Source organism: Camarhynchus parvulus, chromosome 10, assembly GCF_901933205.1.
Source record: "Camarhynchus parvulus chromosome 10, STF_HiC, whole genome shotgun sequence".
NCBI classification, from domain to species: domain Eukaryota; kingdom Metazoa; phylum Chordata; class Aves; order Passeriformes; family Thraupidae; genus Camarhynchus; species Camarhynchus parvulus.
In genome coordinates, this window is record NC_044580.1 from 767057 (window position 1) to 1055414 (window position 288358).

Sequence of the window (288358 nt, forward strand, 5' to 3'; positions counted from 1 at the left end):
TGCATTGAACTGCTGCCCCAGCAAGCTGTAGCTATTATTCACTTCACAATACAAAGTCCACAGCACTTGAAGGTTTGATCTACATGATATATTAAATACCTCTCCAACACTGCTTTCTGTAAGAGAGCACAGCCATCCAAACTGTGCACAACACCATTTATCAACTACACCTCACAAAGACATTTTTCAAGTGCTCCACCTCTTTTTCACCTAGATACAATTCTTAGTCAGAACATGGTAAAAATTTTTAAAATGTGTGAGATACAAAGCTACAGTGTTTTCTGTCATTGAAGACTTTCCCTTTAATTCCCATTACAACCTCTCTCCAATGTTACTATGGTCTCTGTTAATAATAATTTATGGACTGACTCAATGGGTTTGAAATGAATTGTTCACAAAGTGAGGAACAATCTCTAAACAAATGCAACATTACAGTTTGTTTCCAGTGCTTTTGCCTTGATCCCATGTAACCTTACATTTAAAAAATGAATTCTCTTAGAGATTAAGGATAGATTTTGTTATTTCAAACCAAAGCTATGCACGGCATAAAGTAATCAGACAAATCACGTTTCTCCTTTGTTTTAATTCACAAGACAAATACACATTTTACATCTGATCATAGGACATTTGGGGCCCTCTCAAAACATAGAGACGTATTTATTCTGAAATGAATGAAAAAAGATGCTTTTTCAACAGAACCATCCTACAGTGGTTCTGTCCTCATATTCATGAGGTAACTGAGTAAAAATCTCTTTGAATCAATTATGGTACTAGAAATGTCATCAGAATGCTCAAGACTTGCATTATTTTTCACCATGCTGTGAGCACCTGTGACTTGGTGACAACCCATTTATTTGCAGTGCAGGAGACCTGTAAGTTCAAACCTACCTCTGCATCCCAGCTCTGCCAGGACACACCTTCATGAATAACAAGTGTAAGAAGGAGCAAGCCCCTCATCAACTACACTTGGTAACAGACAGATGAACACCTCAAACATGAAAAGCAAATGCACTGAGAAAGGACACAGAAAAAAAACTCTGTGATTGAAGGAAAATTAGCATTGTTAAAGTTCAAAAAACATGGATCAAAAGCTCTTTTTTTTTTTAAATGCAGTCCAGGATCAGCAGTCTGACCATAACCAGGCATTAGAGAAACCCAGCCTTGGGAGAGGATGGGAGCCTTGGGAGGGAGCAGAGAGCTGGAAACCCTGAGAACTGACTCTCATGGCCAGGAGAAGGTAAGGAAAGGCTGCACATGGCTCCCTGAGCTCCTGAGGACCACCTGACTCTCAGAAGGACAAACAGGGAATGCAGACCAACTTGTGGATTATTGTAAAATAAAAAAGCTCCCAGGACAAACTCCAACTAGCACAGGTCTGTGCTGCACATCTTCACAGCCTGTGTGAGTGCAGCAAAGGCATTTGAAGGATGAAATCCCCCAGTCAGACACTGAGACCACTGAGAGTCCCAGAATCTGGAGCACCATGGAGCACAAACATGTCCCATTGCTCCTCCTGAAGGACTCTGTAAGTAGCAGAGCCAATGCTCCTGGTCACCAGGCACTTAAGAGCATTTCCTGGTCTGTCTGGTTCCACAAGGAACTGATGTGCTCCAACCCTGATGCTGTAACCAGCTCACTGGCTTTTCTACACAGCTTTGCTTGCAGAGCCCATAATACACATCAGAGTTCTCCCTCATAACTTCCACCATTTTCTCCTCATTTAAAAATATGATGTCACATTTTACCCATGCAGCTACAAATGTAGGCCTCATCCTCTTATCCCTTCCTTCTTTAGGATATTAGAGAACTGTGTGACTTCTGGGTCAAATTAAAACAAATGGGTCAAGATTAATTAGCATCACTGGAAGTGACCATGGCTAAGTTGGAGTCTACTACTTTATTCCCATATCAATGTGGGCTGTACCTGGTGGCACGAGGGCCCTGCTTTAGTCTCAAAATGCCAAATTTCACCTAGTAGGGACAGGGCACACATCTCCTCCCATGCTCTCCATTTAGCAGCTGCCTTTTTTAAAATGCCAGCAGTGGAAAGCAGTGCTAGCAGAGTCAGTCTCTGTATGAGGTGCAATGTGCACACTCCATGTTCTCTCTCCTCCACCGAAACCTGCTGGGGGCCCTTGAACAGACCTGTCCAAGGGCGGCTTTCTTCATTTCAGAAGCGAATACCTCTGGGAAGAAAAGGAGAGGCTACTTCTCCCCCTTCCCTTGACATTACCAACCTCCTCAGAAAAAGCAGAGAACCCTCCCTGAAGCTTTTAAAATGCCAGTTTTTCTTCACAGTTTCTTTTCTACTCAGATGTAGGTATTTGCATATCTATGTTCCAGCTCCACCATGGTAATTTCCATAATAGTTCAGGAACAGCTTTATTCAGAACATTTCCAGAACTGCCAGAAGTGAGAAATACCTGGTATTTTACCAGAAGCTCATTCCCTCAAGAGATTTCTAGACAACTTTATCAGAATTAGCTCTGCAAGCTGTCTATTGTAAGGTTTTTTACTCTTAACAAAAACTATTTCTTGAAAAGCAGGAAGTCAGGGCAGAATAGAAATAATGGTAAGAAAAGCAGAGCAGTTCCTTACTTGCCTCTTTGGTGTCAGATAGGTCTGACAGGAAATTTTTATCACAGAAATTATCCTTTATCATAAATAAATAACAACTCTTTTTTTCTAAATTAAACCATGTTCTTTGCCAAAAGAAACAGCTATTTACTGTCCCGACCTGAAACTGAAACAGGATAGTATCTGCCACAGTGTTCATCTGTTGGGTCACTGACAAAAACAAGTTGTGAATGAGATTTGGGATATTTAATGACATTCACTTGAATTATCCCTGAACTGAGAATTTTTTTCTTAAATTTTTGCAGACTTTACAGAGAGATGTGCACTTCTTCAGCATGTCTCTAGCAAAATTTACACAGCTCCCAAGATACAAACATTACATTATTATGTTTGATAGAAGTTAATGTGACTGTTCCCTGAAATGGTTTGCACAGTCTCTGCAGCAAGCACAAACTGTTGATTTACACCAAGTATATTCACTACAATTAGGATAACATTTAAAAGCCAATAGTTGAAATAAATTGCAGAGGTTTAGAGGCCAGACTTGGCTTTGAAACATAATTTTCACATCACTCCAGTATGCCATGTAATATTTGGGTTTGTTCAGCTTAGAAGAGGACAAAAACCCAACTGCATTAATATTACCCCTGGTTAACAGTCATTTGTTTTCTGAAGCACAGCCAGCAGATGAATCAAATACAGTGTCAACCATATAGAGCCTCTAGAGCAGGGATGAGACAGCTTGGCAGGACAACAAGGGGAAATCATGGGAATGTGATCCAAGAGCTTTTTAGCTAAACAGCATGACACCTCTTTATTAGCCTCAGACAGTATTGTAATGCAGGCCTGTTATCCTGCACAGTGTGCAAGATGGGCACATGCGCAGAGCCACAGATAAAAACTGGGAAAACTGACACAGCTGACCGGCTCTCTGTGCTTTCTCAGGACTGACTTGGGTTGTGAAAAGGAACATGTGGTTGGATAGTTGAGTTCTTCACAAAAAAGGAGCAAACAACACAGAGGCATTACAAAGAAATCTGGTTTATTCCCCTTAACTAACACAACCACCACAAAACCAGGAATTCCTGGTCACCTGTGCAAAATATGAGAATATGGATTGAAATCTAATACTGAGCATTACTCTGAACACAAGGAAAAGCCTTCATGCTTAGAAAGGGTAACAAAAATTCATAGTCCACTCTCAAGAAAGCAAGATGCACTTCTACAAACTGCTGAGCAGGCCACATAACACACACAATGAAATTCAGATTCTAAGTACCCTGTGCACTAGACAGTGAAATGGAGATCCAGGAAAGCTCAAATATTCCTGCTTTTTCACAGTAAACAATTCAAACTGGCTTTTCCTCCCCATTCCTGTATGTACATGAACTTCATTAACAAACATGCACCAAAAAGGTGCTTGGGGACAAATCAGTAATTGCTCTTTTATAACAAATCAGAAGTTACTGAGAAAATCTTCCATAAAGAGTCTGTCAAAACAAGTCCCTTAAGGATTAACAGAAGAGCTAAATCCTCTGTCAGAGATGTTTTTCTCAACAGCAGTAAAAGGGCCTTAGTATCAGAAAATCTTAGAAAATATCCTTTTTTGCTCTCAGAAGGGGTATCTGAATAGCACTGCCTTCTTCAGAAGCACAAATTCTATTTCCTCCCTTTTGTTTTTATACAAGCTCTACTTTCCACAGCAAATACAGCATTTAGCAATTACTAGAGCAACAACATTGATTCATTCCTCATTTCACTGGTATTGTTGTACTAGGACAGTACCTTTAGGAACATTTGCCTAGAATCAATGAAAGGCAATTAACAACACTTCAGCTAGCTACATATTTTCAAATAATAGCCCACATCATGTCTAGGGAATACACAGAGTTAGAATGTTTATTTTTTTAATGCAGAAAGAGTAGAGAGTCATCTTTGCTAGTCATACAAGTCAACATTTGCTCTTTCAATCTGTAAGAAATTTTAGTGGAAGATTGGTTTTAAATAGTCAGAATCTTGACACATGTCAAAACCTTTCAAACTCACAGTTTGAGAAATTAGTATTTAACATGTTGTCAATAAAGAGGCATCATGTTTATTGTATTAAACTAATTTGGACAAGTCTTTTATTTTGACTTGTCACTTGAGCTTACATCACTAAGAGAGTGCAGCATCTGTCTCACTGTGAGCTGCTGGGAAATAAAGAACTGCCATGGACAGGCACTAGGAACAACACAGGAGCGCTCCCTGCACAGCACATGGACCAGGGTGTGCCAGCACCAGCACAGCCACACTCACCTCCTGGACTGGAGCAATATGTGTGCTTTCCACAAATGCTTTTCTGACTGGAGTTTACCAAGCTCCCCTGCATTGTATGCCCTGAGCACAAACCAACAGCGAGACAGAAAAGCACTCCCATGTTTAGCTTATGAACAGACCCCCTTCTTTGCCAATGTTTATGTTTGTCTAATACTGTCCAAACAGTTTCCAGCACTCAATTTTCTTTTCACCACAGCAATTCCTTTCCAGAAAAAAAATCAAAAACCTTAGGTTGGCAAATGGTGTACCACCAGAACTATTAATCAACAGTTGGTGTAACCTAAAAGCAAACAAGGGTTTTGTTTCTATGCCACAAGTGGGCCATTAAGGAAAAAAAAAGAGGTGGCTGTTCACTGAATTGGAGCCATTTTCTTTATCACAGAATTGGCAGTATTTCCTATGCAGAAAGGGAAATCTCATCTTGAAACCAGCTAGTGCACATGGAGAGGCTCCACACAGTGCAGCCCCCAGCCTCCAGAGCATGGCTGCACTGCCACTGGGAGAGCACAGGGTCTCGTCAAGTACCACACAAACACTTGCATTGTCCATTGGTATCAACCTCTAGCTGCTGGCAAAAACCATACACTTGTAGATGTTATCACAGCCTGGTTCAACAAATCAAGCAAACACATGAGTCCCACAGATTAACTGCCTGAATTCATGATCCCCATGTTCAGTTTTGTCCCTAAACATCTCATGCAATGTACTTTTATCATTAATATCTCACAATGCTCAAGAGACTCCAAACTGCAATACAGAACTTTTCCCATGCAAAGCTCAATACAGAAATAAAAATAACTTATACATATAACTGGTTTAACAACAGTAACCTATTGCTATTTCTTTTTGTTATTAAAAAGAATGTCTATGGGCTGATCATGAACAGGTCACCAAGTTCAGCACTCATCATTAGGTGGCTCACTTAGCAATTCTGAAACAGATGAATCATATAAAAGACACTCTTAAATCATACACAAATCCTTCTGGTGCAAATACTGATAGCATACAGCACCAAAACCTTGTTTATAGGAAAAACCAGACTCAAAACTTTAAACCTTGTGGTTTTTGGTTTTCAACATCTTAAATAAACATGAAACAAATGCTTTTCCTTGAAAAAAACTTGCTTCTGAAGATCTTGGGAAGACAAACTCAGCTGGCAACTGACTGACAAGAGACTGTCAGCAGAAGAGTGCCAGTGGTCAGTGCCACTCTCACGAGAGGTGTGACAGACACGTGCTGGACACACAAACCTGTCCCTCCTGTCTGACAGAGAACACAAGCATCCAGCTTAACACAGCTACCAGGAGCACTAACACTTGCAACACTTTTATAGAATCTCTAAAATGGGAGCAGACATCTCTTCAGGATCTTGGCTGCTCCACCAATCCATACGCTTGAACACCTACTGGATAAATCAGAAATCTGAACAATTTGCACAAGGTACTGCCTTAATCCACATACATTAAAGAACTCTTGGCAGCACTGCCTAAGCGCTTACTCTAATACAAATTTCAAAGAGTTAACATGAGCTGTTCCATTCATATATCATCTTTTATAATTTTTATCCTGTATTTTCCAATAATAAATCAAATAAAAGCTATAAAAAGTAAACAATATATACTGTTACAGACTAAATTTTTTTTGCAGCCTACATTCTACAGCTGTAATCCTTAAACTTCCTGAGAATTTTCCAGTAGATGCAACTAAATGAGCTAGTGAATTCTAAGCTGATGAGTTACAGGCATCCTTCTCGAGTCAACACAATCAACAGGAATGCAAAACTGTCAACTACAACGTTACAGATTTGGTCTAATTGTAAAGCTGAATGCCAAGCCTCAAAGGGACCCTACTAAAAGCAAACCACACTCCCTATCTACTTCTCTACTTCCACTCATACCATACATGTTACTCCATACTAAGATGTGCTTTTCTTCAGGCATCCCCCTAAGGGGAACCAAATTAACACACAATATTTACTGCTTAAAGATGCTGACAATGTAAATTTTGGCCAGCTAGAACTTCCAGGTTCACAGTGTTCAGACATTTTATCTCTACAATAAAAAAGCTGCATTAGGAAACCTTATCAGTGGCCTAACTTTAGATTCAGAGGTGTAGAGCTTTCCTGAAGGATGTGATTCCTTGAGATGATACTTCACAACTTCATATACTTTAAAACCTCACCCTGCACCAAGCCACACACAGCCCTAAAAGCCACTGGTTGGTTGACTTATCTGAACGGCAAAAGAGTCATTAGCATTGCTCAAAACAGTGAAAATTCCTTGTTTATTCTACCTTAAAAACAAGAAACCAACAGAAAATTCTCCTAGTGTAAGACCATAAGCTGATTCTTTGTCTGCAGAATAAATCACAAACTTCAGATATTTTTCTGATTCATCACTAAGTTAACATACATCTCAGAACATCTGATAAATAATTTTCTAAAGCATTAATAATTATGGCTTTCCTAACACAGACTTCAAGAGAAAAACCCCACTGTCCTAGATTTTAAAGGAAACATCTTGTGCTAGGCAGTGAGTTAGCAAAGCACAGCCAGGCTTCGAATGTGAACTGCCCTGTTTGCATCAGCTCCTCACTCCCAGCCTCTCTGAACCTCACTTTCATTACACATTCTGCCCAGGTGATGAGCACCTCTCCCTAAACTGCACCAGGTACAGCAGCTACCTCAGGAAACTCACTCAGGCCCCTGTACCTCTCATCCTACAGGAAGTGTGGAGCCTTTGGCTGTGCTCTGACTTGCAGGAGCACCTCTCAGTGCTGCAGTGAGCTGAGACCATCCTGCCGCCTTCTCAGAGCTCAGGCTGCGTGCTGCTGCAGCGTGGGCTGCGCCCTCCTGGAGCAGCATTCTAGCTGCTGTCAGAGTGCAAGGGGAGCTTCTTCCCCAGCTGAGCTCCATCTGCCTGCAAGCAGGGATCAGCACTGACAATCAGGTGCACAGCAAGAAAGGGGCACAGAAAAAAATGCAAATAAGAATGCAGACAAATTCAAAGCGAAGCCATAATATAAGAGCATGTGTCCCACAAACACGTTCAGTGAATGGAGGTAGATATGCTGCACAGAAACCCTCCACTTGTAAAGAGAATGTGACTAAGAAATTCAAATAGTTTCCAGAAATTGAACAGAAGAGTCTTATATGAACTCTCATCTCTTTTATTGAGAAAAATCTCAATAAAATCCTTGAATAAATCCTGATTATTACTGAGTTCTGAAGCAACAAGGTTATATACTGAGCAAGAACTCTGGAGAGCACTTATAAACCTTCTCAGGTGGGAAAAGCATGATTTGTATCTAACAAAGCCATGAACCAAGGCATGCCAGCCTTCACACCACAGATACTCTCAGCTAGAACAATGGCACATAAGTGGCATTTACAGACACTCTGCACTCCTGCACCTGCCTTAGAAAACACAGTGGAATAGCAAAATTACGAAGTCACAACCTGAAAAATTCAACTCTTGGAAGAAGAAATTAAAAATATCTTTGGTGGTCTAAAAGAGCAGCAAATGATGAAAATGAGAAGTATCAGTACTGCAGAAGCACTGTGTGGATTGGCAGGTACTGGTTCTCTTCCTGTGGCACTCACCTGTGCTTGGATCTTGCTCAAGCTGCTTACGAGAGTTTTGTCAGACAGTAACCTTCAGACACCAGGCCAATTTGCAAACAACATCAGTTGCCTGCTGCCTTAGAGTTCTCTACCTCAGTACAATAATTCATGGGTTTGGCACAATATAGAGAGCAAAACTGTCAAAGGACACAAATATTGTATCAAACAAACCATCCCATTCCACAGAGTCTGTCCTCTGATACCCACCAACTGCAGTGTTCTCCTTACCATCACTTCTATTTCTCTTCTCATTTACTCAGCTACCTGTTCACATTTCATCTACCATTTTTCTCAGTTTACTAAATTTCAAATGGGCTGGGTAACTGTCTAATTTTGGTGATATTTAAGCTCAAAAGAAGGAGGGAGTTAAATAAGAATAAAATTATTTGCATTAAAAGGATTACTGAAGTTATGGAAAGTACTACCACACCACACTAAATATATCTGGAATGGGAAAGTGCTGCACTAGTGGAAAATATGTTTTATGGCCTTGGCTTACTTTGGGATTACTAAACCATGGATGCTTTCTACAGTTATTTACATAGTACCATGATGTAAGAAGCTTTCTATTAAACCTGAGTGGGGAAAGTTTTGGAATAGCAAAGTTAAGCAACACACCCCCAGACCCCAAAACATTCCCTGTGTGGAGGGGAAGCTCAGTTTGGAAGCTCACTGAAGCTGCACAGGAGTTCAGACACCTCCTTCAGGAAACAGTCGTACCAAATCTTGTCCTCTTGAACAAATAACTCAGTTCTTTCAGGGGACCTTTCTTGATTTCAGGAGCACTAATAGCCAAGTCTTTGAGCAAAAGTGACCAAGAGCATGTGTCCTACAAACACGTTCAGTGAACAGAGGGAGATACGCTGCACAGAAATCTTCCACTTGTAAAGAGAATGTCACTGGTTTTGTGGAAGAAAACTTCTGGTGCTTTTTACATCAATGTCTCATCAGCAGATATCTGAATTAACAGTCACTTTTGTACTGAAAAAACCAAATAAGTGATGAAAACATCCCCCCTCTTCCCCATTAGTCAATTACCTTTTTGCCACATCTCTTAACAGGTAATCAAACAAATCAAACAGCTCAGGTTATTTAAACAAGTCCTATGCAAAGAAACCCATTGCCTGAAAATGTTTTTCCAATACTTACTTGAAATAATCTAAATAATTATGCTTTTCCCTCCAGTACTTTAAATAATCTAAATAATTATGATTTTTTTAAAAGTTGAAACTACCCAAATTCAATCCTTGACCTTATTAAGAGTCTGAGCACCGAGCCAGCTAAAAAAAGTGGCTGATTGCTGAATTATCTCATTCAGTGCGACCAAAATTACCACAAACACTCACAGAAGCTTTCTGAGATGTTCCAATTACCAAACAAGTCATGAGAAACTGCTCTGCTGCTAAGTTCCCAGTCAGCACCTTCTGAAAGATGGATTGTTTAGAGATGACACAAAGAAAAAGAAGAATCTGAGAACAGAAAAGATTTAATTATAATTATTCACATTCATAAACACTGCATGCTAGACAGAGTCCCTGTGCAATTTGAAATATACCTTATGTTTATTCACACCTTACAGGATATTTGCTTGAAATAGGTCCCCAGCAAGAATCTCTGAACACTTCCTACAGGTTTGCCCAGTATTTAATTGAATGACAGACCAAAGACATATGGTGGACTCAGTTATGAGAAAAACAGAAGACAGACAACAAATAAACTAAAAAACCACAACCCTGAATAATTTCTAGGCCAAGAATTCCTGCGTTACTTTTTCAAACACAGATAGATATCTGCATATGGAACCATTCACATCTGCTTGAAACAAAAAGAACAGTACATAAGTAATTAATACACCAACTGAAAGGAATGTCTACAAATCCTGGATTTGGACAGCAAGGATGACCCTTCCCTCAATAGTGAGCTCTAGAGATTACCCCAGAGCTCACTATTAATCTCTGGGCTGCTACCACTGCTTAAACCTGTTACTATCGGTTTTCATCTCCCACAGCTACTAACCAATGAGGCTATCAGAAATAAACTATTGTGAACTGAAGCCATACATTTGGAGTTGCAATTGCATGTAAACAAGGCAAGCTTCAGCCAGAACTACTCGTTCCCCTAAACGTGTATCCCTGAGAAGAGGTGATACCAGATAAGAAAAAGATTGAGTGAGAAATATAGAAAAAAGCAAACTTTTATAAGAACAAAGAACGGAGGTTGTAAACCTCTTTAACAATTTCCCCCCTCATGTAGGTGGCTATGTAATTTATTTAAGAATAGACCAAAGAAACCAGAAATCAAGGCATGAAAATTAATTTAAAGTCAGCTGGAGAAAGCTCAGCTCTTGCAATAGTATGGCTTCGGGCAAAAAGAGACAAACATTTTGTTCTCAGTTACACATTTCTCTCTAGCAGCTCCGGCAGATTAAAGGCGCAGCTGCCCAAACCTTTCCATGAAGCTTCAGTTGCCGCTGGAAGTTCTAAGTTTCAACAAAAACTTCAGGCACTGAGAGACAGAACATAAAGCAATCAGGCCAAGGGAAAGACTAAGATTAAAAACAATTAAATAAAGCCGAGACAAGGGTATCAGAGAGGCGGACGGAGCTCCCGCAGGTGCTCCCGAGAGCGGCGCGGTCCCGCGAGGCCCCCGCACCCGGCCCGGCCTGGTCCCCCCGCCGGCAGCGCCGGGCTCCCGAACGCGGGCCCCGCAGCCCACTCCAAGCCCGGCCTGGGGCCCCGCAGCCCACCCCAACAGGCCTGAGTCCCGCTCCTCCAGACCCAGCCAACCCACCCCTGCCAAGGGCCTGATCCTCTCCAGAGCTACCCCGGGGCTGCAGTCCCGCTGCCCGTTTCCAAGCGCCTGGCCCAGGCTGCCTCCGCTCAGAGCCCTCAGGGCCCCGGCCCATCGCGACCTCAATCAGGCTGCGAGGTCCCTTTAGCCCTCATGGCCGGGGCCCGAGCTCCTGCTCCAGAGCCCTCAGGGCCCCGGGGCTGCGAGTCCCGGCTCCCGCTCCAGAGCCCTCATGGTTCCAGAGCCCGGCCCCTCATGGCCCGGGGCTGCGAGTCCCGGCTCCTGCTCCAGAGCCCTCATGGCCGGGGCTGCGAGTCCCGGCTCCTGTTCTAGAGCCCTCATAGCCCCGGGGCTGCGAGTCCCGGCTCCCTGCTCCAGCGCCCGGCCAGCGAAACGCGGACAGTATCTCATGGTGCCTTTGTTTCTGTGCCATTGGGCAGCCCCTTGCAGGGGCTGCTGCCACGCTCCGAGCCCAGCGAGGCTCTCGAAGGAGCCAGTGCTGCCATCTCCGGCATCCGCACGGGCCTTTCTTCCCCACCATCCATGTCAGAGGTTAAGAGCAACTCAGAAATACCCCCGTTATTTCTATTTTGTATGTAAGAAAGAACTACAGCATGGATGTTTTGAAAGGACATTCTGTTTTGTCATGTATATGAGTTTCAGACACGATTTCCCCCTTCCTCCAACGAAAGGGAAAGGTTGCACCTGTATATAATCGCTACAGCTCTTTTATCAATCAACGGGGTTTTTTGCCAGCAATGAAAAAAAATGCTCTTTGATTAAAAAAAAAGGCAAAGCAATCTTCTTCTAACACATTAAGTTAGAAATCCCTAAAAAACCCCAAATCAAATCAGCAATGTCCCACAAGCAGCAACCAGCACCCAGGAGAATGACCATAGCAGGTGGCAGTAACCAAACAGACAATTTAATACAATATAAGTGTCCAGTAAAAACAAACCCCAAACCATAGTTGTTTTGGTTTTTCCACATAAAGAAATATCAGGAAGTAAATAATCTGCTATTCTGAAATCTAACCAAGCACCGGAAAGAAAATCCAACACTTTCTCTTCATGTAAGTAGCCAGCTTGGCCACTTCAAAAATCTCATATTACTGCTAGTTAACCAACCATGTAATTCTAATTTGTTATCACAGAGCAGGTACTGTACATGCTTATTTAGTCCATCCACATGACAGGGTAATTTGTAGTTATATAATTTCATGGTAATTATAGTTGGAATTACTATGTACAAACTGGGCATTTCCAATGTAATTATCAAAAACTAGAGGCTCAGTATTGACATGATTAGTGGAACCCTCTCAAAACAAAGTATTATGTAAGAGTGACTTGGAGGTTGTTTTTCACTCCTCCTCCAGCTTTGTAATCAACAAGGAACAACAGAGCAGAAACACAGAGACTAAAGCCAGTATTTTGTGGTGTGGGTGGCACTTACCTCCCATGAGCTGATTAAAGTTGCTGATTCTACTCACATTTCTGATCAAGGATGGCACAATTGTCCAAATGTTACCCCTCCACTGTAAAATTTTAGTGGATAAAAAGATAAATTATTTTCATGTTAGACTTTAATTGCTGGATTTGAAAACAGACACCAGTGCTAACACCCTTCTTTCTGCTATATTCACTATCACACAGTGCTTGGTTTCTACCTATATCACAGACACAAGAGCATAGAGATAGCTGTGGAAAAAAGCAGCTTCAATATGTGAGACACAGACATGTCACTGCTGTATCTGCCTCATTTTTGTACAAGTGCTCCAGGCATTAAAGGGCCTATCAGGCTTCATAAATTCCGTAAACTGTTTCTCCCCAGTTATCTTCAGTTTGCAGTTCATGGTCTAATTTGAGAGAGTTAATTCAGGGGAGCATCTCCCAGGGTGGGAGTATTTGAAGCCCTAGAGATGGTGCTCCCTTCGTGTGCAGAGATGGTTAAACTTTTGTAGAAACATCTGGAAATGAAGCACTGGGCATACACAAATTTGTAGAATATCAATTCAAGTGTGGCAATAATATAACCAATACAAATAAAAGCTAAAAATTGGAAAATTTACAACCATTTCAGGGTTGAAAATTCATACCAAACCACAAAATGTCTGCCTATTATGGGCAAAGACGAGATACTGTGTGTGAACATTGAGTCTCATCAGCATGGATGAAAAAACAACTGGCATAAATTAACTTGAATGCAGTATTAAACTAGAATTATTTCACTACAACTCCTCATCTCATACAGGTATTCTACCACATTCACCATGACATGCTGCAAATGTATACCAATGGTTGCAGCAGTGAGCCAAAATGAGTGTACTCAGTCAAAATCCTGGGAAACTGACAGCCAGGGAAGACTGAAGGAGTGGTGAGGAAACAACAGCTCCACAAGGCCATTAAAGTGAAAGTCCCTCTTTCATGAACCTGTTTACTGTGCTAGTAATGTGGCCTATGTTATTACAAGTAGTTTTTAATCAATAATTAAGAAGTGGGAAAGATGATCTGTTAGTGAAAACTTTGAAGAAATAGTTTAACACTCAGTTTGTTTGATACTGTTATAAAGAGGGAAAAATAATCACACAATGTTGTAACTGAAAACAAAAGCCAGCTGGCTGGGGAGAAAATGCTCTATAGGAAGGGCAGAACTACAAAATGAAAAACAAGATCTTTCTAAGCACCAAACTCCCAACCAAAAGTTGGAGAAGAGAGAGCAGAATGCAGTGCTGGAGGTTGTTCTGCCCTGCTTCAGTAGAACTGGATGTTAATTACAGCTGTTTCCAGAAGTGATGGTTGAAACTAGCTTGCAGCAAACTTTTTTCCTACTTGCTTTATTTCTCTCAGACCTTTCCTATCTGTGTGGTTTCCTTCTCCTTGCTCCCACTCAACCTGCAATGTTCCATTTCCTGGCTCCAGAAGTAGCTGCTAGTATTTAGGCAATGCAGCCCCTGGTGAGAAGCCCTGTAGGCAACACTCACATTGAAGTTACCCCAGCAAAGAACACCAGAGGCAGGGTGAGTGAGGAGGCAGCACGATGCTTTCCAGCACTGGACAGATCCCTAAGAAACCAGTTTATCAGGCCACCAGGTTACGTTGCAGCTCAGAACAGAATGTAAAAACATTTTTCAACATTTGAACTTGAAACCTACTCAATGTGGAACTCCTGCTCTAGAAGGTAGCAAACTGGTGTGTGCAAGTTTTACCTCAGGGTTTTCCCTTGCTGTGGGGTGCTCTGGGGACCAGGGCAGGGGAAGGACCCTGGTAGCCAAAGAGTGAGAAACTGAAGCCCTTTCAGAGCAGAAGCTATGCTGATATCATAGCAGCAGTGGCAGCAGTGACTTTCCTCAGGAATAAGGCACAGGCAAGTAACCAACAGAGGCTGCTGCCATTTCCCATGGGGCTGGGCTGCTATTTGAAACAGCAAACAACCTTGTATTTTGTATATATCTGATGCTCCCTTGCTCTTAATGACCCCATTCTCTAGATCCAAACAACAGCAACAAACCCCTTACAATTCTATGTTTGTTATGATTGCAAGCCAAATCATAGCTTTTACATCACCTCGACGAGAAGGCATTAAAGACCCCCAGGGAAATGAAGGAGCAGCATCTGTTCCTGGGCAGACCCGCAGCCAGGAGCGAGCCCCTGACGGCGGCTGCCCGGCAGGCACGGCCACCCTGCTGCCCGGGAGGCTCCCCAGGACACCGGGACACCGCCGGGACACCGGGACACCGCCGGGACACCGGGACACAGCCGGGAGGCTCCACAGGACACAGCCAGGGTGGGTGACAGCCCGGCTGCTGCACCCACCCGCACCTGGGGCGCGCTCCGAGGCCGCTTCTGCGGCAGCAGGCGACAACTCCCCGGAGCTGAGGGAGAGCAGCGCTATAAATAGAGCATTCCCCGAGCCGCCATACGCACAGTGCCACTCGGCCGCTTTAACCCTTTCATCAACGCCGCACACGCAGCAGAGAGGACGCAGACCCGGCAGGGGCAGCGCTTTGCTGCTCTCACCCAGAGCCCCGCAGACAAGAGCCGGGAGCAAAGGGCCAGCGGGCACCGCAGCACCACGAGCTGCCATCCTGTTCCCAGACTCACTGCGGAGCTCTGGCACCCTCCAGTGAGCCACAGCCCAGCTCCTGTGCAGCTCCAGCCTGTCCCTGTCACAGCACAGCCCGGGGGCTGCACACACAGCAGGGAGGCTCACATGGAAACCACGGACACTGCGCACCCCAGGCCCAGCCACAGAGGCCACTCAGGGCCATGGCCAGCCTTCCAAGGGACAGCAGCGGGCAGCTGCATTCATAGGAACTGGGCATCACTGGCAAAATACAGTGACATCCCCACTGACAGAATGACACACAGGAGAGGCTGCCCCGGGAAATCCTTAAAAAGGAACAAAGACACTGCACTGTATTTCACTTGAGAGACTGGAAAGCTATCCAAAGAGGAATTTCATTACCTGGTTAAATCCCTGCCAAACCACTTGCTCAATCTCTAGCTAAGGCAGAAGTAAAGCTTTATTTCACACCTGAAAAAAAGACACACACCAAACCATGAGGTTCAAGAAGTTTGACTGTATCTACAAAGCTGATTAAGGAATTCTGCCAGAGTGAATCTCAATCTCTTGACACCCAGCCCAACTACTCCCTCTTCTAGACCCTACTAACCTGTCATTCGCTATTTTAACTCTCAACCTTGGCACTACAGGAGGACCTGGCTCCTTTGAGAGGAACCCAGAAGAGCAAATCCATAAATGATGCTGCCCATACTGCCATGGAAATGTGAGAATTTCAGATGGTACGCTCCAGCAAGGAGCTGAATGATTAACTCAGAACCCTTTCAGAGGAAAACATGCTCTATTCCTGGAGCACTCTATTTTTTCTTAAAATACTCATGCATGATAAATACTCTCAGGCGTCAGTTTACTTAATTTTCTTTCAGGACAGAGCTTGTTAGAACCACTTCAGACCCAGCATCAAATCTATAATTCTTCACAGGAACAAGCCTGTCTGCCTCAGTATTTATCCGCTGAAGATTCTGTTCTCTCTTTTATCATCCCCCACAATGACTTACAGCTATATTTCCTGCAGACAACTCTTGCACAACAAGTGTAGAGAGCCACCCGCTCAGATCCTGTACCTCTCCCTTTCCTGTTTACACTACTCCTTCTCAGAGAAAATGCCTGCCTATGCTGCCACAATAGGATGTTTGGTAACAAGACCTTGCCCTTAGCACTGGCAGAGAGCTGGAAGGTTCCCCAAATAAGTGTGGTCCTGAACCTGGCATAAATTGCCCCAAAAGAACAGAATTTTGTGTTGCTGTACAAATGTGGTACTTTTGTGGTGTTACACCGGTATCCTTCTTTTTCACCCATTGTGTTATCAGAATGTCACTCCAGGAAAGAGAGTACAGGGAAAAACCAGTGAAAGCTGCTGTTAGGGAAGTGAGGGATGGTCAAGCTCAGGAACACAGGTGAGATACTTGCCTTCACATGGGATTGATAACCCACACTCCAATAATGCACAGAGCAGCACAGATACAAGGATTAAAAGTGGAAACAAGACAAACATCCAGACTTAACTAGGAGATCCAGGAGCACTGAATGGGGATGTTTCTGAGAGGACTGAGAGCACTTGCCACAGTTCTGGACTGGTCTCTTACAGCAGCCAGTTCCTTTCAGTGGAGAGTACACACATGCATATATTACTTTACCTTTTTCCTCTCCTTTTTTGTTCTTTGGTTCAGGTTCCAGCCTAGTGGAAATGCACTGTACAATCCCCTGCTGTGCTACAAGTCTCCTTTTCAGTTCAATTAACGAGCCATAAATAACACGATGAAGGTGTCAACAAAGAGCCTAATTTATCATAACTTGTCAGAGCAGCGATTCTGAGGAGGAGAACGCTCATTCACAGTCTGCTGTAACACACCAAGATTTATTCCTTGCCTGGTACCTCCCTCTACTCCCTTGACGTGCCAAAATTTATCTTGTGCTGCAACCCTCACAGGTGTACCACTTTGACAAATATGCTGTGAAGTCTGGTATTCATCACAGGCAAGGCTTTGTTGGGAAGGAGGCCGGCAAGAAATAAATTTGTTTTAGAAAGAAGGTGCTTGTGATTCAATGTGCTCAGGGGTATGGGGAGAGGCAGACAGGCTCATTATTTTTAACCTCCCTGTGTCTGCAAGAGAAGAAAACGAGGTAATGTAGTTGATGTGACATTACAGTTCCTGACTTCATTACTTGCTGCCTGGTTAAACAAGCACCTAGGCAATTACTACTACTGCAGTCTTGCTTAGCTTCGCTTTTGCCTCACACTTGCCTCCAATATGAAGGGCAATTGATGGCTGCCAGTGCATTTTATGGAGGGGAATTTTGCTCACGGCCAAATCCCTTACATAAATTAAAATTCATCAGCTCAAAGGTGGTTCTTAAAGGGCCCAACTGGATATGAAGCTACTAAAGCCATTTTGGACACCCAAGGCAGCACTGTAAGACAGACTGAGACAGAGGAGAGTCTCTCAAACAAGACTGAGAGCTGGCTTTACTTCAATGCAAGGGTAAAAAGCTAAATCAGTCTCACTTCTCCAGATTTACACCACTTCAAAACCCAACTGCAGTTTTGTGTCTTCCTTGTGAACAGAAAGTGCAACATTTACTGAATGTGGCCTGAAACGGAGACTCAAAGATCCAAACTGGAATTTTCGGCATGCAAGAATTGAAGGCAAATTCAGCTGCACCTGAATTGGATGTCTGCAGGAAGGCACACTGCCTGTAACAGTCTGAACCAGGCATGAAGATTTATCATTGCCAGCAAGTAGAGTTTGACATTCTGAATGCAAACTGGCACAATTCTACCAGCACTGAGACTAAAGGTAACTTGAAAGTAATTCCTTTTTAGAGTGCTAATACAAAAAACCCTCCAAACTGTCATACTGGAGTGATATGTGCCTAGCAGTCTTTTAAGTGTGATACAGAAAGAGAAGCAGAAAGCTCAACAGTAGAACTTAAAAAAATCCCCCAAAACTACCGTGATATGATTAAAATATTTGCTGGGGGAAAAAAATGATGACCAAAGCATTTTATTTCTTGATCTTTGGACTGACTAAGTACTAATGTTCTGATGTAAAATGTCAACCCCTAACCTGTTATCCTACAGGCTGGCAAAGTGGCATCCTCACCTCTCTGAAGAACATGCAGCTTGCAAGCAGAGGCCCTTCCTCAGCAAAACTGTCCATTTCTTTTAGAGCATTGGGACACTTATCATTTAATACAATTCTGTTAATTTTGTGCTTTTGAGATTGACCCAGTGCTACCAGAGTGTTTTTATTAAAAAAAGAAAATGAACTTTGTAGTGGCTGCAAAAGCCAAGCACAGAGAAAGGCACAGGCAACCTAGAATTGTACACTTGCAAGAAACTTTCATCTGCATTTTCCTTTATTTTTTTCCTTGAGAGAAAGAAAGAAGTTTTGAAATTTGGAGCTGACAATCTCTTGGTTCAAGAAATACCTAATTAGCATAACAGCAGCAACATGCTAAACAAATTAACTGCTGTGGGGTCACAGAGGCCTCCCTCTGACACAGATCCTGGCAAGCATTTATTTTGCTTTGTTCTAAAGGTTGCCCTGGTTTGTTTGAGTCTCCACTCCCTCACATAATTTACCACCAGTTTCCTACAAGACAGAGTCGTTCCATATTAAAAATACTTCTAAAAGCAATTAAATTGAAGAAGTTGGATGTAGCTCCCTAGTTCTTACCTAACACAATTTAAAAATCACTAGGCAGACAATTTCTGGAGAAAAATTGCTTTCCAGTGACAGAGCAAGGGCATATACACCTCTGATAATTCTGTGTTAGGCCATTTTCATCACAGTACAAGCACCTCAGTCTCCTTTTGCACAGGGCAAATATGCTCCATGTTAACATATGAGAACATGTAGGATACCAAGCAAAGATTTCTAAAGAGAGCCAAAAAACCCCTCTAAAAAGTGCCTCACTGCAAATTGCTCGAAGACACAATCTGCAAAAACATTTGGATTTGCAGGATACATATCAAGTTTATGTAAATATGCACAGGGATAAACATGTGAAAGATATGTACCAAGGCCTTTAACTGGAAAAAAAGAGCCCCACCGTTCTAAGAAAATCTTTTGATCAGAGCATGTTATCTCTCAGCCCCCTGTCAGACCTAATTAAGGGAAGCACATGCACAACACATGCAGGGCTTAGGTCCCAGCATGCCTGACACAGCTCCAGAGGTGGGGGGCAGATCAAGCTTTAGGCCACTTCTCTCTCCTCCCTGATCCTGCTGCTGACTGCAGTCCAAACTTGACTCTTGCCAGAAGTTACAGTTGTGGCTGGCACAAAAACAAGAACTGTATTTCATTTCAGGGTTGGAAAACACTTTCCATTCTGCATTGGAAGAAAGAGGAAAGCCTTGAGAATGTTGCAGAAGTGCTTTCGTAGAACAGCTGACAGTCTGGTAGCCTGAGCAGATACCTGAGACAAAGGTGCCACAAGCAGCAGAACTGGGCCTTGACTTCACCAGCCACAGTTTACTGCCCATAGCTAGAGAGTCAATTACACCTATATTTAACCCACTAAAGGATTAATCATCATTTCAAGAGGTTTATTCCCCAAATCAGACTGAGAGGTTGCAGAGCTCATGCTGATTTAAGCACCACTCCCCCCACACCCCAGAAATCTCACTGGCCATGCTCTCAGCTGACAGCATCCTTCCTGCCTTTCTGCTTGCACAGCACTGACCAGTCCTTGTGGAAATATCCAAACTCCCATTTTGGGCAAGGGATGCTGCATTTCAGTTAAAACAAGATCTGCATACCTTGGGCTCTAAGCTGAACATTTTTTAGAGTAGGCTTTCTTGCCTCTGTTTTTCCAAGTATACCAAGAAAGCCAAAATGTATTAAGAATAAAATTTATCAATAGAATACCAGTAGATTTATCAATATTAATGTATCTTTTTATCAGACCACAGGTTATGATGTGAAGCCAGTGCCTAGCAATTAAGTATTGTCTGTTATCTTATATCAACATTCTAGGTACATTGACCCATGAAAAATAAAATCACAGTTGCAAGAAAAAAATAATGTACATTTACACAGTTATTTGCTTATATACATGTACTTGACAGGCCATTTTGTAAAAGCTGAAACAGGCTCCTGTACACATCATGATTGCTTTGAGCTCTGTGTATCTGAACTCATCTTCTGACTTCAGCACAGCAGGAGCAAATACATTTACTTGTAAAACAAAGGCAGACCTGTTTGGAGGTGGACACAATAATCAATCCACTTGCCACAGAGGCAGTAAGTGCTCGTTTACCATTCTATGACCTGTAGCAATACACATTATGGCTTGTGCCAGCAGGAGCCTGGGCAGCTGCAGCAACCACAACTCTGTCAGCAATCAGTCACAACCATCCTTGGCAACCTTTTGTTTGCTGCTCAGTACGGTGACTTTTTAACAGCAGGATGCAACATTTTCCGGAGACCATCCTTGAGATCTAAGTGCTGATGTTGATGCTGCTTCAAGTCAGCATTTACCATTAAACTTCCCCACAGATTTCCTCTCTTGCATTCCCACTCCCAGTTCAACTTGGTGCAGTGTGAGGAAGGCAGCCCTGCCTCTGAGAGGAAGGAAACCCTCTCACTGTCAGGGCTGCATTCTGGATGGCTCCAGAGAACACTAAACTCCTTTGGAGTGCTGTAAGGGAGCTTACTAAATTGAGTGAGGAAGTTACTAAATTGAGACTGAGATGATTTATATGCAGGAGATCACAAAAATTTCCTTACAGTACTGGAGGCCTGATTCCCCATCCATGATGCCAGAAGACCTGGTAGATATTCCTACAAATTTTTACTAACTGTTTAACAACTTAATTCCTATCTAATTCCTAACAGAACTACTATATTGGAATGTGCAATTTTTCTTTTTTTTTAATAGTATTAACCCCATCCAGGGTTTGATGACAGACAGAATCCATCAATCATGCCATCAGGAGCCAGGCACCTGTAGTCAGTAACCTATACACAAGCTGGGGAAAAACCAAAGTATACTTCTGCACAATTATAGCTGCCAGTAGTTGAGTAAAATACTCTGTGCCCCACCATCAATGTAGGCTTTACCTGGGCCTCTTCCAATCACCAGCAAGACAAAAGAAAGCAAGACAGGCAAAACACTGATTTGGGCTGTGCTGCATCGCAACGTGCACTTCTGCAGAATAATTACAGCAGAACAGTTGAGACTGGGTCCATTCCCATATTCACCAGCCTCATTTACAAATTACAGCTTCTCTAGAAAGCTGTGCAGTAATTCCAACAAGCCACTTGCTAATCATAACTCCTCGTTTACTATAATTTGAAAAAAAAAATCCAGCACAAGAAGGTCTGCAATCTACAGACTTTTGCTATAACTGAAGTGCTCAGGCACATGAATACTGTTCTAGAGGCTCCAAAAGCACTAAATATTGTAAAACTAATTCATCTAAAGACTAAAATAAAGCCTTGGCATTTTTACTTTCTTGACTGCATTTACATTTTTAATGGCTAACATTTCAATAGATTTTCTTATGCTCTTTATAGAAACAATTTATTTAATTTTCAATTAAGAAATGAATTTATGAGGAATGGTTTCAATTATTTTACTGTCTCATATAACATCTATTAAAAATGCTTTTCCCAAATATCAACTTAGTCTTATCTCACAATCATGCCAAGGAGTGATTTTAATTTTGTTTTCCTTTTAAGAGTGTTTAAATTAATGCTTCAGCTCAAGGTTGGTTTTTGGGTTTGGGTTTTTTTTTCCCCTTCTCTCTCTTCACTGATAATAATCAAAGACCAGCCTCAGCTATTTTATTTACAAACCCACCTCCTTTACGAAGCACAGAATCAGGTCACGGTCTCTTGCTTTCTTCCAGCCACCTCATCAGCCCATGGTTAACCGGAGCACCCAAGCCTTCTCTTCTCCCACGCCCAGTGGTGCCTTGTCAAGAGCTGGGGCAGCCCCTGGTCCCTGGCACTGCCTGTCTGAGCTCATTGCAGTCAAAGGCAGGGAGAGCTCTGCTGGCAGGGAACAACGTTATGGCCACAGAGGAGTGCTCTCCACACTTCTTCCCTGTCATTATCTAGAAAAGACAATTACTTAGAAATTGAAACTATGGAGACTTGTATTCATTTACTAATGTGGCATTTACAAATGCTACACAATAAAAGCTTACAAGTGATATGCAAGCACATGTAAAAGTGTGGTATTAAAGTCCTTATGATCTCTCTTTGTCTCTCCTCTGTGTTTACAGTTACAAAGCCCATCTCAATTCTCCTTGAGGTCAAGATACTTCAAGCTAATCTACATCATGCATTTTTCAGGTTTTTTGAGTTATGAAGGTTGATGCCAATATTAAGTCTGAATGCTAAATTCCCTTAACAAGTAATCATCTGTGAAAAGTTTCTCTGTTCAAACAATGTATTGAAAATTATTTCCTAAGGGTAGTTTTTCTCCCTACACTATCAATGCAGGAAAAAAGAGGTATTTTTTCTAAGGAACAAAGCAGGAGCAAAAAAAAGAGAGGAGAGAAATGTACCTAAAAGTCTTGAGAAACAAAGCACAGGTATGTTATCCTGGGGCCTCCTGGCTTAGCACTGGACAGATCCATCCAACTGATCAATCCCAGCATTATCAGCAGAAACAGTGAATAGACACCAAACCCAGACACAGGCCCTTGCACATGAATTATGTACCAGTCCTACACTGGTTCCAATTAGACAACTGAAACTATGGAAAGGTTGGAAGGGTCAGATTCAAACTATCTAAGAATGAACTTTTTAGGAGGATAACAACTGTCTGGGGAAGAAAGAAATGTTGGCATGCTAGGAAGATGAGTTTTTAGTAGCTGGACTAAGTGTTCTGTTGGTATTGTTTAGGAAACAGTCAGTAGTAATATTTCACAATAATTTTACTGTGTCAACAGTCTAAAGGTGGGATAGGTCACAAGCAGCATGAATAAAGAGGAGAATTTAAATGATCACAAATTGGAGAGTGATATGAAATGAATGGTAATTCAGCAAGGATGAAGGCAAAATGCTCAGCTTAGGTGGTGTAAGCAGCTGCAGAGGGGCTCTGGGGAGGATCTGCTTCTAAAAGCATCTGAAAGAAAGGTGCTGCTTGGCCAGAAAGATCTCAGAGGAGTAGAAAATATGGACATCAGGAAACATCCAAAAAACTCTTTGATTCATGGTCTAGATACCACAAGACTAGATAAATATTACATGAGCCTCTGAATACCTGAAAGCTTGCCAAAGGGTCATCACCTTTTCCTCCTTGACACCTGAAGACAGCACTGCAAGTACTGAGCTTGAACTTAGCAGAGCAAATTTTCATCAGCTGTCAGAAATACCTGGCATGGATCACCTGAACAACTCCAGACTGTCCATCTCTGCAGTTCAGGTGGGCACACATCTGCTAGTCAGACCTGGAATGATTTCCAGATGAAGCTGATATGTTCAGGCCTAAGGATGGCTATGGGGACCTCCCATGGTACCTCCTGAGTGTACTCACTATTGCCTTTTGTGTTTGCCATGGAAAACAACACTGGAGAGAGCAGTAACCTACAAATGATCCTAAAATCACTGCATCTAGATGCATGGCTTATTAGAATGGAAATGGCTTTGATAAGTATCTCAGGGATCTAAACAAACAGCCCAGAAGGTGTTCTGTCAACCACTGACTATTAAAACTAAACAAAGCAAGCAGATGCTCTGTATCTTGCAAAGAAATTAGTAATTAACAGCATGGCCTTGCAGCCATGTGCAGGACCAATTATTCAATTACCCATGGCCAACTGTGAGCTAACTAACAGTATATGGATTTCCTGCTTTATTACACACCGTACCACACACTCCATTTGCTGTAACACTCCTTCCTTCACTCCTCCTCATGTCATTGGGCAGCTCTGTGCATCTCTATTCCAGTGCAATCCATCACAGAAGCTATTATAAACACTAAAATCATTGTTAATAGTAACAGGACAATGAATAAAGTTTCCATGCACCTACAAATAAGAAAGCAGACAGGACACAGACATATCTAGATGATGTGCAACTCATTTTTTCAGAAGTATCTCCATCAGTGGTGTAAATAAACAAATCAGAACGCAGCTGATTTTTATGAGACCAAGGGATGAAAATGTTGTACCAAGGCTCTCCTACACTCTTGCTTCCAGCAGCGTAATGATGTTATGCACATGAGGATAACTTCTTTTGATATGTGGGGGCTGCCACTTCTGGAGCTGAATTCCAAGCCGGTGGCATCAGCAGCTTTTGAGTGGCTGTGATGGATCCCATAATGACGAGAAAGGAAAAATCTTAAAATAGAAGTGGATAACTGTTGAAGGTACTATAAAAGCTAAACACAATATTTTTCAAGTGCTTCCTAAGCCAAGGACAAGAGCTGTCAACATTTTCAAATGCACCCTTATCCTTTTTGCAAGTACTTTAAGAGCCTGAGTCCCACTGAAAATCAATGGGACTTGGTGTTGTTTGCACAGCTTCATTCAATTCAAGTTAAATCAAATTAACTAAAGTGAAAATTACTATGTATTAAAGATCATTGAACTCTTTGAAAGACTCCTCATTCAGAAGCAAAGTGGCTTTCATTAGTTCTCATTTTAATTCGTTTTGCAAGTGTTCATTTTGGCAAAACATCAACCTTCAGACTGTTTGTCCCAAAAGCACAAAGACTCAGATTAGAACCAAAAGAATAAGAATAGAGGTTCACAAATCTCTTAGCAAAAGCAAACAAATATTGCAAACAGTGGTTTTATCAAAGACAACACTGCAATTAGTGGCTAGATAGTTTTCCTGGGCTGATATCACACCTCCAAAACCCCAAAACGAACAAACAAATAAAACCCCACCCCACTGAGAAACAAACAAACAAACAAAAAACCAACCCAAAAAGCAACAGAACAAACAAATCCTTCACACCTGCTGTAGGTTTGGAATAAAAACAAAACTCACACACACATTTCCCCCTCTGTTTATGTCCTGAATACAATTTTTTTTTCAAATGCAATTACACTTTTTACTGCCAAATTGGACCTTGAAGTCCTGAATGTCTGGCAATATTTTTCTTCTGAGTATCATCCAAAGGAAAGGAAGGAAGGGATGGTAGGCTGGGGGATGGCCTAAGTGATGTCTGAAGTAACAAGTGAAGTGACAGTAAGATGTCTCTAAATGATCGAATGAAATTGTCCCGTAGGTATTTGCATTGCAGGGCTGTCTCAGTCTGGTCAGGATGGCAGTCTCAGTTCTCTGGGCAACAAAAATGAGCAGGAAACAATCAACACCTCAGTCCCAAGGAGCCAAAAGCCTCCCAGGGTGAGGGAAGAAGAACACAAGAAAGCAGAAGTCTTCACCTTCATGCAGAATCAGACTCCCTTCCTGCACTGCAGTGATGAGTGATCCTACTCTTAGTAGTGAACTACAGGAAGCTCACAACTTGATTTTGAGACAATTTTCTTGGCATTCCTCTTCAGAGAGGAACAGCAATAAAAAATACACCTTCAAACATCCAAAGAAAACATTTTGTTTCTATCTTGCTTAGAAAACAACAGTCAGGAGGGACCACATGAATGACTATGCAGTGATTTGAAGGGCAGTGCTGGGTAATTCTATATCCTGTGTTAGATATGATCTTTACTTCACCAAGCAAAATGAAAACACACAGCAGAAAATGTGGCCCACCAACTGTGGGTCACAATGGTAACAGCACTTTAAATATTGACACTTCTAAAGCCAAGGTAAATTAAACAGCAGGAATTGTTGCATGAAAACGAGAAGAGAAATGTTTCTCTATGTGTCTCCAATTGCACAGAAAGAACCAAAGAACTTCCCTTTGTGCCCTGAAATGCCTCAGTGGTGGTGCAATGCAAACTCTCCAAGCAGTAGTCAGTGTAGTAAAATCAGCTAGGTCTCAGGACTCTATTTTGCCAACGGGCACTGCAGCAGAGAGGTATCCCTCTTTTAATGGGATTGCCATCACACAGCAAAGCCTCACACACCTGGGAATTCACACTGAGCAAGGATCAGCCCACTTTGTTAGTGCATAACCTATTTGAAATTATTTTTGTTGTACCAGATCTACCCAAGTTAGAACATACATTAATGATGATGAAAATTGTAACTTAACTGAAAAACATGAAATAAGAGATTTTTTCAAAAATAACCTCCCAGTCTACATGTACAACCTGCAGTAGCTTAAGATGCCAAAATCCTCAAGATCAAATATTTACTGCACATGGAAAAATCCAGGAGTCTTGTTTCACAACTACTTGACAATGACTTCAAAAAACAAACCATCACAAAACTCATCAGGACTAATTGCACATGCATGATTTCAAGCTCCAAGCCTATCTGAAATACAGCCATTGCATTGCCTTGCTGCTTTATTACCTCTGTCTAAACACTGATGTACCTATTACATTTTTTTTCATTAAACCTGAGCCATATTACAATTTCTCATTAGTAGGGACGACTTAATTAAAAAAACAAACAAACAAACAAACAAACCCAACCCAAAAAGCCCAGACAAGCCTCAAAGAAACAACAAAAGTGCCCCAGGGCCTTAAAGCTGAATTTCCAGGTAAGTCTTCTTGTGTTCCTTGCCAGAAGGAAAGAGGAAGCAGAAATATCCAGTGAAATATGCAGAGCCAAACAGAATGAAGAGAAATCCCTCCCAGCTAACATTAGGAAAAGAGCAGAGATGTGGAGAGATGAAAACATCCAAACTAAAAGAACATTTAAAATATATTATATGGAGTGGTGACTTCTTTTGCCAAGATTAATTCAAATGGATGTATCTATCTGTTCCTGTTGTCTTACCTCTGGTTCTTTGCCTGGGTCTTCCTTTAAGTTGAAAATTTGGAAATATTTTTAGCTGACCCACCCTGAAGGAGAAGAGATTGACTTCTGAGTAGTTGGCCAATGTCAATTTTTTTCTTTCCCAGAAATTTTGTTATTAATTAATTGTATATCACAGCAACAAAACCTTTCTTAGCTATCAGCTTATTTTCTAAGAATTCTGCAAAGATTGGCCCATGCCATTATAAAACGGACATTTTAAAATGACAGCCTTGCCCTTGGGTAGGAAAGACTGTTACTGAGTAAGCAAGATGAGACTCAGATCAGATCTAATGCCTAAAAAGGAGTAAAACACTGTAGGTTTTCCTAGCTGAAAAACTCCTTGAGAATGTGATATGTAACAAGGTAAAAGGAAAGACAGCACAAGTTGCAAGATTTAAATCCTTCTGTCTTTATCTGATCAGCAGAGCACAGATCTGTGCAGTTCACAATAACATGGGTGATCACAGGTTTGATGGCACAGGAGGACCTAAATGACATAGCTACAGAAATAACCAGGAGACTTCCACAGTTTTACAACAAGGCTTTTTCCAGTTATACACTGTGTCTTCCAGTCTGTTTATAAAAAACCAATCAGTTCTGCTCAGCTGTAGCTTTTTCCTTCTTCCCTTCCCATTTAGAGATCATTATTTAGTTATTTATTTTTGGTAATAAAGTCTGCAGGCATCACTGTCCAAATAAAATCACAATACCCCCACCACAAATGCAGAAGAGTCTGGCACTTTCTTCATTGACTAGAGAACGAGCTGGCAAAGCTAAAAGCTTAAGCCAAGCTTTTAAGATTTTTCTGATTCCTCTCTCTCTCATTCTCCCCCACCCCCTGCCCCATTAAATCTTGGAGTAAAAGAAGATTAGCGCAGATGGATGAAAATATTTTTTCCACTTCAGCATTTGCTGTCACTGTTCAGTGCTAAGCGGGTTCTCATATAGTGTCACTGGTAAGATGGAAATTCCTACACTTCTTTTAAATATAATCACCTTGCCACAAAGCAGGAAAAGAAGAAAAATTGGCTATTTATTTTGTCTGGATTGTGTGTGATTTATCCAGCAGAACCTGTAAACATTGTAACGTCTCAAATTGATGCATTGCCTTTCATCAAAGTTCAGCTGGCTGCTTCTGCACCACACCAATCTGCTCCTGGCTCACTCTGCCCAGCCAGTAAATTGACCTGGACCCAGCAAAGATGAAAATATGCAGACTTAAAGTAATCCCCCTTGCTGAGCATGCAGGCACATGGTGGGATTAACTGGGGAGGGATCATGGGGGGGTGGCTGGGGGCTGGCGGTCACTCCTGCTGCTGCAGCTGCAGGAGGGATGGATGGAGGGATGGAGGGAAGGAGGGATGGCTGCAGGCACAGCACCTTTCCTGCTGCAGCTGCAGGAGGGATGGAGGGAAGGATGGAGGGATGGAGGGATGGCTGCAGGCACAGCACCAGGCTGGGCTGGCAGGAGGAGGGAGGAAGCCAAGCTCCATCAGCTCCCAGCCGTTCAGAGCTGCACTCACTCACACCCTCCTCAACAAGTGCACAAGAGCCAACACAAGAGCCACAGGAATCCGAGTGCTGCCTTCCCAAAGATAAACAGGCCTTTTACCAGGATAACCAAAAGGGGGACAATGGAAAAAGAAAATCGGCATGATAATTTTACACATTCCAAATATTGCAACATCAAATAAATGTAAACCAGAAGGTAAACGAAGTCTTTCATCCCTGACTGGTAATTAGCAAAGAATCAGCTTGCTAATGACTTCATATTCCTAATAAACATTCAGATTATAACTGAATTCAGTCTCAGATGATCACCCTGCTATCACAAATAAGAGAAATGTCACAGTACAGATTCAATGTAGCAGCATTAAATGTCTTCAAACCACCCTCATCTCCAACAGGGGGAAAACAAGTAGCGGCTTCAACAGCCACATATGGATAAATTACTATTGCCATAAACAGCCAATGTTAAGCTGTACTTTGGTTATTTGACACTATTAAATAAGTAATGAATGAAATAAAACAAATATTTTACCTAATAAATATGGTATAATAATTAAGCCTCAGTAGCAACCACATTTCCTCTCAGCTGTAAAATACACATTTTAATTACCAACAGTTCTGCATAAAGAGAGAAAAATCCACTTCAGAAATCTCTACATTTGATCCAAGCTAGCTTTGTCATTCACAACGAGAGTATCTTCAGTTCTGAAGCTCATGGATTACCTGAACAAACAAAACAAAAGAAGCCCATGATATTCAGGAGCTGTACAGGCCATCAGCACACATGGACACTCTGATGTTCTGCATCTTCCCTTTTCCTGCTCCTCCTGTTGTGATCCTGATTCCCCTCATTCCTTACAGCCCATCTCTTCTAGCTATGAAGCCTCTTTAGCCTGCTCTGATTTTGCATAGGATGAAAACCATGGAACTTATTTTTAATGAATGCAGATTATCATCAAGGCAGGGGTTATATGCACCTTTTTTTATTCGATATAAAATCTATACCACTTTAGTTCTTTTTCTACTATAGAAAATTCATGGGGATCTCCCCAGTGCCCACCACCACCACAAACCAGGCTTGGATTTGCTAAAACATTCTGACTTTTAGAAAGAGAGTAAAAGATTCCTCCCATTTCCTTCAGCCTTCCTCACCAAGGCCAAAGCTGATTTTTAAAGGTGTCCTGAGCAAACACCTAGTTCAATTCAGATACATTTTGAAACAGGTACATCAAAAAAACAATCTTGAACTGCAGAGAGGGTCAGGAGTTTGCCTGCTCCCCAACAGTATCATCTGCAATGGCAGATCAGGGCTGAAGTGCACAACTAACAGAAACTGTTCTTAAAATATCTTGATGCCAGCTTAGGAAGAGCTGAGTATTTACACAGCACTGGGTTGTGGATCTGAACAAGCTAAAGGTCTTTTAACTGCCCAGCTGATTCCAAATAGCCAATTATTTTGGGATTGGCTAAAATTCAGTGGTTTTCACATGGAAGAACTCCCCAATCCTGGCAATCAGAATTCAACTATGGTAAACTAGTTTCTCCATAGCTTAAATACACCAAGATAATCAGAGATAAAACCCATTAGATAGGAAGCATCTGAAACAAATTTTGGAAATATTTTGCTAGATATTATATGATCCTGTCAAAGCATCTTTCACTTATTTACAGATAACAGACCGTATAGAAAAATCTTCTAAATTATGAGAGATTTGGGAAATCACATACTTTTGCATCTGGAATTCAGTGATTACTTTGCTTCCTCGCTATATTAAGTGCATTGAATTATAAAACACCAACTAGTTTTAAGAGAAGTCACACAAAATACTCTTTTTGGTCATACTGCTAACACTGGTCATTTGGAAACATCTCATTTGAATTTACTGGACTGTTAAGTATCACTGCTTTCCAAGATCAGAAAAGATACTGGGAAAGTTTCTGAAGCCCAGTTACAATCTTTATCGGCATGTCAAGATACAAAACTGTATTATACTTATCTAAAGATTTTGTGTATTTAAATGATTATTTCACTGGTATTTTTTAAAAGCAAAATAACTGGGTTACCCTCTGTACGTTTAAGAAATGCAAATTCAAAACGCGCAAAGAACAACATTCAGATTCAGTGGCTAGTACACTTCACACTGGTCCAAGTGTGCAACAGTGGAAGCCTCAAGGGCTGAGATAAGGACAGGGAGAAATCCCTCACCATTTCCCAGATGGGCCAAACAGACTCAGCCTCAGATCTCTGTGTCTGCAGAGCTGTTGCTGTCAGATATTTCCCTCCCCTCCCCGTTTGCAATTGCTGCTGTGCAGGGTTTCCTCTGGGTGGATCTGTTATCCCAGAGGCCCAGCCCTGGGCAGCAGCAGCTCCATCCTGGAGCCAGCTGGCCTTGGTCTCTCAGACACCTCCTCCCATTGCCAAAACCTTGCCACTCAAACCAAAGCATGAGCAAAATAACATCCAAATCATCTTCCAAAAACACTTCCCAGCAAATACAGTAAAGAAGATGCAAAGTTCCCCTTCTGCCACTGGTTCCAGGTGAGAACCTGAGCCCAGAACAGCAGGATTATACAGAACTGTATTTATGCTCTTTAGCAGAATCTATGTACTGAAAGAAAAAGGGGAGGAAAAAATATTTGCTACACTCCCCTTCTTCTGCAGATGCTCACTTCCCATGTGTTTGGTGAAAGCCCGTGCTTAAAGAATCTACACATGGAGTATCAACACAAACAATTCTGCAGCACAGCTCCAGTACACAAATTATTCTTAATATCAGAAGAAAAAGCTTTTCTCAAAGAACACTGCATCCTCAAGGACAATTCAAGGTCACCTTCATTATATTGTATTTACTGTCACATAGTTTCATATTATCTAATATAACAACTCAGTATCTATTTAAGATATGATATGCTCAAAGGCTTTGAAAAGAACTCTATCCTCTGAGGTAGGAAAGGGTAAATAATCCTATTTACAGCCAGACTTCCAGATGTATTTACCCTATTTCTGTGTCAGATGACTCAACTAAAGTGCTTCAAGTTTTTCCTCCAGATTTTACATGTTTAAAAAAATAGGAAAGACTGTTCCAGCTAGCACACTCTTCTAGCCTGTGATCAAACACCCTCATTACATCCAGGTAATTTAAATGACACTATAAATAGAAGCAAGCTTTAAGCTTTCTCAATACATAAAACACTAGCTGCCACTTAAAACATATACATTACAAATAATTCCTTTTATATGTTTGGTCTGAGTCTGCACAAGAGTTATTTTTAAAGGTATTTGCAGGATAATATGTGTTACTCTATTGTAACTTCCAACTACACCCATTTCCTACCAAAAAAAGTAACTTCTCAGTGATGGGAACTCTGTGTGTTAAGATGCAGAAGAAGCAAGTGGAAAGAGAATTCCATCATTAGCATCCTAAGATGCTAGTGGATGTTACCACATCTGAAGTGATCACAATAATATGAAAAAGTCCATTTTATTTGCCCCCTTAGAGTCTGTTCTCATGGTGAGCAGGAAGTTCTCCACCCCAGTGCTCACCCCTGGGTTTTGGTTATGTCCTGCAACACTCAGCTGGCCCCATCAGCTCCCAGGGGTACGAGCACAGGCACAAGTGATCTCTGAGAAAGTGCCATGTCCTGCTGAGCAGCAGCGAGGACAAGGGTCACCCTTCTGTCACCCACATTCAGAAGCCTACAGCATGCAGAACCATTACAGATTTGTGGTAATTATGTTTTTTCACTATCAATCCCTCAAGAAGTCAGCTTGGACAGAACCTATTAAAACCTTATTAAGAGTCTGGAAATGAGTCAATGGGTAAGGAGTTCCAAAATTCCCTTACCACAGAGTTCTGCTCCTTACCATGTATGTATCCCCTCATATGCAGGCTTTGCCTGCACTGCTCACTGCACACACTTATTCCACATTTCCACATCACTGTTTTAAATATTTTTCATCTCTGTCCTTCCCTTGCATTGAATCTTAAATCACACTGATTTCCGTTGCCACAAATCATAACAAGGACAACAACAAAATTAGATTTCATTGTGAACAGATTTAAATTGATTTTTCAAGGGATTTAGACAAGCAATTCTGGTAGCATCCACTACAAATCCTTGCCAATAATTAGAGCTGTTAAATAAGAGCAACCAGTTCTCTTCAAGGTGCTACCAAAAGGAAGAAAACACTTGTCTTCAGGAGGCCTGAGCCAAGCCTGGCTGTGCACATCCCTTTGCTCTGTCCCAGGACCTCACAATGGTATTTTTTGCTTGTCCCACCCCCTGGCCAGCAGGATCCCCTAAGGAACTGAAGGGTGCCACCAGATCCCACCCCAGATCACTGCAACTCCACTGCCGAGATCTTGCCTTGGGCTCAGGAGCACTTGCTCTCCCACACACATCCCAAACCATTCTTCAGGTACATTTTGAGGCAACTTCCATTCACTCATGTGAGACAACAAGTTCCTTTATGACCTTGGTATTATAGAATCATTGTCAGGTTTGAGGTGGAAGGCACCTTAAAGAACATCTAGTTTAACCCCCCTGCCATGAGCAGGGAAAGAGAAATCTGTCCCTGGGTGTGTTCAAACCACTAGGCCTTCAGTTAACAGCCCATGCTCCAACATTTCTGTTAACAATTGCTCTCAGGCCACATTATGTTCATTGTGTGCTCTGCCTGGCTAATAATTTAATCAGTAGTAGCCAGTAAATGAGTAATTTTCCACCACTGCAACACTCTAGCAATAAGTTATAAAAATACCTAAGAAGCTGAAATGCAAAGCAGACTGCCAAGCATATATTTAGGAGTGGGAGTACTCCATAATGAGATCCTTACTGACTAATACATGCCCATTCAGAAATTGAACAGCTTTCAGAATCACCTTAATTAGAAAGGAAGATGGATTAAAATACAATCTCTCAAATAAGAATTTCACCTTCCTGAGGAAATAATTTTTTTTCTCTTTAAATGTAAGCATGTATTACTGACTTTGAGTAGAATAGCTCATTTCTAGCTGTAAATATGAAAAGTCCTAGAAGGATCATCTCATTAACTCCTTCCCACACAAAACCAAAATCATAAAAAATCCTGCTACTTAACAAAGATCTTTACAAGAAAGCTGTTGGCTATTGAGTGCATGCAACAATACTGAGCTGAATTTCACAACTCTTAAGTAATTGGGATTGAAATATTATGATTGCAGGACTTTTGTCACTAGCAACATTACCTGAGAGCCATCCCTTTACCTACCTACTGAACTACAATAAAATGTGACTATAAATGCTTTTTGCCTAACAGACACAGTGTGTGCTTGTACGTCCTAAAGTTACCTAATTGGTATTTTTTATTTTTAACAACGACACATTCTCTTTGTGCTTGGTCTAAGTTTATCTGTACAAATTATAAAAGGCTTACTTACAGGTGTGTGAGAGCAAGAAACCAAAATAGGCACTAGGAAACGTAAAGAAAAAGTGGTAGGTGCTTTCAGGGACAGCAGAGTGGCACATCAATGCTGGTGAGGGACAGTGGTAATGGAAATAATTTGAGAAGAAACACAATGCCATCTTTTATTACAGTTCCTCTATAGTTAAGACTCACTTCAATAAATCTCAAGCTTCAAGCATCTACATTTACAGTGCTTTCCACATGGAGGAACTTCTGTTCTCCACTGCCATTAGAACACAGCTTCCTAAAGACCATTGAAAGTGATGTCAAAACTGGGGCCTGACGCATGTCTGAGTGACACCTGAGTCACAGCACCGTGACTGAGTCCTACAGCTCAAGCCCTCCATGGTAATTGTTCCCAAGCATGTGGCTTCATGTGCTTCTCCCAATTATTTAGTTTAGTTGTTGTTTCAGTGACTCTGCCAGCTGTACAGCTGCTGTCTCCAGACAGCACCAGCACCATCACCCTGTCAGTTCCACCCCTACCTCACTCACCAGCTATTAGAGCACAGAAAATGTTACTGCCTTAACGCAGGATAAGATTTCTTTCCAAGAGCTCTGTCAGAAGTTTCTGACTGCAGTCACAGAAGGGAGTAGGAACTCTCCCCTTTACCATCATCAACCCCAAACAGTTAGTTTCCTATTGCTGAGCAATTGATGCAAACTTGGGGAGAGGGGAGGGAAGGGGCATCTCTGCTGACCCCTGGAAAATGAGCTGTAAAGGAGACTTGGTGTATTCTAATATCTTTAGATGATGCCCAGAAGCATTTGGTCTGGGGCCCAAGAGGGTTTCTATAGCATTCCTGGCTTTATCTCTAACCTGCTGGCTGACCTGGGACAAGTCACCTAACTTGATGAGATCTTTGGAAACACCTGTGCCCATCACAACATGATGTGCAAACACCTGCAACTGCCCCCCGGTAGTGCCACGCGGTGGGTATGTGATACACAGTGACAGACTTACTCTGGTACAAACCACAGGGCAGTTGCTGTCAGTCCCAGACCTAGGACACAACAGGGTGCTTGGCAGGTGAAGGCGTCAGAGCACAGCTGAGGTGTTGCTCCTTATTGATAACATCCCACACAGCTCAAGCAGAAGTTGGTTGATAATCTTGATAGAATATTTTCTGGTGTAGACCCTGACAGAAATGCTTTTGTGGGAAGAAGGAGACTCAGCAGCTTGTGAGACTTAAACTCAGTCATCACCACCCCAACAGGGAGTGCTTCATCAGCCACATTACCTCATCCTTCCCTCCAACTCCAGCAGAAAACCCTCTTTGGGGCCATAAAGATATTAGACTTTAGCAAGGGCTCCACTGGGATTTGGAGAAGGTAAGAGAGGTAATTTCAGGTCTTTATTAGTGGATATTACAACATGATACTGTCAGGACAGCACATCTCCCTGTAGGAGAAGAGACTGGAAGAAGTTTTCAAAGTAGCAAAGGAAAGGAGGGTTATAAACACTACTGAAGGAAAGAAAAGAGGAAAAAAGGAAAAATGACAAGATGAGAGGCGAAGAAACATGCAAGAATAATGACTCCAAAACTTTTCTGGGTTTGTACTTCCCTGTTGAGAGGCACACAGCTGAGACAATGTGGCTGGCTCTGTGACAATTGTGAAAAAATAAGCCAATTCGAGCTGGTTGTTAGCAGTGAGAGCACTGCATCTCAGATAAATGACTGTCTGCTCCAGGTATAGCAGCAGAACTTCCTGAACCGTTCCTGAGAGATTTGCCAGGATTGCAGCAGCTTTTAGCCATCAAAAGCAGCAAGAAAGTCCTCTTCAATCTCCCATCCCTGTGGTAAAAGGTGACCTTGGAGAGGATTTTCTCCTTCCTCCTGCTCTCTGCTCTCCACGCCAATTCCATCCTTCTCCTGTCTCAGAGCTAGACATGTTGTCTTATTTAACAGGAGATAAACCCAACGCTTTTCCCCAGCACAGTTGCTCAAACTGATCTGTGTGGGTTGTCACACCTCCAACTGTATCACTGTGTCTAACTCCAAGTGGTATTTTCAGCCTGCTCTGATGTTTGCCAGGAGTCCCAGTTTGGCTCCAGAGCTCTCGTCTGTCTCTCCTCAGTTGAGCTGAGGGCCTGGGAGGGAACAGCGTGTGGGGAACAGCCCATGCCTGTCCCTGTGCCTACCTCCCTTTCCAGGCAGCACTTTCACTGAGGCACTTTTCTCCCTCAAATATTTTACCTGCTTCACCTACTACTTTTTATCTCCTGAGGAAGAAAAACAAACACGTGACATCCACTAAGGAGGTGTAAAAAACAACCACCATCATATTAGTACTGTTCACCCACCCTTCCCTACAAAGTCTTACAAAAGAGAACATCATCTTTTGCTAATTTCCTAATTCCACAGTAAAAGGAGCCACACAGGGCAATCCTTGTCAAGCACTGAGGAAGAAAGCTTGAAAGAAAAAAAAATATACAAAGAATTGAGGAGGGCAAAGGACAAAAAAAAAATAGCATAAAACTCCTTAAATCCTGAGAGAAAGAACCAGACATTTCATCTCAAAGAAGAAACAGAGCCTGGGGCCTGCTGACGACTTCTGAACAACCACACAGGGCCAAGGAAGTGTCTTTCAAGGGCCAAACTTCACTGAGAGAAAAGTAGCTGCACGAATGACAGAATGTACAGAATGACAGGTCTAGGTAGGTCAGCAGGCCAGCATCCACACTCCAAGGCTTCTTGTAAAACATTCCCTACTCAAAACTTCCTTCTGTTTTCAGACTGCGCTGTGGTTTCCTTTGTAAACACTCATATCATCACACATAATGAAGTATGCTATTTTCAAGCAATAAAACAGTATGATTTCCATGGCAATAGCAAGGAATTTGGCAAGGCTGTTTGATAGACTTTGTCTGGTGAGAAAGTTTTTGAGAAAAATAAGACATAATTGAATCTTCTAGCCACTAAGATATTGTAAAATTCTCCATATTACCTTTTCTGTTGACCTGAATGCTCAGGACCCTTTTATTTGGAGATCTGCCCCTAAAGACCTTATTTACTAATGGTAACATGCCAAGGCTGCACTGGAGCTAAGCACTTTCACTGTGTAAGTGAAAGTGTGCCTCAAAGCATTTACAATACTACTTTGAAGACAAAACATTTAATATTCCAAATGGAGTCAGAGCTCCTTTGGGGATGCCACATAAATTTCTATGAGTTACTGCAATTTGTCATGCACTTGTGATTTTAACCTTACACTCCAAATCACCATGGTGCAAGCCAACTTCTACTCCTAACAAGTGATCTTGACTTTTTATTTTACAGAATTTTGCAGACTTATATTACAGAACACCACACCAGCTACACATAGGACTGAGATAAATCCAGGTGATTCACCTGTGGCCACCCAGCAGATCAGTGACCAAGACAGCAAGAGAAGCCCCAGGTTCCCAACTCTGCACCCTCTACTCTCAGCAACCCTGAGCCTCTCAAGGGGGGAAGATTTAAATCATTTGGAGATGACCTGCAAATAAGCCATTCTTAAACCAAAGTCATCTATTCAGAGATCTACTTTTATGAATATACAGGCTTGTTCTCCTCTTTCATTTTCTTTGAGCTTCTGTGAAGACTTCAGCAGGCTCAGCCTCATGGGACAGGGATTGGCTTGTGGCCATTGATTTCACATTTGGTTTCACAAGCAAAACCTAAACAGGCCTTAATTGCAAAGACCCTTCCAAGCAGCTGAGTTACAGATGATTTCTGGGGAGGGCAAGAGAGGTAAGAATTTTTAAAAAATAAAAATCTATCAAAGATTTAGAAATACTTAAAAGACTAGAAAAGCAACTTCCTGCATCACAGATAATGTTTCAAACCATTTTTCAGCTGGAATAGCAACCCTCTAGTGTTAAGAGCCAGTATGTTTGTGCCACTCAACTGGTGGAAAACTGTAAAACACATGAAACCTGCAGAGGTCTTTTACAGGAAAGGAAAATAAGTTTCCATAAGTAGTTCTTGAGTGGGGCGGTTTTTTAGTATTTTATAAAAATAAAGCCTGAAAGAAGGTAATGACATTAGCTACACATTAGTCTCCAAACATTAAATAAACTCCCATGTCAGAGCAAGCATGAGCAGTAACTCAGCAGTTTCATTGCAGAGGGGTTTATGCTATCACCTCAGGTTCTGGTGCCAAAGCCCCATGTCTCAGAGTTAAGTTACCAACCAAACAACAGTTTAAATTCATCAAAAGCAGGCATTACATTTAATGGGATTTCAATTAGTGATGGACCAAAACCCAAGCCCTGCAATCCTCTCAAAATGTAAACAAGCCTACAAACCCACAGCTTGGCCTGTCTCGTTTTGAGATCAGAACCAAGTACAACAAACAGCAAAAGTCAATCTTGCATTTTTTCCAGGTCTGAACAAGCCTTAAGGCAAAAAATCTTTGCATTTCTTGCAGGCAAATCACAGAAAACAGCAGAGGAGGGAAAAAAAAAGAAAACAAGTGTGTAAAATTAAATTAAGAAACAACCAATTATAATGTTGAGCAGTGACAGTCTCTTGGTACAAATCCAGCAGTCACTGATGGATATCAGTGTCCTAGGACCCCAGAGCTCTGGATACTTGAATCAACATGAGAACACTCAAATATTTTGTTTGTAGTTGGCTTTTGCATTTGGCCACAAAAGGAGACATGCACATGCAAAATAAAAACCATAAGAGAACTTCTGGATAATGAATATTGTGGGCAGAGGAGTAACAGATGGTGGAACAAAACAATCTCATTTTAAAAAGACAAAACTTCCTTATGCTAGGATAGAACTGCAGAGGTGTAGAAAAGAACTCAAAAGCAGAGATGCCAAACAAGCAGGGAGGGCAGTGGATGGTGTTGCCAGAAGGGGTGGCCCAAGCCCTTCCAAAGCCTTTTGTGTTACCATAAACATCACAGGGAATGTTCCACTGAGCCAGCAGTCTGAGGCAGAGCTCTTCAAAAGGATTTGCATTCAGCAAGCAGTGAGACAATGCACATCGTCTGAGTCATGAAAACACCTTGTGAATTTTTAAGCATACACAGGCAAAGTAAGAAAGTCCCACGGAAATTAATTTACTGCACTAGAGATAAAATTATTGACTTTTATGTCACAGGCACCTTGTTTTTCTGACTGATTGTGTGTCCAAAGCTCTTATGAAAAATACTTAACATTGTCTGACAGACACATGCTCTTCACTGTTTAAGTTATAACCCCATAGTACAGACACTGGCTGTTAGGTGGAAATTATGGGATCTCAGTGGTGTTTCTGTGACATGGCACGCTGTATTTTGTTTAATTTAACAACAAACTCATTATATTAACTGAATTCAGTAGGAACAGCAGGGGGAATCCTGTTAATTTCATCTTGAACATCAGAGAGCTTCTGAGGGTGCTAAAAGAATACACAGAAAAGGAAATAGAGGAACAGTTTCATAAAAAGAAGGAATCTTCCATTTCCTCTGAAGGCTCATACTGAATTTAAAACTGCCATGTCTGATTTGATATTAAGAGGCTTAGACATATGGTTACTGTTTGAGACAGGATGCTGGGCTTGATTTGACCTAGTACAGCCCTTGCTACACTTTTTTTAGTGTAGAGAAATTCTATATAGTGGTTGCCATGAAAAGACACTCCTTCTACCCCTGGTTAGCACCTGGAGAATATCAGCAATGCCACTCTGCCTCCTCCTCTGGATGTGCAAAGCAAGAACTGTCTCCAGCTCAGACAGGAGCTATTAGATCATCACTCCAGCCTCCTCCTCCATTACCAGCGACAACGTCTTTGGCTTGAAACTCAAAACATTATTCTCAAATTACTTCAACAAGGATTACAGGAATGTTCACTGGTTTCACTGTATTAATTTGTGCCTTGCTTGACTTTCTGTATTGGTAGAGCACCCTGGAGCATCTGACAATCCCTCCTCCACCTCCTTCTATTTTATTCACCTAGGCAGGAACCCTGCCCCTCCCTGAAGGCAGCAGGAGCAGCAGCAAGGGGAACAGCCAGACCCTGCATTAGCAAAGCTCTCAATAACAGATCCAAGAGGAGACACTGGCAAACAGAGAGCAAACAGAGAGTAAACATAATTATTACTCACCCAGGTACTTCCTCTGCTTCACATAGTGGTAACTGCTGAGCCCTAAGTACCTGTGGGGATCCAAACACTTGCACTCCCCAGGTAGAAACAGAGTGGTGTGAAGGGACAGTGTGCTGAGGTGGAATGATGCTTTGTGATGAAAAGTACCATTCAACAACAGCAAAGGGAAGGCTTAGAAAAAGACACATTTCTTGCCCTAACACTGGAGCTCAAATCCGTGCCACCAATGAAACCTGAGTCAGCCACAGCCACCTGCCTTCTGTCCCCCTGCCAGGATACAATCTCCACCTCTGGAGCTTTGGCTAGGGGTGCAGTGTCGGTGACCAAAGACTCATTTACAGACCAATGAGGATCACAATTCTGGCAGAATTCTGACAACTGACAGATCCACCGCAAATGATACATCCAAAATGGAAATTTAATGCTTAACTGCATAAGAAATTGCAGTTCTATTATCTGCAACAAACAGCAGTATAAGGGGTTCCATGTAAGCTGGTGATCTGATCAGCTGTCCTTTTGGAATGAAGTTCAAGCTAACTTTGATAATGGATAATACCAGATGGAAGAAAAGAGACTACCTTTGCTAGATCCTGGATTAACCATTCATCTCCTGAGAAACACAGACATGATAAGTAGTTTGTTTAAATCTTCTGCAGTATCCAACATAAGGAATTCAGCTGTGAGTTTTCATAAATTTGCGACCTGAAGAAAACACTTGGCAGCAGTCAGTACAGACAGTTCTCAGAAGGGTGAGCTTATGGGCTTCTGGCACATCACTGCAATTAACTCTGAAAAACACAGCAGTTTTTTTTCTCATGCATTGTGGGCATCTACTAATTAAGCTGGTGAGAAAAGTATTATTTACACATTTTCTAGTAGCAGAAAGGGAGATAGAGACAGGTTATAAGCCTTTCACAAAGTCATGTAACAATCTGGTCACAGAGCTATTAACAGATGCCTGGATTTCTGAGTCCTTTTATCCCCTGCTCCCTTGGCACAGAACACCATTCCTCTTAGCTTCTAATTTTGTGTGGAAGACGTTTTTGAGAAAGTGCTGTTGAGTATAAAAAAAAAAAAAAAGAAAACGATATATTGGGAAGCAGGAATTTTCTCTGAACTAAAGAGATGGGCCTCACCTACTGTGGCCTCCAAGTACAGCCAAACTTGTTCTTTAGGTCCAGATGCAGAGAAAGCTTAAGAAAGGCTGACCAGAATGAAGTGACTCTGACACACTGTGTACAGGGGAGTTGAGGGAGGGCCGAGAAAAAAGGTAGGAAGAGGAGAGCAGGGAGGAAGAACAGTGACTGTAGGATAAATGTGAAACCAGAGGCACACCCCCAAGTCTCTAGTGGAACAAGCTTTGTACTGATTGTTCTACATTTTGGTTTTAACTCTAAAAACCTTAAAGTATCATAACACCACTTATAAGGAACGTATTCCCTCATTCTTTTTCTCATGCTTTTCACACAGAACACATTACCAAGGGTTGTTTCTACCTGCAGCAGGAACAAACCCCAAAATTCATGACAGTTGCAGTATGAAATTTCACTGTAAGAAACCACATACGCCTGAGAAATTTGGGCATCCAAAATGTGAAAAGAAATAGTCCAATAGCATACAAATATTTCTGAAATATTGGCAGTTGTGGAAGGTACAGAATATATAACAGTTTATGCTTTCATCAGGAAAGGCCAGAATGGGAGCCAGCCAAACTCACAGAACAACTGGCAGAGCTCAGTGGCACGGGCCATCACAAAGGCCAAGGAAGCAGGAGAAGCCCTGGGACACTGCACAGACAATGGCTGCAGCTCCTGCTGGTGAGATGAAGTGCTGTGCACAGTCTGATCTTTGCCTGAAGTGGTGCTGTCCCACACACACAGAGCACAGAGCCGACCTGATGCATTTCCATCGCTCCCCAGTGACCAAAAGCAGGGGACATTACATGATCAGCAAGGGAAGACAAACATGTTTTCCTCCGTTTGAGCAGAACCTCCCTCTGCTGTTTCCCCCAGCATAGGATGGTTTCCTGCTGCTGCTGTTTTCCCCTGCCATGCCTTGGGGCACTCCCCGTGTCCCACCTCCAGTGACAGGGACCTCTGAGTGCTGCCTCCTGTCAGTGCAGCCGCTCTCAGACCCTTCCTGCATGGCCACGTCCCAAGGCCTGCACAACCCTGCACCTGCTCGATGTCACAGGACAAAACATGGGCATTTTCCAACACTTCTGAATCCCACAGGCACTCACCTCATAACACACAACAAAACCACCTTTTTTCTTCCTCATTTTCACTATTTTCTTCCATTAGGTAAACGACCTATTATATTCATACCTGTCTTGACAGAGGAAAGATTAATTTACTGTTAAACACAGAAGATATAGCATCCATTAACAAAGAAAATATGAAGGCAAAGAAGAATTCCCACTATTTTAACACCCAAAATTACATCTTTTTCTTCGTGTTTTGTGGAATGAGCTTGTGACCTTTTCTCCTCCTCAAGGCTACTTATGCTTCTGAACAATCCTGTATACCTGCAAATGCCTCAACAAGCATCAAGTCAGGACATTTGCTTGGAAAAGGCCCCAAGCCAATGCAAGGTGCAAGGATCAAATAAAATTCTTTCAAGCCAGCTCCAGAGTGATCTTTATAAAACTGATGCACACAACAGAAACGTAGGTAAAAAGCACAAGTAAATTAATTCTGGTTAATCTTGTGCTGTTGAATTCTGAACAACACTACATGCATTCCCCTCACCACAGTTCCTGTGTCTTTTTTTTATAGATATATATAAAATAGGATAAAATTTATGTCCAAATTAATACAAGGCCTTTTTCAAAGCTCAAAGTCTGTAAAGAACAATAAAACTACATGCAGACTACCAGGACATGGTGAACAGAAGTACATTTTAAAGCTCCAAAGCGTCCATCTGTCCTGAGCACAGCAGCGTTCTGCAAGGGCAGAATCTGGTCACAAGGCTCTCCTGCCAGTGCTGGTTTGCATTTTGATATATTTGCTGAAGCGCATTGAAAGGTACAGCTATAGCAGGTCAGACCATGATGAAAGTTTACCAGCTTATTAATTTGCACAACTGGATTGAAAATAAATAAAAGCAGGCAGATTAATCAACACATGAACTGCAAACCCTGCTAGCTTCTCTCCCTGAGAACTTTTTAGGAACAATGTGTCCCTTTGCAATGCAAAAAATGTTCAGAAGCTTTACCTGAGTGACCAACAGATGGAATAAACTGACAGTGCTCTCATTTCCTGGGCACAATTTCCTATGTAATTTCCTCTTCATATTAAATTTTCAAATTATTTGGTTTTGAACCCAAATCTACCTAATTAAACATGGAACAATTCTGAGCATTAAACAGCTATTAGTAGAAAACAGCTATGCAAAGCCTCCCTATTTCAACTGAATTCTAAAATACTTCCTGATTGGTAATGCACAGGCTGTCAAGTATTTTACAGATTCCCAGCTTAGCCTGTGCTTCTGTCATTTCAGAGCATAAATTTAAGCACAACTCACTGCAGAGATTTCTCTTACTTTCCATTCCAGCTCTGGTAGATGCAGCCTTGCAGTCCCCCTCCTCAGACACATTTATCCACAGCTCCTGGAGATCTGCATGCTGCACACACTGACTGAACACACTACAAACTTCATTTTTCCCCCAGTATGAAGAGCACATCAGACTGCATCAGAGGCAGTGTAAGGAATGCTGAACACCTCTTTGACAAGCCATACATTAATTGCCCAAAGGTCAGAGTAACTATTTTGGAAAAATGTGGCTCTCTGTTGGAATGAGTAACAGCCAAGCAATTATGAAATAATGGCAACATTCCCAAAGGATCTCTATACAGTGCATGAAATGAGCACAAAAGATTCATGAGGTTTTGTGCTTAATTTCTCACAATTTCAAAATATTGCCTTTTAAAAGTTAATAGCAATTCTTAAAACATTCACTAAAAGAACATATGCCACCATATTTCCAACATTTGGGAGCGCATGTGCTACAACAACAACAACATTCCTTTGCTATTAAATGCCAAAGGCTGTTTAGTGATAAATTCAAATAAAACCCAGTAATTTGCAGTGGATTTCATTCAGAAGGAGCCATGTGGCATTGAAAACTATTACATGTCATTTATAAACACCATAAGAAGAAAATTTTATTTCGTTATAGGCCAGTAATGACTGGGCTAAATTCAAAGCTAGTTCAGCTTGCTCAGGGCCACAGCCAGTTGGATTTGAGTCTTGAGGGTTGAAGACACAACATCCTCCCTGGAAAACCCACTGAGGTCCTGAGCAGGGACTGCCCTCGCTGCAGGTGTGCACATACCTGGGAAAGGTCACCTCCTTCCTCTACAGCTCTCCACTAGAAAGCTGAAGAATTCACTGAGGTCGCACCCTGTACTACAATCCCCCTTTTCCCTGAGCAGGCTGAGCACACCCAGCTCTCTGGGCCTCTCCTCATGCACCAGTGCTGCAGCCCCCAGCCACCTTCACGGCCACAGAATCCCTTGGTAACTGAGGTTTGGAAAGAATCTCTTCTCCTTTCCCACATATCCTTTCCATAGGCTTTCAAATGTCTTCACTTTGGCATTCACACAATGGTGAAAATTTAGAAGTCTTGAGGCAGCATCTGGGAATCACCCCTTCCTCTCTTTGAGGGAATTCACTATTAATTCTTAAATCCTACCCCAAAGTCTGAATTTATCATTCCAATCCTCCCAGGCACATGGCAGCACTAAGAAATGGGCAGGACAGGAAGTATCAACACATGCATGGCACCTGCCTATGTCTGCTGGCAGTCAAACAGTACTGGCATACCATGAGGGTCTGGCTGATTTCAGTGATCTAACATTGGTCTGTAAGGATGGCATTTTAAATAGCAGTGTAACTAATTATTTATAGCTGCTTTCAACAGCAAACTCATGTTAACTAATCCTCCAAAAAACTCTCCAGGTGACAAAACCCACAAAGATTTGGTATTTATATGTACTGAGAAACAGAAACCTAAAAGCCACTCATTTCCTTCCTGACAAATTTTGCAGTGCAGTTAAGCTTTAGTACTACAAAGTAAAAAGAGCAGCACAGTCAAAATAAATTCTAATCATCAATTATACATACAGCATTCTGCATTGGATTCAAACCTCTCACTTGTTTACTGTGGGGGTTTCTTCTCCTTTTCTCTTTCCTTTTTGTGCTTAATCTGGAAGATTTTCATTAGTAAAACATGAATTTTTTATATTCCATTTTCAGCATTCTTCTCTCATGTGTTAGTTTCTCATCATTTAAGATAAGAGCAGTATCTACAATCACTCTGCAGCTTTTTCAACCCTCACAGAATAGGTTATAAGCCACACATTCACAATCATCATCCAGATAATTAGAATGTCTGTCTGTAAATATAAAAGCAGAAATGTTACCTCAGAAGAGCACTCTCTACGGAGGGGAAACTTCAGAGTTCATGGGATTTGAAACTAAGCTCATATTTTACTAAGCAGATATGGAAATAATTTTCAGAACTTATTTTATAGAATTCATATGCACTAACAGAAAAGCTGATATCAAGGCCTTTTGTCTGAAAAGGGCCCCTTCAAAAAATGCTCTTTGATTCCTTTGGATGAGGTGATGTTATTAAAAAAAAAAACCAAACCAAAACCAAAAAAAGGGGGAGGAATGTCAGGAAGCACAAAGTTATTATACAATTAAATTACTTAAACACAATGTAGGATTTTTGGGGGCAGTAAACCAAGCTATTTTCAGGTAAGTTTTCCCACAGCCACAACAGATTAGAGCCATTAGATATCCAGGAGCTGAATCAAGACTGACAACTTAGTGCTGTCCTAAATGTGCAAAGGCAAAGCAGGAATCACACTGCAAATATATCATAATAATATAACAATGTATACAAGCAGATGCTGTATCCTCTGCAGGGAAACTGAAGCCCAGCACAGAGAAGGGAGCAGGAAACCACTAAGGTCTAAAGAGGCCAAAATCCTCGATTTGAGTATTTCTGAAGTATTAACCTTGCTGCAAATCTTCTCTTCGCCATATTTTTTAAGATGTAGACATTCACATCACTGACAATCCAAAGTACTAATTGTCAGCATAATGACTATTAACATGAAATGTTATTGAATTTTCTAAAGGCACTGTACAGCCAGAATGACAGTTGATTAAACTGCACATGGCAATTGTCATCCCCAGTTAGTTACAGCAGTATCACAGTGGTTAACCCAGTGTTAACAACCCAGCTTGACAAGGGCAATCCAGCACTGAACTGGCTCAGCCAATTTCACACTGCTATAGGAACAGTAGGTCAGCTCAGAGCTTCTCACAGGAGTTCAATTGTGCTCAATTTGCAGAGGAAACAGACTGGGGAAACTCGTGACACCAAGTTTTAGAGAGTGCATGGTTTAGAAACCCTTTCCATTAATCTGGGAATACTGCAAAAGTGAGGATTCATTCTGTTCCCCACCTAACAGAGGAACACAGGTTTATACAGCATCTCACCAAGACAATGGATAAAGGCCAGTTAACTTCAATACTGCAAAATCAAATCCTTAATTCATCAGCTTGCCAACTTACCAAACCTCAGCTGCCTGTGATGTCTACACAGATGAACGCAGACAGATAAGTAAATGCAAAGAAGTCAAACTATTTGCCTGTAGATGAGAAGATTTTATTAATCCTTCTTGATTTTTCTATTACTTAACCACCAAGACATAAATTAACATTTGACTCTGCTGCTTTGTGCGATTCATCCGTAGCATGAAAGTCCAACTCCCAGTTTCCACCCCAGAGATCAGCTCTGAAGTCTGTCTGAAAAGAATATGCCTCTGTCTGATCTTTACTTGCCTAAGCACCAGCTGACTTCAAGCTCTTTTCAGGCTTTTTTAAAATAAGTCTGAAAAGGTTCTGACATCATCACAATCATGAAGTGAGAAATGTTGATCCCCCCAAACAAAAAACAAGCTGAGTTTTGCCAAGTACAACAGAGACACTTCTGTTGGCATGTTTTTAAAATTGACTGTTCAAGATGTAAATCTGCATCTCATGGACTAAATGTTTGGCCTAAGTGTCAACACACACAGATTCCTTGCCCTGCAAGGTAACTCACTTCTTTTTTTTTTTTGGCTGATTTCCTGCCACGAGTAGATTCCTTTTCTCATTTGAGATAAGTGAAAAATTTAACAAGCCAGTGTGCTTCCACAGGAAAACAGCAAAAAGGCCTCAGGATTTTCCACAACTGACCATTGGCAGTACTTCTGAAAACAAATTAGTAAACAAACTATCTTTTACATGCCAGAATGAAAATGCAGTAACCTCAAACTTCCCCAGGCATCTGATTTGTAACTACCATTTAAATCCAGATTGGGCACAGCTGAAGTAGCAGAAACAAATGTCACATCTGAGCATCCTGACTGGCAATACCACATTGTATGGGCTCAGACTATGGGGTATGTTTTGGGGTACTAGAACAGTTCAGTCTTTCACCTAGTTAAAGTGTGTGGTTCAAGTGTGTAGTTAAAGTAGGAGCTCTAATCTTTAGGCTCCTCTTGGTTTCTTGTGGGAAATACTTCAGCAAACTGATGATGTTAAGAAAGAACACCCGATTTCTCCAAACTGCTTGACACAGACAGCAGTGTGCACCCCTATGTTTTTGTGTGCCTATTCCCATAACCCCCACATACTTTGCATGGATATGTATATTGGCTGTCAATGGTACTTTGTTAAAATGATCATTGCACACAGCATGGCCAACTTTTAAATGTAAATTGTATGCAAATATATGCAATGCCATCTTTAATGCAGATGTAGCAAAAAGTATTAAGATGTGTAGGGCCTAATTAGGTCCTACATCAAAAACTACATAGAAAAACATGACTCCAAACTCTCAGCAAAATAAATGTGAGCTAGAAATCCCAGTGTACACTCCTAGGGAAGCAAGGGGAGTAACTCTTTCCCTGCGACTTCTAAAGAAGGCAATGAACTCAAACTAACAATTTATCCGTTTTTTTCTTCAGACAAAGCATTTTCTGTTTAAGCAAGATGCAGATATAATGGCATGGATTCTTCATTCTCTTCTATTTCCTAGTATTTAAAATTACTAAAGAAAACCTTCATTTCTTATCTAGACCAATATGAAAATCAGGAGTAGGGACACAAAAATTCCTGGGCAATGTAAGTCTCAGCCTAAATAAAGGAAAAAAAATCCCAGAAAACCACAGCTTATTTTTTCTAAGCCAGGGGCTGCTCTGGCCCTGCCAATGGGACTTTGATTACTGAATTCATCAGAATAGAAAAGCATTTGTACACAGCAAATTCCAGAGACAATAATCAACCTCAGGGACTTGCATTATTAATGAACTGAAATAAATGAGGCACTTGACAGCCACTGATCAGGTGTATTGCACTGACTGGGATTCCCCCCACATATGCACACTTCTTGGATTTGCAACACTCCTGTTCTGAAAAGGGAGGGTACTTTTTGGGGTGTGACTGGTGAATTCCACAGAGGGCACGGACTGCACAGGGCTTGTGGATTTCCAACAGAAAGCAAACCCATCCTGCATCACATCAAAATGAAAGCCAGTGAAGACAGACATATTTCAAGAAGGTACAGTCGAGTGCTGTCTCAAATTGAAGACAAGTCTACCATCAGAGACCAGGAAAAAATCTGACTGCAGTCCCCTTCCTGAAAGGAAGCAAGTTTCAACTCCACTTGTTCATAAGCAGCAATGGAAAAGTCCAAAGACCCACTCCACCCTCCAGAGGTACTTGAAGAAAAGGACATATGACTCCAGTAAATGCATATCCCCTTTTAAGGAAGGAGCTAACACCCTCGTTCTGCACCAGCATGTACAAACCTTGGCCACTACAAGCCAGAAGTTCTCATCAGTTTTCTCCACCCTACTGTCTCCTCTTTTCTAACACACATTTGGAATCCTCCTTGAGCTGAGCTGCTTGGAGGCATCTCCCAACCCCACCCCACAGCTGCCCACAACTGTGCCTTTTCCCAAGTCTCAGAACGGGGCTGCCATAATTTGGATATTCAAGTGGATTATAAATCTGCAGAAAATTTTATGCTGCTTGCTTCGTATCTCTAGTGGCAGTCCAATTTCTTTGAGGAAAGATGCTACAAATTATTCACTGTGAAATATAAAGCTTGCTTTTCATTTTAATTTTGTTCCATTTCTATCTCTGAATTTCCTTTATAGCTATGTTTCCAGCATTATAAGAAAAAAATCCAATGCACCACGTCAGCCCAGTCCAAGCCAGACATAACATCCTGCGTGTGCTGCCCAGGGTATTATAAAAAATGCCTTTCATTTCTCTCCCCCAGCCATGGTTGCAAGGCCCGTTCCCCTCTGCTGCCCATGAGCCAGCAGCGCTTTCCAGCAGGCTGCACACTGGAATTCCTGAGCTCTCACATTCCTGCAGAACAAACACAGCTCACAGAAGGATGGACTCAGCAAGTGTATTCCTTCTATCTACCAAAAAAATATAGGGTGGAGCCCGAACTGGCCATGGTTCCATTTTTTCCCAGCATTAAAAGATCGCAGCAATCCCTCTCCAAATCCTGCCCAGGCAGCAGAGGAGGGAGGCAGGCAGCGCCGCGGGATGGGAGCGGATCTGGGCAGGCTGCAATTATGAAACGCTGAGGGGATAAAGGAAAGCAAAGCTGGCCCAACCCTCATTTCCCAGCACTGACAGAGCAAAGGAGGAAGCAGAGCAGCTTCAGAGAGGACAGTGGCACCTCCCAGCACGGGCACCCGGGCTCTCTGCTCCTTTGTACAGATGATTTGCCATGCCCGCATTCTTGCCGGCACTGCAGCGCTGTTCTGAGCCTCCTATTTGAATTAACCAGGCCCAGAGGATAAAACTTTCAAATTAAACACATTCCTGCAGGATTTCAGGCTCATTGTGTATGCACCAAGGAAACATAACATCCTAAAAATAATACGTATACAGAAAGAAAGCACATTTTGCAGGCATATTAAAGTGGAATATGAATTATAAGCAAGCTCATGGGAGAAGACATCAGATTCCATGCAAAAAGGAGCTTTTGTAAACAACATAGCATCATTCTCTGTAAGCTATCCCAATTATCATCAGCCATTTAATTTAGCTCACCAATGCCCCTTCTCATTGCTGAAATTGTCCATTTTCCCCCTCCTGAACTGTAAAGCTCCAGATTTTAGAGTTCAGGCTAACAGCTGTATAGATTACTAATCAAGAGCTAGAACTCCATTTATATTCATTTCAGCAGATCCATGTCTAAACAGCAAACACGAAACAGCATCTCACCAAGCTGCCATCATTAGAGTACAATATCCAGAAAACATTAAAGCTTTTGTTTGAGAGTTAATTGGTGCCAATGCTCTAAGTTTGTGTGTACTGAATCACATTGAAATCTTAATTTGTCACATTAAAAATATTCAAATAATATACTATTGCTCTGTAAAGATTTTGAAAATGTCACTAAATGCAACATCTGCTTAGTTTAGAGTATTAAGGCAAAAACTTGAGCATTATTTTTGTGGGGTTTAGCTTTTAGACACAGATTCACAGGGTCTTGGTATTTCAGATTGCTAAATATGACAGAATATTTAAGGGCTTTGCACATTAAGCCCAATGAAAACTTCAAAATCCCTCACTGGAATTAGTAATTTAGCCCCAAGCTAATCAGAGATGTTATTCCAGTAGAACCAAAGTCTTCCAGTTGGCCCTCAGCTTAATTTCACTGATTAAAAAATATTAATTCAAGTCAGTTTGTTTTGCTACAATCCCCTTACAAGCCAACTGAAGCTGGTACAGAGAAACTGCAACCTGAAAAAAAACCCTAACATTTTGAACATTTCAGAAGCACTTATTCCTCTTATCTCTTTTATTAACTTATGACTAGCCTTAAACTTGAGTTTGGAACTAATCAGAAGGCAGTGAATGGGAAGCTTTTAGTGGCTGAAGTGCTCATAGGAAGAGTTAAGGCTTCTCCTCCCAGCTGTGGCAAGACAAACTCTCACTAGTCTCTCTAGAAGGGTGCTTCAGCAAGAGTTAGTCAGGAGTTCAAGCTTAGGCACTTATACCAGTGGTTTAACTTTCAGAAGCATCAGTCAGCTCGGGCTACACAACCAAATCCTCAGAAAATGGAAAATTCAGATCACTTTTGGTGCTTCAGCTGCTCTTCCTGATTCTAAAGGTACCCAAGTGCATCACACTACATCCAAGAAACATTCTTATGCTAAGACAAATAACAGTCATTAAGTGAAACAAATAAATAAATGCAAAACTATAACATCGATAGATGAGAAATGGGTTCATTCCATTCGCACCAATGTTTTCCAAAGGTCATTGTTTCATCCCACCTGTGTTTGAAGGGCTTCATGAGGAGTGCCCTGCCCTGGGCCACAGCTCTTTCAACCCTGTCATTGTCCCTTGAGCCTCAGAGCTGCCTGTGCCAGGGACTTCAGGGCTGTGGCCTAAAATAAACCCAAGTCATGCAGTTCAGGCAGCAGAATGATGAGACACATTATATTACATTAAAAGTATTCTGGGGGGGAGAGGAAAAAACCAACCTACAAGAGAGATCTGGGCAGATGTGGGTTCTTCCAGCCCCAATGTTGCGGGTTAGGATTTTCCCTTTTGCTTCTCTCATGGAATCTTGTACCATCAGTTGCTTAGAGACAATAATGACCAGTACTTAGGAGAAACAGAAGAAATGGTCAAGGTGAGGGAAGGGTGCAGCTGGCTGTTCCCTTACTTGGGGTTTTCTCCTTGGATACCTGGAGATTTTGGCCGGGGCCCAGGTGAGGGGCTGGGCTCAGCTCCTCTCCCGCCCTCGTTCTCCCCGCTGAGGGGACACAGGCCGTGGTCACTGTGGGAGAACTCGCCAGCGCTGCTTGGTCTGTCCCTGCTGCCTTCTCCTGCTGTGAGCGGAGCTCTGCTTGTGGGGCAGCCATTGCACTGCAACCTTTCTTACACCCTGCCTCACTAGAAAAGAACCCTCAACAGCCACTCTGGTGCCTCAGGAGAAAACTCAGGACCCCAAAGCCCCCTACCCCCTCCAAGGGAGCCTCTCAGCTGCGTTTGGGAGCCCGGTTGCCACTGCCCAGCCCCACTTCTTCACTAAGTATAACCCCATGCCACCTGCCTGCTGGGATACCCTGCTACAGCTGCAGAGTTTCTGATACACAACATTTGCTCCTCTGGGATTTGTTCATCCCTGCCAAAGCTCCTGCTCAGCCCACGTTCGCCATCAATCCATCCATCCCGCCGCCATCACGGGGTGAGGGAGCGGCGGCCGTGCCACAGCGCCCCCTGCAGGCGCGGGGGAATCACCGCACCCCCGCCCGGCCCGCAGCCAGCAGCGCCCCTGGTGGCCGTGCCCGGAACTGCAGCGAGGGGAAAGCGCCGCGGGGGGGAGCGGCCGGGGCTGGGATTGAGCTGGGATTGGGAATGGGATTGTGCTGGGATTGAGCTGGGATTGGGAATGGGATTGTGCTGGGATTGGGAATGGGATTGGGAATGGGATCGTGCTGGGTTTGGGACTGGGATCGTGCTGGGATTGGGGATGGGATCGTGCTGGGGTTGGGACCGGGATTGAGCTGGGATTGGGGCTGGGATTGTGCTGGGATTGGGAATGGGATTGTGCTGGGATTGGGAATGGGATTGTGCTGGGATTGGGAATGGGATTGTGCATGGGATTGGGAATGGGATTGTGCTGGGATTGGGAATGGGATTGTGCATGGGATTGTGCTGGGATTGGGAATGGGATTGAGCTGGGATTGGGAATGGGATTGTGCCGGGATTGGGAATGGGATTGAGCTGGGATTGGGAATGGGATTGAGCTGGGATTGGGAATGGGATTGTGCCGGGTTTTGGACTGGAATTGTGCCGGGATTGGGAATGGGATTGTGCTGGGATTGGGGCTGGGATTGAGCTGGGATTGGGGCTGGGATTGAGCTGGGATTGGGGCTGGGATTGAGCTGGGATTGGGGATGGGATTGTGCCGGGTTTTGGACTGGGATTGTGCCGGGATTGGGAATGGGATTGTGCCGGGATTGGGGCCGGGATTGCGCAGGGTTTGGGGCTGGGTTTGGGACCAGGATCATGCCGGGTTTGGGGTCAGTGCCAGAGCTGGGCTTTGTGTGCCTTGTTATGCACACACACTGCTAAAGAACTGCTCATCCTTTCCCCATCTCTGCCTGCAAGCCCCTTAATTTCAAAGTTACAATAATTGGGAGGGAAAGGGATCATATTTTTTCCATTCCAAAGGAGGTTCCCACCTTGGCAGACATTTGTCCTTCAAACCAAGACACCCAGCAAACCCTTCACAGAGATCCAAAATTTACACTCAGCTGTATCCACTGAAGTATCATCTATGCACACTGGGCCTGAACATGTGTGAATAAAGTCTCTCTAACCACAGTTAATGATCGACATTTTTGTCTCTCTCTCAAAAATTATAATATTTTTTCCAGATGTTTAAACTTGGATATTGGGTTGATTTGACTGGTTTAAAGCCTTGGCCAGAAGAACCACTTCTGCACTGACACAGGACTACAGGAAGACAATTATTATCTGACTAGCTGCTTCTAAATCTTTCTTTTTACCAGTATATTTTTTTCCCCCAGAAAAATAGATAAAATAGATTGTTTCAGGTATCTCACAGGTTCTGAGACTCCAAATATCTCATACCCAAGACAAAACATTAATTAAAGAAGTGATTAGGGAAATATGCACCTCTAATTCTAGAATCCACACTGTGATATCTACAATGCTTCCTATCTCAACAATCATGCATAACCCTTTATAAACTAGCAAAAATATGAAACTAAGAATCTAAAGCAAACACTATAGCAACACCCAAGAGTCCAATACAACAGCAGACACTTTTAGCTATTCTTTAACTAGAGCATGGCAACACTGAATCTGTGAATAGGCACCAGAAGCATGTAAAACACTCTGCATCTCATAAACCTTGGACTGACAAGATCCCGTTCTCTCAGAGCTCAATGCCCCTGACAACAAAGAAAAAATCACTGCCTCCTATGGCACTACCTGCAAGGAGGACCAGCCATGCAGTGCCTCACTCTGCCCTCAAACTCTGGGAAAACACAATTCCAGCAGCGCCTGGCAGCGATAAGCACATGACAGCTTTTCTACCAGCAGCTGTAATTAACTGTGGGACAAGACACAGTAGAATACACAGGACACATGGAAGGACATTTCCAGAGCCTTACAGGTGAGTTCTAGTGACCAGACTTTGTACACAAATAAATCCAAAGCCATAGTCAGTGTGATGTGAGCCTGCAAGCAATGCCTTGATTTCGTCCTTTTAGATCAAAGCCCTGAGCACATTTTTCATGCACTAAAAAAATTTAAAAACCCTGATGCCAAAGATGCTCAGTGTTTGCAGACAGACCTTGTAGCCAGAGTACAAAGGGACACAATTGATACAAGACAGGTTCATGCAAACCAAGCCAACCTGGGCTGCTGTGAAGGCAGCCCAGCCCAGCCCAGCCCTTCCTCTGGAAACAAGGAGCTGTGTCACACAACACACTGCACTGCTCTAGGTCTGGCTTAGAGGCAGCCCACTGCATTGATTTGTCAGCAATACATGGTTTAAACATTGATATCCCCATCCTCATTGTGCAGCATCTGCACAAAAAGCAGCATTTTCTTCATGTTCTCCCTGAAAGGGACTTGCCCAAGCATACGTGTACGTGTGTGTGCACGCTTGTGTTCATGCACAGTCCCAGAGGAGATGCAAGGATTTGGAGGGTGGGGCAGAGGCAGAGTTTCAATTGCACAGTGTTACACAACCATATTGCCAACGTTTGGTTCTATTTTTAACTCAAGGATGAAGAATTATCAAATGCCAGTTAAAACCTGTATCTTATGGATAGCTTTAAGGACACTCTGGAATACATGAACACTAACAGCAATCACATAGGTGAGCTTGACTATAAACAGATCATGGAATGGAGATCCTAGAAAATAATTCAATTCCTTTTCCTAAAGGCAAATCTTTAATTCTTGTGGTTTGAGTAAATAGCTGGAGCAATAGTAAAGCTGAAAAGCTTTAATTCTGCCTATAATTTAAGACAGATTTTGGACCAATGTCCTCAGTCTACATCACAGCTCTGCAACCACAAAACAGACCTTAAAAGCTACCTGCTCAAGAAACTTGCTCTACATCCTGACAGAGAATTCATCATTATTTTCTGTCTTCCCAACCACACAGGCAGTTTCTGTTTTCCCAATCACGCAAAACTGTGAATATAACATAACCAGTCTCTTCCTCGACAATGTCCTTTAGTCCTAAAATAACAGTGCTGCAGTGAAAAGGAAAAATCAGAAAAGGGAAATAATGAAAACTACAAAAAACCCTAACAACAACTACCAACCAATAAAAATAAAAAGCATACCCAAAAAAAACCAACAAAGAAACCTCAAAACAAACAAACAAACATGCACAAAAAACCAAGCTAAAGCATTTCTTTGGCATTTTTGCTTCCTGGCAAGAAAGACATTCAAGTAAGCCAAAAGGAGCATCTGGATTTGAAGTCAATATTGCACCAGAACATATGAAAACACCAATGCAGAAAAGCACAATGCCTAGATTACTAGAGGAAAATTATTATTTATGGGGTACAATAGCAAGAAAAGTTTTTGTTTTTCTTTATTCTCCAGAGCTCAGTGAGTTCTGCTGGCAGCTTCTCCTCAGTCTCTCCCCGTAAGCTTGCCTGCATACTTATTGCATCTGCTTCTCATTTAATGACCATTGTTTTGGTCTGTCAGAAGAACTATGACAAGTATCCAAATCTGCAAGATTAGGCAAATATTTTGACAATGCTGTGCGTCTCATTTTCTTGGAGAGAAAGAATAAAGAGGATTTTCACTTTTCACATAACTTCACTGGAGCTCTTAATCAAAATGCTACAGAGAATCAAATAGCAGATTGAACATACTTCTAGTGACAAAATAAAGCATGCCATTTTGTTTCCGAGAGCTTGCCAATTCCCTGCACATTGCCATCACAAGAACTCAAACACAGGACTTTAAAATATCATTCACATCACATGGCAGCTGTTTCTAAGCTGAGAAACCAACGGAGCCAGGGAGCAGCAAATGACAGCTAAATGGTAATGTAGGCTATCAGGAGGCTCTGGAGGGGAAGGGGGGAAAAATAAAAGAAAGAAAAAAAATCCAGTACCAATCCTAGGCTTTTACCCTGGGAGTGCTGGTTGTTCTCTCTGTTGAGGTTTTTGTTTGACTCGCTGCAACAGCAAATATTCATAAAATGTAAATTCACATCCAGATGCTAGACCTCAAGTCTCATGTCAACGCTGATATTCCAAGTAGGGCCCTGCATGTATTCTAAAGGTAAACACAACCAGCCCCAACTCAAATCATTATGGACTGTAAATCAGGCTGGATCAAGCAGAGCTCCAATTTCAATATATTACTGGAGGAGCTGAACTCTAGGAAGTCTATTGAGAAGCCAGCAGTAGCAGTTGCTTGGCAGTGCAGGAGGAGAGCTCACTTAACACACTCACTGAGAAGCAGGAAAGCAAATGCTCTGAGGAGGGATGAAAATCAGGGCTACAAGTTTTACAAGGAATTGGTGTCTCACAAATCTTACATTTTGTTCAGCTTTTCAAGGGCTGCTTTACTCAGGTGTCCTTCCAAGGTTCTCCTAGAGCTCTGAGTGTAGGCCAGCTGCAAGGCAGTCAACAAGTTAAACATCCTAAATGGCAAATAAGGATCTACTGACTCCTCAGTGCTGCTGCCTCTGACAGATCACTTGCTATGCTGTCAGGGAAAAGAACCCACCTGGGACAAGGTGACCTAGTGGCCTCTGTAAGGAACAGCCCATTAAGGACCCAAACACACGAGGAAATTGGTTAAGCTATGAACTTGCTTTTACTTGCAGTTCCAAGAGCTCATCTGGGGAATCAAAAGCAGAGGCCTTTTTCTCACAAAATATCAGAATCACCTCTGTTCAGCCTGTAAATCCTTCCACTCCGCTTCTGGCAGGGAAAGAATTATTTACTGTAAGGATATGGCTTAGTTTGGTACTTCCCACATTTTCTGAATCAACTGACAGCTATTTTAGACATATATGAAAAAACTTCTGTTCTGAATGCTTCACAGCCAGCCAAGATTATATACAAGAATACACACAACTTCCTTTTGCACTTCTTTTACACCTTTCCATCTTCATGACAACAGAGCTTTTAATTAAAAGAGCCAAGTTTGGCTAAACTCACCTACCCATGGAAAGCAAAAGAAAAATTACTATAGAAAAAAAATTCCTGTATTTTTCCCATTGGATGGTTGGTGTTACCTCAACAGCAACCTGGGAAACACATGCTGACCACCACAGCTGGCAGCCACAACTTTCTGTGGCTCCAGAAAGTGTCTGCTGCAAGGGCTTGAGTGAGGACAGAAATGATCCTCAGTCAATCACTGTCACTCATGGCAAGCCAGCTGGTCACTGGTTCCATCAGCCACACTTCCATCACATCTCGGTGGAACACTCAGGCCAAGAGAGACTGTAATTGTAGAAACAATTTCTACACCAAGTGTGTGGTATGCCAGGCTCTGAGATACTGGAATTAACAGAACTTGGGATAAATCTGCAGCAACCTTTAACACCTATGGACAGAAAACATACTCCTTTGACCAACTACTTAAAACTTCAGCAATGGTTGATGTGTTTGGGCAGTCTGGGGCAGCCAGGACTGCTGGAGCAGCAGGGAAAGGTGCAGCCCTCACTTCCCCTTCCTTTGTGGCCAGCACAGCTCCAGCAACCTCCCAACCACAGGGAGCCCAGAGTTTCAGCTTGTGGGCCAGGGAGTTTTGCTGCTGGTTTTTATTTGTTTGTTTGGGTTTTTTGTTGTTGTTGTTGTTCAGGGGGAGGTGTTTGTTGTTTGGGGGTTTGTCAGTTTGTTTTTAAAGAGACCACAGACATTCTTTGGGTTTCTTTGCAGCTTCCTCTCTTACTCAATGATACTTTTGTCAAGGTGACAGGTCAAATGCATAGATGAGGTAGTGGAGCTCCCTTTCCTACTTTTCCTTAACTTTTACTGATATCACTGAGTCACTGCAATGTGAGACCAGAAAAGTCAGAGATGATTCAGTCTCAGATCTGACTCCTGCTCTCTTTCACACTGTGCCCCTTCGCTACCATAACACAAACTGAATGATCAAAAAAAAAAAAAAAGAGGCTGACCTCTTCCAGTATAAACATTCCTTCTGTTTGGCCAGCTTCCCTGCAAAACAACTTTTTTCTCTGATTTCACTGAATCTTGCATCACCATCATGTCTGTCTTTTAACTGCATTTGTCTCTTATCTGTCCATCTCCACTGTTTTTCTGCACAGGATTTTAATGATTTCTTCAAAGAACACTGGCAAGCGTAACAATCTTTCCCTTCCTTTCAATTTGACACATGCCTAATGTCACCCTCTTTTTCTACCAAGATAAAGGACACATCCAACATTTTTTCTTCCTCCAATCATCTGTTTTCCCCATGGCAAACTTGATCACTTTATCTTTCTGGTGCCCACTATCTTTCCTTCCTGTCTACTCTTCATCTTCTCTTTTGACTCTGATCCAAGCCTTCATCTTTTCCATATTAGAAATACTGACTTAATGTTATCACCTTAATGCTCACAGATTGTTACTGCCAAGATCTCTGCCCTCGTGCACTACAGGAACCACAAAATGAATTCTCTGTCACATGGGCCAAGCCTGGAATCAGTGCAGACTCTGACGCACAATTTGGAATCAATACTTTACAGCTCCTCTCCTCAACCTGTCAGCCATCTTCAGTGTAGCCAACTGTGCTACTTATCTTTCAATAACATCCTTCCTTCAGCTCCCAAGTTTGGTTTTTACTCATGCATCTTATTTCTTCAACACTCATTTGCATTCTCTTGGAAATCTATCCTTCCATGGGCTCACACAGCACTGCTCATTTCATTCACAACGTATATTTAGCCACCAGTTCTACCAATTCCTTAACACCATCTCCATCCATCCTACTCTCTCTGCTTATGGCTGCATTGCCACAAATTCATCTCTCACCATCTCCCTTTCCAAGCTGTTCCATTGCCTCTTACATAGTTCACTACAGACAAACACCAGGCTCTATCTCACACTGCCAATGGCAACACAGCATCTTATTTCACTTGCCCTGGGTTTAGAATATTAGCAAGGCCCTGGGTGTAAATCCTGTGAACTCATGGTTCCATCAAGAGGCTGTCTCTTAATAGTGAACAAGGGTTTTTCACAAGTCAGAAAGCAGAGCTTGGCAGCTCAGCTGCCTGCAGGTGTACAGAACATGCTCAGAATTAGTTACAGAAGGAGTAAAACTCAACAAAATTCAAAACAAATAGGGCTAAAGAAATTCCTAAAAATGCAGTTAAGTCACCAGCATTGAGGAGACCCTCAAAGCACAGTACCCTGTAAGTGAAATTTCAGCCACATCCAATCAACAATCACTTTGTCAATAGGCCACAAATTCCATTTTTTCTTCTACATCTTATCTACACTTTAACCAGTATCAGACAGCCTGTCTCATCTAGGATAAACAAGTTCACCTTCCTAGAAAGAAGCTGCTGGTTTTTGCTCCCTCCATAATTGCAGTAACATCCTCTTCCTGGTGGCTTTCAGCCACAGAGGTCTTCCCCCCAGATTAAATACCAGCAAAAAGAGGGAGAGGGGCTAAAAGAGGAAGGACTGCCCAGTGGCTTTTCAGCAAACTGACTTCAACATTGGGGTATCTCACAGGCCATTTCCACTTTTTCCTCAGGTAACTGTTACTTTATATTTTCCCTTATACTATCTTAAAAATTCATTTCCTTAAACATTCGACATTCCCCCTCTAGGTTTCATCTCAAATTTCACCTTCATTTTTCATTTCACTCATGCTCAGGATTTTTGTTTATTAGGTTGGGATTCTTGAAAAATCATATATTTATGAATGCACTTTTTCAGAGCACATCTTTAAACACATTAGAGAGAGATGGGTGTTATTATCTTCATGCTAAAAACAATAAAACTCTAAGACAGATTTATAACCATCACATGAGATGGAGCAAAACCAGCAGCTGACTAACAGTTGTCCCTGAACTCCCTGATTTCTAACTGATTAAAGACTTGTATGCAGAAATCCCTCTTGACTTACTGTGCATATACAAGGAAATAAATATTTTTTCATGTTGAATACAGCAAACACGTTGTAAAATCATGATCCAACTTTTACACTGTAATATTGCTATGAAGAGCACTCCTGGCATTTGGAATTTTACAGTATGACACCAAACTAGAGTACAACAAAAACTGTGTTTCTGAGTGTTCCTTTATTTTCAGGCATCTGGGTAGTGCTGACCATTTTCAGATTGTTTCTAATAAAAATGAAGCACGCTATGGACAACAGAATCTTCAAAGCTTCCATTTGTAAAAGGAGGAAAAAAGGTGTTGGAAGCAGTTTCAAAGCATCCATTGCCCTGTACTTGTTTTTGTGACAGGAGAGTGTACAGACTTGGTCAGACACAGGAAATTATTTGGGATCTTGGGGGCTGGGAAGGCATCAAGACAGCTCTGTAAAAAATGCTAGAAATACATAATACAACTCTTGCTGCAGCTTTTCTTCCCATGCATGCTCTGAAGCACATTATTCTTCTATGGCCAACTTAGGAAATTTTCCCTGAACCAGCTTCTCTTTTCAGTGCCCCACATCTTGTTCCCTATTAAAGGGAATTTTTTCTGATTGGTTTTAAAGAAACCCTACAAACTAGTTTCACTTTGGAAAGACCACAAAGATGCCCCCATGTTCACCTGAGCAGCTTTGGAAGCACCAGCATTAAGGAAGTCTGTCCTTATTTATGTTGACATTTCCACCATCAGTATTGATCAGCTTCGTTATCTACAGCACTAAATGTGCCTGGGAAGAGAGGCAGAAAATTAAGGAAAGTACCTTGAATGTCCCCTAAGTAAAAGAGGCAATGTGTAGAGTGTTTAGCTCACATGCGCTTTCACAGAGCTAGTTTAGAATAGTTTAGCTTCAGATTCTATTTGTCACATGCTGTGACATTAACCTGTAGTGTCCCCTGGTCAAACTGAAACAGGTTCAGATTCTACTGGTTTTGCTCAAAAATTATTTTCATAGGGACTGCACTACACCATTGAAGGATTCTGGCAGACTAAGACACAAGAGTGCTCTCCACAGGAAAACAAACAAAAAAGGCAAAACCTAAAACCTCCTTTACAGCTCTGAGCTATACAACTTGAGTAGTCCCCGGCCACTCAGCCATTGAAAACTTTTGACAAAAGTGGAATCTGGAAGGGTATAGGGAGAGGTGACTGCTATGACAGTTAGTTGGTGTCCTTCCCATCTGAATCTCATTTAGCTGAACTTGAACCTCAGCAAGAACAAAGTGAGTACAGCCCAACTCCACACAGGTACCAACACTGAATTTATCAAGTTGCTTGTGCGAGCAACTCCGCATCCCAAGTGAGAACAATTCCTGGCACCACTTGTGCAAATGTTTCACTCTAAGAGCTCCTCATAGATCATCTCTGCTATGTGCTACACAGACATTTTTAATGCAAAAAGCAGGAGCAGATGGTGTACCTAAACATGACCTCTGCAGTGCAGGAAGGAAAAGAGGAAAGCTTGCCCTCAGCGTTGTCCTCACCTCCTCCATGCTGCCCTGGAGAAGGAGAGGACGCCTGGGCTTGGTGGTGCCTGTCGTCTTTACATCACATCCACTGCCAAGATGAAACCAGCACTCCTAAAGCAAACACTTCTCTTCCCAGCAGGATTAATGCTAAGAGGGTTTGACTTCAGGCTGTCTAGTAAGATCCAGAAAATATCTTCTCCATTTTTAACTTCCCTGTTTCTAAGTCTGTTTCTTCTCAATTCAAGAACACTTTGGAGCAAGAGTCAGAGGATGGGACTCTTTCCATTTCTTAACAGGCATGGAAGCAAAAAAAAGACCTGGAGATTTCATCTATGCTTTCCCCCTGACCTGTGGCATTTTTTTGGCCATGTTGCTTTGTGGAGCAAAGCAAAAGGGGAAAAAAGGAAGGAAATATACGGCATAGAGCAGTACCGATCACCACAGTTTGGGGTACATACTCACCAGCACACACAGAAATACATTATTTGGGAGTAACATCAGGCCAGAAGTGATAAGGAAGAGGAAAATGGACAGATCACACTTTCAAGACACATTTTAAAAAAATAAAATCAAACCAAAACAAAGACCAACAAGGACAAAGGGCATGCATAAGGAAGAGCTATGTTTTCCACTAGGAATGCTTTTATTTTCACACAACGATGTGAGAAGAGCTACTTTTCTTCCTGCAAAAAATCTCCAGTGCATCAAACCCAGGGAGCCAAAGCTGCTGGTGGTTATTCTGCTCAAGAGGAAGGAACTGCTCATCTGCACAGCTTCAGAATTTCTCCAGTCCCAGGCTGTGGGCGAGTCTGACGTCAGTCCCAGTGTGAGCCATAAAAATCCCCTTCAACAACCAACACTCTCCTGTGTGGGAAGCCTACAGCATTATTTTAAGCAGGGACCCAAGATTACCCTGGTGCTTTCTTGCAATATTTATCAGAGAGCCAGGGCTGGGACTGAGCCCAGAGGAAATGCATGCGTGTCCATCTCAAACACTTCCACGTGGAGAATGGCACATTCCAAGGGGATGTACACATCAAGCTCCCCCAATCTACTCTAGGATCACCACTGTTGTCCACTGTCTCAATATAAATGTTTCTGCTATATAAAGAAATCTTGTCTTCACAGTTGTCATGGTTTGACACTGGCACAATGCCAGTGCCCCATGAAAATATACCTCCCTGGTATTTGCTGTGAGATGTGACCAGAAAATAAGCAAAGCAGGCCTCTACCTTAGAAAAAAAGTTTATTAACTAAACTACAAAAGGAAAACAAACCACAAACACACACACAACACACACACCTGGAAAATGAAAACTCCACAAAAAGCATTTCCTCCTCCCCCCCACCACATTTCCAATACATCTTCCAAATTTCAACTCTCCATCCGTCACCCTGTAAATACTCAATTCCAGTCCATCAAGAGGAGAGGAGTCCTTCTTGGGGCCATGGTGACCTCTTCCTTGCATGCCCAGTGCTCTCACCATGTGCATGGACCAGAGCTGCTTCGAGGGTTGTCCTTTTAAGGGTGCTTTGACCAGTTCCAAAAAAGCACAGTCTCTCACTTTCGGGACCTCTTGTCCCCCCCATACTTGTCTACCCCCTGGGGCCGGGGGGTCTCCAAAACTGAACCCTCTCAGTTCTGAGCCATCGCCTCCCCCCTGGATGCAGCCTCTGTGTCGCGAGGAAGCACGGTTCTGTCCATGGCTGTACCAAAAAGAGTCCAGCAACCAGCTACTCCATCATCTCTCTCCGGCCTCTTCTTTACTCTCCCAGCCTCACTCACTGCTCCGACTGTCATTCTCTTGCCCATTTCCTCTTTATCATCCACTCCATCTCCCCTACGGGAAAGGTCCAAATGCTCTGTGAGGTCTTCATCATCCAGAAAGGGGTTAACAAACTCCTGCACGCGGCCAGGCTCCTTCCTTGCTGCACTCCCCCCTTCCCCCTCCTTCTTCACAGGCCGATATCACTTCAAGGCCACAGGCCCGTACCAGCTTTCTCTCTCTCGTCTTCTGGCTGGGGGGCTGCCCAAATCCTCTCGGGGCCTCTCTGTCTCTCCTGGGGGGGGCTGCCCAACGCCTCCTGGTGCCCCCACCACCCTTCCATCCTGAGGGGTCAGGCCTACCTCTGCCGGGCCGCGGGTTTCCTCCCCCGCCCAGCTCGAAGCCGGGCAGGGGAGGCCTTGCCTCTTTGCTGGCCGGAAATCAAAGAGGGAGCCCAAGGGAGTGCTCTGCTTCTAACCCCTGTGTTCTCAGAGGCGCATCCACCCTCAGTGGCCAAGCCTGGTGTCAATTTTAGAATCTGAACACCTATTGGCCTCTGGCCACTCCATTCCCAGAAAACCTGCTTCCTGTAAACCCACGACAACAGTGAAAATAAATGTGGCATTTGTGTAATATTCTGACAATGGGGGGCCCTTGGAAAAAAAAAATCTTCGTTTCTTGTTATAGGCAAGTTATCTCCAGGCCTCTGCATTTAACGCACAGCCCTATTGGAATCTATTTTATTGGTAAATGGCATATATTTTAGCCAGACTACTCTGATTTTCTAGAAGTATTTTGATAAGAGATCTTGGAAGAGACTTTTACTTTGTTTTTGCTAGGTGGCCAGGATGGGTTTCAGCCTACATCAACAGCAGTAACAATAATGCCACCACAATCTCCCACAGCATCTTCCCTTACAAATGAAGCTGAAGCTTTCTTTTTAAATAGCAGAAATTTTTAAAATAACTGTCACTGCACTTGAAAACACCTAATTGAGGCAGTTAAATATGAATATAGCCCATACACAATAATAGAACTCATACCTATGATTTAAAAGAAAACTATTGCCTGATTAACTTCTAAATCATAACTCCTTCTTGTAAATTGAAACCCACATTTTCTTCTTAGAAACATCCCTACCATGCCACTAAAAATCAGTGCTGAGAAATCAGTGTGTCTGTAAACTGAGGTTGGTTTAGAGAAGTGAATTGACACATCACAGTGCAGTGAGTTTACTTTAAAAATAGACACTCATCAGTTGCTGAGGATTTTGAGTCTTCCAGACTAATTTTAAAAAAAAAAAAAAAAAAAAACCAAAACTCCAAACAAACAAACAAAACAAGAAAACCATCTCAGAGTAAACTTAACTGAGAGGCATCTACCTCTCCCTTAGAGTCAAAACTACACTTCAATTTCTACCAAAAGAGAAACGAATACAGAAACCATAATATACTTTTTAAAGGTTCCCTAACTAGCTTCATAAATAAAAACCAAGCAAAGCCCCAGCACAACAATAAGCCCAACTGGTACAGAATTTTAAACACAAACTTTATAGCGCTATCCTTCATTTCACTATTGAAAACACTTAAACTCATGCTTAAAACATAAGCACCTACTATAAAGTGCTTTGTTTAAACTTGGATTATATACAGGTGTAAATTCCAAAAGGCTGAAATGGACTGGTAACTCAACAGGATATTGGTAAGTGACTGGTAAAACAAGTGCCTGGTAAAACAGACTAAGGGAAGTGCCTGGTAAAACAGGATTTCAGGAAGGTTTGGGAGCACATCATTTCCCGTTTTTCCGCCCAGTAAGCGGAAGGTTGGTCCGTGTGCCGGCAGCGCCCTGGCACGGCAGCGGGCTGAGCCCGGCCCGGGGATGGATGCGGGGAGCGCGGCTCGGCCGGGGCCGCGGGGCCGCTCCGAGCAGCCCGGGCGCTGCGGTGCTCCAGGGTGGCTGTGCCACCTAGTGCTGCTTGTCATGTACTGTCGGAGCCGAGAGCAGCGCCCGCAGCCCGGGCCCGTGCGGACGGAGCGAGCAGCTCCACAGACCAGCCGGCACTGCCGGAAGGAGCACTCCGAGGCACCCAGCGGGGAGGGAACGGGAGCCGAGAGCAGCTCCTGAGGCACAGACACAGCACTGGGACACTGACCGGGAACAGGAGCCGAGAGCAGCTCCTGAGGCACAGACACAGCACTGGGACACTGCCGGGAAAACAAGGAGCAACTAACACGGGAACAGGAGCCGAGAGCAGCCCCTGAGGCACAGACACAGCACTGGGACACTGACCGGGAACAGGGAGCCGGAGCAGCTCCGAGCCAGACACAGCACTGGGACACTCCGAACAGGAGCAGAGCAGCTCCTGAGGCACAGACACAGCACTGGGAGGAACAGGACCGAAGCCCCTGAGGCACAGACACAGCACTGGGACACTGACCGGGAACAGGAGCCGAGAGCAGCTCCTGAGGCACAGACACAGCACTGGGACACTGACCGGGAACAGGGGCCGAGAGCAGCTCCTGGGGCACAGACACAGCACTGGGACACTGACCGGGAACAGGAGCCGAGAGCAGCTCCTGAGGCACAGACACAGCACTGGGACACTGACCGGGAACGGGAGCCGAGAGCAGCTCCTGAGGCACAGACACAGCACTGGGACACTGACCGGGAACGGGAGCCGAGAGCAGCCCCGCTCCTGCAGCTCCCGAGGCACAGGAACAGACACAGCCCTCGGGCCTCCCGGCCACCGATGTCCCAGCAGATGCACGGGACAACCTCGATCAACCACGAGTGAGGAGTGACGGCACCAACATCACCAGGGCAGGATCTCAGCTGCTTCAGAACACCGGTGCTATCCCAGCAGCTATTTATGACTTGGTTTCTTCTCCTTACACGCTGAACAGTTTGTCTTTTACACAAGAAAAATTTGTTTAAACTAAACCTTTGTTTAGATTAAAAAAATTATGGAAGCCTCCACGTTGCAGGATAGCGCCCATCAAACCCAGCATCTCTGGTAAAAAACCTCAGCGTGTTCAGCAGTGCTTTTTGTCCACAGAGATCCTCAATGAGCTCACAAGTAAATGTAGAGCAATGACCCTATCAGGAATGCACAGGAAAAAAACTAACACACAAAATCTGACAAAATCCCTAAGCGGTCATCTAAATTCCAAACCGCTCGGGCTGTGGTAAGAACACAGTAGCTCTGTAACACATGGACTCCATGCCAGCACTACACAAACCCAGGTACTGCCCAAGCCCTGCTGCTCCTTAGCTCAAGCAAGAGGTGAAAGGAGACTAAGGTCACAGAAATTCAAAGAAATGAAGCTAGTGATCACTAAAAATCTAATTAACCAAAAGGAAAGTATTCCAGTGGTATCACACGTGGTAGCTGGGCCATCCTCACAGGCTGCCTACCTGCTCCCCAAATAACAACTTTAAATCACTCGTTCCCAGCTTCTCCCAGCAGCATGGGAGCTCCCCTGTGCAAACACTGCCACACCACCTTCATAAACACCTGGCAAAATCACAGGTATGATGATCTTCCCCTGACACAAAGGAAATGGTAAAAGAAAAACCAACAAAGCAAGACAAAATCTCCCTGTACACATCAGGCACTTGCTTTCCAGGTGCCCAGGAGTGCTGTGTCCCCTCCCGTGCCTGCAGCAGCCCCAGCAGGTCGCTGTGTCTCAGGTCAGGGCTGCCCTGAGCCCGGAGCGCTGCTCTGGCACACAGCACCCTGCTGTTTGCACAGCCATAAGCTGAGCTGATGTTGGTACAATTAGTGTTAGGACACTGATAAGAATCAGCCATTACATGTACATATGCTACAATAACAGTGACAGGCTGGACCATAACCTTTCAGCATTAGAACCTGCCAGAGTTTACAACCAGCCAGCCAAACAGCAAAATGGCAACGAGCTGATGTGGTACACATTTGAATACATTCTTAGAAAACCTACCTCCTGTTATTAGAAGTGACAAGAAGAGGATTTTTCAATGGCCTCATTATCACTTAGTGTACACAGAAACTTTACAGTTTGAACAGTAAAATGAACTTCTTTGTTGAATTAGTTCAACCTCTGGACTAGGCGGATTTAAAATAGCACTCCGTGTCTGCCTAGCACCTCTACCTCTTTATTTGGTGCTAAACGAAGACAAAACCAGGCAGTGAATAGAGCAGCTAGCCCTTATTCCAGGGCTATCAATAGACTGCAATTGATTAAAAGGGGGGAGAGAGACATCCTGTAACACACTAAATTTAGCCACAGTAACCCACAGCCTTTCTTTGCAGTGCCAGGGGCTGGGGAAGCTGAGCTCCACATCAGCTATCCCTGAGGCACCTGGGACTCTGAAGCCACTGCAGCAAGTGGAACTTTGCAGCCTAAGCTGCTCTGCTGTTTACAGCTTTGTTCCTTTACGTCCCTTCCACTCCAGCTCAGTAGCAATCCAATTTTTAATTTCAGTTCTGCCTCAATTATGGCCCTTCTTGAAGTTGACCGTGACTTCCTAATTGTTTTTTCTGCCCTCAGCTTTCACACACCAATTAGATATGAAATGCTCTCCAGCTGCACCTTCAGTTCACACACAATTAGGGGATGCACAGAAAAGCAGGGCTGCCTGGTGACAGAGACATTTCCTGTGTTAAAACGGTAGGAAATGTGACACATCCTTAAGAGCACAGCTTGACAAAGCACGTACTCCCAGCCTCTCCTACACGACAAATGTGAGGACACTGGAGAGAGCTACCTGACTTCTCACTGCTCACTTGCAAGAATTATTTGTGGGGGGAAGAGGAGGTGGAGAGCATCGAGCTCAGGAACCAATTAAATTACTTATCTGAGTTCTGTAAAGAGAAGGAGAGGTGGAGAGAGGTCAGCTCCTTTTCTAAGTGCCCTCACAAAGTCTAAAGGTTTCACTGTACTAGAAGGAAACAAAGTATAACTACTTACTTGGAAATTGTTTTTAAAAAATCCCAAGCAATTTAAAACATAACTTCTATCTCCTGTTCTTTCAGCATGTGTCCATTCAGAAGTCTGTCAAATGCACTATTTGTGCTATGACTGATAAACAAGCATTTTTCTCCAAACTGAGAAACCTTTTAGAAAAACAGATTTCTTACTCAAAATAATATTTGAAAACCACCGCAACATTTAGCTTTCTGCACTCACATTTACTGCATCCACAAAGAAATTATAGTCCCCATACAAGATACAGCATTACCACAAGACATAGGTCTTGAAGGGAAGAAGAACCAAGAGTAAAACTGTTTCAAAACCATTTCACTCAGGCATTTGTAATTACAGTTCATTCCAGAAATCAGAATGGATATTCAGGATTATTCGACCTCCAAAATATTTGCATGTAAGTGTTTCTCTCCCTTCACATTTGCCTTTCCCAAGACTGAACACAAATCAAACTAGGGTCTCCCGCACAAGCAGGTGAAGGCACTGCTGTATTTAAAGCATCCACAGCAATCCGTGTTCTCCCTTCTCCCCAGGGAGTGGAGGGCAAACCTTCCTGCAGGAGGGGCTCTGCTGCCACAGCACCCAGAAGGGCTTGGAGCTGCAGCAGAGCTCTGAACCAGCCCTCCTCTCATCCTTCTGAAACCATTCTAGGTGCATCCTTGAAAAGGCATTGACTGTAATGGTATAAAATTCAACAAGACTTGAAATTAACCTTTTAGTGAATCTTTCACATTCAATGTGAAATAACAGAGCAAGTTGTGATGTGACATTTTTGTAGGTGAAAACATCAAAGGCAGCCCTGCCACAGACTGATCTACCTTTGAACACCCAAGGGTATCTGAGACTGCCAAGTCTCTGTAGACTAGACAGAGAGAAAGAAAAAAGGAAGAGAAAGAGATCTAAGATATTCCACTATTTAAGGTGAAGTCATTTTAACTAGGATTTAATTCAATCTTTTACACTTTGTTACTGCTGGTGGTTTTTTAATACACAGTCAAAAGAGAAGATCAGGATAAAAGGAAAAGAATATTATTTCTGACTGTCAGGCCATAATAAGGCATAAATACATGAAAATTTAACTGGCATCGCTTATTCTTTCCTTCCTCTTTAGCATTCTTGCCTTAGGAATTTCTTTCTATTGGAGTTATGCAATAAACAAACCAAAAAAAAAAGGAAAAAGAAAAGAGCAGTATCAGCCTTTCAAAGGGCTGCAGAAAAGGTAAGTACCTGTCTAGTAACTCAAACATCTGAATTAATGGACACTGACTACTCCTGCCCTTCTTCCCAAGTACACACATTAAATGCCCTCGTGCTGTTGAGACTGGGGGCTTGCTGGAGTCAAGCCCCTCCTCAAAGTACTCCTGGCAAGATCCCTCCTGACCCTGCTGTGCTCTGGCATTACAAGAAATGCCAGCCCAACTTCTGCCTTGCAGCTCCCCCTGTGCCAAGGGGGCACCTTTGGCACACCCAGCTGCGCCAAGCCCCTGACCCAGAGAGCTGTGACCAGCAAAATAATGAAAAATTCAAATTGTTCTTATCAAAATGGTGCCCTGCTGGATCCAACAGAGCACAGTGAGTGATAGAAAAACAGCCTTTATTTAGAAAGATAGCCTTTATTCATAGGGTTCTCCTTCAGAGTAAAAACAGCAAATGTGAGGAGTTACTGAATCAAACCACACAGCCCAGTCCAGCCTGTATGAGCCATCATGTTTTGGGGGCTGGGGTTTGGCTCCTTGCTTTGGGGTAAGGCTTTTCTGCCCCACCTGCAGCAGAAAGCAGCTCAGGCAGCTCACAGGGGCCCTGGCTCTGCCTGAGAGGTACAAGAGAGCACCACCCTGCAGCAACAAAGCCATGAAGGAAACTACTTTGACACAGAAAGAGGTTAAATTTGCCAGGTATGGCACCTGGCTGGGAAGTCAGCACCTTTTTCTGCTAAAAAGTGCTTTATTTAAGGAAATGTGCTATGGCAAAAAAGGCTAGACTAGGTGAAAGAAAAGAAAATAAAGAGAAGGAAAAAACCAAAATCAGAGCCAAACCAGAAGCTCTGAATATCCACAGGAGACTGTAGAGGCAAGGAGGAAAGAAGGAAATGTGACTCCCCACTTCTGAAGTTGAAATTGTTGTATCAAGTTTATTAAACCATACACTTTGAGAAGCAGCACACTCCCCGAGGAACTTCTGGCAGATAGTAAACAGCAAAACCAGGAGCAGCCCCAAATTTTGCCTGGGTTTGAGTGACAGACTCTGACTTTCTGAACAGCAGAGGTCTGCACAAGACAACAAGAGTCCACATTTCTCACACTCTAAACAGGACAGATTGCCTGACAGCAGAGAGGTCTTCAGAGAGAACAAGATGAGGATGTAACACACAAATTACCTCCACCAACATCCAAACCCAGCCTCCCAGAGACAGTGGAATTGTGTCTGACATATACTAATGACATCTTGATAGCTAAGGCTATTAGAGAACAGGCCAGAAAGTAGAGAGAGAAGAGAGTAAAGAAAGGGAAACTTGCTGCTGCCTTCAAATTAATAACAACTTCTTTAGAAAGAATAATCCCAGCTCAGCTGTGCCTGAACTTGCTCCCAAACCAATGTCCTACATAGCCTGTGAAGAGCCTCAACCAGGAGGAAATCTCTCACCTCTTCCAGAGCAATGTGAAATGAACCACTTGAAAAAGTCAAGAATTCTTAAATGGCCTCTTTTCTGAATCAGCTTGAATCTATTTGAACTTATCTTCAGAAAGATCCTGAGATTTCACGTAATGGGGAAAATTATATATAAAATACAATTTCTCATGGCTCTTTCACTGTCACTAAGAGACAGTGGAAGAAAGAAAACTTGGAAGCAAGCTGAGATACAAAGCCCAAGATGAAGTTGCTAATTCTCACCCAGCTTCCTCCTACACATTGTGGTATCTTGACCTTGATTTCATCTCTATCAATGATAACTTCAATGCAGCAAAGATTTTACTGATAATCATTTTCTTTCTCAGAGGCTGTGATGCCACAGTAGAGGTAGGATATGGTTTTGTGCATGAAAAAGCTGAACAGTTGAGTTTAAGATCAAAACTGTCAGTTTTTATCCTACTTGAACACAGAATTGTGACATTTTGAAAAAAAGCTTCATTTGAAATGTTCATTGATACACCAGTGAAGCTCTCAAAATCATCTTAATAGCATGAGCTAGGTGTTGACTAGGTGGATTGAAGCAAAATCAGCAAACTCCCAGCAGCAGAGCACAGACTCCTACTTTCACCAGACCTCCTGAATCACCAGCCAAGGTTCCTACCATCTGCATTAGCTCTTCTTTTTGCACAACAACAACAATCTAAACTTACTCTTATCTGCTCCTCTAAACTGCCTTTTCAGCTTTCCTCTTTGGAGGAAGAGTTACCACAAAATAAAAACAAAAACCCCCAAAACAAACTCCCCAAAACACAGCAAATACAGGACTTTATGGCTCAAGCCACATTTCCAATGAGTCAAAAATTCACTATCCTAGCACACCACAATAGCAACAACTTACCAGCACAGGATGATATGATCAAGGATGGAATTTTTCTTTGTGTCCCATTATCTCTTCTCATCACTCTCTAAGGAAGAATTGTTAAGTTTTTATGTAGCTGCATTGCTAAATTCTCAGAGAAAGGAGAAAGAGAAGCCTGGCTGTGGCCAAGAGTTGAGTTTCTGAATGTTGCACCCACCCCTGGGCAGGTGAGGCCCCAGGTGAGGCTGGTCAGGGCCATCAGAGCCTAACAAGCATCAGCTGCATCCAGCCGAGGGAGGAGACAAACACCAGGATCTGCTCCAGAGCTGGGCTCAAACAGAAACCTCTGCAGCATGGCCCTGCATGTGTGCACCTTGCTGCTGTACTTGCTCCAGAAAGCAGAAAAAGAGGCTGAAATAAGGCTTGTGAAAGCATAAACCAGCTTCCTTGATACATATCAAGTCCCTTTCTTACTTACTTTGAAATAAAGAAAAAAAAATTGAAGACAAAAGAAAACAACAAAAATATGAGGATTTTATTGGCCCATTTTGGAAAAAAAACAACAAAGTGTTGTGGTTTGTGGGGGGAATATAGAAATGAATGTTTCTCTGGTGCACTTGGGGATCAGGAATGTGCATGTGTGATCAGATAGTGCTGCACTGGCAAGCATCACTCCTGCACTCCTAGAAGCTGATGTCTGAAGACACACAAACAAGAGCACACTAACAAAATATTTTATTGATGCTTTCCATGCCATTACTTCAGGGACAGTCCCCAGGGCCACTGCTCACAGCCAGACCAACACAAACACACAGGAAAGCACAGGCCCAGCAAAGCATTTCACCAGCCCTGGAACAGGAATTGTGAGCAGGCACTGATGGAGGGGACAGAGCCTCACCTCTTCCAACAACCTAAGAAAGGCACAGAGGGGAATGATTCTTCATTCCTGCCTCCAGATTAAACCCTGCCTCTGGTGCTGTGCTGAGGTTATGGCTCTGCTTGAATTTCTGAACTGACTGGTGATCTGGAATTACCAAAGGCTAACTTGGAAGTGGGCTGGTGAATAGAAACTTTTTCAGGAATCTTTCCCATTTTGAAAAATTGTGCGATTGCAGGAGCTTCTTGAGGGGGGCTTCAATAACCAAATGATTTAGTGGGAAGAGAGGGACAAAGCAATAAAAATGGATAGGTCAGGGATATTCCACTGTAGAAAAAGAAGGAATTTTCACATGTTTATAGCAGGTACACTCAGAGTAAGTTCTACTGATGAACCTGCTTCTTCTATTGCAGGCCAGAGATTACAACGCACAATACTGGAATAGTTAATTTAACTTTCTGGTTTTTACAGCCTGGGAGACTAACCTGACAAAGCACAGCAGCTCATAACAATATACTGGGGCCTAAGATACATTTCCTTCTGGAAGTGTGTCTGAAGATACAATGAAATGTCTAATAACTAGTAGATTGTTTAGATTCTGACATGGTAACAATAAACCATTCCAAAAAAGGGCATTTCCAATTTCTGAGCAGGACACTCCTGCACCCTGATCCCTCCTGCTCATGCACTGCACCCCCACACTACATCCATGGGCATGGACTTGAGCAGAGGCAGCATCAGGCAGTGCTGCTGCTCATGCACATGCAGATCTGCAAATCCACAGCCCAATTCCTCCCTTTCCACTGGCAAAATTTCCACTGGGAGACAAGAGGCACACTGAGAAAAGCTGGGCTTGTGGCAGCTCTAAGTTTGTATAATGCAGCCCCACAACATCACAGACAGGCTTTCCACACCATCCTGCTTGTGCACATTGCCTGTGTCTTTCCATGAACCTGGTCCCTTTGGTGGCTCAACAGAACAAAAGAGAACTAGGGGTACAAAGAAAGATTTGTCAAAAATTGTACAACAGAAAACCTCCAAGGGTTGTTTGAAGAATGATGAAAAGAACATTAGAGTGAATAGCATACATGTCCTCAACGTGTTTAATGTCTGCTCAGTTTAAAGAAAAAGTGTCATTTTGTTTCTGAATTGATACAAGCATTAGCCTTCCCTTTTCTCTCCTCAGTTCTGTGTAGACAAGCCTTAACTAAGAACTAGCTGTGGGCTGGTACAGCAGAGAAAGACAAAATCCCAACTTACCTGAAATATCATTTTGATTAAATGCAAGATCCAGTTTACCACTGGGATATACCTTGAGTCACACACACAAGTAGCAAGTGCATTTAAATGTTTGCTTTAAGTCCAACTGCTGTCTGCCTTCATCTTTGGAGCAAACTGGTCTTCAGTAATAAAGCAGAAGAGAGAATGCTACAGTCCTTTGAGAGAGTCCAGGGTTTCTCACAGATTCTAAACATTATGGAATCAAATATCATGACAGTTCTGAACTAGCTCTCAGTCAACAAGAGGGTTTTAATGCTGGTTTGAGCTGCTAGTCAGAATCCTAAATGTCTGGGACAAAGATGGAAAAAGCTAGAAAAACCTAAAAAGCTTTATCCTGCCATATAAATGGGGCCTCTGAGACTTGCTTGGATCTAGGTACTGAATTTAGGCTTTCTAAGTCTCCCTCCCCAGAAAAAACACAAAAACCTCCCAGTGTCCACTGTCAGTATGAAGTCTGTAGAATGGGATATTCTTATTGGTATTAAATAAGATAGTATTGGTAGTAAAAAATACAAGCCAGGAATTAATGACATCAGGGATTTCTCTGGAAACTGCACTGCACAAATTTGAAATTTTCTCAGTGTAACGTAATTCCAAGACAGACACCCACAGAGGTGCCATTTTCCTACCATGTTTTCAAGATACATTTTCCATTTTCCAAAGAGGCCATATGTAGTAAGCAAAGAGAGTCCTCTGTAGGAAAAGCATTAGCAGTAGTACAGGATCAGCCATTCCATTCCAGGCTACTTCAACACAAGAGAGATGATTTACAAGGCTCAACACACGTGGGTGCTTTCTGCTGTTTCAAAAAGTTAGCAAAGCTGACTGCTGTCTGAAAACAGCAGATTTGTTACAGAATTTTTCACACATCAGTTTTAATTTAGAATAGTCTGCCATCAGAGGAGCCACACAGACAAGAGGGAGCATCCATCCTTCAAAAGCCTCCAACTGCTTAATGGGAAAATAATACTGAAGAGCAAATTGTCCCCACTGGAGTTACTCTAAACACGCACCCAGCAGCCTCTCTCCAGAGGGGCAGTGGCCAAAGGCTTCCAGAACAAAGCCAGAGCAGTGGCTGGGGCTGCCTCTGTGCAGTGTGTGGAGGTGTCTGAGCACACAGATGGCCAATGCCTGGGACACTTCCCTGCTGCAGTGTCCTGAAAGTCAGTCAGCACAAAAAAGACCATGGAAAATGAATGTGCCTGGTCTTGCATTTCATCCCCTCTCTTCTGTATTGCCACAAATCAAGAACAGGCACTGATACCACACTGAAAACTCCCGATGCAGGTGGCATGACATATTCAGGGTTTCCCTATACTAATCACACAATAGGGCAAAAAAAAGCAGGGAGGAGAAACATCATTAATTCCAGAAGTATAAATGGCATAGGCAATTGATGAGCCACTCCCTTCTGGGCAGTTATTTCTCCTGTCACTAAGGTTGGATGCCCAGCACAGAAATAGAGAAATGCCATCAGCCTGACCAGAGCCAGGCTGTCAGGCAGGGCAGAGCAGCAGGGTCTGCAGCACATCTCCATGCAGGCTCCTCCCTCTCTGCCTTTGGTTACCTGCATTCTTTGTTGCCATTTTTAAAAGAACAGGTGGGGTTGGCACAGCAAGTGTAAATGTATTTTCAAACTCCTGATATTATCTGTACCAATTATCTGACAAAAGGGTACCTTCAAGCAAGATCTCAGTTTGCTTCCTAAGAGTTAATGTCTGCATTACAAATTAGGCTTAAAGTGATAAAAATGGACCTCAACAAACATACCTAAAATAATGCATTTTGAAAGTATTCCAGGAAGAACAAAACCAAAGCAGAGACAAATGACAGAAACTGCAATCCCAAATTTGTTTTACAAAGTCACAATAAAGAAAGGGAGACATGAGAGAGGGAAAAGGCTGGTGCATCCAGGGAGAGAAGAAGGGGTGAGTGGAAACAGCTGGAATTATTCAGCTGTGTCAACATTGGGCTGTTTCACAGATTGACTAGCAAAGTGTCATCTGAAACCAATTACATTCCCAAAACCCCATGGACCCAGTTCATAACATTGATTAATCCACATTGCGAAAACATCCCCAAGCAAAACTAGAACAGCTGTCAGCCCTTGGAGCTCAGAAATAGCATTTGATTGAAAACCCCCCAAAAAAAAACCCAAAAAAAAACCCAACCAAAAAACAAACAAACAAAAAAACCCAACAAAACAAAAAAGAACCAAAAAAACCCACCAAACCACCAAAAAACTACCATGCACACTCTTTAACACCATCTTTGTGATTCACAGATCACATACCTGCTCCTAGCACTCAGCAGCAAGCACAGCTGCCCCCCTGCCCTCCCTGCACTGCCATGGCTGGGCCTGATCCCCCAAAGCACCTGCCTCACAAATAACTAAATAACTCACTCCTGAAGATGCCTCCTCCTCTCCTCTGCAGCCCCTGGGGAATCACAGTTTAGCTCCAGAGGGATGGAAAGGTTCTGTCCCCACTCCAATGCCCTGCAGTGACCCAAAGGTTCTGTCCCCATTCCCAATGCCCTGCAATGCCCCAAAGGTTCTGTCCCACTCCCAGTGCCCTGCAATGCCCCAAAGGTTCTGTCCCCACTCCAATGCCCTGCAGTGACCCAAAGGTTCTGTCCCACTCCCAGTGCCCTGCAGTGACCCAAAGGTTCTGTCCCACTCCAGTGCCCTGCAGTGATCCCTCCAGGCAGCCCAGCTCTGCAGAAAGCATCACCTGAACCTGCCAGGCTGCCTGGGCATGGCTGAGGCTCAGCTGCTCTGCTCTCCCAGCCCTGGGTCAGCTCCCAGCCCTGGCACTCTGCAGAGCTCCCCAGCTCACCCAGCTCTGGGGAGGTGCCTGCTTTGGGAGGAGCTGTATGGGATGAGGAGCTGCCCTGCTGCCGTCTCCATGGGCCAAGCACCACCAGCTCCTGGCCAAATTCCCACCCACCCGGGCTCCCCCCAGCTCCTGAGTGGCCACACAGACACAGGGACGTGTCCCACCCCAGGACAGGATCAGACAGATTGATTCTGAATCTACAGAACACCTCCAAGCTAACCACCATCTATGCAAGATGGGAATAGAAGCCTGCATAAATAAAATCTAAAGAAACAAAGGGGGCATGGAAAGATTTTCAATTCCCACAACTTCCAGTTGAAGGCTGTGGGTAAAAAGGAGCTTTTCCTTGATTGCATGTTAATAGAATACTTTTATTAAATGAGTTATTTTTGCATGGGTTTTTTTCAGACATATATATATTTATTTTATCAGCTATTCTAAAATAAAGTTTAGAGAAGCAGGAATGCTCCACCAGCTGGTATCAAAGATCAAGAGACCTTGCATTTGGACCTGCAATATTCTTCCTGCAATTCTATCAGCAAAAAATGCTGTCACTGTGCAACATCAAGAGAAATTCCATCCTGCACTTCCATTTTTATGTCCCAACCACAGAGCAAGGACTTGTCAGACCAAAGAGGTAAACACCAGTGCAAAGGTGCAGAGAAAGAAAAGCACACAAATCATTTTGCTCTTGTATGATTTCAAGCCACTGGTGAAGTTACAATTCCACTTCCAGTGAGTATTGGGTACATGTAACTCATCCATCATGCAGCTCTTGGAAGAGATCATGTCTTCAAACACAGATACACAACAAATCTCCAGCATTACTGCACAGCCTGTACCAGAATTTAAATTAATAAATCAACATCACTGGACGTAACACACTCCTTATCCTGGACTATAGAGAAATACTTCCCCTCTTTAGAGAAGCTGTTTGAGAGGACAGTAATTTTATCAGAATATCTTTTGGCTTATCCCTTCTTTCACTCAGTCCTCTTTTTTTTAATATTTCTAAGGACTTGTCACAGATCAAAAACCCACAGTGTTCAAACTCCAGTATTTCATTACCATTTCAAATTCAAACACAGAAGATAAACAGACAATCAATTTTACCAACTCATTACTCAGAACATAAGTTATGCTGGAATGGTTATTTGTGTGGAGACAGTGTTGAAAGAATGTATATTCAGGAAGGCAAATAAATTTCTAAATTTGAGAGAACAAATTACCTTTTAACTCTTTATAAAAACACTTTACAAAATAGTATTAAGCATGCCAGTAATAAGTTACACTGCATCAAACAAAAATAACAAAAGAAAAATACTACTTCACACATTAGAAATTCTGTGAAGACACTCACAAGCTGTCTTTGCTTCCCATAAATGTTGGATATATTAAAAAAAACAGCCACTGGATCTAATATTTCATATTCTGTAACATGAATAGACAGTGGCATTAAATACAAGCCAGAAAATTGTGTGACCACAGCAACCCCAAATTCAGACAGATGGTTCCCCTGCAGTAGCCAGGCTTTTTAGAGGGACCAATAGCTGATCTTCAAAGAACAGAAAATTCAAGAGCTGCCAGGTACAGCACTCTGTGCTGCTAAACATGCAAGCATTGAGTTATATTTTCTGAACACTGAGACTTATTATCATTTTCTCATGAAAAAGTTGAATGTCTCGACATTTATCTTCAAGAATGTAGAATTAAAAGTCAAGATTACCTCCATCTTATCAAAATCCAGCATAAGAAAGTGAATTTCCCAAGTAATTCTTACAACACCAATGACTGGATTCACATGGGCTGCTAATAGTAGCTAACAGACTGAGAGAATAATGTGTAAGGTATTCTTAAGGTTATAATGAGAAAAATTTGTACAAAGACTTGTAGAATTAGGGCAAAGTACAAAGAGATTCAAGCTGTATCACTAGCAGACATCCATCAATTCACAGAATCTAAAGTTATAAAAAGACAAGTGGGATGATCTATTCTTGCATATCCTAAGACATTGTGCATATCCCAGGTCATTGCATTTCCCATCATTAACCCCAGCACTGGGCCCACAGGCTTTGATCAAAACTTTTCTTACAGAAAAGCATCCAAGCTGAAGCTGCAGATGTCAGGAAATGGTGCAGCAGCTCTTCCTCCCAGTAATCCCTTCCCATATTTAACTAGATTTAGAATTGAATATTTTTACCTACTCTTGATTTGAACTCATCTATTTCAGCCACTGGCTCCCATTTCCTTTAGCACCCAGCATTTGCTTTCTCTGACACCCACTGACACCCACTTTTCCCACTGACAAATGGAAGAGATGATGCTCTAAGTGACTGAAGACCAACCACTTGTTCCTACCCCAAATATTCTGGGCTCACTTCCTGAACTTTACCCTCAACATCCCTGCTAAGACATGGCTGTGAGAATGACAGCAATTATTTTAGGATTGTCTTGCCAAGGTATACAGGCATACAAGGAGGCAAAGCTCCTCTCCCAGCTCCCAGTCCCATTTCACAAACAAGAATTGCATCACAGCTCTCACTGCTGCCAGCTGTTTGTCCACAGGACCATCTCTGCTCTGCCTCACAGAGTCTTCTCCCACTGGAACATTTCTTTTTCTTAGGCAAGTTCATTTATTTACTTCAGGTCCTCTACTTCAACAGGCAAAACAACTCAGAGCTTTTTGTGTGAAGTGTCTACTGCCTTCTTAGCTCACATTCTGCCACTCTGTGCTACCTGGAAAGGAAGCAGCAGTAATTAAGGAAGATTATTCCAAATAATTGACAAAAATATTGAACATTGTTGAAACTAGTTTTGACCTTGTCAAATTGCTGTAGCACCTCACAGTGACTCTCCATGAATGTGTGTCTGAGAGGAGGCAGTTCAGCCAGAGCTGCATTTAGGGCACAGACTGCTGCCACAAAAAAAGAACTTGAGCAAGAAGCAAGAAGGGCTTCAGATCAAAGCCCAGAGAGCACTGAGCACACCCTGCCACTGCCTGGGCTCCTCTGTCAGAAACAAGTGCTACAAATGAGTGTACACAAGTTCTTAAACCCACATCTGTCACCTGAAGGTGAAAATGCTCTGATGTAAAGCAGTAATTAAAACAATCAGGAATTCCTAGCACAGCCACTAAGAGTCTTCTTGGTTCCCAGTTTGCTGAAGAAAATATGGATCATCACCCCAGATTGGTTATCTTAAAGGGTCAAGTGTTGCAGAGGAGGTATGAAATGGGTGACTAAAATAAGCAAAGGAGAACAACAGAAGGAATGTCTTCCTAAAGAGAGGAATGACCATATATAGCATGGCTTTTTTTAGCTGTAGTTGATGTGTTTGATGTCTGAGGACCTTTCATCAACTCTGTCATCAAGTGGTATTTCCCAAATGGAGGACTGGTGTTCTGCAAGTGCCAGCAGTTATTTATTTGAGCTTTTGAAAGCCTGACTGTTCCATTTATCCTTGCAGGGGCCATTACCAAAGGGCATTTTGCAGCATTTGCCTCCAGTGCTGACATGACTGTGCTGTTCCCTCTCTGTCCCTGCTCAGAACAAAGGGACCTTCCCATGCAGATCAGCTGTCCCCAGCTGGGGAATGGTGACAATTCTCTGACCTCAGAGGCCCCAGGAGGTTTCCCCAGGCACTGGGGCTGACTTGTGTTTGCACATCTTTGTAAAAAGAAATATGGATAACATCTCTATGTCCACAATACATACCTTTAAAAATATGCCTGCAGGCTTGATCTTCGGTATCTTTCAGGACAGTGCCCAGAAACACCTAAAATTATACCTATGTAACCAAAACCAGTGCAATATAGAGGTAATAATACTAAAAACCAAAACAATTGGCTGACATATCAGTTCTTCAGGTGGCCTAATCCCCCAGCAAGAAACACAGTAGGTTATAATACTGAGATATATCAAAAAGATCAGTTTTGATGCAGTGAAAGTACAAGATACAATGAAAGAGTCAATCTGAATAAATTCCCTTCCTTTCTTGTTCTAGAAAATCACCTTCTGATTCCTTTAACTACATGTTGAGGGAAAAAGTCCATAAAACCCCACAGAGGCACACTGGATAAGAAATAAGGGAGAACAGGCACCCTAAACTGACCTGATTTTCTGCTTCTTTGGCCTCTGGGACACCATGGACTGGATCAGAGCAAGGGACACACATGTCAATAGAGCAGACAAATTTCTGTTTGATTGCTGCTAAATTTGGCACTGAAATCACCAAAACCCAAAATGCTGTGCAAATAGCAAGCTAATTTTTTTAGTACTCTACAAAAGGGTCTAGAGACTAGAAATTTGCTAACAGAGAAAGGTGCCAAGAAAAAGTCATCAACACCTTCAGCTGCCCCTTGTTTTTCTCCTTTAGGAAGTATTTAGCAATTTAATACAACACTCAGATGTAGAAGCCATGTAGGATTTAATCAGTTTGGATTTAACATGACAAAAACTTTCTTTTCTTTTCTCTGCACAGAGCTGTGACTGCCCTGCCTGCACCTTATGCAGCCTCCAACATCAGCCATGGATGTGGTACAAGCACCTGCTGGTACAGAGCGGCAGTGAGAGCAGGGAGCAGGATGTGCTCTGAGCTCCAGCTCGGGGGGAGCAGGTTCAAAGGGAGACCAAAGCTCCCCCAGGCTCAGCACAGGGCAGGGGGGCAGAAACAGGGGGGAAGGTTTGGGATTAGGACCTTCAGACCCTCAGTGCCTCCCCACGTGCCACCTTCCAGCCCTGCCGGCTCGTTTTTAAATCCCCTTTTGCTGCTTTCTCACAGACAGGCTCCTGTTTCTTTATCTCTTTGAGTCACTAATTTTCTGAACCAAGGTTGAAGTGCAAAACACCAAACCATCTGTTTGAGTGGAGAAGGATGTGATTGTTTGCTGAGCTTTCCAAGCAGGCCAAGCTCCCCTGTTACATTTCAGTGTGACCTGTGCCTGGTACAGACACAGCTTTTCCAGTGCATGCGCTAAGAAAAGAGGAAGAGCCCAGGATCCACTTGAGGACTTGTCCATATTATACAACAGGTGAAAAAACACCTCTAAGATCTGAACTTCCATTTAATTGCACAAGAAAACCACCACACCACTGATTTATCTGCTTTTCCCCAGATATCATTTAACAAGTTGCTTTCATACCAAGACTTTTAGTTAACCTAAATTAAAAATACATTTTAAGATTTACTTGCTAAAAAACCCAAACAAAACCAAAGTGAAGGAGTCTGTCTGCATTTTTCTATTACTGAAACACACCATCACTCACAGCAAAGATTGTCCCATTACACATGCCTCTGCAAGAGGGAAAATGTTTTCTGGAAATTGGGAATATTATCCTGAAGGTTTCTGGAAGCTACAGAAAAGTTATATAGATAAATAAATAAATTGAACTGTAGTGCTTAACCCTAGAAATGTTAAAAGAAAAATTTTATTTAAAAGAAAATGCTTTGGTGACAGCATGGTCTGAAAGGTCAGCCTATCACTGAAGTTACATTCTGGACTTTTACAAAAAATAATATTCTGTGCTTTCCACAGAGCTCATAGATTTTATTTTAAATCCTTGAAGCCTGCTAAGTTCCTGAAGAAGACATGATTGTCTTGTTTTTGTCAACACACCCACCTACCCAATCAACCTTCAAAACATCAAAATTCACTTCACTCCCACTATCTCCTTGATGTAAATTATTCTCCTATTAATAATTCTCTTTTGTTATAATCAACCTTTCCTACCTCACATGAATTGCTCTCATGCTAATATGACTGAGTTTGATCTAACTTCTTTAAAAAGTCCTCATTGGAACAAAAAGTAAAAATATTAGGGGCAAAATTCTTGTTCCCCTTCAAACACTGGAAAATACCTTGGTGTTTGTGGTGAATTTCATAATTTCATCTGCAGGATTCCAAAGCATCCCTGTGACTAATTCAGCTGGGCTCCTGACACTGCAGACAGTGGCCATTACTAACAGGTATTTGCCCAACCACTTTCTATTCCTGCACTCCTGGGAGTGACTGAAGACCTGCTTTGCTCAGAACACTCCTCCCTCTCCAGGTCCTGACAATTCCCAGCATCCCCAAGGGGGCAGTTCCTCATGATGGCCAGATAAACCACATCCCAAACCAGGAATAATATACATAAATAATATAAATAATTATTATTAATATTTAATTAATAAATATGAACAATGTATATATATTATCATTAATATATAAACATACCCTGAATGCCCTCATGGAGAGCAGCACTGAGCAGTCCCCAGGGTTTGTTCAATTATCCCACATTATGTCACCAATGCAAAGCAAAATTTGTCCCTGCCTTGAATCATTCTTTTCACTCTCACTTCCATGGGGAGCTTTGTGCCATGAGGCTGCTGTGCCACCCATGGAACACCAGAGGCATTGCAAGAGTTAACCTGTCTGATACCTGCTGCAAACGTGATGTTCCACACGGGGAGAACAGGACTTGTCTGCAGGAGAACTGAGGATGCTCCCCAAGCCCACAAGTCCTGCACTGGGACACAGGCTTCCCAGTTTTGCAGTGGATTTCCTTTATTGTGCTCAATCCTTTCAGTGGTTTTCCAGCTGCATGGAAATATTGCTAAAGCAACCCATCTTTCTAAGACTTCACTTTGTGTTCAGCCCCTGCAGCACAGGGGCAGAGGTGCTGCTCACAGCAAGAGTTCCAGCACCACCAAATCCCATGGGAGCCCCACAGCTGGAGAGAACAATCTATGGATCTACAGAACAAAAGTTTCTGGCTGGTGTTAAACCAAAGTCAGATAAGATAAATATAAAAGTTCCCTTCTGAAATCTATTAGAGATGCAGGAGTGTCAAATACAGCCTTTTGTGTTCGCAGGGTTTTTTCCTGCCACCAGTTTTAACAAGCTGTTTATGGGACTGGGGTTTGTTTCAGTTTTTTCCTTTTTTTCCCTCCCCTCTTCCTTCCTGGCTACCTGAAGTCTCCTCAGGCATCTCTGAGTTTGCAGCAGCAATTGCCAGGAGACTGCTCTGACATGCTAATAACACCCAGGCTGCAGCTACCCTGCTGGGAATCCAGCCAGTGATTCTCTGGGGCTCCTCTGTGGGCTGGGGTATTTGGGTTTTCCTTAATCTTTTATTTTTATTATTAAAGATTTTAATTTTTTAAATAATTTCTCTTTGTTATTGTTAAAGATACTTTTTTACTCAGCGAGTTCATTCAGGTTGTCAAGCAGAAAAGGATTTTAAAATGCAAAGGCAGCCAGTGAATTGTCCCTTTTCCTGCTTCTCCATCTTCCTAGACGCTTTTAGCACAGATTTTTTTTCATCAGGCATATATACTGATGTATAATAGGAGCCAGAATCAAATCTCTGATGTGTCCAATAGGCAGTGAATTACAGAGAGTGTCCCTGCAGCAGCTGGTGAGTTGGGCAGAGTGGGTTTTTGTATCATCACTGCAATATACTGCACTGACTTTTCTAAAACAACAACAACAACAGGAATTTTCACCTTTGGTCTGTGATCAGATTTTAGCTCCTCTACTGCACCTCATTTCTAAGGGGCAACAGCAAGAGCTAACAAACACACTTTCTGCTTGTGTTTTATGTGAAAATCCAAAAGGCAGGCAAATTTATGAGTGCTGCTGGGAGATATATGACTGTCTTTTGGCAGTGAACTCCAAGTGATGAATTATTTTAGTAGCACAGGTCAAACAATAGAACTGCATGACAGCTGCAAGCACACACAATAGCAAGGAGCACAGTTTAGCTGAAAATGAAAAATGTTTCCTAAAAACTCTGTCCAGCATGATAGAATGATTTTTAGGGGGAGATGTGAGGGTGAAATTCATGTTGTTTAGAAACCTTCTTCTGTTACAGTTAAAACTTTGAAAAGATGGAAATTTCCTCCTCCACACCTAAGTCTTCAATCTAATAATACCAGTATGGAATAATACTCACAGGATGCAAAGGAATGTTATCACAGCTGAAGCAGCATTGTACCTCAGACACTCCTTCACACCTAAAACCACTCATGGAGCTGTCACCACATGTGCAAACTTCAAGAAACCCCCTATATACAGACATCCTTATGTTGCTAAAATAAGGAATATTAGCAAGACTTCGATCCACATGCTTAGAGCACGTTGACCAATGCTCCTATGATTTATGTTCTAGTACTTTATCATATGCTTTAGAAAAAGTCAGGAAAATACCCCTGCCTAGAAGAGTGCAGTCCAGATTTCCCAGGAGAAAAAGACAAAACTGGGCAGAGTGTTGCCCCAGAGAAGGGCTGGGGGCCCTGCTACCATAAAATCAGCTTAAATAACTTGAAAGCAGCTAGAGGAAGAATCCAAGTTCCATGCTACTCAGGTGTGTAGGGATGTATTCTCTTTCTCATGCAGTTAACTCAGGGGTGTATGAATTGAAGAACAAAGCTGTGCATTAGCTATTTATACACTTATGCAATCAATACTGAAATACATGAACATATAATTACATAATTATCACATTAGGAAGTCCATAATGAACGATTTAATCAAGTTTAAAAAGAATATCATAAATATGGCCAAATGATAATGAAACTGCACCACATGAATAAATCTGACTGGGGAAAGGCAAGTACCCAGCAGAAACTGGTAGGGGACAACTAGTTTACACATCAAGATGTATCACAGCTACAATATTTAAGAATCCTGAGGACATTTCTGTACTTCAAAGAATGAAAACAAATAAAAACCCAGCCCACTGACACAAGGACTCGAAACAAGAAGTGATTACATGTGGATTAACGTTGTTAGAGGTTAGAGCCATAAAAATCACTAGTTGCTTGTAAAGACAGATGCATGATAAGATGACAGATTTTTGAGAGAGCTTTTCTGCTCCAAAGATTCATTTTGTGATTCTATACTCGGAAACAGCCCCATTCATTTTGTTTGCTTGGACTGGTTACCATCATCCTCAAGATTTTCAAACTATGTCTGTGCAGCTCAAAAATGAATAATTTATCCAGTTCCCTGTATTTGCATCTGGAGCCTCACTCAGGGCTATGTGGAGCTGGCCCTGCAAAGGCTGAACAGAGCTGTCTGTCCGTGCTGTCCTGGAGTCCTGCAGTGCCCTGGGCACACAGAGCCCGCCGTGTCCTGCTCCACTGCTGACACCTCAGGGCTGGCAATGCCACCAGGGGCACCAGGTCCCTGAGGCACCTTAAAAACGACAGAAGTGGCAGATTTAGCCAAACGTGCTGAGTTCCACTGAGCTGCATGAGCAGAGCAGGTGACGGGTGCCAAAGAGGCAGCGCAGCTCCCAGAGCCCCGGCACGGTGGCACCAGCAATGGCACAGAGCTGGCACCACTGGGGGGGACTATGGAAACAACCAGGGCAGGGTGAAGGGCAGGAAGAGACACTGACAGAGGAATGAAAGAACAGGGAGAGTTAAAGAGCAATAGACAGAGCCTAGCCAGGCCAACAGCCCTCCCCCAGTCCTTCTGCAGGATGCTGTGCTCTGTCAGCACTTGAGAAGCCCTCTCCCTTCTGCTGCCTTTGCTATGCCACCCATTGGGATTGTGCCCCAGTCCAAGGTGGTAACCACTAGTGTATTTATTACTAAAGCCATAAACTGTACCAAGCTTTTGCTGATTGACAAAAAGGTTGCTACAAACACATTTCCATTTTTCTTTAATTTCAGCAAGGAGAGGCAAAGAATTGGATGGGAGAAAAGGACATGTTAGGGAGTGGCAAGGCACAGTCTTTGGAGAGCTCAAACCAACAAAAATGCATAGTTTCCACTGTGGAAAAAATATGGCTTAATAAATCATCATCTGAAGTTGCCATGGTAATAGTAAATGTCTAGTTCCTTATACTGTTTAACTCCATACATCCACTCCTGCAGGAGAGGAATAACACCCATTTCTCCTCTGTACCAAACACTGGAGATTCTTATTTAAAGATGAGGACAGAGTGTGCAGCTCAGCACAGGCAGGCTCACGACCTGCAGGGTACTTGAGGTGAAGGAACACTTTCTTTATGCAAGTCAGCTCCCCAGCACACAGCCACTGTACTTTTTGCAGAACTCTCTTCCTGGTGCAGTTGCCTCCAACTGCAGCCTGCCAGAGCACCAGCAAAGCAGCCCCTGCCTGCTAAAACTGGCAAACACTCTGTGACTGACTGAGCACTGCAGCCCCACATGGAATGCAAGCCATGGTGTAATAAATTATCATAGCTGTAGGTAAATATAGACACATAGACAGAATCCAAAAGAGCTTTCTATGGACCAACCACTTCTTGGAGGGAGGGGCTTGAGTAAAAAGAAAGAATCTGACAAGGAAAAGGATGGTGCGTGGGTCTCTCGCAGAATAAGGTCAGCTCCCACAGACTTCCTCAAGCAAGTTTCTTAATGTTCCTGTATCTCAGTTCCCCCATCTGCACAACAGTGTTAACATGTACTCTGCTTATCTAAGCTTATTAGCATGGAGAAAGTGATTTGTAATCTGAAAGTTCAGAGTCTATGAAAAAAGAAAACTTTTGTTTCAAAACTTCGCTGCCTCTAAGAGTCTGAAAAAAAAATAGCCTGGCTGGCAATCCCTGTGCCAAAAAGCACTGTCAGTGTTTGTAAGCAGAGATGAAACACTTCCACATCACATAAAGAAGCAAATTGACTAGTCATACTTAAAGCACTATAATAAGATAAATGAGCAAAAAGACAGTCAAGAAAAACCAAAGCGACAGTGGCACTAGGAACAATCACTGACTGGAGAAGTGCAGCTCAAAGGCAAGAGGAGAGAGAAGGTCAGGTTCAGCTTTCCAGCAAAGGAACATGCCAGTGCTGAAATCCAGCAGATTTCAGTGTCTGGAAATCAGCTGGGTTTTTCTAAACATTCATTTAAAAGGTTTGCTGTCCCACCTCGGATCATGGTCACACCTATGGCACGTGACAGCCGTTTACATAAGGTCAGGTTAAATATCTTTCCTGGTTTCTCATAAGTGAGCTTCCTCAGACCACATACACACCATGAAATCTCCTTGCCAAAACCCAAACCACAGTTCTTGAAATATAATCTGTGAATAAAGAATACTTGTTTGCATTAAAGCAGGTCCTAGAAGGCAGTGCCAGCACAGTAACCGTAAGTGCAGGCAATTCAGCTGCACTCTCCTTGTAGGCTCTCAAGCCTTTGCTACTGCAATTTCACATTAAATAAGATACAACGTTAGCCTAGAACAGAGCTCTTGTAAAACTGGGATTTTTCCAGAGGAGGAACCAGATCTGTGCCTCCTGACTGTTCTAGGACAGTGCCAAGCAGCAGCACTTTGCTCTCAGTCTTTTCAGAAAGCTCTGTATCAGGCTACAGAAATGCAATGTGTATAAAAGTAGTTTCTAGCTTAAAGCAATTTACCACAACTCCACGTTCTCTTCTTTAAAGGAATATACTACCTAAAAAATGGGATAAGATTTTTAACCAAACTAAAACTTACAGTAAGTCTGAATCCTTTTTAAAATGAGTCTTTTCTTAACCTGTAAAAGATTAACTAAAGGTAAAAACTTCTCAGAACAATGATACAATTTCACACATTGTAATCAGACAAAATCATCACCTCATTACAGACTCGATCTCACAGGTAGAGGAACAGATGTGCATCTATTTGCAAGAAGTGCAGCAGCTGAACATTTGACTTTCTCAACAGAATATTTCAAACACCCATTTCCTCTTTCTGCATGTATTTTGTGTTCCTGAGACACAGAAGTAATGCCAAACCCTGAAAAAGCCAGCAATGCACAGCTGTGAGAGGCTCCTCGGTTCAAGGTGCACCTCACACACCCCAAGCTAAGAGCTCAGGGTTTTGGGGTGCCCCCACTCCTCCCTGACTGGACTGATCCAGCCTGCACTGTCTCCTAATGCAAACCCAAACTCCAGATGGAAATATAAATTCATAATAGGTTCAGGGCAAATATCCAGCATACCAAGGTTACATCACAGTGGATGCAATTTGCAACTCCAATGGAAAGACAGTGAAAGGAATCAAAGTGATCCTTTGAGGGAAGTGTGATATACAAGCTAATGCAAAACCAGCATTTTGTGCCCTCTGCACAAAGACATCCATGGCTTGACATTAAATATGTACAAGATTTGAGCTTGGGCAATTTCCTTGGAAGCTACCAATGCTGTCTTTCTGCAAACACTTTGCCTTCACTCTCAAAGAGGCCAACATACCAAAATACTGCCAAACTGTAGCACTTACAGGTCAAATGATAACTCACTGAATTAAAAAAGAGGACACTATTCCTTACCTCAGAAAACCTTATGCCAACAATGGACACAAAAAAAAGCCTTTTAAGTATGTAACAGAAGAGGTAAAAAATAGTGAAAAACCATAATGAATGTCCAAGTTAAAATCCAAGAAAGTTTTTATCGCTTGTACTCTCTCTCTTTTATTCTGTCTCAAGGGACAGGACTCATGAGGTCTGCTAGGCACTTTCTGCACAACGTCAAACAAAGCCGACAGTATCAGAACACTTGGATACTAAGCAAGAGAAAAATGTTTTGAAAATCATTTTGTCTCTTCTGAACAAGAATGCTGCCAGTGTCTTCAAACACAACCACAAGCTTATTTCTACGTAGTCACATTTACCTCAAATGTAAGAAAAGGCTAAAACATACGGTATTTTTAAGATGATAAATGTTTCTCAATCACCTGCCTCTTCTGCATGTATCTTAGTTTTTTCTGGAATGAGGGTTAAAAGAGACACCACAACACAAAGCAGTTACAGTTTGCTATTTCTCTCAGCCATTCTGTGGCCAAAAGACAAGAAGTGTGCAAACATTCTGGCTCCAGGCAGGCAATAGAACACCAGTGATCCTGCACACCAGAGGGGCAGCGGCAGCACCTCTACCCCAGCCAGGAGCACCCAGCTCTGGCCCTGCCCCATTTCTCTGTGTGACTTGACACACATGACACTGCAGCACTCCCCCTTATGTGCACACAGCCAAAGGCTGGCCAGAGATCAGGGCACAGCCTTGCAAAGGACAAGAAATCACAGAGGAACCTTGGACAGAAAGCGCTGAAGAGGTTAACAGGAAAAAAACTGTATTAATAAAACATGAAGTTATTTAAAATAGTTCAAGTGTAGCAGAACTCACTTTCAGTTATGCCAGACTGGATGATGAAGTTTGTGTGATTAATTCCATTCTCTTCCTTTTCATCTCAGAAAACTGTCAGCTCTGTTGTAGCAACAACATACTGTTACAGTGGCATCGTGAATAGCTCTTGGATAGCAAACAAAAATATTAAGAGAGCTTTGCCAATTACCTACCACAGGTTTTGCTCACTTAAGCTGCCTTATTCCCTTAAAATTCTATTGTCAGGATATTTAACCTTTTAAAAGTAATAGGCACCACTTAAAAGCAATTGCCACTTTAATTGTGAATTGGGGTCGTAAATCCATTCTTTAAGAAGCATTTTTACAATCTGCTGAATTCTTTTGAATGTGCCTCCTTTAATTCCCTTGCAGGCAACTTCTGCTATAATGAAATTTTTCATTTGCAAATTAGATTTGCTTGTAGCTAGAAACAAAAAGCCATCATCAGAGAGCCAGTAAAAGGAATGCATCCTTACCTAGTAGGAGCAATTAGTTGCAGTGACTGCAGTTGTAAAAGCTGCCTCTTTTCTTCTTTCTCCTCCAGCTCTATGATCTGAAGCAGGACGCAGAAACGCTGGCACAACAGGAAATTCTGTGCTTCTATACACAGTAAAATAAATGCAGAGCTGTGCCTCTTTACAGGGTCTTAAAAACTGGACTGTATTAGGCAGGATCCATTGCTAAATGTCATTTCTACATATGTGTACACAGACTCTGCATACATATCCATGTTACAGTAGGGAAAGGAAAATTTAATTACTAATGCAGAACTACCACTCAGCAAGGGACTGAAGCAGAGATTCACATAATAAATACTCTGCTTAAAGGCAACAGTAATCGGCCTGACAAATGTCACAAACTTCCCAGTGCACTCAGCTTGGTTTGCTGTGTCTGACTGACAACAGAGAACTCAAAATAACACAGCAGCCAAGCCCACCCATAGCCCACTTTCTCAGGCAGAAACTCATGGTCACTTCCATTTGGCTTCCAAAAAACCTGCCAACAGCCAACAGGCATAAAAACATCAACCAACCAACCCAAAGCTACTCAAGAATTTTGCTGAAGAGTTACGCACTGAAAAAGGATCTTCTAAATTCCAGCCTTGTACCTGGACATGCATAAACCTGGGCTAACCCCAGAACACTGGGTATGGTTTAGGCTTGAACCTATGTTTTCCCTGATGTGCATTTTAGTTTAACTTGTAAGACTTAATACTTCCTTGAGACCAAAATAATCCTGAGACTGAACAATCCAGTTGTTATTTCAGTAACTAAACCCTCTGCAAGAGTCAAGTATTGTATTTTTAGGTTCCCTGCAAGAAGCATTGTTCATTTTTATCCTTTCAGTGGGTGATCTTTATCTCTGGCAGCCTTTGGGATCTTTTCTTCCTGTTCAAACACCAAGGACATTCTTATTATTCTTCACTCTAATGAATCCTGTAGCCTTCGGAGTGGGCCACAACTCATTTGGGGAAATTAGTGAAAGGGAATAGCTACCAGATGACAATGAGGAGACCTGAGAATGATCCCATTTTCAGGCATGAAAAGGAAGTCGCTGGAAACATACCTGCCATTAGGCACAGCAGGAGCTGGGAGCTTTGAAACTAACATTGCATAAAGAGAAAGTTCTGCTTTTGGAAAAGTGGAAGATTTTATCTGGATACGTAAATCTGTCAATCGCCACATGCCGTATTTCTCTTTGCAGCAGAGAGGTTTGCGAGGGCTTTATTTTCTTCTGTCAACCATTTCAAACACAAAATTCTGTTCTTTTTTCCAGTCAGCCCTGCACATCAAGCTCGGAACCCTTGCTGAAAAGCTCTTCCGGCCTTTTATCCTGAGCCCTGCAGAAAGCAATTTAGAGCCATAAACCAGGTTATGTGCAAAGCGCTGATGAAACCATCGCTCGCCTTCGCGTGGCAACGCTTTGAGAAACTCCAGATCTAGAACTCTCCAAGTCTCCTCCCTTTCCTGCAAGGAGGTTTTGCCAGTGCTCACAAACCACTGGAATAGAGCAGCCAGCAGAAGGTACAAGCAGAATTTGCCAGGCTGTCTCAAACACTGTAACCTGCCCAGAGCCACGCACAGTGCCAGGTGAGCGGGGGAAACACACCCAGTGCCCAGGGCACACCAAGCTTTGTCCTGCAGCAGCAGGGAGACAGGCTGGGAGCCTCTGAGCTTTGTTCCACCTCCACCACTTGGTGACCAGCTCATAGATGAAGCCTGAAAGAGCCCATGGTGCCCCAGCTGCAGCAGGGTCCAGCTCCTGGTGCTCCTGCACTTGAGTACAGCACTGATGTGTGTGAGCACCATCACAAGGCAGCAGTCAGGGACGAGGATCCCAATGCTGCATCTACATTCAGTCCTGCAGTGAGGGAAGGACACACTGACAGCCATGAATTTGCACATTAAAGGCTGCTCCTAGGCAAACATGCTGACCAAGCTGGCTGATGTGTACCAGTCAGTTGAGAAGGAATCAAAAATGCTGAAGTGAAGTCCAAATACCACACTTCAACTTTTTCTCATACATGATAGACTGAATTTCAGGTAAAATAGACTGGCTTAGAGAGGGTGACTTAGGAACCTAGAACAAGTACAAAGTATGCAGTCAAGCTTTCCTGTTTACCTAACAACATTTATTCCTACTTTAGCGTGAAATCTCGCACAATAAAAAAAAAGCAAACCTGTAAAATCCAAATACCTTGGATTCCTGGCAGACTATTTTTGGTGAAGCTCACTGTTGTCCCAAAGGTCCCACGAAGACAAGGACTTGAACCTCAGGCTGAACAACCTGCCCATTACCAGCTCTGAAAAAGTCTTGGTGTCATTTGGTGTCATTTGTCTTGGTGTCAACTTGTGGCAATGTCTCAAGAGCTCTTCCACAGCCTTTCATCCAGAATGGAGCACTCTCCTGAGCCCTGGCTAACTGGGAGGCTGCAGGAAGCCACAGCAACTCCTTACACATGGTAGAAATCCTGAATTCTCCTGTTCTGCCCATCTCACAGAAGTCTCCACTTCTCATCAGAAAGAAGATCAGTCCTGCCTCAGGCTGAGCACTGGGAATTGCACCAGTGCCATCACACAGCCCTGGCTGCCCAGATCACTCCCTCTCTTGGCCTGGCTCTCATTTACCCTTTATTTTGACAACCATCATTGCTGTGCAATAAACACCAAGATCTCCTATAGAAGCATTCTGGTTTTCTTTTTCTTTCTGCCTTATCACAGTTATACTCCTCTCCCTATGCTGGTGACACACATGGATGCAGCTCTTCTGGAAAGCACATAGCACTAAAAGGGAAAAAAGAGAAACAAATAACCAAAGGAAACAAGTGAAGGCAGAGAAGAGGGACTGGCAAGACAAGCTATAGAAAAGAAGATGTGCTGGCCAAGGTAAAAGAAATGGAATCAGGTGTGAGTTACAGACCAAGCAGGCTCAAGCTGTGATTCCATTTCAGCTGTTCAGACTTCTGCTGATAAAAAAAAAAAAAAACACGTTTGTTAAGGATGACCATGGGGAAAAAAGTACAGAAAACCTGCTCCAGAGAGTGATGGAACATCACATGAATTGACCAAAATGTAAGCACCCCAAAAGCAGAAGAGAAGCTCACCCTTTATGGACCTTTACAATTCCAGCCTCCCCTCTAGCACTGAATAGGTCCAGTCTACAGAACTTGACACAGCCCCATCCTAAAACTATAGAAAAACTGACACCTCCTCCCATGTGCCCTTAGAAGCTCTGCAGTACACTGGCACAGCAGAAGTGAGAACAAGGAGGTGACACTCCTTGCCCTCTCCCAGCACGTCCCCTTGTACCCTGGAGGAGCAGAAGGAAGCCCCACTGTTCTCTGAGCGTAGGAGGCAAGGAAGAGAGGCTCAAGAAACAGGCCAAGGCTGGAGGGATGTCCTGACTGCAGAAATGCTCCAAGGTGGCAGCACACAGACGAGAAAAGAGCACTCCTCTTGCATCCACCAAGTTAACAACTGCAATTTCCAGCAAACCTGGTGAAGCAGTGCCTCCAGCACACAGGTAACTGTGGTTCCTCCTCCCTGCCCTGCTGGGCCAGGCTGCTGCAGCTCCTCCAGCCCAGCCCTGAGCCCGGCAGGGCCCTGAGCCTCAGTCAGCACAAAGCCACAAAAGCTGTGCTGTCACGTGCTTGGACAGGCCTGGAAACAGTTAAGTTCATGATTTTTCTGGGTTTTAAAGGAACAGAATAAGATCAAAGTACTTAAATATTCTGATCATGAAAGTAAGAAACAATACCTTCAAAGGAAGGGAAAGCACAGAGGTGCATCTATTCTAGCATTTTTAACTAGAATGCACAGCATTCTGCAAATTTTAACTTATATGTCAGAATAGATCTCAGAGACAACAGCTTCCATGGTGACTGTACCTCACCACAGTCTGACAATTTTTTTATATTCCAAGGGCCCCCACAGCTGTGGTACCTGAAATGGTAAAGGCCAGGTGGGAGCAGCAAAAACAGGGCCAGCACAATGGAATGTTTACAGATCAGACCAAAGCAACATTCCTGCAGTGTTACAGGGCAAAAAGCCCCAAACCTCTGAAGCACTTTGAGGTAACTCCAGAGGGGGCTGAGCAAAATCTTTGAAACTGGCCATCCATTTCAGACACAACCACACTGAGCCCTCTCTACTCTTCCACTAATTCTTTAAAGAGCATTTAAGTCATCTTCTCATTTTCCATTCTTACTTCAAGCTGATGACTTCTCTGTATTTTATTTTATTTTTTTAAAGCCTCTCCTAAGCAATTATTTTGCCTAACAATTTTTTTTTTATTGCTGGCATGAAGCATCTTTAGATTTCCCCCTGGAGGGCCATCCCTCCTGCCTCTACAAGCGATTTCTTGGAATCCAGGGGCTCCATAATTAATCTGAGAGATACTTTCTGTAAGGGATGTATGACATTTAGAGTTACACTAACACTGCCTTTGGTTATGTTTTGGCTTTGTTTAAATCTTTAATACTGAACTTTACTTCAATCTAAGAAGAACTATGTGAAGTGACTGTTAAATGTCCTTTATTCTCCTCCATCTTGAAGACATTTGTTGTTGCTGTAAACAACTTGCACACTTCCTGAAGACTCCTGTGAGTGATTCTGCACAGGCACAAACGAACAGGTGCTGGATATTAAGCAGGACATTCCAATTCCTATCACATCCATTGACTCTTGGCTCCAGCTGCACTGGAAACCTGTGTCCCAGAGAGCTGGCACACAAAGAAAGCAGCCCATGAACAGTGCAACTTTGGGTCATTTGCATGCAGGAAGGGATGAAATCCCTTTCCCTTTAACATGCTGAATTTGCCTTGCACCCACCCTAAAATGCCACTTTGCAAATGTGGTACATTTCATTAATCTAGAAAAGATGCTACATCAATCTCTTTTACATCTCAAATTTGATAGACAGGGTTAGTTTTCTGGTTTCTTCCCTCAGTTAAACAATATGCTGATCCTTTTATTTTTATTAAAGCTATTTTCTTCTTAGGAATAGTAAGGAATCATGTGCTTATTAAATCACAACTCTGACTGAATGCATATCAGGCTTTCTATCTGCCCTACCTCTTATTTCAAAACCCACACTTGCTTCTCATGACCCACAAAAAAAAAGAAAACGAAAAGAAACCTCCTGTCCCCCAGTCAGATTTAAGACTGTTATTCTCTACAGATCTTATTCAGGCAAGTAGGAAAATTAGCAAAATCACACAGGTTTGGCTTTTTAGTGGGTTTGGGTTTTTACTAAGTCTCAAAGTCAGTAAGTTTTATCAGTTTCTTTCAAGCATAAATTCTGACAAGTGTTGAACTTCACCTCTCATTTTAACATCTTTAATTTTCCTAAATATCTTAAAATGAAGCTTCCAAAAGCTCTCCCTAAAAACAATGCTTCATTACAGAGATGAGAACCCTGATCCCAGGGCAAACCTAAAGACCAACAGCTCATCTTTCTTTTCTTACTAATTTTCTCCAAAAAAACCACCCCCAAAAACCCCCTCACCATTTCTGTAACTTGAAAAGGTGGCAAGACCTAAGACATGAAGCCAGGAAATGTATTTCTCACCTGCCTACTGAGGATGTTCCTGCAGCCTGGGACATGGCAGAGCATCAGCCCCCAGTCAAACACCAAGGGGCACAAAACAGGGGCTCAGGGCTCCCACAGAGGCTCCTCTGCCTGCTCCCCATGAGGAAAAAGGCTTCATTCTGCTCCTGGGGCCAACATCCAACAAAAAAGGCATGGGTACTTTAACTATAATATGTTTTTCTCTCCACTGGATTAAATGGGATTTTGCCTCATTAATCAACCCAAAATGTTTTATCTAATGAAAACAAGACCAGTGCTCACACTAATCACTGTATCCTTGTATTTCCTCTCTTCAGAGACCTTCACATAAAAACTAAATACAGTGAAATAAACCCAAAATTTCAGTGAGCTTTAAAATTAAGGCACAAACAGGTGTTGAATTACTTCTCTGTAAATATTTAGATTTTTAGAAGCCTTTGTACATGGTTCAGTTGGAGAAGAGGCCCTGGCACTGCAAAGTGTGTGCTGGGCATTTTGCTCAATGCAGGAGGGCTGAGGGGCACAACATGCTGGGGCATTTCACCTCATCAAGGTGAGACTTACAGGATACAATTTCAACTCAGTGCCTTCGATATTTCACCATGATGAGGAAGAAAAGCAAACCAAACCAAGAGTATGATTCTCAGTGTACACGCCTGCTGTAAAGCAGCAGAGACACGTGGCCTGGCATTTACCCTCACTAGCCAAAGCAGGATAATGCCTTGTGATAAAATTATTAACAAGGGAAAACAGACATTTCCACAACCCACTGTTTTGATTTTTTAAAAATCCTTTCTCATATTTCCCTCTCAAAATTTAAACTTGGGATGTTTGACAAAGCATAGAATGCCTTTTTTCCCCTAGCTTATGATTTGTAATTTATGCAGGCTATCATAATGTGAATAATGAAATATTTTTGCATAGTTTTATTCCTATGGGTTATGAAAGGAAGAGCATTGGCACTGTCCTGTCATTGCAAATGGTCCTGGATTTCTGATGTCTCACTTCAATTGATGTTAATGAGGAAAAGAAAACTCAGGCAAAATCTGCTGGTGGCACAGCATACAAGAAAAAAGCCTCACAGAATCCCAAAAGGGGGAGGGTGGAAGCAGGCAAATCTCTAATGCATAAAGTAATAGAGATTCAAAAGACCTTTACAAGCTGTTAAGTAGCAGTTGGAGAAGAGAAAAAAAATTTAAAATTACCTAGATGGCCACACAAGATCTGGGCAGGACCTACACGTTAACTAACATTTCCCCCTTCCCACAATCTCTATATGCCTGCTCTATGGATTTCAGCTGAACAAAATTAAATTAAAAAAAAAAAAGAAATTAAAAAAAGGTGGTGTCACTCCATCTGAAATCATTAGAGAGGTCTGACAGTTTCTTTGGGTAATAAAAGTTAAGATATTCATTTCAACAATTTTGGCTGAGACTACACTGAACTTTACTGACAGAAAATGGCAAACCTTCAGAGGCTCAGCCATCATGGCTAATAAGTACTGCAATGAATCAAACTGATTAACTGGATTCCCTATAGACTTCCAAAACATTTCTTTGTAATTCACAAGCAAATCTACATATGTGCCATGAGCTTGTTAGATAGATGACAAATGAAGAGAAAAGCCTCAGTGTACATACAGCTGTTCTGAGTTTGAAATCCCTGAATTCCAAGTCTTGGGAACTCCTCTGGCACCATTTCCTCCCTTGAACACTTTGGTGAGAAGGCTGAATTTCTGGATGAACACTGCTCACTTGCAAGTGGCTTCCCTCCATCCTGCTGGATGATTACACATCAGTAAACTCATTAAGGATCAAATCATTACTTCCAAAATTACAGGGTGCTTTTTTTGTGAAAAGTCAGATGTTACAAGTTAGACTGAAAAACAGAGGCAAAGGAACAATGAGAGGACCATGGGACCCCTCCCTGAGTTTGTGTGAAGCCACCAGGTCCTGAAAACCTCTCAACTTCTGGAGAAGCAGCTGCTGTGGAGAAGAGCCCCCAGGGCTGGCAGGACACCAAGCTGGGAGCCATCCTGAGGCCCCAAAGCACTGAGGAGTGGCTGGGCTGTTTTACCTGGGAGAACAGGGAAAGGTTTGTGTGGCACAGCGAGAGCACAGCTCCACATGTCTGCAGGTGTTGTGAAGCATCCTGGCCTACACTGAGAGAGGAACTGAGATACTGGAGGACAAGGTAAGAGCATCAATCAACCCTCACCAGACAGAGAGGCTGCACAGGAGAGGGTTTGTTCATTACAAATCAGTAAGGACTCATTAGGACTTAAGGAAAACATTCTTTCTTTCAGAGATGCATTTCAATAGCCACAGTGAAGCTCCTGGATATTTTCTAGAACTATCTGCATTAAATATAACTCAGAGGAATTCACATTCCTACGATGTACTGAGAAATAATGTGAAATGCTGTATTGTTTTAAACATCCAGCCATTATCTATTTCCTACTTGGAAGCTGAAGGACTCAAGGGGAAACTGATTAGGGTTCTATTTTTAGTTAAAGATGCTTAAGTGATAACTAAAGCAAGGTTCTAATATACCTATTTTTTGCTTACTAAATATATATATATATATTAAAAAAACCTATATATAAATCGTGCTGTATTGTTTTGTCAGAGAAAGAATATATACACAAATACTTCAAGTTTGTGATCAGTACTTGATAAAAACACACCACTTTTTGCAGCTTGAGCGAAGTATTTCAAGCCAAAACACATGGCTTGCATGGAGTTTATTACACATGAGAATGGGAACCCTCTCCCTCCCACTCTGATTTCCTGCCTTGGAAATGCCCCCTCTGAACACAGGGAGCTCCACGAGGCCCAACCTTTCCTTCTTCCCATCAAAGTGCTGGAAACTGCCACATCCACAGTGTTCCACTCAAACTGGATGGAAGAGCTATTAACCATCAGCAATCCAGCTCCACATCTTGCTTCAGTTTCTCCTTATGCCCTGTGATGAGGGCACTGGTGTGGAAGGAGACTTCCTATGTTCTGGTCATGAAATATATAGGAGCCCAGGAGTGCATGTGCACATTCCAGGGACGTGCTCTTGTTCAGCACTAACACTGCCCTTGAAACCATAGCAACTCATCACCCAGACTGATGTCAAAGTGTTTCAACTTCAAACACTAATGCATTCCTTGGGCCACCACTAAAATGAAAGAGACAGTTTATTGTAGCATTTGTTAAAGTACTCCTCGTAATGAAATATTGAGTAAGTATCGCTTCTTAAAGGCCTTGTAATTCATTAAAACAAGAACCAACCCCCCTAAAACCTTCATGGGAACATGTCAAACCAAGGGAAAATCCTTCATGAAAGTCCCTGCTGCAATTCTGAGGTTCATCTGTGTGTATTTGGATGACACAGTATCAGCTAACCTCAGAAAGGCCTCGAAAAAGGAGCTTCTTTTAAGGCACCAAACTAAGTTGGTACCTGGGTAAGTTCCAGAAAGAGTGAGCCAAGGGGTTGGAACAAAGCACAGATTTTCCCTTCCCTCAGCCATCCCTGGCTGCCTCTCCCACTCAGCTGACAAGCAGTTTGCAAAGAAAGGAAACAAGAGCAGTGCATCACTTTGTTCCCAGGCTTGTGCTTACCCAGAGATTCCAGATCACAGTAACTGCTCACTGAGCCTTCACTTACCCACAGAAATGCCTCCTCTTATTGATGAGCTCATAAAACCAGTCTCTAGCTGGTGCTAACTCCAAACAGCCTTCTTGCCTTACACAAACAGCTCCCATTCAAGCATTTGCTTCAGCTGGAGACTCTCCCTTCTCTGGGTTTCATATTTCTGGCAGTGCACAGGCTGGACAATAATGCCCATGCATCTCCACCTGTAGGACAATTAGGTGCTTTCTGTTTTAACCACCTGGAAGAGGGTGGTGTACTCCCCCCACAACTCTTACTCTACATCCCTCAAACTGTGTGTCCTTCTGTTCCAAAATCTGTAAAAACAGTTCTTTTTAACTCTTTGGCCAGGTACAAGTGCATACCCATCCCTCCATTTCCTCTGCTCTTGGATACCCTTGCATACAATCAGTTGGGTCTTTTCTCAAGTCAGGGACAGCAAGAGTGATGAATATCACTTGGGGAAAGAAATTATTAGAAGAAATAAAGCACTTGCATAATAGTCATTTAGAAGGCAAGGAGTTCTTAAACCAAGTAGCTTGCAGCTGGACAGCTGGAGCCCAGCCTCATACAAAACACTGCTGTATTTCAGTGAGAAATTGAGAGATGGTGTTCTTGTCCACTTCCAAGGTGTGGGTGCCTATTGTCCTGTCCTCAGGAGCTTCACTCCACCTAGAGCTTGGCAGCCCAGGAAGAGCCCAGGAATTGCCCCAAAGCTGTGTTGGGATGTGCGTGCCCAGAGCAGCCTCAGGGCACTGAGCAGGGGCTGCCAGCACAGCTCCTCCCCTGCCTGGATCCAAGGGAGCAGCCTGGAGATCCAAGAGCCCCTGGACAGCCACAGATGGGGACTTTGCTCACAGAGCCACCTCCCTGTCCCCATCCAGGCTCCATTCAGTGTTTCCCTCTGGTGTCAGGTTGTGCTTTTTCTCCCCTGGTTTGCAGCTCCCTACAGGGAGTGGGAAGTGAAAGGTGGCTTGGATGAAGCTGCTGCCTTACAGGGTGGAGAAGTGGGTTCTAGGACAGGACCAGGGAAGGAAGGAAGTGTGCCAGAAAAGAGAGGAGATGAAAGAGTGATTGCCACCCACTTCAACACCCTCTTTAAACACTCGGCGTCCTCCAGGTTCCTCCCAGAACAACCCGACACTCCGACATCTTCCCCTTTGGTGTCACACATCTTACCTGCATTTCCAAATGGGATTTTGTCTGTGTGACTCAGAGCCTCAGGCTGTGCCTGTCTCAGATGAACTTCCTCACCTGAACACACACCTTCCATCTAGCAAAAATATTCCTCCCACTCGAGACTACAGAGCAAAGGTAGTGTGACGTGGCATCTGTTTGTCACCTCTCCTGCATCTGTTGTCTCTGATTGCAGTTTTAACTCTTCTTTTTAAAACTCAGCAGAAAATATCCCAACATATTTAGCATTTCAGCTGATGAAGGGCCCCTAGTTTTTATTTTTCCCCCTCATTAAAAACACCTTTGTCAGAATTAGTTAGAGCATGACCAGATCATCTCTGTGCCAAAGGTCAATTGGAAAAATCAGCTGTTCCTTCTCTTAGGGCAGCTCCTCTGCTTTTGCACGTACTCTGATGGAAATGATTCATTAATTTCTCCAGCATGTGGGAAAACCTCTTTCCTCTTCATTTTCCTAACGCAAGATTTTTCTTCTTAAAAAAGATATTCTTCCTACTCAAACCAAGATGGGATATAAAAGTACAGAATATGTCTTATTCCTGGTGGGTGTGAAACGATGGCTTTTATTAGGAACGCATCATCACTCCTATATGAAACAATTCTTCCCTCTTGACAGTAGAGCTGTTTGCTCAATTTCCATTAATGATTCTCACCAAATTTTTAACCTCTTTTTACTTTTCTGATGGTATTTTGAGGCACAGTGAGGGCTTCTTGTATTTGGAGAACAATTCTGTACTTCATCAGTTCTGTTTTATTTAGTAAGGCAGACAGCTGGAAACCTGGATAAAAGCTCAGCCCATTTATTTTTACTCTTAAGTATTTCAGAGAAAACCCCTCTCCCATTTGTAAACCAGAGCAAGTCAGTGACTCTCGTTTCTCCTATTTCCCTTCTGAACTCCCCCTCCCCAGAGGACTATATGCTCCTCCCTAATTTTAATTCTCAGGCAAATGTTTGAAGTCCATGTGAACTTGAGTTTCAGCTCAGCGTGACAGAGAAAAAGGGTACCTAAAACACTTTGCCAGGAGAAACAACTTTCCTTAACAGAAAAATGTGACATTCTAAAACTGCCTGTAGTTCAATGACAGCTATCAGACAAATTGCAGTGCTGTCTGGGGCTAAGTACTCGTGTCTCTTTGGGCATTACAGCAAGGAACAACTGGAGGACAAAACTAAAAAAGAATTCAACTAGTATGGATTATCAGCATCAAGTAGGGAGATATTCTCTGGCAACAAAGAGACCTCATTTCCTTGGAAATACATCAATTGCAAATATCCAAGTGATAGTGCAGGTACACAGTTTTTAATGGTTAAAATTGCTGACAAAAATATTGAGGTTTTTCAAGTACCAAGAATAATCCAAAGCATCCTCTAAATATTAATGTGACTGAGAAATCCCATTCAAGAATGAGGATTCCACTGGGCACCCCCACAGAGAGCTGTCTCAGCCCAGGTGAATGCAGGAACACTGGCTCCTTCCTACCTACAGTCATCAGGGTCTGTTTCCAAGAGTCAAAAGGAAAGATTTGCACCTGCAAGCCCACAACTTTCCAACAGAGCTGGAAGCTGCCACATCCTGTGTGTCTGTGTTGGTTAGAACGATGCTGAGACTTGAATGTGTTTGGGAGATAATTCCATTTACCCAAGATGCTGCAAAAGCACCTGGTCTAAAATCAGATCCTTAAAGAAGGGTTGGTGTGCTGTTATTTCTCTGAACTGAAACTGCTGGAATTAACAGAATTGTCTTATTTTAACACGAACAAACTATTACAATAATTCAGCCTAACCTGCCAGAAATCTGCAGGGTAACATTTGCTAGAACCTTTGTACATTAAAAAGTTCTTTGCTCTTTTTAATCTAACCATTTTCTCTCATTCTTGTATTTTATCATGTTTAGTACAGTGTGCCAGGGACCAACTCAAGACAATCATCACAACATGGATGAATATTAAAAGACAGACAAAGAAGAGAGATCTAGATGCGCAAGGTAATTGGTGTTGCAGCATTTAAAAAGGTTTTGAGATTCACAGAGCTAGTGAGAATACCCTGTATTATGTTGCACAGAACTCAGCCAGTGCGGAAGGGATAGAAATCCAAATGCTTTGCAGCAGAAGCCAGTCTTTAGCTGAGATGGAAAAAATACCACGTACAGCCACATGACTCCCTAATTGGGTGTTGTAGGTTTTCTTACACTTTCCTTCACAGCAGCCAACACAGGGCATTGTCAGATAAAGGAGACACTAAATAGGGCAGAGACCTGATTCAATTACATAATTTTCATCTGGATGGAGACAGTCTAAATTTTGGGGATATCCACCTTTAATGCAGCAACTGTTTTAAACACATAAAACAAATCCAGTTCAAAGCAGTGCACATTACTGCCTGAATTTCATGCTGAATCATCATAATGTCTTTCTACAGAGAAAAAGGAGGATTTTATGTTCCCATGTACCTTTAGTTCATCTTGTTCCCTTTTTCAAGCCCTTGTACTGCAGTAGGAGCAAAGAATGATGAAGTCACACTGCTGACCTGCCCTTTAACAGGACCTCAACTTTTACACTCCTCTGCATTCAGCCAAGCTGGAGAGATGAACAGCGACTGTAATTTCTGTCATCTTTAACTCTAAAAGCCAGTTTATCTTGGTTCACTTAATATTTTTCCTAACCTAACCTTGTTCTCTTTTCCCATCATTTATCTCCTCTCCATTTCCATTTTCACCAATCACTCCTCTCATACATTCCCTGTACTTTTGTGAAGTCATCTCTGCTCACACACTAACGAGCTGCAGCCTCCTGCACAGAGTCAAGTGACCTGCTTTTCCTGGAACCTCAACAGGCCTTTTCCCAGCTTGTTCATGGAAAAGGACAATCTGAAAGCCACTCTTCCTGCACTGCTGTCCCTGATGTGTGCCAGGTTAACCATGGCTGTCACCAGGACAGGCCAGCAGCAGCCATTCAGCACAGCAGTTGCTGGCTGATTGGTTAGAGGTGCTTGGGGAGGGCACCTTGTCCATCTGTGCCTGTTCCTCAGTACTCAAACAGCTCTTCTGCTCGCCACAGCTGGTCCCTCTGCCCTACATATGTGCAGATGATATTAAATTCCTACTTAATTGTTCCCATCTATTTCCTATATTATTGGAAGAGCCATCACAGAATCACAAGGTTGGAAGAGACCTTTAAGATCGAGTCCAACCCAGCCCCAGCACCTCAAACAAACCATGGCACTGAGTGCCACATCCAGTCTTTGCTTAAACACATCCAGGATGGCGACTCCACCACCTCCTTGCGCAGACAATTCCAGTGCTTTATCACTCTTTCTGTAAAACACTTTTTCCTAATATCCAACCTGTATTTCCCTTGGTGTCACGTAGCAAGGAGGAGACATTTGTGTATGGCACTGCTGTGCTGACACCCTCCACTTACAGAAGGGAGAAATCAGCATTGAGATAAAACACATAAAACACCCTTTCAGGAAAAAAGAAAAGGAAGCCAGTCTTTGAACAGCAATAAATCCTAATCTCTGAGCTAGTTTCACAGCTACTGTGATTCTCCAGCCTGTGTTCAGCAGTGCCTGCAATAGAGCTTTGTGCAGACAGAGCCAGCTCTGAATCTCACAGCTGAGGAGATTTAGTATCACTATTACTTGACAGTTTACTTTGGAAGACAACAAAGAAGGATTAAGTTTTCACCACTCAAATTATCAAACAAGTGAAACCGAGTGCACAGCCCAGAAATGCTACAGGTTACAAGGCATGGCATTGGCTGATGTGAAGATAAATGATATAAAGGCATTCCACATTATGCACTGTATTGTAGCAGTCCATAATAACCGAGAATGTCATCAGTGTTATCTTCAAGATTCAAAAAATAGTAATGGAAAAAGGCTTGCAGCTGAAAAAATGGGAAAAGGCTTGCAGCTGGGACAAAAATACTTAAACTATTAAAAGAAAAAGTTTTAGTTTCATAATACACATGGAAACATGTCCACATATACACAACAACAACAAAAAAGACTGAATATATGGGTGAGGGGGTGTTTATAAAGATGAAGCAACTTGATTTCACAAGCACACAACTTGTGCATTACACGGTGCATAAATTCTCAAGGAAAGGTGGCTTCATATGGATTTCAAATCAACTTTCAGAAGTGGTTGGGTTTTTCCAAAAATCACCAAGCTTCATAAAACGAAATTAATTAAAACTATAAACATGAATAATAGGGGAATTCAAGTTATTAAAGCTACATGATTTTTCAGCTGGGCAGAAAATCAAAACATACATCTGGTGCTTTCACAAGCCATCGAGGAAATAACATGGCTCTATTCTTTATTTTGTCCCCTGTTCCTGGGCTATTTCCCTTAAAGCAAAGAAGTGTCATCAGAAGAGATACAGTAAAATGAACACAGCTTTGGGGCAGAACTGCAGATAAAGTGACAACTTGTAAGAAACAAAAACTAATTTGGTTCAGTTACAGTGACTGAAGTTTGTGTTTCATGGAGGACCAAATGTGAAATCAGTAACAAGGAGGACCCCACAGTACCCAATAGCTACTGAGCAGGACCAAGCCTTTTTCAGCCTGCAGAAGGCTCCAGGAACACTGAACTGCTCCTTTCTGACTAAAAGAAAGATGGGGACAATTTTTAGCAGGGCAATAGGACCAGGGGTAACAGTTTTAAACTAAAAGAAGGCAGATTTAGATGAGACATAAGAAGAATTTTTTACAATGAGGGTGATGAAACACAAATGGGCTGCCCAGAGAGGTGGTGGATGCCTCATCCCTGGAGACATTCAAGGTCAGGCTGGACAGGGCTCTGAGCAATCTGACTGAGTTGAAGATGTGCTGCTCTTCTAAGGGCAGGTGTGGACTTTAAATGCCCCTTCCAACCTAAACTAGTCTTTATTATCCTTCCAACAACTTTAATTGAAATTAAACCAGAAATGCAAAAAGTATTTTGCCTACTTCAAAATCAGAACTAGAAACCAGGCCATTTCCACTTGTTTTTTGTGTTTGATTTTCCACACTGCAAATCAGTTCCATAAAAACAGTAGCAGGGTTTGGGATCCAGTAGCTCAGTGCTCTCAGATTGTTAGGAAGAACTGGGGCAAAGGACTTCACAGGAGCCTGACTAATAACCAGATGATTTCTAATGACAACACTGACATAAAAGGAATAGTATCAAAAAGGAGAAAAAACATCATCCTTAAGAAGAAGGAAAACACAAATTGCTGCTGCAGTGTCTGAGCAAATGAAGCACAGCAAAGGATTCCACAGGCTGTTGAGCGTTTCCCCAGAGCTGCAGAATTTCCTTACCCACAATGGTTGGCACAGCAGCTCACACCACTGATCTGTCAGACCCGGCTTCCCAGCAGAGGGCAAAATGCTACTTCTGTATCTGCTGCTTAAGCTGCTTTCAGGGACACCAAAAAGAGGATGAAAAGCTGATGGTCCTGAAAGTAACAGCTCCCAAAGAGGAGAGGGCACTGGAACAGAGCCCTGGGGCCGGGCAGGGAGGGAGGAAGGAGGGAGAAGCCAAGGAAGGAAAAGGAGCTGGCTCGTGGAGAGGGACACAGCATCCGGCCCCATCCTGCTTCTGAAAATAAATACTGCATCCTCACATTCCTCCATCACCCAGCCAGAACCAGCAGCTTCTCCTAACAGGATATTCGGTTGTAAAATACTGATTTTTACTTTGCAGAAGAAAAAAAAATCTTTACGGTTCCAGAGAGTAAACAGCACCAGTAATTAAATTACATTGCAAAAAGGATATCCAAAAGTAAAAGAGAGAAAAATGTTTGTATCTAACAAACAACACATTCAATATTAACAATTCTCAAACAGTTGAGCACATGGAATACACTGTAAATAATTTAGAAACCAGTGCCCTCATTAATGATTTGATACTGTCAGAATGTTGCTTATTCCGTTTCCTCCCCTCCCCTCTATTTTGCACTCCCCAAAGTGGTTTTATATCTATATAAGGCAAAATAGGTATTTTGTACTTGCCTGAAGGGCTTAAATATTCTGTGAAAATAGCCCTTACAATCCCTGGATTTGCTAATTTCAGGACAACAGGATACATTTACAGCACCTTATCATGGATGCAATCCACTAGACAACATGAATAGTGATTGCTATATCCAATTAGAGAGTATCAAAGATAATAGAGTTAGATTTGCAGAAAATTTTCAAAGATGTCATATCTTTGAACAAAACTTATTAGGGCTCCATCAGCCGTTTGAACCGTTTTAATGAAGTTGAAACTCAGCTAAGTACGGAGTTATTTTACTTCATGATTAACTTTGAAGAATTTTATTTTTGAAGCCCTAACATCCTGTAATTAAAAGGAATCCTTAACACATTGCAGTAATTCAGTATTCAGTAATTTATGTTACAAGATCCACTTCCAGAAATGGTCTTGATATATAGCCAAATGCTGTTAACCAATGGGTGCACTTCCATTTATTGCTACTGGCTTCTTTAATATTTTACATCTCTTGCAGAAAGCATATTCTCAGCTTCCCATTCAACACCAGAGCAATACATTTGAAAAATGCCCTCCTTTTGGCAGGCAGAGCCCTCGCCTGCAGAGTTTGCTGCATGTTAACATTTACCCACAGCAGCGCAACGCAAATGCCAAGGTGCGGGCCCCGTCCAAGGCACTCCTGGGAGAGGATGGAGGAGTTGCAATTATTGATACCTACAACCATTTGAAGCTGCATTTTAACATCACCTCAATCCCCACTCTCAGTGGCTTCATCTGGGTCTCTGACCTGACTCAAAACGGACACCCCTAAAGCCAGCATTTACTTCCTGCTGCTTTAACTGGAAGATTCTTTTTTTCCCCGTCTCCCAGACACCAGAGGAATCCATAAATGCCACTGCTGTTTTACCAACACTCTCCAAGAACAAGACTAAAACAATCACACCAAAATGATGCATTTTAAATACAGAACACAACAAACAGCTTGGCTAAATCTCACAAACCCCGTTTAAAAATAAAACTGAACGGATTTCTTAGCTCAGGACTCAAACCAGCTCCTAACAGTGGGTGCTGCTGGCCCACAACCTCTCACCCCAGCACAAAAGGACTTAATGCTACAAAGTTCATGGTATTTTAAAAACTGAGCATCTTGCATTCCACTTCTAAGACACCCTCATCTTCAACTCTCATCTTCTCCAGCTTTAGTAGATACATTACATTACAAAGAATATATGTGTATATATAATATACACTTTACAAAGAATATATGTGTATGTATAATATACACATTACATTACAAAGAATATATATGGATATATAATATACACATTATATTACAAAGAAGAAAGAATAGATGCAATTACAGAAAAAATAAGCACTATGCTTCATTACCTTAACTAATTAGCTAATGACCTACAAGCAAAAAATAAGAATTCTCATCCTTAACACTACTAACTATTTGTGAGGTATGTTTTTGAAGGTTTTATAGGCACTGTAAACGTTATGATTTATATGATTTATATATTTCAGGGCAAAACTTAGACATTTCAATTGGGACAAGGATATATTGTACCCAAATAAAGATGCAGTAGAAGAAAGCCGAGAGTCATGTCTCAAACCTGTTAGAGAGAGCAAGAATTTCTCACTGAAGGCACCATGGGAAGGTTTTGAGCTGTCCCAGTAGATGTACACAGACACCAACCAGCCAGGAACTGCAGCCTGAAACAGTTCTTGATAAAAATGAATCTTTTCTATTTTTGGAATGGAAATGATGCATAAAACCACCGCCATCGACTGGAGAATTAGTTTTGAAAAACATCTGTATTTTATTTTGCTGTGCAAAAAGCCTCTTTTTGGTAACATTCCTTGGCTTTAATCCATATTCAAGAGTCAGCCAACTCCAATATCACAGTAGTAGCTAAATGAAAGATGAGCGGACCCCTTGCTTTGTGACTCTGGAGTATCTGTGTCCCTTTTCCTTCCCAAAGGGAAGCAATGAACAAAGGAAATCTTCCTGCCAGGCCTGGGGTAGTTCTGTGGTGGCCTCCATGCTGGGAGCTGAGGGGCACAACCCATCCCAGACCTCCCCTAGCCCTGACCTGGGGTTTTGGGGGTCCAGCCTGCAGAGAGCACTGGAAGCTGTCCTGCATCCCTTGCTCCCTGCCAGCAGGGCACCTGCAGGGGCCTGACCCAAGGGAAAGCAACACAGCTCTGTCCACCCTGGCAGGTCCGTGATAGAGCAGGAAATAAAGCAGGAGAAAAAGCTACTGCAAAGAAACAAATCATAACTAAGGAGGAACAAAAACATTTCAGAGATGTTTGTTATTTCCCTCTTCCCTCTATCCTTTCTCATACACACATTCCCGCCCCCTACATTTCCAATTATTATTATTGCTTTCAGCTCTCCTGACCTGTGGGGAGATATTTTGGGTAAAATGAGACAAGTCTACATGAAATGCAAGCTTCTGATGTAGACAAGAAATCTGCTTTTTTTCCCCCCAGAATATTTGGCTTGACACTTCAAAGGCTTCTTTCTCACATTCACAGTGATTCTTCTATAAATACATCCATCTATATGCACATAGCGACTGCAACAAATCCACGGTCACACAGGACTTCACAGTCATTACAGGCACACAAACTGCAGCCCCACAGACCTCTCAGCAAACCACAGGGAGCAAGCTGCAGACCTTCTGCAAACAGCCCAGTTTGTGCTAACTGGAGGCAAACACGAGATGCAGCCCTGCCAGGTCCTGCCCCACGCTCCAGGAGGACGACGGGGGCAGAGCTGCTCCTTCCACTGCAGGATGGGGCTCTGCCTTTGCACCACACCTGACACAGGCACAAGGTGTGAAAACACCCATCTATTTTGTCTGCTCCATCAAGATTTAAATAGGGGACTAGTGGAGACAGTTTGCAGCATGTAACAGTGTGACTGTTTTTTGGATGGGGAAATGTTCTGCAAAAAGCAAGGAGGCATTTGTCTGTTTGCCTCTCAACCCCAATAGCTCTGTGCATCTCATTTTTGCAGGGGTTATACTCTACTGGTGTCTGGTATCAGCCCACACCCAAATCATACTATTAAGTCTTCCAAAATGAATAATAGATGAAAGGAGGTGCTGCTGAAAACAGTGACAAGCAACTTATCAAGAAAAGCTGTTTTTCCACAGTAAGAAACCTCCTGCTCAAAAACACTAAGCCATACCTATCATCATACACAGTATATTCTATTTACAGTACACCTATCTGGTTTTAATCACATCAGAGGAGTGTAAATTCTGGGAGTGAATCCTTTTATCTTTCAAGCCAAGAGATGTATCAAAAGTTAAAAACACAGTATCAAAATATTTTCATCCCATTTTGAGCTTCATCACAAAGATGTATTTATAGCATCAACGAGGGGGTGTTGTGCAGACTTTCTGAACCAACTTTTATAGACATGCCATACCTATGCATATTATTGTCTGAAGTACATCCTTCATCATTTGACAACGCCCCATGAGCTCTATTTTTACAAAGACACCACTCTGGAATTTAGCTCTCATTCTAGGTTTTGAAAAACAAGTTATTTGTAAAAAGATGGGATACTTCACTAAATGCAGCAGGATGTATTGTTATTCTTCTTTTTATTATAGCCCATTATTATTATTAGAGCTTTTAAGCTACTGGAAACAACAAAAAAGAGTATAGTGCAGTCTTCACTTAAAAACCTCAGTGCAGCAGCTACCTGCATGTTCCAGATACATGGAACACTGTTTATATTTGAATATATTCACAAGGCCATATTCCATATACTGATATTGTTTTCTCACTAATACATGCTTTATCAATTCTACATCTAACAGCTCCCTGGCCATGTTATCAGAACCCCTTGAGCACACCACAAACCCCAACGCTCCTTCTCACATTACTGCAGAATTCCCTGCCTGCTCCACAGAGAACAGAAACAATTCCACAGATCACACCAATGTACCTGCCTTCCCAAATTCTCTGGGAAAGCAGAAAGCTGGACTTGGATCCCTCACCTTGCAACATTGAATTTATTCCTATTCTATGCCCAGGTACAGGAATCTGTTGCCAAGTGAGTCACTGCAGGATAAAGTTCTTTAATACTGCAGGCTGAAGACTCACAAGTCCCTGAAGGTGCCAAAGCTGCAAAGGTCACAAAGGATCAGCACCAGCACAATAATCTTTTACAGTCTGCTTTATAATCTAAACATGAATAAAATTCCAAATCCAAGCTATCACAGCATTCATTCCCCTATGGCAACTTCTCAAGAAGGGGAAGAAGCAGACACTGCAAGTGAGTCAGAGACAATGGCACAGAACAAACTCCTCCATTCCTGCTCACTTGAGACATTTTTTCAAGGCCTACAAGGTTTACTATTTCTTCCCTGAGGCAATGACTGGGACTGCATTTTTCCAATCCCCCTTCAGCTCATCCAGCCACATCTGTCATCTCTCCTGGCATCTCTCAGCTCCTTGGTGATATCTGCTAGCTCTTCCATCTTCATCTTTCACCTCAACCAGGCATATCTGTTAGCTCTGTCATGATTGATCTAATTTTGACAATTAATAAACATGACACACTTAATGTCCTGTTACTTTAACACTGGGAATTCCTGGGATTGCACTGTCTTTAAACAAGATTTTCACAACTGAAAATTTCATCAGAAAATACATGAATCCTACTTTCAGGTACAATAATATAATTTACTGTCTCCAGCTGAATTGCCACATCTCCAGTGGTACCAGAAATTCTTGCAATGGCAGCAAACAGCCAGCCCTGACACGTGTGACTGCACAGATGAACTGGACTGCCCCCAGAGCTGCCTCCAGCCCACCTGGTCAGGATACAGGACAGCAGTGTGTATTCTTTATATCCAGCTCCATAGCACAGTTCCTGATTTTCTAATCAGTTAACTCCTGCAACACCTGGTACAATGACTGTCACTGTGGTGCCAGGTCTGCCCAAAGGGATGGAAGGCTTCCTTCACCATCCTCCCTGTCAGGACTAGGGGCAAGAGTGAGTACCAGAGGAAAGGAAGACAGAAAAGTTCCTTGCCTCAGTTCCTGGGAGGCAATCTTGGGTTCTGGTACCATGAGGCCAGCAGAAGTTCATCGCTTCAACACACCAAACCCAAGCTGGGTTAGAAATAACAACAAAGGAAATAAAGAGCTGAGTTATTTGTGCTGGCATTCCAGCAGAGATGGAACTACAGCATGTCCTGAGGACAACTGTGCTCTAAGACAGCTTGAGCATTTACAATGACCTGCAAAATCAGCATTATAGGGGAAATTCTGCTGCCTGTGTGCTGGGCATCTGGAATGGCCCAACCTCTGCAAACCTCTGTGGAAGACACATGGAAGACAAGATGGTAGGAAAATAATAGTATGGCAAAAAACCATTAGTGTGGAACGTGTTCCCCTTCTCTGATGAAGAGTGATAACCTCTGGAAAGGCCCCAGCTACTACTGGAAGCCTGAGACCATACATGTACTTAATAATGGAGAATAATCATGTTTCCACAAGTTTCACTCCCTTTTAAAATGCATGCATAACCTTTTCTCTGACTCCTGCACAGGTACCCACCATTTCCCTAAGATGCAAGACTTCTCTTTTTTTGTGCAATATGCTTCAGAGAAGTGGATAAATCACATTTGCCTGAACCACAGCAGACTGTTCTCTTTCCAGCTGAGCATGACTGAAAATGCAGTGGGTGAAAATGGAGCAGTGCAGTTTGTGCTGTTATTACCACATGGTCCCCTACACACACCATTTATACAGCTGTAAGGGAAAGAGGTGAATTTCCCAAGCATGCCCTGAGTGATGAGCTCTGTTCTCGCCTCCTCTCGAAGTTAAGGATTGGTAAAACTGCAGAGGCATGGTCTCATTTCATCCTAAGTCACCAGAAAGAAAACATACTGTTAAAATTGCTGGAGATTAACAGATTTTCCTGGAGATTTTTTCCCAGTGTCTAGATGAGAGAATAAATTGCTAGGGCTTCACTGTCAGTTTATCTTGTCATCCAGACCCTCCAGTTGAGATTACTTCTGTTCTCCACTCCAGACCATCTGTTTCCCTGTATAGAAAGGATGTATGCACACTGGTGTTCATTAGTGTACATCAGGAGTGCCCTCTTCTTGCACAACAGCACCAATTAATCCATGTTACTTAAAGCTCCAAAAGAGCAAAGTGGAGCCTAACACCACACACACACACTGACAAAAACACCACTTTCATGTATAATTTAGGAAAGTGGATGCAGTTCAGCAACAGTTAAAGACTAATCTCTCATGCTATTTGTGCATTTACATAATTGATTTGCTAGATAATGCACTCTGCTCCCTTATTTAATAAACATGTTAATGATTTCAGACAATTACTCCAAACTGCCTACAGTTTCTTGTCTGTCTAAGAAACACACAAAAAAATTTAAAATGAAAATACACACCAAAAGGCACATCCTTCATATCACATAACACAAGATATTAAGTCAATATGTCACCCTGTCAACAGTCACTTGCTACCTGCTGTTATACATTTATTCCAACTCTCATGTATTAGCCAGGGCTGCAGCACTGCCTAGACACCCATGTGGGCTAAAAAGGGAGCTCAGGAATCAAACTGGTGTGCTGTCAAAAGTCTGTGTGTGTGCCAGTGGGGAGGGGAGCTGTGAGACAGAAGGAAAGGAGGAGGGAAGGAAAATAATGCAGGGTGGAAGAGAAGATTAGAGAAGACATCTCTGTCGTGTAGTCTCCTTTGGGCTACAGGAGGGAAATTATGGAAAAACTAAGCTTGTTCTATTTTTCTCTCTATAGCTTGAAGAAGGCCCAGCAGACAAATGCATCACTTTGAATCTTGTAAGGCAGCACATATTTCAGGCACTCTTTTGTTCAGTTTCAAGGCACTGGAGAAAGTGCTGATTGTAGGGCTGGGACTGGGGAGCCACATCCCACCTGCAGCCACGGCCCAGCACCAGGAGCTGCCGCTGCAGGCAGGGCAGGAGCTGCTGCTGCCGCTGGCTCCAGCTGCTCAGGAAAGCTCCACAGGCAGGGTATTCGTAGGCCAGGGTGTTCAGGGCCTCCCTTTCTTGCCCAAGTGGCAGCAAGGATTTCTACAGACATTTAAAGGGAGCCCAAGTTGAATTGGAAAAAGTGGGAGGGGGAACAGAGCAAACACCAGCTGACATAATCACTGGTATCACCATTACACCAGAACATCTAATCCTGCATTTAAAGGAAATTACAGCACAAGCACAGCAGGTCTGATCTCCTACTTGACATAAAACATTACACAGCAAAGGTCAATTTGCTTTTGGAAAACTGGCTAATGTGAGGCATGGCATAAAACCAGCCACAAAGCTGTTCCCAGGGCCTGCACTGCAAAGACATCTCCGAGGGCACTACTTGTCCACCCTCTCAGCTGGTGGTTAAATTGCTCCAAAGCTGACAACCTAGAGAGCAGAATAAAAGAAAAATTGTCAGTTCCTTATCTACAGTTTTTAATCACAACAGGTATTTTAAAATAGCTATTCACTCCTCTCAGTGTTGGCTTAGCAATTCAGGGAGGGAAAGGAGGGAATCAATAACAAAATATTATGCTACACCACTGTTATCTTCATCCAAGCAAGGTTAATGGAAAAGTATCAGCAAGATGTTTCACTAAGCTGAAGTTAAAAACAAGAATGTAGGTATGGCTGTGCAATAAAAGAAAATCAGCACATTACAATGAGAAAAGGAGAAGCAGAATGGTTTCCTTGTGGCACAGTCAATAACTTGGCCACTGTGCAGTGGCAATAGCAATACTTCTTATTTCCAAATTCATTACTTTTTCGTGTTTTACCTACATGAACCATATCCACAGCCTGGACACAACAACAACCCTCTAGAACTACCTGCTGATAAGGTGGGAATTAAAACTATCTTGCTCATCTTTGCTAACAGTGAGTAAGTGCACTATCAAACATTTCCATCATCACTTCTATATTGGCATTCCTTGCACTCAGGAAGACACAGACACTTTTTACACTTCTGGCCAAGGCATACAAATGCCACACTTCCACAAGATATATTTTTAAGCTTTAGAACTGGTTTTAAACCTAAGCAGAGTGTGTTTCCTTCATCTTCTATTAGTTTGGAATATCTTCAAAGTCTTACAAGGATTCTTATTTCATGTTTGTTAACTTCCCTTGGACTGGCAAACTTTTCTGTGCACTGGAAGTATTTTACAGCCACCACTGATGGCATATGGACTGAAAAGCAAACTTTTCCATAATTCCAGTATCTTTAAAGCTTCCATGACCAGACTGTTGGCCATTAATGACTTCTGACATTTTATGAGAGCAACTGAATGGCAAGGACATTACTGCTCTAAAAAATAATTGCCACAAACAAAAAAATCTTCCATTCTCCATGTTTCCATTTGCTTTCCATTTCCAACAAATAGGGAACAAGTCAGCATCACCATACTTTCAGGCCCTAAATTCACGTTCACTCCCAGCAGCAACAGGACAATGTCTTGTCATCCTCCACAAGTGACATCTGAAAAGTTAAAAACTTTCCCCATATTCCATCACACCCCCCTCATTTACCTCTAATGCTCAGGTTGATTGCCAAGATTTCAGCTCCCAACAACATTGCTCTCATTCTCCCCAGGTGTCACTGGCAGAGGACACAGGGAATGTTCTGAACAGACTGGGAACACCTTGCCCACTAAACACCAAGGACACAGATGAGTGGTGGGGGGAAAGCCTCTTAACTGAGCTGTGCAGCTTCAGAGCATGCCCAATTTTATTCAGAACAAAACAGCAGTGTAATAAAAATAAGTACTGTTGCAAACCCTCTGGATCTTCACTCTCAAGTGATGTAAAATATCCTATTGTATTTGTTTAGCTGAAGTGGGCATATAAATTGGCCAGAAGTACCAATTGAAATTGTACAAGTGGCCTTACTTGTCCTATCCAAACATATTACATTTGTTACTATTTGGTCATCTAAACCCTTTCTGATCCATCACTTCTGCTCAGCTTTCAGTTTCTAAATGTTCTTTCCTCCTCAAGATGCTGTATTTGTTTTCCTGCACCACTGGTACTGTTCCACCTGGAGCAGATTCAGGATGATGACAAGTAAGAATACTATGAGCTCTGGAAGTGAAATACTAAGGCCAAGACTGCCTTGCAGTCATAATAAAATACAGACAGCAAATGAATGCTGATAGATTTTGGCTAATAAATATAATGGCAAGTCACAGATGAATACCTAATGATTCTCACATTTATTTGTTCTTTATTTCAAAGACTCCAATAAGCAAGCAACATAAAAAGCAAACTTTTTGCATAATAGGAAAAAAAAAATAAAAGAAACCCACCATACACAAGAAGCACAGCATCCATTTAATCGAAAGTGCACCAAACTAAATCAATTTTGTTGGTTTGGGTTATTTTTTCTCCTGTGTTAGGAAACCTTAAATAAGTGTAGCATCCCATTTTTGCAGTCTCTTCAAGGCCCTGCCTGTGAGAAGGCAGGAAGAGACAACATGAATAACCCTACCCTGCCTCTCCCAGAGGAGCAGCCCAGTAAGCTGCTTCTGCTGGGCATGACACACCAAAGCCCTGGCTGAGGAGCAAAGGGGCAATTCACATTGCAAGGCAAAAGGCTTAACACAGGTAAGAAAACCTTCTTTTCCCCTCTGAGTCTATTACTTTCTCCTAACTGCTCCCACTGGGTTATATCCTCAGCTGGGATGAATGAAAATCAATGAAGCAAAGCTTATTGACACTACTTGTTCACCTATTGTAAAATCCCCTTCCAGCAGCATATTCAGGCAACTCGTGGTGCCTCAGCCAGCCCTTCTAACACACAAAATAACACCCTTCTGTTCCTCCACAAAACTCAACACCAGCGAGTCTGTTCAGTGAGCTCTGCTCCAAAACATTATCTCATTTCAATTATAATGGCAGGGAACAATATTCCTTCTAAAAACAAGAAGCTGATAGACCTGCTCTCCTGAGATTTATGCCCACCTCCCTTCCCCCCTACCCACCACTTCTCTCCTTTGTCTTTCTCCCCTATTCTTTGATCCTTTCTACCTGGTTATCTACTTCATTTAGACTATAAGCTCTTTGAGGCAAGAGACAGTATTCTCAGGGGTTTGAAAAACATCTTTGCAAACTTAGGGCATTCTATTAAAGAGCTATTTATAAATAAGGCTCTGTTGCAGGATGAAAGTGATTTATCAGTCATGACACTGACATCAATGCAACACATACCTTGTACACTGGTTAAGCTCACTACCCTAGGAAGGGAGCAAGGTGTCATGCAATCTTTAGGATTCAGTGTTTTAAGCCCCTACACATGTTCATTTCATTGCAGAAACTGCATTTTAAAATTAAAAACAGATGGCAAAAATTCCACTTCTGTAAGTAGAAGAGTTCCAGTTGTGAAATTCAAATGTTATGTTTATTTCACACATTAAATTATATATAAGGTGCCATGTTAAATTATACATATAGAAAGAGCTCATATAAGTGAGGTAAAGTCTCTCCAGATTTCTCTACTTTTCTCTTCAAAAAACAAAACCAAAACCCCAAAAAAACCCCAAAAGAAATAACAACACCTCCCCCTCCTTTTTATTTTGTCAGCAGAAGGCAAGCACTGTGTTAAATTCTGATCACAGGGACACAGCACAAGCCTTTAAGGGACATTTAAGCTTCATCATGCCCATCTGAACCTAAGGCATTTTCTGCCATTTGAAACACCTCAGCAGTGCCTACACTTCCAAGACAAGAAGGCATCTATTTTCTCCCATGTCTAACAGTACCCTTTAAGAGGCTGCTGGATTCTGTATTCCTGCAATCAATACTGTGGGATTTTCAGGCAGTGCCATCTGAAATGACACACCTATCAGCACTACAGCAGAATCAGGAAAAGGTGGCCTCACAGGAAAGTGAATTTTAAAAAATCACTTGCAGTCACTTGCATAGTTACTTCCATTTCATCATCACCATTGTGCCCGATATTAGATAAATATATTCTATTCAGATAACATCATCCATCCCTCGATGAGATCATTCAAAATAGGATGAAAGTCAAGTACAGTAACAGGCAAACATGTGGACACCACTCAAAAATTCATTACCAGGTCTACTGAAAGCCAGAATTGTGGCAATTATGAGGTTTGGAAGCAATTTATCGAGGGTACATAAAGTACTTCTTTCAACTGCTCATTATTGCTGCAGCCCAGAAGAATCATTAACAAGTGCCACAGTGATGAACAGTTTCAGTGCTCACTTTGTTTCCTCTCCTGTTGCTGGGTCACCATTCTCCTTCACATTCTGAGCAGCTGCACAGGTGACCTGAAGTCCTGGTCCCAAAGCCACAAGGTCTGTGACATAAATCTGTACAAAGAGTTTAGCAAATTTGCATCTCATTTTGGAGGGAGACAATAACTGGTGTCCTTACTGCTTTCTGAAATGTTTTTTCTTCTCCAGCACTCCAGAAGCTCTCGTCTGCTATTTCAAATACAAGAATTCTTGACATTCTGCCATTCTTTCTCCTCCAACGTGCAGTTACCAGAGGTGGGCCTGGGAGTCTTTGCAGACCAAAGTACATCCAAAAAAGAGCCATTGTCTGGTGACTGTGGCGTGGTACCTACACCCAGGTGAACACCTGAGGCGCAGGCAGTCCTAACAAGACTGGCAATAAACACCAGCCCAGGATAGAGACAAAACACTTGCAAGGGAGTAAGAAGTAATCTTTTCAAAGTGCAACCCTTCTCCCACATCATCTCACCCATCTTTGCTTATAATTTACCCAACAGGGTCTTGTTAGGGTACTGGCGGAAGAGATGGGAAGATGACAGCATCTGCATTGTTCACTACAAATGTCTGGAAATGTCTGGAAAAGTCTTCCAGCTGGAAAGAAACAAAATTCACAAACTTTACTTCTGCACCAGCAATTATCACATAAGAATAAACACATTGTGAATGCTGGGGGATGTATTTTGAAGTTAGCTTTAAGCTGAACAGTCTGGGACACCAAACAAACCAGCACAAAGGAACAGCATGAGAGACAAGAGCCATCATCCAGATGTCAGGAAACAGACTGACCCTAGAAATGTTTCTTCACTCTCCACTCAATGGCCTAAGTCACCTGAAGAACAGATTCCCCATAAATCTCACAAAATAACAACCCTTTCACCCCAACCATTGTTAATGTCTTCTATCCCAATGCACACCCTCCTTGCACCACCCCTGACCGCCCTGCTCTCACCAGGTAGAGAGATGGAAGCTGTTTCTTTCCTCCTTTTGCCTTTGGAAAGACAGACTGTCCCAATAATTCTAAGGCCTTAACTGCAGGCCATCTCCAAGCACACTACTACTGTATTTGTAATTCACTCTTTCCCTATAGCAGCCAAGTTCATGGGAATAAGAGTGGTTTCCATTTCTAAACAGTAGTCTGGATTCTGCCCTTTTTGTTTTTTCTGAAGAAAAACACCTTGAGAAATATTCTTTCTGCATGTTAATTCCATTGCAAATACCTGATCTGAATTCTGAGTCATTATTAAATGAGGGGACCTGGGACAGAAGGGCTGCCTTAACGTATGTATGGAAGCTTATCATAAAAAGTATTTTGAGATCAAGAACCTATATTGCCTATAAAGCTTATGGGATGTGCAGGAATACTGAAGAATATTATTTATTTACATTAATGAAACATTACTTCAGTACCAGCTTGGAGAAACAGCAAGAGACTATGCATTGTACCCAACTGGAGTGAACCAGCTCACCTCATTACCTTAATTACAAGCACATTAATTTGCACTTTCATATTTTAAAAAATAACCAACAGACTCATAGCGAGGTTTGGGTTGGGACGGACCCTTAAAGGTCACCCAGTTCCAACTCTCTGCCATGGGCAGGGACAAGTTCCTCCAGCCCAGGGTGCTCCAAGCCCCATCCAGCCTGGCCTTGGGCACTTCCAGGGATGGGGCAGCCACAGCTGCTCTGGACAACCTGTGCCAGGGCCTGCCCACCCTCACAGGGAAGAACCAAACTCCTCTGCTAGACAGAATTACATGTTCTTACACCAAGATACTACAATGAAGCTATTTCCCATTCAATGTCCTTAGAGCTGCTGCTTCACTTATAAGCACTGAAAAGGAATGTCTATAGTATAGGAAAAAACAACCATTTGTTGGAGAAATTAATGTTTCATCCAATGAGTAATTCTTCTTCAGAAAAATAAATTTATTGCCAGGTTCAATTTTTGACTGCACTTTTTCGCAACAAACCAACAGAGAAAAATATTTAAATTTGGAAGTATTAAATAAGCTTTCCAGGCATAGTAACTGAGCAGTCTGTTCACTTATGGCCCATAAGCCATTTTGAAGGCAAAAAACATGTGCCAGTATATATTTATATAGGCATATATGTTCTCACTTACACCACAGGAAAAGACAAATGTGTTCTTAGATGTTATATAAAGTTTAGAGTTCATGGGGGTTGTTTTTATTTTAAAAAACAAATCATCATCTATGCAGAGGGAAATCTAACATGTAGAAGCCCATGATTAAAACTTTCCCCAAAACTCTGAAATACCATGTTTTCATATTCATAACCCTATATTAAATATGAAACATTTCAAAGCAAATGTTTAAAGCTGGTAAATACATGACAGAATCTCTATATCTTCTCGAAATGCAGATGATCTCCTTCAGTCAGTGTTAAGAAACTTGACAGAACTCAGGCCAAGAACTGACCACTGCAGCGTGTCTCCAATTCACAACGAACTTGCTCTTAGCAAGGTGATCCCCATCTCACTTGAATTATATCGACTTGCAGAGTTCATCCCGTTGTCTTTTGCAGAAGGAAGGAACTGTTTCCAGAGGGACCCACGGAGCGCCCAGCGCGGCCCCGCTGGGCCGGCACCGGGCCCGGGGCTGCCTCCCCGCCTGCTGCAGGGGCAGCACAGCCGCTGCCCGCCCTCCCAGCTTCTCTTTTCTCTTCCTTCCTTCCTTCCTTCCTTCCTTCCTTCCTTCCTTCCTTCCTTCCTTCCTTCCTTCCTTCCTTCCTTCCTTCCTTCCTTCCTTCCTCCTCCTCCTTCCCCTTCCTTCCTCCTTCTCCTTCCTTCCTTCCTTCCTTCCCCTTCCTCCTTCCTTCCCTCTCCCTCCCTCCCTTCCCTTCCCTTCCTCCCTCCCTTCCTTCCTTCCTTCCTTCCTTCCTTCCTTCCTTCCTTCCTTCCTTCCTTCCTTCCCTTCCTTCCTTCCTTCCTTCCTTCCTTCCTTCTTCCTTCCCCTTCCTTCCTTTCCTTCCTTCTTCCTTCCTTCTCCCTTCCTCCTTCCTCCTTCCTCCTTCCTCCCTTCCTCCCTTCCTCCTCCTTCCTCCCTCCTCCTTCCTTCCTCCCTTCCTTTCCTCCCTTCCTCCCTTCACTGTCCATCCTTCCTCCCTTCCTGCCGCTGCCATCCTTTCCTTTTCCTTTTTCCTTTCATTTTTCCTTTCCTTTTCCTTTTTTTCCTTTCCTTTTTCCTTTCTCTTTTTCCCTTTCCTTTTCCTTTTTCCTTTCCTTTTCCCTTTCCTTTTCTTTTTCCTTTTTTTCCTTTCCTTTTCCCTTTCTTTTTCCCTTTCCTTTTTCCTTTTCCTTTTCCTTTCTCTTTCCTTTCCTTTCCTTTTCCCTTTCATCTTTCCTTTCCTTTCCTTTTCCCTTTCATTTTTCCTTTCCTTTCCTTTTCCCTTTCTTTTTTCCTTTCCTTTTCCTTTTTCCTTTCCTTTTCCCTTTCCTTTTCCCTTTCTTTTTCCCTTTCCTTTTCCTTTTTCCTTTCCTTTTCCCTTTCTTCTTCCCTTTCCTTTTCCTTTTTCCCTATTCCCTTCCCCGTTCCCTTCTTCAGGCAATCTCAGCCCCGCGGGTGTCGCAGGCGCTGCCCCAGCGGTGTCGGGTGACAGAAGCTCTGCCCAAGCTCTGCCCAAGCTCTGCCCAAGCTCTGCCCGCTCCTTTCAGCCTTATCGAGGCCCCCATTCAGTGCAATAATGCAGCACCATCTATTCACAGGATTGTTTTACACAGCCTTTCCAAGATGGTATTTTAGGAAGATCAGGTATCTTTTCAGCTTCACTCACACAGGTGAGGAGGCAGTATTTTCTGTAAAACAGGCACTCTAGAAGACAGATGGGTTTGGAAGGATTGATAAGAGGTGTAAAAGATACTGGAGAAACCAAGTAGGCAGGTGGAAGAGCTCTGCTCCAGCCAAGTTTTATCACTCACGTAAACAATGCAAACCTGCTTCTAGGATTGCACTCAAAGAGCCTCTGTCTCAAGAAGAAAAAAATTACTGCCAAGCTAAACACAGCAACGTGCAACGTGTTAGCAATGGCCCCAGGAGGGTTCTTCTCTCTTTCTTTACCTCACATGAAACCCCAGATATCCACACAGGCCTCAGTGCCACGGCCCCTCTGCAGTCATTTGCATTCTCTCAACAGCATCTCTGTCAGGGAGTGTTTGGGATGGGGGAAATCACAGAAAAATGGTGACCTGAACTCTTTCCACTGGAATTAGGGCCTGAACAGTGAGCAAGAAACCCTTCTCTCCTTCCCCAGTCTCTGTCTCCCCTCACACTACAGCAATGCCTCCTTCCTTTGCTTTTTCTCAGTTATAATATTGAGCCTGCAAAACAGTCTGTTCAGCAAATGGCAGCTGAAGCATCTCTTACTGCAGTTAAGCTGCTCTTTCAGACATCCCCTCCACACCGTGGGAAACTGGCGAGTTGAAAAGAGGTCATCACAGCCTGCATCCCATAAAGACAAAAAGTTTTCATGGAAAATAGGTGGGATGTCCAAACATCCCTGTCAGACAGGAGCAGCACACCCCAACAGCAGAAAGGGTTTTTCTGATGCAATTCTGTGCTGCAGAATGGCAACCAGGTAGGTATGTCCTGATGTATAAGGCAGACACGACAACTCAACTACATTATTTATTCTTTTGACATTAGAGATGAAGGGAAGGAGGAGTTATAGAATGGACTTCAGCCTTAACATAAACATAACTGCCTAGAGAAATAGCTTCAAGGTAGGAAAACAGACCAACATGCTGTTTTCATAAAAAAAGATTTCTAAAAATCTAGACAACAAATCAGCCAAAAGCAAACACATGCAAAAGCATTTTAAAAAATTGCCTGCAAAATGGAAAATGAAGCAGTCCTTCAAGTGCTAAATACCAGATGCTTAAAAAAACTAAGCATAAAAACACCATTGCAAAGTACTTGGACGTTGGAATTAAGGAAAAAAAGTTCTACACGAGAAAGTAACTTTTAAAAGTCTACACAAAGCTGAACTGATTCCCTACTCCATGAAAAAAAAATAGCTCCATACTGATTAAAAAGCAAGGAAACTTCATTCTTACGAATTTAAGTCCTTACTCCTAGACCGAAGCGTCAGAATTCAAGACTGTTGAATAAATCCCAATTCTACTTGAAATGATTGCACAAACGAGGAAGTTAAAAAAAAGAGAAAAAAATAGATCAGCCAGAGACATAACACAGGCACTGGCCAAAACCATTTCTGGGTATGTGGCATATTTAAAGACGCCCCATGTTTTCCCAAATGTTTCTAGTGCCACAGATTTCTACCTGGAATTCTGCGAAGGAGCTTTACCTGCATGCAGGGCCTTTTGGAGAGATGAATTCAGGGAGCTCTGATGTAAACCTGCTGCAGCCAGAGGTTCCCTAACATGTCCTGAATCTCAACAATATGATTACAGCACTGCTGAGAGGTTTTAAGATCTAAACCTGTCTGAAAGAGCATGAACACATTAGCATATTGTGGCAAACTGGAAATTAGGATTTTAAGCTTTACACAAGAGACTATTTAGCCTCTGTAGGATCTCTTAAGAACAACACATACTACAGACATTTGAATATTTTCTTCCCCCAGGAAAAAAAAAAAGGAAGGATAGAAACAAAAAGGCTATTAAAGGAATCACACAAAGTTAGTCCAAATTTCTGACAGAGAAACAGAGTATTAGACATTTGGGTTTAAGACAGACTCCTTTTCCTGGGTATCTGCATGATCTAAACAATAGGCATATCACAGGATGCCAAAAACTGTGGCAACCAATACACCAGAAAGGTATTTTGTTACTTTCTAGCTGCTGCAGCAGCAGATTCTTGTGCTGCTCTATAAAGTATTTGGATAACCAGAGCATTTGAGGCAAGAGGATTCCTAAAAACTACTCAATGTAAGGGAATGGTAAGAAGCCATTTTGTAAAATTTCCAGTGCATTTATACAGATTTATAAGAAAAGGGGTGTAAATGTAATTCTGCTCTTCCCAGCACCCCCTCAGCATCTGGCTGTCAGTGGGTGTGAGACTTCCCTAGACAGGCAATACACTTGGACTCCCAGTTTTCAGTCAGGGAAGTAACATATCTGTCCCTAGCTCTAGATTCAAGTTTTATTTATTATGAACACTTGAAAAGCACTTTAAGATAAATATCACTACACAGACTTTACATGGCCACTTTATGATGTTCACCATGTTATCACACATTACCCAGGATATTTTTGCACTACTTTTAGTGTTGCAAGAACTCATGTACCCACAAAAAACTCTGTGCATTTCTTGTCATTAATGATAACCTGGTAGAGACCACACTGGAGTAGCTGCAAACAGCCTGACAGTGCTTCCCACAGCCACAGAATTGTGCTTTTCAGAGCTGCTCTTCTGAAACTGCTGTTCCCAAATTGAGCTGTACCTGCCAGCCCTATCCCTGTCTCGTTCAGCATAAAGATGAACAAGCTGGAACTTGTTCTGTTTGCAAATATACATGACTTAAATCCTCCAGCACCACCAAGAGAGCCTATCAACAGATTATTCCCGTACTACATTTATCCAAAGCACTTCTGGGAATAAATCAGAAGTCATAAATCCTTATTTAATTAGCTTGTGTAAGAAAACACAAAGTCTGCACTAGCACTTACACACCAAGGCTCTGACAAATCCAAAGGCAGGGCAGTGCTGCAACTATCAAGCCCCACGAGGCAAATCACAATTTTGTGTCTGTTTAGCCAGAACATTACCTAGAAATCACAGAGAGACCGAGAGATTGACAAAATTATAAAATACAGGGGAAATCTCCAGTGCTTGAGGCTGTCAAATGTCAAAGGAAATTCAAGAACTATTAGGCAAGTACAAAATGCCAAAACTTTTAACTAGTTATAGCCAATATTAATTCACAGTTACCAATAAATGATGTACTTTTTCTATAAAGTGTATGGCAGGACCCAACACAAAAGAGAAGATTCCCAAGGTAATGGCTTTGTAAAATCTTGATTTAGCACTTTATTTTCTTCATGCACAACTTGCTTAAACAATACAGAGAGCAGTGTATGTTTATATCATCATCAAAAGTAACAGAACCAAGAACTATCTTATTTTTTGATGAATGCATTTTACAATGAAGCAAAAGCTGAGAATTCTTATAGATAATAAATGTGCAGGAATCAAAGCCTGCACTGCTATTTCATTAGAGAGTAAACAGCCAAGGATATCAGTTAGATGCCAAATGGTATTCGCCCTCCAAAGCCCATAATTCAATATAAGTTTAAATGGTAAATAAGCTCAGCACTGAACAATGCTGTAGAGCCACCCAAACCCAGTCAAATAAATCATCTCTTTGAACAAGTAAGCTTTTAAACAGGCATACTTAGAAGAGACTGGGCTCTAAATTATTATTTTTCCTAACTTCCAATATAAAGCTACAACAATAACAGAACCAACAAGATATTTTAGAATATCCCCTGCATGCCAAATTGGAGCACTAAGTAGTATTTCAATTTTCTTTTCCATTTCAGCTTCTGACTCACTGAAACATCCTCCTTGATTTTTACATTCCTTTTCAACAGCTCTGTGCATGAAAGGATTCACTGCACTGCTACACACAGAAATTCTCTTTTCCCTGTTCCCCTGAGCACATTCACCAGCAGAGGGGCTGGACCTGTGGAAGGTGAAGCTCCCTGAAGAGCCCAGGCCACTCTGGCCAGAGGAGGAGGGCAAGGTGAGCAGCCAGAGTCTGTCTGTCCTGCAGGGCAGCAAGCAGGGCTTGAGCTGGACTTTGGGTCTGACACACACCACCTTTTCAGAGAGCCTTCCCCTGCACCCAGGGCTGCTCTTTCTGACCACTACCCACAAACCAGTACTGCATCTTCATCTCTCAGCAGTCCCATTTGAGAAATCAGCTGTACAAATGCTTCCAGACTTCTCACTGCCTTTTGTTAGTCTCCAAAAATTAGTGCAACACATAGCACTGTGCTCCCTAGGAATCCAGGAATTTAACTATGACAACACTTGGAGTTCATTTTTTATGGAGGCAATTTTGAAGTTGCACTCAGGTCATACTTTCCTTGAAAAGAACTTACAGAAATATTTGGAAGGAGACAAGAACCCCAAGCAAGCAGCCCTTCACACCCTTAACTCTGACTGAAAGCACCTCACTTCTAAATGAAATCAATTGTATCAAAATGTGGTTAAAGAGGGAATAACCTTGGAGCAAAGCATCTCAGCAACAGTAAAAAAGACATGATACTTCAACACCCTGAAACGAAGGCCTCTCATTTACAAGAACAACACTGCAAAACTCCTATCCAACAGTAGCTTTGCTCCCAGCAGCACCTGTGCCAAACCCAAATCTGGTTTCTCACTCCTATAATCTACATAACCCTTCCTTGGGTGCTGCTTAAACTCCCAGTCATTTGTCACAGGGTTCCTTTGATGCTCTCTCCTAATCCCCAAGCACAGACACCACGGCACAGCTCCTGCTCTGCTGGTCTCTGGCAGCAGCACCTCCTGCCTTCCTCAGCTACACCTTGATCTGCACAAGAGTGGTAACTTAAGAAACCAGCCTCTGCCTGCCTCCAATAACATCCTTTTGTGGATTACACCTTTAAAAAAACAAACAAAGACACCACTTAAAAAAAAAAGTCTTTAGGTTAAGAAGCAAACTGTTTGCTTTTTTTGCCTAGAATACCTGGATTTAATTACAAAGAATCAGGGTAAAGATTCGCTTAACTATTTCTGTGAAGGCAAGTGTTGTTCCAAAGAAAAAAATGCAGCCCTTTTGTTACCAAAAATCTTCCACAAAGAGAGACACAAACATGAGGGGGATGGAGGGGCAGCTGCAGGAGATATACAGGGAACACAGCAAATTCCAGGGAAAACAGCAAATTCCAGGGAAAACAGAGGGTCTTGCAGATCCTACACTCACACATCACCTCTGACTTCACAAATAAGGAACTTGGAACAGCAGCATGCAACAAAACTGGAGAGAAACACTTCAGCTCAGCCACGTTCTTATTCTTGACATACCAACAGAAATTGAAGGGGATGGCAGGAGTTGAAAGCTTTTTCAGTAATGAGGGAACTGAAGTTACCAGTTACAATTCCGGCCAACCTTCCTCCTTTTTCCTGCTGGGGGGGAAGAGACAACTACTATATTTTCTGAGCCCACGAGGCTGCCAACTGGCTGTTCTGCTGGAAAGGATTAAAATGCAATGTCAAGGAGAACTGTTGGAAGAATGAGACTAGGAAAAGCATACAGCTGGGAGCTGGGGACTGTTCCTTGTGTCTGACAGCACAACATGGATTTTAATACTTCTCCAGGACCTGCAGAGCAAGGGGCTGCTCTCCAGTAATTTAGTACTGACACTTTTAAGTTTACTTGGCAACAAGACCAGGAGGCAAATTCTTCTTTATAGTTTCACTGGTGTAGTTCCAAGGCAGTGGCAGTGGAGTCAGTGGCACTACGTCACCATAAAGGAATTGGATTCACTTCCCATCTTTCACCATCTCTGCAAGGAACAGGACACGGAATCTGGAAAAGCAGCAACTTCATTTATATTTAACAGTCTATTCCTTCTGCAACAGAAGATTATATTTAATCAGAAGCACGCCTTCCTTTTCTATCCCCTGGTGGGTATTAATTGCTGCAGCTCCATTCTGTGGCTGCCGGGGCACTGTAAGCACTGGGAGGCACTGGGAACTGAGAAGAAATGTGACCCAGGAGTTCCTGAGGACAAGCCCACCATGCACACACGCACAGAGCTGTGGAAGCTTTAGTCTCAATGAGGCACCCTGGCCTGTGGGTGCTGTCACCACTGCCATCCTTCTCCACCTCCAAGCCAGCATTTGCCACCTCCTCCAGCTTCATTTAACTCACACAACGAGTTCTGCCAGAGAATCCACCTCTGTCAGTAAAGCAACATCCACAGCCATAACAAATTAATAGTAATAAATGAGTAGTGTCTTATATTGACAGCAAACTGTGGGTGTGATGAAGAAAAGCTACTCATTTGCTTGGTACATTGTGGGATATTAAAATCAATGCTTGGTATTTCTGGACTATGAACCTAATCAATTCCTTTTATAAGCTCAAGCATTCTCCTTCCTTAAAGCACTGAAAAATACCTTAGCCTAAAAAATAAACTCCAGTTACAAGGAGGCACATTGAGAAAGCCAAGGAGCATGGTAGTCAGGTGCCAGATACTTTTTTTGTCAGGTCAAAAAAATATAAAAGGTTGCTGTTTGCAGTTTGTTTCCTTTACATTCACATTAATGGTTTTCATTAATTTTTTTTAAATAAAAATTCTCTGGCCAACTTCATATTCAACCATATTCCTTGTAGTAACTTTCCTTCTGAACTACATGTGTATGAAAGGTGGTGTCACGAAAGAACTGCAGCTGCCTGGCAGGAGCAAATGCATGTAGAAAGTGCTGCACAGGTGTCAGCCAGAACATTTTTGTTTATAATGATCTGGTCATGAACACACACACACCATGGCACCCAGAGCACCAAGGCCTGCCTCCTTTGCTGGAAGAGAAATACAGCAGTGGACAGGTCTCAATGCTAGACTGTGCAAGCAAATAGTATTTCTAAAGGGAAAGAGAGGAGAGAGAGTGGAAGGCAGAACAATATTTTTATGCAACGCAGACCTGCTCATACTACAAAATTTCACTGGCACAGTTATGTCAGTAGCGAGAAGAAAAAACCCAAAATACGCCCACAAGTGGCATCACAACGCCAACAAAGCCTCCCAGGGAGAGAGGAAACTTTTCAGCAAGGCTGTCATTTGGTCAGTACAGTTTCTATCATTTAATCAGATGGTTTTAAACCAGCCAAAGGGATCCAGCTGACAGTGCTTCATTGTCCTCTCAGGCAAGGAAGCTCCCAGCCTGGTTTGTCCAGGTGTTGGATGCATCTCCCCTCAGTGCCCTCTGTGTGCAGCTCGAGCCTCAGCCCAGACCGCTCTCCCAGGCAGGGCTCAGCCTCCTCTGGCTCCTGACACAGCACCCAGACAAGCCACAAGTCCCTGTCTCAGAGGCTTCTGAAAGGAGATCCTACCTAGAGATCTACAGCCTGCTAATCTGCTGCCTCTGAAACGCAGAGCCACTTGGTCCAATTAGAACTGCAGGGAATATTCACCCTGTCCCTGACTAAGATGAAGCACTTCTTTCAAAAGCTACTGTGGCACAGTGCCAGCACTAGGGAGTCCAAGTGTTCTGTGTGGAGCCAAGAGTTATTAATTAGTTTTATTAGTGGCAGGTCCTTAATGTGAAGTGACAGGGAAAGAGAGAATATCCCATCACTACTGAAATATAAATTGTCCAGATTTCAGTTTTGTTGTTCCACAACACATACAGGCCGCCAGCCAGGGAAGAGTGAGGAAGAGTGAGCACAGCCAAATGCCTGTATTCAGTGTTCCTGTATATTAATGGTGCACTGAAAAGACTCTGTTACCTCAGGTGGCTCTCTGGGGAACTGTTCATGAATTTTAATTATGAGGGAGGGAGCATTTTGAAAAATAACGCCGCCTGCATGTTAGCATCAAGCATGGCCTAAGCTACAGCAGTCACTTCCCATGAAAATAAAATAGGCAGGATGAGGGGGAGAAAGCCTACTCCCTTTCACTTCAGTAGGACTGCTAGTCTTGTGAGAAGGGGTCTTGGCCTCAAGGATGGACTCAGCTTTCAGAGATCAGCCTAAGAAATGCCTGAGCACAAGCAGCATTAATTCCTGTACAGACCAATGCAGACGTGTGGGCAATAAGGCTGCAGATGGAGGCTTGGAAAAAACAGTCCCATGTCAAATGCCTCAAAGGAGAGATCATTCCTGAGCAGGTCAGCAGTGAGCACAGCTGTGCCCAGTGATGCCTGCAGGCCTGCAGCTTGTCCATGGTGCCCACGGTGAGCCCAGCCCAGGAGGCTGCCCAGGAAGGGCACACGTGGCAAGGGAACACTCATGAGGAACAGCAGACACAGGATGGAAAATGCAATGTGAAATCACCTACATGAAGCCACATCACAACTGTTTTAGAGCACAGAATTTATCCACTTCTCTGCTCCTCTGCCCTAAATCTGGACATTATGTGACACATGACATTAAGGTTGCTTCCAACATCCGCTCCAGGATGGCTCCTCCACAACACAAGGAATAGGAAGTGTGAGTCCAAGCCTGCAGACCAGACCTCCAGCTAAGTCAGCTGTCATTGTTACTGCTTGAAACTGCTCGTGGGAAAGAGGGGAGAGTCTCTCTAGCAGTCCCCCCCTCCTTTCCCTGCCAAGTAAAGCCAAAAAAATCCTTGGAGCAAAAGGTAAGTACTTCCAACAGTCCACAGAGCACCACACACCTTTGTCACCTGGAAGGAAAAATATGGGTGGGGGTGTAGGGAAGAGGGAGAGAAAAGAAGAAGAGAAAAGGGGTAAATAACCAACCATTCAAAACAAATCCTTGTGTCTGCTTTGCCATAAAGCCCTCCAATCCCAGCACTGCTGTGCAGCAACTGCAGCAGATCTGAGCAATCACAGTTATCTCTGAGTAACAGCGTACCTGCAAGAAAAGACCTGGAAAAACATTAATCTGATGGAAAGCTTGAAAGCAGCCGCATTAAACAAAGGCAGCCAAGGCTACTCTTGCAACTTCTGAAGTAAATAATTTCCCTGTGGAAAAGGAGCCCCATGGACTAAACTAATAAAGAGAACTGTATGATCTAATGGTAATATTTTTAATTAAGTTAGCTTTATCAGATTGGCAGGAATGAAGCGATACCCTAAAGAAAACTAACCTTCAAACAGGAGAAAAAAAAGAGGGGGGGAAAGAATAAATTTGCATTCAGACACCCATGAAATTCCAGGAAAATTTCAGAACATCAGTGACAGCTTGTTGTATTAAAATCTCTTCTGAATGCTGTTGCAGCTGAGAAACAAGCAGCTTCATGTTGTGTCTTTAAATAAGGAGGAGGTGAAAACAGTTACCTTGCTCAAAGGAAAAAAAAAGTCACCACCAGCAGCTAAAATCCCAAAACCTTTCACTGCTCTGCTTGCCTGGGCCATTGAGGGAAGCACAAAAAAAAAAAAACCAAGCCCACAGCAACTTCATGACACTGCTCCCAAAGCAGAACTTCTGGCACACGGCAGATTATTCCTACTGATGAATAAAAACACACAGGGGAAGGAAAAGGTTTCAAAAAGCCAAAGATGAGCTAGGCTATCAAAGGCACTGACCATTTCCACTTTGCACACCTCCATGAAGTATTTAAACTACATGGCAGTGCTGCTCAAGAGAATAAATCATGAATTTAAGCAGCCAATTTATAAAGATGGACATCAAATGTGTCCGAAAAGGGTGCTGTCTTTATTAAAAGTTCCATTTAACACCCAGAGGTCAAGACCAGACCCCTTCCACTGCCTTTTTCTGACAGCAAAACCCTATAATGCATCAACTCTACAGTTACTAATGCTTTAAAATCTCAAGTTTAGACTCCAAACCACAACTCTATCATCTATGGTTTCATTTTAAAAGAAGTGATTCAAATTAGCACCTTCATTTTTAAGAATTTGGATTTGACTACACAGAAATGAAGCTAGGAAACACAGCTATATACCACAAACAAAAAGATTTTTCCAGTATGTTCAAGTGACAGCAATTGCTTTTCTCTGCCATTACTTTTTTCTGCAACACTCTCTTGAGTCTTCTCATCCTGAAAGTAGCAACCAAAATGGCTCTTCATATAACAGTGTCCAAGAAATGGAACACAAATTATGAAACACAAGAGAGCTGAATAGGAAAGGAAAAAAAATCAAGTGTTTTATATCTCCTCATTCTAATTGGGATGAACAGTACATGTGTTCACTGAAAAGAAAAAATAAGCCCATTAGCTCTTAAATGAAAGACAAGTATCAGGGAACTCTCACAAATGGAGCTCTGTCCGTCCAGAATGAAAAATACAAACCAAAAATTTGAATCCATTATGCTGGTGTTTCCACATCATCCTGTCACAAAAGTGAGCCCCTGATCACTCAAATATTTTCTAACTATGGCTCCTTATTAGCTCCTGTAAGCTTTGCTTGAGGCAGAAAGAAATGAAACATTTTGCTCTTGGACACCTATTGAAGGGGATTTTTTATACTCCATTCTGCAGCACTGCTTTGGCTTAAGAAAATAATTTTTATATTTTTATGAATTTTTTGAGCAATTAGTAAAAGCTCTAAATGTAAAGATGGATGTGTGAGAGATCAATGGTCATATATTCACGTAAATAATTTCAGCATACTCTTTCCAAAACCAGCATGTAGCTATTTAAACAATCTTAACAGTTCTATGCTTAGAAATTAGTAGAAAGTCTACAGTTAAGAAAACCCAGATAAATTGCACAGCTAAGAATAACATACATAAATTGTATTTACCATGAGTGAGATACTGTCCTGGGCATGCATTTGAGTCCTGGGTAAATTTAAATTGGTGTAAATTTGGACATGCATTTATGTCCTGGGTAAATTTAAACTGGTGTCCCTGTCCATTTGCCCATGTTTCTGAAGACTCTACAAACAAGTTGGAAAAGCCTGAACACTAAAATGTCACCTTCCTCCACTGGCAAGACCCTGTGAGGACTTCTGGTGACCTCTGTTCTTTCAGCAATTTGGTTTTCTCATCCTCTTTAACAGGCTGGAGGCTTCTCCCAGGGCCATCCCTGGGGGCTGCAGCACAGGGACATTGCCTTGTCCCACGGTGCCACCACTGCCCTGGGCACTGATGGCACCTCCAGCCTCCTTCCCTGCCAGGCTCACCCACCAGGGCCCTGTGCAGCACAGCAGAGGCTTCAGGGGCTCCTTGCCAGAGCAGGAGCACTGTGCCAGCAAAAAGGCCCAAAGCCCTGCAGGGACCACGGGGGTACAAACCCCCAGCCCTGGGGCTCTGCCTCTGGCACAGGGGTTACTCACTGGCACTCACCGTGGGGCAGACACGGTGCTAGCATAAAACACACAAAGGCTATTGCTGCTTCTGAGCTCTCCAAGGAAAAAAAAATAGAAAATATGGAAGAGAGAGAAGGCCGGGGGCTCAGCAAAAATGTGGAGGAAGTTTAAGGAAATACACGGCGTGTCTCCCAACTGCAAGCCCTTGAAGGAATACAAATCTTCAGCATCCTCTGCCTTCTTTCCTAGTACCTCTGTTCACTTCTTGGGAGAGTTTCTATTTTGAATAAACACACGAGAAGCTGGTGAAATGTCTTTATTATTTAACAAGGCCCTGCAAACACTCCCTTGGGGAGCTGAATGCCTGCACTGGCAGAGGAAGCTCACCAGTGCATGGGGCTGCTCTCAGCAGGGCTCCCAGGCTGAGCCAGAGCACACTAATGATCCCATCCATGATAGATGATCTGTGCTCTGTGCACTAGTGAGCATGCAGAGTAATTGCTTCACCCCAGCACACAGATTCTCCTCCAGTACACCTGGGAAGAGCTGAGGGGAGCTGGGCTAAGAGCACTTTTGGAGGAGTCCATGGAAGCTGAGCAGTGTTTAACCTCTGCAGCACCTTACACCACCACACCAGCTGCAATGCCATTATCTACAAGCACACAGCGTGCTCCACACAACCATCTTCACAACAGACCTGTGCAACAAACAACATCCTCTGCTATCACATCTCTTAGAGCACCAAATAAGCCAAACATCCAAGTCATAGAATACTATCAGCAACATAGAAAAGGAAATTTAGCAGCTCTGTGCTCCTGCCTGTGTAACATAGCAAAAGCAGGCAGCTTTTCCATGGCCTGCTTTATCGCTGTGTTTGGATTAGTGCAATGTGAAACGCAGCAACTGCTGTTATGTAACTAAACCCTGAGTATACAGTTGTCATTCTGGGTAAATTTAACTCTGCAGGTTTAGGACAGAGGTCTATCGCCAGGCAGGCCATGTGAACTAAGAGAAATTTAAAGACACAGGGTCCTTTTTTGTTTGCTTCCTGCACAGGAATAACAGGGTGGGTCAGTCCTGCATCAAGGCCCAGGCTGCCTGTCACAGAGAGCTGCTGGTGACAGCCACTGCACGAGTGAGCTCGAGAGCACCAAACCCTGCGAAGGCAGAGCTGCCTGCTGAGGCAGCTGGCTCCCTTCTCCATGTGCAGGCACCAACAACACACACAGTTCCAGGGTTTAATGCAGTGAGGAGCCAAAGTGCACGTGCTTGTACCGTGATGAAATCATAACAGGGAGCCTTGTAATGAGAATAGAGTGTATTATTAGCACTGTTAGGAAACTGTTTTAGCACTTGCAATTGGTGCTTCCCTATGACTATCAGTGCACATTAATCTATTAAGCTGTTTTCCTTCTTTTATCATTTAGCAAGAGGCAAGTAGTCACTGAATTACCTTTAGCTGAAACTGGTGAATAAGCACTGACATTGGAACAGTGTCAGGGAATGATAACATTGCTCAACCAACATCAGAAAATAAACACCTGAAGCAGTAGCAGTAAACACGAGAATAACTCAGAACTGAAATATTTCTAGAAAAGCCTCCCTGAAACTGACTATAGACTCTTTTAATGTTTTATCATCCAATAGTCTAATAAATTTGAAATACCACAAAGTTACTGGCTTGGGGCTTTTGGTTTTCTTTCTAGCATTTAACATAGCTGAAGAGCCTTTTTTAGGTGAACAGATCCATCTACCAGCAGAGATTCCTCCCCTGTCCTACCAGCAGAACTGCACCACCCCCGATCAGGCCAAGCCTTCAGGTTTTGCTGGGAAATGCTTCCATGTGTTTGAGAATTAAAAAACCAACTTCTTCATTGATAGAACAGTTTTCACTTCTCTGAACAGAAACGTGTTTTCAGACTTAAATGAATGAGGACATTGCAGAAGGAAAGAAGATTGTAGTGACTTCCACTGGATCACCTGCTGTTGACAACTTATCCTCCAGTTCACAGGTTTGCAATAGATAGTGACAAAGCTTTTCTTGGATTATTGCATTCCAAAGAAAAATACTAAAACCCTGAAAGCTAAGAAGCTGACTGTGATGTGACAAAAGCATGAACTGAAGCAACATATGTTTTAACATATTTAAAAGACAAGCACAATTGACTGTCTCTTGAAACTCATTAAAATAATTCTCTTCATAAGCAAAGTACAGCACAGTGCAGTAGGATGAGAACAGAAAAAGAAGAATAGGATAGTGAAGGAAAACCAATAGCTTCACAAAATTTAAAAAATAATATCCTACCTGATAAATTGATAAAGAGTCATCTACCATCTGTGTTATGAAAAACGTGTTCATTTTCTTTCAACTGCAAATCATGCTGGGGCAGAAAAGCAGGATTTACAGAATTTAACAGGGATTTCTAGAAATTCTGCAAGACTTCCAAGGAAGAAGCTCTGACTGCACTGCAGACAGCTCAGCACCCAAAGGGATCCAGCTGAACTGCACAGGTCACCTGGGCACAGCTGGCCCAGTCCACCACTGCCACACCAGTGGTTTCACTGCTCATCCATCATACAACAAACATTTTTTTTCTTCTTCCATCTTCCCTTTAAGGAACCTCCAGAAAGAAATTTGAGAGGCCCATCAATTGCCCAAATGCATAGGTTCTATAAATGAAATGTAATGAACTCACATAATGACCAGGCTGATGTGTGGCTAGAGATGCAGGTGCTGCAGTGCTCTGGACCCGTGGGTCTCTCCCTAGAGACAAGAGCTGCTGGCCAGAGTGTTTTCCAGCAGACACAGCATGGCACAGCCTGGCCCAAGCCAATCCTGCAGGTTCAGAGCCTGTCTGGCACAGCCCTGCCTGTGGAGTACCACAGAGTGCTAAGGAAATGCAAAGGTTGCAACTGACAGTCACTGCCGTAAGGCTCTCTTTATTTTCACTTTCACTGCTTCCCCCTTCCAAAAATTTATCTACAAGGAAGAAGTCAATCTTCAGTGATGACAATAGAGAAAAGAGCTCAGAATCACGTTTGACCAAGTAATCTTCAGTTTCTTCAATCCCTATGTTCACATCAAGATCCATGTGAACTTCTTCCACCAATATCTGCCGGAAGAATGATGTACCTTAAGTATCAGAACCATTGCTTTGCAGCACCACTTCAATGTAGCTATGCCGGATAAATGCACTGCTTTTAAATACCTCTTTCCAATTTGTACCATTAATCAACAATTTTCACATTAACAAACGAACCAAACAATGATCTCTGAGCCTGGAACAGCAAATGCCAGGAGCTGGCTGCCAGGCCCCGTGGACGAGCTCGGCACAGCAGCCCTGCCCATCAAGCAGATTAGATCAAGGCAGACACTCCTGGTACATTCAATGCCTGTTGATTACACCCACAAGCCACACCCATCTTTCCAATTACTCCTGGCTTCATCATTCCTTTTCCCTCTAGGCTTGTAGACAGTTCTGTATCTTGTTTCCTAACAGACGTAACAAGGTCTTTGATGTTCTCATCATTTCTCTTTAACTTCCATTATAGTCAGCATTTTCATTGAGACTGAAATTAGAGCTTAATGCTCCTAGTTTAAAAAGACTTTCAAATAAGTCAATTAAATTTATCAAGTGACATATGTATGTTTTTTAAATGCAAAAACTCTGTGCAAGTCATTGGACTGGACTTTTTTTTCACTCAAGCTGACAATGTTCCTTTCAGAATAGAACTGAAATGCCAAGAAAATAACACAAGTTCTAAAAATGCCCATCCTAATGAGGGAGGAAGAAATTTTAAATATATACCTCCTTACTGCTGAACTGGTTACATTTATTTTATGTGAGTTGGGTACTGTACACTCCTCCATGACTTACACTCTGATGACAGCAGAAGAAACAGGGTAATATATAATTATAAGGAGGGAAAACTGGAAGCAGTTGCTCAGGAAGCTGGCAAAGCTGGCCAGCAGCATGTGTCCAAAGGAGAACATTAACTTTTTGATTCTCAGGTACACACCAAAGTAACAACACAGACAATTCAGAGGAAAGACTTGAAAATTTCACATTTCCAATACATGTGAGGAATGGAAATGGGAACAATCAATTAGCCATCCAACAGGAGCTGCAAGCCAAGGGCTAGAAAAGTATAACAAAATGTGTCTTGGGACACAATTATTGTAACATACTGACAGAGGCTCCTGTCTCTGTGTTCCATCCAAACCTCATCCTCCCAAGGGACTTTTTGCTAAAATTAAATTTAAAATCACAATGGCTTGTCAATATTTCTAATAATTTTAGACTACGGAAATTATGAGTCTTCTGTGAGCCCATGTGTGAAGCATACAAAAAGCTTTATAAAGAGCACTGTGGTTTGACAAGAGCAGTTCATATGCTCTGGCACTAGATGAGCACTGCCCATGCCCTGTCCCACTCCTCCTCTTGAAAGGATAAATTTTTCACCCTTGTCTCGATTAACAAAGTATTAAAGCCTTAACAAGTTTTCATTCAAGCATTCTGTATTTCTAAGCACACCCATATATCACAGCCTTCTCCACAGGCACTCCAGGTTTTGCCTTTTTTTCCTCCAATGTCTGCTATTCTTATTTCACAGTTACATCAGGATTTTGAAATGCCCACAACTCGTTCTGAGGTTGGCAGCACACAAGTGGCTTCTGTTTCACCCATGAGCATATGTTGCCTATTTAAACCAGTTTAATTTCCAATTTACCTTGGACAAAGCCTGCTGCACAGAAGACACCATTCAAGTGGTTATGTACCATCAGTAGGTGCTCCTCATGACCCCACAGAGTCCATGAAACCCAGTAACTCATGATGCAATGGAAGCTGCAGGATTGAGTAGAGGGAACAGGAAGGCAAGGTCTTGCCTGCTCAGTGAGATCAGCACCAGGAAGAGCTACTTCAGTTCTTCTTGATGGGCAAGAGAGGGTGAAAAGCAACTCCAGATTTTAACTACAAACATCACATATGGATATCTCAATTATCAGAAAATCACCAAGACCATATTAATTTATTTGCAAACAATTGAAATCTCAGAGCAAAGGACAGTTAGTTTAGGGACTGCCTGACAGCTCCATCATAATAGCTCATTATTTTCATGCTTTCATAGCCTAAGGACTGCAGGCACATTAACAACAAATAAACTTCTGAGGATAATTAAAACATAACGAGAATTCCTTCCTTAAACGAATACAAGAGTGAAAGCAAAGACTAGTTCCCAACATGCCCTACCAGTATGTGACAAAAGGTAAAATCAATGAAGATAACAAAACCCTGGGAGTTGTTTTATTTTTAGGCACCTCCCAACCTTTTCTTCTACTTGCCAGTGTGCCTTTCTGGCTGGCTGAACTAGTTACTCAAAGCACCTGACAGTTTCAGCTGACTCAAGGAACACATTTAAGCTTTATCTGTGCAGCAGAGTTATTTGCATCAACTCAGAGTCTGTGCTTTTGACAGTTGTCTCATTTAATTGAGTAAAAAAAGCTGTCAGTCTAAAGAAACTGAGCCCAAGGTAAACTCACTTTGAACTAACCATCTGCCAGAGCATCTCTCAGGACAGTCAATACTTAAGGATATAGTGAATCCAGTTCTCTGCATCCCTAATTAGATCATTCCTGAATTAAACTGTCAATGGCCCTAAAAATTCTACGTGCACTTTGCAACTACTGAGCTAAGTCTCTTTTCCCTAAAGACAAGCGTTAGGGAAAGCCCACAAAGTCTCTCTGATAACTATTACAGCAGAACAAAAACATTTCCACAACAGCTGAAATCCATACAGCCAGCCCCCAAAATACCAATTTCTATGAATATGCTGCTCCAAATACAGGTTTCCATGTTCCATCACAGCATTAAAACAAAAAAGCAGCAATATCCCAGAAGAGAAGAGAAAAGCAGATAATATTGCCCTGGGGAAGATTTTTCTTCATTTCCCAGCAGTGCTGTGGATCAGGCCTGGTCAGGGAATTTACTAATTGGAGTGCATAGGCAGGACTCAGTTGTTGCAGGGCCACAGCCTTTCCAGCTGCAGAAGTAAACAAATTAACTCCTTCACATTAGCAAGGCAGAGGATGAAGAACCAGATTTACCACTAATGCAGCTCGTGTTCCTGAGCCTCCCTGGTAAATACTGCACACACAGCACCCAGCCTGGCACTGCTAAAATAACATTTCACCGGGCTCTGATGCTCATTATCAATTACAATCTCCACTGCCTTTTTTTTTTCTGCAGAGGAATAATTTTTAAACTCACTCCTCTATATGGATTCTCTAGTGTCTAATAATAAGTACTTTCATTTAATTGCTTGCAATTAAGCCTCTTCTGTATGCCTGTTCTCAGAAAACTTGCGGATATGTCATTATCTTTGAAACATCTGTCCTTCTGTCAAACATGACCAAAACTGATGGATTGAAGAATAGCAGTGGGAGGGGAAACATATCTAAAATTGAAATGCCCGTGAAAGAATGAGAATGAAAGGAAATATGAAGATGACAAGCTTGAGGGTAAGAAGAGTAGGAAAGGAAAATGAATGAAAATATCATAGTTTATTCACAAGAAACAAACACAACTTGGAAATCTATCTGTGTTCAGTCTGTTAACTTATCTGCCACTTCAAACCTTCCACCTTTTTTAAAACCCTGCTATTTTCATGAAGAAGCAGATGAAATGACACAGCACTGGAATACAATTATTAGAGAGCCTCAAACGCTGCTTGGATCAGGTTTAGCTTCTCTAGAAAGTCTAGACAGGCCATTTCAGGAGCTGGAGCTGAGTGCTGGAGAGCTACAGATTAATTCAGCACTCTTAGCAGATGCTAATTAACCCTATTTATCTTTATTTGAGGTTAGAGATGTTAGCGCCCAGTCTTGCATAGAAAACAAAACCCTGAAATCAGGAAGATGTGACTGAAAAGGAAAAGTAATAAAGGCAGCTACTTCTGTGCAACTCCATTTAGAACACAAGGTGAAACACAGGAAAAACAAAAACAAATCCACATCCAGCACTCCTTTTTCACTGTCTTACTTTCATCCCCAGCATCCTGGCTTATCTAAGAGAACTATTTGTCAGCTAACTGAATTCTCAAGTCACTGAAAATTAATTCCACATTTGTAGTTTCTCTGGTATATTCTCAACCCTTTGAAATACACGAGGAATTAATCCATTCAAAGAGGTCTGTTGTTCAAAGCTACCCCCTTCTCCTATTTTTTTTGAGGAAGGATTCAAGCAAATATAAGAGCCTGGGGTTTACAACATGCATTTTGTACCTGGCTATGACGTGCTAATCTTCAAAGTCTATTGATCCATGAATGTTTCTGGAGTAAAATCATTGATTCTTTAGAGAGCCAGAAAGAAGCAGCTAAAATGAGAATGTCTGGAGGACCTGGATAAATAAATGGTGAAATTTCAAATTCCTGTAATGAAAGATTTTCAGGCATTAAAACATAGTATGTATTATGATAATTTCATGAGGATTCCAGGGTTTGGGTTTGATTTGGGGTATTTTTAATTTGCTTTTTGTTTGTTAGCTTTGGTGGGGTTTTTTAAAATAATACAGTGGTATAAAAAGGGCCAAATTCTACACTCAGTTATGCCATGTGTAGATTGTGATAGCAGCTTCCTAAGTGCACATGAAAATACATTTAGGCCCTAGAGTCAGCCATAAAAATTTAAATGATATTGCATATACAGAGCTGGAAGTGTCATTCCATCTGAAATATTTCCCAATTGGTAGCAGACATAAATTACATGAAAATGAAAAATATTACACTGGGCTTGAATAAAAGGAATTTGAAAAGGTCTCAGTTTATAACAATAATTGCATCAGATCTGACACAGACTAACTGCAGTGGGCCACCTACTCTCAACTTAGAGTTTTGGCTATTTCTTTTTTTGTTCACAATGGATTACAAGTATGAGTTTCTCTGATTACTGCCTAAGTCTGTAAAGAATGCAAGTCCCAAGAAAGGAAGGACTCTTCCTGCATGAACAAGAAGATGGGGCTGCATCTCTAAGTGCAATGACACTCAACTTTACAGGGTTAACAATGAGGCTCAGGAATTTGAAAAATATGTCCTTTAAAAACACAAAGATCCAGTACTCAACTCCCAGCTTTTTTTTTTTTTTACTTTGGTTAGAAGGAAAAAGCAGAAAGGGATCACTTGGTCTCAATTTATTTTTGCCCTAGAAGTGCAAGTGGGGGAAGTGCACCCTAAATGAACTCACCTCTCTCTAATTCTTTCCTGTAATTCATGCTGGTGAGACAAATTCCTCTCCTGCACCTGGGCTGAAGCACTCGTGGTGTCAATGTGTGAATTTGCAGTACTCTAATGCAGCGGGCTTGCTTGAATTTGTATTGTTTACAGGAGAGAAACAGGTATGCTCAGGGTGATATCCTGACTTAATTCAGACATCAATCTTCAGAAGTATTGCCCTCTTGATTATCCCCTAAAGGTGCCAGCTTCTCTATATTAGACAATACAGGGCATTTTGAAGGACTTAGGTACACATATCTACTGTGCAAACACCATGGATTGTTAGAGCAATGCTACGTGGGATGACTCTCCCTGTGCTGCAGTTTGGGTAAGAGGTATCAATATTGCATACCTGGAGAGAAGCAGTATTTGAACACCCGACCACAGCTGTTCACAGTGGAAAGTGAAACACAATAATGCTTCTTATCAGCCATGGAGACTTGCTCCTCTCCTTCCAATGCCTTTTAAACAACTAAGAAAGGGAAATGATGAAAACAGGTAATGCAGACTGTACCTGCCATTGGCAAGGAAAATGGCTGGAGCTTCAGGGCCACTACACAGAATAACTGAGGGGCAGGAGAGCTGGAAAGGAGCAGAAGAGCTGGAAAGTGTGATTCTGGGAGGAAGCTGGGTGAACACCTTCCAGCAGGGTGCTTTGCAACACCCAGTGATGCAACTGGGAGTCAGCACACAGGGCATTCCTCCATGGCTTACAGTGACTATTATCTACACTAAGCACTTGAAGCAATTTCAAAACATTACTCACTCATTTGGTTTCCAGACATCAGAAGCCTCTCAGAAGAGGTTTCTCTCATCTTCTGCTCTTTCTCGTTCTGTATTATGCAGGTTTTTTGATTTGCCCATTGATCAGCTATGACACAAACAATATTTTCATATTTCTTTCCTCAGCCCAAACAGGAGCTCCCACATGCTCTTCAGGATTTGTGCTTCCAGAGACAAGCCCCACTCAGGATCCCACACCAGGATTTTTCCTCGTTTCTGCCAGAACTCTTTAGGGTCACTGGCATACGCTGAGCCTCCATGAGAGGATCACAGGGAAATCTGATGTAGGCAGCAGAATACACCCTCTCTTACTTGCAAAATCTAAACTGAAGAGTACTAATCACTCTTGGAGGAAATAACTCTTTATACTTCAGGCTAGACACTTCAGGCAGCCCTACCTGCCACAGAAGGTGCAAATTCCACACATCAGCCTGGCTGGGGAAGAAACAGAGCCTACATTTCCTACATTGGTTTTTCAGTTGTAACTATTACCTTATAATTTAAAGCAAGAGAAAAAGCAATGACCAAAGTATTCCCACTTCAAGAAGTCCTGATGTACATTGCAATGCCATTGGTTTGACTGTGCAGTCTATCAATGACAACAGCAGCACAGCAACTCATTTTATGAATCCTGTCTTTCTGCCTGTAGCAGCCCACAAATTTTATTCTGCTTGTTTGATAAGACTTTTGTGTTATTTGCATTATTATTTTGGGTTATTTACATTGCATGGCTATTTCATACCACGCAATACTGATCACATATCCAGCATCACCAAGGCAAAAGCAAACAAAAACCCAGCACTACTTTTACTTTTTGCAAACTCCACACAAACTGATCCCTGTGCAGGAAACATTCCCAGAGCCACTGAAACCCCTGCAAATGTTTATTGCCACTTCCAGTGGGCAGAGGCCATTCACACAGACTGCACCTGTGGGGCTCTATGGTCTGCTCTCATCTGGCCTAAACAATTAAGTTCCAGAGGATTTCACAGAAAACATTCCTCTCCCTCAGGCTGAGTCTTACAAAGAGAATATAAGCAAAACAAAAGCATTGGTAACCAGCCTCATGGCAAAAGACCCCCTCTTGTGATGGTACCTCAAAGCGTGGCTGGGCTAGCAGCTCACCTTACCAGAGCACTTGTTTTAACAGGGACTTTGCCTAGGAAACATTAGATAGTGCCTTTTTAGTATTCAGAATTGGTAGCAATTACTGCCAGCCCATAATCTTAGATGTTTTCAGCAATCAGTTAAAGTTACTTGAAAAAAAAAATCTGTACACAAAAATGTCTTCAAAGAGACTGGTGCTTATTTCTGTCTAGCCAGAAGGAAGGTTGTTAGGACAGATGAGCAAAGCTAAATTTCATTAAACTACCACAAAGTTTACTCACCATGAAAAACACTGGCTATAAATGAGGGATAAGACATATAAGAAATAAGTAAGTGAGAAATACCTACAGGCAAGAGACTGAAAAGGCTGGAGAAAAGGCAGCACAGAGAAGAAAAAGCAAAATAGTTAAACAAAGTTACTCCAACACAAGGCAAGTGTAACACAGCTTATTAATCCTCAGTGGAGGGAGGCCTCAATTTCATTACACGTTCAACACAAAACAGCATACCAGTCAGTAAATAATAACCTACTGCAACATTATTTTTCTTCGTTTGATTGCCAGTACTTATCTTACTAAGACAAAAATCAACACTTCCTCTAACTCTTTCCCAGCTGTTTATCTTTCAGAAGCAGTACTCCAATGCATCCATTTAGCAATTTATGAGCAAGCCTGCATCTGCTCCAGTTGTTCACCACATCCATTTTCTGAAACAAAAACATCTTCTTGTCTCCATTAATTGGTCACTAAATTTTGATACCAACAGTTCATCATTTGTTATAATTTTGTCAATTAAAAAAACCAGCCTGGAAGGTGATCTCTACCAGGGGGGTATCACTGCATCTGCTGCTACCCGAAACCTTCTTTTGCTCTTTTAGAATTACTTGATAAAACTACTTGTGAAATGCTTTGAATGGAACCTTCATAGCTTTATTGAACTGGTTAATTCTACTGAGATAATAAAAGCTGAAAGGATGACAAACAATGTTTTGGATAATTCCAGTTTCTGAATTCTACTGTGACCCACCCTTAGAGGGAATGAAGTACCTGCCCTGGCACTTCCATCTTCCAAACTGGCACTCAATCTAAAATACAGGAAAGTTTACAGGTCCCATTTATAAAAATGGCTCAGTTTCCAAGTGACACAGACCCATAAGGGGAGATGAATTTTCACAACTGTTCCACGAAAGCAAACACAGCACTGGCATCATTATCAATTAAGCAACGTTCATTTTCTTTTCTTGATGATCCACCTTTCCTCCAGGACTATAAATATTTTAAAATTTAATATCCACCAGCTCCCACCATCTACGTGTTGGAAAAAAAGCTCTTAGGAAATCTGCTCAGCTCAGAAACGAAAGCTGACACAAACTGTTTGAATAAATATAAGCACATTTTAGAAATAATTCTTGTGTTAGCAAAATTACTCCCACTTGGATGTGATAAATGCTAAGAGTAAAATTTCTTCTGCTTCTTTCCCCCATACAGAAAAGAAGGAAAGAAATCAATGTTGTTTTGCTGCATATTTAACACATAATATCTTGGTAACACTTGCATTAGCAAGATTCAAACAGCAAGGAGACCAGAAGCTTACCTGATCTCTTGGGAGGCAGTACAACCTACTTCAAAAGGACAACATGTAGGTATTGAGGAAGTAAGGAGAAAGAATTTCAACAGATATTTCTATTCCTAAAATGGGAATTTTAATTCAGACATCCGTGATCTCAGGAAAGATGCAAAAATTAGAGAATCAACAGAAAGTGAAACCATTTTTAATAGCTGAATATAAAAAGAGTCTTCAGTAGAACTGACAAAATGATGATGGATCAAGTAGCTGAAAATCAACTGACTAACAGTGATGAGAATTAATGGAGAGTCATTACATTATTAACAGGATTTGCATGATGCCTCAATTCAAGCTCCTCATACTGAGATTGCAGGGGTATTGTTGATATTTGGCCTGGAAGCTCAGTTCCATTTCAAACCTACTGCTGAATTTGATCTGTGTTTGAAACATGAGGTGTACCATGCACAGTGCAATATTCAGTTATGGGAACTGCTGCTTTGGAGGTTGACATGAGAAGAGTCCATTCCCACTGACAGCCACGATTCCATCTCTTCTCCAGCTTCTGGAGGGTACACAAGCCTCCCTTTTTACTCCAAAGTCTATCAAACACACCTTTCTCCAGTGCTGAACACAGGAACTAAAAAGCAGATCTCAGGTTTGTTTCTCTGGCTAAAGCCCACAGCAGTGATCCATGTCCCTTTTGCTGGAAAAGGTTCACTTAAATACAGCTTCAAACTGGAACTAACAACCAGATTTCCTTTCCCATTTTAACAATCACCTGTCTCAGCAAGATACTGCTAATAAAAAGCTGAAAGGATGACTAACAACATTTTGGATATCTCTAGTTCCTGAAAGTGCCTTTGGATAAAATTTGCCCTTAATCCTTCTCTGTAACACAACTGCATACTAGCAACTCAAAGTTACATAACACACTGTGTTTCAATTCCTTTCACATCTCAGATCTGAAACTCCAGCTCACATTAAACAGTCTGTGATGGTTAATGATACCATGGAGCCAACACTCACATTTCAAGCTCAGAACCCACAGTAGTGTCAGATGTGGCCACCAAACAGAGCCTTCCCAACAGCCCCGGGTCCCCGAGCACTGCCCAGGCCGCCTCGGGCACGCTGCACAGGAGAACACAGCTGTGCCCAGCGGGGAAGGGCTTCCAGAGAAAAGGAGGTTTCAAAGCCCAACCATCCCTTTCAGTTTCTGGGTATGGATTTGACCAGGCAGAACCACAGGAGACACTCCTGGCAAGGAATTCAGAGTGTATGGCTCTTGCTTTGCACTCTCCTGCAAGACCTTTGCCTCTTGGCAACTCAGTGGCCACAGTAAGGACTCTTATCAGAGACAACTAACCGAATTAACCTCTTGCAGCACAAAAAATATAAAGTATGGACATTTCAGACCCCTGTCCTACCATACTGAGCATAGTACCTCTGGACACCTGGATCCAGGTGAACAAATGGGACAGTCAGAAAAGCACATCACATCCACACCACGTCCTTCCAGTCTCACCATGGGATGTTTGAAACAAATGTGAAGGAATGGATACTCTCCCATTTGGAATATTGATGAGAACATTCAAACAGCAATAGGAAACAAGTTAATAACCACATCTCTGTCACTGGAAGGAATTTTTCCTCCAAAGTGTCTTTAAGGAAAATGTTAAGAGACTAATTATTATGGCAATGCCTCAAATAAAGTGTTTTTACATGCATTAGGAACTTGTCTGCAGATTAGAAGCCTACCTGATATTGCAAAACTAAGTGGTTGCCATATTGCTATTACCTGCACATTAGAAGACAAATTACAAATAAAAGTGTAATCTCTAAAAGTTGGCAAGTTGAGTGCTTAGTCCTTAATAAAGGCTGGTGGAAGTCATGCAGAATAGCTTCATATGATTTAAATCTAAAGTATGTTTTAAATTTAAATTACCTTCAAGGTATTAAAAATCTCTAATGCTTTAATTTTAATATAGCTTAATTATTCACTATACATTCTTGGTTTATGTCTATAAAACTTTCCCCTCAGTAAAGTCCAGCAGTTATAAGTCTCTCTGCTTAAAATATGGGGGGGGGAGAAAGGGCAAAATAGCAAAACCAGGAAAATATGAAAAAAGGGCAAATCAAAAGCAATGTGTTTACATTTAAAACATTACATTGTAATGGAGAAATAATTACTTGTATGGAGAAATATCACACAGAGATGTCAGGATTACACAAAAATTTCAACTGCTCACATTTACATTTAAATGTGGTTGCAAAAATCAGACACTACCAGAGACAGACTAAAACCAAGTTTCCCTGTGCTGATCTGGTCAAAGTATGCTGAAAAATACTTATAGCATGTAAGAACTTCCACCAAAGAAGGAATACTGCTTACCTCCTACCAGTGCCATTCATCTATTTTTTATCAAGTTTTAATACATAACATACTGTAAAATATTTTTGTTGCACACCCCAGGTCTGCAGTGTCCAGATTGCTGGGGAATCCGAAGTCTTTCCTATAAATAAATATAAATATAAAACCAGATAAGTCCCCCGAGCAGCAGTGGTGTAAGCGCACCTTGGTAAGGGCTAAGCACAGACAGATCCCTGCAATCTCCTGAGGATTGTTAAGCACTGCCTGTAGAGCAGAGCCTCTGCTAACACAGCAGTGACAAATAAAGTTGCTGTCCTCCCCAGCCCCCACTACCTCCAGCACATCAAGCTATAACTCAATAGAAAGCAATTTTTAAGGCAAAAAACCCCACAACAATGATGCTGGTTTTGCTACACTTGGACACACAGCAAACTGATAAATGCTCCCTTCGGCTGGCATGGCTGCACCCACACCAGCAGTTCAGACTGCAGCGCCAGGGAGAGTGTGGGATTTTCAATTCCTGTGCCAACAAAACCCACAGGTACCCCAGGACACGTGCATGGAGCTGCTCTGACAAAAGGACACCTCGACCAGATGCTGGGCAAGAAGAAAAACCATTAAGGCACAGCTGCTGCCTCCTCATCCAACATGGACAGAGGGAAAAATGCCAAATTTCTCCACACCTGTCCTTCTGGGGGAAATGGACACCTAAAAAGTCAAACTTTCAAGTACCTTTGTAGCACTCCAGTGGTCTGGTGCTGATAACTCAGTTCACAGACAGGGAAACAATGGGGCACCTCTCTTACACCTTCTGCCTTTCTGTGGCCCCACCGTTTGACCCTCAGCACATCTCAGCACAGAGCTGCACAGAGTGTGGCCCACAAGCACTTCCAAGACTTCTCAACAACTCTCATCCTAACCTGAATAAACCTGAAGGAGCAATGTTTCTGATGCAGCAACATGCAATTCCTTATTTCCATGCAGGGAAATGAGAGGAATGAATGAAATGGGAACAGAGTCCAGAATCCATTAAATGCTCACCCTGACATTCCTCCTTTACTCTGTTCCCTCTCACACATTACAGTGTCCCCTCACATCTATTACAGTAACATCTGATGCCTTTTAAGTTATTGCCCAAACACAGTCTTAGGCACATCATGTCCACAATAAATTCATTATAGCTTTAGACTTTTTGTGACAAATACCACACAGGTAGGAGAGCAGTTCTAAAGCATCTTGGAATGTTATGACACTAAGATTTAAGTAAGTCAGTATAAATAAAATACTGCTGTAACTAAAATATATTCTGCTCCTAAGGGAGAAAGGACACAAGACAGAAAGTAACATTAATCCTGAATTTCATGTGTACCATTACTTGACTACTTTTTAAAGTAATTTCTCTTACAAACAAAAACCAGTTGTAGTACCCTCTAATATTATGTTCAGTGCTTTTCCAAAGAGCCCAAATTCTGTCCCAGGACTGCCTACCACAAAGCAAAAGCAGCCCTCAAGTCACTGACAAGGGTTTGAAGAAGGAACTTCTTCAGAGATGCCTCACAAGTTAACACCAAACAACAACAACAACAACAAAACAGGTATCTTTGTAGAAACTACCAATCCCAAGCTCTTCCCCCCAAATAAAAGCACCAGGGAAAACAGTATAAGCTTTTTCAAGAGAAGCCTGGAATTTACCATCTCACCATTTAGGTGACAAGATGTGTTTGCTTCATAAAGAGTCCTCACAGCACCCCACAGTTAGTTCACAACTCTTTTTCTTTCCTTTATTTTTTTTTTCCAAATATTTGCACTGCTGCTGGACCATAAAAACAGGCTTTCATTTTAATCTGCTTAACACACTGTGGGAAAGGGCTTCTAATTTCACAGAACCGAGATAAGACAAATAATTCATATAACACATTAGCACAACATCTGTGGCAAAAGAATTTAGTCAGAGCTCATTGGAAACAATAGGGTGCTGCAGCAAATCTGAGGCAACTGTCTGAGACCACACCATGCACTAAAACACATTTTATTACATGCCACAGCAAAGACAAGATCACAGAATGCGAATATATTAATTGTACAGAGGAAATAAGGCAGTAAATTCCCCTCCCTTCAGCAGACACTGTAGCTTCCCCCACTACTCCAGTTCTTTTGCAAATGTTTGGGGTTTTTTTTCCAGGCCATTCTCCAAATCAGTCATCTTTCTTTTGTGCCCTTTCATTACACTTCTTCCTTAAGTTCCACATCTTTCTTTTACTGTTCATTACCCAAAACTACCCTGCTCCCCCTTTGGCTTCATTTACTTCCTTTCTGGGTTTGTTTTTACATTTTCTATTGCTGCCTTTCCAGAGCCAAGTTTGCTTCCAGTGTGCGTTCTGCTGTGTGCAGAGAAAAGCAATGCTACAAAATATTTTCAGTATATTGGCATCAGTCCCCACCTCACCACTTGTGATCATTTGCTCTCAAATCCCTAAAGACATTCTGCTTTGAACCTCTGCTGTGGCAAAGAAAACAAAGGATACGTGGAAGAAATTCTGAGGAGACTTGCCAATTGCAGAGATCTGTGACAAGCCATTTCTGCAGTCTCTAAAGTGGGCTGAAAACAACAGGAAGGTGGACTTGGGAACGCTGGAAACCCAACACTGAGGCCAAACACAGCTTGCTAAATGGAAGCCCCTGGTTATCTGTAAACCTAGCTGCCCTGCTAATCCTGCCTTCATCCAGAAGCTTTTGTCCTTATCCGCTCTAAGGTGAATGGTGTATGGGGGAGCGTTCTTCAGAGAATTGAAACCAAAGATTTTAGTGACAGACTGCCTTGAGCACTGCTGGGGAAAGTTAATGACTAGCTAGAATTTTGGAAGGATTTTGCTTCCGTTTCAAAAGCAAAACAAAAAAATCTTCCCTTGCTCTTTTGCACAGCCTTGGATTCTACACTGCATGTCACACTAAAGCATCTCTGGGATACTGCTGACCTGCCCTGGTAATTTCAGTGGGGTATTATTATCCAAAAAATTAACAACTGCAAGTTTTCATGAACTAGAACTGTGAATCTCTAAAAGGAGGCCAAGTTGTATAGTGTGATTTACTCAGAAAAAAAAACAAAACAGGAAAATAATTCAGTTATGATCAAACCACGTTAGAGGCAGCCAATATCGAGAGAAAAATGCCAATAAGGCAGGCCACCTCAACAGACAGCTTATTAAATTCTCTGAAGCTAAATCCCTACAATCAGTTCACCTTTCCCTTCATTTTTTTCCATCACAAAACAAAAAAGACTTTTTGACTGTTATAAGGACCGAGCTAAGATGTCAGTGGCTACAAATTAAAACCTTTAGTAAACTTAGCAAGCACATTCCATATACAGCAACAGACAAGTGCAGCTCAGGTTCTGTACCTGAGGAAATTCTTGCTCATCTCCTAACAGCTGTTCTGAAGTAGGGATAGAAATTCTTCTCCAGCAATGAAGCCACAGTATGATCCTGAAAGCAAAATTATAGCAGGGTAACAATGTATCTGCCAAAATAATTACCACTACTCACCCAGCCCTACCTACCACGAAAACTAGTTAATTCATCTTTTATCCAGAGTCATTTTCATTGGTGCTAAAATTTCTTACTTTTCTTAAACCATTTCCCAGTGCAGTTCTTGATTCCTTGCAGCTCTCTCTTGGTCTGACTGCACCCCTAGTTTTACCCTACACTGAAGGGTCCTATCCCTGACATGAACAGAATCATCCAGGATGCTCAGTGTTAAGCACACACATCAATTGTCACAGGATCCATGCTCAATATTAAGCACACACATCGACTGTCACAGGATCCAGACTCTGCCAGGAGAGCAGAACATCTCTAATGGTCAAGGGCTGCTTTTGTGCTGCCAACATAGGACTGACCTTATCTGATCTCTGCCAGATTCACACTCATGAAAATCAGATCATTTCTTAGAAATACACCTGATTCCAGCAGAAAATTACAACATTAAGAGTGTTAAGTGGAAATGAAATCTCTAGAAACAATGTAGTAGTTCGGTTTTTTAAAGACTCTCCAAGTGTAAGGCCTGCCTGCCTACTGATGGATGGGCAGGATTGCTAAGGGACTGAAATACACCACCACTGTACATTGCTTTGTCCATTATTCCCCCAAGCACCAGCCCTGGAAAGAGTTGCTTTTGTGCTCTAACTGACTTCCATGAATTCTCTCAGAAGCTCTCTGACTCCACACAAGATGTCAGCAGTTCAGAGGGTACTTCATTGGAGTTTTTAAAAGGCCTCTCTAACAACTCAGGCAGTAAAGGACCCTTTGCTAACTTCCATAATGACAACACAAATGACTAACAAAACTCCTCTTGAAAATTACACAAATGAACCAAGACTCAGAGAGAGGTTTTTGATATGCCCTAGTTTCCTTTGAGATTGATTTCATTTTATTTTATTTTTTAATATACAAAGGATTTAGGAGATGCTTTATGCTGACAGGTTTCTTACTTCAAGTGAAGTATTAGCAAAAGCTGTACTTTAGCCTGTCTTATCAAATTTCAAGACTTCTTACAAAGAAATAGTTTAAACCTTACCTTTCTGCCCTTAGTTAAAAGATGTAATGCAGCAGAGGCCTCTGATTTACATTTGGCACAGACTTTGGCAAAGTCATCTATTAGTTCATAAAAAGGCATTTTTTCCTACCTCTACATTTGAAGAGAAACTCTGAGGGGAAATCCTACTTTAAAGTATTCTTGTAATTCCACTACAGGAATAAAATAAACGCCATAATCAGTATTTCACAAGTCTTGGCCTTGGTTTTATCCTTGACTGTATCTAACAGACCTTGCTTCAGCCCCAAAACAGTCCGGCCAAGCTCTACTAATACATAATTTAAATTTTCCCAATGGTGTCTACAGTTTTGCATATATATTTATTTCAGAAGTGTATGGCATATGCTTCTACATAACTATGGAAAAAATTCCTCTCTCACAGGTCAGGAGCTGGCAATGCTATTGGACACACATCAACAGCACTTTGCTATATGGTCTGCCCCTGGGGTTTGATTTTTATTTTTCCTTCTGTCTTCTTTCAGCCATATTGTCAAAACTAGCTGCAGAGTTCTAGGCCATATATTCCCCATTCTTCACACAAATGACCTCTTTGGACAAGCATGCCATGTAAAAATATATTTATAAATGTAATAAAATAATATTAAAGAAAAAGAAAGGGAGAGGGGGCTCTCTATCCAACCTCCTTCTAGGGGTTATAATCTCCGTCACCTCTGCATGTTAAATACTTTCAATACATTTCAACAGTTGCAGAACTAAAGCACACAGACATATTGTTAATTAATGCTGTAAATACCCCACAGTCTGTATGAAATGAAACATTTAAAAAGAACAGCAGCCCCACAGTTTTTCACCCCATGATCACTACACCTGCCTCATTAATCTCCTGCACCCATGTGAAGTAAATACATAGTACAACTACAAACTAAAAATCAACAAAGCCTTTAAAATGGTTTAATTTGATTCTGCCAGGGAGGTTATCATAATCCAACTCAGCTTTCTCACATTCTGCTGGCAATTTCCCTCAGCTCAGTTTCCACACTAACTTTGTTCTCCATCTCACAATCTCTCATGCTGTTATAATGCCAGCTCAAACGCTGTTTGTAACAGCGCAGCAATTTCTCTGAAGTTGCCAGCTTCATAGTGTGTTCCTTTAGAAGTGCATGGAAATTATTAGATTAAATTACAAATGAAAGACTCTGCAGTTGGTCATTATTACCAGGACATTTATGTACATTCAGTTGATCAGGAATTCTGACTTCTGTTCCTTTGCAGATCCTCTGTTTATACTCTGTTCTGCCAAATTACATGGGAAGTGAAATTGAAGACAACTGGAAAAGAGCTGTATTTTCCCCACAGTCACCAATACCCTCACAAGACAAGGCTTGACACCCACCTCCTCCATTCCCTACTGGCTTAGTGTCAAGAGATCCCCTAGAACCATTTTTAAAACCTCTGTGAATACGAGCACATCTCACAGACAGCAACTCACTATTTAAGGAATTCACCAGAAAAGAAATTTGCTTTACAAAGCAAGACCTGCAACATCCCAGGCGTCCCCCCTGGTTTATAAGACTTCACATACCAGCATGGAACCAAACAATTAATACATCCAGAAATACCTGAAAACATTGATCATTCTGCAACTGGTGATCACAATAGGGTAAGCAGCAGGATCTTCAATTATCTCACTGCTGGGGGTATCATTTTCAGGAAGGTATTTCAAACCAATTTCTTGACCATACACTGCCACTGAAAATATCTAGTAATTTTCTACAGGAATAGAGCTGTTTGACCCAATTCCAATGCAGATAATTATATTATCTGTATCCAAAATCCCTCTGAGTGTTTCAATCAGGTATGGTATTCTTCACTTTCCGTTCTGATCTGCTTAGCATGGCTGAGCACCATTAAACAGCTGTCAGATTCCACACAAGAAGTGGCTGGATTTCAGTAATAAGCAAAATGGTTCCCAATAGTGTTTAAAACACCTGGGGATCCTTCCAAATGAACAGTGCAATGAGGCTAAACTATAGGATTAAACTGCTGTAAAATAAGCCCCACAATTTCTTCATGAAAATACACACCCCAATACACTTGGTCTCTGAAGAGCTCAGTTGTTGCCAAGAATGAAACATACCTAGATGAGACTTCAGATAACGGTATGAGGAATAATTCACAACCTTTGCATTCAAGAAATTAGACAATTAACTCCTCCTGACATACAGCCCAAGCTGTTCTCATGTTTCTATCAGCACAGACCATCTACAACAGATATGCTGCAGTGCTAAACTGTGAGTCATTGAACAGAGCTCGCTGTTAGTTCAGCTATCACAAAATAAAATACCAGGCTCTTCTTCATTTTCAGTCCACAGAGGTTTTATAGAAAACATTTAAAGAAGAAGTGAGCTGACTGATTGTGAATACAGTTACTCAGAAGTGAAAAGAAGGTTTCTAATCATCAGACAACAAAGCTGTAGAGGAGCCTCCTATCAGAACACCGGGACCAAAAAAAATCCCTAACAACCCTAAAAACGAAGTGTGATTTGTTTCCGATACCAAATATGCAACAAGGGTCCAGTGACAGCAGGGGACTCAGACTCTGCTCTGCAGGGCCCTCCTCTGCACACCTGTAAGAATCTGTGCAGGTAAGGATGCCTGACCTGTCTGCCAGATGTGAGAACAAATAAAACCAACAGCTCTGTACAGGACATGTCCAGAAGTGATTATTAGGGCTACAAAGGCAGACCCAGCAATAGGTGAAATGCAAAATACTTTAAAAAGGGGCAAAGAAAACAAGACAGCAGAAATCTGCATATGAAGTGAGGATGCTTCCACACATTTAGAAAGTTTCTTCAACACTTTTCCCACCAGAACTTCCTCTTCTGCCAAAGCCATGGAAAACTGCAGAACCCCCTCAGCAAACTCAGGTCCAGGTAAAAGTGTGACAGAAAAATAGTTCAGCCTTTCTTGAGAAGCAGACACTGCTCCCCTCTCCAGCATCCCACCCAAGGGCCCTGGGCTGCCAGGCAGCTCTTGCCAGGACGGACAGACAGACAGCTGAGGGGGTGAGAGCTGCCTTGCAGCACGGCAATGGAAGGCTCTGAGTCAAGTGCATTGGTGCATTCTGACAGCTCCTGTGAACTACCTGGGCCCAGCATTCCCCTTTGCCTGCTGCAGAAACAGCTGTGTGACAGCAGCTGCAGCTGCCACTGCAGCCCCTTTGCTCCCTGAGCAGCAGCGAGAAGCACAGAGCCTGTGAGCAACCCCCAAGCTGCACAGCACCCACACTTCCAGTGCATTTAGAGACAATCCAAATTCTAATTTTTTTTCATTTTTCAATTCATTTCAATTTCATTTTTTCCTACAAGTGCCTGTCACTGAAAACACGCTCTTAAAAATATTTCAGTAAAGAATGGATCACCTATTCACAAATTAATTTCAAGAGTGATACAGATACCAGAGTACTTTAAAACGAGGTTGGGTTTTTTTCCCCTTTGCACTGGGATAGCTCTCAGATTAAATCCAGCAAAATCGACTGAGTCGTTTCAGGTTTTCCCCAAGACATATTTTTGTAGCTTAAAAACAAATATCAGAAGGGAAAAAGAAAAAGAAAAAAAAAGAACCTCGCAAAGCTGAAATTGCTCTTTCCATTCAGATGCAGTGCTGTACCCAAACTGAAATTGTCACACAGCCCGTTAATCTCCATTACAAACTATGTTCTTTATTTAGTAAAATTACAGCATTTGGTTGAATGATAACAGTATTTACATACTGGTTTATGAGCTCCTGAGATGTTTCTCAAGCAAATAAAATAAGAGAATAGGTTACGGTTTATTGGAATAAGAGAACTGCATTGTTCCTAGGAGAACAACATACTGCTGCTATTATTGCTCCTATGCTACAAATGTTTAAAACAATGCTGTACTTTAAAGGATTCAAAGCACATATCATCTACCAAAATAGGACTAAATCAGTGGTGCATGCAGAATAGCCCCCAATGATGACAAAGGCAACCCAAAGAATCTACAGAAGCATTCAAATTTACAAAATTCAAAGAGTCCTCCTGAAAACAACTTGCAAAAATTCGTATTGTGGCTATGCTCTGTAGAATAGTATAAATCCAGAAACTGATAAAATCTAGGAAAAAAAAAAGGTATTTGTAAAGAAAAGAACACCACAAACCTATTGTTGTCACTATTAATTATGTTACATCGCTACTTGTGGAGCATCACCCAAATTTTAAAAAAAGCACAAAAGCAACATGGCACAATCTACCAGTAGAGACAGGATCAGGATAAACAGACAACATCAAAAGGGCTCTGGAAAACAGCAAATACACCCAGAACCTCAACAGCAAGAAAAGAATAACAAGCACCTACATAGCTGCAGTTTTCAATTATTAAATATTAAGCATCATATAAGTATTTGCACATAGCATCATCCAGTGATGTAAGAGCTGTCTTAAGAATTTTTCAGCAAGACATCCTCTCTTGACTTACCTCTGAGACCAAGAGCTCAGTTCCATACAAACTAAGCACTTTCTAGCAGATTTAAAAGCTTTTTATGTACTTTGCTTTCTAATGAGACAGTAGTTCTCTACTAAAATAGAGTTTATTCAATTACAACTATTTCTAGGGGGACTAATAGAATATTAAGCCTGAGACTGCAGCATGGGTAGAGCTCCATGGACATCCAAGCCTGCAAAGTGAAATAAATGTCCATAAAAGCCACAGTCCAGGGCCAGAGCTGGCAAGGGAAGCATTCCTTCTACCAAGCATGGCAAACCACAAACCCTTGTTGCAGAACACACACACTCAGACTGAAATCCAACCTGCTGGTCAGTGACTGGTCTTCAGAAAATTTTAACAACTACTGTCAGCACTAAAAACATCCCTCTGAGGGAAAGCCAGGCCCTTTAATCCATTTCCTGCTTTTTCCAGTATGGTGACAATTTCCTAACAATCAGTTTTAATATCAGACTGCAGGGAATTTTTTGAAGCATGCAAGTATGCATGCATGCCCCCACATACTAAATATATCACATAACAACTCCCCATTTGAAAAGTGCTTTTGGTTACTCAGAATTTATGTTTTCAAGTTAAGTATTCTACGCAGCAACAAAACCAGCATAACCTCTGCAAAATAAAAACCAGGTTATGTAAGGATCTGGCGGTACAGACAGGTTTGCATATCAAGCAATAAAGTATTTTGAAGTTATAATATTATAATAACTAAAGCTTCACTTAAGAATTTATTCCACAGCAAACTTTCCCCAATTCTCCATCCACAGTCCTCTCTTTAATTTTGTTTTCCTTATTCCTTATGTACACTGGTTATTATAATTCCTGATTTATCAAAGCAGTTTTGCAATGTGTGCAGCTATGAAAATTAAAGATATGAAACAAATATTTGTAGTGTTTGCCGAGTCAAAAATAAGGATTTTTACACTTAGACAGGCGTATAAATGTGTACATATACCTAAATATCTGTGTATTTGTATCTATCCTCCACACAGCTCACATCAGAGTCCAGAGCTGCCTGCTTGCAACACATGGCAGAATTGAGACCCAAACAAGCAAATTTCTGAACTCAATACATAGCTGAACATATGAGCTTAAAAGGTAACAGTTCTAAAAATAATTTCACCTTTACTAGTCACACATTAAGGTCACATTGTTGCCATAAGATATAAAGGACCCTATTAGAAACAAAAAGGCAAGAAATCAAGTGCTATTTCAATAGCTTAAAAAATGCAAAAACCCAAACCTACAAGTCTACAGGGACCCCTTATACCTAATCCATCCATCAAGTCCTGACTTTAAGGAGGCCAAAATGTTGTCATTGTCATGTTTTCCTGTGTGGTTCTGTACCTCTAGGTTTTAACTATTAGAAAGGCACAATCAGCTGGTGTATACTGTATAGACTGTATAGGTCAATTTACTTCCAATACACTAATTTATGCAACATTAGCACAGAATGCCAGCTACAATTCCCTTACTGTTTGAACTCTAGGAGTAGACTTGTATTTTCTGCCAACTCCATTACATCATCCGAAAAAACCCAAACACTGGTGGTTTTTTTTCTCCCCAAATCCCTGCCACTCTCCTTTTCCTTCTCCCCTCTCCCTTCCCAAACCACACGGCAATTACTGCCGCGAGCTTTATTTCCCTGTGCAGCCCGCAGAGCCCCAGCGCGCAGGGCTCTGGCCATTGTGTTGCCGGGGATGCCTCCCTCCATCACTGACCTTCGCTTTCCCACTCAGACTGTTACATAACGCAGTGCCTGCCTGCGTGCGGCGGCCGGGAGCCCGGGCGAGTGGCGGCGTGTGCCGGGCCCCTGCTCCTGCCCCTTCCCCAGCGAGGCCCGGGCCAGGAGGGACATGTGGGTCAGCAGGTTAGCAGGACCAGAGCCCCAACAATTCGGCACCGCCGAGAAAACACTCTCACCGCCGGAGCCGCCCGGGCTTCCCAGCACCCCCCCTTCTTTTCGCATCCATAGAGAAGCGACAGCCGAGTGTTACATAATTGATGGGATCCCAAAGTTGCCCCCCGCCCCAAAGGCGGCAGGGCCGGCTGCCGGCCGCCTCCCGCCGGCCCCGCGCCCCGGCAGCACCATCTGCCCGCGCCGCCGGAGCGCTGGGCCGGAGAGCGGGAGGGGGGGCGTTGTGTAACACCCGCCAACTACGGCCGGCTCCGCAAACATCCAGAAAACTCCCCGACAAATTAAGGAAATTTTCTCCAGTGTTTCTGATTAACCTCGTTACATAAGGCGCTTGCATTCCAAATCCACTCTCGCAAGCTCTAAATATACCCCGCGCAGCCAAACGCTCCCTGCGCACACGCCCGTGGCCACCCGGCCTCCTCCGGCCGAGCCCGCTCCTCCTCGCCTCGGCATCCGCCGAACGGCGCGCTCCCTGCTCGCAAATCGCCTCTAATTAAATGTTTCGGCGTGTGACATCTCGATGGCTTTTACTGTACGCGGATTCCCTGAGTGGGAAGCTGCCTGGGAAGGGGGGGTGTGGCCAAAAGGGGAAAAATACTGTAAAACACAAGCCAACACATGATCAGCCATATTCCAACCTACAAGCCGAGCCCCCTCCGTCCGAGCAGAGACGGTCTCGCCACGGCCGGCGGCCGGGCATCGCTGCCCTGCCCCGCCGGCGGCCGCCGAGGGGGCTGCGCTCCCGCCGGGCACGTACTTTTCTCCGCCCGTCATTTCTTTCAACAGCCGTGTGTATTATTACATGGCGTTATTTAATTCATTTTTACCCATCACCGAGGGATTTTACCGAGCGAAGCCTCTCTAGCGCGCTCCCCCTCTTGTAGGAGCAACGCTTCATAAATTATTTACAAGTAATTAAAGCCGCAGCCTCCTCCCTCTCGCACGTCTCGGCAAAACTCCGGCGGCGTTTGAAGCCGGGCCGCGCTCGGTGGCCGCGGCGGGAGCAGCCCGCCCCGCACGGCCCCGCACGGCTCCGCACGGCCCCGCGCCGCTCCGCCCGGCAGCGCGCAGCTCTCCCGCCGCCGGCGCGGCTCGGGCGCTACCGCGGCTGACGCCAAACTTCACCGCCCTGAGCACCTCCAGAGCCGACCCGCACGACTCCGGGGTGCAACCTGAGGCAGGAGGGCTTTGACAGCTGGCGGCGGAAAAGGGGGGCTCGTTTGTTCGCAGCGTTTTATTCGGGGGCCGGCAGAGAGCGGTAAGAGAACCCCCGGGCGCACGGAGACCCTCTGCGAAGTTGGGCACCCTCAACAACAGCAGCTACGAGATCATCCGCTCCGCGACGAAATAATTTTTAAGATACACTTAAATGAATTAAGGGAAAACAGCGCGCAACAGAGTGAATAAGTCACCCGCAAACCGCAAATCTCCTGTTTAATCACAGATCCCCCATTCACAACAAGCCACAGCACACCAGTTGAGAAACTGTCAAAAGGAGACAGACGAGGGGGAGAAAAAAGGGGGGGGAGGAAGGACACTGCAGCTTTAAAAGTTTGTTCCCTTGAATCCCAATACTCCTGCTGTTGCTTTATATATTTATAAAATTATGTAATTTCAGGGGCACAGTACCCATCCGGATACCACAGGCAATAAACGAGAGGGACAGGAAAGCACCAAACGCCGCTCAATATTTTCATTGCATTTGTCCCTCCTCCTGCAGCAATTAAAAGAAGCTATAAAAGTTTGCAAGGTTTTGCAGGGGGTACAAGCCCGGCTTGTTTGCGTGCGCGGCTTCAACAAGCACGAGCAATAAACCAGGGGATTAAATTGCTGCATTTCCCCCTTCTCTCTTACCCCCCTCTTCCTATTCCCACCCACCCCCCGATCCCACTCCCCCGGCCCCCTCCCCCTTCCCCAAGTCTCCCTACTCTCTGCTGCTGCTGCTGCTGGAGTAGCTCTGCCTGCGGACGGGAGCCGGCGCATCGCTTTTCCGGGCAGGCTCCAGGTTCACCGGGGTGTCCCTGGCGCCGGCGGCCGCCTCGGAGACGCTGCTGCCCGGCTCACTGGCTGCTGGATCGGGGGCTGCCGGAGCCGACTCCATGTTTTTCCCAATGTAGATCGCTTGGAGATGGCGAGCTCCTACACTCCCTCTATCTTCTGTTTCCAGCGCAACTCTATGGTAGGAAAGCAGAAGGGAGAGAGCGAGCGTGATCCAGATGGGATGTGAGCTTGCCTGGCTGTGACCACAAGCAGCGCTAGCGAGAGCTGCACACCCCCCCGCCCCCGCACCCCCCGCGCTCCGCCGCCAGCCCCGCGCCCCACGCCCGGCACCGCCGCCCTCCGCCCGGCCCCGGCCCCGCGCCCGCCGGCAGCGCCCGGCTCCGCGAGGGGCGGCGGCCGCGGGGTCCCTGCGGCCCCCGAGCGGGGCCGGGGCCGCAGAAGGTGCTGCCATTGCCCAGGGCGGGCGGGGAGCCAGCCCGACCTCCGCCCGGACCAGCACCGACGGCTCGGTAAGATGGGGCCCGGCCGGCAGGGCCAGCGGGCCCGCCAGGAGCTCCCCTCCGCAGCCCCGGTACCGGCGGGAAGAGCTTTCCACGCAGGGCTGTCTTCCCTCCCCCATGACTGTTTCAGCTGAAGCCGCATCAGAAGATGCCAGCTGTATTAAGCGTCTCAAGACCCACATGTTTAGCAGCCACGCAGCCGGACAAGGCAACATTTCAGACAATACCTCTCTCTCAATGAAGTGTGCTTTGACATAGAACAAAAGGTGACTAGCAAGGTGCCAGAAAACCTCCAGATCTGGACTGACTTCTGCAAGCACCCTTGTGCAGTTCAGTCTCGGTAATGGTCAATTCCTTGTCCACTGCCTGATGTTAAAATCCAGTAACAGCTGCCACAAACACACCCTGGAGAACACATCGCTCGTGTACAACAGAGGCCATGTTTCCTGCAGCCCCACTGCCTCCTGCACAGAAGGTGCTAAAGCTGCCTGCTTTGACTGCTCTGACTAGCAGCATATCCCGAGTAGACCAAATCGTGATATTTTTACTGAAAGCGGTTCAAGCTTTTTCCAAATGGCACTTGATCATGTGCAAGCAGCTGATACGCTACCTTCTGCCAACCAGGACTGCTGCTGCAGCTTTCAACACTGCTGGTGCTGGTACCTGATGAAACTTCTAGGTAAACCCTGGGCAATTCCATATTCTGCAGTATGATCACCAGTACTGCACTGCTCTCCCACAAATGGTGGCTGCTCAAACAGCTGGGAAACATACCATGAGTCCTACTTGCCCCTGGAGCCTGTCCACAAATTGGATTACATCTTGCACTGCTGATAGTTCTTTTGGTGGAAGGGTAGGATCTTGGGTCAGTTGATTTGGAAGTCCTGAAGTTCCAATTACCTGTGTCTGGAAAACAAACACCACAGCAGTTTTGATTATCTTGTCTGCTTCCATCTGAGAGGAATGGGCAGCGATTGCAGAAGACAGAGGGACATAAAAAATTATTCTGCATTCACTTTCAGAGCATAAATAAATTTGAGATGGTCAGAGCTGGCCTTACAGACTTTTCCCACTGAGTAAAACCAGGTCTTGTTCTTTGTGATTAAGTACTGGGTTAGGGCAGGCCTGGGAGCACACAGGGTATGGACACAAAAGGCTACCAGGTTTTTCACCAGCATCAAGTCAAAGGGTGTCAAGCTGGATGGAAGCTGTTCCTAGAGAGCAGCCTGAGAAGGAGAGCGAGTGGAAGTGGACAAGGGAAGCACAGGTTGCTCCCCAGGACCCATGTGCAGACTGTGAGCATCCCTGGAATGCAACTGGCACAGGCAGGGGGCACAGGCTTTGGGCATGGTCTCTCCAGAATCTGCAGAGGGCAGCAAGGTGGTCCTTCCCTGATGCAAGTTTGGTGCATTAGAGCTGCAATTTCCTGCAAAGCCTCTCCCTTTACTTTTTGCTAATTGGCAGCCTCCAAACACAAGTAAGAATTATGTGATCTGTGGAAACCAAGCTGCCTGTTAGCCCGAGAGAAAGCTTATCCCTCCCTCCTCAGATGGGGGTTTAGCAGGCTGACCAGGCAGTGTGTGTTGGGAAACTTGCCCAGCTAATAAAAAAAAGAACTTCATTCCTCAAAGCTGCCAGACCACTGCCTTTCACCAGTGCTGGCAACAACTGGACCACTTGCCACAGTAAGGATTATTCACGTGAGTGTTTTGCAGGACTGGTTGTAGTATTGCAGCTACTTCAAATAATCAGAGAGTGGGGTTTTTCTCCTTCTATCTGTTAAGGGCTGCTGATATTTTGTACACCTACCTTTGTTATACAGTTGTCATTTATTGCATCTTTTTCCCTATTTTCTAAATTGAAACAATTTTTCAATTTACTTAGAAGAGAAAGGAGAAGGAAACACTGAAGGCTACAATAGGATAACACCATAGATCTTTTTTTTCAAAGTAAATTGTGAGGGAGGGGAAATCACAGGAGTAAGCCCAAATGCTTAGAACATCTGAATTAATGGAGAAGAAAAAATAATTTTGTGTTGTTTCACAACATCTCTCTCATAAATCACCAGCAATTAGAATCAGCTAAAGCAGGATAAATTTGTAGCATGTTTGTAGACGCCACAATCCAGGAGCATCTACACAAGGAAAAAGACAAAGCTGCTTTGCTCTAGCGAAAAGAGAGGCTGTCCACAAGCTGAAAGCACCATGAGCAAAGGAAATAGGTGACAGTTCACTTGAGATTTATATAATGAATGAAAACCACCACAACTTTTGTCCAAAGCTCCCTCTCTGTGAACCTGTTCTGCTAAGACATTTCCTGGGCATAGAAAAGGTCTTCCTCGTTCTTCAGTCTATTTCTAGCTTCCAATCCCTACCAAGATGGTTCATTAACTTTGATCACTAAGCTTGTTTCAACAAGTGAGATGGCATTAGCAGCAAAGACAGGTATGCTGAGAAACTTGAGGATAAATGTTTAGTTAGATGAGAGAGGGCTTTAGAAATTGCTGCAGATATTACCTGCAACAGATCCTACCAGAAGTATCAGTAATGGAACAAAAAGAGACAAGTAAACCAAACATCTATTGACTTAGCTATTTTCATGTTGATACAATGATTAATAATTTTAAAAATTCTAATCTAAAAAGTCACATAAATCTTACATGATTCTGGAGTACAAGAGGTATAAAGATCACCTGGACACTTTTTCAGCGGCAGAGGAAGTGGCAGAAGAGCTGTAATGCACACAGCCACCAGACACACGGCAATTCTTGGGCAGGACAGGCACGGGGTAGAGAGCACACAAATGTGTGCAACAAAACCTCAGCTCCCACAGGAACAGCACCCAGCATTCTGTTCACTGCCTGCTTTGAACCTGAGTCACTAAAGGTCTTCTACACACACAACCAATCCAGCTGTTCAAATACCTCCCTCCAAAAAGAATGCCAAAGCACACTCCTGACCCAGGAGTTACATGAAACCACAGAATATCTCAAGTGGGAAGGGACCCATAAGGACCACCAAGTCCAACTCCCTGCTCCTCACAGGACAGGACTAACACTAAATCCTGGGACTAAGAGTATCTTAAACAGCAGCCCATGTTCTGGGGCCTGGCCTACCCCTGGCCACAGCATACCCATGTCCAAGGGGGCTGTCCAGCCTTCCTGGGAGCTTTGGTAGCTCCAGTCTAGCAGTACAGAACACATTGATGCAGAGACCAATAACCATGAGGCAAAGCTTGAATAACAAGGCAGAGTTACAGCTGTTCCTCCTCCACAACAGGTTGCTAAGAGTAAGGCACTTTTCCTTCCATTGGACACATCCCTGTGGTTTTGATGTCTTTGCAGGAAAAAATAAATTTAAAAATTCAGAGATTGAACACATTCAGAAGAGCAAGTAGGACACCAAGCAGGTCCTCAGTACAGTTCTGATGTCATCATACTTATATACCAATATTCAAAGAAGTGTTTAAAATATATACATCTATTCTTTGCAACTGCATTCTGCAGCATATCTTTTAATGGTTCGCAAAACTTTAGTTAATTAAATTTTACAGTAGGACAAGAAACTGCTTCCAATGGAAACACATACAGCAGCCTCCTCAAAATTATGCAACCCATTAAGCTTCAGCAAAAACAGGCAGACTGGTAAACTACAGGTATGGAACCTGAATATTTGGCAGTAATTAAATTAAACACTACCTGAACAGCATTCTCTCATATCCTAGATGAAAACAAAATAAAAAATAATAGGAAAGAAATAAGACAACTGTGCTGGAGGCACTCAGACTGGATGCAGCTTCAGTGGACCCTTTCCCACAACCTTTATCTCTAAGCAAAGTGGAAAGCTCATCAAACAGTTGCTGGAATTTGCACTCACAGACATAATTTTGTTTGTTTTAAAGACTGAGGAGCATTTGTTAACCAGCTAGCACAGCACAGATTCAGTGGAATCTCCTTCTTCCGGCTGTAAACTCATCGTGTAAACTATGAGCTGCTTTTCATTGTTTGTTAAGCCTCCATTTCCACTCTCCTCTCTGCCATTTGGATTCATTGCTTATTGGATTTTCTGTTTCTGAAAGAAAGTGGAGAAGCACACAACATACAAAGTAAAGAATCCTTTGTGCTTATCCGTACAGCACAATGTCCACAATCAGCATCTCCTGATAGAGAGTAGCATAGGTCAGTTTTTAAAAATGGAAGACTTTCTGTGAGTGAATTCAGGTAAAAGGCCCAAAGATATCCACCTCTCTCCAGCAAGCTGGTTTTGCTGCTGTTTTCTCGCAGATAGTTTAAAAAATTATTGAATATTTTCCTTTAGCCCGATGAAGACTTTTCTTGCTTTCCATACACTTGCAGACAACTTCTTCCTCCCACAAAGGTAAGCTAATTGAATTAGAGGAGAACTCAGCCTGCCCATGTTCTCTAGAGAGTTGAAGGGAAACAGGGAAGAGAAAAATCTCATCCAGAGATACATTTTTGTTCTCAAGAAAATGGAAGATTTTTTTTTAGTGAAGATCAGTAAATGAGATGCCATTTCTGAAACCTTGGATCACTTCAGTCCAAAGTGGGTGTGGTTGATTTCTCATTAGCTCTTGCTTCAGCACTACCTTCTTCACTGTGTTTTTACTCAAGAGCTGTTTCCTCAAATACCACATTTATTATAGAATTCATCCATAATATCAGACTGATAACTCACACTTGTGCAAAAAGACATGCCTCTCTAAAAGTAATAATAGGTTAAAAGCAGGTTAAAGCAAGGAGAAAAAAATAGCTTGTCCTTGATAAAAAAATATTCTTATGAATATTGTCTAAATGATAATTTTGTACATGCCTTCATACATCTCTGTCATTCTCCCAGTAAATTTCCACCAGTAACCTCACCATTTCCAAAAGCACACCTTCCAAAAGGTGGGGAAGTTCTGGAACAAACTCTGTCCCTTCCCAGCCCACCCCAACCCAGGATCCCACCAAAATTCTGGCAGGGGCTGCAAAGCTCTCCCTGGTTTCCCACTGCAACAGCAAGGAGCTGCACCTGTACCCATTCTGATTTGCCTTCTTTTTCTCCAGGTCACAGAACTCGATCTTCTAGCTTAGAAACACAAAAATTACCTTCATTGTACATGTAACAAAAAAATTACACAACCCATCAGTATAATCAAGCAGGCCAAACACACAGCAGAGACATTACAGCTTAGATGAGCATTAAAACTGAATTATGCCAAAAATTCAGAAGAGAAAGTAGTAATTTTATTTTAAATAGTCAGGTTTTACATAATTTGAAGCCTCATTTGATTTATTTAAACACTGTATCTAGTAAAGTATTTTTATTTCAAGGAAAATGGAAAGCTGTCTGCTGCATGCAAAGGTCAACTTGTATTAAAGAAAACATATATTCTGCTGCCTGCTTTAACTCTTTGAGAGCTTCAAGCTCCACAATAGAACAGTTTGTGTCTTTTATAATAGTTATTAAGTCCAAAATTTTATATATTTTATACGGACTAGAAAGATTAATATGAAGCTTTCAGTATTATGCTGAAAAAAGAATCCTTGGATGAGGAATTTCACAGTGAAAATATTCCAGTGTGTTAATGGAACACAGGTATAGTAAGACAGAAGAGATCTGCTTTTCTCTGTTTGGAGATGAGAGGGAAGAGGGCAGAACAATTTCGCTTTCACAACTGACAGTTCTAATACTGTAAAAACAAATTTGGTTGTTGTTAGAGTTGTCTTCATGTTCTATAAGGCACTGAAACCCAAAATAAGCCTTGCAATTTTTTCAGCTTTTTTTCATCTGATGAAAAATAAGTACCTCATAACCAAACAAAATATTTAGTTAGACTTGAAATTAAAGGATGTGTTTTGTGCCTTGATTTTTTAACATGCTCATAAAAGTGATGTTTAGATATGTTTCAAAGTAAAACAATATTTTCTGTAAAAAAACCAAACAAAACCAGCAAAACCCAAAACAAACTCCTGAAACACATTTTAAAAAGGAGCATCAAGGTCTTGCCTATTTTCCAATTTCTTCTTCTTCAATTGAATAAATCAATCAGAAATTAGAGTTCTTAAATTGATCCAACCATGGATTTTTCTAGCTGAAAAAGTCCCTCTATTGGGGTACAGCTCTGGGGAGCTCTGTGGTTCCTTTGTGCCGTGAACATGGGGATCCTTACACATTATCAAGTCCACAAGCGCACACAGGCTGCTCAGGAATAGCCACAAGGAAGACCCTCAGTGTCTGAAATGAGGAGCCTCAGCCACCCTCAAATCAAATTTCAGCCTAAGCAAGCCTAGCAATGAAAAATCCCAGCTCTCTGTTTCTGAATCTCTCCAGGCCTGTGAATGCAGCCCTGACTGAGACTGCTAATGCATCTCTCCTCTTTTCCTTTTTGAATGATTCATCATTTTTCTTTAAAAGAAAGCCATTATCTAAAAGCAAAAACGGGCTATGTAAAATATCCTCACAAATGTATTTGCACACACTATATGCTCTCATTTAGAAAAAAAATGCCTTACAGGTTTCATGTAAAAATAGAAAGCTCTTTCCTACACAAAGTTTGTTTTAGTAGTTGAGGTTTGAATCTTGTGACTGGGAGACTTCATGATAACCCACACAGTTATTTTGAAGTTTAAAGCAAAAGTAAAACCTGCTGTAGTCCACAGATTCTTAGAGTACTCTTCCATTCCAGCTTGTCCCTCAGAGTAAATTTTTTGTTGCATTTCTTTCTCTCTTTACTACCTTCCATAATAAGTAGGATTCTTTCTTAATTCCTCATTGCAACCTTGTTGCTATTGTAGAGATTTAACAACCATTTGAAAATGACATAAAGCAGAAACTCAGGCAAAACTACCAAAGATTAAAAACAGAAAAAATAAAATTATGAAAGTAAAATCCTAGGTGGTGAATAATTAACATGAAAATCAGCCTGCTTACAGAAACTATATATATATATTTAATATTTTATATATATTTCATTATTTATATCTTTTAATATTTTATCTATTTTAATTTTTCCCCCCACGCTTCATGGCAGTGTTACCCTATGGACATAGTAACAAAGTCCACAGGACTTTTCCCAGACTCTTTCTGCAGTTTCCACCATGTTTCATCCCTGCAGGTCTGCCACCCAAAGTATTCAACACAGATCTCACAGTGTGCTTGTTATCACCTAAGCATGATGGCACTCATTTGCCTCCAACTCAAGGAGAGAAGGAAATAATTAAATATTTACAGCACTAGCTTTACACTAATACAACTTTTCTTTAAGTTTTCTATAACCTTTATAAAGCACTGATATTTTCCTGGTGCATGTACCAGTGAACACTGCTGCTGCCTCCCCTCCACTGAGACTCTCAGCTTCACAAGTTCTTTATTGTGATTTTCAATTACCATAAGGAACCAAGAGATCAGAGAACAATTTTCAAAGGAACAACAAGTGGTTCACTTTAAAGTTCATTCCTAATGTTTGTGGCTTTTCATAAATCAATACAAGCAGGCAAAAACAACACAGCAGCTCTACTTTAGAATTTCTGACTGTCTGAATGTAAAACTGTACTACTAACAAATGGTCTCTTTAAACTATCTTTCCTTCCCTAATGCTGTGAAATTTCTCTGAGAAATTGTTTGAAATCAATTGGTTTAGACTTGGAGAGCCAAAAGATTTATATTTGTCACAAAAAACCAAAAGCCAACCTGAAATACTTGATATCCAGTTTTCCACTGGGAATTTTAAGCTTTCCCTACTTTCTATCCACACCTCAAAAAATGCCAAAATCTAACAAAACCAGGAGAAAGAGGTTTAATGAATAAGGAACAATTAACAGGGTTTTTAATTCATGCTCTTCTGCATCAAGCAGGTACAAGGCAAGCAGCAGCATGTGATGATTTTCCAAAATGAATGGTATTAGCTATTCTATCATTTCAGGTTCACAAATCCAGGAGAGCAATTTCTCACTTCAGATTAAAAACCCTTTAATGCTTTTCCACCTCAAAATCTTCCAGCTACATTGTGGGATCTTGTGTGCTTTCATCTGGCATGCTGGGCCCCTGTCTGGTCAGCTCTGGGCTTATGTTCCAACACCCCAAAAAATCAAAATTTAGGAATGCCCTTTGCATTGGTGCAGAACAGTAGAAGCTTCATGTGATATAAAGTTTACATTCCTTCTAATCTCATCTCATAACTCTATTCCATGGGGACATCTTTATCAAGGAATAGATTCTTGGCCTAGGATGCTGAAATTAAAAATTCCTTACTAATTAATTTTTAGTTGGCACAAATCAGAGTCTTTTTAAGTTCAGTAGGAACTGTAAGTCTATTCTCCTTGTTTAACCACTTATAATTAAAGATAAATAAATAGCTCAGCTCTGTTTTTTCCCCAGATGAACGTACTGATTACCACAGTAGGTTTCTCTGCAGAACTTCAGTCTGGGGATGTGAGATTTTTAAGAATCCAACTCTCCAAATGCTTTCCCCCGAGAGAGGCAGGGATGGGGGAGGTGAATAGTTCTGAAAGGATCATAAAAACTTGCCAGCAATATTTTTTACAAGCCCATAGTTGTAAAGATGGAATAGTTGTTTAAATGACCATGCTTGCATACAACCCCTTTATAAGCACATTTGTGCACATTCTGGACACACAGACACAGGACAACCACACATTTAGTCAGGACTTTGTCTATCAGCTAATTAGAGTTATGTGCCCCTTTTGGCTGCACACAATTAATAGAATGTGTACCTCAGGCTGCATGGGCCAGCAGAACATCCAGAAAGCAAAAACCTCGGTGTCAGTGGGTTTACACATATTCATGCATGGAGGGATTGGGGGCTTGGAGAAGTAAGACTTGGAAAAGAATATAACTAATGAAGAGTAAAACTAATAAAATGCTTTACATGATGCATGCCTAAGTGTTTTGCTGAACTCAGACCTGATAAATACCAGGAATAGGGTCTTTAATGTTCTGGGTTTGAAAATGGACTATTAAACCACAATGTTTTTAACTTAGTAAAGCCTCCTCCTGAGGAAAAAAAAAAAGGAAAAAACCCTAAAATATAAGGTCTGTCAGGTTTTTTTAAAAAAAATGTCCCCTCTTTGTGAAGTTTTGATTCAAGCTCAAGAAACTGAGTGGTTCCACTGGTCACAGAATAACAATAAACTATTTTACTATTGGAAAACGAAGCTGTCTTTTTTGAGTGCTCACCTGATAGCAATTCTGTGACCTTGCCAGCAGCTTTGGAACTATCAAGAGGAGAGTTAGAAGAATCATGACAACAACAAGCCTCTCTGTGATGGCTGTGTTCACCCTGAAATCAATTTCCATAACTGTGCAATCCAACTGCTCACTGCATGGACTTGGTGCTTTTGTTTCTGGACCATCAGTGAAGCAGAAGAAGCAACACAGAGGTTCCAAACAGTCCCCTTGCTGAAAACATATGTGGAATGATTTCATGCTTTCACAATTGGCTCCAAGGAAGCCTAAGCCAAGTTACACTACTTGTTTTGCCAGTACCAGGAAGCAAGACATCAAAATAACCACAAATAGTTAAACAATATCCCTCTGTCTGCCACAGATGCAGCAACCTGCTGGAGCCTCAGAGGTTAGACCAGGGAGCTGGCAAACCAGGGATGGTCAGCACAGCACTTCCCCCTCTGCCCTGTCCCTTTTGCTTTGCTCTGTTCCTGCTTTTAGAAAACAACACCCAGCTCTAGAGGAGCTGCCCAGTCACCAGAGCTGCAAACTCACAGTGGGAGTAGCTCCAGCTCCTCAAATCTTCATGCTCAGGGGTCCAAACAGCAGGACTTGACCTAAGCTGGAGAATTTTGGGAGCCACTTCAGCACTGCCAAAGCCCAGGAGCTGTAGCAGTCTCCTGATAGAAGCCTGATATCAGAAATCATTTAACCATTATACAAGTCAGCTTTTTCACAATCCCCAATATTGCCCATATGTATGACACTACAAAGTAGCAGTAGAATGTATTTAAGCTTTTATCCAGATGCTCCTTGGTTTGTGACTGTCCTGAATTCACACTATGCCCACCTTCTAAAGTGCTTGAATGGTGGCAGAAAGACATTAAGGCAAATAGAAGAATGAACAAGGGTGTGCATGTCTGAAATAAACTAATTTTTATATTTAACTGCACACATCCAGAAACTTGACCTTGGTATTCAGTGATCTGCACTTTGTGAAGCTCTGCTGTCCACAAACACAGAATTCAATAAATAGTTTTCAAGGTATTCATTAAATTTCTGGTGTAGATAAATAATGAATAAGAGGCAGCTATTCATTAGTATGCAATACCTGGAAATATCTGTTATCCCTCTTGATGAATCTGACCCAAGGTCTCCCTGCTACTGGGGGGAACTAATATTGTAGCTCACAGAATAGTGTGCTTTACCTCTAAGAAAGCAGAAAGAGCAAAATGACTTAGTTACTCAAATAAGCAAGCAATTTACTCCAGATTTGTAAAAAGCCATGGAAAAAATTCCTTTTAGCAAAAGAGTTCACAGCATGCCACTGGTCTAAAACATCCAAAGAGCATTCAAGCCTTCCAAGATGCAGAAGAGGTGTCAGCTCTTCGTGACTTAGTCAGCAACAAGTTGTCTGCCTAACCCATTAAGTCTGTTGCCTATGAACCCTCCCTGGCAACAGGGAAAGGGAGAGAGGCTCCTGCATAAAATCCACTTCATAATTTCAGAACTTCAGCCCTGACTCATCCCTGCCACAGACTTGCTTTTGGTTACAGAGAATTTGTTTTGTTTGATTTTAATTTCATTCTGAATTAGAGCAGCATTATTATTCTTGCCAGGAAGTAGAAGGGGTTAGTGTGCAGCTATTTCATATTTAAGCAAGATTGTGTTTAATGCTTTCAATTTTAGTGCCACTGCCTCTGCAGAATCCCAGATATTTCAGTGTTTGGTCACTGCTACTTTCTTTATCCCAGCAGGTTCCCAATGCAAGCAGCTCATACACTGCTATGCTGGCTCAGCCAAGCAAGACTGGGAGTTTTGTGTTTGTACTGCATGTGTCTAACCAGAGCAGCAGCAATTGATGAACATTCTGAAAAGCAAAACCTCTAAATGCTTGAGAAAAATAGCTAAAGCACTTGGCTCTCCAAAAAGAAGAAAAGATCAGATGGGTGTGCAGGGCACAAAGTGCTATGGAAGCCACTAATGACAGAATGTTCTCCATGCACTGGAGGGACAAAGAGAATTAATACACTGCTGCAGCTGCCCCCAGGAAGCCCTGTAGATTCCCAAATGGATCCACACTACCACTGGCTTTATTCACAGATGAGCATTTACATTTGGTCATTTACTTGAATGTTTCTCACAGTTGTTCTAATTTATGGACCAAGAGCCACGCTTCTGGACCCTTAAAAAAGATTAAAATAAAAACTGGCAAGCTTTGCATTACCTCCCTTCCTGTTTCAACTTCCAGAAAGGGCAATTTCTGGATGAACTAACTTGGGCACATCTCTATAGTTTCATTAGGAAGAAGGATGCTAAAGCTACAGACTTTGAAGGGCAATTTCAAATCACACTTGGAACTCAAGGGGGTCTAACAAAGTAGAGGGCTATGGGTGTACAGAATGATGGATGCTTCAATACTGAGTATAAAGTCTTCTATGTTGTTTCTATATTAATATTTTAACTCATTCGTGGGTTTAATTATGCTGCACAAGCTAAAAATGGAGCTTTCTCAACTTATTTCTCCATATAAGTGATTTGGAAGCTTTTAATCTTTTCTGGTCAGGGTCTTTTATATGATGTGATAAAATAAACAAACACAAGCTCGAACAACAGCCATATATTAATCTGTGAGCATTCCCAGAAAGGGAAAATCATCTCCTGTTTCAAGTTTCTATGCACCATTATAGAACCAGAAGAAGCAAACAGATCTGCATTCTGCACTGGAGCCTTAGGGGAGCCTCTAAGGGGAAAATGGCAGGGGTTACTCTTCATAAAGGGAGAGAGGGACTTACTGAACAACAGATAAATAAAAAAACTAAATGCCACTTCCTGGATGCTAGTAATCTTCATAAACGACTCATTTTACTAATTTTTCAGCTTTCACTTGTATCCCTTCTCTCTGATAAAAGTACCTGTAAACTCTTAGTTTGCATCCACGTCAGCTTTACTAAAATGACACAGGAAAATAGACTGTAGTCAATGACCTTATATCAACTGGGCTACATTTTGCATCTAGAGATACAAATGAGGTTTGACACTTAGTCAGGTTTTCAGTCAGGGAGAGTTACACATCTTCATATATATCACCTAGGTTTATGCACATCTACTAAAAACAGGGCTGTCCTGAAACTTGTTTTTCAAGGGGAGTTCTGAGTATTTAGTTTTCTAACAAATTTAAATTATGTTTCCTTTAGTCAGAAGACAGATTTTTCTACTGATTTATCTGAATTTTTCTCAAAGGCACAGGTACAATGTATGAAATGGGAATATGAGAATAAAGACTACTTGCAGAGGTCATATCAAGACAGAATATAACATAGTAATACTAAGAACACTGGAGCACAACCTGAGAATTATTTTTGGATAGTGCCGATTGTCTGCACATCATGAAGCTCTAGTCCCTTTTCAGTAGAGGTTCCTGTATCACCTTTGAAAATTAGGCTTAGAAAAAAAAAATTAAATATTTTTAAAAGCACTCATGAGCTTTTGGAAGAGAATTCACAGAAAGGTTTCCGCACAATGATATGAGCTTCACAATGTCTAACTCACAGTCAAACAAGGCTTAAAACAATCCCCAGGGCCCAGTTTGGTGCCCAGGGCTCCTCCTCAATGCAGAAGGAGGGTTAGGCAGACATGAGGTTCACACAGAGCAGCAGAGATGTCTTAAGGCTGCAGACACCAAGTGAGCAAATCCTCACTGCAGGGAGGCTGCTGCCCCCACTCTCTCCACTTCCAATACAAAGGCTTTTTCTGCCATAAACTACAGGGTACACCTGTCTTTTATGAAAAGCTGCAGGAAAAACTCTCTCTTTATCTAATAGCTCAGCAGTTAGAGCCCTCACAAAAGTTTTAGGACAGTTCTAATTCTTCCTCCAGCTAAGGTTCACATCTTTTACCCAGGGGAGCATAAGGCAGATACATCTACAACTTCTGCTGTTGAAAGAAGCAGAGGACAAGTGGGGAAGAGAATGGTGTGAGTATGAGGTGATAATTATGTGCTGCTCCTTAAGATCCATCCCTACACAGAGTCCTGTCCTAGGGGCTGTGAACACACTTGATTAGGTAGGGGACTTGCTAAAGTGACACGTGCTAAGGTGCAAATACCACTGTCACTGCCACCTGCCCTTCTGGGGGAAGGCATCCAGAACATGCTCAGATTTTCCATCCCCGCTCCCCAACACCAAAAATGTCCATCCCATAGCATCATCAGGCTGTGGTTCCCACACCTAAAACAGCTCAAGGACAGACATTCCTTCCACAGACACGAGCTTGCTGATTGGCACCAACACACATCATCTCCAGTGTACGAAGATACAAACCTCAATCTTTACTTCCATGTTTGAAAACAACTGCAAAATTATCATTTTGACCGGACCTCTCAGGTCTTGCTGAACTCTTAATAAGCAGAAACTGAGTTGGAAAAAATGCCTTTTCAAAAGCAAATTAACAACTTGCTTCTCTGTGACAGTGGTGTCCTCATCCTCCTGTGTTCCCAGCTTCTGATGAAGTTGAAATCCAAGAGAAGCTGGGATCCAGGAGACACCTTCTCACAGCATTTCCCAAAACCAGCTGCAGAGTACAAAGGGGAAGCAGGGATGCTGAGGAGCACAATGAGAGCCCCACCGTGCCCTGATTCCAGCTGGGAATCTACAGGGGCAAGCTCCAGGGCAGAGAACCTTTCCAGTTTAGATGCAAATGAACCTCCCAGCATTACCCCCATAAGCAGTGTTGGTGTGACCATAATTCAGCCCATCCCAGGAGGGTCACAGTGGGCAGTGGAAAATTCTGCTCAAATTTAATGAATATGCCCTTGACTGGTTTAACTGCTCAGCTCTACTTTTAAATTAAATGGGCCAGCTTCAACTCATTGCTCTCCAATATTTGGAAACTGTCATGAGACTGCTAAACACACTCAAAACTTCCAGTTTAGCTCCTCATAAATTCTATACAATCTCAATCGAGTAAACCCTTCCATCTCTGACCTTGTGATTGCAGCTCCTAAAAAACATCTTCACTGCCAAAAGGTTTGGCTGCTCCTGCTGAAGTTGTTCAGATGTCGCCATGGCCTAGAAGTTTCCTGCAACTTTTCAGCAGCCACTGGTATAAAAGTGCACTGCAAGCTCAGACAAGAATTACAGATACACCAGCACCTGAGAAAGTATTTTTTAGTGGTTTGTGTTGCAGTGGAAAATAATTATTTTGAGAATGTACAACAAAAGGGTATATAATTCATAAAAGAAATCCACCTATCATTTATAATGAAAACCCTTAAAAGTGCTTAAAAGTATGATGTTCAGCCTTATGTTTTTCTGACTCTATGTATGGATGCTACTTTTGGACATACAAAAAAAGTTTCTAAAAGCCTTATTAGGAAGAACTTTCACACCTCAACATTTCTAGTAAAAAACAAGACATAATTTGTACTCTTGGTGCTTTAAACCTCTTTCAGCTGAGAAAATTACAGTGAGTAAAGTATTTGAAATGTCAGACATTAGTGTAGACGTTGTCAGACAAATAGTATTAATTACAGGAAAGCTCAAAAAATCAAATAGCTTTTAAATTAAAAGTTGATTTAAGTTTCTTGTCAAAATAGGAAGATTGTCTAGGTCTTAGCTGTATTTAGGCAAATGTCAGCAGAGTTTTCAGGCCTGGAGGAAAATATTAAGAGTTTGGTGCATCTAGTTTTGCCATTCATGTTCCTCATCTGATTGAATTCTGTCCCCAACACATGCTTGTTGAAATAGCTCAGCTGCCACTCATTTTTACAACTACTGTAAGTCTTGGTGGGGGGAAAACCAAACTAACACCAAACAAAAATGGGAAAGGTACCAGAGCAACATGGGAGACAGAGAGACTGCATACCTTCCCTTTTTCCGACCTATAGAGAATTAAAAGGCTTAACTTTTTAGAAAGCAGATGTACAAGTCTACCTGAAAATCCTGCAGAGAGGTGCAGTTCAGCATGCCTGTAAAGCAGCTCTGAGGCAAAGGTACAGTGCTGGAAGGAACCACTGACCTGTGGGTGTTTCTCCCAGGGCACAGAGACATTCATATGAAACACATCAGCCTTGGCAGCATTTCACAATTGTTTCACCTACAGCTCGAGGTGGAAAGACTGACAAATACAAAGGCCTTGTCTCAGCTCCCATCTTAGTAATTCCAAACTTCCACTGGCTTGAAAATTGTCAGAAAGGGTTGGTCTGTGAGCGAGGCAAACGAGCTCACCTGCTCTTGCCACAGAGGCAGGAAGAATTACAAAGCTGTCAGCCAGGACCTGTGCTTGTAACATTTTATTTCTCAGCACACACACGCCTGGCATGGCACTGTCCACTTCACCCACAATCCTCAGGGTTCTTGACCAGATATTTTCACCAGGAAGTCACCTTTATTAAACTTTCCCTGAAAGTTTTACCTTTTCATTATGACCATCTTTGTGTGATGTTATTCCAGGAACAGCTGTGTTACAAACCAGAACAATAACTAATTCCACCAGATGGTATAAATATGTCTGACTGGTCATTCCAAAAACATAAAATGCAACTATGCTCATAGTTCTGTTCATTAAGATTGGCAAAGGCTTGTATATTTGTTTAAATCCTGGCTGAATGCAGAAGAAATACTGCCCAGACCTCTTGCTACATTCATTCACAATTCTTTTACTACAATTGAGAGTGGAAGGAAAGCAGAAATTGTGTGGGTGTTACCCTGAACTGATACACTGCATGCACTCAGACCACTTGCGGAAAAGAGAGACTGGGACCAAGCCTTCAAGGAAGGAAGCACTCTCTGCTACTACTGAATAAATGAACACAAAGACAAGATGTGCTTACAGAGCTGGAGAATTCTTTAAGAGCAAAAAAGGGATTTTCATGTACCAGACTCAAACTTCAAGAGTGCTTTAAGGAAACTAATGCAACATAGAGTAACAGAGGTCATGACAGTCCTTCTCTAATTTATCCTTAACTGCAAGCTAAATTCCTTTCTCTTTCTAAAACCAGAGACAAATAGGCTGAACAGATAAACTTCTACACATTGCATAATTTGTACAGCTCATCCTGTTCTTTAGTGAAAAAACTTGGATGGAAATGCTCTTGACTCTAAAAAGAGGTATTGCTGTGATCCCAAAGAGAATTATTTGAGTGCATCCAGTTAAAAGACACGTGGCAAGAACTAAGGCTTTCTGTATTTTCAGAACTGGAGTGCAAACATCACAATTCATCTAAGACATTCTTCAAAGAGCCTCAGAAAAAGACAAAACTTCTCACATTCTTACCCTAAGACATGAATTTTTCTTTTTCCTTGTGCAAAAACATTTCCAAATCAGAACTTTCACAGACTGGAAAACTTAGCAGACTCTTCACATAAGAGCAGGCTTTAGATCAAGCCCAAATATATTCATTTTTGGATTTTAAGGAGCATGTATAGCAGGAATCTTATTTGTTCTATTCCCATGTTATCATTGTTTCATCTTCTGTTCCCTGTTGCAAAATTAAATTCCATGTGATTTTCGTACACTATAGACAAGAAAATCCCTGAAAGAACTTTTTATTGATTAGACTTCTAAGAAAATCTTCTCAGTCACTATAACAATGAATAATGACTTCCAAATTCAGGCCTACAGAAAGCAGTCCCAGAAAATCTTGAACCATACAAATAATTTTATTAATATGTTTCACCATCCTTTAGGTTTTAAAGCTCTCTTCAGATTTTCTTAAACAAATCCTTAATTGTATTTTAAATATGTAGATGTGATCTTGATACACATTTTATATCAACATAAACTTAGATAAGGGTGGGGTTTTTTTTAGATTTACTTGCTTATTACGCCACAATGACATGACTCTACACATATCCATTTAATTGAATTCACACTGCTTGGTGTTACTTAACGTACTCTGAGCAAACTCAGGCAGATAAACTGGTTTTGAGAAAAAATAATACATTTCAGTGGCAATTTATAATCAGCTTTCTTTTCAGAGTCCTTAATAGTTCAGTATTTGGTTTGTTAGTGCTACAAAGAAGCAGTTATTTACAGCAGCTCCTTCAGAATGAGTTTTGAAAGGAGTCTCCAAATTCCATTTCAGCAAATGCTTACCTTGAGGTCAAGTAGGAATTTTCAGCTATAGTAAAATGCCACACTCAATTTTCATTTAAAAAATCGGGCTGTAGCAACAAAAAGAGAACAAAAAAATCCTCCAAGAGAACCAAAAAAAAAAAAAAAGGAAAGAAGCAGGTCAAACTAAGAACATCAGTTTGGGAAAATAAATCAAAGAAACATCAGAATAAAAGAAAAGCCACCTGTTTACTCCTACTCCTTCACGAGGAAATATCATAGCCTTTGATTATACAATAACACAATTTTTTAATAAGATTCCTACCTCATACAAAAAAGTGTGTAGTTTTTCATTCTGTGAGTGCAACTCCTGCCTTACTTGCCATGAAATCTTCACACTTTAAAGAAATTATCACTTTTGCTTTGTTTTCAAACTTATTTTTGCCAATTGTCTCTGCAACATTATCAGTGCTTTTTTCAATGTCTGCTTCAGTTAAGATTGGGAGTAGTGAAGCACATCCCTATGCACATACACAATTATACAGCAAACAGGCACCACAAGAGTGCAGTAAGAACAAGAGCCAGCAAAATTGTAATGAATTTCTGGATTGAAAAAAATTATTTTCTAGATAATCTTTATGTTAAGAATTTATGCTTTTTCCAAATTTCAATACAGTTTGACTACTCCAGTTATTTTCAAGAAAATGGACTTCACTCTATATCCTTTTTGGTCTTTCTGGTTTAGCCTTTATTTTTTATCATTTCTTTTGTCACTCTCCATTTACCACTGTCCCTCCTCCTTCCCCAGTTATCTTTAATGTGTTTCATTCTCCTGGAGTATTTTTTCCATCTCAGTTTCATTCCTGTCTCCTATTTCTGGTTCAGCCTTGAAGTAAGTTGTCTCATTTTCACAACAGAGTTTGTCACAGATCAAGCACAATCTCAGCTTCACCCTTTTCCCACCCTTTTGATCCCTGCAACTTTCATTGTTTCTCTGAGCAGAAGGCTTTGAAAAGGAATGCTGTGTTCTGATTCCAAGTCAGAGATGCTGCTCTCCTCTTACTTCCTCTCAAAAGAAGTCAAGGAGGAAATGAAAAAACACAGAAAGGTGGTTTTTTTTCCAGATTCATCAAAGCTTAGGGAGCACACAATTAAAAATTACAAAATTTAATTTGTAAGAGTATCTTTGTATACCTACTTCAGTTTTTTTTTTGATATCAGGCAAAGCTGAGGAAAAAGCAGACCCCAGGAACAAACAGATCTTACATAAAATTAAATACTGGACTTGAACATCCTCTGCTTGTGTTACAGGCAGCCCACAGCTGCCTTGTGCCCTTTGAAACAGGCCCATCCTTGTCTCCCTGGCAAGATCTCCCCACAATCCAGTCATTAATTTGAATTGAGTGGAATCAGCACCTTAAGAAATTGATCTGAAATTCAAGTGTGTGCACCTCTGCATTTTGATCTGTTTTGGTCTGTTCTCTGATATCCATAGGAGCATGTAAGCAGCTTTGGCATGTTCACAGATTCCAAGTTGGGGCTTGGATTGCAAGCCCTGGGGGTATGTAAGGTAACGTAAAGTGAAGATCTGGATCAAAAAGAAGATCCTTCAGCTATATTTGATAGTGGGAGAGGTAACCACTTCCTGTCAGACTCCAATGCAAGCCTTACATTCTAGGGACATGCTTATTCCATGACAAAGGCAAGCTCTTTGCAGTCAGAAGCAAAACCCTTCTCATAAGGGACAGCATTAAGCTTACTTCTAGTATTTCTGTCCAAAATTCACATAATTCCTGCAGACTCAGACTGAATAACATCAGCAGTAGCATTTGTGGTGGATGTTCAATTCCATGTCAAACTTTCCTTGAACAAGGCAATCATGCTGCTTCTTGGCTGTGAAGCTCAAAGGACATTATTCCTCCACCACGTATTTCTGAGGTTTGCAACCAAATGCTTTCTCTGGGAGATGGAAACAGTTGAGAATCATGTTAGACCACAGAGAAGCATTTCATCTCCACTACATCATCTCTGCACCATTTGCAAAGGCCATTGCCAAGGAGTTGTCACTCCCATCTCAGGAAGCCTTTGGAAGGCCATTTACACTTTTGTCTTCCTTCAGGATTAGATTACTCTAATTCTTTATTGACTGCCATGCACAACAGGGCTCTGCACAACCTCCAGCAGGCACAGCCTCCTGCTCTGGTTTTTGTGAGAAAAGGATGATTTGAACATATTGTGCAGATTGCAAAGCCTTTCCATCAGCGGCAACAAAGTCAATGAATTGATTATAAAATTGTTCTGTTTACTCAGGGCACAAATTATGGTCACTGCCTTTTAGCTGGCGAGTTTAATTGGAACTAACTAGTTGAATCCTTACAGAAATCCTGTACTTTATGGGACATATCGCACCCTCTCTTTTCCCAGCAGTGCTCCAAAGCTGCTTGAAGCAAAATACGGCCACTAGAAGCTCTTAAGACCTACTGTTCTACACCTCCCAGGATGGATGGGATTTATCGTCTTAAAATTGAAGCTGAAAAAGCCCCCACGCTTTCTGGCAGCTCATGGTGTTAAAATTGATTTTATGGGGGGCTATTTCACTCAAAGTACTGATTTCTGTGTTTTATTAGCCATGATTTTGATTGTTTGCTCTATTCACTTGCAACTGCAGGATTTGGATTATCTTCTACCCTCTCTATTGTCTACCAAGATAAATAGCCAGTTGCATTTCATGTAGCAGGAGACTCATTGGACCCCTTACAGATCAAACTGTTACTCACATTTACTCTGATAGTTCAATTAATGCTTCATTTACTCCTGTAAATTAAGTATTACTCAACTCAAGCTCAACCTGTTTCCATCTAAAGAATCTAGAGTTAATACTCATTGTCCTAGACAAGTTTTTAGCCACTTCTGGCTCTCAAGCCAGTATTCATTCTGTTCAACCCAGCAAGGCATCATTTCTATCAGAACTGTAAGGCTAATTAGGAAACACACACACAAATATATATACACATACACACACACCTATATATTGGCTGTACTGAGAATATCCACCAAAGCTGAACCTCTGATTGCCAGTCAGCCTTTCCAAGTTCACCACAGGGTTCTTCCAGCCCTGGCTCCTAGTTGCAGCTTCCTGTCCCCAGAATGCCACATCATTTCCCAGAAGGTGCTCCAAACCTTATTTCTTCTGGGTCTGGTTCCTTGTTTGATGAAGAGAACTCTCCTGCCCACATGCCTCCTGATTAATTATAACATGCTTAACTGCTGTTCATTATTTGATAAAGCAACAGAGAGCTCCAGCAAGTCATCTACATGAAACTTTGTTTTCATGATTCCCTGCTTGTATTTTTTCTTGTTTACATCTTCAGTTCTGTACAATGGGGTCCTGTTAGTAAAGCACAGCACACTGATGTGCATAGCAAGGAACACTGAGCAAGCCAGGAGGACTCAAAGGGCCTCTTAACACATTTGCAGTGAAAATTTCCTGCAGCATAATAGGCTTGGTGCCCACTGACACCCACTAGAAAGTTGACTAGTGACAATTTGTTATTCTAGTCAGACTTGTTCCCAGCCACTCCTGACATTCAGAATTGTAGTAAGAAAGTATATTTTTATTATACTGAAAACACTCTTTGAAACAGATTTAGAATTGCAGGAGATCTATTGATGTAATTCATCTCAGCTGAAACTACAGAGCAGTGTGAGGCTTTTCCTTCCCTTCTGTGTTTGCATATTTGACAGTAGCTGTTTCTGTATGCTTAAAAAAGTGATGTGTCTGTCAGTTATTATTTAATTCTCCTCTCAATCACATTAGGCTGAACAAAGACAGGTCAATTACATACTCTTCTTTAAAAGACACTTTCATTAAAATCAAGTTTGATCAAGAATCAACATTATTTGAAGTCTTTTCTCCTGTCATCCCTAAAGCACACAGAGATTAGCACTGAAGTTCCTTAGCCAGAAGCAGTGGAGAGACTCCCTTCCCTAACCATTCTCTGCAGAGGAGGACATGGCAAATGCAAAATTGCCCTCTTATAGACGGTGGATTTGGCAGGATGGTACTATATTTTCTGGATAGATTTTGACCACATTGAAATTATATTAAGTAATACAAAAACCCATCAAAACATTCTAAATATTCATAGGAAGATGGGCCCACTTTTGAGTCCAAAATGTATCTTGCAGAATTTCATCTGCTTTCTGAGCGAGGTGGTTTTCCCAAAGCTTATGTAAATATTAAGAACTCTTAAATATTTCTTACATGCAAATGGCTTCCCAGAAGTTAAAAACAGTGCAAAAGATTGACATCTGTAAGAATTACTTGGGGAAAAAAGAAAAAGAAAGAATATCTATTTAATAAAGAATCCAATCAGATTGAATTACCACAAGTTGAGTGTACCTGCTGTTCCAAGAGTAAATCTCCAGGCAGGAGCCATGCTGGGAGTGGAGCTGGGAGATTTTGGATCCAGAGGTAACAGAGGGGATGACAGAAGATCCAGGCCCTTTCATTTAGCTGGTAGTTCATGACCAGACTGCATTACCTTCTACTTACCTGCTTTTAGTGAGGGGAGCAGAATACATTTCCTTTAAGCCTGATTTACGTTTGCAGTCTGCTCTCATGCATTTTGGAGAAGTTTTGAAAGACAGAAGATCAATGGAGGACTTTAAACAGAAGATCACCCCCTCTGAAGGTGAAGCAGAAACTGGGACAGTTTCCAAATGTTTAACAGAATCATCTAATACTTCTGGCAGCTCCAGAGATCATTACAGTCTTAAATGAGAAAGCAAATCAGGGAAATCTAGCCAGGACATTTAAGGAAAAGACTGGCTATTTAGAGAATTAAATACAAAAAGTGTATCAAAAGAATACTACACACTAAAAAAATAACTGTGATGTTGAAATCTCTGGCAGCTAAAATTATTATGACAATAAAAAAGAAGAGGGAAGACCCTCTCTCTGTGCCAGAGCACCACTCAACATGGGAATGGGGAAATGGAGTGGTGTCACATCCCTGGTTTCAGCTCCTTACCAATGAGACAGGTTGCTCTAATTTATCCTGGCTCCTTTAGGTTACTCTAATTTATGCTATCCATGAATGACTTAAAGAATCACAGGCCAGACAAGGATCAGCAAGCAGAAACTAATTTCTGTCCACTTAAAATTCTCTTTCTTACAAGCATTTGCAGATGAAAATCTCTTTGTTGGTGCTGCTTCACTATTTCAGAAGGGCTGATAAGGTGGTAACCAATCCAACCTTCCCTCTAGAAGCCTTAGTTGTTTATCATAAGAGAGATTTTTTTTTCTCTTAAGAATACAGCATTTGGAGAGGTTTACATGTACACATCTTTCAGTGTAACATGTTACTTGCTCCGAAGACTGTCAGAGCAATTTAAGGTATTAGTGCAGGTGATGTTTGGAAACAGAAGAGATACCTTGCAGAAGGTCAAAGAAAGATAGAGACATTGCCTGAAGATTGTCACAGAGGTGAGTTTCACACAGCACAAAAAAAAAAAAAAAAGAGCATGGAACAGAGCTGCAGAAGAAGAAAATTTAATAGTGGAAGGAAACAAGGACAGAAATTCAGTTAAATATACATTATAAAACTCAACATTCTAGTGCCAATCAGCTACTAATCTCAAAGAGAAGCAGGTTTGATCATGGTATATTGTTTCTTCCAGGCTCATGTAGATTTTCAGAATTAACCCTTCCAGCTCCCCCATTTTAGGTCAGTGCCACACAGGAGATAAATCTCCTCAAAATCCCACCAAGAACATGCCAGCTTTGGTCACAACAAATTCTTCATGCCTGCTACAATAGAGCCAAACCAGAAAACAACAATTTCTGTGGAAATATATAATCTTTCTAGCTTTGTGATACCCATTTAGATGAAATGCCTTCAAGTGAAAAAAGCACACTGGTTTTGACCTGTGTCACAAGGCACTTTGGGGCACAGAAGCTCATCTCATGCACAGGAAAAGGCCCTCCTTGTTACCCAGAGATGTTCCCAGCCTGCTGCCATAGACTGCCCTGAACAAAAAGGAACATGTGCACAGGCAGAGCTGACAGAGGTTTACAATACAAACAGATGCTGTGAATACTGCCTGGGCACTAATCAACAAGCATCAGGGTTTCAAGAACAACACATTTGCAGAGTGATTTTTCTTATTTTAACGTGCCTAGAAGTAAACAAAGCAACTTTCATTGAGGGGTAAATCACATCTATTTGTAGTACAAAGTCCACAGGACTCCTGTCAATCACAAGCAGTATAGAAACATTCATAGGCTAATCATGGCTAAGCTAATTTTGGCTCTTTCAGAGCCAAATTATGGTGGCTTGTGCCAAACCTTATTATAAATTAATTGCAGTCCTAGTGCACAGTCAGGAATTCGAAAGGCAATACAGAAAGGTGTTGCTGCACCTGGACACCATTCAGAGTTCTGCTATTCAGTTTTTCATCTTAGCTAAAAAAAAAACAAAGCACATCAGGCATAATGCCATTAAAATTGATACCCAAACCATCCAAGAAATTACTGCAGAATGTTTTGACAAATTAGGCATTAAAAGTCTCCTTTTGCAACTCAGATGCTTTAGAAGTAAAGATTGAAGAATAGTTTGTGGTAGAATTCCCAACTGGCCTTTCAAGTCCTCCTCCCCAAAAAACCAAAAATGATACTGAGTGCAAGCCCACAACCATGGGGCAAACACAGAGCCCCTTGCTCTGGAGGCAGGGTGCCCACTGGGATGCACCTCCCTGCCCCAAGGAGTGGCTCACACTGCAGTCATCTCTAACTGCTTGGTGCTTCTTTTGACAGAAGGAAGCAAAGTTGACCTAGTTTTGACAGTTTTTGATGAGATGAGGTTAAAAATGTTATAAGGAATTTTTGCTGGGAAGAATTTGTCCATAAAGACAAAGGTTCCAGCAATTCTTCTTCCAGTGGCCAAGGGGTTTGGGCACTGCAGGTTGAAGCCTGTTTAAAAGATCAGGAAGGAAAGCAGAGATCAAATTCATCTGAGTTCAACTCTTTGCCCAGCAGCACACTGCTTGTTATTACTACAGCTAGGAACAGGGAGCAAGTCAGAATTGTTCCCAGAACAGAGGAGCAGAGGAGGATTTTCACTAGGTAGAATACAGTGTCCAGGTCACAACACAAACCCTTCCTAGTTGATTTTGGCCCGAGTACTCAGTCGTTCCAGTTGTCTGAAGACAACTGGCCAGCTGATCCTAAAAATCCTCCCCATCCAATCAGTCAAAAAAAAAAAAAAACCCATGTAGAAAAAAAGCAGATCTTGAACCAAGAGTAAAATAAAAATAAAACATACAGAAATAAAGCACCCATCTGTCCTGTAATCAGTCCAATATATTGAGAGACATCACCTGGTAGCTGGCCAGTCTACCCTGGCAATGACATCATTTGTTAGCAGAATTCCCCACTGCTCCAAGGGCTGCTGGCATTTTGGATGATGTAATTTCAAACTTCTATAATTATCTGCTAAATTAAAAGAAAGACTAACTTCACACAAGTTTTTGGCCTTGATCTGATAGCAACACTGCCCTACATGCTTAGGTCTGATATATATAGCAAATACTGCTAAGCTTGTCTTAACATCTAAACCTAAATATAAGCAGGCTCTTAACCATGCCAATGCCTCTACAGAAGTATTTTTTTGCTCTCTAGGTTTAATGAGTAATGCTATCATTAAGTCAACAGCCTAAGAAATGTATTATTAACCTCCTGAAACATCAAACTTGTTATTAAAGCTAAAATTGAAGTCACTTGTTTTTTTGACTGCCTGACTTTTGACAAATTGATCCTAATAATTTTCTTGACTTAACTGGTATAACACACTAAAAAAATTGCCTTTTTTGCCACAAATACATAAATCTCCATATCAACTCTTCTGATAGAAACAGTGCTGAAAGAATCATAAAAAAATCTAGACAAAAAGAAGCAAGTTTAAGGATGTTAATGGTAAATAAAGATAAAACAGAAAAAATAATTTCTTCACTGCCTCCAAGGTCTCACTGACTTTTACTAACTTAAAGGATAAAAAAGGAAAATTCAGGGAAAACCAGGACCAAACTGAAGTACTTGGCAGATTTATTTAAGAAAAGAGCCTATTAAGCCACTTAAAAGTGAACTGATATGCATGGGTTATCATCTACTCCTTGTCTTCAAGGTTAGAGACTGTTTAGCAGAACTCTGCCAAACGCCAGTTATCTGAAGGGAGCTAGAAATCATCTCTGCTGATGACAGACCTCTGAGCAGATGGTAAGTAAATCAAGGTCCTGATGTGAAATGTTAAAGCTTTTATGCTGGAAGACACTGTTAAAGCATTATCCAGGTTAAATCAGATTCTGAAAAATACCAGTTTACCAGTAGGCAGGCGTGAAGTCTTCCACTGAGGAATTCTACTCTAACGGATAACTTAGTTGGGGGTTTTTGTGGTTTGGTTTAGTTTTGTTTTTGTTTTGTTTTGTTTTTTGTTTGTTTGTTTTGTTTTGTTTTTCTTAATTTTGAGCAGCCATTGGAGTAGTTCTAGCAAAAGGGGAGGGTGAGCTAGGGAAGGTAGGGCCATTTTTTTTTTGTCATTAAAATAATTTGTCATCTTTTTTCTTTAGGCCAGTAGGATATAAGAAAGGCAGGCATCACTGAGAATATAGTTGGGCAACATACTAGATTTTCTTCTAAAATTCCTGCTTAGATGTGCCCAGGCATTTAAAGCAGTATCTTGGCACCTCAACCTTTGGAAAAGATCTAACACCACAGAAATAAAATAAACACTTTACTCTGCTTTAAAGAGCACAGTAATCAAAGAGTCTCTGCTAGACTCACGTGGGAAGGCTGGGAAAAGCTCTGTAAGTAATTCTGTGTAACTACAGATGGGCTGAACCAATTTCATTGAAGCAGAGGAAGCAATAATGCTCCTTTAATTTGCAGTGAACATATCAGCTTGACTACCAAAGTTAAAGCACCAAAATTTAGTAGCATCTCTAGGAGAGAGCAATATTCATTGATTTGATAATTTGGACTGCTAAAATTCATGATTAACCTATATCAAATAGAGATTATGACTTAGTGACTTGGGTCAGTGCCCCATCATGGTCCATGGCTGATCCAAGCCCCTCCTGTTGCAGGAAATTGCCTTGAAAATCATGTTGAGCTGATTGACAACACTGAACACCTGATTCAGGTTTATGGCTACACACACAGCTAAATGCCACCCAAACCCTTGGTACTGCAGCCATAACATTCAAATTCTCCAAACCTTGAAGTCCCTATGGGAATACTGTGGGTAAGGGCTCATTATAAAAAAAAGCAAAAACAAACAAACAAAAACCAGTCACAAATCATTTATAGAACCTTTCCAAAGGACCTGGATTTAATAAATTACAGAAAGTCACAAGCTACCAGAGACTGTTCTTTCATTGGAAAACACACTAATACAGAATATTTTTCTTTACATTTTTCTTTGGACACTTAAACTTGTAACCCAAGTATTTATGTACCAGCTTCAGAAACAGGTTTTGCATGCTCTCTTCAGGGACCTGAAAAGCTTCATGTGGCTAGAGACTGCACTATTGCTTTTTCTTATGTAGTGGTGAGCACTGTTCTAGGCACAAATTTTAAATTTCTATCCTGCCAGTAGTATGCCTCTACCTTCTCCCCCCAGCCCCCATCTTGCACAAGAAGATCCATAATCCCTGTGCTAATGCTTCCATTGTCCTTTAACTTCTGGAGTCAATTCCAGCTTATGCTCCAAGGAATGGGGGGAGGGAGAAAGAAAAGTACATTTTTGACAAAGACCCTAAGTGATGAATACAGCTACAGGGGGGAGAGATTCCCCCCCAAAACCTTTAGTCTTTTCACTCACTCTCCAAATGCACTGAGATTAATAATGCCTCTGGGCCACTGTATGCAGAAAAAAGATTATAATTGAATACCCTATTTTGATGGGCAAGGAAAAAGAAAAGCAGACAGACAGACAGGGCTCAAAGGCTGAATTGGCCTGGTTTGGCTTTCAGCCCACAGCACCTACAATTATCCTGCAATGATTTTTATTTATCTATTTAGTGTTCCCACTAGGCAGAGAGAGAATCTAGTATTAATTTAGTGCTCGTGGTTAGAGAGAGAGCTTTAAATTGAAAAATGTTATTCAAATGGATAATGAAATGTGGTTGGAGCCTTAACGTCCTGCTTTGAATGAAAATAGTACAAACCATAGCTCTTCTGCAAATGTTTTACAGTCTCAGAGTTTATGCAGAAATTCTGCTAAATTCCATTTTTACAGAACAGCCTTACCAATGTAGCACCAGCAGACCTTTACATAGACAAGCAGCTAAGCTGTTGCCAAGCATCCCAGAGCCTCACAGCAAAACAAGAAGTGAAGGGCAGGAGCAGGAGAGAAAAAGCAGCTCTGACATAAATGAAGGAAAGGATAAAACCTGAAAAGCAGGAAGCACAGCTATTCACTTGTGGAGCCTACATGAAGCCATCTAGTTTGCTCCCAAGCATCCATGGCAAAACATCCTCTTCCAAATTACTGCAGGGTCTTGCTGGGAGATTCTGTTTTCTGAGGACCTTGCCAGTACCAGGATCTGCCTATGACCCTCAGTAGCACAGGTGACACGAGTAAGAGAATGAAACACCAAACAAAATTCTCTTCTTTAGACCACTGTAAATTTAGATGAGCTTCATAAAAAGCACCTGCTTGAGTTAAGCTACTGCTCTCTTCAAATGTTGGAAGCTGCACTTCATGATAGGAAATCATAGCATAAAGGAAATAGTTGCTATCTTAGCTGTAATTATTTCATAAAAGCACTCAAGAAAATATTAATATAAAACTGCTTGAAAAAAAGGTATGTGGAGAAATTCAGGGAGGTAGCAGAATGCTGATTGTGCCATCAAGAACATGCAAGTGTTGATCAGGACAACTGAGAATGATGGCTTGAACAAACACAGGGACATTTCTTGACTCATCCACAATGTGAAATTTAAAATATATTCCATAAATCTAAGGATCAAGCTTAACTGCCATGGAACACTAATGCTGCATTCCAGAAAATAATCTAAATTGATTATTTTAACAGTATTGTCACTGGTTTTTTTTTGAAAAGACACTAACCACCACAATTGCTCCATTACTTACCACAGTGCATAAAATGTCTAAGGCTTTGGAAAGCAAATAACAGAAAAATATGGATTAAACTGATAAAAATGATAATTCCAGACATGATTAGATTCACTGTGTTGTGTAGCCCGCACAGCAGGTGGGGGATCCTTCAGAAGAATTAGAGAAAGGTTTAGGGAAAGCAGATTAATGGGGAAAAGATTAAATGGGCTCTAAAAGCAGGACAAAACATATTTTTAAAATGACAATTCTAACAGCAGTGCTTAGGGATGCTCTGGAATGCAAAGTACACATACTCCATTTAAATACCAGATGCACAAATGTCTCCTACTTACAATTATGCAGTGCATTGTATGACTTTAAATCATAAGCTGAATAAGCATTTGACATTAAGTGGTGCTAGTGACAAATATTAATCAAAATATAGCCAAAGAGTTTCTAGCATGCAGTAGTCAAGCTCTATTTTGCCCTTCTTTGCATGCAACTTTCTGCAAAACTCATCCTACAGATAAAGGCCTACCAATCTGTTTCATTTTCAACAGCAATATATTTCTGGATATAAAATGAAACACAGTAATAGCAATTTCTAGAATCCTGAATAATGCACGTTGATGCCACAGCCCTTTCTTCAGCGTTAAAGGCTTCCTATCTCCTAATACGATGCTGTGCATGGAAATAGGTAAGAACAAAAACCACAGTGGAAAGGCATCTTACTAACATCATCTCACACAAAGAACATTCCCTTTTCCTCCAAATCATCTTGGATATGTGTGTCACCCAAGGCTGACTGGTCAGGAAATGCACAAAAGGTAGTTGGAGGTAGAGCTCTTGGAGCTGCTTGGTTCTGCTCCCCAGGGACCTGTTGGTGCTCCTTGGTGCTCCACTGCCTGCTGTCTTTGCAGCACTGTGCTGGCAAAGACCTCTGGCTTCTCCACAGCTGCACCCCAGTCAGCCAAGTCTCCCTTGTGCCAGCCTTTTTTTGCCTTATTTTGTTGTCTGTGGTAGATGAATCACTTTTAAACTGCCTTCTTCCTACCAGTTTGAATTACGTGCTGCTTAGCATCTCTTGACCTGCATCCATGATTCTTCTCAAACCTGTTCCTGGTTTTTAACTCTGCAGATGTGACATAGAGAAATCTCAAGCCTTACAAAATGAAGTCCACAGCCATAGCACAAAGATTTGCATATCACTCCCAAAGTGGCCACATGGGCTTGCAGCCTTTCTCCCCTTTTCATTCACCCCGATCTCTTTTGTTCTCCCCCATCCATTTGTTCTGTTGTGGTTGTTTTTGTGCTTTAATCTCCTCCAGGCAAGCACATCCTTCTGTATGCTCTGCAAAGTGCTTTTTCAGGCAATAAAGCAGAAATTGTGTCTCTGGGTTTCCCCATTTGAAGGGGCAGCATAGGAACATAGTGCTCACCTACCAAGGCAGCTGGCAGGTTAAATTTGTTAATGGTTGTGGCCATGTGGAGATCCTCTTATGGAGGGCTCAACAGGAGTGTGAAGCATTGTCAGAGGTCAAAAGTGAGGCTAACAGCTTGAAATAGCTTCCCATTCTGGGTTCCTATAATTAAAGTGGGGTTACTAAAGAGTAAAAGGCTGGGCATGTTACTGAGGAAGGAGGTAAGGGCACTGCCTAACAAACACACTGCTATCATAAGGTGATGAAGGAAAATAAAATGTTTCCTCTTTTCCTCCATTTAGCATTAGGACATGGGGAAAAGTGCCTCATAGGATGTCATTAAATTCAAACCAAGCTTCTTAGCTAAACAGTGTTTCAAAAAAAGAAATCTAGACTTCTCTAGCTTCTGTGTAAAATAAAACCCATGTAACTGCATACTACATTAGACATACAGAAAGGTATGCTACTGTTAAGAGTCCAAGAGATTTCAGCCAGACAGTCTGATTTTACAATTTATTTTTTCATAATTAAAGTTGAAAGTGCTCAACATGCTATTTCCTTAAATTTTTCATAAGAGTGTAAAAAGTGTTTGGAATAGGTCCAGCCTCACTCTAAGCTTCTTATATTCAGCCCTCCCTTATGGTAACTATTATTTGACCAAACATCCATTTATAAGGGTCCTCTCCCTCTACTTGTGTTTTTATTTTATTTCTGGTCAATATTACAAAATTTGAAATACGAAATTCACTCCACTCTTAGATACCAGATATTCTCTGTATCCATAATTGCAAAGGACATTAGAAGCAGTACAGCCAGAACACTCAATTAAATTGGGCCCCTCAAGCCTCTGCTAATCCCACAAAGCTGTAGCACACTCTAAACTCTGCTCCACTCCCCCCAAACCCAAACATGCCTAACAAGGACTCTCCACTGCTGCACTGAGATGCAGGAGGGGGAATCCATCCTCCTCCTCCCCTTCCCTCCCCATTCAAGCAGGCAGCCAAGCAAAGCTATTGTACAAGGCACTATAGCATGACAACACATTAAGCAATTAAGGGTAACTTCAGGGCAGAAAGAATGAGGAGAAAAACGTGCTGCATGTGACAGTGAATTTGTTGGGCTTTGTACCATTAAACCACATTGGGAACAAGTTGTCCTTCTCCTCCACCCACTGGGTAATGGAGCAAATTTTAAAATTTGCAATACTTACAGTTATACATGGCTGAAAAGCAAAATCAGAAAATATACACTATATAAAACAACATAGAAAGTCTTACCTCTCTTGATTTCCAGCCTGTGATTTTATTTTCATATCCTTCTATTGCACATCTTGCTTGTAACAACTGTACTCACCATAAACAAATCCTCAGCATTCCAGGAGAAATCTGGTCACAGAAGGGGGATGTGTTGGTCCACAGGAAGAACTTCCAACTTTAACAAGACTCTTGCCATAGAGAAAATCCCCTCTTGCACTAGCACAGATAATGTCAGATCTGATTTACCCTGCAACAGGGAAAAAACCCAGTGTGTTTACAGGAAAGCAAGTAGCTAAAGAGAGCTGTAAGCAAGACAACTCATCTGAAGGCTGTCACTGATGTTGACATCCAGGTTATAGTTAGTGTCACCCCCGTGTGTGCACAGATCTCTCTTTGTCACACTTTGCCATTTTCCTGGGACAACTGTTGTCATGAGGCTGTGAAACAGGACCTTCGTGAAACCCCAGGAGAGCATGGCTGGCTGTGAAAAGCCAGGTAACTGAGCACTGCCTGTCACAAACACACCCCCCACAGTTACATAAATCCAAATAATCACACAGGAGCCCTTTGCAAGGCCATGATGGCCAGGGAGCACCCAGCACTGCTCCTCACATGGGCCAGGCCATGGAGATACAGAGCTGTGGCATTGCCCTGGCAGTCCCACACCATGGGTCAGTGCTGGGCTGATAACTTCCTGTTAGAGCTTGTAAAATACCCTGTTGAGCTAACACCTCATTTTGTGTTTGCTTTGCTTAGTACTCAGAAATTAATTCCCAATTAGTTCTTGGGAAAATAAGTAAAATTCAGCATTTTATAGATGTCCACCTAAGCAGGCTGTATGCAGGTGTGACCTGGCAGGGACAGATTCCTGCACACTCTGCTTTGTGCACTAGGATGGACACATGGCCTGCTAAGGCCACAGCTGTCTGTCTGTCCATCTGTCTGTCCAACTGCTGCATGGTCCTAAATGCAGCAGAGCTCTGCAGTGGCAGCAGAGGGTCTGCAAAGCCACCTCAGAAGTTCAGAGAGAGTAGTCATAGCCTTCTCTACAGCTTGAGAAAAGGCAACACAATGAGTCAGAAGCATTCACTGCATGTCCCAGATGGAGGAAGGATAAAGCTCCCTTCATCCATCTTCCTGAATAAAACCTACACACCTGAGCTCCCAATGACAAAAGCAACAGTTAAAGAATTATCTTGAACATTGATGAGAGTCACAGAATGGGTAGGACTGGAAGGGACCACACTGGGTCACCTGGTGCAGCCTCCTGGTTCCAAGAGTCCTCCCAGAGCACGTGGCACAGGATTGCATCCAGACAGTTCTGGAATACCTCCAGGCAGGGAGACTCCACACCCTCTCTGAGCAATCTGTGCTCAGTCACCTGCACAGCAACACACACTTCTTATGGGGTTCATCTTATGGCACTGAAACATAGGTCAATAAATACAAGTATTTAAACTAAATTACTTTTAAAAAGCATTTCTCTACCTGGAGTTTCCTCACAGTTTCTAAAGAAACAGAAATGGAGAATTTGCACCTCTCACAACAACACATCAATGCATTTCCAAGTATTTCTGTACATTTTGTTCAGCACCTGGCAATTTCCACTAAGAGCCAGTTCTCGGAGTAAGAAATTAAACTACATTTGAACTTGCTGGAGAAATAGGCATGTAACCAAGTGAGGAAATCTTAATGCTCTGTAGAAGAGTCGGAATGCTCAGACTCCTCCATGCCAGCTGTCAGCACCAGCCTGGAACACAGGCACCCAGTCCACCATGGCAGCACATAAAATGTGCAGAAGGTGACTTCTCCCTTCTTTGGTTTCAAGAGTTTTCTTTGACTCTGTCCTCTAGCTGACATATTTTACTCTTGGTGAAGACTCTGTTCCCCATTGTATTTCCCCAGAAGACTGAGCAATGTTAAGAATTCAGACATGCTTTTTTGCTTCATTGTATAATTGAGTTGCTTCATATTCCAAGAAGCTTTTGTGTAATTTTAGAGCTGTCTTGAAGACGACCATGCAACTAGTCTCAACTGCAACAGTATGAAACATCTGGGAGCAGGATTATTTCTGTCATGTGCTGCCAAAATAATATTTTGCTTATGGAATTAAAATTTTAGGGATTTTCCCAAATCCACATAATGTTCTTGAATGCTTAAATTTGCATTATGACATTTACATTAGCATATACACGTGTAAAAGACCATCTTGCCAGCCAACTCCTATTGGTTATTCAAAAGCTTAACTCCACCTAAAGCTAGGATTAAAGCCTGTTCCTGAAACACTTCAGTTACAGCAACAGATTTTCTTCAGCTAAGTGCCTTTTCCCATCTGCTCTTACAATCACATCTGCATGTGTCTTCAGTGAGCACCTTGCCATAATTATGAACACCTACCCAACTCCCTACACACGGATAGATTCCCTGTTTTGTAGATGTTATACATTGAAGTTTCAGCTCCTTAGTAGAAATGACCACAGCAAAATGCTGAATATGATGCAGTAAAGGATTCTACTACTTGCCATAAATGCTTCTCAAATAGAAATGCTTGCTGGAAATAAACCAGCTTCTGAACACTTTGCTCCTGTATCTCAGCTAGTGCAGTGCACAGCTAAAGGAACTTTGCATTTGCAATGTTTATTTTCTCTTTCTGTAGGAATAAGTTCTTCTGCTGAAAGGAACATTTTGCTTTACTGTTTTAAGGTGTTGTAGCAGGCAGACCAACGAGGCAGTGCTCCCCCTCAGCTACAACTCCAAATGAGAAAACAGAAAAATTTACCCTTAATTCTTGTAGTTAGAGATAACTGAGAAAATACTAATTGTATGAGAACCCATTCCACACAACTTTATTGGATTTGTTGAAAGTCAAAACAATAGTAATGCAGAGTGTCAACTACTCATATATTTCAGTTGAATTGCAAGATGAAACTATATTGTTTGCTCCTTCAGTGTTGAAGGCATAAACAACATGCTCATACCCAGCTTCCAAATTATTTCCCACACCATTCCCAACACTGATAGTTCCCAAACACCCTTTACTCAGCTGCCAGAACTTCTCACTTCCCTGTGACAACCTCTATGGTGCAACTATATACATTAACACAAATCTGTCATATCAGAAACAAGAAAGGGAAGACAGTGCAAAATAAACTCTGTTTACTATCCAAATATCTGACAGAGGATGTATCAGAACTGCAGTACCTCATTCCCCAAGTCCAAGGTATATCCACTGCCACAGACCCTATGTCCTTACTTTTCTAAGAATGGATTCCCATGTTTTTTGCCACTGAGGAAGATGCTCTGGAATGATTGTGCTGGAAAATAAGTGTCCTGCAATGATCTCAAAGCAATGAGAGCCTTCAAAGACCTGCTCCTCAAAAGAGCCTCATGCTGCAGAGCTGGAAGTGGTGCTGCCAGTCTGACACCTGCACAGATGTGCTCTGCAGCCCAGAGTTTACTTTCTTACCCTTTCTCTCCTCAAACCTAAGATTCCTCTTTCTACTTTCTTGGTAAGAACAAAATCAACAGCTTCACTGGCCAGGAGAAAATTGATAGCCTAATAACTGCATAGACAAAACAATTACCAAAACCTCTCTCATTTCCCACTTACACATTGCAGTGTTTGATCTGTTCTGTTTGAGTAGATGAAAAGGGACTGCCCAGAAACGTCCATCAGACCACTGTAAATGTCAGATACACCTTTTCATTGCCACAGAAGGGAGGACAGGCCTGGCTGATCACTGACAAGCGTAATGGTCAAACTAATTGACTTTGGAAAACCAGCAGATTTCAAGTTTCATTATTAAATCCTGCTGGCAAACCTAAAAATTCAACCATATTTTTCTTTCAGGTCAAGTAGTCTCTCTACCAAATCATGTTTTCCCCAGAAATACTCTTGCTCACATCTGTGGCAGAATCTTCATTCAGCATGAGACACCTTTACCACTCCATCCCCCATAGCATCACCTTGTTTTCAGCTAATCTTATTTAAAGAGCATGGTTATAATTTACTGAAGCAATATTACATGAGGTCAAAACATTCACACAAGTCATGTGGTTCACACAAGAATTTATCTTCTCACACTCACCTCCAATTATAGCCCAAACTATGTAACAGTGCTGTTCATAATAGCCCAAAGTAGATAACAGTGCTGTTCACCTACTGCTCCTGCAGACTTCACACTTGCTTTAATACCCACTGTACACATTGTTCACAAAGTGGAATAGTCTGGGGCTTTTCAAATGCCAAAAACATGCAGCTAACAAGTCTTCATATTATCAAAGCTTTTACAAAGGTCATATTTGCTTTTGTTTCCTTAAAAATTACATACATCTTTTGGCAATTTTTGTTCCTGATCCTTCACACTTGACATGGGAAGTACATGACCTTTTAACTCTTATTAATAGTTTATGCTACATCACATGTGAATTCCCCATTCTCCCCTCTTACTCACCTGAACTGAGTGAATTTTGTCATCTAATTCACAGGCCTTTAAAAGGCTCCAGACCTCACAAGCAATATACTGTGCTTTTCCATGAATTATTCAAGCACCAGTGTTCTTCCATCATCCATCTCTGGCTGGCTCTATTTCTTCCACTCTAGTGAGGTCTTGACTTACGAGCAGACTTATGTTATTCTTTCTTGATTGTCACACTTTATTACAATTAATATTAATTATGTGGATTCTTGTCCAATACATAGCTTTCTGGGCATAAAAGATTGTCATGTTGTAAGATTTTTTTCTTTGCAAACTTTCTGTAATAAAGAATTCTCCTGTCAGGAGCTGTCAGCACCACATATATCTAGTTGATAATAGCTGTACAGTAATAGAGTTAGCTAAAGAAGTTGTGTGCAAACAGACATAATTCCCATGGAGAAGCCAATCTTGGAGCTTATCTGTGATTTCCTATGGCTGACATGCAGTTAAACACAAAGTGTTGCAAACAGCCTGCTTGACTAAATGAATAACCTGTTACAGCCTTGAAAGAAATGCTGGCCTAGGATGTTAAACTTCTGTTGGAGGCTTAGGTATAATAAGTAGATTCTGACAAATACTGTTCACACAAATGTTTGCACAATGAGAGTGTTCCATGAATATTAATGAAAACACATTTTCCTGAGTATTTGCAATCCACACAGTACACTAGGAGTCTTTGACCCTTCAAGTGCCTTGTCCACATTAGGGGGACAAATCTGATGTTAAGATATTTTATCCCATGGTTGAGAAGTTGGAACACTCTTAGGTTATTCAAATCAAAATCCACAGCAGATCTAACAATAGTTACAGGAAGAAGCAGAGAGAAAACTACAGTTGTTAAAAGACAAAAATTGCATATTCTGAATGTCCTCATGTAACATCACCCACCTTAGCAGTGGCCATCAGTTATGGATCACAGGAAGATTAACAAAAAAAGAGCAGACTATTTATTAAGCCTGATTAAAGGGTCACACTTGGACTGAAAACAATGAAGACAAAACCCAGCCTAGAAACAGCTGGTCAATGCACAGTAATGGCAGATACAAAAACCCACCACACTCTGTACTGCAAGGAGAAGGTTTGCAGGAGAGGAAAGTAACACAGAATGATGCAGTGTGATGATATGAAATAGCATTTAAACTGAAAAATAAATCATGTTGCATGGGAGACATCAGGGGAAGTGAGGGCACCAGCAAAACGACACTGAAAGACAAAGATTCAATTCACCATGCAGCTGTGAATTAGAAACAAAGTATGATGAATATAATTCAGTCTGGACCCATAATAAGCATAACAAGGGAAGAGCAAGTACTGCTGCCCTGTCTGGTAAGTACAAAGTAATAATTTCCCCTCAGGTAGGACCCAAAATTAAATATAAGAAATCAGAGAGCATCACAGCCCAATGATGTCTATTGGCAGGGTACTGGCAAGCAGCCAAGAAGAAAAAAGAAATAAAATATGTGTTCTAGAAAGCTATTTTTATCTACCAGAATGAAACATTCATTCCTTGCTGCAGCAATTATTTGTAGTAAAAGGAGTAATACAGCTGGAGAGCACTAGCCCAGAAGTAGCCTAGAGAGCACATGTAGTTGTGGGGACAAACCGAGATCAAGTAGAGATGTGCTGGGCTTTACCAGCTGAGCTAAACATGCAATTCCCTAAGGGGGAAAAGTAAAGCCGAGCACATGATATTGACAGTCTGCTGCAGTTGTCATCCTGCCAGCCACAGGAGCCACAGCACACGCAGCAGTGATTCCACTTCCCAACATAACTCACATGGAAGGCCCCTGAGTGTCAGTGGCTGTGTCACTGCTCAGTTATCCCATGGGTGTCAGCACCAGCAGCTCCTTTCCCTCCCAAAGGTCAGCACAGCTTGGTTTGGCTGCTCTGGAGCGGCCTGTGCTCCTGAGGATGCTTCTCCTCTCTCTAATTATCCTTTAGCTTGTGTTGGTTATGATGCCTGCTTACTTCAGGGGCACAAATATTTTGAGAACTGGGGGAAGAAAAGATCTCTAAAACAGAAAGGAAATTATCAGAGTGAACAGCAAAAGAAAATAAATCAAAGCCTGGACCATAATACTGATTACAGCTTGACTGCCAATGGCTACATTGTAAGACCAAGACCAGCACGTTTCCCTAATGATATCAGAAAATTTCTTTGTGTTTGAATGTGCTGTGCATTAAGTCCCACTTGGACAATAAAATTAATCTTTTCTACATCTATCCTTAACTTCAAAACTGCTCAAAGAAACAGAATTCACTGAGTGGCTGGCAGCATCCTCAACTGAAAGAAATCCTCTAACCACCTTTGTTCACATCATGTGATTGAAAGATTACCTGTAATAAAAAGAAACAGAAACAAACTCAATGGGTTTTTCTACATCAAATAACCCTTTTATAGACAAGACACATGCCCTAGAAGTCCTGCAGGCTCTAATGTGCTTCATGATCGCAAGGAGCAAAGAAAAACATGCTCCTTTAAATTCTTGCTGACTAGACAGCATAGTTCCTTCAGAAAACTCAAATGAATGGCTTTGAAATAAGTTTAGAAACAATTTTTAATGCACAAAATATTTTTACTGAGTTTGGCATACAATTGCACCTGCACCACGATGATGTATTGCCTCAAGAGCCAGGTTTCTCAGCTGAAGTGACTAAGTGACCACAACTGTGGGTCCCAAAGCTCCTTTGCTCCTGGAGACATTTCACCTCCAGTAACCCTCAGGGCACAAGCAGAAGGGCCGGGATATAAGGAGGTTATCTTGCACAAAAGGAAAATATTTTCCTCTCTCAAAGAACAAGTTTTATTGTTTGCTAGCACAGCAAAGCTCTTATTCAAGGGAAAGGGAGGAAAGGGTGCAGCAGAGGCAAGAAAAGTGAGAATAGATTAAAAAATAAAGACATTGAAATATATTAGCATGCATATGCCAAGACATTATGGATGCTTTTCAGCACATCTGTCAGTCCTATCAATCCCCAAAGTTATTTAGTGCTTAATTATTTTGAAAGAATTTTTTGAAACATCGTCCCAGTGTAACTGGGAATCTACAAAATTTATTTCCTCTGAAATTCAAAAAGCATTTTTGTTACAAATACCAGAAACCAAGACTCAGCATGCAAATGAACTATTGCAAAGTCAGCTGGGGTGTGAACTTACAGCTCTTGGGGCTCTCTGGTGTGGCTGCAGAATGGAAGTGGTGCAGGAAACCTGGTCCTTCAGGGGCTTTGCAGGGTAAGAATACCCACAGCAAGTGCTGCAGAGTAACCAAGGCACTGTAACACACACCCTGCCTTCTCTCAATGTTTCATGTGCCCATGTCCATTACAGCACCCTGCCACTCAGTGCAAGGAGATACCCTAACAACACAGCTGAGCTTCCTTTCCAGGAAAGAATTCATCACCAAAACCTTGCCTTGCAGCAGTGCAGAAAGAAAGACATGCAGCTTTTGACATTTCTGTGCTTTTGATCAGTCAAAGCAGTTATCTGCTTTAAATTAATGTTCAGCAGTTACATGAATTTTCCAGGTAAGAGATATTATGCAAATATCTAATGTTATTTAGTCACACCTCAAAAATATTATTGTTAAGCAAACAAGAACACAGGTGTAGACTGTATCCTGGTCCAGACCTCCCTGAACACTGTTAAAAGCAGAACTGGTTTAGATGATGGATACTGTGATTATGTTGCTATCAGGACAGTAATTAAATACTGCATATCTGTGAAATCCAGCCTGTGGTGTCTTGTCTCTTGAGTCAATTGTGATACTCTTCTTTCCCAATGTGCTGTGTAGAAGTTTTCCACAAACATGTTAACTTATCCATTAAAGGATAAGTTACCTTACCCTACCTATTTCTAAATGCAGGAGACAACTCATATAAGGTACTTCCAAATTTTTTTTCCACAGTTAGCACTTCCTTCAGGACCACTTTATCAACAGCTGCTACAACAGGTATTAATTTGCACCTTGCCAAAAATCTGAGTGTACCAGTCAGGAAGTCCCATCTGGGGCTGCCTTTGCCCTCCTCAGGTCAAACCCAAGGAGGGCAGTCAGGTCCAGCAGCCACCCCGGCAGGGAGACACCGTGGTTACCTCCAGAGCACCAAGAACATGGCAAGGGGACTGTCAGGAACACGATGCTGTCAGGAATGTGCGTGTGCTGATCAAATCCTGAGCAGCGGCACAGCCAGTGCCCAGCAGCAGCTCAGAGAGGGCTGCCCTGAGCTGGACCAACCCACAGGGCCTGAGGCAGGGGGCACAAACTGCAGGTCTTCAAACTCAGCCATGCCACTCTGAAAATCCACAGGCTCTTAAGATCACAGTTCTTCCTTTAAGTTAGTACAGCTGGACACAGCTATGCCTTTAAAGCCTGCCAAAATTTCACTGATCACAAGCAGGACAATACTCCCTTCTGCTATTTCATCATGCTGATACAACTCAGGTTTGCATCCACAGAGAATTCCCATCATAAAACTCTACACATTTATGTCTCAAGAAACACTGAAGGCAGCTGAGGGACAAAAATTGTGTGTTTCAATGAATCTAATTTTAAAACAAGCATACATAGATCAAAGCAAAGTATTTACAAGGGAAATATGTACAAAAGATGATCTGACATTTATCACCTTCTTGTACTGATGAGTGGGCATCCTCTGACCTTCCCTTGACAGCATTTGCCAGGCAAAAAAAACAGAGAAACAAATAGCAGGTTTGGCTTTTTATCATTTCTTCCCAGACTGTTCTGATAGTGAAAATGGTCATGTCCCCCATTCCAGGTTAACAGGGTTAATAATGAGAACTTCCATGTTTGGTTTCTCACTGGGCAGGGGCTGTGGCCTGGCTGGAAACAACCAACTTCCAGGCAATTTAGGGGCTAACACATAACCAGTATCAAGAGAAGTGTACTTCACCATCTGTGCAAACCCCACCTGCTGAAGACCTGCCTCTCCTCGTACTAGAATTTGTGAAAGTGAGGTGCTCAAAGCAGGGACCCTTGTTACATTTGTGTCCAAATAGTTTTATACGAAGCATAACACAACTACATTTTCATCAGATCCAGGCATGAGATTTTCCTTTAGTTAATATTCCAAATTTGGTACAGCTTGAAACTTTTTGTTGATAAAATATTCTATATTTTTAAATTCATGCCTGCTTAATCTGCAAATTCGGTAGATGCACGTGACACCTAAAGTGTAATGAATCATGCATTTTTATAATGAATCCAACAGTGAAGGTGAAAAACACTCTTTGATCTTTCTTCTAACAGCCCAGTTATTCCTGGCTTTATACATAGTAGGTGTCTATGGATTACTTTCAATTAAACAACCTATTTTACTTTCTATTCTGTTATGAAAGTAAACCCTTTCAAGTCTACAGTGACATAACTCATGGCTCAGTAGTCCTGCTTGAATAGGTGGAAATGTAAGCTCCTAATCCCCTGCTTGCTATACTGTTGCTGCAAGACTGCCCCAAGCCCACCAAACCATCCTCTTTAGGAGTGAGAAAAGAGGACCAGCACAAATCTACAAGAATTTCACCATTTCTCTGCTCATTCTTCTCCACTAGCAGTAGCAAAACAAAAAGCAACAGACACATTGCAAACAGACATTCCCCCAGTTGCATCAATAAAACTAATTCCATGCTGCTGTTACTGATCACAGACCTGAGATGAAGTATCACAGGATATGCACAAATGTGGAGAGCACAGAATAAGCAACTGCAAGGTTTGTGAACAAGTTAGAGCTGTACTATAATTCAACTGTTTACTTGTTTCCTTATTTCTGCCCAGCTGTCCTTTCTGGCCTGCTGCGCAGCCATGAGAGCTTCACATCTCCTGTCTAGGCTGAAACCCTCACAACCAGAGCTTTTCTAGTCCCTCACTTGTTGTCCTGCACATTGAGATAGTGACCAAAGGAGTGAGAAAAGGTGGAAGAAGCTGGGTCAACAAATTAAAGCAGCACTGCTCCAGCTCCTCCACAAAGTTATGGGCAAATTCTTTTGAAGCCATTTTTCTCCTTGAAAAACATGCTCTAATACCCTTTTTGACAGTTTCCTCAGAAATTCATGCAAGCCATTCTACAGAGGGCAATTTATATTTGCAAGTACAGATGAAAGATATTACTGAATTTCTAATGTGGATTGCAAATTTAAGTTCTGATGAACTGTCAGTGCCATTTGTTCCACAAAAAAACACCCACTGATTGCAGAAAGCAATAGGGCTCTTTCATACCTGCTATTATGTTGCTACAATTGCTTGCACAGGAATACAAACACAATTCACATTTCTCTGGTTACTTAACTGAAAAATAATGCATGTTGTAGACCTCAGCATGGAATTAATTCAGCAGACCCTCTCCTAGCAGAAAAATAGTGGATCCATATCGTAATCTGTGCAACACCTACACTGGGAGATCTCCTTTGCTCTGGACACTCAGAAGGACAAGATGCATAGACTGTGATTTAATTAATAATAAGTGTGTTTGTTAACAGACTGCATGTGGGAATTATCAGCAATAGCTGGCATGATGCTGACCCAAGGTCCCATCAGCTGTGGTGAATTGCTCACATTAACTGCAGAGTGTTCCCTACAGATGGCTTGGGCCCTGCCAGAGTCCTGTGACAGCTACTTACATCTCTCCAGATGTGACCTTTTTTTGAGTGTTTTACCCTCAAGCAGCCTTGGTTACCCCATTGTAACACAGAGATCACACAGGGAAGAAGGATCTCCACTGCCAACCCAGCTGTGTCCCTGACTGCTGCAAGAGGCCACAGACTGCACTAATGTGGAAGCTGGGAGGAGAAGGGTCCTTGCAGTGCCAAAGCTGGGAGCTCCTTACTGAGGGGATGACAGAGGGCCAGACCAGTGGGATTTGCCTTCCCTCCCACAGGCAGCATCCAGGCTGTTCCACACATCATACAGTACCGAGCCATAAATCAGAGGAGAACTTAAAAAGGATTTTCATTTCCACATGTTCAAGCACAGTCCTCTGAGCCCTGCAGAAGTCACACTGAAAATGAGCCCCCCAGCGCTCATCCCAAAGAGGTCAGAAGCACTCACTGCCCAGTCACTGCCCAACTGACTCAAAGATCATGTAGACACAAAGATACTTTCAGAACACCTATGGATGTGCACACACATAAAGCAGATATAGCTCAAGCTATGCCTCAAATCAATAAAGTAAATAGTGCTGTAGGTGCTCAGAGTGACTGCAGTTATTCAGTTCCAGCTACCGGGAACAATGAGCTTATACTCCCATCTACTATAATGAAATATATATTTAAAAATATATTTCTAAAAAAAAAAATAAAGCTTAGGAATAGTTAACTTCTAATTGGAGTAATGACTATAGATGATTTTAAAATTTCTGCATAACTGCTAAAGGTAAGGCATGCAGTAAATCTCAGTCCAAATGGCATCTTGTTATGTGGAACTTCAAATCAAGTGGAACAAACAATGGTTAGAGGCATGTTGTGTTCTGCATAATGCTCTTTTGTATCTATTGTTTAGCTTATATACAGATCCATCTTGAATCTAGTTAAGTAGTAATTAAAGGTCTGCAACATTCTGTTTTGTCTGAGATACTGCTGCAATACACACCAATTCATTTCACATGCTTTTGCAGTGGCCCTATTTTGCTTATTTGCCATTACTTAAAAAGAAACATCTCATATTGCAATCTGAATTTAGAAAATATGTGACTTCTACTTCCTACGGTATCAGATACCTGCACTTGAAAAATAGGACCATTTTCATAACCAGAACTATCTATTTCACAAGACATTAGTTTCCTTTTTTCCCAGAAAATCCATGTGCTAGCACCACTGCAGAAGTGTCCATTATCACAAGTCCATTTGTGATTTAGTCAGAAAAGCTTTGTTGAATTCTGAACAGAATTTCATTATGAATACTTCACATAGAATATGCTAATTTTGTGGTTAGAACAAAATATCTTTGTCTCATTTAACTAGTTTCAAGGACAATAAATATCTACTGAAACATACTGGTTTTTCTAAGAGTTACCTAGCTAATATGCTAGTTTATGACAGTACTGTTATTTTGGGGATTGCAAACATTAGCATCAAAATGCAATTCAAGCAATTCTTGTATCTGAAACTCTTCTGAAAAAAAATCTAAAATTTAAAAACTGTTTGTGGTACAACCAGCCCAAGAGGTCTGAGTTCAGATGGACATTTCCCTCTCTAAGGGCTGAGTAAAGAAAGGAATTTACAAAATAAACCTTAACACTGGACTTTGCAGTTCAAATAGCCAAAGTGAAAATAAAGAGTTCTGAAAAGCTCCTTCCTCACTCTAGTTAAGAAAATTACTATGGAATGAAATCTAAAAATCTTTGCAGCTTTGCCCAATATCTGAGCTTTTAAAAACACTTTTGAAAGTATTGGAGCAGATTATGCCAACAGAATTGAAAACATACAAACAGCACCAGAAGCTGCTATTATCAAGCCTGACTACAGGGCTGCTACAGCAGAAACATGTCCCAGTCTTCCCACTGTGAACACAAATCACATAACAAAAGATGACCTGATAAAAATCTACTGAGCAAGGTTTATTTACAATATTAAGACATTTGGTGCACTCCACACAATGCCATTAATTTCTAGCCGTGTCTTGTATACCTTTTATAAAATCATCCTTCAGCTTTTCTGATGTTCTGTACATTGATTGACTTTCTCAGCACTTGCTAATTACTGCAGCATCTCCCCAAAACCTTAATATACTATTAAATATTTAACATCATTCACACACAATATTTTCAGCCATCACACTTGCGCATTTAAGTGAAACACAAGCCAGAAGATACTAAACCCAGTCAGATGTTAAAGCTGTGGAAAAAGCATCTCTTCCAGTGCTTTCAGACCAACCTGGAGCAGAGAAAGAAGAAAGGCAGCCCACTAGAAGCTCTCAGAACCACCGCCAGCCTCCTTCCTTCCCCTTCTCTGCACAAGTCCCCTACACCTGGCTGCTGCAGAGAACATACCACAGGCTTGGAGATAACGGAGATAAGAGGCAAGATTGGCCAAAAGCTACAGGCCAGGGCAAGGTGCTGTGCCAGTGTCTTGACAGCCTCCTCATCCTTTATGCCAAGGCTGTACCCGCCCGAAGGGGAGGGCAGGGGCTATGCCAGCCCCACCAACAGCACTGCACGCCCTCTCGGCTCTCAGAGGCAGTGCCTGAACAGGCTGCCACAGCCAGAACGGAATGTACGTGCCCCAGGGAGCTGACTCACCCCCAGGTTCACTAAAGGACTGGCAGACAACAGAACCTTAGTGGCACTGAGCTTTGGGGAAGTGCAGGATGTGACACGGGCTCTGGAGCAGGCATTAAACTGGATAATCTGCTGACAGCCCTTCCAGGGGCTCCATGAGAGCTCCAGTGGGAATGATTTACCTCAGGCTGCAACCACCTGAAGAAATATTTTTGAAGGCAGAGTTGGCTGACTTGAGTTATCCCATGTTCCAAAGGCAAAGCTAAGCCATGATTCTTTGGTTTAGCTGAATTGGAAATACTGGAGCTAGAGCTGTTGTGTGGAGACCTCTAATAGGCCATCAGAGGGACCCTGAATTCCTAAGGTAGAGCTGAGAAGAGTATCAGCCTGGAAGCTCATGTCAAACCTGTCTTAGCAATCAAAGTCTGAAATAACAAAACACAAAACAATGTCAACATTTGAGAAGAAAAGGTCATATGCCTCCAGCCAAGCTTTGTAGGATTTCCCCTCTGAGTAACAGCTGGTCTGTCACTGTCTTACAGCCAGCCTGGCTTAGAGACAATCACAGGACAAAAATTAAGGAAATAATCTCCCTGCAGCAGGTCACTACTGGCAACCCACAACCACTATTGCAAATACTGTCTCCCACTTTGCTCCATTTTCACTGCTGTTTGTCTGCTCCAGATGAGAGGTGAATGTGCTCAATCTCATCAGATCTACAGTTCAAAAGACGCTGGTATGCAGTGTCTGTATGGCTGAGTGTCAGCCATCAGTAGCACAGGATCCCAGAGCAACTTCATGTTCACTACTACAGAGATGTGCTCCATAGGAATAAAGGTCAAAGGATTCCTGCCATATCAACCTGAGAGTCTAACAAAGTTCACCCAAAACTGCTGTTTCCACCCAGTCACCCCAAGTTCCATGCTTAACAGAATTAAGAACAGCTGACAGAGCTAATTAAGTCATCATGGGTATCTTATCCTCATCTTGTAATAGGTCAAAGGAAGCTACCACTTGCTTTGTGTTTTGGTGGTATGGACAGAACCTACCATAAAGCCAGTAAACACATTAATCCCTGCACAGAGAAACAGTCCCTTCCCCCCAGAGGAACTAATTGTCTCATTAAGAAATCCTGTTCTTTTTACTGCTCCTCAATCACAGTGCATACTATTTGAACTTGAATATAAGCTCCATGTGTTTATGCATTGCAGCGCAGGTTATTCATACATTATGCAGCTCAAAATCCAGCCAAGGTTATTTATGCTTGTGCTCCTTTAAGGTTAGCTGTAAGGGAATTAAAGTTGTTTTGTAATTTAAATTATTCTCTGCAATAGCTCTTATATGTGCACCTGTCACAGAATAACTGGCCTCATTAGGGAAAACTTAGTCCAGACAGGACAGCAGACATGCAGCAGCCTCCTGCCTTGGGCCTAGCAGAGGACCTGTGCTAGCACAGGAACCTGCACTGGCTGTGGGAGAGGAAGGACACAGAGGGGCTCAGAGGCTCACACAGGGATTCCAGAGGGAGAAAAATGAAATCTGGATGAGCCCTGAGGAATTCAGGAATGAGAAACATCTGAAAGACAAGGGCTTCCCCTCTCATCCTTTCTAAAACAACAAAGGTCACGAGGCAGTGAAGCAACCAAGTACCTATGTATTCATCCCTGAGCAAGATGAAACCCTACAGTGCAGACACTCTGGAACCTTACATGACTTCAACAAAGTCTGCCCATTATTTAACTAAAAATAAATATTGGCCAATGAATATCAGCTCAGATGCGACCTGAGGCTTATCAGTCATCCTGATGTGTAGAGAAAGCACTGCAGGACTCTGATCAGAAAGGAGCAACAAGAGCAAGTCTGGCAGCATTTTTGCCTACCTTAAAGTTGTAAGCCATCCTGCACAAATATTGTGCCTTTCTATTTTACCAGATGGCTGCTATCATAAAAGGAGTCTTTGGTCCCTGTCACAACTTTTCATCACTGTGTACAAAATACAGCAAATATTTGCATCTTTTAGCATCAGTTACAGAGCATTTTCCATCATCTCTGGTGTGTACAGTAACATTATATGGTAGCATGACTGGACTGATGAATATTGCTTTATGCCTGAGAAAACCTACCAGCATTTTTCTACCATGTCCCATCCAGACTATAAAATAAGCTCCTGCACTAGGATAGCATCTGCTCGCCTCCCTCATGTCATTTGGAAAGACACATGTATTTTATTTGGTTCAGCTTGCCTTGAACTGGAAAAGAGGATTCATTAGGGTCACAGCAATTAAGCTGGCTGAGACACAAACAGATGTCTACACCAAATTCTCTGCTATCTTGACCAGGTGCGGAGGTTTTGGCACACAGTGAACAGCATGGCTTGCTGACCAAACACTGCCACTCTGCTGCAGCCATACCTGCCGTGGGGAGAAAAACCTGCACTCCTCCAGGTGAGACCAATTTCCCAGTTTAAAAACCCATTCCTGAATTAGCAATCTGAATATTAACCCCAAAATTCAATTAAAATGTATAACCACGTTATTGCAAGTCGGTTGTTTATTTTCTTCCTGTGTAGAGAATTGCAGGCCAATAATGTGCACCAGACAGCATCACGCCCACTGCTACAGCTCTGCAGAAGTAGGTGGTGTTGGTGATAATGGATGGCAGAATCACACTAAACATTGTAATCGTGCTTCCAGAACTGCAGTACCTGAGAAGTGCACTTAACGCCAAGAATATCTTGTCAAGAAGATGCCAGTAAATTTAATAAGTATGAAACTTCAAAACTTTACTTTTTCAAAAAGCAGAACACCGAATCATCGCAGAACCACTGGCAAAAACATTTTATAACTGCCAGAAGCTTTCATTAAACAGATGAAAACTGAAGAGTTGGACTAACAGCTGCTGCTGACACTGATATGCTCAATACAAGTCCTAAGAAAACATCACTCACCTTGTACAGTACCATTAGTAAGCACTGACAAATTCACCTGTTGATGCAGATTATTGCCACATAAACTCAACCAATCAGGCTACATTTAAGTAATTAAAAGCTTGTGTTTAGACTTTCTAGTTGCCAGAGATCCAAAGCAGTCCCCGCTAACAGGGCATTAAAACAGTCTACACCATTCAACAGAAATCCTCCAAGTGTTCCTCACCACTCCCATTTCTAAATCTTGCAGTTGCTGCCCACATTCAAAAGGACAGAAAGCAGCAAGTTTAAAAATAAAGACATAGAAGCAATTCCTTCTGTATCATTTACATTCTTCTAGGAGGAAGCCAAGGGAACCAGGAAGTTCCTCAGGCTGCTGGCAGAGCTAATTAAGTCAGCTGATGAAAACTCCTCCCTTGCTCATGAGCTGAAAGATTCATACATGAACTTCTGTGAGAATCTGGGAGAGATCCCTGCAAGACTGGTCATCTATCCATCCATCCATCCTGAATTTCACCTGTCATCACAAACATGCAGAGCTCTTCACTGTTCCTGCCACACAGGCAGGTTGGTTTGAGCCACTCCTCATGGACATTTGTAGCTCTGGAATACAGCACCCATCTCCACTGCAGGGACAAACACCATGGGCTGCAGCACTTAGTGCCAATACAGGACATGGCCAGGTTTTCCTAAAGACAGTTTTGCTGAATTTAGGGGTTTTCTACAATACAGCCCTGCCATGACAGCTCAGCAATGCTGGATGTTCTGTCAAGCACTGTCCTAAGAAGTCCAGACTTGGCCATTAGCACACAGCATTAGCATTGTTGGTTGAGGAAACGGCATAAAGACAGAACAAAACAAGTTAAATATCTGCTTCTTGCCCTCCTAGAAAGCAAGATTCTCACCTATTAAGAAAGGGAACAACTCCCCTGTCTGACTAGTTACCAATCTTTGTCACCTGCTCTCAGATCTACACATGGAAAAAAGTCATTCAGAGCAGTCTGAAAGGTGCAGAGGTGTGCTTGCCATCTTCCTATTCCACTCTTTAATGCTCAAGCCTGGACAGACACTTGCTCTGTAGTCTCTTCTAAGTTCTAAAAGGCCAAGGCAAAGGAAACCAGCTTCCTTCCTAGGCCTCACTGGATTCTTGTAGAAAAATTATTTTATGCTTCTGTCTCCTCATATTTCTACTTAGGCCTTCCTAATGAGAGTATATCATGCTCCTTTCCTAAGGATAAATGCTAAAAATACCTATCTTGTTGGCTTGTCATTTAAAGTTGCTGTGTCTGAAAATCAGCAGAAATAGATATAACAGTAACAAAGGGAGATTTTGTTACAGCAGGAAATAAAAATATAACAAGATATTCAAAGCATCTGTTCATGTTATGATTAAGACAACCAGGTAATAGTAAATCCTCTGCAACAGAGAAGAGCTCTTCTGCAGTTAAGTATTTTGTAAGCAGACAGTATTTTTGATACAGCATATCAAATATTGAAATGAAGGACAGGAGTCACACCCAGAGGTACCATAATCACCTTTTCTCTCCGCTGCGCTCCTCAGCCCGGTGAGTGAGGCAGCCAGGGCCGGCAGCTGCGGGTGGCTGTCCCCAGAGGAGCAGAGGCTCCTTGCTCCGTCCCCACCGGCGTTTGCTGGGCAGCAGAGTGGGAACGCGTCTCTGCCTCGCGGGCTCTGCTTTGGATGGTTCCGTTAGGCTGGCACGGGAAATGGGTGTTAATGTCTTCACTAACGACCCGGTCCGGAAAACCATTCGGGCGCTGAGGAGCGGCTGTGGGGGTCTGCGGGAGCATCTCGCCGTGGAAGTTTGTTACAGAACCCAGACAACTGGAATTTCTGAACTTAGGGGGACGGCAGAAACCGAGTGAGTTTGGTACAGAACCCAGGCAGTTTGAACTTCTGAAAGGGAAAAGTGGCCACACATGTTCAAGGGGGGGGATATACGGTAGGCGGCTCGGGAAGCTGTGCCTTCCTGTGCCTCAGAGGAGGGCACCAAGCGGCCGGGAGTTCACTGCGTTCGATTCTGCGGTCTCCAAAATCTCGGGACCCCGCGGAGGTGCGGCTCAGGGGGCTCTCTCCCTTTACTCGAATTAAGTTGCAGAACTTCTGTCTCCTTTGTGGACCCTGGCTTTTCAGAGCATGATTTTCCACTCAATACTAGGAAGGTAACTATTCTAAGTATGTGATGCAGCCCAAATCCCATGAAAACAGTAATGCTGATATTTTACAACGCATGAAGTAGTACATCTGCATCACAGCTACAGCAATACCTCTCTGAGGAGGGAGAGTGGGAAAGCACAGGAGTTATTCGTGGTCAATACACAAGCTCTTTAAGACGTGTTACCCGTCAGCTCCCCACGGGAGCAGCAGGTCTGTTTGCTGTGGGCAGGGCCTGGAAGGGGGTGCAGGCCCGGCCCCACGCTGAGGGCGCCGGCTCCGGGCGCCGAGAGCTGAGGGCCGCACCCCGCCATTCGAACTCGGAGCTGCTTGAGCGCCGTCCCTCTCACAAAGCCAGCTCAGCTCCGCAGGAACCGAGATCCGGATCGCAGCTTCAGGCTCCAAACCACACTCTGGCACTTGTCAGAGGATGGCGAGGGCCAGCTGCTCCCGAAGGGGGCAGAGCAGCAGTGTCCACAGCTCGAGAAAGGCTCCAGGCAGGAGGGAAGAGCCCAAGCCGAGCTCCCTCACGGCCGGGGCAGAAGGTAGGACACCCCAGGTGAGGCTCATCAGGACAATCAAGGGCTGTCAGGCGCCTGATGGAGAAGCACGCCTCATCTCACAGAGCATCAGCTGTGCTGGTGCCCTCTCACCCCAGAAAAAAGGTATGAGCTGTTACTAAAACCCCTTGTTTGCACTGCTGCCAGACCAGCTCGAGGTTCGTTGCTGACAAACACGTTTATAGCAGACCATGCACTTTCTTTTCATATTTTCAGCTTGTTTAAGTGTTCACTGCCCATTGTATTTTGATATCCTAAACGGAACAAACTCCAAACTGAGTAGCAGCCGTCTTTTGTCTTTTTTTCATAGTAGGTGTATCAACTGGTTGTATCGGAATCGCGGGTAAGAGAGCAGGATTCATAGGAATCCTGCTGATAGGAGCAGGATTTTGTGGCCAGTACAACGGGGAGTAGTTCTTATGGGAGGTTGAAGAGGCTTGGGTTAAAGAACAAAATAGTAGTTAGTGTATTCATGAGTATGATTTTGGCGTATTGGGCTCAAAAGACTGTCTAAAGTACCGTTTAAAGTAACGTTTTAAGCCAGTTAATACTTCATTTGAAGGGATTCTCTTTTCTCTACATCCCTCTGAGAGTGACAAGCCTCCTGCCTTTGAGACATCTGAGCTCAGAGGTGGGCACAGAGCTGTGTACCCCAACAGCGGAGCTCCTCACCCTCCCCAGCCAGCAGCGTGGGCAGCAGCTTCAGGCACTTCTTGGCTCCAAAGGGGGCTCACAGCCAGGGGGGGCTCAGAGACCTTGGCACAGAGCCCAAGACCCCTGTGCCTTTGATCTTGACCCATGGAAAAAACAATTACCAACCTTTATAGGAAGAATTACAAGTCAAGAGAGTTTAAGTAGAATAATAGTTAGTTTGTCACGGAGTGAAAAATAGGCTTTTGGGGTTTTTAGAATGGGGGTTCAGGAGGCAAGATGGAGGAATCTGGGCATGTCCAGCCTTTCTCCTTCTTCTTGGCCTCCATCTTCTGCTGTGATGGTGGCACTTTTGGATTGGTTTAAGGTAGAAACTCGCTGTCTAACATGGGTGATAGGTTTTGGGAAGTTATGGTACGTAATGTACACGTAGTTTTTAGTATCAATAGATAACACCAGTGTGCCTCAACCCAACCTGCCAGACAGACCTCGGCAGGTCAGAAAAAGACTTTTATAGGTAAGAAACAATAAACAACCTTGAGAAGGAGAACAGAAGAATCCTGACTCCTTCTTCGGCTGCCGGGCTGGGAAAAAGAGACTTGTGCGTATCTGAGAGTCACTGTGACCAGCAGAGATTCTGAGAAGCCCCAGCACCCACTAATTGCCTACCAAGAAAGTAGGTTGCGAATGAAAGTGTGACAGGCACCGTCACACAGGGTGATGAGGAGGAACCGTGGCAGTAGAGAAAGCACAAGGATATAAATGTGGATAATTGGAATGATTTAATTTGCTAATGTTGCATAAGAGGCGTAATTAGTTCAGTAACAGTGAGAGCAGCAGAGGAATCAGACTAGTAATCACAAATAATTACGTGCCAATTACACATAGTAAGGGGGTTTTGTTGTTATTGAATGGTCAGAATTCGGGAACTAGACCAAATAACAGACCTCACAATCTCTGTCTCAATCACTTTTTCTTTCCTAAAGCAGCAAAGCCTCTCTACCTTTTCTGTGGTAAAAAAAGAAAAAACAAAACCCAAGAAAACTCAAGATGTGATGTGCATCCAAATTGGACATTATTCTTATCAGGAAAGATAAACTTCTAGCATCTTTCCAAGGCTCCCTTTCTGTAGCCAAAATCTTTGTCTTGTCCACACTGTCAATACCATCTGCCAGCAGCCTCCTCAGCTCATAAGCCATCTGCCAGCCATTGACCTAGAGCTTTGCGTGCTCTCACTGCCATGCTTGCCTAAGCTTCTGCATTTCCACATCTCTCACCAGCCTCCTACCCTGCTCTCACACATCCTCCCAGAAGAACTGATCCAGACAAATATTACTAAGCCAACAGGAATGGAAGGAGTTGAATACTGGTTGTCTTTCCTGTGAAAAATGCCCCCCCCCTTTTTTTTCCTGGTTATTTCCTAGTTAAATAATATAGGGCCTTTGAGTTATTCTGCAATTAAAAAAAATCCAAAACAGTAGTGGAATAATTCACTATTCAATATGGGGCATAAATGAATTTCTTTAAATAGGCTATTTCTTCTTAATTACAAAACTAAAATAAAAATAAAGAAAATGGAGATCTATATTTTATTATCAATTACACTAGTCACATATTTATTCTCATATCTGACAGTCTTTAGCTGAGAGAAACTGTAACTGCCTTGAGTTGTAAGTTGGACACTTTAATTTACTGCCATTAGATAGAGTTATTACAACAAACTAAGAAAATGCTCTATATGAAGAAGAACAATGCTGCCACTACCACTAGAGTTTGAAATCCATGTTTGCAGATGTAAAGTTTTGTTCAAATCTGAAATTATGTACTTAGAAATATGAAAACAGCTTTTGTGTCTTTCAAGTGTGCACAGAAGAGAAGGACATCCCTGAAGCACTTTGATTCCCACACACACATAAAAGCACAGAATGAGATTCCCTATATTGTGCCCAAATGAAAAAAGGACCATCCCACAGCTGCAGATAACACTACTACTGTGAAAGTCAGCATCTGGAAATCCAGAGCATGATTTTTTCCAAATGTAAGAAAGTACCAAGTACCCCTTTCCTCGGGAATCTCTTAGAATGTAGCAGAAAACATCACCATTCCTGCAGAAACCAGTTCACAGGATCCATCTGGAAACCTTCTAATACTAGTTTTCCTTGCCAGAGGTTTCTTGAAACTACTTTTTAAACAAGGTGTGACAATTTAAGCGTGTATGTTGCTCTTACCCTTTACTGAGAGAACATTTTAGGCAGCATTTAGTTTCTCTCCAGCACTGTGAGCACATAAACTCTTGAAGGTTTTGAACAAAGATGTTAAAATAATTTTTCTTATAAACAGGAACAAGCATAAGAACAACACAACACAACTGAAGAAAGCTTATTTTGCAGCAGAAATATTAAAAAGCAGTTTTATCCCCAGTTGCTAGCCTGCACAAATTTATTATCTACTCACAAATGCATGCTGCTGATGTAACCTCATAGGGGTTCACGTCCCTGAATCCTCAGTAAAATTAATTGGGCCAGTATAATATATGATCTAGTCCTTTTGTTCATTTTCCTCATTTGTGTAACTTTCTGAGGATATGTTTGTTACATGTTTCCTGGTAGAATTGCAGAGATGAAGCTGCTTTGTTACCATGGGATGGGGGCAGAGGAATATTAGTTCTTCTCAAACCGGGTGGCAAAGCAGGGGCACAGCCTGTGCTGTGCTGCAGCTTCTCCCCTGTCTTGGAAATTCTCAACACCATCCAGTGGCTTCTGGGCTGTGCCCCCGAGAGTTGCAGAGGTGCTGCGGGGCTGGGCAGAGGCATCTCACAGCGAACAGGAGCTTTTCTGCCCATTTCACATCTACCTACACATTCCCACATTGCAGGGGCACCGTGAGGTCTTTCCTGCATTGGGGGAGCCTGAAGATCATCTCCTTTATCCTGCAAAAGATGCCTCATCTGGGAAATTTTAGATAGCTTTGAATGAGTAATACATTTAAGCAACATGATGTAAGGTTGTGGGGGAAATACACAACTCTAAGTGCCCCATACCCATTTGGAAACCTCCCAGTCCCATGTCACAGTGCACTCAGGGCACCAGGAATCATCAGAGGCACAATCCCTCTGTGTGTAGCCAGCGCAAGGAGCCATCTTCTCTGCACCTCTACAAAGACACATCCATGCAGCATGTCCAAAATAAAAAATCTCTGACCATTTCTTCACCAGCCTTCCCCTCCCCTCAGAGCTGCACAAGGTCCCTCCGGGCTGCCTGAGCCACAGCTAGGCTGCATCACTTAACTGCTGCCTTAGTTCAAGGTTCACTTCCCACATTTTATTAGGTAAAACAGGGAATCAGTTTCACTGGGGCTTTATGTGAGCTTTATTGGAACTTATATTGCAAGTTTTCTGGAATACACTTGCTTTAAAAAATGGTTCTGATTTCTACCCCACAATCCCTTTTCAGATGTAAAAATGTTCCTTGTTGAATTTTTTCCCATTATTTCCTCTGGGGAGGTGCTGACATGACAGCTTGGTAGGCTTTATGCCATTCTGTTTGCAAAGCTGTTGTGATGCTTGTAATTTTTTTTTCTTACGTATTTTCCTTTAGAAAAAAGGAAAGGCTTGTTTTTTCTCCCTGTGATTGATACAAGGAAATACCTATGTATGAGAATTCCCCAGGAGAACCAAGAAGGCAGAGTTAGAGGGGCAGAAACCTCACTTCCAACATTGAAGAGAAACAGAAAGTCTCTTGGCCCTTCCCTGCTCTGCAGCAGGAGCTCTGTTTCACTTGGTTCATGGGCTGTTTCAGCCACTGGGAAGTGCACAAATGAATCACAACCCTGAGTTCATCAGATTTTTATCCCATACCTCTCCCTTTGTCCTGTGGCAAGTCACAAGCATCTCCTAGGTCTGCAGAGGAACTTGTGATCCTTCTGCAGAGAGTATGTTACTTATATTTCCCTAAGGATCACAACTATGGCCCTTACGTAGCTCTGGGGTGCATGAAATGCTTCAGGCATTCGACCCCAAGTCAGCTCAGATAATGGAACTCAGATATTGAAAAGGAATGAAAAACCCAAATTATGCAAATCCACTGCACCAAGTAATTGACAACTCCCATTTCCTAGCCCCGTTGGCAGCTGCAGATTTCCTGTGTGGGGGTGAGGAGGAGCAGATTTAATTAGAGGAGGCTGCCATGCTTAAGTGTCTGTGTTTGTTGAAGGCAGCAGCGATCGATGCATCAGGAGCTGCAGGGCGACCCACGACTCTCGTGGGCCTCAGGTTCCTGCCTGTTGTTTCCCTGCTGATGTTTTACTAAATGAGTCAGTGCCAGCCTGGTTTATCTGCTGCTGAGGGAGTTATACAACAAATATACTGACATATTTGATTGTTCCACAGATAGAACCAAAACAAGTGCCACGCTGGTTCTATCATACCATTTAATAACCAGGGTTTGAGTGCCCCAGAAATTTGTTTTCATCATGAAAATGACTTGAAAGGCTCTCTTTCTCCAGCATATTCAAATCTTCTCCATATCTTCTTTTAATGTGGACAATTTCTTTACTACTTCATTCTAAAAAGATTAGGGAAAATCATCTGTAAAGCATGTCAGAGCCTTTCTTTCCATCTGCTCAACAGAGATGCCTTGATGCCCCTTGCAGCCCACTGCCTGTGTGCACAGCAGCTCCCCTGTGGGCAACTATTCCTCCTGTGGGCAAGCCCAAAGAGTGAACCTCCAGCAGGTCAGTGCTCTGCAGGTTCCTCGTCAGGAACTTTCCTTTGCCCACCATAACTTCATTTGTATATTCAACATACAGCTCAGAATTCAATGTACCTATAGAGAAGGGAATCTGCACCTTAATGAATTAAAGAATTTTAGGGCTTTTTAATAGGCTATTATTAAAGCTTGCAATTTGACACACAGAAACCTACAGGTTATTAAAGTCTACATTAGTTTTGCAAAAAGTACTAGTCATGCAGGCAGAAAGGTTTTTTCAAAGTGTGTTACAACAGCCATTTCTCCCCGCTGTAACCTGGGGGTCAATGTATCAGCTCTTCACTCACATCTTCCAAAATTGCTTTGGAGGCCTTCTTTCACTGGGTGTTTGAACATGATAAAATACAGTGCCTTTGTGCCAAACTCCCCACGATTTCCAAAAAGGTCCAAAAATACTCCTCAAAACACTTCAGAGCACAAGGGTAACTAAAATAAGATGCAGACCTGGTGTAATCTGAAGGGGTTGCCGGTTAGTGTCAGAGAAACAGTGTCACTTCAGCTTCCCCTGCTTTGTGAGAGATTTTGCTTTTGCAAAGGACTTTTGTAAGGACTGCAGCCCCAGTGAAGCTCTGGCTTTGGCCAGGGAAGGGGCACACACTGAATTCCAACAGAAGCCTTTAGCTCCACTGTCAGTGTTTCTCCCTTAAGAAGCAGAAGCCTTCCTCCAGCATTCCCTTAGCTAACATCTGCCTGAAGCTTTAGAAGAAAAAGACATATCAGGTTTTAGAGTGACAAATGTCATTCCTTTCTCTCACATGCCACAAAGGAAATGTTTAAAAAGCACTTGAGCTCAGAGAAAAAAGGTGCAATTAGAACATGTAGTGTTAAACCCTAGCAAAGAGCTCCCCAGGAAATTTGATGCCAGCCACATGATAGAGAAATGTGAGCAAGTGAGGGGAATACCTTTCTTTTTGTCAGAATGCAATCAAAATTATAAAAATGAGAAATAGCAAAACTGTTTCTGGTTCTGTCTGCTTGGGAGCAGAAGCAGCAGAAGCCGAGTGCCACGGGGGAAGCGGCACTCAGGGACAGACCCCAGCGCCCCGGCTCAGCCCTGGCAAGGCTCACACAGGCTCTAGTCAGGTGCTGGCACAGGCAGCCTGCCTTTGTCAAGCACACAGAGGCTCGCAGAGGAAAATCACTGAGAGAAAAGAACACTAACTTGACACCAGATTTGAAGATTTGATTCAAGTGAGAACAGTTTCCCTCTTCAGAAAAAAAGAGACAAAAGAAATGCCCTTTCTGTAATCGTACTCTTTTTGCTTGAGAAATCTCTTTTTTTTCCCTGAGAAACAAGTCTATGTGGTAGCTGTCTAAACAAAGAAGTTGGAACTAAGCAAATAATGTGATGAAATTGGCTCCCTGTGAAAAAAATAACCAGTGTCTTTATTTTTAAAAACAAATTTGATACTATTTTTATGGAATAAAAAGCTAGAAAATTAATTAGGAAGCATAAATAAGAGAACTTCCCTGCTCAATAAATTTACGTTGATTTACAGCTCTCAGTAAATCATAGGTTTTGCTTTCATGACACAATAGCTGCTTAGTGCTTTTGGTGCAACTCCTCATGGAAATACAACAGTTGGTTCCCACATGTACATCTATATGAATCTAAAATTCTCTTTCTGTAAATATTCTTCCTAGTAAAATTGGCTCCCCAGCATGCTCACATAAAGATGAGCTGTGAGAGAATTGTAATTTCAATATCTGAATTGGGATCTACAATACATAAAAAGAGTAAAGCAGATTTATTATATTCACTGTGAATAAAGTCATTTGAGGGAATAATAGCTTTATGTTTATTCAAACATAACTGAACCCATTATTCTTCAAATGTCAACAAAATCATAGGAATAGTTCTCTGCTCTGTGGGGTAAAATGCTCAGAACTTTTCATTTTAACTAAATGACTAAATGACATTCTGACTAAAAGCAAGGGTGATACATGATATGAAACACCTGCTAGGGCCACAGTCAGCAGGAGAAAGTTATACTGGGCATGGAGAGATTTTATCACACTTGAAATTTAACAAATATTCTGTCAAGGTCTCTACATGCCCAAAATTGACCTGTTAAAACCAATTTCTTGTATCTTTCTACCCTACTCCACTTTTCCTCCACTGTCTCAAACTCTTGTAATTGCAGTCTTCTATCCAAAGCCAAATCCTACCGTTGCAAGGCTAAACTAAAAAGCAAACTAAACAAAACTCACCTCCAGCTCTTTGCCTGAGCTTTCTGTGTTCCTTCCACCTTCCTGCTTAGGTCTCACTTTTAGTCTATGAACAGAGTCCTCTTCCCTGGGCCTCAAACTGGGAATCTTTCCTGGCCTTTGAAACTTTTCTGTTTTACTCTTTCCCTGGCACTGGCAGTAGATAGCTTCCACACAGGTGACTTTTCCCTGCAAAGTAATATGGAGCAATTCCTACCACAATCTTCCTTGTCCATCCTTTTCCTACAGCTGTACTGTGATCTGCTGTCCTACAAGGCAAAAAGAAATAGTGGGAGTGATGAAGGTCTTAACCTGCATCCTTCTAAATGCTCCTCTGACTTCTCTTAAAGAAGTTGTTCAGCTAAAGACAAAAAGTAACATCTTGAGTAGCTTTCAAAAATAGAGAAAAAAAAATTTTCCCTGAGGAGTAGTAAGTGAGGAAGCTTCTGGAAGTCAGTGCATCCACAAAGAACAGTAAGCAAAGAAGGTTTTGTAGGAACAACAAACAGCTAAAAATCAAAGAGCATTTGAAAAGAAAAGACTTTTGATATGTTTGTTGCCCAAGTCCCCACCCATCTCAAAATCTTTAATCATTAATATAATGAAAATCTCAGCTGTTTTGAGGAACTGACTACTCCAGTTGGCCAAAAGGGAGAAGTTGATATGAGCAGACGGTAAAAACTGTAGGTGCCCTATGAAAGACAGATTACTAAGAATTTATTATATGATAATTTTTTTTCTCTAAGTCACAGAAATGAATCTACATTTTTAGATTGAGCACTCATGTATGTCTTACGCTCAGAATATGTCAGGTTGAAACACCCAAAACATATAAATTAAAAGCCATAAAGTGACATTGCTGATTTAAGAACCTGAGGGCTAAAACTATGCTATCATAAAAAACCCCTACTACTATTTACTATCTTCAAATGTGAAATTGAGATAGACAGAGATATAAATATAGTTATTTAACTTTCCTTGAATCAGCTGTAATAAACAACTGGAGGAATATACAAGGGATTTGAGAATGTGTATGAAATAGAAGGAAAAGAGAATATTAAAAAGGCTGAGTAAAAGAAAAATTCAAAAAAAGATGACAACTGTGGTCATTGGGTCTCAACCATTAGCCAGCACTCTACTCAGACTGTTAAGAACAAGCAGGGACCTGTAGGGGATTGTTGTCTTTATTTATCATGGTCAGACCCACAACAACTTCAATGGGAGGATTTTTCTCTTGGTAGTAGAAGTTTTATTTCCCTCATTAGCCTGCTAGTGCAAAAAGAGTCCAATCACTATGAATATACAGATACATTCAAAACAGATGCTCTCAAGGCTCTCTATTAATCAAAAAATTCACTGCTGCTTTTAAAAGATTCATCATTGTTTTCAGAGCTGAACAAATAATTCATGAGTAACTTCCTCACTAAATTCAGCCTACTTTGGTTCAAAGATTATCAATGTGGAGATCATGATTTCCTCAAATGTATTCATGTTTGACAGCGATGAATATGTTAGCACATAGTTTGCTCTGTGGATCCTGATAATCCAACTGTAAACTGTATTCTTTGCTGTGATTTGTCAAAATAATCAGATGGCACTTGGTGTTTGATCAGTGAGTGTGAAGGTACTGCCAAACAATCGAGATGGTTCCCATGTTTGTGTCCATAATGCTGTAACACTCAATCTGAGAACTCAGAAGCTGGAACATCAGAAGTAAAAATGGCATCAAAATGGGAAACAAATTTATTTTAAAACAGATACACTTCACAGAGAAGCAAAGTGTACGGCTCAGAAAGAAAAATTACATGCAAATTTCAGACACCTTTTTTGCTTTCCAAATTTACTCTAGCTAGGTATTGAAGACACTATATGTGTTTTAGTCTACTACTTATCTTCAAATTAAAAAGCTCAGAATTGTAAAAGGAGCCTCCAGTTGTGTCTGTGGCTATACAAACCTTCAGCTTAATCATGCTGCATTTCTACAACAAACTTTAATACCTTTTCCAGGTCTAGTCTTTTATCAGTTTAATCAAACACATTTTAATTCAGGTGATAGAGCTCCTGTGAAGAAGCTATGATCCTGAGACCAAAGAGCAAAGAACTATTTTTATAGCTCTGAAAGAACAGCTATAGTGATATCAGTGTAAAATCCCTAACAAAACCTATAGTCACAGAATATAGTCCCTTCTATTATACACTTCCAAGTCTTTAAATAGAAAAAAAGAACAGATGCCAAAGCAGAGCCATATGTTTTAAATGTAGCTGTATACAAGCATGATTTTATTTTTTCTGACAGAAAATCTATAACTTGAGTGGGAACTTACTGAGTGGAATCCTCAATGCCATATTTCTGGCTAAAGAAATAAACTCCCTATAGAATATGTCAAAGTCTGAACTGAGAGATTGAGACATTTTGATAACAACTCAATACGTGTCTCAAAACATCCAATTGCTTTGAAGTAATTGGTGGGAGGAGACAAACTGTTAATACTGGATTTATTTGGCAGAGTTTGTGTCTTACACTACAAACAACCACTAGCTCCCCTTGAAGTTGTTGGCAGGTAGCATGCATTTAAATCAATGCTTGGAGTCCAAACTAGCCCACGACTGCAACAGCCCAATAAGCCTCTCTCTACTTAAAAAAGCCATCTTTTCTGAATGGAGATGATGGGAACGAAAATGATTAATCAGATCTCAAGTGTCTCAGCAAGTTCCTGTGCTGGCTGCAAAAAAACCACATTTTCTGTAAATTCGTATGTCACTAGATCAACTTCCAGGGTGTAATGAGCACACTGATGCCTTATAGTCAGTGAACCTCCCTGATGCACCTCTGAATGTAAATCTGTATCTTTCAGTTTGAGCACTCCTCATGTAACTGAGACCAGAGGTTGCACATCTCTCCTGGGTTTTACAGCCCCTTTTAGCTCTGGATCCCTGATCTACAGCCAGGAATCTCCTAGGAGCTGGAACATGGCAGGAAATTTCTGGGTGCATGTGAAAAATAGCCACAAGTTAAACACAGAAAAATTCATTCAGAAAATATTTTCAGAAGATTAAGGGTATGGACACACAAATACAAAGGTAAAGCCTGATGCATAAACTGGGAGCAAATAACATTGCACCAGCTGTGTTTATTTGCAAGAAATGAGCAGGCTGTATACTGAAAAGTCCATCTGACAGATTAACAAATTCAGCATGGATTTGTCCAGAGTTAAATCTGTCACTGGTCTGATGGTGCTAAATTGGTTTTAGGAGTTCACAGCTTTTTGAAACTGGGGCACTTGACATGGAAAAGTGAACGTGTTAACCTGAAGTAAGGGTTTAGAACAAATTGTTTTTGTGAAGTGTCATTTATACAAAGATCTGATTAAAAAAAAAAAAAAAAAAAAAGAGAAAAAAAGGCCTTGAATGAGAAGAACACAACAGAAGAAAACTTCCCATAGAATTCAGGAATGCTTCCAATGTAATGCTGCGTTAAAAACAACCTGCATAAATTGGGACCTTGCTAAAACCTATCAACATTCATATTACTGAAGACTAATTAAAGACCATATTTTCTAAAAGGAGAGTTTTTCCTACTGACTTGTTAAAAGGTATCTATGATAGTAGTGGTTTTAGATCTGTCAGCTCCTTCAACTTCTCAACACACTGCACCTGATCTCAGATACTTGAACAACACAACCTATGACAGTCTGCAAGTCAGAATTGTTGCCAAGGATGCAATCCAAGGAATTATGAAACATGCAGGAGTTTAAAGCTCACAGACAGCACAAATTTATGGCATTACATATGAGAGGGGTAAGCAGAGATTATTGAAGTTGCAGGAAGGTGAGCTGTTTATTTAAAGAAAGCAAATGGTTTTGCCATTGGCCATTCTTAAACTGTTCATATTAATGTAATGACTAGAGTGCCTCTGACCTGGAAGAACAAGGGAAATTCTCTGTCAACATGAGCAATTACCTAAACATACAGACAATAACAAGAGATAAGCACACACAGTTGAAGATAGAAACCAGGTTTTATAAGCCTTGTACAACTGACAGCAACACTCAGAGGTTACTAAACAGGGGAAGCAGCATCAGGGAGCATCCAGGAGCTGCTCTCTGCCATTCTGCAGTGCTCAACAGGACACCTTGTCTTCAAGAGATTTCAAAACGCTGGTGGTAATTCCTTCTTTCTGGGCTAGTAGACTTTATGAGCAAAAGGGCACCTACAGACATGGCACTGGGCATGGCAGCCTCAACATTTCACAATTATGAGCCAGAAATAAAAACATGAAATTAAGTCGTTCAGATTTGGGACCTGTACTAACATGGCTGGAGAAATCAGCATTCCCTGTCTAGCTGGGACAGCCCTGTCTGAGGTCACTGTAATGAATCAGCTCCCTGAAAGCTTTTCACTAGAGCAGGAAGGGCATTTTGGAAAGGGAAATATTGAAATTGCTGCTTATTCAGATCCAGAACACAGGTAAAATCAAGCAGATATCCAGCAGGCTATTGCGCTGAGAATTTTTTCTATTTCAACTTTTGTGCTTTCTCTGCTTCTACACAGGTTTTAAGTGCTAGTGACAAAGGTACAATATCCAAGGCAGGGTGCCCTTTTCTTGAAATTGCACATTGGCTACAAAGATGAAAGTCATCCAGATCTTCACATGCTCTAAGTCTGCAGTCTCACAGCAGCCCATCTCGCTGTGGTGTCAGGCCGTGCCCTCTTAAGAGGAATGTGATAAGGAGTGCTTTGGGAGGCAAAAGTTAGAGGAAGAGAGAGAATCAACCTTTTGTTTCACTCTTCGGTCCCTCTTACAAGCCCAGAACTGAGGACTCTGGGTGGCAGGAGGAAGTGCAGGGTCCTGTTACGAACCAGAGGCTGTCTGAAGCATCCCTCCCGCACAGAAAACGCAGAGGCTTGGCTGTGGTCAGCCCTGTTGTGCTGCAGTGCCCTTTCTTCCCTCTCCTGCTTCAGCACAGAGGCAGGGACAGTCCCCTCCCTGTCCTCAGGGAGGTTTGTTCTGTAACACAATTACCCTGGAGCATGGCAAGTGTGACCCTAGAGCCTTTCATATGGGCAAAGAATCAGAGAGTCATTTCATTTGGAAAAGTCCTTTGAGGTCCTCGAATCCAGCCATTAACCCAGCACTGCCAAGCCCACCACTAAACCATGTCCCTAAGTGTCACATTTACACATGTTTTAAATACCTCCAGGATGGGCACTCCACCACCTGCTCAGGCAACCTGTGCCAATTGACTGAGCGACAGCCAAACCAAAACCAGCTCCCGAGGAAGCTGCTGCCCTCTGGGGCAGTGTCAATGCAGCAGCAGCACCCACCTCAGTAGAGTAGGGGACAGCACGAGGTGGCAGACATGGGACAGGGACCCCAGAGCAGAGTCCTGCGTGCTTTGTTGCTGCTTCCTTTGCTGTGGACACACCCAGGCACAGCTGGGCTAAAGCCTTTCCTCTACCAGCAGCCCCTCACCCAGCTGCCAGTGCTGGAGAGCCTGAGCGAGCAGGATGCCAGCAAGCTTCACAATTATGTTCCCTCTGTGAAAGACACCTGCTGCAATTCCTTTGTCATAGTGTGGCTCTGATGTGAAAAGGAAATTGGGTTTTATTACAAAATTGAACTTTATGAAAACACACCCTCCCCCTGCTATCAAATGCATTTCTACAAACAGAAAAATCTAACTCTGCAGTAGGGTTTTTTTTTCTTTTTCTGAATCTGAATAGTACAGAGGACACTGTGATATAAATGGAAACATTACAATCATGTAACAAAGCAGTGCTAGGCTATATCACTCGATCACTATGGTCTCCTTCACGAAAAGGAAAAGCCTGACTGACTATAAAAGAAAATATTAAATAGCTGCAGTTTACCTACAAAGCCTTTAAAGCACAGATGGCCATTATCTGGGGGATATTGATGCAGAGAGATAACATGGGTCATGCACTATTAAAAAATAATAAGACAAGGACCACATCTGATACTGTAGAGCAAGAAATAATTTGCTCTTTCAGGGGGTGACCAGACCAAGACTCTCAGAGCTGATATCATTATTTAAAAGTGCCTGTACCCTCCCTGTAATGCACCCTTTGCTGCTTTATGCTAGACAAAGCAGCTGGGCATTCTTCTTATCACCTCAAGAGATGGGCTTTAATTTTGCTTCAGAAATTATTTTTACGCAGTTTCAGGAAAGTGCTTGTTATGCTTCTCTAAAGGTGTCTGCAAAGACATGAAAGCCCGTGTGGCCTGCGGTGACACACCTTCCCCACGGACACAGAGCTGGGTGGGACAGGGCCAAGGTTACACCAACCTCCCTGAGCTCAGCTGCTCTTTGTAACGAGACCATTTGAAATTAAAAACATGAGCTGTAAAGCTCCCAAAAGTAGATGTCTTCAAATCAAGGGTGACATTATCTTTTCTCTTCTGTTTTCTATTTTTCCTTCTCTTTCATTCTTTCTTTTTAAGCATTTTGCCACTGGTTCAGTTTTAGAAAGAGGTTCCAAGCCAAGCCAGTGCCAAGGAGGAAGCAAGCTCATGGAAGAGCAAAGTATGTGGCTGGCAGTACTTCTTGGTCTGAACTCAACTTTGATTTTTGGTAAGTCTGTTGAAACAGTCTTCAGGAACCAATTTAATTTTCATCTAAGGTATCCTCTCTCTTTGCCAGAAAATGATGTTTTAAATCAGGACCAGCTTCATCTGTACAGCTGTCAGTTTTCACATGAATCATAGAAAAATGCATTATTTGAATCCCTCTTTCAGAGATTTTTGCCATATCTTGTGGAGTTGTTGGCAGTGTGGGTATTGAATATCCTTATTTATCTTAGGAAGGGAAAACAGAGGATTTCCCTTTGTGTGAAAACCACCCAATTTTTCTTTTTCACCAATATTTTCAGGAAGTCATAAACCTGATGCACTAATGACCTATAGTACAAAAATCATTTTTCAGTATTTGTGAGAGGGTTAAATTCTGTTCCCCCTTTTCACCAAGCTTTCTCTTAAAGGGAATGAAGAGTTGGTATTATTGTGCCTTCCCCATAAAATTCTCATAAGTACCCTACATGCTGCAGTGCTATTTCAATCAAAAAAAGAAGATACCCAATTCTGATTTTATTATGAGGCACACAGTATTTGAAATCTTTGATTCGTAGGGCACTTAGTTCTCTTTCCTGTGTAAATTCTAGCCATTCTGTCCACAGAGAAAAGAATGGGAGTACAATCCCAGGACACCCTACAGACACAAATACCAGGGAGCAAATGAAAATAATCTGCAGCATATAAAAATCATGATGTTTCAAAGAATAATAACAAGTTAGTTAATGCTGCTCCAGAAATAGTAATTTTGTAATTGCAAGGTCTACCACTAGGAATGCACAGCTAAGACTTAAACACACATGTTAGTTTCCAAGAAGCCTTTTAGAAAAAGCAATTTCATCCCTATGCCATAGCCAGCTCCAATCAATACATCTTCCTCTGTGTAATGTCTGTTAAGTGCATCCCTTGGTGACAGAACAACACACAATATGGACACCACAGCCAGGAAACCATCCCCAGTATCTAGTCAGCATCTGTGTATCACTGAAACTCCTCTCTCTTCATGTCTGCAACCTATCACAAGAGTGATTTGTGCTTGGGGTTGTGTTCCAAGGGGTCTGCTGCAGGAAAATGTCATCACATGTTTGTGGGGCACCTCCTATGGCCAGACCACTAAGACTGTCCAAGGGAATCAGCTGGCTTCTGCTCCTTACAAGCACCATTTGCATGGTAAAGACCCTGTATTAATCACCCACAATACAACTGCATAACCCAAATTAACCCTAAAAATAACTTCCCATACAGAGATGTGAAATACGTAGTTCATGTGTGTTTTCATTTCACAAGGGCCTTGTTACACCAATTACTCTTGTTGGTTTGGCAAAAGTTAGATTTGCTGAGTGCCAAATTCTGCACACAGATGTGTGTGCCTGGCTACTGCTGAAATAAAAATCAGAGGCTTTGACTTCCACTTTTCTTTTTATCCCTCTGGTCTGGAAGACAGTCTGTCAATCACAGACAAATTGAATATGATGCACACCCACATGCATGCCCAAATGGCTTTATGCACACAAAAGAAAAGGGGGCCATTTGCATTTAGAAGTGCTTTTATGAGGTATGCATTTAGTAACTATGTTTACAGCTGGGGTCTGGGAGATGATTTCAGGAATGGCATCCAGAGAATTGAATACAGCACTGGCAGTCAAATAAATGATTGCAGCAGCCTGATCCTCATCCTGAAACTGGGTGGTATTCCTTTTTTTGGCAAGTACATGAGATACAGAGACTGGGTAGTGCTCTTCCCCTTTCTACCCCTTCTCCATGCTCTTTCTTCCCATTTGGCCTCCTTTAACATATTCAAGGTTCTGGGCAAAATGGTGCAGAAAAGGAGTGAAAGACAAACAGGAACCCACCCAAGTGAGCCTTCTTCTTGTTTGTGTGGGGTTTTTTTCAATATGTTGGAGCTAGTTGAAGAGATTCAGAGCATTCAGCTGTGGGCTTTATCCAAACCTCCACCTTTGGCTGTCTTTTGACCCTTGTTTTCTGCCCTGATGCCCACAGTTAGGCCAGTCTGGGAGTCATTTACAGCGCATACACATGCTCTTCAGTGACACCTTCTCAAGGGACCAGATACAAAGTACTAGTGTCAATTTTGTATGCCTGCAAGCCCATCTTCCTGGGAGAACTGCTGCCCCTAAACCCTGTGGATGTCCTGAGGTGCCTCTCAGCTCACACAGAGCTGAAGTGAACCCTTAGAGCAGGGAGCACTTTGCTGACCAGAACAACAGTTAAAGCACAAGGCATCTTGCTTGAAATGCCAACAGCAGCTGCTGCTTAGCTGTTGAACAAACTTGTAAGAATTCAGTCTGTTATCAAAAATACCCCACAGCTGCACTGTATTTCAGTGTCTGAAGAGATCTGCCTTATGTATCACCTGGAGTCTGACCCCACATTCCACTTTTTCAAGCCATCCCTATTAACTGGACCCACAGTTCTGGAAGGTGAGAGAGCACAGGACTGCACATCCAGACATGAGCTCCTGCCCCAAAACACAGCTCCTCCTTTTTCAGGAAGATGAGCCTGTCATTCTGTCTTTAATAGTTGGTGGGCACCTGCTTTGTAGGCCAAGTTATCAGGTTAAGTACAAATTTGAGAGAGTCTGAGACATAATGATACAAAATTCTGCCCAGGACTGTAACTGAAGTGCTCCCAGTCCACTTCTTCCAGGATTATTAGGCAGTAAGAGGGTAAGCAGGAGACACAGAAAGTAGGTGTACTGCTCCCCTTGTTTAATTTTACCCTCTCTTACATGAATAAAAAAAAGATTAATATTTTATAACCTTTGCTTTCATCATAAATAATTTTGTGACAGTTCAGCATTCCTGTAGATTATTTACAGCTTTTTGGTTGATGTGTGCTCCAAAAACATTTAAAAAATAATGGTTTTTTTAGATATTGCCACAGTAGCATTAATACACCTTTGAGATTTCTGATATTCATTTCAAGAACACTCCAGGCTGAGGGTCCACACATTCTCCCTTTTCAGCTGTTCTTTAGTAAAACACCAACACTCTTGCTCCAAAAATGCCAAATATAGTTGAGAGAACTCCTTGATAACATATTTTTGCAAAAAACTATTTATATTCATGGATTTCTGACAGTTCATTTTGATACAGTTTCTGGATTTAGCCTTCTGATTCTAATTTTTTAAACCTTGTTTTTGGTTTAAGATTTGGAAAAGAAACTACAGCTCTAATCAGGAGAAAAGATATATAACTACGTAAATGACTTACTCTGTGAGCACAATTACTTGTAAATAGCCATGAATCTTTCTTTAAAGCAAGACAAAACATAAAATAGTCTGCTTAACTGTAAATTTAAACCTATTTCACTTTCAGGCTTCACTGCTTCCAATATGAATCAGCCTATTATCTTTAAGTATGAAATTAGAAAAAAGATTTGCTGTTTGTGTACACCCAAAGATTAACATTTCCTGAGATTAACAGTGTGTTTCTTGATGGTGAAAAGCACACAACACCAAGAAACACAGTTTAATGCTCCTTCTCAGGAGCAATTTTGGTTTTATAGCAAATGCAGTTTGAGATTAAGAATATGCTTTAAAACCAACTAGTGAAAAAGAGATACCAAACCAATGATGCTTTGTGGTGAAAGCAAAATAAATTACTACATAGCCCAAAAGTTAAAGACATAAAATCTGCAGTTTACAGTACATTTGGTTGCATCTTTTTGTGGTATGCAAAATAATGCATAAAAATCAGGATTAAGCATATTTAAATGTCACTTGAATCAGAATTAGAATAAATGTTGGAATGTTAAAATAAGGCATCTGTTTGAGTAGTCTCTGCTCTGTAATTGCCTGGTCAATATATTTAAGTTTGCTGAGGAATATCTAGCCAGGGGAAAAGCAGAACACATCATTGTTCCTTCCTTCATGTTGCCCAAGCCTTCAGTCTTTCCAGGAATAGTAAAAATATGAAAATACTAACAACATGTGATTTCTCTGCTAAGTTTGCTTTGGGCTAATTCTCATCACTGTAAGACACAAGGACAGAGCAGACTACTGCATTTATTTCCCAGAGATTTACATACAATATAAAAGTAAAATATTCTATTTCCTTTTTATTTATTCCCTCCAATTTGCTTGATTTTTCTTTCTTATTGGGCTCTCTCTGGTCTTTCCAGCCCCCAATGGGCCCTGCACTAACACATAAATATCAACTCAAATATAACACACAAATACTGACTCAAACATAACATAGAAATAATAACTCAAATATATTACACACAAGTACCAACTCAAACATATTACATACAAATACCAACTCAAATGTATTACTGTGGGTAACAACGTGGGCAGCTAAGAGAAGCTGATCCCATAAAGAACTGAGGAAGCTTTAGCTAAAAGCTAGAGAGTTTCCTCATCCATTGGCAGTGGAAGTGCCCTGCATTCCTCTTCTGCTGAAGTCTGGGAAGGTTTCTAGCACAGTTCTTGGCTCTGTTGGCCTCAAATCCTTCAGCAGCACTGAGGTCACAAAGATACCACATAAGGTCACCATTATTTATTATTTCTGCTGAGCTCCCTGAACCTGCCCCAGTTCTTGTCAGAGCACAGGCATGCTGCACCTGACTGATGGTGCTGGGCTGCAATCTTGTCCACTAAATTCTGAGTGACTTCTGACACCCTTGCCCAGAGATGTTCTCTTGTCATATCAGGACCAAGGGCCTGGGGAGCAGGGCAGGCAAGGAAGGAGGGGCCAAGTGCCGTCGTGTGTGCTTCATCATCATCCTAAGGCCAGGATGAAGTCACCTACACTCTGCATGGCATGCTGGATGAGAGATGGAAATGTGGGGTGGTGTGTAAGGTTTGGAAGTTTCACAGATTCATTCCCTGAAGTTTTTGTAGTCAAGTCCTTTACCTAATAGTGACCTAAATCTTGGTGGGGGGGTTTTCAGACAGGAGGCAAAATTGGAAACCAGAGGAAACACAGGTTGTTTGTAGTTGAAAGTACAGTTCATAAAACTTGTACAATTTGATCAGCGTCTGCAATGCTGGATAAACCCCTAGTTCCTACTTAACATGTAGAATCCAAGGTCTATGCATAATTTTTGCATATCAAGCAGCCCATGGTGCTTGAAGTTGTATATATGTGCAGCAAAAATAATGGCTATCTGCCAAAGATTTTCTGAGCTGCATGAGCACAGAGGTTCACACAGAGAACATCAGCCTTCCTGACACCATCCAGAAAACCCCAGGAACGGTGTTTGTAGCTCCAGTGTCTAGCTGTGTTGCCACAAATATTCATCTGTTGTTTCTATGTTCTTTCTCTCTTCCTCTTTGTTATTGAAATTGCAAAGCAGACTTATACCCACTTCAGACAGTGGAACTCTGTCTGGAGATTCTTAGCAAGGTGTCTGAAAAGGCATACGAGTAAAACAGGATATGTTACACTCAGACTGAAATTCTAAGAAAGTTGTTCTTAAAAGATACAACTTCGTAATTCTTCAGAGCAATTCTCAAATGCTTTAGATACAGCCACCTATGGACACCTCAGTGAAAACAAATCCTAAGCCTGCAGTCACAACAACTCCACTTTCCATTATCACTGAAGAATTAACTCCTTTAGCTGTGTTATTTAGAAGAAAAGAAAATGAAACCCATCCACAAAAAATATCTGGAGAATGACTTCTTGACCTTTAACATCAATAAACTCCTAAGTCATGAGAGGCAATAAACAAGGAGCTCTATGAGGTTTTATTTAGTGCTGTTTTTCAGAAGATAACTCCATTTTGACTTATTTTCTAGGTTTTGCAGTACTCTTCTTCAGCTAACGCCACTCTTGGCAAGTAACCTAGCTTAAGTATTTAGAGAATCAGTTGGCATCAGAAAAATCTTGGTGGTGTAGTTCAACAAGATGAAAGTTCACTGGGAGACATTACACAAATTGGCCCAAGGACCAAATGTCCTGTGAGCAATGGTGGAAACACCAGTCTCTTGGAAAAGAGTCAGTGTAGAAAGGAGATGTGAAAGCAAGGGAGTTGTCTTTTTGAGAGTATTGAATCAGTGGAAGGAATTACTAGGGAGAAAGAAGACGAGGCAGATCAGAGGAGATTACAGACAGATGTACCTCATACAGTTTTAAACTCTGCTGCACCCCTGGATCTCTAGGCAAATGAGCAGTTCATTATTTCATTGCTGTATTTCACTGCCAGCCAGGCAGAGCAGCTGGAGAACATGTGCCTGAGCAGAACTTGTGGGCATCCACAGCAAAGCAGAGCAGTTGACACATACCCACTCCTCCAGATATGGAAGCAGATCCAGGAAATACACACTCCTCCAGAAACAGCAAGAAAACAAATACACATGGCACTGCTCAGAGAGGGAGTACCTGACAGCAGCACTTTAAACTGAGTACTCTGGGAGATGAGCATCAGGCTTCACAAAACATCATGGTAAAGCAGGAAGCAGGGAGAGGATAGGAAAAACAAACACAAACTTTCTCACAACAGGTCTAAGTTTTGATGTGACAATCTTAAGTGAGACTTCAAAAGTCAATGGTTGGAGTGTAGTATGAACAAACAGGGAAACTACAGGTCCTAAGGGATGAACAGAATCTCTTTACCCTGGTCTTGTAAGCAAGTGACCACTGACCTAAATCTTCATACAGATGGCAAAGGAAGGGAGCCTTTTCCTCCCCACTAGGCAGACAACTTCAAAGGACAAAGTTAACCTTTCTCTACAACAGCAAATATAGTATTAATCTGTTGTAAAGACATTCCACTCATTAAGGATGTTGCAGTTTAGCACAACACAGAGAAATGTATGTCCAAATACAAGGAAAACCATGCTCATTTCTGGATAAGGGAGTATGGCTAAATACTCTAATGATTAAAACTCAAGGAGAACCTAGAAAAGGGTAATCTGTGCCAATACTTCTCCAGATGCTAGCTTCTTTTTAGCAGCACTAAACTATTCCTAGAATGATAACTTTTCACGTCCTAGAAAAAGCAGGATTTGGGAATCTTACACCTCAGAAGTTAGTTGGGATTTTTATTTGGAATCAAGTCCTGGACCAGTTTCTTGCCTTGACTGCAGAGGGCAGGCCCAGTAACAGGCATGGTAAGGCTCTTGTTCCTAATGTACAGGTAACACAGGTTAAATACTTCCCTGTGAGACTGTGCCACTTCTTATATAATTCTCCAGGGGAAAAGGGCCAAAAATCAAGAGAACATAATCTTCCTAGGGGAGAGAAGTGATTAATCCCTAAATGAGAAACCTATTACAAGTAGATTGAGGAAGCTCCCCTACAGGTCTGGAGCTTGAAAATAACTCTTTGAAAATACTGCAATCCTCACCAACAGCACTTTTTCATGAAATGTCTGGAATTTATTTGGAAGTCTAATTTCAAGCAGAACCACAGGTGGATTTGGCAAGCCACAGTGAGACTCGCTGATGGTGTCACACATTGTTTTTACTGGGTTACTGCTCAGAAAATCTGAAATCTTACTAACTGTTGGTATCTCTTGTGTCTTTTCAGACAAATCCTTTTAAAGCTGAAATTTATCTTACCCTTTGCTTCCCTTAATCCTGACAAATAGTGGTTTCATTTGCAGCAATACCCACATTCATAGGGAGGAAGACACTCCCTAATGCAGCTCAGTGAGCAGAAGGCCTTACTGAGAGCCTCAGCATCTCTGTGTGAGAGGGATGGGACCTCTCTGTAGTGAGCAAATGAGTGTCAAAGCAGACGTGCCACTAACCAGTTACTGTGACTTACAAGATGAAAAGAGATGTTTAAATGCTTTAAGTGATAAAATGTCAAAAAGGGAGGCAGAATGAATGGGCTAAAATGGAGGGCTCCTTTGAGTGATCCAGTCCCATAAAGTTCAGTCATGCTATCCTGGTAACACAAAATCCCTCCTGGTTTCTCCCATTGATCATATGCTTTCTATACTTGCCAAAAGAAATGTATATTTAGTAACTCCCTGAAAGATGTACATCTATTACATTGACACAGAATACAAATGAGGCATTTTAAGTGGCATTTTATGGTTATGTCATAAAACAAATTGCCACATCTGTTTGAGTTCCTGTTTTACCATACCCATCCTTCAATCTCCCTCAACTTGTCTTTACTCTGAGGTCTTTCTCTTCCCCAAGCCTTTTTTATACCAACCAGAAGCTCATGTCTAATTTTCAACTTTCTTCTGTTAAATATGGCCACAGCAGCCCTGCCACTTGCCATACATTCCAATAAGTTGAGATATTCCAATAAGTCCCAATTCCAATAAGTTGAGTCCCTGTAGCATAATCGATTGATTAAAAATCAATCGATGATGTTAAATAATCATTAAAACGATTATTTTTAAATACCATCAGGCATAAAGTACAAAATACTTGAAATCCAGTGTACACAAAATGCCTTTTTAGAACATATAATTCATCACACACCTTTGCCATGGTATAACTGATACTAATTTTGCCCTTGCACCTCAGCAGTGGATCACTTCATATGCCTTGGTCTGTGCACATTGCTAAGGTGTATAGGCTGCTAAAATTCTACATCCCTCACCATTCAAAAAAGACAAAAAACAGCCAAGTGAGAAACTGCCTATATTTCTGCTAAGATCACACAGTAGTCAGAAATGGCACTAAAAGGCCTGGTAAACTTCTGAAACTAAACATCTGACAGGATTACCAGTACACTGAGCAGGCACTGCCCAAGAATCAGCTCCTCAGCTGTTCCTTCTTTCTCTCCTCTGACTTCTCCATCCTTCCCATTCCTTCTCTCCCTTTCCAAGCTCAGTTCTCCTATTAGTATAGAATGCAACTGGGTGGAAAGAAGAAGGTGTAAGCACCAGTCCAGCAGAGAACAGCAGATCAGGAGCTGTGTTTTCTGTCTTCCTAGAGATATCTGCTGTCCACCATCCAGGGCATCAATGGATGCCACATTTACCATCAACTTCTCCACAGCCTGTCTAGAGAACCAATAAGAAAGGTCTAATGTTTTGCTTTTCAGTACATAAATGTCACCAATTCCATCTGACTCCTCTTCACAATGTTGCATTTGGTTACAAACGCTTTCCCCAGCCTGTGAGCACAGCTGGAGATCTCAAGCTGACTGAACACTATGCCCATCTCATTATATCCCAAAGAAGGGGTTATTAATAACTACTAATAATATGAGTGTTAATAATTCTAAAGATCATCTACTTCAGTGACATTGATGCCATCTTCCTTATCTGAACTGTGGATCTGAACTTCTTCTTTCACCACAACCTTAGTGAACATTAGCTTTCCATCAGTTTGTGTCTGGGAAACTCCTGGCACCCACACGAATTTCCTAGAGACCTTAGTCAATGTAAGCAAGATTATATACTGAAGTATGTAAAAAAAAAGCCAGCTGATATTTAGAACATGTAAACATGATTGCAATACATAACCAGCCTCTCAAAAGGGTTAGTTTTTTGTTTCAGCAATCTAAAGAGTAGTTATAACAAAGTAAAACAATTTTCCAAGGACAAGGGTCACATTTTTGAGCAAGCCGCTCACTACCATAGACAAATTCACTTCATGCAGAAAGGAACCCCAGGTGCTCGTAGATCCATGCTTTGCTGTGTCTCCCCTCCCCTCCTGCAAACGCCTTTCAGCCCTTTCAGTGAGATCTGCCCGTGTCATTTATGTGAACATGAAGGACATCTAGTGGAGCCTTGCTTGCTCCCAGCAGAATGCTCACTTTTAGCCTCTGCTCCCCGGCTTCTTCCCCTTGCTCCTGAAAACCAGCTCATGCTTCTGTTCTCTGAGGACAGGCAGGGAAGTGCAAAACGGCCCAGATTTGTCTCTTGCTGCTGCCAGCAGGGACGTGCAGTTCCTCTCTGGCCCGCTGCACTCCCTCTGCAGAGCACAGCCCTTTGTCTGTCCCCTGGCCCGTGTCACCTCCTCTCCACTCCCTCTCCCAGCACCAAGAAGCCTGGAACAGTCAATACCACAACCTGCACAAGATTCTTAGTGAGCATATTGTGCATTTAACCTAGTCTGAACTAGCAGGGATTACAGCCGGGTAGTCTTGCACTCTCAGGACTCATCTACACTGTATCACTTTAGAAGTGTAATTCATGGGCAAAACCCTCTTAATTTTATCCTAGCTCAACACCTTAGCTCAGAGATTACAGAGGGCTTAAACTTTCCACAAAAAACAACAGACTACTTTTGTAGCTAGGGAATCAAACTCGTGTATATGGCTAGGCACAATTAAGTCTGCTGTGGAAAAAAACCCAAAGGCTTATTCAGATTGCCTTGTAAAAGCTTAAACATAAATATTTAATTCAGAATATTTTCTAAATTCACTTTCAAAACCCATCACTCACAGTATTTCAAAGGCTGAGGCACAGAGGTGTTTTATCTCTAAAAGAACAAGTAAACAAATGCAAGTTTCTCCCTGTTCATTTAGCTGAATATGTCAAAGCAAGAAGTTGCTAAAAAATTAGGAAATATGTAAATAACCATTCCAATAAGTGGGTATTTCTCATGATGGAGATATAAACAGAAAAGGAGGAAGGGCATTCTGTGTGTTGTTTCTGCTGCAGTAGAAGCTGGGCTTTGTGCTGGAGTTAGTGTCCCCTTCCCACAGGGCACCTCTGGGTGCCTGACTGCCACTGTGGGTGCCCTTCAGGGGCAGGTGGGACGCACTTGTCCAGCACAACCTGTGTTTTCCAAAGGCTTCCCCACTCAGCCCCATCTTTCCCAGCTCCTAGAGAACAGCCAGGTCCATGGTCAAACTGTGAGCACTTTCCCTCTGTTATCCTCATTGAGGCTAACCCTCAGCAAGCCAAGGCAGCCGAGCCCAGTAAAACCAGGCTCAAAAACATTAAGGAACTCCTTGTCTCAGGAGCCAGTGTTAACTGCAATGGGTATTAGGATTCACTTTCTCAATTCCTCTGTACATCCATGTAGGAGCTCTGGGTGGCCACTTCTGCTGGGTGGACACAAACCCCCATCCCCGTGGCCCCACAGGATGAGCGCTCGCCATGTGCCCGGCTCTGCACGCTGAGCCTGGCACCCAAGTGCCCCACAAAGCAGTGACTCACATCATGCTGAGAAGAGACAGTTTCCATTCTCAGCTACAAATATTTTTAGCTGCTCTAACAAACAGAAGAACTTGTCAAGATGACCCAGGAAGTGTTTGAAGAAGAAAACACAATAGAATTTATGGTCAGAGACACACAATGAGGATGCCAAGACTCTAATGCAAGGAGCATCCTGAGCTGGAGCTGGGATGTGTGGATGTCTCCTGGCCAGGCACTGGATAACCTCAATTCCAACACTCACATGTACTCATTTACCCTCTCCAGAGGATATTTCATTCATCTTGTGCATGAAATCAGCATATTTGTCATGTCTGGGAAAGACAGAAAGGGGATATCCAGAATTCATTACATCAGTGGTGGAAACACTACCAGCAATGAGCTAAATTTTTAACTGTTTTTGAAACTGACTTTCTAGGCTTTTATATAGCATTATATATAATCTATATTATATATATAAAACTTTATTTTTTCAGAGACCAAGATTTGTTATGTTCAAATTTTCTTTCTTCCTCCCATGGGAGCAGGATTCAGTCCAAACAATTTCTCAGCAGATCTGACCAATAAAATTTTGGCTGTCCATCAGCTACTAATGCTGTCCTACTTTCCTCCCTTTCAAATTTCAGGGAAACCTACATTTGATTTTTTTAGTAAATGAAAAGTTCATCTATCTCACCTGAATGTCAATACAAGTGTTGCAAATTACTCGAAGGTGGGATTAGAAACCTTTTATGAATTAATCATTGGTAGAAACCTTAACATTACATATTGAGTAATGTCTCCAGGAGGTTCCAAACACTTCACAGAATTCTCCCAGACTGAAATTTTTCCTTGGCTTCCTCAGCATCCTGACTAGGTCTGTGGCCTTTTTGTCACTGCCCTTACAGCTTAGCTTTCCCCACCAATCTGGAACAAGTTGTGCTGCTCAGAGCAAAGTCCCCAAGCAGCACAAGCAGGCTGTCACATGGCAGCTTGTGAGGAGCCATTCTGCTGTTTGCAGCCCAGGGGAAGCAGACTGAAAGGATTTATGGTTATTGTTTAAGTAATATTCAAGTAGATTCCCAGAAACACTGGAGGTGCAGTGACTGCAGACTGAGAAATGCTTCTGGGAATTTGTACCATGGTGTCTAAATTTTCAAAGCAAGCAGCAAAGTCCAAATTCTTTGATTTCTCATTGTTCATGGGGAGACAAACAGAGAAGCTGGAGTGAGGGGTTAAGGTGGCTTCACATTTCTGAAAGTTCAACAGATCTGTCTCAGCCTCAGTACTAAGAATCTGAGAATGCCAGGCTCACTGGAGATTTTGGAAATGCATTTGTCTGTGGGTACACAGATGCTGGGAATTGTGCTTCCAAAGAGCAAACAGCCTTGGATATAAACACTGATCCAGGGTAACCATCAAATCCTACATGAATAGCAGGACTAAAGTACAGAAACACCATGAACCACTCCTGTACCCACTTATGTAGGAACTCTTTTGCCTTCTAAAGATGTCCTTTTCCTCTGTGCTGTGCTTCCTCTAGACTTTACAGTTTTGCTATTTCTCAGCTAGAAGAGTCACTAATAGCAATAATAAAAGTCATGCAGAATACATTTAACAGCAAGGTACCATATCCTTGGATATGGAAATGGTTGCTTTGTGTTAATATTCATTGTTTACCAACTGTATAATAGGAAGGTTAAATGGTCTGCTTGAGTCGTTTTGGGAGGCTGCATTTACCCTTACAATGTTTAATAAGACATTTGCCAATAGCTATCTGAATAATGTGCACACATTTTCAGATGAGCCCATGGGCCAGGCTGTAGAGCAATGTTTCCTGTGCTGTGCTGGTGTGTTTCAGTCACTGCTGTCCTGCCATTCTCTCTCACTCAGACACTCTCTCCAGCTTAACTACAGCAGAACTCAGTAGTCAGGATGCTCTGCAGGAGGAGTTACATTAGAAAAATGAGTGGTTTAAAATTCACACCTTGTCTTATGTCAGTACCACTTTCCAGGGCCCAGATCTGTAATTCTGCTTCAGAGAAATTTCACAGACATGTTTCTACATGCACTCATACACATTGCTCTGAATTTATGCAAAGCAACCTGCGTTGTTGTCACAGAGCAGCTATGCTCTGGCTGGGGAAATTTAGGTTACTACATGTGAAAAAGGCATCCTATTGTTTATCCAAAACCAAGGATCACATCTGTGCCAACTGGCAGTTAGGCAGAGCCATCTGTCATTTTGGGGTATCCTAATGGGATTTGGCATCAGAAGATGAGGTTCTATAACCAGGTAAAGATCAAGGGACAAGAATGCCCCGAGGCCTCAATTACCCACAACTTCACATTGTGGTGCCTTCAGAAATCTGTTCTGGGAACCATGTTAAGTGCAATTCATTGATGTTTGTGGTTCACATTTGCTGTTCCTGCAAGCAGAATAGCTTGTAAAATTAGCAGCTGCAGAAAAGGGGGAAAGCTGAGAAAAGGGGGAAAAAACATTTGAAATAGTGGAATTTTGATTTTATTTTTTGATACTTCTGACTTTGGCACAAATCAAATTTAACAACACTACTTTCAAAATGCCCTTTATTTCCAAGTGATCATTCTGTATTTACACCATTTATAGGGTTTATTTTATACTCTGTGTACAGTCTGCAGACAGAACTCTAGAGACCCCTGCTTCTGAAACCTTTTATCTTTTTAAATCCTGAGTGCCCTCCATATTGGTAGACATTTTATGAGTTCAGAATTGGATATTTTGTGAAATCAAATAAATAAACAAATGTATCACCACTGAGCGTACACAATGCTGGTGAAAAAAGGTGGATAATTTCCCACCTATTATTCAACAATAACCCAAAATTGATTATTCCAATTAGAAATGTGATTCTGTGGACAAAGCACAGCACTGACACAGATAGTACTTTGTACAAATTAGAGCTACAAAGAATCTTTACTGCCCAGAGAAAAGCAGAGTAATATTAGTAATGTATGATACTATTTGGAGGCAGGACAATTTGTATAAACTTGTCTAGGTGTTATGAGAAAAGATCTTTATGAAAGAATCCACATTTTTGAGTCTACAGGAATAGAGATGCTATTAAAGTTTTAAGGAAAAAACAATCCCCAAGCCCCTGCAATGAGATGCCAAACCAAATATTCTTCCTGACAGGAGACATCAAGTCTTCAGGCCTAAAATGAATCTAATATCTTCTGGTTTAGAATAATCTGTGAATCTGTTTCCACAGAACTTTGCAACTGCCAGTCTAATGAAGACAACACTGGGAATGATGTCTTGAGTTTTTCTTTGAGAGCTGTTGAAGTTCCCAGTAGGGGTAAAACCACTTGATGGACACGTGCTGTGAGGACAGACTGCTTGGGTGTAACTCACAACTGAGAAACAGAGTCAGGACCTCTGGTTATGCACTTCATTTCCCCTGAATTATTTCTGTAACAATTGTAGTGTGGATAAACGAGGATTTACCCAGAAGTTTTTCCCTCAGAACTTTGTGTAAATGCAGCTTTAAGAGGACAACAGCTAACAAGTTCCTACCAAACCCTCCCATGACTGTTCCCTTGGCACACGTTTGCTCCCTGCTCAGTCAGCTTTGGGGGCTGCTCTGCCCTCTCAGGCTCCCGTGCTGGCTCTGCCCTGCACCAGCCAGGCTTGCTGCTCCTGGCCATGCCCTCTGCACCCCTGCCAGCGAGTGCTTTCCCCCTGCTGCCCAGCCCAGCTCCCCAGAGCTCCCTGTGCCCAGCTGCTGCTTGAGGTCGGTGCTCAGCTCTCCTTTGGCAGAGCCCTGCTCCCAGGCCAGCAGCTGGCAGGTCCTGTGCACAGGGAAGGAGGAGGGCTGCAATGTTCTGAGCATCCATGGCACAAACCTCCCGCCAACAGCTGCCCCTTTGGTGCTTGTGATGGCTCCTCTCCCAAGCTGAGCAGCATAGGACACAGAGGTTGCCTGGAAACTGGACCAAACTGCAGGATGCTCAAGAGTATTGTTGCAGAGTGGCACTATCACAAGAAGGATGAGATTTCCATATTATGTTAAAATAGCCAAGCCTTTTTGGCATGTAATTCGAACTTTCTGTGCATTTTTTTTACTAAGAAGTAATTTTTTAGAATATTCTCTTATGAAATTTTCAAATAGCCAAAGGTCAAAAGCAGAAAAAAAGGTAATAAATTGGAAAAAGTCCAGGGAATAAAGACTCTGGTTTTAATACCTCCTTTTAAGCTATATTAAAAAAAAAACAACAAAACAACAACAACAACAAAAACCAAAAACAAAACCCAACATAATTGTGAGAGGAGCTTCTCTCTTTTCAAGAGCACACTGCAGGAAGTGCACATCAATAGATGCAAGTTAAATTTTTATATACAGCTACTTGAACAGCAGATCTCACCAACAGAAATAACAGCCCTGGCTCAGTTACAGAGGGGTCCTGTGTGGGACCTGCTGCCTCTCAGCATGGTGTGACCTGTGCCCTCCCCCTGCCAGCCCCCCTGCAGCAGCAGAAAGGGGCAAGGATGTTCAGAATGGGATGCTGGGAGAGCCCCAAGCTTATCTGCAGGACCCAAGCAGCCTGCAGCCACTACCAGAGAAAAGCAGGTTGTCAGCAAATACTATTTTCTGCCTTTGAACCTGGAAGAGAATGCAAGGGACTTGTGAATGTTGCAAAGAAAGAGGAGCATACACGTCCAGTGAAGCTTTTCTTGAGGATTTAAATACTCCTTTTCCAAACTTAAGAAAGCTGCATTGTTCATGAAATTTAATGTTCTAACTTGGTCCATTTTCAGAAGGTAAATCCTAAAAAGCTCAGTGTGGCATTTTTAAACAACTGCCTCCACAAATCTCCAGAATTTTGTGTTTCTAACCTTGCTTTTAAGTGCTTGCATGACTAATGAAGTGTGACATTGCTGAGATTTGCTAGCATTCTTTTCTGTAACATAAGTTCTAGCTGACAAAAATATGGCTAAATTTAGATACCTGCAGCAAACAAGAACCTTCAAAACAAAAGCAGGCTTAAGGATTAAAACTGGCTCTGACATGTTTGTGCTCAACACAGGCAAGTTCACATAACCCCTTGTCTGCTGCCCCACTGGCTCGGAGGAGCGGTTTGCTGAGCACTGGTTATAAAAGCATTACTTAGTCTGAGAGGCTGCTGTTCCAGCAGGTTGTGCCAGTGTGGCAGGTGGAGCCTGCTGTGCCTTTCAAATACAGATTCGTATTTTTGCTCAAATAAGTCATTAAGTAGGGAAAAACAGACGGGAAAAGCCCTGGTCTGTAGGTAACAAACTGGTGCTAAGAGACATTGCTCGAACAGCAGAGGAGTCTCATACCAGCATCCCAAAACTCTACATCCATTCAGATACTACATTGCATTTCCTAGTTTTCTGCTGTCTATGTGTTCTTTAAATGGGTCAAATCCAGCTGAATTTTTGCTTGATTATCCTTATACATTTCTTCCCATATCCCTGAAAGATTCAAACCACAGCTCAGTATTGGTCAGTAACAGTCAAAGTGAAGTCAATTGATGGCTTATCAGACAGGCATAAAAGGTCTGCAATGGGAGTTACCCAGATAAACCCCAGAGGAAAAAAAAAAAAAAAGAAAGAGAAGACTGAAATCCTGCAGCTGAGTTTCAAGTGTCCAATTTCTCCTTTTATCTTCTGTTTTTTTTTTTTTTTTTTTTGCATTGTGCCAGACAACTACCTTAAAAGCCACAAGGAAATGATATATAAACACCACTGCTTTCTAATAACTTCTGCTGGTAGAATTAACCACATTATTCAAATGTCAATTTACTGCAAAGATAAATTCTTTTAAATCAAAGTACCATTTCAAATTGAATTTTCAAGCCATTAACTTTACTAGGCTAGTCCTGCTGGCATATTGAATGTCTACTAGGTATTCTCATAACAAGGTCACTTTTTCCAGCACAAACTTTGCATTAGAGCACCCTAAAAAAAACAGTCAGCTCATGCAACAGCAGAAATTAAAAGAAGCAGTCTAAATAATCCAGCTCTGTGGAAGAGTGGCCTTCTTTTTCTTCACAGTAAAATTCAACCTTTATTTTCTGGGAAAAAAAAGTCACCCAAAAGATGCTAGGACCTCTCTGTAGGATCAGTGAATGAAAACTTACATATTATGTTTCTTATTTATTTTCTTTGTAACTGTGTTCTTAGTCCTGGAGAGAACACTTCCTGCTCTAAGTACATATTTTGAATTCACTGTCAGATTTAAAAACAAACAAATGAAATACCCAAACAGAACAGCAATTCCAGAAGCATTTGTAGCCTCTTGTCCTAGAAAAAGGCAGAGCTGCAGCTCTGTGGGAAATTCCTGGCAGGTCTGATGGCTTTGTGCTCTCTGTACTCTAAATCCACGCACACTCCAGCCACCTAAATATCTATACAGAAGTCATCACTTTGGGGAAGTATTTTCCTAACAAAGCCAAGACTTTTCTTATAATCTCATTTTTCTTCTGGCAGCTGTAGGACCTCTGACACTCTTCCTGTGTTTAATGAAAACATCTCTGGAGGTTTCAGAAATCGGCAATACTTCAGGAAGGTGTTAAAAAAAAACAAGAAAAAAGTAAAGAAAAAGCAAGCAGTGAGGTTAGGGTTGGTGTCCACTACCCCATCTTCTTCCTCCTCCAGCGCAGCCAGGCCCATTCTGCTCTGGGAGAAGCCACGTCACAGCCACTGCTGCTGCTTTTGTCTGTCACCCACCCGAGCTCCCCAGCTCTCGGGGCTCCCACAGTTTGCTGTCCCTGGGTAAGTGGGACATTTACAGCACTGCAAACTGTCCCTGCACACACACACAGCACTGCAAACTGTCCCTGCACACACACACAGCACTGCTGCTGCTGTCCCTGCACACACACAGCACTGCAAACTGTCCCTGCACACACACAGCACTGCTGCTGCTGTCCCTGCACACACACGGCACTGCAAACTGTCCCTGCACACACACAGCACTGCTGCTCCTGCACACACACACAGCACTGCTGCTGCTCCTGCACACACACAGCACTGCAAACTGTTCCTGCACACACACAGCACTGCTGTCCCTGCACACACACAGCACTGCTGCTGCTCCTGCAACACACACAGCACTGCTGCTGTCCTGCACACACACAGCACTGCAAACTGTCCCTCACACAACTGCTGCTCCTGCACACACACAGCACTGCAAACTGTCCCTGCACACACACAGCACTGCTGTCCCTGCCACACACACACAGCACTGCAAACTGTCCCTGCACACACACAGCACTGCAAACTGTCCCTGCACACACACAGCACTGCTGCTGCTGCTCCTGCACACACACAGCACTGCAAACTGTCCCTGCACACACACAGCACTGCTGCTGCTGCTCCTGCACACACACAGCACTGCAAACTGTCCCTGCACACACACAGCACTGCTGCTGCTGTCCCTGCACACACACAGCACTGCAAACTGTCCCTGCACACACACAGCACTGCTGTCCCTGCACACACACAGCACTGCAAACTGTCCCTGCACACACACAGCACTGCAGCTGCTGTCCTGCACACACACAGCACTGCTGCTGTCCCTGCACACACACAGCACTGCTGTCCCTGCACACACACACAGCACTGCAAACTGTCCCTGCACACACACAGCACTGCTGCTGCTGTTCCTGCACACACACAGCACTGCAAACTGCTCCTGCACACACACAGCACTGCTGTCCCTGCACACACAGCACTGCTGTGCCTGCACACACACAGCACTGCTGTTCCTGCACACACACACAGCACTGCATACTGTCCCTGCACACACACAGCACTGCAAACTGCTCCTGCACACACACAGCACTGCTGTCCCTGCACACACACACAGCACTGCTGTTCCTGCACACACACAGCACTGCAAACTGTCCCTGCACACACACAGCACTGCTGCTGCTGTTCCTGCACACACACACAGCACTGCTGCTGCTGTTCCTGCACACACACAGCACTGCTGTTCCTGCACACACACACAGCACTGCAAACTGCTTCTGCACACACACAGCACTGCTGTCCCTGCACACACACAGCGCTGCTGCTGCTGCTGCCATCAGCAAACAGCTCCTCACAGCACTGCAGACAAAGGCAGATGCTGTTTGCTTCCCTCTGTACTGGGGCAATGAGCCCTGGACCCAAAGGGGATTAGCAGGGGCCTCACCAGGCTGGAGATGCCAAGTGGGAGGATGGCCCCAGGCCATACATGCTGCCATGCAGGCCCTGGCTGTTCTGATGGCCCAAGAGCTGAGATTAGCTCCTTCTGGCTCAGCTCCCCCTCAGTAGCAGTGCAGGGACACAAAGCAGGACCCTAGTGCGTACTCAGACCTCTCAAAAGGAGAGCAGTGTCCTCAGCAGTTCCTGTGATCCCCAGTGTCATCAGAGACTTATGGCACTGTCATGCCTGGAGCTTGAATACCAGTCAAATTCATCCCACTGCCTCTAGGAAAAAATGCCAGGGGTCAGGAAAGGGCAGTGAGAACAGGAGAAGCACAGAGGAAGGTACACTGTCCTCTAGTGCAGAGGAAGAGCAGAGATACACCAAAGAAAAGCAGGGCTAAAAATATCAAGAAGAGGGCAGAGGTGCTCACACGGTGCAGGCATACTGGGGCCACAGAAATGCATTTGCAGCTACTTCCAACCTGCACTGATAGAAAGACAGGTACTTGTGTGGGGAGAGTTGAAAAAGATGTTTTATTTCCCAGCTCTCTGTACTTCCCCTCCCCACCCCCGTGTTGTCCTTGGCAAAAATAAATTAAATCTTGAAACAAGGGACAGAGAACAGGGAAAGAGAACAAAAATGGGAGCAGGGAGAGGTCTTACAAACCCCAGGTTTTTCACTGAGATTTTTAAAGTTTAGGGATATAGTTTGGAAAACAGAATATCATGCTTGCTTTGCTTTTAATTGAAAAGAACTCAGACAGCCCAACTCTTAATTAGCTTCCAGATAAAGAGATTGTTAAATTACTGACAAGCAGAAAGCAGAATAACATCGTGTCATCAAAACAAATAAAATCACTGTAGGAGAGAATTAACTACAGATCCATCCTCCATGGCCACAACAGAGCAGAAACACCTAATCCATCAACTCAAGAGGTGAGAACTGCAACCTCCTATTGTAGGGACTGAGAACAAAAGGCAAAGCTGTAGACTCAAGAGTCAGGGTTTCAAACTTCCAACACTAAAATAAGTTTTGGAGTACAACATTGACAAGTCAATTCACAAAATAACAACAATAAAAAAAATTAAATTATATTCATTTTAAAAAAACCCAACCACCTCAACCCTTCTAGTACCATTAAACTTGATCTGTTTAGAGTATGCACCTTGCTTACATGGAAGGTAATTAACTGAATCCAACTCTCAGACACTGGGCTCTGTTTAAGAATGGATTAATTCATGATTTATTTAAATCGATCTAAGATCAGATTACCACTGAAAAAATGTGGATCTGCACTCCTTCTACTCCCTGTGTTTTCTCAGTTGCTCCCTTGAAAAGGCTGCTCAGTGAGACCTGAAATGTTTGAAATCTTTCCTTTTACTTCATGGCTAAAACTGCACTCAGATCAGCCTCTCACCAACATTAGGATGAGGAAGAGAGGTGAAAGAGAAAGACAGGAGGGCTAAAATCTTCCTTTTAGTGGCAAAAGAAATGCAGAGATCCTTAAACCAATGCTGAAAAGGCACCTCATTTTTGGATAGGTGTTTATTGCAGGAAATGTTATGTGGGGTGCAGATATTGGCCACATCCACAGGAAGGGAGGAAAGCACCCCTTGTTTGCTCTTTTGGATGGTTACTAATTTGTCAAGTCAAAGTGTATTTCTAAGAACTTATTGACTTGTTTGTACTTGTTAGCAGGTCCTTCACCCCCCCCAATCTCTGTTTATAGAGACAAGACCTGCCCAGATGAACACAGAGAATGTTCCCTCTGGGATGTTCCCTCTGTTCATCTTTGGAGGGTCAATGGGCTGGGTAAGTTCCTGGGAGGCTGCTCTCAAGGAGTCAGGATTTCCCTGCCCACTTGTCCCACTTGTCCCTTCTTGAGTGAAGAAGGGTCACAAACTCCTCTCCCTGCAATAGTAGCAAAATGTTCATTCTAACTGGAAAAGAAGATGCTTTTCATCTCTTATCTTTCATTTTCATTGATGACATTCATGCCATAGTTCAGAAGACCAGCTTGTTCTTGGCTGAGACATAGTGCTTTTAATTTATAAATTATGTCTTCTTAGAAAAAGGAAAAAACCCCCTGCATTCTGCCAGTCATATTGTCCTTGTTTTTTAATTACCACCACCAAAGAGAAAAGGCTTTAATGCCTAGAAGAAACGTGCACATATTTTCTACCACAAAGAAATTCATCAATGTTTAGCACAAGGCATATAATTAATAGTTGTACTTTAAAATCCCAGCTAGGCTTATTGCAGCTGTTTGCCAAGAAATACATAAACTAGCACTGCCGTACAGAATGCATTTTTCCTTTTGTTTCTGGTTTTCAGTAGGTAGCAGGATTGTGAATACAAACCAATGTGGCAATGGCACAGCTGGCTGTAGCAGCCCATTCCTCTACAAAGATTCACTCCACACAACAGCTACAGGTGAAAAAATGAAAGAAACAATTGTGTCAATGCAGCCCACCCACTCCCTACTGCTCTCTGCTTTCTGCTCTTTATTCCCCACCTCACCCTGCTTTTTTTTCAACTAGAACATAAGGATACTTTAGAACTGCACTGAACAAACCCTTTCTTAGGTGCTGCTCTCAGATCTGACCCTTTGTTTTCAGAGAGCTGATCACTGTCCTGGCAAATGGCTGTGGGATATAATTTGCTCACTAAGTGCTCACTGGCAGAGAAACAAGGCTGATAAACCGAGAGATGCTGTGCATGCACGGCTTGAATGAGGGGCTCCAAGACACAAGGCATGGTGGGTTTAGCTGGCTTTAGTGTCCCCTGCTGTGTCAGCCTCTCCTTTCTCACCCTAGATCTCTGCCCTGTTGTAAAAGCAGCTGAAGGCTACTCCAGTGAAAGTGTTCCAGTTGCACAAATGTTTCCTTTATAGCAATGAGGGGGTACATTGTGTATCCCTCTGCCTACCTGCTTGTCACCACCCCAGAGACCTCCCCTCTCATTTGTGTCAGTACAGCTCTGTGTGGGAGCTGAGTAACAGAAACTGTCTGGGTTAAGGCAAGGGGGCCTTTGATTTGCATTTAAACCAAAGGGTGGGATCCTGCTAAGAAGTCAGCTGTGAGCAGGGATGACTGGGGCACAGGCAAACATTTCTCTGGCAAACAGGAGAAGCACCTTTGAGCAGAGGCTGCACTGGTGATTTGGCAGGGACAGCCTCCACTGCCACAGTCACATCTGCCAGGTCTCACCTGACACTCTGCCAACTTCCAAGGAAATGGCACAGCAAGGTCTGCTGGAAATGAGGCCTCTTATTTACAGCCTGGCTCACTGACCTTAATAATGCACCGAGAAAAGGTCTGCAGTAAGTTCTGTTAGCACTGACTGGCAGGGAGCCTTTCCCCAAGTTGTGCTTGTTTCTCTGTGCTGATGCCATGCTGATGGCAAGCTAACCCACGCTGGAAGCCAGGAGGAGAATCCTTGTCTGCAAGCAACAGACATGGAGGGGAGAGCAGCTTACTAAACATGATACCATATCTGAGGAGTTCAGACCCAGCACGTCCATTTTTCATGCTGTCACATCCATGGAACCCTGCTCCTGTGCTTACACAACAGATTTCCCTGTGCCTCCCTGTGCCCATTTACTCTCCAGTTGTGCTTGGAGAGGAAGTAGAGGTTTGAGTTAGGAGCTCCCTATAGTCTCTGAAGAAACAAATCCCAGATATCACACACAACACAGTTTTTCAGTACTGCTACTGAACTGCTTTAGACCAGAGTCACTTGTGACAGACTGAAGGCATTTGCCTGAAATTCCCTCTGCCAGGAGCTGCTGCTGGTCCTGCAGGGAAGTGTGAGGTAGGTTTTGCTGACTTGCTATCCCACACAGATGCAAATCAACTTGGAGCAGCCTTCCAGCAGCAAAACCCAAACTTACGTTTAAGGCCACGCATGGGCAGGAAATGGTACAAACCCCTGAGTATTGCTAAGCCTAAAAACAAAGCTTATTGTTATTTTTCAGAATATTGTTAATTCATAAACCAAACTTCAGAAATATGGCTTTGATCTTAATATGTGTGTAGCTTGGAATAAAATTGGGATCTCCAGCTGTTTACAAATCCGCTACTTCAGGAAGCAGAAAATTTGAATCAATTATTTGTTTCCCTGTCTACTCCCAGCTCCATTTGCTTGTAACTTCTACAGAACAGGGACGTTATATTCCCCCCTGAAGCTGTGCAGGACCAAAGACCCTCAGATGCACACAGCAACCCAAGGGCAGTTGCTGTACAAATTAGAATATTGTTAGTCCTGTGTACTGGTCAATAGAAACACAACCCTCAAAACTTTTATTGCCACCTGGCACTTAAAGATCCTGCCTGCCCATGGAGTGTGGGTTCCCACTCTGGGCTAAGAGGTCTTGCTCTTGTTCTCCAGAGCAGCCAGCCCTCAGCCACAGCTTTTCTTCAGACACATAATAATAATCTTCTGTGTTTGCCCTCAGTGATGATTGTCTGCTTTTTGTGTTCAGTTCCAATTAGTTTTTTTAAAAGGCAAGTTTCAAGCTGTGGGGTTTGTAATCCAGAGCTTATTAGCCTAAAGAAGAAAGTTCAAATTAACACAGTACTGGTTTTCTTTTTTGTAAATTATTTACATCCTGATTATCTGCCATTTTCATGTTTCTTTAAAAATGGAGAGTGTGGCTGTTAGTCTTAAATATCGGGAAATCTATCCAAAAGCACCTTGTCAAGTTGGTCAGAACTGTCAGCTGTCAGTCTTGTTGAGGAACAATACAGAGATTCCATAGAGATGAACACACTGTACACATATCTATAAATAAAACCTTCTACTTCATTTGTGGTGAGCTAGAATTATATATGCACCTCCATGCATACAAGGCTATAAATAAAAATTAGTATCTTGTTCACACAGTTGAGTTGGACTCAGATATGCTAATTGTCTCTCTCTCTGCTTTCCCAAGTATGTACATATTGTCAGTATATACAGCCTGTATCTAGGACACTGGATTTCTAACACAAAGCTTATGGCTCTCAGGTTATGGTCACCTGCAAGGACCTCATTCCTTATGGTTCCTTTCCAAGGGGAAATAAGAAAGGGTGGAGGGAGGACACCAGAGTAGAGAAGGCTCTCAGCAAAAGCAGAAAGACAAAATTCTCCTTAAAACATTTGCCATGACAGACTTTCACCTAGAATGAGAGGGAGGAATAACTCTGGCCAGTCCTGGTGGGCAAGACATTACTGTAGCACAAGATTCTGCCGAGCAGTGACAAAGCCAAACTGAGAAAACATGCAAGGTGTGCACACAGGGAGGTGCAGGGGATGTGTGGCTGAAGGCCTGCAAAAAGGAACCTCCAACAGTCCAACATGACTGGTGCCACATCAGGGGATGGTGAAAAGGGCAGAGAAAAGGCATGACATGACTCTCAGCTCTCCCTGCTTCATCTCCAGCAGGTGACATACAGCACTCCAGTCTGACCTGCACTTGATGAATGGCATTACTCAGGCTGTTCATGTCATTTCAAGTTGCTCCATCAATACAGCTCAAACTCCCATTGTAGTCCCCAGACAGGCAAGAATCCTTGACACAGACCTTCAGCCCTGAGTCAGCCTCAGCTGCTGCCAGCCAGCTCTGGAGCTGAGGTTAGCACAGGCTGATGTACACCTAGGCAGCCCACTGCATCCCCACATAACAGATAATGACAGCTAACAGATAAATCAGAGAGCAGCCAGGCACAAAGATACACAGATTCAGTTCAGGTAACAGATGGGCATCACAGACCATCACCACAAACAGGCAACAGCCTTAACGGGAATGCTGGGTAGGGGAAGATCTTTCCTCTGAGCTGACCCTCTAGTACCTCCTTCATTCCTTCCCATTAGTCTTCACATATTAAGAAAAAATGTCTTTCATTAATAGGTACTGCTCCTGGAGACAAATGTTGGCTTTGGGGCCAGTTATTTTCTGTCTGTCCCTAACATCAAGAGGCCAGAGTGGACCCTGCTCACAACGTCAGGATTAGTTTCAGAAGAGATTTTAGGTAACTTTTATTTTAAGCATTTTTCATTTATTCCTACGGGACCTCCTTCTGCAAGATGCTTCTTGTTCTCATCAGGTTTGAATGATACTTAAGTTTATCTTTAATCTGGTTTATTTTATAGGAAATTAAATCAATGTTAGCTTGCACTGAGGCCAGCAGGAGCCTCCAAACCCTTAAGTGGGAGTTATGGCAGGTGGGCCTGTGGAACTTGCAGGAACCTGACATTTGCAGAAATCCAACCCTTAGATTTATAAGAATTGCTTTGAGCAACTTTATGTAGACTTGTAAATGTTTCCCATTATATTGGCCAGAGTCAGTGTGGCTTTTAAAGTTCATTCTCTCTATCTTAACTACTACCCTCAGTAAATTATATTAATTTGGTTGAGATACATACTCAGTTGTTGCTTGCTAATAACCCACACAACTGGAATTCCCATGCATTATGGGGATTTTCAGCAGCTTGTGATCTGTAATTATGAACATATTCAAAGTATTTACCTCAGCTCTTGTTCAACTGATAGCTTTGGCTCTGTTTATTCAAGACACTGCTTTGAGAAAAGTCCTAAGGAAATGTGTCTTGTACATACAGCACCATGAAAGAGCAGCACATTTCCACAATCTGAACTATTGCTCATGCATTGTGCAATCTGGAACAGAGCACAGCCAAGCCAGAATCACAGATGGTGTTTTACATGACAGCAGTCATGACTATTGGCCCTCGAGTCATTTGGAAAAAAACAAAACAAAACAACCAAATCCTCAACATCTACCAGGATCAGGTCACACTGGAGGAGACAGAAAAAGCAGCATCACAGAATCACTGGGTTGGAAGAGACCTTCAATATCACTGAGTCCAACCCAGCCTAACACCTCAACTAAACCCTGGCACCAAGTGCCACATCCAGGCTTTTTTTAAACACATCCAGGGATGACTCCACCACCTCCCCAGGCAGATCAGTCCAGTACTTTATCATTCTTTCCATAAAATTTTTTTCCTATTGTCCAACCTAAATTTCCCTTGGCACAGCTTGAGACTGTGCCCTCTGGTTCTGTCAGTGCTGCCTGGAGAGAGAGCCCAGCCCCAGCTGAGCACAGGCACCTTTCAGGGAATTGTAGAGAGTGCTAAGGTGATATACATCTGCTTTATAAACATCTGATTTACACCCTAATAGGTAATTATGGCACAGCTGGTATGAAAAATTCCAAACACTTTAAATAAATATTAAAATTAAGAATTAATCCAATCAACATTGCCTTTTCTGCACTACATTATGTCATTTTGATATGAGAAGGTCTGGAGCAAAAATACTATTTTGGCAGGTTTTAGGGGCCAAGTCAGTCCTAAAATTCCTTCTTGAAGCATTTGCATGTACAGAGACTTGGGCAGCTTTCAAACAGTTCATGGTGCAGTTTGTTTGTCAGAACAGCTCTTCTATGTGATAAAGGCAATCCAGACCAAATCTTGATTCTCCCACATTAAAATTAGGCCTTGAGCAACACTCATAGACTGGCTAAGGAGCATCCTTAATGAAACAGGCATCTTCAGAGAATTACCCAAGTCCAAAGTTCCTGGGTCAGGAGTGGCCAGAGCACATTTTGCTTTTGTTTTGCTAAATATTTCAGGTTTGGAAATTTATCAAACTCAAATAGATAATTGATAGGGGGAAACATTAGATTTCAGGTCACTGTATCCTGTGTGCTGCTCTTCAACCACTTGTAGCAAATCTATCCAGAGTTTTGGACACTCTGGAGCATCCAAACCTAAAGCCAAGTCCCTGCAAGGACACCCTGAACACAGCCTCACTTGCACAGGTGAGGCAAAATCCCATATCCATCTTAAAAAGGCCAGAGTGAGTACCTTTCTACCCAAGTGCCAGAGATTTACCCAGTTTATCCAGAGCAGTTGCTCAGAAAGAAGGAGTCCATGTAGCTGTTTAACAGCACAGCACAGAAGGCAGTTTGTATCCCCCTTTTCTCCGCCTGGGAATGCCCCCAGAAACACCCCCTGGGTTAAACTCCATGGAATGCAAATGAGAGAAGATGGTGTTTGTAAGGAGTCCTCATGCCTGACACTTAGGAAGAATATCCACAATGCAAAGCATGCCATACTGCTAGTGGGAATTGCAGGAGGAGAGGGAACATTTTCTAAGACATCTGCCGGGAATATTGTATGAATTGATTGTGTTTTCTCTTAGGGGACAGTTCCATTGCTTCACTTAGTGATTATCTCTGATATTTTAACAATCATTTTTAAAATGGTTTTCAAAAGAATAAAATTTAGAATCAAGAGGATAGGCAATCCCAAAGGAGATGAGTGTTTTGCTTAGGTAGCCACTCATAACATTGGGACATCTTGTACAGAAGTAGGAAAAACAAAGGAGTCTATGCAAAATTAGAGACTGAAAAACCAAAATGGAAAAAAATACCAGTATAAATTTCTTACTTGTTGAATTGAAAAGTGTCCAGAGAAATTTAAGCTAAGATAATAAAAGAGTAAAAGGGCCCTTAAGATAATTCCTGTAGTATTTCCCTTCAGATCACACTGTCCATTACAGTGCAACCCAGCATAACTGGACTAAACCCAGCAGAAGCAGCACATTTCCCTGCAGGTGTTACTGTCCAGTCAATAGTTAAGCCAAAATTGGAGTCCTGAACCCACTCATTCCCTGATGGGACCACAAGACTTGTCACTGCCACCCTGGCACTGATCTGCTAAAATCTCTTGGGTTTGTTTCACTCACAAAGGTGCAGGACCAGAGTAATGCAAACTAAACAGAAATGCAGCAGCTCAAAGTAGAGAGGCTGCTGATAATTTAAAATTTCCTTTCACCTCTCCAGGTTTTTCACCATAGCTGCTGAAAGCTGTTCTAACACAGACAAGGTCCAGGTGTTCTGGACACTGCTCTGCAGGTCTCCATGAGCTTATCCAGCCACAACCAAATCCTGTTAGCAGCTCACTCTCACATGGACCCCATCAACAGGCAGAGACATTGCAGTGCCTGGATGTACAAGCAGAAAAACAGACAGCAGCTGGAAACATCCTGTGCAAAAGAAATGTACATTTAGTGGATTACCCCTCACATTGCTTCCAAGTGTCCTTTAATGACAACTTGAGAGAAAACACCAAAACACTGCAGTCTGATGTGGCTTCTTGATACAGATCATGAAATTAAGAGACAAAAGGTTTATGTTGTTTGATGGGGTGGGTGAGAACCCATCCAAACCAGCCAAAGAGCAGGGCAGGAAGGTTCCCAAAAAGAGGGGCTTTTCCATCACTGTCACAGTACAGTCCTGTAGCTGCTGGCCCAGGCCCAAGCCCTCTTGTCCCAAGGCCAGAAGTATCCTGGTCTCTTACTGCCTAATCTGCCTTGAGCTCCTCCTGCTGTTTGCTTACCAGTCACATCTGTACAGGTTTCTAAGAGGGAAACAATCTAAACCCAAGTGCTCCCTGAGCCCAACCCAGCTTTCCCAGGTTACTGAAACCCATCAGTAAAGGGTGCCCCAGTGATGGGCTGGAGAGCCTGGCTGCTATGCCCTGCCTGCTGCTGTCCTCACTTGGAATGAAAATCAAACTCTTCCTGCTCACTCCCACTCCTAACCATTTGTAGCAGACAGAATGAGAGCAAAAAAGGGATTCCACTGAGCAAAGAAACCAGGAGGGCACAGGCAGCAGCAAAGCAGCTGAGGAACAGAAGGCAGCATTTGTTTTGACTGATGCAACCTGACAAAAGGCAAGTAACGTGTCCATTTGCACAGCTGCATTTTGCTGTAGATGTGGCATGGACCACACAAAGGATATTTAATGTAACAAATCAGTAATACAAAAAGGCAAGGTTTTTTCCAGTTTCACACATAAAAATTTAATTCATATCTATTTCAAAGAGATTCATACCACCCTTTTAGGCAAACCCTTTTTTTGGAATTAAACATATGATGGGTTTTATTGTGCAAAGCAGCACTGGTTCATGTGGGATCAAGCTGTGAGCAGTGACAACACCGGTTGTTGTACTTTAGAAAGTCTAGTGGTTGAAACCTGGGTTAGTAAACCACAAAACATAAAGAATTGCCTGTCCACAGCTGGTTTAGGTTCCCAGAAATGTGCACAGCATGGTCAGAGGAGGCATGCTCAGGGAGGAGGAAGCAGCTCCAGTGTTAGCCTTCACTGCTTCGGGTCCCCTGGGAAATGCAAATCACCATCTGGTTACCTTTATGATGAAGGAAGGGTTAAAAACCAGGTGTAACTGGAAAGAAAATTTCAGCTTCACTGAAGAGACAGAAAAAAAAAAGCACAAACCTAGCTGCACAAAACCATCTGGGACTCTCGTTACATATGGGCCTGGAGTGGGATTGCACCTCACTAAACAGAGCTGGGGCAACTCCTCACTGGGGCACAGGGAAACTGGGCTGCCTGCACAAGAGGGCTCCCACTACCAGCACAGCCAAGAGCAGGCTATGATCTAGGCTGGCACAAGGATTCCAATTCACTGAGCATTAAAGCAGAGGAATGCTAGAACCTCGTAAATACACAGTTTGTTTCTCCTCCCCCCTACCAAGGACTGTCAGACCTTACTTTCCTGCTTAACAGGTGACTAATTACTTATCAAATTTACAGCAAGCTGTTGATTGAAAACATACAATTTTGGAATTATTTTTATGCCAAACTTACATTATGATATTACATGATTCAATCTGCCATTATTTTTTAACAGCAAAATATTTTGATTCAGCAAATCCATTTCCTTAATCTTCAAAACAGGACAGTTGAAATAGCATTTCCCAGGAACAGCAGAAGAAAAAAATATCCTCTGGCAGCTTATCTGCAGGGTTTAATGCATGGACTGCTAGAGCACTACCAGGGTGGGCTGCTTCCCATGCACAGTGAGCCTTATTGCATGTGCTGCTGGTCCTAATTGCTTTAGAACCTAATTGCTGTTACACCATTGAACCCAAGACAGAGGTGTTTTGCTGTGTTTTATCATGGCTTTTGTTGTTGTTCTTCTTGTTGTTGTTTTAAATTAAAGGAATAAACAGACACCCCTCCCACACCCCACCTCACAGGAAGCAACCCTTAGACCACAGCTGCACTGAGATAATCCAGCACCAAAAGTGTGGCAAGTGGAGAAAACCAACTTTTCAAGCACCTTACACAGTGCTCCTCCTCCCCAGGGATGGCAGGGTGAACTGTGGCACTTCTCAGTTATTTCTCTATAAGAAAAGGCACAACATTTTCATCATATACAAATGAGAGGCTCCCCAGCCACCTCTCCTTGTAGGTTCTTCCCATTCACATCTTGTTTTCTGAGCATGATGACAATCTCCGGGTTCTAGAACATCCTGGGAATAAATGAAGGTTGCTTTGCTATAGGATAGCAAGTCCTTGGTCTCAGACTGTAAAGGAGACAGGTCAGAAATGTCCATGGGGGTGTCCAGCCTGTACAGGAGAGATCACCCAGGGGTGCCAGGATCCACAACAGCCACAGTTTTGTCTGCACTGAGGCCAACATATTCTTTCATAATAATTCATAGGAATTAATGTGTCCCATAAAGTCCTGCTGAACCATTCTGCCACCTTCTGCAATACACAGGATGTTTAAAATCCAGAGGATATTTTCTAATATACCTTTCCTTTTCTTTGTCACAACTGACAATGCAAGGAGGCCCAGCTGCAAGAGAGTACAACAGCAAATGCTTCTAGGTTAAAAATTTACCATGTTCTACATTCTTCTCACATGAAGAGGACAGCATCAATTGCTTGTGCAAAAATGTACAGACAGACTATATTCTCCTGGGCTGAGGCTCTGTACTTACAGTCAGCCAGACAAACCAGCTACTTTGGGGCCTCAAAATGTATTCCAACTGATTTCCAGCTCCTCTGCTGTGCTGACATTTGCCTGTGACAGGTCTTTTTTGCACTGCACAGTTAGCTTTGCCTGGAAAAATTGAATTATTAGCTTGTGTACAACTTGCTCAGATGATATGATATGATATCTGCCCTGTCAAAAATATATCTTAATTAGTTAAGACAACAGGCATTTTCCAGAGCTGGCCTGTCGGATAACATATCCTAGCATAAGAGAATCTTAAGGGTGATTTCACTTACAGAGCTTTAGTGAGACTGTATTTCACCTTCTACATGCAAGTCTTTACCTTCTTGGGGGCTGATACAGCTTATCTTCAGGTCACTGAATATCATGAGACATCATTCTTAGAGCTTTAGTAATTTCTATTGTTTAAATATTTAAACAACAGAACCTCCAGGGATGCAGAATTGCAGCAGAATACCTACCAGAAATTTAAGGTGGACTTTATGACAGATATGTTTTAATTGTTCTTTGGTGTCCCCTGTTCCCTGTCTTCCTAGAACAGTATTATTTACTGAGATAAATCCCCATAAATTTAAACATACTATTATGATAAAACAGAGGGATCACAGCACAAAAATTTATGCTTTCTAGCACCAGCAGAGCAAAAAACCAATGAAGACAACCTTACAAACCCAGCCAAGCAAAACTGTTCCAATGGAGCAGGGGCCATGAACCCTGCAATACCTTTATTGTGCCACCACAGCTCTCAGCACAGTCACACAGAGGATGCTGATGTGCTCTCCTGTTTAAGTTTCTCTTTTTGAAATTAACCTGAATGTCTGGTTTGTTGGCTTTACAATAATTGCTTTGGGGACAGTCAGAATTTATTGATTTAGTGTTCACTGTATTATATTTATTTAGTAATGAAGGACATATTAAAATCTGGTTTAAGGCAGCAAGACTTTTACTCACACAGCTGCAATGCCAACAGCATGAAGCACCTGGACCTGGTACCCACTAACACAGCAAAGAAATGCAATCCTCTGAAATCCAACACAGTGCAAATCTGATTTTTGTTTTTTGGTGGGATGGAGGGGGCAGGGTGCATGGGTGTTTCTGCTAGCTAGGGGAAAGGAACCACACAACTGGACAGCAGCCACTCCTCGCTGGGAGCAAACTAACCCAGACAAGCTACAGCTCCAGAATGATCAGCTTTAGTATCAGGCTGCACTGTATGCTAATCACACTGCTTTTGTGCACTCAACTCATGCGCACTGCAGGTGTTGTGGTGCTAATAACCCATTTGGTGTTCCTGTTCCCTCTGTGCAGTAAATTGCTGACCATTACTCATTCTGTAAGTCTGTTAAAAGCAGGAGAAAAGACACACAAGTGAAATGTTCAAAAACAAAGCAAACAAGGCTATGAAAGGCTGCTGCTCATGAACACTTGGCAGGACTGGCTGAATTGGTCTTGGGTTCCAGTTGTGTGTGACACAGGTCTATCTGCAGGCTGTGCTCAGGAGGTCTGAGCAGCAGCAGCTCTCAGAATATCTGACTTTTGCCATGAATGAGTAGAATTCATAGTGTAATCAGGAAAATGGACATGAGGACATGGGCTCATTTCAGCCTAAGGTGTAAAAGCTGGGAGACCATGCAATGCCAGTTCTAGCAGACTGCATGAGCTCATTAGCCTCCACTAAGCTCACATAGCCAAGAAAAGAACAGAAACATTGCAGGTATCACAAGATTTTGATACTAGCCTAGCTAAATCTCCTCTCTCTCACATATACACATGGAGACAACTTCAAGGTGTGTCATGTTTGAGGGGACTCAGCTTGGTCTGTTGGTGTCAGGACAGGGACTACATAGGCACGAGCTAAAACCAACACTCCAGCCATGAGCAGTGCACCCACAGAGATTCTGGAACCATCTGCAGCCTGTGGATGAGCCAGCCCTACCCTTGCAAAGACACCAGGGTGGGGGGAGCCTGTTTCTCTTGTTCCTCCCACATCCATTCCTTTCACTTTGTAAGGGACTGAAGATTTGCTCCTTAGGAAATATAAAATTAGTTTTCCCCATAACCTCTCCCACTCCTAAATGCCTTACTTTTATTTTGCCGTTCTTGCTTGGCAGTAAACCTGTAAGTCTGAGGGGTTTATTCTCTGCAGGTGTTGGAGAGCCATGAGGAAAGCAGCAATGTGCACTGTCACTCCGTGTCCTGAAGCCCCCTCCACTGCTGAGTGACAGGTTCCTTCTCAGTGCCCCTGCATTGCTGTGGGGCACCTCACAGAGAGCACTGAGTGTAATCCTACATCTGGGTGGGTAATGAATATAACTATTGCAGTAATTTTGCTTTTCCTTAAGTTGTGATTTTTTATTCTCCTTCCCTGGGAAACAGAGAGAGGTTGTTAAAAAATCTTGAGCACAGTCACACAGTAACTGCAATGCTAACAGACCACAGAATTCAGGCATTCACATCAGAAAATACCACAGCATACTCTGGAGGGGGTAACAGTCTATTTTTTCCTCAAGAAAATAGTTTCTATAATAAATATATCTGGACAGTTTACAAAGTCCTCAGAGGCTAACCAGTTAGCTGTAACAAGTTCTACACCTGACACATTTTTCTTCAGGGTAACTTGCTTCATTCAGAGTTTTAATGTTTAAATAAACTGCTGCCCAAATCAATAACCTACGAAATCATTCACTCTGGGAAAGTCCTTCAATCCTTCCCCCTGTTTTAAGTCAATTTATATGCTATGCCACAGCCACCTCCAGCTGCATTTCATTACCTTCCCACTCCATCTTGGAGCAGCCTCTCTGGAGTTTTGGCTACCATGTGCTCAGTGAGGAGGTCCACAATACTTCATCTTGTGCCAGCTTGTCTCAGACAGCTGAGAAGTCCTTCTGTCTTGTCTCAGGGTTTTAGATCACTGCTGTATTCCAGCAGAGGCAGTGAAATCTGAGGCCAAACAGCTGGAATGTATCCACCAGTCTTTCCTAGTGACAGTAACTGAAGAGGTATCATTGCTGCTGGCTTTGATAATCTTAGATAAAGCAGGTGTGGGAAGGAGCAAACCCAGCCTGTATTGATCCAATCCTATCCTATTTCCTTCCCAGCACCAAGTTTGTAGACAGCTGCTCTCCTACTGTGACATTTTTTAAAGATACTTAAAATGTCTATTAACAAAATAGTTCTCCAAAGATTTCACAGAACACAGAACTGTTAACCCCTTCAAAAACCCTGTAACTTCAGTGATATGCAGTTCTAAGCCAGAAAAGGATTTAAGTAAGGGTTTTAAATGAAGCTGGTGGGTATTACTGTGCTAATACAGATGAGACCACTCATACGCTTGAATCCTCTTCCATAAATGCAAAGGCTCCTTCTGTGGTCAAGGGGGCTCCCTAGAGCAGCAGCAGGTGTGAATCACATCCAATTTCCTCATCCTTCCCAGGCATAGAGCCCCACAATAGCCAGAGACCCAGTCAGAACCTTGGCCTCATAGTATGAGGACACAGAGGCTGCAGAATGTGCTTCACCTCAGACCGCAGAAAATTGGCAGTGGCTGTACAGGTGAACAGCCTGCATGGGATCAGTTCCAAGCCTTGCCTTTTGCCTCCTCAGCCCCAGGCATGGAGCCTGTTTTCCAGCTGTCTGGAAGCAGCACAGTCACCAAAGGGAGAGGCAGGAGCCACAAGTGCCTGCCCTCAATGTTCTGCACAGCCTCAGGCTCCTGCTCATTTACCTGAGGTTCTCAGCTGTCAATATGAGCACTCACACAGCAGTTCTGTACCTCTTGGAGAAGACTCTGAACACCCTTCACAGCACAGGTTTCTGGTGGAATCTACTGAAGAAACAAGCCCTTACCACAAAACAGGAGCTAGAGAGAGGAGATCCTATTATTTTAGCACTGCTTGTTAGTGAATCATTGCAGTCATGCTGCCCCTCCATCTTCTTCAAGTGCAGGAGGACCTCCCTTTAAAGCCTTAACTGAAAAAGTAGGAGTAAAAATAAATTACTTGGGGAAAGTTTTTCCATGTATGCCTCCCCTTCTCTATAGAAATAGTGTTGCATTTCTCTGTAGATGAACAGGAATCATTAAAAGGAAGGGAAACAGATTTCCCTCAGGCTCACTTCTAAATACACTGCTGGCCTACCTTAAGTAATGGCCCTCATTTACCAAAGTGCTGAGGGCCTGCCTGTTCCCATGATTTCAGCTGACTCCATGGGAACTGCTGCATGCACTGCAAGGCCCTTACTCATCACTTACAACTTTGAGGTTCCTGCTTCTGAAAACCTGCAAAAATCCTAAAAAATTAGTGGGCTATACCTTACACATTTAATTTTTCAAATCTCTCTAGAAACAGAGCAATGATGGAAACAGAGCCACAACATCAAACATGTTCCTGTGAGCCCCAGATGAGCTGGGGATGGCCACCCCTGCTGCTTCTTCCATCTCCACCAGCCTTGGAGCTGCAAACACACAGAGCTGCTTCTGCCTGGCCTGATCTCTGAGGTTGATAGGTAGGTCTGGGTTTCTTCTCTCTCTCCTTTTTTCCACCAATACAAGATGGAGAGCAGCATGCTTCCATTCACAGAAAATCATTGTGCTCAACTACATGAACTCAAGAAGCAAGTGTTTGGAAAAAGTACAAATTACATGAAAAAAATGAAGCAAATAAAAAGAGAAAAACTCCCCAGGCCAAGGAAATATCCAGAAACTACTCATTTGCTGCTGCTCACTGTTCTGAGACTGCAAACTCAAGAGATACAAGAAAAATGAAAAGAACAAGAGATCTTTAGGTTAGAATATTTTTTCCCCTAAAAAAGCCTTCAACCCTTTTTATTTTATTTCTGCTTTGGGAGAACAAATTATCCAGACTTGATTCTGCCTGTCAGTCACTGTGGACAGGAGCCTTCCCTGGCAGCCCAGTCATTAGGAGTAGTTAATACATTCCCTCTCCTCTGCCATCTTAGAGCAGAAAAGCTCCCAGCTAATGAGGTCCATTCCAGGGCATGATGAGGTCACCTCAAAGTAAAATACCAGAGAAGAATACTGGCCAGAAATATATCAGAAATTTTTGCTTTGCCTGTGGCTGCAAAGATGGATTTTTACTGCCAAAGAAGCAAATTAAAAAGCCTTTAAAAAGCCAACCTTTAAAAGCCAACTGAAAAATATTAGAACTTTCTCCATTTGGGAGAAAAAAAATCCAATAGAACCAAACAAGGACTTTCTTATGGATTTGCCCAGATTACCAGGAAAGCTGTGGAAGAATGATTAAAGAAAACATCACAAAGACCCAGGAAGATTCTGTATCCAAAATACTGTCATCCCAGAATAAACCTGTCAGTTTGTTACATATCCAGGTGGTGTTTTCCTGTAGCTTTTAAGATATTTGACATGCAGTTCTACCCTTGAGATGTGACACTGTGAAGGTGGTGCCTTCTCACTCAACAGATCATCTCTGCATGGATTTTCAGTCTCACCTCTGCTTACATGAGGATTTCATCTGCCTTTCAGCATTATTGTGCTGCAGATTCTATGGGATTCTGAGGGAGTTGTCTGCAGCCTTAGGTTCACATGTCACTAGAGAACAACCCTGGGCTGGAGCATCTCAGGAACTGCTCAGGGACCAGGTCTCTCCTCAGTCAGATGCTCACAGTGGCCACAGAGCACAAGAGCAAAGTGGCACTGCCAGGTTCAGGTCCTTGGAGCAGCTGAGCAGCCCCAAGGGCTTCAAAGTGACACCACTTCCACCTGGGCAGCGAGAAATGAGAGCAGCATTTGCACTGCAAAACTGAAAACAGTTCATGTGTGAACCAAGCAACAGCTCCCTTCAGAAAGACAATTCTTCTGCAAACCCAGGATCTTATAGAAAGATTTTTTAACCAAGTTTAAGGACTCAAGTGGCAAAATACATGCAAAAACGTATACAGGCAAGAATGTAGGCCTCACTGATGCTTCTTTTGCAAAACTACTGTGCAGTGGAACAGTTCAAAATAAGTCAGCATTACCACAGGGTGTATTTTCAGAGAGGAAGGGAAAAAAACAAACAGACCTATCATTTCTGTATGGAGCTGCAGGGTTTGCTATATTGGAGCATAAAAATCATCCAGTTTCATTCCCTGTTTCTGGAAGCAGCTTACCTGGCATGGTTTGAACAGAGCCAGAAAACAAAGCACTCCCTTGTGCTCATGGAGCCATTTGTGCCAGACCTGCTCTCTGACCCTTCAGGTGATCTGACAAAACCTCACAGCCTCCTGTTTCACACTCCAACTCACCATAATTTCATCTGAAAACCAGGCTCAGAAAAACTCAGGAGAGACTCTTGAACTACTATTTGCTGAAGGAGAGAACATGTTTTGAATCAAACAGATATTTGCACTTTTTTCTTTAAAAATATAGCATAAAGTAAGAGATCAAAAATTCCACAGAACCAAGTGTTCTGCTTTTTGTCCTCTTGCTCAGCATACTTTGTAACAGCACTTTCACTTGAATTTAAAGTCTGCTCACATAATCAAACACTACTGAAAAGTAGAGGAAGGCGGAAAGACAAGGACAGAGTGTGAGTCCATCTGAAGCCAGAGCAGTGTGAGCACACACACATGCATCAGTCTGTATTTTCTAGCACACTTCCTACTGATCTTAACTCATCACCACCAGGCACAGCCAGTCAGAAAAATGTCTCTGTTCTTCCTACAGTGTAGAGGGGCAGTAAAAATTATTTTCTCAGGAATATAAGACAGGATATGACCAAAAAAAGGAGAAAGGGATACAAAAATAAACTACACTGTATATTTGTTTCACATGTGCACTTAAAATAATTTGGATTTTTTTTATGTTCAACCTTAAGGGAGAGTATTTTAGGACCAATGTTTTAAAAGCCACCAAGTTACTACACAGTGCTGGATTGGACTTTGGAAGTGAGTGCAATACAAAAGAACATGGAATTGATAACAGATATAGCAAATCTCAGTTTCCTGTGTTTTGTTGTTTACTGAGAAGTGAGCAGGAAGAGAATGGCATCCTTTTACATAATTTGCAAGCCCTTTACATTTCAGCTTTTAGAAGTCCCCAGGGAGCAGACAAGCATCAGTCTCCCTGCAGCCTGAGCATGCATATCTGTGCATAAGGAGCAATCTTTTCAGGTTCAGCAGGTTTTGAAGATGAGGCTCCCCTAGAATGCCTCAAATACAAGACACAAATCAGTTCCCAGAGCTGCAGACTCCTTGAGTGGTTCATTTCTGCCTTGATTCAGAGGATTATTAATGTGATTTGCTCCTGATACAGTTTCCAGGATCAGGAATCCAAATCTGGCATGTCCATGTGTGTGCCTGTTAATCTGTGCAAGCCACAGTGCTGCCAGGAGAGCTGATGTAGGCCCAGCTAAAGAAAACTGCTGAAGAGGCCCAAAGGGCCCTCAAAGGCTGCACACCTGAGTTCATTTCTCATGATTTGGGGACCACATTATTCCAGCAGCTGGCAACAGAACAACTGAATATTCACAGCTGTGTAAGATCCAGATAGAAAAAAAAAAGCTTTTTAATATGGGAAAGTAATTTTACAGGAGCATGTATGATTTTTCCAGTACAGTGCACAAACACCATGGTGGTTTTTGACATGGGCACTACCCAGACAGAATGAGAAGATAAAGAGACACCCAGAGAGCACAAATGTCTCTGGGGTCTGGATTTTCACATAGGAGGTCACTGGGGAAACAATGGAACAGGACCCAGATCCTTGGGAATCTCCTTCAAGGCCTTTTCCTTATGCCACTGTAGCTGAGAAAAAAGGTGTTTCTAACAGGCATAATGATGGGATTCCATGGAGGAATATTTCATGGCTGGAAACCAGCTCACAGCGGCCTTTCCATTTCTTATTTGAATGTGTCATCTGTTGAGAACAAAGAGAACCATCATGATATTAAAGCAATTTCTCTTTGACCTGTAGTGATCTCCAATTCACTGGACTCTGCAATTTGCTTTGTATTGGAGGTTAAGTACAGCTGCTGTAGCTGAGGACTGAAGGATGGCATTACGTTACTCTGCTGTTTATGTCTCTCTCTGCAGTGCATATATCTCATTTTTTTACTAGAATGTACAGATAAAGGAAGTTCAGAATGCATATTCATACTAGGATGATGCTCTGAAGATGGCTTTAATATAAAGCCAAAAAATAAAATTAGCTATTAGAAATATTAGTCACACAATTTATTCTTGTGGAACAACACTTTCCTTTGAATAGAATAATTCTGCTAGCCAAAGATGGGTTTTTACTCCTGTTGAAACCACATTTCTACTGTGAACAATGTGAATTGCACAAAAGCTTTTTGTAACACCCAAATTGTATTCAAAACATAAAACAAAGGCCACTCTGACTCTGCCACTGCATTGATGCAGTAGATACAATGGAGATGTGCATATAACTCCATTAGAAATGTATTCAATGGATTTCCCAAACTAATTGGTTTGTCATCTAATTGCCCTTTACAAAGCAGAGCTGACAGCACCAACAGGGGCCTCATCCTTTCATTCACTTTTTGGAAAACATGAGGAGCTCAGGTCTGGGTGTAGCAGGTTAGACAATGCAGATTGATGAGGCAGAAAAGCCTGACAAGACAGCCTTCTTCCTGAGACAGACATGTGGAGGATGTCTGTCATGGCACAAGGCTTTCTCAGGGAATGCACAGCTCCTGGCTGCCCTACAGAAACAGCTCTGGTGGAACAGAAGTGTCTCCAATTGGAGCAGTGGGGGAGCAGATTCAACTGAAGGTGCTGCTCAAAATCACAGGAGAGCCAAGAGACAAGAGCTCCCAGAGCAATACCTGAGATCAGACCTGCTGCTCCACCACACTTTGGCTGCAGGTTCAGGATATCCCCTCCAAAAGAATTCACAGCCAGACACAGATGTCAACAGCTAAGGAGGGTCCTGGATAACACACAAGTTTTCCTGCCTTGTTGAATATTCCCAGCTGCCCAGCAGAAGCACAGCCTGTGCCTTGGAGCAGTACCCTTTAAAGCACAGAAATGTGGACAGAGTCATGGAGTTCATGGCCAGACTGAAATTTAGGAGCGCAGGTTTGGCAGCAGCCCTCTCTTCCCAAAGGCACCAACCCAGGGAGCAGTGAGTTACCCATCAGTTACTGTGCACTTTCTCAGAACAACGTTTTAAGAAGACCTGAAGGTGTCTCAACCTAAGTTTCTCAGATAAGACATATTAGCAAGCAACATCTAACAACCAGGAATGCCAGAATATCCTGAACAGAGGGGATGTTGAGCCTCAGTTTTGAAGAACAGGTGAACTGCAGCACATCTGCAGCTCCCAGGGATCTGTATATGCAGCAAACACACTCTTGCAGATGTCAGCCTTGTCTGCCAATGCCACAACTGAAGGACAATTGCCTACAAAGCTTCTGGAAAGGACATAAATTATTTTAATGGCCTTTCTGCTTGGTTGTCAAACACTTTTCTTATCTCAGTTAAATGTCATTAAAAACTCATTTGTTTAGTGTTCAATTAAAAACAGAGGGGAATCAAACAAATCAGTTTGGGTTTGAATTGCATCCTTTTCTGGTTTATTCACAGAAATTAAGCCTAGACTACATCTTACAGATCTGCTTTATCCCTCTCAAATATTTGTTTCTGTTACCCTGTGTCTTAGTGCATCGCTCTTTGTGGCAGCAAAAGCCAGCTCAGACAGCCTGAACAGGATTCTGTTGTTGTCAGATTTCCAGCAGTGCAGGAGATTGCTCAACATTAACATCCTCCAAATCTCAACATTCACTTATACCTAAAACAATAGATAAGAGATGCTTTTATTGATAGGCAGTTTAGCAATGCTTTACAGAGTTCCTTTAACATCAGATTTCACCAACAGTTCAAGATTTTCCTATATAAAGTGGCTGCCTCACCTAAGTTTTTATGGCCTGTTTATAGGCCTGAGAAAAACGTCTTTAAAATCAAAATGCTGATGCAACATTAACTACAGCAGGATCTCAAGATGATGAATTTGATAACACCTAAAATGACTGGGTTTTAAGGGTGTTGTTATAATGAGAAAGGAGGGTATTTAGAGCTGCAGGTGGCATTGTTTCCAATCTAAGAACCCAACTGGGTACAGAAAATGATGCAGCTCTTATTTTCAAATAACAAGTAAGACTGTGATGTGTGTTGCTCTGAAAGGCTGTGGACAGAGAAGCAGGTGGAAAGGGAAGTGTTGTAACAGGGATGCAGCGCTGAACATCCGATTTCAAACCCAAATCCACATTCTGTACCACAACCTTCACAGACAGGACACATGGCATGGCAGCACATCTGCCCTGGGATTTTGCTAAATCGTAGAAAATGTGCCATTCCAATGTTTGAGCCTTGAAGTTTTCCCAGGGATCCATTTGTCTGCACCCCCATGTCAGGAGAAGGAGGGGTCTCCACAGCCCCTTCCACATTTCCCTGTAGAAATGGGGACCCCAAAGTACAACAGGACCAGGGATAGCAAGCCAGCAAAATGGACACACAAACCTCCCAAAGCTTTTTCTTTTACACACACATGAAGGATTAATTTCTTGAATGGAAAGTACCAACCTAATGTAAAAAAAGAAAAGGGATAAATGATTTATACACAGAGACATTTCCTTGCTTGGAGGGGATCAGAGCAGGGCTCCTTCTCTAACAAGAATGAGGGATACCAGAAGCAGGACACAATCTGTGTGTGTGTCAGGAACCCTTCTGGGGACTGCAGCAGTTTGTCAAGGTCTAGATAAGGATACATGGATGACACGAGATGAGCAGCTGGAAAACTACTGTCTGGTTAAGCCTTTGTTAGCTAAGAAACCCCTTATTTCCCTAAAAAATCCCTCATTCCTTCTGTTCAAATCTTTGTTTCACATTTGTACCACCATCTTACAGTGCCAGTTTAGTGGGGCTGCTTTAGGGCCTTATCAAGCTCACCATTTATCAGTATTGCCTCTCAAATAAATCAATCTGACTAGATTGATTAGACAGAAACAAACTTTACCACACATTTTCCATTAATTTTTTTTAGGCAATCACCACTGTGGCAATGGCAATGGCTCTTGGCCTTTTTGTTCTGAAAAGCTGAAAGCTTGGAGCTGAGCAGATTTTAGACATTGCATGGTAAGAAGAGAAATGTGCACTCTCCACTCCCTGGTGGCAATTCAGCTACAGCAATCACTCAAACACAACAATGTCTGCTCAAGAGCAGTTTGACCACTGTACCAATCTTAAAATATCAAACAATATTGAAATGTTAAAACAGTGAAATGGCATAATACTGAAAAAAATATTACTTTAAAGGTTATGTTGGTTTTCTTAAAATTTTCAACTGCTACATGAGGAGGAAACAAAAATCTGAAATCACTGCTTTTTATAATAATTTTTGTTCTATAATTTTTGTTGTTTGCAAATAGTTCTTTTCTAGAATTACAAACACAGTATCCTATATCTGATCTTGCAAACAGGAATGTGATCAATTTAATTCAGACATTTCAACTTAGAGTTTAGCTGTCAACACCAGAAATACAGGAAAATATCCCACAACTTTGGCTTGGTTTTTTTTTTTTTAGCTTGCATCAAATTTACATATGTACATAATATTATAAAAAATTACTATGGAATTAAAATAATAATACACATAATAAATATATCTGGGTTGAAGAACAAGCACCTGGGCATCTCTAATTCTAGTATTCATTAATATTTAAACGAATAAATGGTTTAAGAGCTTAATATTCTAATATTCTCTTATTCCTGCTTTCCACATGCAGTGGAGTACAAAATGCTACCAGGCATTTCTGATTTATCCACCTGTAAAGCACAAGAAACTGCCAGGCAGCAATTAATTTGAAAATACAATCCCACAGTGTCACATTCTGCTGCCCCAGAGCTCCAGAGGCATCACTCTGCGAGGAGTTCAGCTGGACCCTGGCAATGCCCTGTGCTGCAAACATCAAGCACCACACTGCAATTCCCACTTGTTGCTTCAGCACACAAGCCAAAGTTTTGAGGGGTTTTTTCCCTGATCTAATTAGCATTGCAAATCAGTGCAAAAAGAATTTGCCAGATCTCATCTGTCAAAACACTTATGGATACCGTGTGAAATGTGTGTTTCTACACTTCATATTAGATGCAAAAGTGTGCTGGAGGAGAGCTGAAGAGCAGTTAGCTTGAGAATTCTGACACAAAAGATGAGCTCACCATTCTGCTCTTTATGAAATTGGTGAAGAGCAGCATTTCCACAAAAGCCAAGATTTCTTCCTTACCCAAGAAGCCCAAATCCTTGGACTGTTTGGATCCCACAGCATCTATCCAGAGACAGGGGAAATTGGAAAAGATTAAATCAAAGATTATTTTTATTGTTCTCCCTTTTCTCTCTTATCTACCAAAGGACAAATTCTGCCTTGTGAGTCTCAGGGGAAGCACAGCATTATCAATGCAGGAAAAGGAGGGTACAAAGTCAACATTAATCAAACACAACCAGTGAGCAATGAACAGCGCTGCTGTAAGAAACCCTAACAGGCTGAATGAACACTGAACCACACATCACTTCATTAATACTTTGCCTTATTGCTTTTCTAACCTTTTTTTTTCTTTTGATTTATATTATGTGATAGAAGTCTTGAAGACATTAGTCTTGACCACCACTCCTCTCCAGCACGCTTTTAAAAATGTGTTTTATATTAATCATAATTGGGAAATCAAGGCTTTTCTCCAAGTTTTGCTTCTAGCTTTTGGGGATTTATGAGGATTGGTTTTATAGTTTTTCCTTGGAAGGGCAGGAGTGATGAATCTGTAACAGAGATTTCTTTTCTAGCTCCATTGGAGGCTGAGGATGGCAACAAATATTTTGTACAATGTTCAGTTTTCCTGCCAGTCATTCTGCAGCCTCTTCCTTTCTCCATTGCTCCTCAGCAGTAAAAAACCCCTGAGATGAAATTTTGCAGTGAAAAATTGTACTACAAATCCTGCAGGAAGAATGAGGCACACTCTGGGAAATGAGCCCATGGCGGGAGGCGCAGCCATCCATTACCTCCCCCCTGTGTCAGAGGGGATACTTTTTATTAAGGTTTTATGAGGTGAGTTTTGGCAATGTCCTTGGGATCACTGCCTTCCTGCCAGGCAGCAGAAGCAGAGCCACAAACCATAAGAGAAGCTGTGACTCTGGTACTTGCAATGCAACATTTACTGATTTGGGTGCTACACATTTCATGGAAGAGAGGTGGGCATTGGTTAAGATGTGCCTGTAAACATGATGCTGTGTGCTGGACCTCTAGGTACAATACATGGCCACATAAATCTTACTCAGTATGAAAACATTTGTATTGAATACTGGCTACATATAAACCTTAAATACTCCAGCACTTTAAGAAAAATCTATATTTTATGGATTAAAATATGCATAAGTTTAAATTTATCTGTGCATTTCTTCTTTGGAAACTGTTCCTTGAGAATAACATTAATATTTATTGCATTTTCCATGTCTGAGCAATTATATGGGCATAAATTCTTCAAGAGCTGATTCTGCAGGACCTGAGTGGTTACATGGAATTCTGTTTATGTCAGTGGGATTGCAGGTAGGGACCTGTGCAAGATCTGTGCTTGGCCTTTGAGACAGCCCACTCCTCTAAATTCATCTGTGGGCTCTGCCACGATCTGATACCTTTGAGAATCTATTCTCATTTTCTACAAGAAAATACAGATCTTTAAACAAAAATTGAATGAACACACTGAATTATCAGGTTAGCTGGCATCCTTGATTTCTTCACTGAGTCCAAGGAAGGAAGCTTTCTATCAAGAGCACCCTGTCAGTTGCTAAATACCTGATTGTTTTCTGGAACTACAATTCAAATTCCTACTTGCAGAAAATCTATAAAGTGAAAGCCATTGAAATACAATTAAAAATAAGATAAAGGCCAAAAAATCATGAATCCATGCTATCTGCAGCCCTGAGAGAAACAGCAAATCAAATTACACCGAATGGAAAAGTAAATGATGAATCTACTAAGCGAGACTGATTCTTCACAAGACGAACAAATTAACTCCACAGTTCCATTTCAATGTGTACTTCCTGCACAGCTAAACCCCCTCTCTCCTTCTGCCTTCAGGAGAGTGTACCTTCAGCTGGCAAAGACAGAATGCTGGCCACTCACAAAGGTGACTTTTTTGGACAAATGAGGAAACTTTAATGAATTCCCCACTCTGCAGACGGCTGTAGTATATGTTAGAGCACCTGCTGCAACTCACTTCATATCACATTGCAGTTATGAAAAATAGTTTGCTATTTTGGAACCCTCTGGCAGCCAAAGTGAATCACTGAGGGCCCAGAGCTCATTTATCTTTTGTCAGAACTGAAGCCAAATGAACGCCATCTTGCCCAGCAGCTGAAGAATGGGGGAAAAACACTCTGCAAGTAAAAATAACCACAAGAGCTTGCAAGAGCTGCAAAGACAAGGAACTTCTGGCAGGTAATAAAAAGCTTTTCACAACTCACTCAAGCTTCGTAGGCCAAAGGATTTCATTCAACGTCCTGAGGAAAGCAACTGAGATGGGAGAGGGAGGAGAGGCTGAGCCACTCACACCACCATGGCTGGGTGACCTGCTGGCTGCATACAGAATGACCAGTTTAGGGGTTTAGATCCAGGTGTCCCACAGATGTGAGGCAAGAATGGCCCTGACAGGCACTTCCAAAGCAGCAAAGGCAAACCTAAATGGTGCTGCTCAGCAGAGCCTGTGGAAGTTGTAGGGCAGGTGGAAGAAGTTGGGTACTGTGTACGGTGAGCATAGGGGCCAGCTGCTCTTTCAATGCTTTTAACCAGCAGACACATTATTTGTGTCACTCTCAAAGATTCACACACTGCTTTGGCTCCCCACAGCTCTGCTGACACCAATACTTTCATCATTTGGGTGTTGACTTCCTCCAGGATTTTATGTGGCTCTTAATAGCTTGCAAAAAGAGTGCAAGGTGATAAACTCACCACATATACCACAGTTGTTCATATGGGATCCTTCTCCATATATTTCCATTTTGGATATTTCAGTGAATAACTGAATTATTTTATTTATTGTATTTACTGAATGGAGGCAATGTCACCTGCATTTGCCCCTAGCAGATCTCTGTGGTCACTGACATAAAGCAAAGGCAGCTCCTCCACACTCCTGAAGTCCAGTAACATATTGGTATTTTTTCCTTAACAAAGCACAGTAATAACATAGGGGGAGGTAGGATCTTCTGCTAGATCAGCTAGAAAGGTTTGAAACCTAAAAGGTTTTGTCACAAGAGCCCCTTTCCTCTTCCTGCTATGCTTGCTGGTCTAATGACAGATAGACTTTCTGTAAATCCTGCATTTTTAGAGCATGCAATAACCAGAATATCTGAATGTGAGGAGTATCTCAGTAGATGCAGACACACTATCTTTCCTTTCTTCTTTCCCTTATGCCTGGTAAAGCACATGTTCATGAGCATGTTTGGGTTGTACATTCAAGCTTTGAAAGGAAATATTTTGTTCTGTGGCCATGAAGGATATACAGGAGTCCTTGCAACCACTGTGAGAGGAATTTTAAGGCAGCCTGTTTCAGGGAAAAAGATAAAGCCAGGCAATAGTCCTGTTTCATGTATGTGACTATCACACAGGGTTCATATGTCACTTCCTCTCATGCTTCCTTAATTATCTTTTTCAGCTATTAAAGACACTATTCAGGTATTATTAGATACATAATAATAAATGAAATACACAAAATATGGAGGGATCCACAGAATGAAGTTACACGTTCAAGTTCAGTAAAATGTGAACACAGTTGTTGTTCTTTTCCCCATCATCCTTGGAGTTTATAATACAAAGAGCATTAAAATAAAGCATTGCTCTTTGTTTTCTGCAGAATTAAGTGTACCTCTGTGTAACAGGATCTTCATGACTAGATGCCCTGATACCAATGTTTACTTCATATACAAAACTAAAACATGGAACAATACAGGGAATCAAACAAAGATACGTCAACACTTTAGGCAGAAAAACTTTGAATCAAGATGTCAAATTATTTAATTTATTTGGTTTGCAAATCCTTTAAAACTTGTCATTTCTCTAGCTTACAAACAACCATTGACTTCCAGCCAATGAGGCTTCTCTTGATTTCCCTGGGACTCAGATCAGGGCTTTTAATTACCTTTGACTCTTTGACATTTATGATCTTGAACACTTCTTGTACTGAACTTCAACTGAAAAGGTAAAGAGTTTTAAATAATTCTCACCAATCCAATTCCTTTACTTGCATCAGTTTAAATACACCACAGACTGTTCACAAACTGAAAAAGAGTCTCAGAAGAACAAGAGGAAAGCAGGAAATGAGCAATGCAGCAGCATCATTTACAAACAGAACAACAACACAGCCTTCCTATCAATGACCTGAGAAAATCAACATGGGATTCTTACACAACTGTGTCAGTGTTTATGACACTTTGAATCACTTCTTTTAAAATCTATTCTATAAAACGTCATATAAAGAATAGAAAAACTGCCATTATAGACCCCAAATCTTCTTTGAGCTGCATGTCAGCAATGACATTTGAACAGTGAAATCTTATTTCCTGGGTTTAACTTCAAATTACAGGAGAAAACCATACCCATATCCAGCTAAGCAGCACTAACTTGAGAACTCAGTTCCTAAGGTAGTTTCCAACATGTTCAAACATTCTGCTCCAACCCAGATTCCCTCTGCTCCCTCAAAGGTGAATGGAGTTACAAAATACACAGATTACACAAAATTATTCAGGTTAATCATGACAGGAAGAGTATGAAGCTCTTAAGAGGGAGCCTGGTGAGCAAGCAACATTGTCAAATGTAAGATCCAAATGCAATTAAATGCCAAATACTCTACACTGGAAGGAGTAATCTGAATCTCAGCAGCATCTTACAGGCTCTGCATTACATCCTGACAGACATGTACATCTTTGTAGATAACTGAATGAAGAAACAATCCCAAACAAAAGATAATAAAAACCCTAAGATGCAAAATACATTATACAGAAAATAAATTAGGAAAGTAATTTTGATTCCATATATGCAATTCAGAAATCTAATCTCCTTTATTGGATTGGGGTTTTATGACTTTGAAAAGAAGTAGGAAAACATGATGGAGTGCTTTACGAGTGGCAAATACTAAGAATGATCAGAAGCATTGAAAAAAATCCTCACCATATATGAAGCTGAAAGAGTCAGGGGTTTAATCCTCAGACAACCTAAATGCAGGGAGATGTGACTATTTTGACCACAGTAAACAGAAATCTGGTGAGAAGACTTCTAGTTAGAAATACATTTCTCCAAAACAGAGGAAAATAATTTTCTTTGTGATTTACAGTTAGGTTGTACAGCTTATTTCTAGTGATGGCCAAAAACTTCACAAAATTCCAACAAGCTGAGATACAATGCTGGGGAAAAAACCCTGAAGTAAGGTTTATTCAGAAGGTTTATTCATCTGGGCTAAGACAGCCTTCAGCTGGGGGTGAGCAGGGAGCAGCTGCACCAATGGACAGTCACACACAGAGCTAAAGCAGCCAGAGCATCACTGACACAGAGTTTTTACTCATTCAACATCAGGAATTTCACAGACTACAATTCTCCATTTCTGTCTCTGCCACAAGTTTCTTTCATCACTTTCTTATTCCTGCACTTCAAGCTTTTCTTCTAGCAAAACAAAAATAATACTTTAAAGAGGAAAGCTGTAAGAACAATGCGTGCCACTTTGCCTCATGCCATGCTTTGGAAAGTTTTCAATGGAGAGCACACACGAACAAGTGCACCATGCAGGAAACAAAGAACATTTAATGGTATCAAAGTGTTGGGAGGCATCTCTGGGTCTGAGGCTTCATTCAGTTCTCCATGCAAAGAACAGATCAATCAAGGTACTCATGAGGTGAGCTGAATACTGAGTGTAACATTCTTTAAAATGCTCATCATGGACTGAGTTTATGTTTTTCTGTTTCAACACTTCACATGTAAAAACTCACCTGCCTCCTTCCCTCCCCAGTCACTTCTTTAACTGTAGTTGCAGCTCCAGCCTGCTGTGGCCAATGGGCTCAGTTTCCAAGGCTCAGGGAATTCTCTTCCAGCTACCAGGCAGAGGGATTGAGGCAGAAAGCACCCGATCTTCAAATGGAAAATATTACTGATTTGGATAGAGCCTGTTAGATTTCTGAGGGTGCTCATCAGTCAGACATTTGGCATGGGCCATGTTTGGGCTCAGAAGCAAAGCTGCAATTTCAGGAGTCACAGCTACAGGCAGAGGTGTGGGGGCAAAAGGGGCCAAGAGCACCCATGGAAATCAGGGGGTGAAGCAGCAAACTGGGGAGGAGAGGGTGTGCAAGAGAGACACATCTGTGTCACATCTGGGACACATCCCAGTCTTCTGTTTCACAGGACAAGAGCTCTCTGTTAACAACAGGGACTTGCAGGAGATCTTGATGTTGGCTCTGTTCTGCCCAGTGACCTTACTTAAACAGAGATCTGTCTCTCTGGGAATAGATCACATCCAAATTGACAAACAAACCCCTATATTATAAATACATAATAGTATACTCCCCACACTACTTAAAGCTTTTTAGCTGAAATTAATATTTGTTCCTTAGCAGAGTGATTCAGGTGTTGCAGCTTGTTTTCATTTCACTTTTTTACATGGAGAAAAAGACTCTGCTTTCCCCTCCTATTCTGAAGCCATTCCACCACTCACCATTTAAAAAAATAAGAATGGGATATGTCACTTGAAATTTTCTCTTTAAATTATTTATTCATGGAAGAAAGCAGTGCTCCTCCCCCTTCTTTAGAGCCTACAATAGAAAATTAATCTAGGAAAACCATTTCAAAGCAGATCTTCCTATAAAAATATTGCAAAAAAATATTAAATGGTCCCATGGCTCTGGCAAAGCCCCAGGCAGTTACAGCAGAAATGAGACTACACCAGTACTTACCCTGGTAGCAAAGCCCCTGACCTTGGAACCCAGCTCAAGGAAGCACCATAGCTACAGTGCATGGAATTTTGTGAACTGTGTTCTGCTCTTTCTCCTGCCAGAGAGGAGAACTCTGCCGTGTTACTCCAATACTGAAATTCTTTCATATGCAAATATGTCAGGACCAGCATGGCCTCCAGGGCACTGGCAAAGCCTGAGAGGCACCAGACTCCAGGAGCTCTCATTAAAGGGATGTTCTGATCAGGAGAACAATCTAAAGCTGTATCTACTCTCTTCCTTCCCACAAAATACAGCAATCTGGACTTTCAGAAAATTCCTGAGCAGTTGTACTTCCCTCATCAGGAAATCCAAATGCAATGGTTTGCTCAAAAGCCAGAGAGCTTTCCTAGGAATAGACTGAGTTCAAAGTCACACTGTTCAGAATGGGTTTCTAGGTCCACAGGGCATTTTCAGGTCAAAGAGAAAGGTATTCTTCCATCCCCCTAGTCTCTAGCAGCCTGAAGAATGCCAGGGGGATGGGAGTGACTGATCAGACACTGGGGCTCAGGTCTTTCCTCACCCTCCAAGCACAGCACAGGGAGGATTAATTCCCCTCTGCAGACACACCAAGGGATGCTTTCAAATCTGGAATTATTGTGCCTTAATACATTTCCTACACAGCTCTAAACTGCCTCCCGTGGCAAATTTCCTTCTGCCAACACAAAGGTTATGCTGTGTCATACTCCTGCCACAGCACACAAAATAACCCTTCAGGGGAAATGCCCTCAGACAAGGACAGCCTGCTTTTGCCCTCTAATGTAAGACTGAGCCTATTTTTCAGTGGGATGCTCAAAACATTTCAGACACAACAGATAAATTTTTTAACTAACATGATGTGAAATAAAAACAACAAAACAACCCAGAGAACCCCAGAACTTTAAAGGTAGGAGGAATGAGGTATGTTTGCCCTAGAGCACACAGGCAGCAAGAGGGACAGGAGAGAAAGGCTCTGCATCTCCACTTCTGACAGAAAGCACCACCTCCTTTTTCTTATACATCCTTATCATAAAAATTTGCTGCTACCTGGGTGGGTAGAGAGCCTGTTGTATGTTGTTTAAATGATCTGGCTCACACTTGTGCAGAAAAGTCTTCTCAAATAGCTTTAACTACTAAACATCTGCTGGAGGTGTTTCTTATGCCAAAAAAATGTCACATCAAGAAGGTCACTCACATTGTGCTAACACCTCAATAAGTTATTCTTTCTTTGTTTGGCTTGATGCTCTAATATTTGGAGACATTTGAAGTTTTCTACACTACTAGCAAGCAGCTTGTTCAGAATTATGGAGTGAAGGTTACATTGAAAGTGTCCTTTTCCTTTCAGATGAAGTTTGTGTGCAGTACTCCAAAGCAATCTAAGAAGCTCTGTCCTCATTAATCTAAGTTTTGAGTCTGAAAGTACAGTATCAAAAGGCTTTGCTCCCCTGCCTGTGCTGCATAATTTCTCTCTCTCTGCTCTCCTCCTCCTCCATTTTACCTTTGTAGCTATAATAGAGAGCTTCTTAATGTTTCTGTGTTGGGCAACAACCTGAACTGTGCACAATGAGGTACAAAAGGGAGAGCTGTCTGTTCTTACAATTTCAACTCTTTTGTAAATTCTTCTTGTTCTGGTCTGTCCTTCACCACTTTACATTACTCACCAATAGAAGAAAAACAAAGATCACTAAGCACAGGACTGCAAAACTTGCACACTTTCTATATGAAAATGGAATCCCTGCTTACAGGAATTACTCACTATTTAGATAATGCAAATGAGCTGTCACACACTGAAAGAAATTTGGCTCTCCATGCTGTAAACGTGGCTGTGTTTACAGACAGACTTTGAAACTCAGCTCTGGGGACTGCATCGGGTTCTTGACAGGTATTTTAAGAAGGGTATGAGCCAGTACACCAGAGAAATAAGAATCAGAGAGCAAGACAGATCTCTTTCTAGTAAGGCTGTGGACAGCAACACTGCACATTCATCCAGCTTTGTGGATAAAAGGAGCAGAATTTAGCTAATCCTCACACACAGAAGCAGTGCTATTACAATTGCTCAGTCAGCCATTCTGGGGTGAATCTGGATCATTTGGGTTTTAAGACTATTATGATGGCTTTACATTTCACTGAGCAGACTATTACATGTATAATTCAGAAAGAGAGTGAATACTTAAATGTAGATTCCAAGTTCACTGTGCAGAAGAAAACAGTGGACAGTTCACACCTCTGGATATCATCTCTTACCAAGTATCAGGACAAAACCAAATATTTCCAGTAAAATATATACAGCATTTCCATACACTTTGGGAGGAATTATATCAGCACACTTCTGGGAAGAATAAATATCTTTATACAACTTGTTTTGTTCCCTTCAACTCCCCTATCCCACATTGGGAAAGAAATAATTATCTGGCCTTTAATATATATGAAATTTAATTTCTCTATTTTACTGCACTACCCTAATATACTGATTATATTATATATTACATACTCATTATATATTATGTACTCATCAGAATAGTGTTTGTTCACTATTTCTTAATCCCTTCAAATTTAACCTCCATATCTTTATTATTTTCTAATCAGTGGGTTACTGACTGCACTTTGTACTTCACTGCTTCAGAAACACAAAATTTTCATTCGCTTTTGTTGTTAGAGCACAACACCAGAGAAGCAAAAGGCAAATAACTGAAGAGAAAGAAAACTTCCTAAGACACACCTATATCTGAGAGTTTTTAACCAAATACTGCACATGTAAGCAGTATTCAGGTGAAAACAGCACAGTATATTTGAAAAGAATAAAGCACAGAATAGAAAGGATAGCCTTATATTTATTTGGATTCAAAGCACTGCTTCTTGCCACCATCACAAAACTGCCTCTGTCCAGCTTACAAGTCATTTTCAACAACTGGACAGCTACATCTGTGTCTTCCTGAAAATTCCCTTTTGAGCATTGGCCTGCCTTCCTCACGTTTGGTCTTGAAACCAGCTGGACCCTGGTAGGAAATGCCAGAGGGGTTCCTGCAGCTGATAACTGATCTAAGGCATCTGCACCCAGTGCAAAGGCCCAGGTCAGAGTCCTGCTCTCATTGGAGACCAAAAGCAGGTCCCCAGGGCAGAGCAGAAATGCAGAACAGGCAGAACTGCTGCTTCTTTGGAGCACTGACTGCAGCTGAGCCCCCAGGGATTTGCAGCTCAGCAGTTTCCTGAGCTAGAGCAGTTTCTGTGTGTTTAACATCCTTCAAGGATTTCTCTTCCACAAATTTGTGCAGGCTCTTCTAAAGCAGCTCTGCTGGACTTGCAGAGAAGTGCTTCACAAATAAATACAAAGCAATTTTCCAGCCAAGAATCTATGGAAAGAGGGGAGGTATGGCCTAAAGAGTACATGAGGAACCTGTAGCCTCTTGCAGATGAAATTTGTATCTGCTCATTTCAAGTTCATGCCATGCATCAGAAGTGAAAGCACAATTTTATGCTGCTGAAACATCTGGGTGATCCACACTGACACTTGAGCAGGGAAGGTGTGAGGGATCACCACCATATCTGGTATGGAAGAATGTCCTGGATTGCCAAGCAAATTGTATCTCTTTGCCATCTGTATGGCAGCTGGCTTCTGTTCATGGGCAGTTTTCCTTATCTCTTCTACAACCACTCCTCCCTCCTGGGAGACATCTGCTGATAACAGCCATTGAGTGTCCCTGCATGGCTGATAAGAACTACAGCATCCCACTGGGAGATGTGAGCCCAGAGGGAGGAGCCAAGCATTCCTACCTGGATATAATTGGAGATTCTGGAACATCAGCACGGCTTCTGCACTGGATTGCCCAGAGGAACAGCAGCTGCCCCTTCCCCTGGATCTCCAGAGGCAGAGACTGCACCCTTCTCCAGGATCCCTGCTCCAGCAGAACCACACCTGACACTGCAGGAGGGCTGAGCCACAATCCCAATGGGACTGCTGCCAGCACCCTGACCCACAGGGTGTCAGGCTGGGTTCTGACTCTGCCAGTGTTGGTTTAGTGTCACTGCATTGTTTATTTTATCTTTTTATTTTCATTCCTGATAAAGAACTGTTATTCCTGCTCCCATATTTTTGCCTGAGAGCCCCTTAATTTCAAATTTATAGCAATTCAGAGGGAGGGGGTTTACATTTTTCCATTTCAGGGAGGCTCCTGCCTTCCTTAGCAGACACCTGGCTTTCCAAACCAAGACAAAGAGGTACAAGGGAAGAGGGAAAGCTGCCATCTCCTGTGGCCAGGGAAAACAAATCCCAGGTAAGTTTTAAGTTTTCAGACCTGAAGAAAGCATTCTGACATCCAGTCACACCCTGGCACAGGGTCATCACCTGGGAAAAAAGCCATTCAAGCAAAGGTGGGCAAACCAGTTAGTGACCCTCCAGGTTCTGCAGTGGGGGCAGTCTGAAAGCTTGCAAAACATCTGTGTTTGAACCTTTAACAGTGCTGCTTTCTGCACACACCCCAGGTTATTTAAGTAACCTGCACATGCCCAGATCATGAGCAGACAAGACATTCCCTCTTCAGACCACGTGCTCAGCCAGCTGAACTCCACCAGTGATAGCATCCTCATGTCCAGGGAAGGGGAAGCAGCTTGAAGCTCCATAAGACATTCCACATATAGGATGTCAATTACCCATATCCACTCTTAAATGTCCAAAGCGTTAGTCCTGATCCGCTGCTTTTAGGAGATACAGTTGAAGTTTAACTGATACAATTCAAAGGGTTTGGTTTTTAAATCTTTCTACAAAGTCTGACCTCTTTTAATGACTCTCCATAATATTGCTTCATTTCCTGTATGTTAACACCTTTGTATTTCAAAATTGAAATAAACCACTTCCTTTAAACCACTTCTCAAAAGATTAATCATTATTGACAGTAAATGCCAGGGCGTTTTTTCCAGTCTTTTTGGTCAGACGCCAAAAAAAATTGGAAATTATTAAGATGTGTGTAGGGATCACACAGGATATAGGTTCTACATGAGACCACAAAGACTGTAATACTTTATGGTAGCAGCAACATGGGGCCACACACTGTTCTAGAAGACAGGTATCAGTGTGATATCTAAATTAATCTGCCCTTTATACCAAACTCCTATTGACATTGAAGAGCTCTGCTTACACAAAAAGAGTAGACAGAATATAATGCAAAAATAAAGTGGCAGCATCAACTGAAGTTCCTTGTTCTCCTGAGTTTGTCAAGGCTTTGTTACTTGGCAGCTTTTCATACAATATTTATTATGGCTGCAATTTTTCCCCATTAACATGTTTTAATCTGGGAAAAATGTCACATTTTTCTATTTTAAATCTACGAAGTCTGACATTTTTTGTGAGCTCATCTTTAGTACATCGCTTTTTGTTCTAACCTCGGAGGATTGGAGAAAAGATGCTTCTCATATCTCCTCACTTCTCTTTCCTTTGAAGTTGATACATTCCCTGTTTTTGGGTTTGTGTGGTATACAGACTCTCACAATAGAGTGGAAGGCACAGACAGTGTTCAGGCCTTAAGCTATTATCGCTCAAACTACAAGTGGCTGGAAAAGCTCTTTGCTAATATCAAAGACAGACCAAGTCATATATCAAAGAAATGGGTCAGGGCTGACTCCTCGGGCAGCCCAGATTCTCTCTGGTGGATCAGCATTTCAAATTAGCAGGTGCACATGTGCACAGTGTACAACAAACTGGATAATCTACTGCCTGACAGCTCAAAAACATTAGCATTCACTCAGATGGTACTTTATCACTTACTCCACCATAGATGATCAACATTGCAAGCAGCATGGGAAAAAAATCTAAACATGTCATAAGAATTCTTTTAGAATTCACCAAAAGGCACTTTCTCTGAGCCAGTATTTTTCTTTTTTTTTTTAATAGTAGACTCCTACAAGCTGAAATTTGTATCTGCTCATCTAGAGTTCATGCCATGCATCAGAAGTGAAAGCATAATTTTTATCCTTCTACATGAACTGAATTGTTGTTATCCAGTTTACCAGATGTGAGAATCTGTCATCTCTGTCAATGTCTGTGTATCTAAATTTGTATTTCAGCAGCCTGGCTTACAGGTCTGGAACCATGCTGTGCAACTAAAAGGAAAAGGTATTTCTTTCCCTTCTACAAGGAATGTTGTTAGGGAACACATTTTGTCACTAATTTTTTTCACTTATAGGTGTAATGCACCTAATGTATTTCATAGCCTTGAATTCCTTACCTAATCGGTTTTGTTAAAGTTCAGAAATACCAGTTTACCATTTAAATCTCTGTGGAGATCATTCATGAGATCATTTTTTCTCTGTGTAGGCAGACTACCTCTACCCAAATCATGAAGTGACTTTTAAAGGTAACATTTACATTCACAAATACTCCATACAAGAATCTTGTTCTGAATAAACAGATAATATTGCAAAATAAATATGGCAAGTTCTGATTTCACAGTCTTTAGAGTGAAAGATTTTTAGCCTACATTTAATGTCTTGAGGAATTGATAAACCAGCACTATTTTACCATTAGTAGATCGGATTCAACAGGGTATTTGCTGTTTTCAGCATCTTTTCCTCTTCAAACACTGTTTAATCACAGTGCAAACTCATTCACTGAGCTGCTTACACACAGTATTTAAAAAGCAAATTCAACTCAATATGCATTTTTGATTTTGCTGTAACTCTCCCAAGGCTAACCTAGGGAGGTGAACCAAAGTGAAGCTTTGCTGCCTTGTGGGCAGCACAGACACCCCTGACAAGAGCAGAGTGCCTCACAGGAGAATGCCTGGGGACTTCCGAGCACAAATCCATAACCCAGCTCTAGATCCTGGCTCTGTTACCAGCCAAGTCCCTTCCATGAGCACAACTCTCCTTGTGCCTGTGGCCTTTTCCAAAGCATTGTGTCAGCAGCTACATGCAAAACAGCTGAGAGACATCATTAAAAATACATGGGAATCTCTCTGCTGATGGCATGCTGAGAAACACTCAACAATTGTGGTAGTGCAAGCTCTGCCTGGCATTCAGCTGTCACCCCTGCTAAACAGGGGCTGGGACATTGGGAGCACTCTCACCATCTCCACTTCCCCCATATTTTCTACCCTGATGAAGTTCAGTGGCAGCCTCCAGCTGGCAGAACAGTCAATATTCACCACTGAGTGTTTCTGTCACAGCACCACAAGACAAACAAGAAGAGGTTCAGGGACAGGTTAATTCCAGTTCCTGGGAAGAGATTATATTTCAAAACCAAATGCTGATTTTGAGCATTACCTTGAAGGATGAGGATAGAGGGGAATTATCACTACTGAGAGGGTTATATCTGGAGAAATTATGAGCTACCTTTGAATCTCTCCTAAAGAAATTTTAAATGAAGAAACATTAAATTCATAATTTTGTGAAATCTCAGTTATCCACATTCTGGCACATCTAAAGCTCTTGGACCACTCCCTATTGTCTTTCAGAAAAATGTGCAAATGGTGCTATCCAGAATTGTAGGAGATGATGTTTGAACACATATCTGAGGCCTCTCCAGCCATCCAGTTGTCACAGCACATGCCACAGTCGAGGTGGCCTCCACACACAGAGCACCACCAGACAAATCCAGAAATCTTCACCCCAAACAGAGTAACAAAATGTCACTGCAGAGGGCTTCAGGAGTCTGCCCATACAGAGTACCACCACATCACTGCAGAAGGCTGCAGCATCTGCTCCTCTTGTTCTTCAGCCCAACCTTTTACACCCCTGATGTTGATGCACTGCACCTGTGTGCCCTCTGCTCCCTTTGGGGGTTGCTCAGGGCCCCTGGGCACTCCATGGCTCATTGCTGGCAGTGCTGCTCACCTGCTGCTCACAGCTGTGCCCATTCCCAGTTACCACAAACTCTGTGCCTACATCCAGTGGCTGCCATTTTACAAAGATCTACATGATGAAGAAAATAAAGTATGAAGGTACAGAACAGAGCAGCATGGAGTCTGACATTAAATCCTACCCTGCACAAGGAATTTGTCTTCTGCACCAGCCCACCAGAGTCAAATCAGACCTATTGGACAAGCACTGGAGTCAGCACTTGTGGAAACTGCAGTGCCACTTGACACACAATTTTCACCTAATACATTATAAATGTTATAAATATTTTACTTTATAGGCAACACAAGGCAGCAAATATTTTACCAACTGACTGCTACAGGATTTTGCTTCAATTCATGAGGAAAAGAAATGTTTATTTTTTTAAGGAATGCCACAGTTTTGTTATCCTGTTGTAACAGTTATCCTGGCTTTTATTCCAGCAGCCCCTTCTGCCAAAGCTACCACACAGCTTTTTGCAAATCTTAGGTCAAGCATGTACAGGAGTCATACAGATCCTTGTGCAAGTAAAGAAGGATCAGGATTTTGTGTATCAGGAAGGAACTGGAGGAATCTTTCCTCTTTCAGACCACCTTTCTGTGACTTTAGTTACTCCCCTCAGCAATACTTCACCCCAGAAATGTCTGAGTCAACTTCAGTTGCCTTTCTTCCAGTGCCAGGCTCTCCTTAATTCTATTTCTGATTTTTTTCCCATTTTCTACATCATCAGCTCCATTTAAAGAGCACCAGTGGAAGTCATTTCCCCAGTTAGGCATTTACTGCTTATATGGAATGGAGACGTTAAGGCTTCTTTACACAGTACTGGTGCCAAAGCATTCCAACAGCTCTGCTGGGGGCTCACAACCTGTCACTTGGATAAAATCGAATCCAAATTGCACTTCACAGTTGCACCAATGCAGACAGAAAAGCCCTTACATGAAGGGCCAACACATTTGTTTTTACAACTGCCCAATTCTTAGGAGTAGGTCTGTGCCATCCAGTGGGCAGAGAACCTGCCTGGGGTTTAAAGCAAATTTCCCAAAGTCCCACTGTGTGCTGAGAGGGTTCAATCTGTGCCTCACCTCTCCAGAGCCTCAATTATTCCACTGTATAAAGGATTATAGAATAGGGCTGTCTCAAGGCCACCTGTACACAGAATATCTCACAGCAAATTGTTCTGGGTGCTCTGGAACTGGAAACAGAGATTAGCTGAATTTAACAAATGCAGATCTAGTTCTTGATAACTCACAAATGAGAGGTTCCAAAAACTTCAGAACCTCATGAAAGAATGAAGAGCTAATGCCTACTATTACTTTTTGGGAAGTCGTTAATCCAATTGCACTTGGATTAACTTTTGATTCTGTCTTTCATGCCAAAATATATATATATATACACACACACACATGTCTGTTGTTTTTAGGGCATGATTTGTAAACATCTGCAAGTGCCAGCACTCAAGAATTGCTGCAAACAGGACCATCTCCCAAAGAGCAGCCCGTGTGTGGATCCTGCTCAGGACCTGGCATGCAGTGGGGGAGCCTGTGAGGAGCACAGACAGGGGCAGGGTGAAAAGACAACTGCAAAGAGTCTTTATTGCCCTGCAAACATCACATTTTCTTTATTTGTGTGACTTGCTCAGTGTCAGTAACTTGCTGTATCCTTCTCTGGCAAGAGAGGAGGCAGAAGATGAGGACATGAGCTCACTTTGTGCCTCACTGACTCCATCGTGTGCCTGGAAACCACAGAATCCTGGGACTCAGTGTGAGCTTTGGGTTGGAACTGTGCAAAAACAAGGACTTATGGCTAAAAGATAAGGCCTCACATACTCTAGCAGAGTCTCTCTGCTCTTCACCATCCAGGCTTTGAAGAAATCCCAACCCTCCTGGAATGCACTCAAGAGGAGATACAGCCACACCATCAGATGCTTCACACACACAGTTTTAAATAAATGCACAAACAGATGAAATCTGACTGTAACAAGCTACATATATTCAGATACCACATAAATATCAGCTGTTATTTTCTTATAAATGCAATTGCCAACATGTAATAAATGAAAGAACAAACCAACACTCTATCCTGCCAGGCAGGAGGGAGCCAAGACAAGAACTCATCACTACAATTTCATCCTGCTGCCACTGATGAGCTTCACTCCAAATTTGCCAGGCATAAGCTTCAGGTTTAAACAACAGTGACTGTGAGCTAGAATTAAAAACAAAGCCAAGAGCCTTTCATTCCTGCAAAGTAACTGCATTGAGTTTGCAGTGCTCAAATGGGCAGAGTTTAGGGTTTTTAAACAATTTCCCATTTTCTATCTAAAAATGAAAGAAGTTTGTTTGGGTTTGTTTTTAATTTTAACTTTGTCTGCATCAGTTTTTCAGCTTTTCTGCTCTCATGGTTACATACACATGGCAGAACATTTTTCCTGTGTGTGAGAATATTTGTATTCCTTGACAAGAAAAACCATACAATCACTCATATCACCATCCTTACACTCAAGTATCTAGTTGAAAACCCAGATCCTGCCTCCAAAACATAGCTGCAACTGGAAACAGCCCCCAGAAAGAAGTTCCAGATGTCAATCTAACTTGGCTGCTGCTTGGAGGATTGTTAGAAGGTGGAGCTGAGCTATCCTGTGATTCTCCCTTCTGCAAAACAGAGAAGGGCTTGATCACAGGAAGTCTGTAAAAACCACTTGTTGAGTTGTTGATTTTGTTGGATTTTTTTTTAAAACAGAGTTCTTAAGCTAAGTGGCTGATCACTCAAAGGAAGTGTGCGGTTGTTTTGACTGATAATTGAATTTTAAATATTTATGATGGATGAAGTGTGTATCTGGAAATGTTTGGTGGTACTGCTGTTTGTTGTATCCTTCTCACCAGGCCTCTACTGAAAATGAGATAATATCACTGGGTTTAATTTCAGGATAAAATATTGTAAGAAATTTTACAGACAGAAACATTGAATGTGTGTGAAATCTAAGTAGCTGAAAGCTAATTCAAGCCTATTTTCAGAATATTTTGAAATTAGCATTTTTCTTAAAAACAATTTTCTGACGACTTGCTATTTGATGTACTCTTGAGCCACAACTTTTCAAATGCTTTTGAGCATTCAACAGCAATTTGCACCACCTGTGTTCCACCTGAAGTGTTTAAAGGAAGGAAAACCAAAAAGCTGGCTGGTGTTAGTGACCACTGGTACCTGAAGAGAGATGATGGCCAATTGCCTCAAATTAAATTACTGAATCTGGATTATTGCCCACCCAGACTGATCCCACAGCTTTGGGCCTTGCTAGAGGGCAGAGCTTGGCAATCTGGTGTTTTGGGTCCTCCTTCCTCAGCAAAGACACAGGGGAGAGGAAGATGCCACAGAGACCAACTCCACTTTCTTCTTCTCTGTTTCCTCCAAGGCAGGAGGGTGGCAGAAGTAAAAATATTCTTCTTTTGAGCTGCCATAATGAAGAACATCCACTCAAACTCTTTTCTCTTCCATCCAGCATTTTGGAGACTTTTATATTGCCCCAATATGGGGTTTTTTAGAATAGTTGGCAGATTTAGGGATCCACAGAGAGGATCCAGCGCCTGGCAGATCTGGGCACGTGCAGAGGTCACAGCTTCCCTGGGGACTGTCCTGGAAAATGAGATCAGCCCTGGCACTCCCTGCACTTAGAGCTCAGCTCCTGCCTCCTGCTGGCAGAGGGCACAGCAACTAACGCCAGAAAAATGATAAAAACAAAACCCCAACCTGAAATTATACTGGTGGAGCCACAGTTCTTAGAAGTCTGGTTGCATTGATGAATAGCTGAAACTAAAAAAACAGCAATAACTATTATATATATGTATATAAATATATATATAAATAAATTATATATATATATAAAATATATAAAAATGTATAAGATAAAATTCATAAAGAATATAAAATACCTGCACTTTATATTGTTACTGTACTTCTTTTGGAAAAATCTTCCCACTGCCAAAGAACTTTATAGAAAATCTTATATGTTATCTATACACATTTATCTCTAGTATAATGTGAGGATTTTTTAAAATAAAATATATGGGAGCCCAGGATTTTCCACAATCATTTGCATTTTGTTAAACACTTCTGAAGTAATCAGAAGAACTAGTCTGTAGTTTTCTGTAGCAATGTTTTCACATCAAATGAGCACATGTTGGTTCAGTCTCTCAAGACATATATCTGGCTGTATTGGTGGGCAAGTATATTACAGATTACAGGATCATGTATTATTGATCCATTGCATAAATTCTGTGAGTGGAATTTAAATTCTCAGATGGTTTTTTTATATCTTTTTTATTTGAGACATCTTCACCAGGGCCAAAATTGTTTATCATAAGCTTCAGCCTAAGGCAAAATTCTAGACCTGAGCTAGGATCCATTAAAATACATGTTGGAAAGGCAGGCCTGGACACCCCAAGGAACAAGATGCCACTGCAGCCAGAGTATTTCTCTGTACCCAGTGACAACTAAAAATCCTTCAGCTTTTCCTGATGCTTGCTTATTGAAAAGTCTCAATAATTATGTCCTGTACTTGGCAATGTTCAGAAATTACTTTCTGCTGCCATAAGAAATATTTAGGATGAAAATATTCTGCCATTTGCACCTTTCTGTGTGGTATTAATACTAGGAATGTATTTATATTTAGGTTTCACCCATGAGAAAAAGATTCTTGTATAATTCAGTACTACACTTAGAGACGAAAAAACCTCTGGGCCACAATATGTAGTTAATATTCAGAATTAAGTCAGTTTATTATGCATCAACTGATAGGTCAAACTCAGCTTTGTGTGCTGTAATTTATAATACAGCTTTATGCCCAAAGCAATATGGAAGCCCTGAAGCAACACAGTGAATTATTACAACTGAATCTGAGCAGTACCTCCAAAAATGTAGA